Genomic DNA, 288358 nt, shown 5'->3' with positions numbered 1-288358 from the left:
TTATTTTCCATAGTAGAGAGAAAAAAAAATGATTATTGAGAAATTCTGAAGACCATAAATATTGAAAGTTGGGCACATTTATCTTGTATGATTCAGTTATTTATTAGAGAACATTGGAGGGGCAAATCTCCACAGTGTATGCACATCTTAGTGTGCAATATCTGTCTTATTTCTGCACATCTTATGAGACACTGACTGTCTTTGTTTAGAGGCTAACTGATCCTTTACTAAAAGGATTTGTTCTGTGAAATTTGGATTCCGTCAAAAGGCCAAGCTCAAGGTTCTAGCAGGCCATATGTGGCCCCAAGGCTGCAGGTTCCCAACCCCTGGTTTAGACCTACATTTTCAAGTATGTTTGTATATTAAACGATCTTAGAAGATAAAGATAGTATCTCCTTGTAGATCAAAGAGCAGGTTTGTTTACCGTCCCCTATAATAAAGATAACATCTTCTTTTGGGGCAAAGGTCAGGTGGGTTTACTGTCCACTATAAAAGACTTGAGTTCCCTAATCACAGGCTTCCCATCCTATATAACACAACTCATTGTATGTCCAGGTGTGAACTGCTCCATTTTTCCCTTCACACATCATTATGTACCCATAATAATTAAAAATGAAAAAAAAATTAAAAAGAGTCAAAACACAGGGCCCAGATTAAAAAATCACTTTAAATTAAAATATGCTTTTGTAGCAAAAATAATACTATGAGCTTGAGATAAAGTTTCTGAAATAGATAAAATCCACATTCAATTTTCCTATCTCCTCCCCTCTCTGCTAGTGTCCAGGTAGTGACCACCATTGTCCAGATTTATTATTTATATGTTTGTTTCTTCTTTTTTTATTTGAATGGCTGCTCAGGATAATAGAATACTATGATTAGATATGAATTGACAGCCCATGTAAAGTCGGGATCTCTCATTACTAAACTTAAAAACTGTCATCCATGAGGAAAGGGAGAATGGACTCTTGTTACTACTTTGGCTTTAGGCAGAAAAAATAAAAAAAACAAAGATTTTTCTGAGGAATCATAAATATATATCAACCCTAATAACAATAGCAACAATAAAACCCAACAGTTTAATTGAAACTGGTCCTCAACTATTATTGCTACCTGGCAAAGGCAGAAGCAAATTTTTTTTTGAGCAAATTACACCAATTAAGTTGAATAAGAAACACTTGTAGGGTGCAATTGGAAAACAATTTTATTCACCTATAAACCCACCCTATTCATACTTTGTGTGGCTATTTCCTCTTATTCCTGACTAATCTCTACAAAACTTCATGAATTATTTTTCTTATTCTTTGATAATAATAATTTAAAATATACTGTTATTTTTAGAAACATAAATAGCATCAATTAAAAATTCTGCCTAGTCTAAGATAAAACAAAAAACAAAGCAAAAGACAAGAAAATAAAACTTAAAAACTTAGAAATGTAGGAATTCATAAAGAAATACTAATGCTTTTTTTCTCACTGCCCTATCTCTTCCACTGTGTCCCACTCAGCCCAAATTTGCTAGTGAGGAGAATTTGGTGGAAAAGGTAGTCCTGGTTGATGTTTTCTCTATATCATTGTCCAGCATTTTTATTTTCCTTCCCACTTACTACATTATGTTGAACTCCTCCAGGGTTAGAGGGAAGACAAGAAGAGAAGAGAGTGTGCACCTGACTTCCACTGATTGACATTGATTTCTTCTAGCCATCGGCAACGTTTAAAATGATTTTTTTTTTCTTTTATGGGCACATTCTCATGTACTTGAAACCTTATCTTTTTACTTTAGAATCTCTCACCATCAGTTTCCTTGACATGGCCAAATTTATCACCCTGGAGAGTTGTTCAAAACTGTTGCCTCTTCTCCTGACCTTCTGAAAGTACTTCCCCAGAGCTTGCTTCTGAAATCATCTTTTTCTCTCCTGGTCTCCATGGGCAGTATTTGAGATATCCCCAGATGGGCTCCCAAGTAACCAACATCTTCTCCACAGAAATCATGCATTTCAGACCATGTACTGGTAGTGAGTAAAGGTGCTTCTTAAATTTAGACATATTTTAATGTATTCACTTAGCAGGGAATTTTATTTTCACCATTTCATCCTGTGTATTTTTCAGGTGTGAATTGAAGTCTGTGGACTATATGTAGATCTCACAGAAAAGAACTTTAAAGCTACTATTATAAAAGAGCCTGATATGTATTATATAGTCTTAATGAGATAGAGAATTACCACGGAGAAATGAAAACTTATAACACCAAATGAAAAGTCTATAATTTAAGAGAACAATAATTGAAAACTTCCCTGAAAGGACTTAACAGCACAGTAGAGATAGTGAAAACGAGTCAGTGAACTTAAAATAGAGCCATGGAAACTACACAATTTGACAAGAGAGAGAAAAAAGTTTTTTAAGGGCTGGGCGTGGTGGCTCACGCCTGTAATCCTAGCACTCTGGGAGGCCGAGGTGGGCAGATCGTTTGAGCTCAGGAGTTCAAGACCAGCCTGAGCAAGAGCGAGACCCCATCTCTACTAAAAATAGAAAGAAATTATCTGGACAGCTAAAAATATATATAGAAAAAAATTAGCCAGGCATGGTGGTGCATGCCTGTAGTCCCAGCAACTCGGGAGGCTGAGGCAGGAGGATCCCTTGAGCTCAGGAGTTTGAGGTTGCTGTGAGCTAGGCTGACGCCACGGCACTCACTCTAGCCTGGGCAACAGAGTGAGACTCTGTCTCAAAAAAAAAAAAAAAGAAGTTTTTTAAGAAATATGCTGAATAATATTAAACAAAACATGTAGAAGAAAAATAAAAAGAAAACTACACATTATGGTCAAACTGTTGAAAACTAAATCAATGAGAAAATTATGAAAGCAGCAGAGACAAATGACACAGGAGAACACGGTGGTTTCATTCCTTTTTGTAGATCCAACTTTCCATCAGCAACAATTCTATTCAGCCTCACAAATTCCCTTTCATGTTCCGTATAATATTGGTGAGCTATTAACCAATTCTTTCAGCTTTCAGTTCTCTGAAATTGTATTTGTTTCACCATCATTTTTGAAGGATATTTTCACTGGTTATTTTATTCTGAGTTGACAGTTCCCCCTTTCCTCCTTTCAGTGCTTTAAAGATACCAATCCATGGCCGGGCGTGGTGGCTCACGCCTGTAATCCTAGCACTCTGGGAGGCCGAGGCGGGTGGATCGCTCAAGGTCAGGAGTTCGAGACCAGCCTGAGCAAGAGCGAGACCCCGTCTCTACTAAAAATAGAAAGAAATTATATGGACAACTAAAATATATATAGAAAAAATTAGCCGGGCATGGTGGCGCGTGCCTGTAGTCCCAGCTACTCGGGAGGCTGAGGCAGTAGGATCGCTTGAGCCCAGGAGTTTGAGGTTGCTGTGAGCTAGGCTGACGCCATGGCACTCACTCTAGCCCGGGCAACAAAGTGAGACTCTGTCTCAAAAAAAAAAATAAATAAATAAATAAAGATACCAATCCTTCATCTTTTGGTCTCCATTATTTCTGGTTATAAAATTTATCTAAAATTATGTTAATGCAATCACCTAGAATAGTATTAAAAAATAAGAACATATTTAGAGGACTCACAACATCTGATGTCAAGATTTCTTATAAAATCCTACTCATCAAGACAACGTGTAAATGACAGATGTTTTTTAAAGTCTAAAAATATGCAGATAGGAGACTGAAAGATCGAAAATAAATAGTGTCAAAAATACATATACAAGACAAAGAAACAAATACAACGTATGCAGACTAACCAAATGCTAGGTATTAGGGTTATTTTGTAATGATAAAATTTCAATTCATTAAGTATATGTAATAATTCAGAAATTATATGCATCTAATAATATAGTTTCAAATATTACATAAGAAAATCAATAAAATGATTAGAACTATTAAAAATAGACAAAATTAACAACATAGAGAAGTTAAAATATACTTCTAGTAATAAAAGATTGGGTAATTAAAATTATCCATGAAGATAGAGTTGAACACCACAATGTCACATCTGAAATATTGAACATCTGTAAATCCTTTCACCTAACAATTGTAAGAATATTCATACTTTCAAAGCTCACAGGCAACATTTATGATAATTTACCATGTTATAAGCCATAAAACTCTTAACACATTAAAAAAATTTCTATTATACAGGCAAATTTTGTCATCACATATTTAATCTAGATATAATTAATTTAATTTTCCTTAATTTAATTACTTTAAATAATCAAATAATTTAAGTAGATGTAAAATACATTAATTAAAATGTAAATAAAAACATTTGTCATTTCATAAATTAAAAAACAATTTCTATAAAATTTAATAATCAGAAGATATTAAAAAATAAATTAAAAAACTCAAGTCTAACAAATAGCATGTGACATATTTATGAGTAAAAATGCAAGAAAACTAAAAGAAATGGAGGTTTATATCTATGTTAATGGGGGTTATGATGCATATTAATTTCTCTTAATTGACTTATAATTCAATAGTTTCAATATAATTATAATTGGAATTCAAAAGGAACTTTTTAGTGGCTCACTGCACTAATTCTAAAGTAATTGCGGAAGTAATTAAGGCCAAGAAAAGGCCAAAACATTTTGAAGTGGAACATTAAGATGGGATGGCCCTAACAAATATAAAAATTATGAGGCTAAATTAATAAAGATAGGATGGTAATGGCATGAGATTATCAACAGCAAATGTTATATAATGAATATTCTAAGGATGGTATTGGCAATGGATAGCAAATAGAAAAACCAAAAGTGAAGTATCACAGGAATGGAAAAACAAACACCACCTACACTCATCATTAAATTAGTACTGATCAAACCAAAGTTTACGTGCACATATGGAAGCAACATTCATTGGATGTTGGGCAGGTGGGAGGGGGAGGAGAGGATTGGTAAACTCACACCTCAGGGGTGCGGTGTGCACTGTCTGGGGGCTGGGTACTCTTGTAGCTTTGACTCTGGCTTGACTCCAGCAGTGGAAAGGCAATTTATGTAACCAAAGCATGTGTACCCTTGTAATATTCTGAAATTAAAAAAAAAAAAAGACTAAATAGAAAAGAAAGAAAAAAATAAATAAACTACCACACAGTGAGAAAAATGCTAATAAAAAAAGAAAAACCAAAAGAATGAAATTGAATACAAATTTATTGGCAAATGTATGCAAACATGTGAAGACTGGATATATGGCAGCAGTAGAGTGAGATCAACAGGGAAAGAAGGTTGATTCAGTGGTGCTGGGGCAATTGCTTACTCTCGTAGAATGATGAAATAGGATTTTTCTTACACACATATTTCATGTGAAACAAACACTACTTGGAGAAGTAATACTATAAAACTTTTAAAAGAAATAGAAACAGTTTTTATTTTGAGGTAGATAAATATTTCTAGAATAAAAAATAGGGCCTCTAGAGGCATATGCAAAAACATTAATAAAACCGATCATACTAAAATATTTTTTTCACAAATACAAACTTAAAAAGTTAAAAGATACGCAACTTAATAGAAGATGAAACTTGCCACATATAATCAAAAATAGGTTCTAATATACAGCCTGTAAAACTTTAAAAGAATTAGTTTTATAAAGGTAAAAATAATTTAACAAAACATGAAAAGAGTCATCGCCTGGAAGCAATAGTATGAGAGAGCAATACAAATAAAAAACAAATGGCTAATCTTTTTAGAAGTCATATAAAAGCAAATTTAAACCAGAGTGAGAAACCAGTTCAACCATTTAATTGGCACAAATTAAAAATTCAGAAAATAGTCTATGTATTTATTACACCAATTTGTATTCTTTTACACCATTTTGTAACAAAAAATTGGAATTATTTACACATGCTAAAAATGTGCTTTTATTAAAAGCCACCTATTCTCATTGTAAAGATATATTCCTTTGGTAAAATATTTATATACTTCCATAAAGAGATAAAAGAATGTTCATGGCAGCAATATTTCTAAGAGCAAAAAGTAGGTATAATCCAAATGCAAAATAAGAGGGGGATGAATTTAAAAATATGTAGTATCTTCATCACTGGGCCACAATGGCACAGGGAAATTATTGAACTACTGTGACATGTATCAATGTTTGAATTTTACTAACACAATATTGAGAAAATAAAGCAAATCAGAGAAGAATTATTTTGTATGACATTATTTGACTCAAAAACTTACGGAATTTAACAACTTAAATATTGGCATATAATATATGCCATAAAAATGTTTTTAAAAAGCTAGAGAATGAGAAATATAAAATACAGTATATTAGTCCCATATTCAGAAATGTTGAAATGAGAATGAGATGTGATTTGCCACCTACCTGTCCAGCAAACGTAAACAAATTTGATCATTTCTCAATTTGCAAGTGCAGAGAAATACACACTCTCCTACATTTTTGGCAAGTGTGTACATTTTCTTAAAAATTTCAACATATTTAGGGGGTACAAGTGCAGTTTTGTTACATGAATATGTTTTATAGCTGTGAGATCTGGGCTTTTAGTATACTCATTGCTGAATTTGTGTACATTGTACCCAAGAGGTAATTTTTTGCTCCTCACTCCCTCCTCACATTCCCACCTTTGGTATCTTCAATATCTGCTATTCTACTCTGTATGACCATGTGTACCCATAGTTTAGCTCCCACTTATAAGCGAGAACATGCGGTATTTGGTTTTCTGTAACTGAGTTACTTCATTTAATAATCTCTAGTTGCACCCAAGTTGTTGCAAAAGACATGATTTCATTCTGTTTTATGGTTGAGTAGTATTCCATGGTGTACACACACACACACGCACACACACCACACACACACACACACACATTACATTTTCTTTATCCATTCATCTATTGACGAGCACTTCGGTTAATTTCATACCTTTGCTATTGTGAAGTGTGCTGTAATATACATATGAGTACAGGTATCTTTTTGATATAATGACTTCTTTTCCTTGAGATAGATATCCAGTAGTGAGATTGCTGGATCAAATGGTAGATCTACTTTTAGTTCTTTGAGAAATCTCCATACTGTTTTCCATAGAGTTTGTACAAATTTACATTTACACCAACAGTGTCAAAGTGCACCCTTTTCACTGCATCTGCACCAACATCTATTTTAACTTTTTAATAATGCCATTCTGACCAGGGTAAGGTAGTATCTCACTATAGTTTTAATTTGCATTTCTCTGATTAGTGATGCTGAGCATTTTTTCGTATGTTTTTTGGCCATTTGTATATCTTCTTTCAAAGTGTGTAAATTTTTAAAACATTTTTGCAATATCTATTAGAATTGAAAAAGCATAATATAGTTACAGTCACCCAAAAGAATAAAAATATATACATCAAGATATTTATTATGGTATTTAATATACTATAAACTAGAAACATTTTCAAAGTTAATGATTACGCCATAAATTAGGCTGGATGTATAGAATGAAATACCATGAAGTCATCAAAAAGAATTAGGTAGACCTATCTGTGTCCATGTCATGAGATGACCAAGCTATATTATTAATTTTCAGTAGTACTACATATAATATGTATATATAAAATATTATTCCAATGCTATTGACATTTTTATATTAATAAGTGTACTGCTACTTTTTATTATTTTTAAAGACTTTTATTTCTTTAACATATTAATAGAGATAAATATATATACTAAATTTGACATTTTGAAAGATAAAAATCTATGTATTAACATTTCTTTAAACAACATATTTACAAGGAAGGAGTAAATAAATATATTTTATATATTCTTTCTTATATTGAAGGAATTCTTGAGAAAACATAATTGGCAACAAACTCCAACTTATACACAAAATCTATCTCTTACAGTGAGGTTTTAATGAAAAACAAGTAGAAACAACTTAAATTATTCTCCAGTAGGAATGTATTAATTATTCGTGGTACACATATGCAATGGAATATTATGCATTTAAAAAATCTTAAAGTAGATATTATATCCACTATATATAAATCAATGAAAAGGTATGTTATACAACAGGCATCATATGACCTTTGTGAGAAGAGAATGAACAAACAACTTTGAAAGGATTTAAAACAAACCACTGCAGAAATTTCCACTGTAAGGGACTGCAAGAAATTTTATAGAACTCTTTACAGTTTGATTTATTTTTTACAATGGAATTCTGTTACTTTTAAAGCTGTTTCTATTTTAAAAATTTATTCACAACCATCTATGAAAAATATTTAAAATACTTTAAAACAGTTATCAAATTTCAAATAAATATTGTTTTATATAGAGAATATGAAAATGGAACTATAAAAAATACATGTGTCATTCATTAAAAATATTAATTGTTTACTATAAGTTTGGCCCCCTTGTTGGCACTGGGAATTTAATAAGCAGTGCACAGTAGGATGAAAACAGGGGTTATGGTGAAATGAAAGACAAGATGGTCTGTAATTACCACTTGGCCCCAGGGACTAGATCTGACCCACTAAGGAGAAGCTTCGAGCAGATGTTGAAGTGGCCATTTTTATAAGAACCATATGAGGCACAAGGCACATTCAGAGTCACCTTTGGGCTCTGTACAAAGGACAACATAGCACCAGTGAGAGGACCATTTCCTTTACACTGTTACAAAAGCAGTTTTGGCAATATAAGTCACCAAGACAGCTCCAGACAGAGGATTTCTTTGTCTAGTTGACAACAGGAGGGAACAACAATTATACTGCTACATTTGGTGCTAAATTAAAGTCTTAAAAATATCTATAGGCTCACCAAAGAGCCAAGTCACCTTCAAACAGTTTATTGAGATAAGCAAGACATCCAGAAGGGAAGCTGGATTTCTGGAAGACCAGGACAGAGGCTGCATGCTGGTTTCTGAACACCAATGAGACACACTTTGTGACTCATGAAAAAATCTTTTTTTTTTTTTTTTTTTTTTTTTTGAGACAGAGTCTCACTCTGTTGCCCAGGCTAGAGTGAGTGCCGTGGCGTCAGCCTAGCTCACAGCAACCTCAAACTCCTGAGCTCAAGCGATCCTCCTGTCTCAGCCTCCCGAGTAGCTGGGACTACAGGCAGGTGCCACCATGCCCGGCTAATTTTTTCTATATATATTTTTAGCTGTCCATATAATTTCTTTCTATTTTTAGTAGAGGTGGGGTCTCGCTCTTGCTCAGGCTGGTCTCGAACTCCTGAGCTCAAACAATCCGCCCACCTCGGCCTCCCAGAGTGCTAGGATTACAGGCGTGAGCCACCGCGCCCGGCCCCATGAAAAAATCTTAAAGGACAATATGTAGGAACCAAAACTCTAGCATGAGCAAATGTGAATCAAAGCTGGGAAATACACTTGTGACTAAACATTTGTTGTCACAAGGTGATGAAGCTGAGGGCATTTGGATCACGTGAAAGAGAAGACAAAAGGAATTATTCTAGAGAACAGTTTTTAGAAAAGGCAAATCCTGAATTTTAGAGGCAGGGTCCCAAAATTTGACACGCCTGCCTTAAGCAACTATAATTACGAAAATATTGATTATACCTTTGTTAGCTTACTTCATTTTTACTTCCTAATGAGGATTGGGGTTCTAAAACTCTGGTTTTTGTTGCCTCAGGTGTTTTATAAGTTACATAAAAGGGAAAAAGAAACTGAGAATGTTGGTGTTTTAAAATGTCCTTTTTCTAAACAACTCTAGTGTTGATGAATATCAGGCTTCCTCAGCCAATAAGCATGAGTCAATTGCTTACTGTTGGAATGTGAATCAACACTTTGATAAGCTGTGTGATGATGTGATAAATTCCCATATGACACACATCTAAATTACACATTAGTTTATAAATGTCTTTCATAATTATAATATGCTATTTTTAGGCCCTGATGTGACACAAAACTTGTCCTGTGCATAGTGCCTATCAGTGACACAGATATTGTCTCAACCCCGTAAGATTTTGTTGTTCAGTATTGTAACCATTAGTCACAAGGGGCTATTGAGCCCTTAAAATGTGGCGAGTCTGAATTTAACACATTGACTGCCACAAGCACAAAAAAAACCAGAAACTTTTCCTTAGGGCCACAATATTTTATTACAAAAATAGAATAAAAAGTCCTGGTGTAATTTAAATAAACAGAAAAATGAAATTTATTGACTTATCTTCATTTAATCCATGTTTTTAGAATTGAATTGTCAATGTTAAATGTAACAATAAGACCATCAACAAGTACAATTTTATATATGCTTCACACAGCCCCGGAGTCAAAACTAGAGTGAGGTAAATACAACTACCATGGCAATCAATGTGTTAAATGTACTGTGAGTATAAAATTGACACCAGAATTTGAAAACATGGTACCAAAAACCAAAAAAGGTAAAATATCTCATTAGTGATACTTTTTATAATAAACACATTGAAATGATAACATTTTGGATAAATTGTGCTAAATAAAATACATTTTTACATTAATTTCACTTATTTTTTCTTACTTTTTTATTATGGCTACTAAAAGATTTAAAATTTGTTTGTGGCTCGCAATATATTTCTAACAGAAAGTGTTACTCTAAGAGATTAACATGCAATGAGAAGGAGAAACATTTCCAGGCAGATCAAGATAACTGTGTTTCTAATCCTATGTTCTAAAAGTAGGTAGCAAGAAATTCTGAGCTATAGCAAGTTTTAGCAGTTATGCAAACTTCCAGAACATCATCCAGGTCTTTGGAGCTTTATCATCAATTTTGTTTGCCATGTCTTATATGAATGAATCTTTCAATACTCTCAGAATCAATTTAACCCACACTATCTTGAAAAACAAACATTTTCATCACTTTGGTCTTGCATATGCAGAATCAGACCCTAAAGGAATTTCACTATGATCATTGATATGGAAGTTGGTTTAAAGAGTGTTTTAAACAATGGAAATTATAACAAAAGTGTTTTTTCCATATTAATGATTGTCTTTAAATGTGAAGCCAAGGTAACACATTCCTTCTAGCATAAGAGAAAATGAACAAATTCTAGGGGTTAATATCCCTACCTACTTTGGAAATGGTTTGGCTGGCAATCAGTGTTGGGAGACTCATTGGCATGTTCTGCTATACAAGAAAGTGTTGGCTGGGGAAGGATGCTGATTATTAAACACCAGTGTTTGACAGAAAACTTATGTTTATAGTGTAAAAAGGTGCAGGCATCTAGAAAACTGCATGTTCAGATGTTAGAAGGTGTCTTTAGGGAAGGATCTTCTGCCAGATCAGCTTCTGACTGTTGGAATTGGCTCTCAGAGTGTACACAATCTACTGGGGTCTATTGGCATCTCCATCACATGCTGTCACCTGGTGAGGCATAAACTAAGGCTGCAGCTGGAACTGCATAGCCAGCTGTAGCTGTTGTGCCAGGCAGCATGGGCACCTTAACTATTGCTAGTTGTCAGCTTCTTAGAATGAGGTCAACACCAACTTCTATTAAAAAGATGAGATAGTGGTTGACTTAGGAGGAACAAAATTACCTGCAATGTAAATTCCATCTTACAATCAAGCTCCAACCTATTTCTTCAGAGTTAATTTCTCTTCCCACTAAACTATAAGCTCGATGAGAGAAGTTTAGTGTGTTTGCTTCAGTTTTAACCCCAGTTCTCTAATAGGCACTACCATATTATAGGTTCTTCCTAAGTGTCTATTAAATCAAACCTGTCTACCACTGTCTCAGAACTGGCTTTCTCTTCCTTGTGTATACTTCCCCGTGTATCGGCTTTGTGGTACTGGCTGCCCAAAGGGGATTCATATGGCCTTTTAAGATCTTCCTTGATGTCTGATAATCAAAGATCAATTAGCACTAGTTTGCAGTCCCACCAGCAGTCCACACCCACGCCAACATGTGTTGTTTTGGGTTTTTTTGATAAAGGCCATTCTCACTGGGGTTAAGTGATATCTCATTGTGGTTTTGATTTGCATTTCCCTGATGATTAGAGATGTTGAACACTTTTTCATATGTTTGTTAGCCATTTTTATATCTTCTTTTGAAAAATTTCTATTCATGTCCTTTGCCCACTTTTTGATAGGGTTGCTTGATTTTTTCTTGCTGATTTTCCTGAGTTCTAAATAGATTCTTGTTATCAGTCCTTTATCTGATGTGTAGTATGCAAAAATTTTTTCCCATTCTGTAGGTGATCTGTTTATTCTCTGGACTGTGGAAAGCATTATGGAGGTATCTTAAACAGATTCAAGTAGACCTGCCATTTGACCCAGCAATCCCATTACTGGGCATATACCCAAAGGAAAAAAGGTCATTCTGTAACAAAGGCACGTGTACCCAAATGTTTATAGCAGCACAATTCACAATAGCAAAGATGTGGAAACAACCCAAATGCCCATCAATACATGATTGGATTAGTAAACTGTGGTATATGTATACCATGGAATATTACTCAGCTATAAGGAATGATGAAGATACGACATCTCTATGGTTCTCCTGGAGAGAGTTGGAACCCATTATATTAAGTGAAGTATCCCAAGAATGGAAAAACAAGCATCACATGTACTCACCAGAAAATTGGTTTCCCTGATCATCACCTAAATACAAATCTGGGAATGACACCAATTGGACATCAGACTGAGGTGGGGGGTGGGGGAGGGGATGGGGGTATGCCTACACAATGAGTGCATTGCACACCGTTTGGGGATGGTAACACTTGAAGGTGCTGACTCAGGAAAGGGGGGGGTGGGGAAAAAAATATGAAACTATTGTTTTTAACTTGCACTGTTCACTTAATAATTTATCATGAATATTTCCCATATTATTTCATATCATTGTACAAGAAATAATGTATACATTATGAGGACATACTGTATCTAACAAGATATACTGTTAGACTCTTTGATTCTGTAAAACTAAATTGAAAAAAAAAAAAAAAAAAACAAATCTTACAGTAAGAAAAAAAAAAAAGATCAATTAGCTATTTGTATTGTTGTATTTCTTCTTAGAGCCATTCTAAGTCTTCTTTGGTATATGATTTATTTAAAAAATTCCCAGTTGCCTGATCCATCTGCTTTCCTCTTACCATGGCAAAATTCTTGTGTACAGTAAGAAACAGAGCCATGTGTCTTACAGTTGACCATAGAGAATTGTATAAAACAGGAGCCAATGTGTGCATATAATAGATGACTTCTTTTTTTTTTTTTTGTCTTCAAGATAATGCTCTCAATTTCTGACATGCAGGTTTCAATTTGTACTATAAGGGGCAGGCCTAGTCTTTTGGAGGATTACTACAAAAGAGAATTATGTAAATGTTGTGGGTTTAGTTTTGCATTGCTGTGATCACTGGAGGAGTAACCAAGCAGGGAGATAGAAAGGCATTGCTCCAGGGAACTTGTTTATGAGTCTGGTAATTCTGTATCTGACATTGTGAAAAGAGTGATTTCAATAAAACATGTGAAGGACCTCCAGAATAAATAAATAAATAAACAAATAAAGCATATGAAACAGAATTTGCTGTTTTCTAAAGTCAGAATGTTATCTAATAATGAAATTTTAGGTAGATGTTTTGAGGTATTTCTTTTTAACTCTAAAGGCTAATGGGTTTTTTTTTTAAGTACTTTCAAGTATCATATAAGAATTCTCAGCTTATCAAAATTAATTCAGCAAACATTTTCTAGTGCCACCATGTACCAGAACTATGACATATCTATTCAAACAGGAACAAGTCATGATCCTTGTCCTTCAATATCTCATTCTCAAGCAAGAAAGGCTAAAGCACGTGCACACACACAAATACAGACAAGGCAAAAGAAGAAATGCTGACCTTCTGTAAGAGCAAATGGCAATGGAAGCACCAAAAAGGACATAACAACCTCATTAGGTGGGTTTCACAGCAGTGTCAATCTTTAAATTGGGCATTGAAATAAAAAAAGGGGTTTTACCTCATTAGGTAACCTGGGTTGCAGAACATATCGTAGAAGTGTAGGAGCAGATAAAAAATGGCATGATGGCACTAGCCATACTACTACAGGGTATAATTCCAGAAGGCATATTCCCATTGCAGTCCATGTAAAGGTCTATGCCTTGCACAACTCCAAGGGGTACCATTCAAATAACCTGCCTACTGGAGGTGGGCGACACAGTGGCTTAGTGTTCATCCAGCAGTAGGTCATCGAACCATTTGTAATTACTTGAGGATGAATTGTGGGAAGTGAGTCCATATAAACCTGTACTGAGAAATTTATAAGATATAGAACTACAGATTATTAATTTGCAAGCAAAGAGGGATAATTAGATCTTTAAAAGTGAATAATTATAAATTCTTTTAAAAATCACAATTAAACTAATAATGAAATTTGAGGGTACTTACATTATTTTTTCAGGATTTATTCACCATTGAGGTTTAATAAATATTTTCGCATGCAACACAAATTCAGTTGCAAATACCTCTAAGTGTATTTATAGGACTACATGATCATGTAGTGTGATGATGGGATATTATAGAAGTGAAATTTTGAGACTGTATGTGAAAACACCTGGGAAAATAGAGTACAGGGGAGTAGGAAAAAGATGTATATTTTCAGAGTACTGCAAATTAAGATATATAATAATATCACCTAAGATATTGCAGCCAGTTCTGACTCATTAGTTTAAATATTCCTGTTTGTATCTAAGCTCTTCTCTTCTCCCTCCCTCTATGACCCTTTTCCCTAAATTGGATATTCCTTATTTGCCTTCTAATAACAAGCTAAGTGACATTCATCTCTTCAAGAGAACATAGCAATTTTAAAAGTAGCAAATATAATCTTGTTAGAAGTGGGAACCTGAGGCATTACTTATGTGGTCATAGGCAGACTTTAAGTCGGTAAGAGTTGTCTGGTTGTTTCTCAAATTGGTTGTGTGTTTCAAGGGCTGTGTGGATATTGGTCTGCTTGTTTACAGATGAATCATTCTCCTAATGGACTATCAAGTACTTGGATAAATCCATCAGTAATGCAGACCATGGCTCCTGTACTTTCCTGAAATGCCTTCAGACCAATTTGGTAAATTACACCCACTGTGAGAGTTAGATGGCGTGTCATGAAAGATCAAGCTTTTTGGTAAAATATCATTTCTTTGAAAGACTTATATTCCCTGTTTAGAGATAAAGTCTTTTGAAAGGGAGAGTATAAAATTAATATCTATTTTATCTGTTCACAGAAATATATAGCATTCAGAAAGTTTAAGAACACATATGAGAACTGGATAAAAAGTTTTCTTAACCTGTAAGAAATTTTTTATACATTATTTTTTCTCACACAATATTAATCTGGCATAAACAGGTCAGTTTATACACAGATATAGTAGAAGTAGAAGGAACAGTAGTATATCTTCGATAGTAATAGACTCCATTAGCTGAATATTTTTTTAAATTAAAAAAATATCATTTTTATCTAGCTTTGAGCTATGCTGTGGAGTATATGTACTAAATTTAAGATTAAAATAAAAATATGTTTGTGCTTATTAGAGAGTCCATAGCTGTTTACTCACCAAAATACATTTTATAAAAACTATTTATTATCTTGGGACATACCACTTCCAAAAATACTTTTAAATATTTGTGAGGTGGTGCAGATTTCTAATTAGAAAAGTAACGTATGTTCAGGGGAAATAAAGTTGGAGAATGCACAGAAAGTGTAACACATTTAATTTTCAACTTACAAAGAATTACTGTTTTTAAAATTTCAATTTGAGGTATAACTTAAATTTATTTATTAAATCTAGTAGTAAGAAATTAAATGAAATATAGAAAGCAATAATTGGCAATATGCTTTGTCTCCTCAGCTCCTCCTCATCTCCGCCTGGGAGAGGACAGGCTAGGGAATCATTTGGCTTTGTGAGAACTATCTCAGCCTTAGTATTTGCACTATTACACCCATGATATTTTGCAAAAAAATTTATTTTCTTCACCATAAGTGAATTTTAAGACAAATTTTGACTTGTTCTCATTATTTCTGCAGAGGAAAAAAATTAAACTTCAATTTATTCTTATTTGAGCAAAGATAACCATTAAAGTAGATATTGTTAGAGATGAGAGGAGTAACTTTGGAGCTAATTTTTGAAAGGTTTTTACAGAATATTTCAAAATAGCCATGAATAGCATTGATTATATCCTTAAAGCCTCCAAGTAGAGAAAAATCCTGATATCCAAGATAGCTTTAATCTATAGATTCTCAGTGTACGTCTAAGATTTGGGTTTGAAGCCCTTATCTGAAAGGAGATGACATTCAGCCAGGAGGATTAATTGAAAATAGCTTTTTCATATTTGGTGGAAAAGGTGGCTATGATAATCACAATATCAACAATTAGAAGAAAATAGCAACCAAACATATGGGCACTCTCTGAAACACTATACTAAGTGTATACCTTGAGAGACATAAGGAAGATTTTGTTACCATTGTACAAACCTTGTCTAACTTAGTTACTTTTAGCAGCATGTGAAAAGAGCGTCTATCGATGATCCATTTAACTAAGTTAGAAGTTAGATTAAATAAGTTAGATTTAACTAAATCAGATTTAATTAAGCTAGAACAATGCTAACCAACTTAAAAAGCTAACTTGATAAGCTTCTCAGCTGGTATCTCATTTTCATCACTCTACCATAGGGCTGCTGACAACAATGCTAAGTATTGATTCAATAATTTGTGAAATGAATAATTTATTTAAAAATTAAGTTTGAAACCATATAGTCTTTATAAACAATGTTGCAAAGCTATATTTTTAATGGAAAAAAAATCACTAAAACATTATAATGCATAGTTAAGGACACAGATTCTGGAGTCAAGAAGGCCAGTTCTTGAACCAGGGTTCCGCTACGTACAAGCTGTGTGACCTTGAGGAAGTTACTTAATATCTCAGTGCTAAAGACTTTGGTTTCTTCATCTCTCAAGTGAAGGTAGATAAGAGTACCCGCCTTATAATGTTGTGAGAATTTCATGCATTAACGTGTATTTTTTATTAAATTAAATCTTAAGATTCTAGAGAGTACGTAGAATAATATGCTTCCATTAGTGCAAAATTAATTATTCTCTGGGTCTCCAGTTTGCTGAACTTCCCTGCAGATTCTGGACTTGCCAACCCACCATCATACAAGCATTAATTCCTTAAAATCAATCAATCTTTCCCTCTGTCTCTCTTTCTCTCTCTTTCTGTCTCTCTCTCTCAGAGAAGAATTAATGTTGCATTAATGCAACCTCAAGTCCAAAGGCAATCTGGAGTGTCTACATGCCTGATAATGTTTTATTTAATGTTAGACTATTGTAAATTTTGTGATGTTCTTTTCTGGATTTTATTGAATTCCTTTAAACAGTGTTGGATTTTGTTCTTGTGCATAGATATGTAGTCTGTGGGTCAATCTGATGTATTCAAAGCCAGCATTAAGTTTTGTTTGAACAGATCCAGCATAGATTTTCTCTATAGGACTAATTTAATCCCAACTACTAAGGTGTTACGCTAGATAGAAGACACTAGATAGAAGACTCTATGCAATGTTCTTTGTATTACAAGGTCTTTCTACTGTGTCCAGTAGGAACGGAAACTATTCCCAGTTTGTTGTGAGTGCTGAACAGTGGCCAACCTGTCACTTCCTATTGGGTCTTTCTTTGGCCTATGGAAGTCATCTCTAACACATGCATGTATCATTATTCCACCAATGACTCAAGGGTATCCGTAAACTGTTCAGCATTCTTTCTACATGTAGTTCTTTCTTCTGTATTCTACACCCTAAATTCTAGCTGTCTTGACATTTCCAAATGCTAACTTCTATATGGTCAAATCAGTGATACCACCAGGATTTCACTCAAAAACTGCCTGTAATTAATAAACTGGGGATTGTTGAGCTCAGCTCATCTATTTCTCTTCTCTCAGATTATAGCCAGATTATACTTGTTTTCCAATGTCTGAAAATGATTGTTTCTTATATTTTATCTGATTTTTAAATTTCAGATATTTAAATTGTTTATTAGGGGAAAAGCAATTCTGAAGCATTCTTCCTGTATGGACTTCTAACAATGGAAAATGGCCTTATGTGCAAGGAAAATTATAAATAGTTCACCAAGTCATGAACTAATATTAATTTAGTAAGTGCACAAATTTGAAATCTTATTATACAAACTTTTAATTTCAAATTACATATTTTATTATTCTATGTTTAAGTGTAGTGAAATAGGAACAATTATCTTTACTGTTTTGTATTAATATTAAATTAACTTTTGTTGAACAAACTAAACTCTCTTTTTAAAGAATTAGTCTCACGTATTTACTTAGTTCATCAAATATCTACAAACATTTGTAATGCATTTAAACTTTAATATAGCAAATTTTGTAATAGTAACTTGAAGTGCTAGACTGGGATAACTTACAATCCTAACAAGAAAAACACTCCAAAGACATAAATATCTTACATAGGCTTCATAAACTAAATAAGCACATATTATCAGCTTATTTATGAATCCCCTACATAGGATTCATAAACTAAATAAGTACATATTATCAGCTCTTTAAACATCCCAGTGCCATGTACAAACTTCATCAAATACCTTATACTCTTCAGCTAACACAATCGCAAATCCAAGTCCAACAATTGTTTATTTTAATTCAAATTAAAATGTTATATTACTTAATAGGATTAATTCTGGTCATTACAAATATTAAACATACTGGTATTGGTCATCAGGATGTGATTTACTTTATTTCTATATAAATTTTAAAACATTGTAAGGTTTAAGAAAAGTAATTTGCTAGCTCTGGGAGAAAGGTTAGCATCTCAAGTAAATTGAGGCTATTAGTGTGATAATTTGTCGGTGTTAAACCTGACCATCTCAATGAATTAACATTATTTATCCAATATTGGAGAAAGTATACTTTTACTGGGGATCTAAGGGCAATGTATATCTACCTTGAGGCTTCTTCTAGTGTAGATAGACATTCTGAACATTGCTTTTTAATAAACAACAGAGTCTCCAAGTCTGCACATCATCCAATTGACATTCTTTAGTCTCATATTGTTAGATGAAAATCATTACACCTACTCATATTTAGCAAACTTTATTGATTCCTCAGTGGAATATGCATTTCTTTAGCTTTAGGTAACAATTCTGTATTCATTTTAATGACATCCAATCGAATCTTGAATATCTTTCATAATTTTTTCTTCCTCTGAAACTACAACTCTAAAGTTATGCTAATAAAACTTTCACAAATGTACAAACTATTCTAAATTTTTCTCTGAATCTGCCTGTCATTCATGAATTATACTCTTCTCTTCATTTTGAAGGCATTTATCTATCATTAGTCTTATGGCATGTTTTCCTTTTATTATGATTTTTTTAGGATTACTGACAGGTGTTCTGAAATTGCACCCATGAATTCAACTGACATTGTAGGATAAATTTTCTGAGCTTAATGTCCTAATCTCACCTAAACAATTATATGTGTTTTTATTCTTTCCTCATCTAACTTTTATCTCCGTTTTATTTATTCTGCTCTTTCTAGTTCTTGCAACTAGAGAACAAAGAAATAAATTTGTTATAGTTTTTTTATTCTCACTTATTAACAATAGAGTATCTTCATCAAATAGTACATTATCCTTTCCTTCTTTTTCTAAACATGGTTTATAGTTTAACACTCATTACCTCAATTTCCATTTATTTTATTATGATGTCACTGCAAGTAATATACAAAAATATCTTGTAGAAAATTCTTTTGTCTCACAGGAAAAAAATGCTTTAAGAATTTAGCCAAATTTCAGAAATGATGACAGTAAAATGGTGGAACAAGAGTTTCCAGGCTTCACTCCATCTTTTCTCTTTGCCATGCATAAATTTAATTAGCAACTATCCACAAGAAAAAAATACCATCATGAACATCCCAGAACTCAGAAGTGAAACAGAGACATCCTTTTGGACTGCAGAATTGAGAAAAGCTATGATTGAAAAATGGTGAAGAAACTTCAGGTCAGCATTACCTGCAGAGAGATCATTTAATGGAGAAAGAATACAACTAAAGTGCTAGGGCTTGCATTAAGGTTTACTCAGACTGGGAAACAATTTCAGGTCTGTGATTACCCACAGAAGGAGCAACGTCAGCTGAAGAGTGCCTTCACCAAACCAGTGCCCTACCCTAGGCCAGAAGGCAAGCCTAAGTCTGTACATATCTATGGAGCACAGGCTCTAGTCCTGCCTACTCTATATGGCTGATTAGAGACACCAGGACTTCACTTAGCCTCAGAGCTCATCACATTATGTGTAGTCCTACTACACATTCCAAACAACAGTACTACTTGGCCAGTGAAGACAACCTGCAACCATGTCTTATCAGAAATAATTGCAGAGCTCAGCCAGCAGGCCCACCTTATGGCACAGTCCAGCCAGTGGTTTCATCACTCCATGAAGCATAGCCAGCAGTACTATTTGACCTCAGAGCAGAGGAAGTGTCAAAGCTAAACAAGAGAACCTGCCACCAAGGTCTGTCTATTTGGGGTTGTTACAATCTAGCCCATCCATAATCCCAGTCTAAACTAAATAATAAAATTCTGGCACCGTGAAAGAACATCTGCAAAAGCTCAAAGAAGGGCTGTCTTCTCACATATACAAGCACCAAGGTAAAGACCCAAGGATTATGAAAAATGAGGAAAACATGGCACCCCAAAGAAACTACTAAAACTCCACTAATGAAATGCAGAATAAATAAAGGTATATAAAATGACTGACTAAGAATAAAGAATAATATTCTCAAAGAAGTTTAGAGAACTACAAGAAAATACAAATAGAAAGTTACATAAAAAAATGTAACTTGAATTTGGAAAATAAAATGTGGAAAACATAATGTGGAAAACATAATGTGGAAAACAATTCTTTAACAAAATGAGAAGTGTGAAAGAAAGAGAAGCAAACAAAAAATGAAAATTCTAGAGATAAAGAATACAATAACTAAAAGGAACATAAGTCATTCTATGACAAAGACACCTGCACCCGAATGTTTATAGCAGCACAATTCACAATTGCAAAGATGTGGAAACAACCCAAATGCCCATCAATTCATGATTGGATCAGTAAATTATGGTATATGTATACCATGGAGTATTACTTAGCTATAAGAAATAACAGTGATACGACATCTCTTTGGTTCTCCTGGAGAGAGTTGGAACCCATTATATTAAGTGAAGTATCCCAAGAATGGAAAAACAAGCATCACGTGTACTCACCAGCAAACTAGTTTCCCTGATCATCACCTAAATTCACATCTGGGAATGATACGAATCCTATATCAGACTGAGGTGTGGGGAGGGGGGAGGGGATGGGTGTATGCCTACATGATGAGTGCGTTGCGCACCGTCTGGGGAATGGTCACGCTTGAAGGTGCTGACTCGGGGGGGGGGGCGAGAAGGGGATGGGTGTATACCTACATGATGAGTGCAATGCTCACTCTGGGGAATGGACATGCCTGGAGCTCTGAGTTGGGGGGGATAGGCAGTACATGGGCAACGTCTATAACCTGAACTTTTGTATCCCCCATAATAAGCTGAAATAAAAAAAAAGAATACAATAACTAAACTGAAAAAATGAAATACAAAACTTCAACACCAACCTTAATCAGAAGAAATAATCAGGGCTTATAGATAGGATATTTGAAATGATCCAATCACAAAAGCAAAACAAAAAAAGAATGAAAAATAATAAAGAAGGCCTACGGAAATTATGAGACATCATCATGTGATCTAACCTTTGCATGATAGGAGTTACTGACAGAGAAGAGAGAGAGAAAGGCCTACAAAGCACATTTAAGGAAATAATGCATGAAAATTTCCTAAATCTGGGGAAAGAAAACAACATACAGTACAGGAAGTTAAATGCTCACCAGTGAATTTCAATCCAAAGAGTAGAACACCAAGACACATTATAAACACATTATCAAAACTCGAAGACAAAGAAAGAAAATTGAAAACAACAAGAGATAAGGAACATATTGCATTCAAAGGAGCCATATGGCTTTCAGTAGATTTCTCATCGAAAACCCTATAGGCCACGAGAGAGTGGGATAATATATTTAAAATGCAGGGAAAAAAAAACCCTGCCAATCAAGAATGCTTTACCCAGCAAAGGTGTCCTTCAGAAATGAAGGAGAAATAAAAACTTTCCCAGATAAACAAAAACTAATGGAGTTTGTCAGCAGTAGGCCTGCTTTATAGGAATTTCTAAAGGGTATTCTTTCAGTAGAAACAAAAGGATGCAATTAATAAAAAGAAATATGAAAGCAAAAAACTCAATGATTATAGTAATATGGAGTTATACTCGGGATTTTTTAATATGTAAGGGTGGTATGTAAAACAATTTTATCACTACTGTGACAGAAGGCAAACTATTAAAAACAACTGTAGTTATAATTTGTTAAGGGATATAAATTGCTAAAATAAATGTAAATTTTCATATCAGAATCACAAGAGGTTGGGGGAAGGAGTAAAAATGTAAAGTTTTTGTGAATGAACAAAGGCAAGTTGTTATCAACTTAAAGTACTTTAAGGTTAAGATATTTTAGCTAAGTCTCATGGCAACCATAAGGCAAAAACCTAGAGTTATTGCACAAAATATGAAAAGAAAAGATTCAAAGCATACCAGAACAGAGAACAATCAAATCTCAAAGAGAGATAATATCAAGAATGAAAGAGACAAAGGACTTACAAAACAATCAGAAAACAAATTACAAAATATCAGTGGCAAGTCTCTACCTGTCAATAATGACCTTGAATGTACATGGATTAAATTCTTTGGTTAAAAGAAAAGATTTGTTGAATGGATAAAAAATAAAAAACAAGATTCAACCATATGCTGCCTAAAGAAATTAATTTTACTAGTAAGGGAATACATAGACTGAAAGTGAAGGGATAAAAAAAGATATTCAATGCAACTGGAAACTGGAAGAAAGCTGAGATAGCTATACTTATATCAGAAAAAATAGACTTTAAGTTAAAAACTGTAAACATAGACAAAAAAAGTCATTACATAATGATAAAGGGCTTACTTCACCAATAAAACTTAAGAATTGTAAATATATATGGATCCAACACTGGAGCAATACATAAAACAATTACTATATGTTCTGAAGAGAGAGATAGACTACAATACCATAATAGTTGGGGACCTCAATACCCCAGTGTTAACAATGGACAAATCATCTAGAAAGAAAAGCAACAGAGAAGCATTAGACTTGGATTACACTTTAGACCAAATGGACTTAAGAGACAAATGCAGAACATTCCATCCAACAGCAGCAGAATACACATTGTATTCAAATGCACAGGCAACATTCTCTAGCACAGACCATACCCTGATCTACAGATTATTTGTTAGGCCACAAAACAAATCTTAAAGTTTAATAGGATTGAAATCATTTCAAGTATTATTTTCAGATCACAAGGGCATGGTGCTAGAAATCATTAATGAAAGAAATCTTGGAAAAAGTACAAATATGTGGAAATTAAACAACATGCTCCTAAACAACCAATGAATCACAGAAGAAATCAAAAAGAAAATAACAAATATCTCGAGACAAATAAGAGCAGAACTATAATATATTGAAACTTATTGGATGCAGCAAAAGCAGTCCTAAAAGGGAAATTCATAGTGATAAAACTCCTACATCAAAAAATAACTTAAATAAACAATCTAAAGTTACCACTCAAAAATTAGAAGAAGAACAAACAAAGCCCAAAGCAGAAGGAACAAAACTAAGGAGAAGGAAGGTAATAACAAAAGTCACAACAAAAATAAATAAAGTATAAACTAAAAAACAAAAGAAAGCATCAATGAAATTAATACTTGTTTTGTTGAAAAGATAATCAAAATTGAAATGACTTTAAGTAGAATAACTTGAAACAAAGTAGAAACTACTCAAATAAATAAGACAAGAAATGAAAAAGGGAACATTACAACTGATATCCCTGAAATATAAAAAGATCATAAAATCTATTAACAATTAATTTTAGATAACTTAGAAGAATTGAATAAATTCCTAGACACATTCAAGCTGCCAAGACAGAATCATATATAAATAGGAAATCTGAACAAGTCAATAATAATTTAAGGACATTGAATCAGTGTTAAAATTCTCTCATAAAAAGAAAAACTTAGTACTGAATAGCTTCACTGCTGAATTCTACCAAACACTTAAAGAAGAACTAATATCAATTCTGCTTTACTCTTTTCCCAAAAATGGAGGTAGAAAAATGCTCCTAAACTAATTTTGTGAAGTTGGCATTACCTTAATACTAAAGCAAGACAAGGGAACTGCAAGAAAAGAAAATTATAGACCAATATCCCTGATGAACATAGATGTAAAAATTCTCAATAAAATATTAGCAAACCAAATTCAAGAACACATTAAAAGAATCTTCAACATGAGTAAGTCATATTTATCCTTGGCATGCAAGGATAGTGCAACATATACAAATCACTAAATGTGATTCACCACATTAACAAAATGAAAGTTAAAAATTATATGATTATCTCAAGAGATGCAGAAAAAGTATTTGACAAAAGTTAGCATCCTTTCATGATAAAAACTCACAACAGACTAAATGTAGAAAGAATGTACTTTAACATAATAAAGGCCATATATGACAAACCTCTGGCTAACATCATTCTCAATGGTGAAAAGCTGAAAACTTTTTCTCTAAGATCAGGAACAAGAAAAGGTTGTCCACTCTCAGTACTTCTTTTCAACATAGTACTGGAACTCCTAGCCAGACCTATTTGGCAAAAGAAAGAAAGAAAAGGCATATTAATAGGAAAGGAAGAAGTGAAATTGTCTTCATTTTCTGGTGACGTGATCTTATATATAAAAAACCCTAGGGACTCTACCAAAAAACTGTTAGTACTAATAAATGAATTCAATAAAGTTACAGAGAACAAAAATAATCATATGAAAAACAGTAGCATTTCAATGTACTAATAGCAAACTACCTGAAAAGAAAATTAAGAAAGCAATCCTATTTAAAATAACAACAAAAAATTTAAATACTTATGTGTAAATTTAACTGAAGAGGTAAAAGACTTGTATACTAAAAACTATAAAACACTGGTGAAAGAATTGAAATAGACACAAAAAAATAGAAAGATATCCTATGTTTATGGATTAGAAGAATTAATATTGTGAAAATATTCATAATATCCAAAACAATTTACATGTTCAATACAATCTCCATCAAAATTCTAATTTTCATATAAATGGAAAAATTCTTAAATTTGTGTGAAACAATAGAAGATCCCTAATAGCCAAAACAATCTTGAGTAAAAAGAACAAACCCAGAGGCATAATACTGCCTGGTTTCAAAACATTTTATAAAGTCATTGTAATCAAAATAGCATGGTACTGACATGAAAACAGAGATATCAACCAATGAAACAGTATAGAAAACTCAGAAATCAGCCTACATATTTATGGTTAACTGCTTTTTGACAAAAAAGCAAAGAAGACATAATGGAAAAAGGACAGTCTTTTCAAAAAACATATTGGGAAAACTGGATAGTCACATGCAGAACAATGAAATTAGACCTTATTTTATACCATATACAAAAGTGAGCTCAAAATGGATTAAGGATTTAAGTATAATACCTGAAACTGCAAAGCTAATCAAAGAATGCATAGAGCAAAAGCTCCAGGACATTGGCCCAGGTAATGATTTTTTGGATATGACCCCAAAAGCACACACAACAGAAGCAAAAATAGACAGATGGAATGATATCAAACTAAAAAACTTCTGTATGGAAAAGACACAATTAACAAAGTGAAGATACAACCCACAGAATGATATATTTGCAAATTATGTATCTGGTAAGGGGTTAATATCCAAAGTATATAAGATATTAAAACATCTCAATAGCAAAAGAACAAATAACCCAATTAAAAAATGGGCAAAGGACCCAAAGAGACATTTCTCAAGAGAAGACATACAAATGGTGATAGATACCATGAAAAAATACTCAGCATTACTAGTCATTAGGGAAATTTAAATTAAAACCACAATAAGATATCACCTCACACTTGGCTTTTATCAAAACAATGGAAGATAAAAAGTACTAGAGAGAATGCAGAGAAAAGAGAACTCATATATTGTTGGTGAGAATGTAAATTAGTATAGCTGTTAGGAAAACAGTATGGAAATTCCTCAGGAAAAAAAAAAAAACAACACAAAAAACAAATAAAACTACCATGAGATCTAGTAGTCTACCTCTTGGTATATATCCAAAGAAACAAAAATCAATATGTCAAAGGGATATCTTCATTCCCGTATTCATTGCAGTGTTACAATAGCTAAGCTGCAGAAACAACCTAAGTGTCCATCAATGAATGAATGGATAAAGAAAATGTGGTCTATGTACACAATGGAATACTATTTAGCCTTAAAAGGGGGAAATCCTGTCACTTATAATAGAATGGATGAATCCAGAGGACATTATGCTAAGTGAAGTAAGCTAGGCACAGAAGGACAAATATCACATGATCTCAATTACAGGTAAAGCCTAATAAAGTTGAACTCATAGAAGTAGAGAGTAGAACAATGGTTATCAGAGGATGGTTACCAGGGATAGAGGGAAATGGGGAGATGTTGATCAAAGGATACAAAGTTTAAGATTAAGGGGGAATAGCTTTTGAGATCTATTGTATAGCAGGGTAACTATAGTCAATAATAATGTATCATGCATCTCAAAATAACTAAGAGAGTACATTTCAAATGTTTCACCATAAAAAAAGATAAGTAAGTGAGCTAATGGATATGTTAATTAGCTTTATTTAATCTTGTCACATTGTATACACATATCAAAACATCACATTGTACCACATAAATCTAGTCAATTATGCCTTGTCAATCAAAAATAATATTAATAATAAACATCTCCTACATTAGCAGGAAAAAAAATATTCAGCCAACTTTAGAAAAAAATTATATTTCAGGTCACTGTATTTAAAGATGTCTCAGATATTTATTGTATATTTGCAGCTAAAATGAGCATAGGAGTGCTAAGTAAAATAAATAATGTCATTAGCCTACTATTCCAGGGTATTTGAATTTACTAAGAATTATCATGTAGTCAATCATGTAGCTAAGCCTAATTTGTGGTTGAAAAATCTCTAAGTCCTATAATATTATTAGTGGAAGTGGAAAACTTTCTTTTTGCTTATAGAATAGAAAGATTTTTTCCAACCCTGACAAAATTTATGACAAAACATAATTTTAACCCCTTCTAATTTTTAGGGTTTAAGTGTTATTTTATAAATAGAAGTTGCAAAATACTGCTGTAGAAATCAAATAATGCAAAAGACTATAAATTATTAACCAAACAAGTCACTAAATATATTGAAAATATAAATATTTTTTATTTAAAACTAGAAAAGGATATCATGTTTTTATTTATATGAGACCATTGGGTATCATGCCATAGTGTCATTGAAATATCTATCTGTCCTAGAAAGCAATTTTCTTTTCTATGAACAAGAATCATTTATGGTCTATAAGTAAGGAGGGGGAAATTATTTTAATAAGCATTCTGAAAAACATTTTAATGCTGGTGTGTTTGCAAATAGTCAATATTCTCACCTACAAAAAAGTTTTCATCATGATTACATGCAAAGCACCACATATTTATGCTTGTCATGGAGAGTGAGAGTATCACAGATGACAGTAAACAATTTTTAAAATACTTACATTATTCATAATGAATTAGTAAAAGAAGAATGGTTTATTATATGTATCATTACCCAAATTAGGTTTAACATATGTATATGTTTTTATCACCAATTAAAAACATTTTTGTAGTCACAATAAACAGCCTAAATATGTTCAGATATTTTTATCAAATTAAAAACATTATTGCATAAAGCAAATTTTAATAAACTATGCATGCGCACACTGTGAGAATTTCAAATGACTCTCTTTTGGAGAACTTAATTTGGCATTTATATTAGGGAAAAATACATTTGAAACACCTAGTGTTTGGCAACCTGTGGTGAAGTTTTGCTAAGATGTGAAACTGCTGTGCGTTGACAGCTCTGTGGAGCAGAGCACCTCACAGCCTCACAGTGTTTCAAAGCCTCCCTCATACAGTGACTCTGAAGACCAGCTTCTTCCAGTTCAACACCTCTACACCAGCATTGACAAAAATTACACAACCTTGAATTTAGGATATAGTCAGTGGATCCTCTGCTTAAATCCTCTTGCAAACACCACAGCTCTTTGCTTAGGCAATATTATTCGTGTACATTGTATTTATAACTGAATGTCTTCCACTTTTGGAAGCTCTGGAAAATAGAAAGTGATTCAGATACTGCATCTCTTTTGCAGATTGCTGACTGGTAATGCCAATGTAATTGGCAAAAACAAACGTGAAATTCAAATGTATTTGTCTTTTGTAGTTTTCGTTTTTAAATTTAAGTATTTAATTTCCTTCCAAGTTTTCTGGTATGTCAAAGTAAGTACAGATCTAATTTTATTTTATTACATTTTTAAAGTTTTTTTCAACATTTTATTGAGTGCATATCTCATAATATATATTTCAAAACTTCCATTTTAGTCACAATATCCATTCAAGTGTATGCATATTTTTGAGAGTAATAAATAACTTTCATGTTAAAAATAACTCTCTTTTTGGATGGATTATGGAGAATTTTTCTCCATATTTTATGTTTATATATTCCTCATTGATTTATTTTTATAATTAATGAATAATCCATTATATTTAAAAGTAGATTTATTCTACAACCTATATTCAAGTTTTTAATATAGTATCTCATTGTCATATCAATAAGATTTGTGTTGCAGTAACCCTAAGAAGACAGAAATAAACACATATCAACATAAATCCTTTATAGGGCCAAATCACTGTGGGAGAATTCTATCCTAAAATTCTACAGCCTAAAACTATAGATGTTCAAAAAATAATATGAAAACACAATCGCTAAGTTATTATACTTCTTGCCTTATATAAAATACATTTCTATTTTTAATACTTCTGGTAATAAGTAACAGAAAAATTTTAAAAAGTTATAATATCAGCCAATAAGGAAAATAACATACTATTTCAAAATATGCAGAATTTTTTGGAAATGCTTCTTGAGATAAATACCCTTAATTTTAATATTTTTTTAAAATATTCTGAAGATAGATGATTAGATATAGAATTTTTAGACATTACTTTTTTTGCTTCGAATATATAGAATTTTTATGAAGCCATCCATAGGAAACCATCTCAGCCTGTTTTTAATTGATAAAAAGGAATGATACAGAACTATCTTATTTCTCAAATGCAGATTGAAGTTACAGTGTTTAAAAATAGTTTGATTTCCTCAATAATCTAAGCCAGAAAATGTGCTATATAAACATTTTTAAATGTCCAGGCAATATTTCCAGCCAGCAAAGATATCTCACTCCCCCAATCCCGTCCCAAGAATACACTTAAACTGACATTACAAGGTCTCAGTTCTTTACGGTTAGAATTAATAATGTTCCCTTATATCTAGTAATTGGCAGAAATCTGTTTACTTCTACTCTGCTCTCCTTTGTGCTTAAATGTTCTGTTGACTGCACCATGAACTTCGAGGTGAACTTCAGAGGTTCACTGAGAGGTTTATTCATTTTGGCAGAAAAACAGGCTGACTCTATACTTAACTAAGCTTTAAACTACATTCCTGTACCTTGCAAAACCATCAGCATTTTCTCTACAATTGGCTATTTTCCATTTTTGATATGATGAAAGCCAAAACAAGAGTCAGTTAAGAAACCAGAATTCTTTTTAGCTCTCTAAAAGTAGAAAGAAAAAAACCCAAAATTTTTGTTGTATGCTCACTGTATCAATCCTTCAATCTAATTTCACTTAAGATAGAAATTGAACTGTCTTTATTTTTTCACTTGAAAAGCTCTTGAATTTAGTATAAATACAAAAATTAATTTAATTTACCTATATTAATCAAGAAATCATTCCCTTAGTAGTTGAGAAAGCAAGAGCAAATGTAGTTACAAATGTCATATATACAAAAAACTGTATGTTGCCTTTTGATGCCAATTTTTTTTGATGTCTTGAGGCATAGTATGCTTACGCTCATCTTTGGATTGTATTTATTAGACAAGTTAAGTGCAGCCCAGATTTGAATGCATGACTATAAATTGTCTTAGATTTTATTTAGGGTCAAGTTTAGTGAAACGTAAACTTTGTACCTGAACGTTTAAAATAGGGTGGTTTTAGCCTGCCTTGCGTTTACTCCTTTCTTCTTATGTGTGTTTCATGAAGCATTATCATCTGATAACTTTGAGGGGAAATTTGGAGATATGAGAAAATAATTGTGTAATTCAGTTAATAAAGCCAAAATATTCATAGTAATTTAAGGAACTTAGGTTTGGAGAAAAATATTGCCCTAAAACTATTTCTGGATCCTAGTGTAGAATTCTGAACCTTAGGACCATTTATATGTGAAATATTATAAGAGTGTATTGCTGTGAAAAATAAATGTAGCTGATCATTGTAATGCTTTTAAATGCTCTGCCATTCTTAATTCACATCAATCAATTGCAATCATTAATCAACTTGAATGCAATGGTTTAGGTGAAGACTTAATATTGATTCTAGCTTAAATTTCACTGTAATTATAACTTAATGGTAAGCAGTATGTGTAATATTTAAATATAATTTAGTTTAAACTGTCAATTAAGTGACAGGAGGGAAAAAGAACAAGTCCTGTGACCTGGACAGAAATTATAAGATCTTGTTTGAAATGTAGGAGGAAGGAAGCCAAAGGTGAAAAGAGCAAGAGGAGTGTAGGTTTATTGATACATGCAAACATAGTGTTACCACAAACATGTTTACAGAGGTTTTCTGAGACAGAAATGGAAAAAATAAACACACAAGCAAAATAGCAATCCTTTGAGTGTTAGGAAACTGCTTTAGTTTGATCTCCCAAGAATTTTCTGTTAAAATTCAGGATTGTTCTCCTATGTGAAAACTCTAAACACTTATTTATTGCAAAATCGTACATTTAAAAAGTAAAACCAGGTCAGCTAATTTATCTCCTGCCCCAAATATGTTACTTGAGTTTTCCTGTGTTAACCAGTAATTAGCTTTGTGCAAGTCTCTTGATTTCACTGATTCTAAATTTCTTCATCTGAAAATGAATGTTTCAAAGCCAAATAATCCAGAAAGCAGTGTGAACCTAACCCCCTTCCAAATTACCACTTTCTACTGTTTTTTGCTTTAGATGACAGGTGCCAATCTGCAGTTTACAGTGAGATGAATCAGTCTTTCCACCTTGAATTCAGGAATCCATCGGAACACTTAATCCCTGATGCCAGCTTCTTGAGGTATATCTGTCTAGACCTACTTGAAGAGATGTCCTAAGTCTGTGATTCTCAAAATGTGGCTCCTTGACCAGCAGCCCTGGCATCACCTGGGAATTTGTTAGAATGTAGATCTTTAGGCCCCACCCACACACACCAAATTGAAGACACTTGGGGGCAAAGCCCAACTCTGTGCTTTTGCAAGCCCTCAGGTGATTCTGACACAAGCTAAAGTTCGAGATCCACTATTCTCAGGTATGGTATGGATATAGTCTTAACGTTAAACAAAAATAAGAGGTATGAAATGCAAAATGGATGACTGAACAAATGCCTTAACCTTGCCTCTCTCCCAAATCCTATCAAACTGACAATAGATATTAAAAGCAAAAATAGTAAACAAAATAACAAGTAAATAAATCCATGACAACATCAACATGCTCGGAAATTATCAACAGACTATACCTGTGAGCAGTTTCTGGAATAAAGAATATAAATAGGATAACAATGCCAAAATCCAACAGATATGAGGGATTACTTACCACACACACAAATAAAATAAAATAAAATACTTTTTTAAAAGTATGGTTTTTTTTTTATTCCCCAAAGAACTCTACAATCTAAACTTCAAGATCTTTGCAGTGTAACCAGGGATAATAAGGCTATTGATGGGAAGTTGATGTAATTATTACATTATTTAAAGGCTGAAGAAGAGCTGATCAGTCTGATTTTCAGACATAAAGCCATAAAACTTTGAAGCAGTTCTGACGTTCAAAATGATCAGAGAATCAGAGACTTTGAAACCAGTGGCAGGTGCATAGGCTACTAATACCACTTATACCACAGATACCAATATATGTATATGTATATATAGTATATATGTGTACATATGTGTGTGTATGTATATCCCCAAATCCTAAATATTTAAAGAAATCCAACTGTATTAGAAAGAAAGAAGGAAAATAAAAAAAAAAAAAAATTATTCAAAGATGACTAAATACCCATGGAAAGTTAATACAGCAGACAAAATTTATAAAACTTCATCTCATAAAGCTAGAAAAAACAGAAAAAATATCAATAATATATAAAAAGGAAGTAATATGAGTAAAAGAAGAAATTAATATTAATAAATTACATATCAGAAATTTAGAATTCATCAACAAATCAAGTAGCAGGTTCTTTGCAAAGACCTATAAGGAAGACATAATTTTTATACTCTGAAAAAAAATGAAAGAATTAAGGAAGCATGAAGAAAACATGTTAGGGATGAGAACAAAGTCATCAATATAAATAAAGAGAACATTAAGTATAAAAAATGCTATAATCAAATTTATATCAATAATTTTGAAAGTCACACTGAAATTGTTAGTGAACTAAGAAATATTGCACAATTTGCTTGTGATCAGTTTAGTGATGAAATCAGTTTGGTCTGAATATAATGTTTAATATATCAGACACTGTTTATTGCCAGCTTGAAATCTACCCCACCACCCCCAATCTCTTCCTGGCACTGTTGAGGATGATTTTAATATGATATTTACCTTCTTTTACAAGGCCAAGTATTTCAGAGGAAGTAGCCAATTTTCATAGCCCCAGGGAGAGAATCATAATGAACTTAATCCAATTCCAGAACCATATATTAACTCAGCCAGGCTTTTTCCATTGACTTGAAATAATAACTTTATCATTCTTTAACATTGTGCATATATACAGATCTATTTCTGGAAGTCCTTTTTTTTTGTTGTTATTTCATCAACCTATTTGGTTATACTCTGTATTAATACAATATTCTTTTAAAAACAGGACCTTTTTAGAGGATTTAAATATGTGGTAATAGAAGTCCCAACTTAGTTCTCTCTTTTGATATTAATCATTTATTGAAAAGCAATAACTTTGACTCCAGGAAATATATTTTTCATAAATTGCCTTTGAAATCTTTGAAATGGGTCTATTTGAAGTGTCTTCAAACTTTTAATTCTAACATTCATTTTTTGTTTATTTAATATCTTATATTACTTTCACCATTTAAAGACTCCCCTGTACTCTTGTTATGCCCAAGAATTTTAGAACAAAGTAAAATAAAACTGTTTTAAATAATAACATGGAGGATTGCCAAAACTTGAATTATTTTACTCTTAAATATTATTGTTGTTTGCATCCATCATGTTTGAAAATAAAAGTCTAGCACACACAGGTAATTATAATAATTAGATAATAAGATATCTTTGAAAATGTGTAGAGTCGGTCTATTAGAGTGAGAAAAAGCATGTAATTTAGATGAGATGGCTAAAACTTCTAGAGGCTCATAGTTCAATCTAAACTGTAGGTTACTCTGCCCTTGTGCAGTCCCTGTTGGGTGGAGTCCAGAGAGTAGGAGGGTGAAGCCTTTTGGTAGTTTGTGCCCCACTGAGATCACAGACATGGATTAGAGATCAGGAACAGTACTTCCATTAAGAAAGGAATGGCTGACAAAACAAAAGAAGGTCCCCAGCTGTGGGTGAATTTGAAAGCTAAGTGAGTCTCTAAAACAAGAGCTTAAGACAAGGACCAGAATGATGGTCTATATGAATAGATGAGGATACACAAAAATTGAGGAAAATGTGTTTGGAAGCTCCATCAGAGACCCAGCAGAGTTGAGTTGTATCTGGGAGTATAATGTAGAAGTCCCAAGGTCAAATTTGATTAACTATCAATATGATGAAATTGTTCTAAGCCCTTCTGCTTATGTACATGTTAGTGGTAGCATGGGAATAAACGGAGTAGGTGATAATGTGAGTGAATGAGATTGAGTATATTTGTGCTGATTTAACATTAACTTGGCTTGAAAACTGGGCCAGAGTGGATTTCGCTAGTTAGGAAGGTAATCGCTCAACTATAGCAGAGTTCGAGAAGGCAGACCTTAAAAAGTTAGGTAGGAAAGTACAGGCAGGGACAGACTGACTGGCACCTTCATGTTTTGCTTTTTCAGTAAACTGGCTATTTTACAAATTGCTTCCTGTTTAGCTGAATGAATTAGTCATGAAGTTGATCTGATTCTAGTGTAAATACATTAAAAATATTGATTCATTTTTATTAAATTTTTCTCCAACAAAAATGTCTATAGTTAACTTGTCTTATAATTTGTTTACTTTGCTTGTTGACTTTAAATTTCTCCGAAAGAAATGACTTAAAATGCCAAAGTATTTTTGTGAGAGTAGAAAATCCCAGTGACTTTGAATAAATTTGGATCAAGTGAGAAAAAAACAATACTCAAATATACAAAGTAACTGCTTCAACAAGAACAAAAAGGATTATAAAGATTTAGCCTCAGTGCTTGAATCTTCCCAATTCAATCACATTAGAATAGTTATGTACAATTCAGTCTACATGAAAGTTGTCTAACTATGACTATAATATTGTGTTCTTAATTCTTTGTGAATCTAATTTGTTTTCTCGTGTGACACAATACCCCATGTTCACAAATTTGCTCTTGAATCAAGAAGAAAGAAAAACGTAAATTCTGGAACAGCGTGTCTTCTTTCACATTTTGATATTATCCAGTTTTTGACAGAGCAGCGTGGAGGGGAAGCCGACTCACTGGGGAAATTAAAAATATGTGATAGCACTTTTTAATACAAAAGTTCCCTGAAGCCAGGCAAATTGGGATTGGCACTTATCAACATCGGCTCACTGTTGGGAGGATCTGCTGAAATGCTCTGGGTGGGCTTTATGCACTTTCTAGTGGGCACCTTGTTTGGCTAACGGCAGAGAAACAGTACTTCAAAGATTTTGAAAATATCAGAAAGATAAGAAAATACGAGAGACGAAAGTACTGTGGTTTAAGGTTTGGGGTAGGATACCAAGGAATTAATTTGGAGAAAAGAACAACAAATTAGATCAGAAAAGGGACGCTCCTGTATTTAAATTTATTTTTGTTTCTTCCTGTAACTCTTAAATCTCCAGACTCCAATGTTTACTCTATTTAATATTCCCAACTCTTATAAAGCACAAGGATTCACTTTTCCCTTACCTTAACCTACTCCAACTCCACCCGCATTGTAAGTGCAGAGGCGGAGAATGATGCCTCCCAAAAAGCACCTCCTCAGTACCAAGATTCCATGTGTAAACACATGACCCCTTCGGAAATAAACTGTGCGACTCAGTGAGTCCAGAGGCCAGACTAACAGCTGGGATATTACCTGCCTGCTGTCCATCGTGTTTATGGGCCCAATAAATGAATTTTATTAAATACAGAGAAGAACAAAGCTGTTTTCCCCCTCAAATTCAACCTGTGATTTCTTAAAATAAAATGAAGAGAAGCTTGTGTCCTGGCATGAGTAAACGAGAAGGAGAAAATATTTCAGTTCTGTATGAATGATCAAAGTCCACATCCTTGAATAAAAATCAGAGAACTAGTGTTTTAGTTTGTTTTTTTATGGAAAGAAATCTACAGACTCTTAAAAAATAGAAGAAGTCAAGAAAAGACACTTTATGGAAACACATTATCTTGAACAGCACTGATTAATTAGGGTTTTTTTTTTTTTTTCTTTACCGTGGGGTTTAAACTAGGATATAACCAGTTAACACAACAGTTTTGTTCTCAAATATCTAGTGTTTATGATTTCTCTCATAACAATGCTAACAGTTAAATATACAACTTAATATCAAAAGATAAAATAGAGAGTGGTGAAATATAAAAAGGTGCAAAAACTGCAAAGAAGTGGCTTAGCTTAAGGAGATCTAAATTCTCATGTCGAAGCAACTCACGGGTTTTATTAAGTTTGGAAAAGTGATCTAACTTCAAGTTTCTGATCTGTAAAATGAGGATATTAAAATATGGCCTGTCCGTCTCATGGGGTCATGTGAAACTAAATGGAGATAGTAAACGTTTAACTTTTTTATACGCAAAAATGAGATAAAGATGTAAAAGATTGTAAAACAGAGCTGGAATATGGAAGGAGATCAATGTGTAAATTTTAGTCAGTGTTGTTTTAAAAATATTAAACTTTATAAATTCATTTAGGGGAGTAGAAAACAGCAATGCTTCTCTTTAAAGTGCTTAATCCATTCTTGAATTTTCAATATGCAGTATACAAAGAATACTGAGACAATTCAGACATATGACTCAGTAACCTGCTCGTCTATCAAAAGAGATATTTATCTGCCTGATTTCAAATTATAGTAGCCCCCTTTATCCATAGGAGATACACTCCAAGACTCCCAGTGGATGCCTGAAACCACAGATAATACCAAACTCTATATACTATGTTTTTTTCATATGCATGCTTAACTATGATAAAGTTTAATTTATAAATTAGAAGAAGGCTGGGCACGTGGCTCATGCCTGTAATCCTAGCACTCTAGGAGAATGAGCACTCTGGCTAATTGCTTAGGCTCAGGAGTTTGAGACCAGCCTGAGCAAGAGTGAGATAGGTCTCTACTAAAAACAAGAAAATTAGCCAAGCGTCATACATAGGGCACACCTGTGGCTCCAGCTACTCGGGAGACTGAGGCACAAGGATCACTTGAACCCAGGGCTTTGAGGTTGCAGTGAGCTATGATCACACCACTTCACTTTCGCTGGGGAGACTGAGTGAGACTCTGTCTCAAAAAAATAAATAAATAAATAAAAAGTACTGGAAATATAAATTTGAGACAGTAAGAGATTAATAAAATAATAATAAAATAGAAAAATCATAGCAATACACTGTAATAAAAGTTATGTGAGTGTGTTTTTCTCTCTCTCTCTCTCTCTCAGAATGCTGTAATAGTTTTGGGCTGCAGTTGACAGCAGGTAACTGAAACACTGGAAAGTGAAACAGCAGGTAAGGGGACTACTCTACGCTTATATGTGAGCTGGCAAGAAACCCTTCGGTGACAGCCATAATAGAAGTAGGCATCTCTGAAGTCTAGACAATTTCATAGTTACCAAAAAACAATAAAATTCACTGGGATAATTTTTTTTTTTTTCCTCAATAGTTTGTCCCCTTTAAAATAGTTTTTTATTAAACATTTTTCATATTAGGCAATGTTTATAACTATATCCTGAAATTTTGAGACCAATGTTTTATATATTTCAGATAAATGTTATTTATGATAATTATTATCATTATCTTTTGGAAGAAGTACATGGTTTGTATAGAAATTTCTACCCAGTGCAGTGTTCCTACAAAATAAAAAGTACTCATAAGTGTTATAAGCAGTATAAGTATTATAGATGCTTAATACACCCACATATAACATAATAGCTAATGCTTACCCAGCATTTTCTATATGCAAGAGGATATTTTTATATTTTACATGTATTATCTCATTTAACCTTCACAACAATCTCATGAGACAGATTCTGTTACTATTCCTATCATGCACATGGAATAAGGCATATGAGATGAGACACAGAAAAGTTAAGACTTGCCCAAGATTGCGCAGTCTGTAAATGGGAGAGTGAAGATTAAACTCATGCAGCGTGCCATCAGAGCCTACACTCTTAGTCACTCTACTGTGTGGCCTTCTCACATAATCCCTTTACAAACCACAAACTGTAAAATAGATGTTTATTATCTTGCAGGTAAGAATGATTGTGCTTTTCGGGCCTCAAGCATAGAGATGAACTGACTCTATCAGCCTGAAAGGGCTGAATTCTCCCCCCCTGCATCCCAGAACTCCTGCAACTGGAAATATTTAATATCTCTCCTTTCTTCAGGAGCAAGTCCTCACAGATTTGCTATCTCACTTTCATCCAAAAACTCCCAGTTCCAGAGAGGTGTTAGCAGACTTTGTAAATGGCGATACTCTTGGAACACTCTCTGTTCCCTGAGTTGATCACAAGAAGATGTTGGGAAATTGTACCAAGAGTGAAATCAGAGCCTTGCATTAGAGTTGGCAAAGGTTAGCCTATGGCAAAATTGTAAAATAAGTTAAGTTTGCCTGTGGCACCTTCCCACTTTCATGATTAGTTTTATCCCTTCCTATTTGGCTCCCATAAATAATCCTACTAGGATGAATAATTGATTATTTTTGTGATTTTCTGTTTATTATGTTTCTCTGCTAAAAGGCTATAATTTCCATATGTATGGGGACCACAGTTGTCTTTTGCTACTGTATCCCTAGTAGTACCTGATTATGGAATATGCCAAACATTTATTGAACGAATGAATAAAGTATTTACTTAAGCAATCTTGACCCCTTTCTTGGAGGAGCATTTTATAACACAAAAATAATTGTTCAATTACTGTCCCTTAACTGAATGGAGGTACAAATGAGTAAGGGCAGTGGCTAAGGTATGAATCAGTTTAGCATGTCCAAGAAAATTCTCCAAGACCTGTCATAAGAGGGAGGAAAGAAACAAGACCTTCCAACACACTACATATTCACAAGAGATGCAAAATTTCCCATGGTATCTTTTCTTCCTTGTAGCAGGCCCCAGGTTTCAACCTGCTCTCCCTATGCTTGCCACTACCTGTCTGCTCTCTTATGATTTCTGTCTCCACATAACTGGCTATGAAATGGGATGCTCTTTCTCTCTCTTCTTTCCTTGCTATCTGTGTATACTGGACATAAGTCCTTATCATTTTAATCACTTTGGAAACTTACTAAAAGGAGAAAGAAAACAACATATATTGAGAATATATACCACTTTCATAATCCTAGGACATTCTTGCTCCTCCTCTGAGCAGCAAATCTGAATGCCCACTAGATATCTTCGCTGGAATGACTCAAAGTCGCACCCAAATCAACATACGTAAACCAAATTCATAATGTTTCACCCTTCCAATTTAGTCATCTATAACATTGCCAATTTCAGATAATATAATTTTCACTTTCAGGGAATCCATAAAGTTATACAAGCCTGAAATCTTGCAGTCATTTTTGAACTTCTCTCTTTTGCACTAACTTCAAGCAAACTAAAAGAAAATTTGCCAGTAGTATCTCCTAAACATCTCTCAGCTGTGTCCATTTTTCTCTGACTTTCACATCATTACCTTGGTCCAGGCTGCTGCCATGTAAATCCTGGGCCATCACAATAAACTTCCACAGTGTACCTTCATCTGTTCCTGCCCTCTTATCAAGTCTACATATACGGGCCAGAGTGGTCTTTTAAAAAATGTGAATCTGATTAAGTCCATCCTTGCTTAAGTCTGGTCTATACTTTCCCTTTGTTCATAAAATAGAGAATAAATTATTTATGAAGGCCTGCAAAGCTGTGAATGGCCTGATCCTACCACTCAAGCCTCATCTCACCATGTGCTCTCCTTTACTCAGTCTAGTTATGCTGTACAGTGGTCCCTTACACAACACTATGTGTCTTTCTGCCACATTCTTTGTAAAGACCAGAGCGTGGTTTCTTCTATTGTCAGATAACTTCTAATCATTTTTCATTTTTCAGTTCAATCCTCCTATCTAAGGAAGTTTTCCTATATATCCTTGATTAGATCTTTTTACTCAAATAACCATCCTTATAATGATGGCAATTTCACATCTGTCTGCGGTTGTTTGCCATCTTTCTCACAGTATGGTAAGCTCTGTGGCACTAAGGACATTTTTAACTATTCTCAATCTTGAATCACCAGTGCCTAGCACAGTTCTTGGCATCTAACACTCAATGCATATTATTGAACGGATGAAATCTGTGTAGTACTGTTATTGATAATTTTTATGTACAAGAAAGTTATATTTAAAAGACTCATGAGTTGCTATCTTGGTAAGCTTTTTCAAGAAATCTTACCTTGAAAATAATGTATTCAACTTTTAAAAGGGTGCTTTTCTCCAGCAAAATAGGGCTCCTGAGGTCTAGTAAAAAATTCTTCTATGCATGTACAGAGTGGAATTCAGGGAGTGAGCTACATAAGTTAAATGTGTTACCTGTAAGTTTTCCTAATAGTTGTATTTGATCATAAATATTGGTTGTAACTTTGGTCATCTAGTTAAGTTTCTAAATGTATTTTCTATACACATACCAGGTTGATTAGAGATGATTTGCTGATCTGTTTTACTTTAAGTAATAGATGTCTAGTGTTCCAAAACATGCAATTGAATTGATCTAGCAGACTACTAAAAGAATACTTAACACATGTTCTCCCACCCAAGGGTATACAATCTGAAGCCACAGCATCATCCAAATTGGATTTTTAGTGAAAAGCACAGGGGATGCTGATCCCATATTGGCTAGACTGTTCTTAAATGTAAAACTTATGGAAAAGTGAAGGGTGAGAAAAGAAGTAAGTAAGAGAAGGACATGGACTTGTTGTACATAACTGTAGATACCTTTCACATTTCATGAACTTTAATTATAATTTCTTATCATCCCTTCTGATAGTACTCCAGCTATCATTTTTATCCTACTCTTACAAACGAGGAAGCTGATGTTTAGGAATTATCTGATGTTCAGGTATTATCTCTAAATAGGTGATACTTAGAAAATATTGATGATACTCAATTCCTATACTTTTATCTTTTGGGATTAAATGTCACTTTCTCAAAGGAAGAGTTCTTTTTAACACTGAAGCTTATGGTAAGTAAGCACCATGCTATGGAGTTCTCATTGTATCCAGCCTTTTGTCCATCAAACCATGTTGTAATTATCATACCAATCATTTAAATTTCTCAGTCAAGTATAAATTTTCCAAGTCTCAAATCATGTCTTCCCTGTTTACTATTTATCCTCAATAGGAATAGCTTGGCCTTAAAACATAATTGAATAAAGTAATGTCCGAGATCACTTGACCTGAAAGAATTTGGTGGAAATAATTAGTTATATTTCTGATACTAAACCATACTTTTTATTTTATCCTATGTTTCTTAAAATGTAGGATTATTAATATTCAGGTATAGAGAGGCTAACAGATCAGGAGACGATTGCCATTGAAAAGAGTTTACTAGTTTATTGCTCACAGTTCCCAAGAGGAGGATAGACAGGGACTCATCAGAGTTGTTCAGGAGGCAGAGGGGAAGAGGGAAAATGTGAGTAAGAAGCTCTACTGTGGTATTTGTAGGAAGGCAAGGCAAGGCAGAGTAAGCAGGCTGAGGATTGGTTAGTTTGAAAAATTTTGGCAGGCTCTGGAGCCTAGGGCCTGTCCATAGTTGTCTGGTATCTGGTTCTAAAGTGATGAGACTATGAACATAGTGACCCCATGTGCAGGAGCCCTGTGACAGCCCAGAAAAGGAGGTGATTGGGGTATAGTCTGAGATTTGTTGGTTTGCATATGAAAGGTACACTTGCAGGCAAGTCTTTTACTATCTCTAGGAATTAGCTAGCTCTGTGAAGAGCAGTCTCTCCAGAGTCAATAAGTTCCCAGATGTCAAAATATCAGAAGGAAAAGACATGCTTACTATACATATTATAAGTTAAGGACCGTTGGTTCCAAAATTGCAGCATAAGCAGCAAGCTGGCTTCACTGCTTCCATCCCCAGAAAACCAATAATGAATATACAGCACCAAGATTATCACCAGTATTATTGCAGAACTGAAATGGTAGGGCCAGACTGTTTCCAGGGCCACAGAGAAGTGAAAAATCTCCAACTATAGGGTAAGAGAATAGAACTTCCTCATTTCCAATATCCCCCTTGCCCATTCTGCCTAGCACCAAGCATGTGGAAAATTTTCCCCAACTCACAGTTTCTACATTAGAAAAAGTGAGATCCACATGGATAACTCACTTTCTCATCATCGTGTTTTCCCTGGCAGGAGACCTGTCCTTGCCTTAATCCACAGGAAGCATCATCAGTGTCAGAGGGAGAAATATCCTTGAAGACAAGCAGAGACAAAGAAGGGAGCCTGCACTAATATCTCCAGCCCTGGAAATTCTGCTCTGTAAGATGATCAAAGAAGATATGAAATCAGAGTGGCTATTCAGTAGCACTATACTGTCAGAGGTATATTTCACAGGTCCCCTGGGTACAACTTAGCCAGACTTCTCAGACTGCTTGGATATCCATTTTGAGGTCTCCCAAGTCTAGGACAGACAGCAATCTGATCATTTACAAGAGCTGCGTTGAGCCTGGGCTTATGTCAGCACATAAACCTGAAAAGGAAGCAACTACTTAACAGTAAAGAATATCTAAGTAAACACGTCCATAAAAACCAAAACAAGCCAAACAGAGAAGACCAGAATAACTAATAATAACTAATCCTTCAGTGAAAATATACAGATAAGCATCCATAAGAAACAACAGCAATGAAAGAACCATGACCTCCCCTAATGGACAAAGCAAGGAAGCAGTAAATGATCTTAATGAGCCAGCAATATGTGAGCTCTCTGACAAAGAATTCAAAATAACAGTTTTATAGAAACTCAGTGAACTCCAACATAACACAGAAAAGCAATTCAAAAATTTAACAGAGGAATTTGACAAAAACATTAAAATAATTTAAAAAAATCAAACAGAAATATTGGAACCACAGGAATTCATGGAAATTAAACACCATGCTCCCGAATGACCAATAAGTCAATGAAGAAATTAAAAATTAAATTTAAAAAGTATTGAAACAAATGAAAATGAAAATACATAGCCAAATCTATAGAATGCAGCAAAAGCAGCACTAAGAGGGAATTTTATAGTTATAAACACCTACATCAAAAAAGTGGAAAGATCTCAAATAAACCATCTCATGATGCACCTGAAAGAAACTAGAAAAGCAAGAGGAAGCCAAATCCAAAATTAATACAAGGAAAGAGATTGTAACAATCAGAGCAAAATTAAATGAATTTGAGACTAAAAAAATACAGATCAATAAAACAAAAAATTGGTTTTTTGAAAAGCTAAAAATTATTGGCAAACTTTTAGCCAGACTAAGAAAAAATAAAAGAATACTTAAATAAATAAAATCAGAGGTGATAAAGAAGACATAACAACTGAGACCTCAGAAATACAGAAAAACCATCAGAAACTATTACAAACAACTATATACCAACAAATTAGAAAACTTAGAAAAAATGGATAAATTTACGGACATGCAATCTACCAAGATTGAACTATGAAAAAATAGATAACCTCAACAAACCAATAACAACTAATGAGATCAGAGCCTGGAACCCAATGACTTCACTGCTGAATTCTACCTAAGATTTAAAGAAAGACTAATATCAATTCTACTCATAACCTTCAAAAAATGGAAGATGAGAGAATACCAATTCTATAAGGCCAGTATTACCCTGATAACAAAACCAGACAGGGACACAACAAAAAAAGAAAACTACAGGCCAATATCACTGGCGAACACAGATGCAAAACTCCTTAACAAAACACTAGCAAACTGAATTTGACAATACATTAAAAAGATCATTCACCATGATCAAGTGGAATTCATTCCAGGGATGCAAGAATGGTTCAACATACATAAATCAATAAATGTGGTACATCACATTAACATCAGGAACAAAACCCATATGATTATTTCAATAGATGCCAAAAAAGCACTTGATAAAATTCAGTATCACTTTATGATAAAAACCTTCATCAAGCTGGACAGAGCAGTAACATACCCTAAAAGAATTAAGGACATATATGACAAACCCACAGCTAATATCGTACTGAGTGGGGAAAAATTGAAGATCTTTCCTCTAAAACCAGAACAAGACAAGGATTCCTATGTTCACCACTCCTATTCAGTGTAGTACTGGAAGTCCTGGCCAGAGAAATTAAACAAAAGAAATAAATAAAGAGCATCAATATTGGCAAGGAAGAAGTCAAAATAGCCTGTTCACAGATGACATGATCTTGTAATTAGAAAAACCTAAAGACTCCACCAAAAAACTATTACAACTGATAAGCAAATTCAATAAAATTTCAGGATATAAACTCAACGTACAAAAATCGGAAGCATTTATATATGGCAACAGTGAACAATCTGAAAAAGAAATCAAGAAAACAAGCCTATTTACAACAGTTGCAAAAAATATAAAATACGTAAGAGTCAATTTAACTAAAGAAATTAAAGATCTATTATACAAGGAAAGCTTCATATTATGAAGCACAGATGAAAAAAATTAATGAAAATATAAAAGACAGGAAAGATATTCCATGCTCATGGATTGGAAGAAGTAATATTGTTAAAATGACAATACTATGCAAATCAATTTATAAATTCAATGCAATTTCTTTCAAATTACCAATGAAATTTTTCACAGAAATTTTAAAAAATCCTAAAATTAATACAGAACGAAAAAAAGATCCCCAAATAGCCAAAATAACAATGATCAAAAAGTGTTTGTCATTATTCACATACTCAAGGATATACGAAGGCCTTAGAGATCTTCTATTTTATTGTATTTTGAGAGTACCAAATTTAAATATTTTCAGAAAAACAATTTCTCCTCTCTCCTCTAACTTTATGATGTATTTCAATAAATCCAAATATATTATACCCATTTATAACATTTTGAATAAAGTTTGTATTTATGTAGGAAACATAATACTAACTCTGCCATAAGTGAAGAGTGAATAGGAAGAGGTTAGAATTTGGGGAAATTGGGATTAGCAAACATTCTAAGAACAGATTGGGTTCATTGTAAAGAAGAATTGCTCTGTCAGACTGTCAGTCTGTCAGTCTTTTTGCCATGAACATCACTAGGTTTACATTAGAGAACAAATCATTAACAAATATTTACAACAGCAGATATTGTTTGTTTGTTTGCTTGTTTTTTATGACCTGTCTGCTCAGTAAAAACACTATTGTCACTAAGCAAATATCTTCATAGTTCTCATGATCTGCACTATGGCTCAGATCCCTGAAAAAGTTAAGCTATGTTTTTCTTTTTGTCAGGAAAAATCTCTCATTCTTTTTCTTTCTTTTATATTTTGGTGAAATGTATGTGTGTGTGTGTGCATGCATAAGTTTGTGTGCCCTGGTGGATGAGGCAAAGAGATAATTGCCCCAATTTGTATTTTTAGTTGTTTCTTGATATTCATAGAGAAATATGCTAAACTGATTTGTTCACCATTTATGATATTTTGAAAAATGAATTCCAGGCGAAAACATTTAGGGAAGAATTTTAGGCTGGCACAGTTGGAAATGTTTAAACACTCAACACAATGAAGTCCACAATGGAAAATCTGACAAACCTTCCACATTAGTGGCAATGTAAGGCACCAACAAAATTTCCAAACAGGCAGAAAATACCATAATAAAAGCACAGATTCTGGAAATTGTAGGCAGAAAGCCTGTGGCCACTGTTAGAGAATTATTTTTCTAATTGTGTGTTCCTAACTCAACAGAGAATGTGATACTAACAGTGTGTACCTCTATTGTATTAATAGTTTATCCATTTAGTTTTCAAACAGCCATGCTAGCATTGTGTTTAACGCTTTAAGTGGGGTGGTTTTTGTTGTAAAAGAAAAAAAAAATTTGTATCATAAAAAGCCCCTTTGAGCAATGTAGGTTCCGTGTCTTTGAGTTAGATGGCAGATGATGAATGTTTGATTTGTTTTCACAGATAGTGGCCTAAAAAGCAAATCAAAGAATGACTTCACAACATAAAAAAAGAGAAAAGAAAAACATGAGCCTTTTTAGTATTTTTGTTACACCTAAGCAAGGATATTTCTGAAAGACAATGAAATAACAAAGTTTCCATTCCAAGTATTGTCAATGTCTTAGGTTGAAAGTAGAACATATTGCCAGCAAAATCTTGCTTTTAAAAACATCATCACCGTATAAAATGTCTGGAGGTATTTACTCAAGATCTAATGCATCTCAGATACATTAATGTATTATTTACTTAAACAAATACTTAGTGAGAGATTACTATGTGTCATGTTCTGTTCTGAGATACCTAATAGTGAACAAAAAGAGAAAACACTCCAGTGGCATCTGTTTAAAGAAATCTCTTGATATCCTTTGATAATTGTTTAATATCAGCTGTAGAACTGAATCATTTTTAATGTTGGTATTTACTTCTTTGCAACATCCTTTCCTTAGGTTGAGTTGGAATGTGTATGTGTGTTTGTATTTGTGTGTGTGTGAAAGAGAATAATATATGGGTGTGTCTTGGCTAACAGAATGCAGGGATTTTTATTCAATAACTGTAGGATTTATAGATATGTATATTTAAAGAATAAAAGTTGTATTTGAAGACAAAATATATGGTAAATACTGTGTGGCTTGGTGAAAACTAGATTTTTTCCTCCTTACTAGCTCTTAAATACTCTTCACCCTTAATTTTCATGATTCTATTTCTTCTGTACTGTGGTGCTTCTCAAACATGACTGCCCATTGGAGTCACCTGTGGTGATTTGAAAATTACTGATCCTTGGGTCTAACATCCCCTCATCCTGAAAATTTGATGTAATTGGTATGGGGTGCAACCTAGCATAAGGAACTATAAAAGTTCCCCTGGTAAAGTTCATGTTTTCTTCAAGGGTGAAATCCACCTCTCTGAAACACCAGCTCTCTCAAAATATCCCCACAGCATCAACATCATTTGGGAACTTGTCAGAAATGCAGATTCTCAGGCGCCTCACCCCAAACCTACAAAATCAGAAACTCTGAGGATCTAGCCTGGACTTTGTCTTTTAACAAGCCCTCTGGATGATTCTGAAGCAGGTTTGGGAAACACTGTGGGGAGACTGGAAATTTAATTTGCATTTCTAATCAGGTCCCAGGTGATACTGATTTTACCTTTAAGAATTTCTTTGAGGACTGCTAAGAGAACTACTGCTCTCAGCCCAACTAGCATCAGACTCCTTCATGATACATGTGCGCACACTTGATGGAAAGGATTATTCAAAACAAATGTAATGTCTCAGATGCATTTAAAGCAGGTAATCAATATTTTATTCTTAATGATATTTACATATCTGATAGTTTAACACTGGGTGAGAGGGAGGTAACTTAGAGTAGAAATCAAGTTTAAATTTGTCTATGTGCTACTAGCACAGATACTTGACTTTGAATGTAAGTTGATTTAGTTGTTATTCTCTTGCAGGCAGGAATAAAGATCCAGGTATTTGAAACACAAAAAATGCACCTGACTCAGAGTCAGATTTTGTGTTTGGCTTCGACGTAACTTTTAACCTTTGCCAGACGGGCTGACCACCTGTGAAATATTTGATCAATCTGCTGACCCAGCTGCAGCCTCCCGATGCTGTAAATTCCAGCTCTCTCATGGGATGATAGAAGGTGCTTGGCTGAACGACAGTCTAATATGGGCGAAGTCAGAAAGAGGGAGTTGACTCAGGTTTGGTCGGCACCGATAACTCTGTTTGCCCCTATTTTCTCCACAGCAAACACAGTTTGAGCACTACCTTATTATGCCAGTTGGTAGTATAATAAGTTCCCTTTGTTCATGTGCAGCCACGTCAGATTGGTGGGGTAATTGACTCACATTAAATGTCTTAGGTTAATGCACCGCAATTATTTTCTGTTTTATACTTCTAGCATCTGGCTGCTTTAGGAGTACATGTCCATGAAATTTGACAATACCATATTTTGACCCAGAAAAGGTCGTGTGACTTCTCATTTGTCTCACAGATCGTGGGACTGAATAGGGGGCCAAAAGAGAATTTATGACAGGGTTCTGAGGTAGTTTAAGAAAAATAATCACTCTTGAAAAAAAAACAAAAAGAAACAGAAACTCAAAGAATTTTAGTGAAGTAAATAATTATAGACTTCAATAATCTCAGGGATTCTAAAACATGCTTCACCATCAGAATCACCTAGGAGATATAAAAATAAAGATACAGAGATATCAGGACCCATCCGCAGATTTTCTTTTGGGTAGAAATGGGAGCCACATGAATCTAATAATTTTCTCTGAAATCTCTCTATCCTCTGCTATCCCGGTACCATTCTGAGGTCCATTGGCCTAGACCAGTCTTCTCTGAAGGCCAAGTGATCTTTTCTTCAAAATAAACTCTTTTTTCTATCTCATTCAAATGGTCTCTAAAAAAGGTAACGATTTTGGATAAAGAATAAAGTCAATTCCATATTTTTGTGATTGTGAATTGTGCTTCTCTAAACATTCAAGTGCAAGTATCTTTTTTATAAAATGTGTTTTTTTTTTCCTTTGGGTAAATACCCAGCAGTGGGATTGCTGGATCAAATGGTAGGTCTACTTTTAATTCTTTAAGGTATCTCCATACTACTTTCCATAGAGGAGAGGATGGGTAAATTCCCACCTATCTGGTATAATGCATACTAGCTGGGTGATGGACACACTTATAACTTTGGCTCAAACTGTACAAAAGCAATTCATGTAACCAAAATGTTTGTACCGCCATAATATTCTAAAATTAAAAAAATCAAAAAAGAAGAAAGTCAAGTTAATCAACAAATTCTTGTGAGTTAAGGCTTGGATTCTATTCCTGTTTCCGCCATTGACTAGATATATGACTTGGTTTAAGAGTTAACATAGTTTAAACTAAGATTTTCCCTAGTATAATAGGAATAGTACTTCTATAAGATCAATGTAAAGAAAAAAATAAGACAAAGATAATTAAAATATTTTTAAAATAATAAAGCACAATGTACATTTAAGATATATGTTAGTAATATCAATATTAAATATGTTTACTAGGCTTAAAAGATGAGGTTCATATTACTTATGTTGTATGGTATTAAAAGAAATAAATTTTAGGAATCTTGATTTAGAAGAGTTTAGAAAGAAAATTTATATGAAATAAGAAGATGAAGCACACACCAAATATTAATATTTGGGTAACCATAGGTGTACATAAATATTATATGATTGCTTATTCATTCCATAAAGGTCTATATATTGAGTTCCTATTATGTGCCAAGCAACTGCAGAAATTACCAATTAGTGACAAAATAAGTTTTGACATTACAAAAGGAACAACTGAAAAAGAACTCACTAAAGATTTCTATTGGTTTTATGCTTTTTAAAGGAGAAATTTCAAATTGCTTAGAATGGCATATAAGGAACTTTTCAATATAGGTCCTGCCTTTTTACAAATGTCATGTATCACAGGAAGGAGACATGGTCAAGTCATACGGACTTTTTTACATTTAATTGGCTAAGACATACCTTCACGATTTTGATGATTTACATTAAGATTGGTCATACTGCTGAAAAGCAAATTCTTATTAATTTCCCTACAGAGAGACGTCAAACTTTTGGTTTTAGGTCCTGGGAAAGAAACATGTTTATCTGAGATGCATTTTAAGTTTGAGAATCCTTCAGAGCAGCTACATGAACCCCAGCTGACCAACTAGGGAAGCAAGCCAAAGCCAGGCCTTGTGCTCAGACCCAGCTCAAGTGCGACTCCCCTCTGAAACCTTGTTCTAGGTAGAATTAGTCCTCCAATAAGCTGCTATTTATATCACTGTCATGGTGAATATAATATTCAGTAATACCTGTTTATATTTCCCTTCTTTTTTAAGCATAAGCTCAAAGGCAGGACTCTCATGTAATTAGCTCTCTGTCCTAAAGGCTTATTGCTATCCTTAGTACATAGTAGGTGCTAGATAAATGCATGAGAAAAGAAGGAAAAGGGCATGAAGGAAAAGAAACAGATTTAGCTGATAGCCAAATACTACCATGTAACGCCCACTTACAGATTTTGTAACAGTCAACCAGGTGTTCCAAATGAAGAGGCTATGAAAACAAAATGTGTTTAGAGATAAACAGACATTTCTTCAGATAATTAAAGAAAGATGAAGTGACAAACTCTTTGAGGCCAGCATTGCTAGCACTTTGGGCATGCAGCCAAAGAGGAACAAGAGAATTGGGAAAGGTTATGTTGGACTCCAGGTGTGTTTATACCCTTCAGGATTATTGCATTGACACTATCCAGGTGAGATAGCCAAACCAGGAGCAATTTCCAAATCTTGTCCCTAGGAATACCTAAGAGAAAATCATGGCCATTCATCCTGCAAGATAATGGATGGAAAATGCCAGTAGATTCTTCAAGTTTCCTGACTCCGAACAATAGAAAGTCTGTTTGGGGACCAAGCATCACTGGAGGCTGTCCCTCCACCAGAGGGTTTGTTTATGTCAAGATATTTGAGTTGATGAGATGTTTAAAACTCTTTTCTAGCATGACTATTGTCCTAGTATCACGTTGAGATCAAACTGAAAACTGAGTTGTCTTTCGAAAAGCTTCCCATGGGGCTTCTCTCTTGAAGTTCAGATTTCATCGTTATCTTCAAAAGAACGTCAGTCCAGAGGTCCCTGATCTCAGTTGGAAGTTGTGCTAATGTTCACCTACCTTAAAGGGTAAAGATTTATTATCCTTAGTAGTACTAACTACTAGCAAAAGCTTGCTGATAGTATACAGACATACAATGCAAATTAAATACATTAGAAGCTCATGCAATATTCACTTTTTAAGCAAATATTTACTAAGAACCTATTTTTGTCCCAGGCATTATTCTGTGCCCTTAATGTGTGGCTGTGAATAAGATAGAAACAGTACCTATCCTTATGAAGCTTACATACTCATGGAGTAGGTAGACCATAAATAGAAAACTGTAAGGAAATAAAACAGGGTATCTTCATAGTAAATGACTTAGTAGGTAAGTAGAATAGTCAGGCAGTGTACCTCTGTAAAAAAAAAAAAAAAAAAATACAAAGGGACGTTTGAACTGAGGCCTAAATAATGAGAAGATGTTAAATATGCAAAGACTTTGGGAGAGCACATTCCAAGTAAAGAGAACATCAAGTACAAAGTTCCTGAGGCGGGAACAAGTTCTGCCTGTTGAGATAACAGAAAAATAACCAACACGGAAGGTAGAGAAATGTACAACAGAAGAGGATCAAGTAGGGCCTTTCTAGATAGCCATAGAAATTTAGAATCTATTTTCTGTCAATAAGGAGGTTTTGGAGGATTTTAGGTAAAGTAATGGTGTGAAATAATTTATTTTAAAGAATTTAATTTTGCCTACAATGAAGAATAGAAAGAAAATAAAAATTAATTCATGGTAAGAGAGAACAGAGAATATTTCACTGTGGAGAGATTTTTAAATTAAAACTTAAAGGAAGTGTGAGGGTTCAGTAGCTGAATAAAAAAGGAGAAATGGTTCTTCAACTCTGAAGAAGTCTGAAAGTAAAGTCACCAACCAAATGGTTGCCTAGATGTCTAGTATGAGTAGGAGAAGTGGCCACAAAAAAATGTGGGTTTAGGTAATAATAAAACTCACAAATATTGAATCCTTGCAATGTACCAGGCATTGGGTTTAACGATTTACTTTGATCGCTAATCCACTGTACTTCCTGAGTACATTCATGCTCTTATTCCCTAAGTATTTTGAATCTCCTCAAGCCTCAGACTTTTAACACATCCTTTTCCCTCTCACTCCTAACTGCTTCTTATTTAAATGTGAAAATTGAAGCAATGAGAACTAAAACTCTTCTTACTTCTACCATCAGATCTACCAACTTCCACTTGCCTGTCCATGTTCCAATTTAATGCTAATTTTTCCACTTGTACCCTAGAACCCATCCTCTTTTATTTTTCAAGGACTTGCTCCAGTAATTATTCCTTATTTCAATTCAGTATCAATTATTGCTTCCATATTCTATAATTTTCTTCATTATAAGACCATGAAATAATCTCTTTAATTAAACAAATAAAAACAATACAAAACTATCTTGACCACTTTTCCTCCTTCTGGAAATGTACTCCTTTTCTCTGCTTTCTTTTCTTTGCAGCAAAACTTAAGGAAAGTGTCTCCAATCCCTATGGTTTCATTTGCTCTTGAAACCACATCCATCAGGCTTTCATTATCACTCCTTTGAAATCACCCAAGGTCACGCATGATCTCTCTGTGGCAAAAGAAGCTCACGATCAATACTCTTACTAAACCTTTCAATAACATTTAACACAGTCAGTGACTCCTCCTATGAAGCTTTTTGTTCAATTGGCTTCTAAAACTACACCCTCACCTAGTTTTCCTCCAGCCTCATTGCTTACTGCTTTTAACTTTGAAGTTGGAGCCTCACCATTTTCCCACTCTTGGGATGTTATAAGGCCCAGTCCTTGGACCTCTTCTTTTCTCAATTTACACTCACTACCTAGGTACTATTATTTTTACCCATGACTTGAATGCCATATGTATGCTAATGGATTTCAAACATACATGTCTAACTCCCTATCCTATCCTGAAATTCATCTACCTTCTCAACATTTCAAGAATCCTACACACCTCTCAGTATTTCTCTTAGTTATATTAAATAAAATAGAAATCTCAAATACAATATTTCCACCTTGAAATTGACTCAAATCCTACATTACACTCAGGATTCCACATATGAGAAAATTACCACACATTTTACACATTACTTGCCTAATTGTACTAAGATATTATTTGCCTTAATCATGCTCTTTCTCTCACAGTTGTACAGTGGAGTTTTTTAGAGGCTATATGGAAAACATAACAACATAACTTTTGCAGTTAATAGACTTTGTGTTTTTGTATCCTATTTTAAAAATGTCTCAATTTTGATTAGAAAATGGAGAAGTGTGTGGCATTTCCTCAAAGGTTAAACATAGAATTACCATATGACCATCATTCTACTCCTAGTTTTATATTCAAGAGGAATGAAAACATATGTAAACACAAAAACATGTATACAAGGGGATGGGTGTATACATACATAATGAGTGCGATAAGCACCATCTGGGGGATGGACACGCTTGGAGCTCTGACTTGAGGGAGGGAGGCAAGGGCAATATACGTAACCTAAACATATGTACCCCCATAATGTGCTGAAATAAAAAAAAAAACATGTACACAAATCTTCATGGCAGCATTATCCCTGATAAAAAGTAAAAACAACCCAGATGTCTATGAACTAATGAATGGATAAACAAGATGTGGTATATTCACAGAATGAAATATTATTCAGCAATAAAAAGAATGAAGTATTGATACATGCTACAACATAGATGAATCTTGAAACATTTTAAATAATAGAAACCAGTCACAAAAGACCATGTATTTATGATTCAATTTATATAAAATATCTAGATATCCAGAATCGGCAAATCTGTAAGACAAATAGTACATTAGTGATTACTTGAAGTTCAGTGGGAGAGATGAGGAGTGACTGGTAAGTAGATACAGGTTGATGGTGGAGGTTATGAAATATTTTAAAATTAATTGCAATGATTGTACAACTCAATATTCAAGAACCACTGAACTTTAAATGGGTGAATTTTATGGTATGTGAATTATATCTTAAATGAAATTTTTAAGTTTTTTTCAGTTTTGATTTCTAATATGGTGGATTAGACATAACCCACATAAACAGAAGCTCTTTGGTGTTTCTCAATAATTTTTAAGAATTTAATTTTTAAGAGTTTGAAAACCCCTGCCCCAAAATAAACAAGAATCTCCTAATCAGTATTGATGTTCTTATTCTAACTCCCTGATGGTCTACCTTCATACATTATTAAACAAAGCAGTCTTTTAAAAATTTAAATCAGATTATATCATTCTCCTATTTAAAAGTCTTTCAAAAATTTTCATTTACAATGAATCTTAGAGCTCACATCATGACCTCCATGACCTATTTCTTATTACTTTCTCAATCTTATCTTTACTGATAGCTGTGCTCTTACATACTGTCATTCTTGCTGTGTCACAAGCATATCAAACATGATTTCACATTAAGACTTTAGAATTTTCTGTTTACAATGTCCAGATCCTCCGATGATTACCTGAGTTACCTCCTTACATTATTCACACAACTGCTCAAATATCACTTCCTCATGTAGTCCCTTGCTGATCACCCTATCCAAAATTGCACTTTCCACCCCTTTGCCGTCTCATTTCCCTACTTGCTTAAGGGTATTTCCTGAAACTCCTTGCCTTAAAATCATGGTCTCTTATAGATATCAGACTTACTGTTGTGTTTATTATATATTTCATATATTTATTACTACATTTTCTCTTTCACCCACTAAAATGTAAATAAGAAGTTAAGAATTTTGTTTTGCTCACTATGCTCACAGTGCCTAGAAAAATACCTTGTAGAAAGTTGGCACCCAGTAAATATTTGCTGATGTCAGAATAAGTGATATTTAGATTTATTCATTACAATAATCCTGTGATGCACATGCTATTGTCTTATTTCCATATCACAGAGGAGGAAACCAAAATTTCAAAAGGTTAACTAAATTGCTCAGAGTTGCACAGTATGTGGAGGAACAAGTCTCTATCCTACCTGTCTGAAAAAAAGCAAAACTTTATTGCTTTTAACAAAACTCATAATAGTGAAACCTCAGCTTTGAGATCTAAGATAAATGATCAGAACAAAACCAGCAGCAAGTCCTCTTACAGAGAACATCTTAATATTCTTAGATTCTGCTTGATTAAAGTAGGGGTTAAATAAGGCAAATCTTCAAAGATTAAACAAGCATAGAGATGAAATAAAAACAAGTTAGTATAGATTCTTATGAAGATCTGAGCCCCTCCCTCCTATATTTTGTTTTTGTATTTGGCTTAACTGCCTCTCATTCTCATTAATGATTACTGTGGTCACTTTTGTCAGCAATAAACTTTATACAACCAATGATTTTCTGCTTTACCTAGTGAAGGGTCAAATCCACTCCTGTTATTTCAAGCTACCTCTACATTAGCTCTGACAATTAGGTTTTAAAGTTCAGAGTAAATCCATGATCTCCAAGAGCTCTGCCATTCTTTCTCCAAAATCCAGGAGAGCAACCTATAAGATTTCCAAGGAGAATAGCCTGCAGTATTTGCAAAAGGTAGCCATTTAATGGAATTACCCAAATACAGCAGTTTTTGATCTTTGTTTCCTATTCAGTAATCAAACACAACACCTACAGTCTTCTACAACATCAGCACAGAAAGAACAAAACAGACAAATTACAGGTACCTAATATCTTTTGCTTATTGTTTCTTCTATATTTTCTTTAATTCTTATTAAACAGATCATAAACTCATTTGGCAGATGGAAAAAACTGAGGCATTAGAAGCATTCCAAGTAAATTATTGTATTAATTATAATTATGTCTACAGGTAAGAAAATAGGCACATGAATTAACCTTCCTTCCTGTCTAACTTAAGGCATTTGTGAGTCACTTAACAAATTATTTTAGAACAGGCCAAAGATGTAGTTTTCCTGTCATAGGGATTCAAAGAATGAATGGAGTGGGGGCTTATCACAAAAGTTTAGAACAAAGTGAGGCTCTGGTATCTAAAAATATAGCAGTTGGAACAAGTGAAAGGGGGAGAAAGGATAAATGGGATAAAGAGACAGCAAACAAAGTCAGTCACATGACTCAAAGGTTTTGCCTGATAATCACTGTTTCAATGTTTATAGATTCCAGAACTTTGCCAAATTATCAAAGGAAAGTCTTCTGGAAAGAACATTTTTTTTTTACAGAAAATTAAAAACAAGGGAATTTGACGTAAAACTAATTTGACTTAAGCTCTACTACAATCTGGTGGCTTGAGAAAATATCTTCGTTGACAGTGATAAATGAAGGTTTCCTGAGGGGTTCATAGAGGGTCCATTGTGTTGATTTGAAGTTCCTTGAGATGCAGTCCTCATCTTCATTCATCATTGCATCCCAGCATCTAGCAAAGTTAAATGATTGGGTGACTGTGTACACTTACACAATGGAGATATAGATAGATATAGGTATACATTTCACAGCATTATTATTACTTCTGACATGGATCATCTTTTAACTTAATTAGTTAAAAAAAAAAACTTAGCAACTTACCTGGTTGTTATCTTATTTTGTTCAAATTTTCACTGCCATGGCCATTATGAATCCATGTCTGGAAAAAAAAGGGAAGAGGAGGCATCATCTTCAGCATGGGTATAGAAGAGGATGAGGAATGGCCATGCTGAGTTGTAGGAAAGATCTCCAAGACACTCCTTATGTGAACAGGTAATAGATTCTATGGAAGAACACAAGTGTGGGACAAATGAGGTATTTGTTACCTCTCTTCTCCTCCTCCTCACCATCCAAAGAGCTCCCTACTTTGAAGGGATTTGGCTCATGCTGAGAATGAAGAGTTTTATTGAGAATAAACTGATGGCATGAAGAGATTATCACAGGTTCAGTCCTTTTTCTTTCTTTCACTCCCTTGAGGAGAAAATAAGTAGCATTTTGTCATTTTTGCTAGTTGTCCTCCTCATTGGTAGTGTTATCACACTGCATATGCCAGCCAAGATTTTCAGAGTATATATCTCAGAGCCCCAGCTGGTAATAAACATACATTTTATTTTTAAATAAAAATATTTTGTGGATCATTTTTGTATACAATTTTACAAATGGCAAGTAATAATAAGTTCTGAGAAGAAATGTCCTGTTACTTTTCTCTGCCTTTCTTTCTCCTTATAATATTACTGTTTTAAAATAAATAAAATATTGGGAAATGTAGAGATGAACTATTTATTTATAAGTTGATGAATTTGCCAGCTAGCACCTTCATGTAAATTCAGTAAGAAACTTTTAGATGTAAATATTATCAGTAGTAATGTTGTTTCTCTATAGACTTAGAGTTTCAAATTCTCATAACCAAAAACAATAGTAAGAACAAGGTCTTTATCATCAATCTAGTCTACTAAGACATTCCTAGGCTCACAGCTTCCAGTGTTTGATCAGCAACACAGCAAAGACAGGAACAGGGAAGACAGAGGCTTTCGTTTCTTTTTGTCTTTCCTAAAGGAATTATTGTACTGAAATGTCCAGAGTTTAAAGAGTACTTCAACCTTTTTTGGCTTAAGGGTTTTGGCTTTAAATCCTTTCATTAGATGAGACAAATAAGTTTGTATTGAGCCACAAGGGAAGTCGGGGGTGGGGGGGGTTATTTGAGTCAGGCGAGAACATCAGATAGTAAGAGGCTGTGTATTATAATTCAGCTACACAAATGAGTATGATCTGACAGGCTCAGAGATAAAAAGAAAGGTGATACTAGGCAATCACCATTATTAAAATAATCGATAGTATTGAGAATTTTCCTTTTTCTTAATACTATACATGAACCTTGTTATCTGATGTTATAATTTTATATGTTTAGAAAAACAGATGAAAATTTTTTGTCCTTTAGCAAGTAGCTGGGCCTAATCAATATTTTAAAAGCATGAAAAAAATTCTCCTTTTGTTGATAACATCATTTTGAAGCAGAGTAAAATAATGTACACAAATGATATGTAATCATAATTATATTGTCATGTTATTGAAAAGTAGAGAACTATGTTTGGCAAAATTAGGTCATTAGACTTGAATGTTTTTAAAATAAGTGCAATGAAAGCCAGAAAATGCATAAGTTTCTGATTTTTATTTTATAAATGTGGTGGAGTATATAACAGGTGTTGCTGTGCATGGATTTCTTGACACCTTTCTTCACCCATTTCTCCCAGACTTTTGTTTTTCTCTCCAGAGATCTTTCTATCTTCTCACATCTCCATATTACCCCAGCCTAACCATTAAACTTTTATTATCAAAATGCACTCAGTTTAACTTTGCCACTAATATTCAGTAGGTACAGAATCATTCTTTAAGTAAGTGTGCACATTTAATTTCTAGAAGGCACTACTTAGTGGTCCTGATATGATTATTGCTCTCATAAATTGATCAGAAGAAATGATTGATCAGATTTTTTTTGACATTTTCAGATACAGATAGCTATCTTTACTTTTTGGTTTGTGTTACTTGACTTTTACAAAAGTATTTCTGTTCAGAAAAAACCTAGTACTCTCTAAAATGACCTCACAGTTCTGATATGCCCAAATAATGCATAGAAAAGTTTTCTGTGCCTGGAAATTAATGAAAAGCCTTGTTTCTAATTTGGAGAATACATTTATATCTAAATCTTTAACATAAAGGTCATTTATGTACCTTGATTGTAAATTGAAGCCAGGTGAGGCAGATTAATTTCATAACAATCAACAACAGTAATTACAGCTCTTCATTTATTTAATATGATATATAAACACAACGTCTGAAACTCTCCAAAAAGTTGTTGAGACTTTTCCTTCTCTAGATGAAAGGTGTTATCTAAATCCTTTTGAGTGGTTGGTTATAATTACAGAGGTTGTTTGCTGGGGAGGTAATTGCATGCCTTGTTACCTGATCCACTCACAACAAGAAAACGGTAGACCAAAATCTTTCTGAACCACTCACCTGCTCAAATTAGAGTATGACCAAAGGTTGGGACTTGAAGGCAAAAGGCAGAAAACTTGACATGGTACCCCCACCCTGGCATCATATTTTACTGAAGACAAGACCCAAAAATGTCTTTCAGTGTCTGTGACAGATGAATTCTCCTGAAGCTGCTATCAAGTTGAATTAGGAACACTTGTCAGAAGCCAGAGAATTTTTATAAGATGGGAACACCAGAAGGAAAAAATTAACAAAAAAAATGTACTTATCAAATCAGTCCAGGGATGATCAGAATAATTCCCACTGTTATTGATCTGTTTGGGATTGGAAAATGATCTACATAGTATTGATACATTAGACATCTATTTGCTGTGAAACTGTGAATAGTTTTTTTTTTTTTTGCAATCATGCATTTAATCCAGAACTAAAGATATTTACTCATAAAAATGCATTTTTATTGTCCCTTTTGTTCTTTATAACTTACAGTATTTCTTTTCCAATGTTGGATCATGTGCAGTTTTTGGAATGCCATGGGAAAACTTATTGACAAAAGAAAGGCTACAATAAGAAAAGAAGCTATTCAGCAAGAGAGGGAAAAGTTTAAATGTAGTATAGAATGTGGGCTTTTCACAGTAATCTGTTCTCCTTATCCCAGCTCCTTTACCTATGATTTTGGGATGTGTCTATTAGAGGAATAATTTTCCGCACTAGCGGTTATGTGTGGAAAAAAATCTCTTTGTTTTTTTTCGGCTCTGTTTGAACTACAGCAATGGATAAAGCGAGTCCCTGCCAAATCTCTATGAGATGGTTGGGTGCATATTGGAAACAGGTTGAAGGTGGGTGGGTGGAGGGAGGGGGTGGAAGCTGATAGGTAAGATTGTGTGTTCCAGACCCAGCAGCAGGTTTTGCGAGTTCTGACATTGGTAATGAGTTTGTTCTCTGAAAGAAGTCTGGGCCTCTGTGTGGATAAAACAAACAATTTAAATTGAAACTCATAAAGGAATAAAAGAGTCAAAACATTCTAACTTATTCTCTCTCTGAGGGGTAGATGGAAGGCTTTGGTGTCTTTTGGTGTCTGACAGGTGCAGCTTATGAGTAACCTGGAGAGCCGCCAGAAGTTCTTGTAAGAACAGACCAAGAAGACCACACCTGTTGATAGAAAACACAGCCTTCTAACACAGCAAATGAAATTGTGTAAAATGCCATTTCTACTTTCCCGTTTCCATATCGGCTGATTTCCTTTAAATGACGTTTAATACTAATTATAGCATGCAGTTTTAAACCCTGGAGGCCTCCATTTGATACAGAATGTACCAAATTTCATTAGGTTAAAATCATGACCTTGCCTGGAATGGATTCATTTTTCATTTTCTCCCTACTGTTGTAGAAGAATGCCTTTGAATGTCCTTTAATGTCCTTTGCAGGGCATTTAGTTAATCTATTTGCTTCCTAGACATAAATTAGTTTGTTGGGTATAACTAAAAGCATTATGAGAGTTTGCTAAAGGTGAAGATCATGTCATATGCCTAGAAGGTGAATTAAATAAGTCTTCAGGGGAATCTCTTTGGAAGAAATTGTCACCATCTAATGTGCAAAGGAAGAAAGAAGAAGACTCCAGGGAATAGTTGCCTTGAGAAACAAGAGGAAGCTATCTGATAGGAGGGAGCGGGAAGAGAACAGGGAAAAATCTGTGCCAAGAAGATTCACAACAGTTTGCTTACAGATCACCTATTGGTAAATTGCTTTAATTCTCTTGTAACTAGTGGCCTATATGTAAGCACTCCTCCTATTTCTGTTCAATTCTTTATGTTTATTCTGTTTTTTTCCTCTTCTTTGAATTGCTATAAATGTAAAAGTCCTATGTATAAAGGTTATCTATGTACAAAGGTTAAGATGGCAAATGACACAATTGAATCATATCTCACATCTTTTTAAGTATTGCTATATGAACTTTGTCCTCTCCCCTAACCCATGCCAAAGATTCTAGGTTTTAGAACTTACGTGATTTTCTCTCAATGAAAACCCACAATACTGGCATTGTCTTTGGATTTTAGCTTTCTCCCAGATGCTAATATGATCCTGTCAATCATGTTTGTCCATATCACTGAGCATTTTTTCTTTATATGGTGGCGCTGGAACACAAACTACTAATCTAACCAACATGTGAGAACCCTGGGTTCCTCACTATATAAATAAAATGCCCTAGACTAAAGAATAAATGCTAGAACAATGGATCTTTGGCCAAACCTTTTTTTACATATCTTAGGTATATGAAAATACAGGTATGTGAAAAAATTCTTTCTGTAATGCAATATTACTTCTTCCCTCCTCATTGCCTGTGCATCCCACACCTAATCCCCAGTTTCACAAATTCAAGGGATAGCATTTCAGAATAAACAAATTTGATTTAATGTGCTTGATAGGAGGAAGATACATTAACTTTATTTTCCCCCTCCCTGGTGGGAAAAAAACAGGATAAGGTATTATTATGTTCAAAGCACTGCTAAGAAAGCAGCTAGAGGCATTAAAAGCGAGATTATCTATCTTCTATAATTAAATCCCTTTTCATTCTTTTTTTTCCCTGGACCTATACCAGATGATTTCTTAGGTCCCATGAGCATATTTTATACATCATCTTATACAGTAGCCTTAAGATGAGCAAATGCAATAAGTTAGAAACCTTTAATCCATGGGGTTTTGTTATTTGCTTCTTAAGGAAAATTTGGGAGATGTTTTTACCTAAGAGTTGTTTGTAGAATTTGACCCATGATTCTCACCAGGTACCTATATGGTATTTATTCCATGATGCATATAGGTTCTGCTGTTTTCTTTGCGTTTAAACATCTTACCCCCAGCCACATGTACACCTGTCCAACTCACCTCAGCACACACCCTAGATAATTGACAGTTGGGTTGATTGGGTCATAGAAATTCTAGGATCTTTGGGCTCCAAGTGCAAGATATGTGTTGATTAGTGACAAGGACGAATGCTAGTTTTTTTTTTTTTTTTTTTTTTGTCTTTTGAGCTAATATGACTCTATTTACACTCATATATCCCTGGATTTATGGATCTGTGGTGAGATTATTTTCTAAACAGATACATAATAGATTCTCAGGGGGGAAAAAAGGAAGAACTCAGGAACTAGCAGAGGTAATAATCGCCTGCTTTTTCTATTCTTTACTCTGACAGACAGATAGGGGCTGACTTTGAGAACCTTCAAAATAGTATTTTCGTGTGAGTGATCAACGTTATCATAGATTCAATCAGTACAAGAAAGAAGAAACAGAATGATTTAAACTTTCCTGGTGTAGAAACATAAGCATTTCTATCTGTGTAGGCCAGGCTGTTAACACTTGATCAGTATCCTCTTACCATTTTCCTTATGATTTGGTGGAGATTAGGTGACCTAACTCCACCTGCTGGATGACTAAGAATTACATTGCTTTGACTTAGACAGGTAAGCTGGCATCATGAAATGGACAGCAACATGAAAGGCTGGAGAATGTGACTTATGCTCTTAACTTTGCCATGTTCTAGTCATCAGAGTCACTTCTTAAAAAATGACTTAAGATTTCTGGACTGAAGTTTCATCAACTGTGAAAGAAAAAGTAGCTTGAATGGATGATCTCCAATGACCCCATATTCTTAATTCCTGATGATTCTGATTTAATTTGAATTAGGAAATTTAGATGATAGCCTCTTTATTCCCGTTGACTAGAGTAGTACATGTAGTATTTCATTCTGATGTGGTTAGTTGCTGATACGAATATTCACTAACTGTCACCATTTTTGTTATCTTTCACTCTAGTTATGCCACTTACCACATGGGTGTTACTTTAGGTAAACAACAAGACATTTTTAATCCTCATTTTCCTAACAGTAAGAAGAGATAACAACACCTCCCCTCGGAGTAGTAATACAGTTTAAATGGCATTTTAGCAATATCACAGACTTTCTTTTTGAGTACCAAGGGTATTTGGGGTTCTAGATGATGTAGAAATGACAAAGACAGAATTGTATAAGAGTGTGTTTATATTAACCAATGCCAGCAATATGGGAGGAATATTGGGAACAATTCCAACTCAGGTAAAAGGAAATATTTTAAGCAAGAATAATAAAAGTCATGAGGGGAAAAAAAAAAAAAACCTGTTTCTCATTTCAACATATTATAATTCTTTCCCTGTGACAACCCTGTGAACCCTCTGTCCTAACCATGGCAACTCAAATCACAAAACAACACACTGACATACTTCTACACACCCATACACAAACATATGCAGGAAAAGTATGACCTATCTTCAGTTCAAACCTTGAGGCCTCTACTCATACTTTGCCTAGGAATGCTTGGCTTCTCAGTGTGTCCAGTGCCCACAAGTGGACTTTCAAAACTTAACAGATGGAGCTAGGTACAACTTGACATCTTGGCATCAAGAATATGGTTTGTGCCCTTCACCCTGTCCAAGATCAGTTGAAGTCCAAAACCACAAAAGGTCTTACATATGGAGTAATAAAAATGTGGATGACTACTGATCAAAGATAAGAAAGAATACTTGTTTATACAGGTTGGTCCAGTTTGACAGAAAAGGGACCAAAGGGGACAAATATTAACTCAAAGATTATTTGGCCTGAAATCCCCAGGATTTATAAACGGAGTCTAGATAGGCTCCTTTAATTCAGCTCAGTTAATATTAGGACCTCTCATGCTCTCATTATTTCTTGTTCCACTGATTTATCTCCTTAATGATCATCTACCCTTTTGTCTTAATAATCTACCTTTTTTTGCCCTACTTCTGACCTTTGCAACTTAATCTTCTGTTAGTGTGCTATTTAATTTCTAATATTTCCACTTTCCCTATGGGTTTCATTTTCCAAGGATAATATAATATAAATTATTTTCAGGTCTAGATATTCAATATTTATTTAAATCCACTTAAATGAACTATTGCAATATTTCTTCCACGTATGTATATAAGAAGAGTAAATTTTTATTAAAAAGCAGGAAAGTCATCAATGCTTCCACCATGTGCTACTGCACATTCATGCATTTAAAAAATGATTGTAATCTCTTTTGATATAATTGGAGGTGATAGCCCCCATTTTTGAAAACTGAAATAAAAACCTATAAGAGAGTTTCAAGAAAGGAGGAAATCATTTCACAATTTAACAGGGTTCATTTTAGTCAAATTCAAAGTAAATCTTTCTTAAGTGCTAGAAGACTTTTCCTTTATTTTGCCTGTAAGATCCTCAAATAAGTGAAAATTGTCAACACTGAAGTTAGTAGGAGAGAATATGACAGTCATGATTTCAGAGATCATTTACAAATTATAGGTTTACTACATATGAGTTTCATCCCTAAATATATACACATACACACATACACATATACACACACATATATATTGCTGTAACCAGATATTATATTGCAATTATGTAATTTTAAAAGTTAATTATATTATAATTTGAAAAGTTAATAATGATAATAGCAGTTAGAACCTTAGAACATGGGGTGATAGAGAATAATGGGCACTGGAATCCAAAAGTAAATATCTCAACAATTTGAGTAAGGGAATCTGATAATATATTCAACCTATCCTAACATCTGGACTAAGTTTTCAACATTTGGGTTAGTGAAACCACTGATCGATCCTGACAGAGTTTTCCCAGGTTTATTTCTAAGCATTTATTGAAACACAGTTAAAATAGAATCCATGTGTACCCAGTTCATCATTGCTATATTTGATAAAGCATGGCTTTATATAAGCCACTAAGGATATGGTCTCATTGTTGCTTTTAGAAAGTGTTCTACTATAACTCTAACTCTACTCCCTTATTAGAAGGCAAAAAGACATCAATACTAGATTTCCATTTTAGAATTGATATAAAATATACAGTATCTATCTTCAAATTACTTACTTCCTCTTGTCAAAACGAATGAATCTCTGATGGTATTTTCATATTTTATAAAATGAATATGACAAATATTTTTTTCTGATTATAAAAGATACAATCTATTTTAAAAGTTCAGAATATATTTAAAAATTTACTGTAAGAGTGGGTGCACTGTCTTTCAGACTTTTCCTTCGCATATACATAAAAATATAATCTCTTTCATCACAAAATACAATTATTTTATAAAACTTTTTCATAGCATACATTTTTTCCCAATATGCTATCATAGACGTCACTCTATGACAATTACTTTACTTCAATTCTGTCATTTGAAAGGCTACATACTGTCCCACTTACAAATATATCATGATTTATTTAACCCATTCCCCTTTGATTGACATTTAGATTTTTTTCATTATGTTGAATTTTCATTGTATATGTCTCCATGCACTTAATTGATAATTTTATTCATAAATCCCTGAAATGGTGATTGCTGAGTTAGACAATTTAAGCATTTCTAAAGGTTTTGACTCAAATTTCTAAAGGTTTTGTTAGATTGTTCTCCAGAATATTTTGTGTCGATTATTTTTCTGTTGATAGTGTGTACAAATGCCTATTTCCTCACACTCTCACCAATACTATTAAGGTCTTCAATAGGGCACTACACAATTCTACTTGTTGATGTTTGTGTGTATGCTATCTAATAGAGGGTTAAATATTAAAAGATAAGTGTTTGGTTTTTAGATTCTGTACTCTATCTACAACACTGTCACTGATTTATGAGCAGAACATGACATTCATTCTGTACTGTGAAGGCTGAAAAAGGAGAGCTTTATTAGAAATTTTTCTAAATACTCTCTTTATGTTTCAACACTTCTGTAGAAGCCCATGATAATGGAAGCAGAGTAGTAATTTTGAACTTGACTGAATAATTGATAGATAGATGAAATTCATGTATGGCACCAAACTTGATTGGGGAGTTGGAATTGTCCCCCAAGTCTAAGGTTTCACAATGGAATTTGACTTGATTATGATGAGAAGATGGTTATATCTGTCTGCCTTAGCCAGGTAATCAGTGATAATTCCAAATTCAGAATGCAGTTAAAATGGGATGGCAGATGGTTCCAGCGAGGCATGTGCATGGTCTGTGTGAGCATGAACACACAACTGTGTGCATATGAGAGAGAGATTCACTCACTCAGATATTTTTATTTGTATTCTTGATGAACACTGTTTCAGCAATTCCCTCAAGCTCTTTCCAATTCAATATTCTTCCCCTCTTCTTTATTATCACTGTTGTCAGTGTTCTTTTTGTACCCAACACTGCTTTTCCTCCTCTTTGCCTGTGGACTGGCCTTTCCTTTTCATGTTTTTGCAGCTTCCCCTTGCTTACTGGGACACATTATCTGTATCACCGGACTTTGGAGCTCCTGTTTTTAGTTCCCATTGAGGCTGTCCTTTCCTTTGTAGGGCTAGCTTTCCTTGTTAAAATTCTTTCCCTTTATGGTGACTGGCTTAATTTTAATGCAAATTCTAATGTAACATACTGCCTCTCATCACTCTTCCATGTCCAGTTGTTTTTGGACATGCTCCAGTCACTTGATGTGAGTTGCATTTATCTGTCGTGCCATGTTCTCTCCTTTTTGATGTTTTCTTCCTCTTTCAGTGTTAATCCCTTCTTATTCTTTGATAGTATTTTCTTCAATGACACTCTTTTGTCTTTGATGAAATTTTTGTGGGTTTTTTCCTCTTATGCTTTCATGTTCAATGTTGGTCGCTTTAGTTTGCTTTCACATTGATTTCCATTGAAGGTCTTTTTGTTCTGTCTTGATCTATTGTTTCCTGAGATATTCTATCATTTTCTGTGACAAAATACATATGGCATGGACCTCAAGGAAAGCATCATTTAGCTGAGAAAAAAATTATGTTTTCTTTTATAAATGTATTTATTAAAGCAGACCCATGTACCACTAAGGACCTGGAATTCATATGAAGTTTTGAAAACTTCTTGGAATACCTATTATGTCAGAGTGAATGTTGAAAAATATAAAAATTTAAAAATGGTGCTGAAAAATAAGATCAAGGTAAAGATGAATTTGAAACCTAGTTAAATGACTCTAGCAACCTTAAGTTAGAGCTCAGAGTGATTTTAAATGTCATTTAGCCAATTTTATCATCTAGTATCTGAAATCTCTACAAATCCCAAACAAATAATCATATAGAGTATGATTAAGGAACAAGGATAATCAAAACCAGAGTAGTCAATTAGATTTTCATCTTTTTCTTATATAGAGTGAAAATCTGTCTCTATGTAATTTGCATTTTGCCCTATTTCTACTTACTGACATCATACTCATTTTTTTATACACTTTATTTTTAAAGCAGTTTTAAGTTCACAGCAAAATTGAGCAGAAGGTACAGAGATTTCCCATATGCCCCCAGTCCCCACATTTGCATAGCCTTCCACATTATCAACATCCCTCACCATAGTGGTGTGTTTATAAAAATTGGCCAATCTATATTGACATATCATTATCACCCAGAGTCCATGGCTTATATTAGGATTCATTCTTGATGTACATTCTATGGGTTTGGACAAATTTATAATGACATATATCTACCATTATAGTATCATATAGAGTAGTTTCACTGCCCTAAATATCTTCTGTACTCCACCCTCTCATTTCTCCCTCCCCACTGACTACTAGCAACCACTGATCTTTTTACTGCTCCATGGTTTGGCTTTTTCCAAAATTTTACATCACTGGAACCATATAGTATGTAGACTTTTCAGATTGCCTTTTTTTTTTTTTTTGTCACTTAGTAATACACATGTAAGTTTTCTCCATGTCTTTTTATGGCTTGAGAGCTAATTCATTTTTAGCACTGCATAATATTCCAGCGTCTGGATACACCACTTTTCATTCATCTATTTACCTACTGAAAGACATCCTGGTTGCTTCCAAGTCTTGGCAATTTTGAATAAAGTTGTTACAAATATCCATACACAGGTTTTTATGTGGACATAACTCTTCAACTCCTTTGAGTAAATACTATGGGGCCTGATTGCCGGATTGTATGATAAGAGTACACTAATTTCTGTGTGAGACCACCAAACGGTCTTCCAAACTGGCGATACCACTTTGCATTTCCACCAGCAATGAATTGAACTTCCTGTTTCTCCAGAACCTTGCCAGGATTTAGTCTTGTCTGGATAATGGTCTTTCCAATAGGTGTATGGTGGTATCTCATTGTTATTTTAATTTACATTTATTTGATGACTTATGATGTAGAGCATCTCTTCATATGCTTATTTTCTATCTGTATATCTTTTTGGTGGGGTGTCTGTTAATCTGTTTGGCCCATTTTGTTCCAACACCATTTATTGAAAAATTATTTTTTCCCATTGTATTGACTTTGTTGCTTTGTCAAAGATCAGTTGACTTTATTTATATGAGTCAATTTCTAGCCTCTCTATTTTGTTCCATTGATCTAATTGTCTATTCTTTCACCAATACCATATTGTCTTGATTATTGTAGTTTTATAGTAGGTCTTGAAGTTGAGTAGTGACATAACTTTAAGTTTCCTTTAAGTTCTTCAATATTTTATAGGTTATTCTGGGTCTTTTGCCTCACAATATAAACTTTAGAATCAGTTTGTTGATATTTACAAAATAACTTGCTGGCATTTTGATTTTGATTTTATTGACTTTATATACCAAGTTAAAAAGAAATGACATCTTGACAATATTGTCTTTCCATCCATGAACATGGAATATCTCTTGATTTATTTAGTTCTTCTTTGAGTTCTTTCATCTGAGTTTTGTTGTTTTTCTCATATAAATCTTACACACATTTTGTTAGATCTATACCTAAGTATTTCCTTTTTGGGAATGCTAACGTATATGGTATTGTGTTTTTAATTTCAAATTACACTTATTTATTGCTAGTATATAGGAGAGTGATGGATTTTATATAATGATCTCACATCATGCAACTTTGTTATAATTGCTTATTAGTTCTAGGAGTTATAGGAATGTGTTTTAATCAATTATTTCAGATTTTCTACATAATCAATGCTTTATCCTCTTCTCCTCAGTACACTTCCCAGTCTTTGGTAACCATAATTCTACTATGTCTATGAAATCTATTTTTTTTAATATTTAGCTCCCAAATATGAATGAGAACCTGTGAGATTTGTCATTCTGTGCTTGGCTTATTTCGCTTAACATAATGTTCTCCAGTTCTATTCATGTTGATGCAAATGGCAAGATTTCATTGTTTTTCTGTGGCTATATAATATTTAATTGTGTGTACATACCATAATTTTTTCATCCACTAATCCACTAATGGACACTTAGACTGATTCCATATCTTGTCTATTGTGAATAGTGCTGAAATAAACATGAGAGTTCAGGTACCTTTTTGATCTGCTGACTTCCATCTTTTGGATATATACCCAGCAGTGGGTTTGCTGGGTCATATGGTGGTTCTATTTTTAGTTTTCTGAGGAACCTCCATATTATCATCCGTAGTGTTTACACTAATTTACTTTCCCATCAACAGTGTATGAGAGTTCCCCTTTCTCCAGGTCCTCACCAGCATTTATTATTGCCTGTCTTTTTGATAAAAGCCATTTTAATAGAGGTCAGATGGTATCTCATTGTAGTTTTGACTTGCATTTTTCTCATGACTGATGATGTTGAGCATTTTTTCACATACCTGTTGGCCATTTGTGTGTACTCTTAGAGAAATGTCTGTTCAGATCCTTTGCCCATTTTAATTGGATTATTTGATTTTTTTTTCCTACTGAGTTGTAGGAGCTCCTTATACATTCTAGTTATTAATCCCTTGTCAGATGGATGGTATGCAAATGTTTTCTCCGATTTTGTGGGTTGTCTCTTCACTTGGTTGATTGTTTCCTGTGCTGTGCGGAAGCTTTTTAGCTTTATAGGATCTCATTTGTACAGTTTTGCTCTGGATGCCTGTGCTTTGGGAGTATTAACTCAAGAAATCATTTCCCAGACCAATGTCCTGAAGTGTTTCCCCAATGTTTTATTTTAGTAGTTTCATAGTTTACTTGCTTCAATATTTGTGGATTCATGTCTTTAATTGGCTGTGGTATACTCCTAACCCATGTGAATGTTATTTCTTTTCCATTGTCTCTCTTATATCCTTATTAGAATCTTATTATATATGTTTTACGTTTTCCCATTCTATCACACATGTGCACACATGCACATACACACATATAATTTTATGTTTCAGTATTTTGAAATATATTTCAGTATTCTGAATTTCTTTCCTGTAGTCTGGGTAATTTTTTTTCAGATTCAACGTATAATTCTTTAATGTGAAAACACAACAAAAGGACAAGAGTGGTATTTAGTGGTATCTAGATTGGTGTTAATACCACTCTACTTTGTAGAATTTTTATAAGGAGGCTATAGTACTTTTACTACAAAAAACATATAAGAAAGTATTTGGCCCTTAGTTCTGTCTGCAGTGTAATCAAAATCTTCAAGCAAAAAAGGCATGTGGTGTTTATGGATGCCTATCCTCCACAGGAATTCAGTAGCAGATCCCTTTGCAATCTTTTGTAAAGGAGATAATAATCACTTAATTTGTTTGCTTTTTGAATTTAGGCTTTAATTGTCTTATTTGAAGAGAATAAATATGCAGCTATGTAATAAAATGGTTTTTTAAAGTTTCTTAAAAACATTTTTTAATGGTGGGAAAAATATATTTAATCTTTCATTTAATCCTTGCATGGGCTTTATCAATTTCATTAATTATATCAATTCTATTTGTTTATATCTAAAGCCTGCCTGGTTGTTTCCAGATCTCAGTGTAGATATTTTTGATTGGCTCTAGAGAAACACTAGTTTTCTAGTATCCATTAAATGTTAATTAATTATTTATTTATGGCTCTTGGAAATTTTTCTAACTTTCTTGCAAGCCAAATAATCTTTTTAAAAAAGTAATTATTTTGGTAACAAATTTATGGTACTTCCACACTATTAAAGAAGATCCAGTTGAAATATTTATTCTTCCATACCTCTGAAGTAGAAGCCTGGTATTACTCATTATTCTTATCTTGGATTACTTCTCCACTTCCTGAGAGAATTCTTTTGACTCCCATGACTAAAGTTAGTTTCCTAAGTTGAGTTTGCATGAAATTAATTGAGTAGTATTGACAACTGTGTTTTTTCTAATAGTAACAGTAGCAAGAATGGATATTATCACAGGGGACCAAAATTGAGAAAGTTGAAAGTGTCCAATGTCATAGTTTAGCTGAGAGACCTAATTTATTGTTAGCTGAGAGTGTGCCATCATGGGAGCTCCCTGACATTTCAGAAGAATTTTACAGGAAACTGTAGTTTCTGAAGAAAACAAACAAAGATATAGAAGTAATAATTTCATGATCTGATGTTATCTGTAGGCTGGCGTATCCTGGAAAACATCAGTAATTTAACCATTTAGGACTAAGGGAACTTGGGATTTTCTTTCACTAAACTAGTAAATTCAGTATTTCTGAACACAACACAATATTGCCTCACATTTTACAATTTTAAGTCAATTAGTGATCTTTTTGCTGCTTTTGTTTTCTACTGAAAACAAACAAGAGACTGAAACTCTGCCAGCCAGCATCAGAACATACTGGGTTTTAACAGGCAGTACAAGGTTTATAGAAACAATCTTTGCAAGTTATCTTATAGATTTTAGATTTTTTGGTACCAGAAAAGGCAGAAAGATACATCTCAGTGAGCTAAATTTTTACTTCAACTACTCTCTTATCTCATCTTTATAATGTAGAGGGGTTTTGTACTTTTTTCTTAGCTTTGTTGTAAATTATTAGTTTCTTCATATGTTTTATCATATTTTTTCAGTTTTTTTCTAATATGCATTTTGTTTTGCATTGTCCCTGATGTAATTATGTTACATTTGAACAGATTGTTTAACTTGAGCTTTCATGTCTTCCATGATCCTTGTAATTATAGAGGCATATGTGTGGTTTTCTCAGCCTAAGCAGGTACATTTCACAGCCTACAATACCTACTCCACATAGACATGAAGGGGAAGAATGAGTCCATGATAGTGGCATTAGGAACTACATATTGCCAGTGGATTCTGGGCCACTACACTGGGATTTAGCAATGCCCTAAAAGGCCATAACTTGAATAGATAAAGTTATCCCTTTCCCCTCCATAGGACTACAGAGAGTATCTCTGACTTTAATCATGCACAGGGACAAATTACCACAAAATATGAGAAATTATGTGGAAGCCCTGGCAATGCTGACATTAAAACAGACACAAGAAGCCACAGAGAACTTGTCTGTGGAGAAATGACCTGGAAATGCTATCTCCTTATCCAGATAGGTCAAAAATTAGCGTGGGTGAGGAGCTACTACTCTATTGAGACACTGATGATATGTATCAGTGGTGACAGCAACTTCAGTAAGTGGTAGTCATTATTTTCCATAGATTAGATCTATAAAAGCTCCAAAATATTATATAAAAACTCACTGAAAGGATCTGAGGCAAGATTGATGGCAAGGGCCAATAGTTGCTTAATAAATGCTATTTCTAAAGATGTATTAATTATATGTATAATGCATAAAACAACACATTCCAAGTATGTAAGTTCATCTACATTTCTCATACCTTGTACCTGTCGAAATCTTTAATATAGGAGGTACGTTTAAAAATATCTTTACATTTAGAATAAGTGTCAGTAGACTGGTCAGTATGGTTTTCATTTATTTTACTTTTCTCATCTTGTATAGAATTGTGGCTGTGAATATTTTTTAATAATATAAATTAAAAATCAATATTATCTGACATTTAGATGAAAAAAACCCACAACTTAAGAATAATTTTAATTTGTATTTTATTTCAAATGTAAAAACCATTGTCCATTTGTGTATTCCTTTACACATGATGGGTATAAATGTGTGAGAATAGCATATATAGAGAGAGAAAAGCTGTGAAATCTTTTACTGCCCTCTAATTAATATTTCAATAAGAATTTTTAGAAGTTATTATTCTACTGTAGAAAACGAGATGAAAGACATCTGAGCTGGAATTAGTTTAATCACATAAAATGATTAAGAACTACTTATACATAGCTCTGGGATCTGCACTACAAAATCAAGACCTATATAAAAACTCAGTGTATACCTATTCAATGTGAAAATATGATACTGCCCACATCACTTGACATTTAAATGAATGACTATGTAAACTGTAGAGGTATTATCTCCAGGGACATTCTGGGGTCCTGGGGGAACAGAATTGTGTAACTTAAGGAGGCTTTTCTTCTTATTCTTTTAAAAATCCTAAATTTTAAATAGTGATTTTAGAAGTTTGTTAAACTAAATAATATTTTTTCCTGTCAATTTTTGTTTGTATCATTCTGAAAATATAATAGAACCAGGGAAACTCAAATTTTATTTCTTTATCATTTATAAATGTCTAACAAAATTAATTGGGATTCATTTCCTTTTAGTGGACATGATAAAAAGCAATGTAAAAAGTCTAGAAATTCACTACCTTTTATTTCAAAAATAGATTAAAATAAATCATTTGTAGATTTAAAGTGTAAAGCATCCTCAGGTGTCAGTGTCTTCTGTATTTCTATAGAAGTGTACTTACTAACTGTAACTGTTAAGGATGAACCAGATATTTAACATTCTACTAAGGAAAACCAAAAAATATATGTAAACTAAAAAGACTTCACTGATTTTTATGTAATTTATTTTAAGTCACTTCTGAAATTGGCAAAACAGAAAGAGAAAAGACCTAAGGGCTAGAAGAGTCATCATTAATCTAAAATTAGAATATACCTAATTAGAGGTTTAATCAGTACCACATATTATGAAACACTACTATATTTTACACATCTGGATATCCAATGATGGGTGGGTCTTCGCGGTCATTATCTGGAGAACTCAGCTTCCATATCAGATGCTTGCCAAAATTTAGAACATTTTGGTAACAATATTATTTTGCATATGTATTGTGTCTTTTGCTATACAGTGCATTTCACATAACCATCATACTTGTGTCTTGTTCAAGCCTGTAGTATAGGCAGGGACTTTGAACAGAACAGATCAGGAGAACAGGGCTCAGAAAAAAACAAATTATTTGCCTAAGTCACTAATAATTAATAGTTAAGATACCCTTTGAATCTATGGCTTTATTATTACCAATATATTGAATGTTATATATGCTGATTAATCAATTACACTACCATACACTTCTGATTTACTTTGGCTCTGCAAATTTAAGGTATATAACAAGACAAACAAACAAAAGGAAGCAATCCACGTTTCTAAATAATAGGGTAAAAATAAAACCCTGATGTAAAGTCTCAATTTGACAAACACTCAAAGCTGAAAATTTTTTGTTGTCTTCTTATCACAGATACTTACCACTACCCTGACTGACACACACATCCCTTTTCATTTACAATCATGCATTGCATAATGACATTTCAGTCAATAACTGACTGCATATACAATGGTGGTCCCATAAGATTATAATAGCATATTTTTATTCTACTTTTTCTATGTTTAGATATGTTTAGCTGCAAAAAAATACTTACCATTTTGTTACAGTTGCCTACGGTATTTAGTATAATAACGTGCCTCACAGGTTTGTAGCCTGGAGGCAATAGGCTGACCAAACCATATGGTAAAGCCTAGGTGTGTAGTAGGCTATACCATCTAGTTTGTGTAAGTACACTCTATGATGTTTACACAATAATGAAATGCATTTTTTATAAGGTATCCCCATCATTAAAGCACACATGAATATAGTTAATATACTCTAATTGAGAAAGAAATTCATTGTATCAAATTCAAACTGGCTTCTGGCTAATTCATTCTCTCTCTTTCTCTTTCTCTCTATTTTAGCTGCCACAGTATATGTTCATGTGTTCTGTATGTATGCTTTCTTCTGACTCTCTTCATCATAGACTTCTTTCCTTATCTAGAAGAATAGGGAACACTGCTGGATTCCAATCCCAGTTTTGCTTCCAAGTTCATGGCATCAACCAAGTCCATTTTTCCTTGTCTTCCTTTATGTCTTCTCTGAATTGAGGCTACTGATTTGTTGCAAAAACATACTGAGATTAATTACAAAGCGCTTAACATTATGTGAAATTTAATATTAATGCTTTCAAAACATAACAAAGAAAGATTCATTCTTAAACATCATTATCTTTATTGGGTACATTTTCATGTTTACTAGAATGCTATGAAGATGCTGGTTCCTGTGGGGACTTTATAAAATATACTTTTCTCTGTCAAAAGCTGACAACCCTTCCCAGGTGTCACCCAATTATTCAATCATTCACTCCAGTTTTGCTTTGTGTTTTGTTTTTTTTTTTTTTGACATCCAATAGAATTATTTTGATTGCTAAGCAAATATTTTTTATAAGTGCTTAATGATCTCTATTTAAATTTAACTAAGATTTGCATATAACTGATATACATCTTTGCTTGGCCTTGTTTTGGGATCCAATATAGGAAAAGTAAGTGGATGAGTAAATGGCCCTTATTGGGCCAGTTTTAAGTTAGTAAATGGGAAAGTAGGTGAGAAAACTGTGACACTTCTCTGGGTCTCTCTGTTACTCTTGCTCTTTCTCCTCTCCTGTATTAGAATAAGAAGATTTATGATACAAACTGCACTGAATAAGAGTCCTTGTATAGAAACAAGAATTGGAAAGAACCTCAAGGATAATTTAGTCCTTCATTTTACACATGACATCTCAAACAATTAGCCTGAGTACACATCCACCTTAGACATTAAGAAGTGGGAAAAGGGAGCTAATTTCGCCTTGATTCACATATTTCCCAAAATGCTACATATAACATGGATCTTTTGTTAAAGTAACATATATAATCAAAAGACGTATAAGACAAACCATTATTAATAGCATTCCATATCTATAACCTGATAAGAGTATTATGTATACTATGTGTAAACAGCTAATATACACCTTCCAAAGATACAACATATAAAAGAAATACACTATTTTTAATTAAGTAGACTGCTTTTTTAAAAACAGTAATGCTAGTTTCATGATAATTTCTTATTCTTCTCACAGATAGAAAGTTGGAGTTGGGAGTTATAGGATTTAGTAGATAAACAATCTTATTACTGGCTTAGTTGGGGTAGCTAGTGTACACTAGAATCAGAAATAAAACTTGCAGGAGGAAAAAAGATGTAAAGGATAATGCAATATAATATTCATGTGAACAATAAGTGCCCATACCTGATTATTTAAGTTGCAAAGCCATTATTACTTTCCTATTGACAGGGAGATAATTATTTCATATCTACAACTAATTAATAACCTGAAATCTATCATAAATAAAAAAGTTTTGAATAACAATTTTTAAAAAACCTACAAGTCATTCACTCAAATATAGCCCTGCCAATTTACTTTAGGAAAGATATATATCACAATTTCTACTCTTAGAGCAGATTAAAAGGACAACCTATTGGTGACCCACTTTGAAATCCTGTACAAAGAATCAAAGAGTTATAGAACTGGAAGAGGCCTTAGAGATAACTTCCTCCAACTTCTTCATTTTCCAGACTAAAATGTAGAGTTCAGAAAGGTTAAGTGATTTGGCCATGGTCGTAGAACTAATAAAAGGCACAGCTAGTTGAGAATCTAAGACTGTGTTTCCCGTTACCTAAGGCTGCTTTGTAAAAGTTACAGTAGGAAAAAATAATGATAGAATTGAAGAGTATGATTATGGCTGGAAGTTTGATATGATTCACCAAACAACAAGAAAAATAAACCATTTTGAGAGCTGAAGTGGTAGATCACTTTTAAAAGATAATTCTCACAAATAAATAAAAGTTTATGTGGTTGCAAAAAGTCAATGTGGCTATTTATATTAACCAAAAAAAAAAAATGTACTAAGCCATTTAGAACATTGCATGATTAGAAACTAGCCTGTCAGAGCAAAGAGAGTTGCAGAGTTGTTGACTTTTATATTTAAGGGAACATCGCACAATCTAAGTGTTGAGAACAGCGTCTATGGCTTATCTATAGCTTCTTTCCATAGGAGCTATTTATTTCATTCCACTGATCTTCTGGAAGATTTACCATGTAGGCATTTACTTGGATTTTTAATTAGTATGCAGCCAATTTAGAAGTGTCTTCTCTGAATCTTACCTTCTTCTTTGAATCTTCTATTTATCTTGTTTCCTATTGATAAAATAGTATTCGTCATCTTTTTAAGAGATATATTGATCGGAATGTAAGCAAAGGCATTATGAAGTTTCCAACATAATTTGGGGAAAAGTACCATATATACACAAATAATTATTATTAAACCATGAATTAAAATACCCATACTACTCTTAATTTATATTTTCTATAGTGTTGTTATTATTTGTAACTTCAGTTAAACATAAAGCAGAATATGTGTGGAGCCAACCAAAACATAAGTCTTAGAACTTTTCACAGTTGCTTTACTAGTATGGAGTGTTTTAACTAGATGTCCTGTGGAATTTTAATCAATTCCTTAAACCATTTACATTCAAAATTCTGTTTAACCCTAAAGCCAAGGTAAAAATGCATCTAATATTAGTATCTTTTAACTTACAAATTTCATCTGAGAAATGATTACAAAGCATTATAAATATTTTGTTATTGAAGTAAATGGAGATCCTCATTCTGAAGGATACTCAAATATCCAAGATATAGTTGAGAATTCAGAAAAAAGACAACATCACTGAACAAAGCAGATGTTCTAAAATCCAATGACTACATTTCATACAGTACTTCGCTTTTAGAAAACCACATAGACATTCAATCATAAATTTCATCTTTTTATAAGACTAATTTTCAATGAGTTTGGTGGGCCATTTGGTTGCTTATATTATAAGAAGTTAGTGAGAATTTAAATAAGAAAGGAAGAGGTAGTCACAATGAGATAATAGAAGAAAGTGATACCCAAAAATCTGGCAGGAAACTTAAAACCAAACAAATAAATATTGTAAATAAATAGAAATGGACTATCAGAGCAAATATACTTTCATGTTAGTTAACATAGGGACCAATTGCCTCCGTATCTTCTTTGAACAAAAATGTAGCATATCATTTAGAAAGCTAATAGAGCTCTTTGTCTATTTAAGTATGCTTTTGTCAAGTTGCTAATGGAACTCTGTACAGACCAAGGGCATTAACATTTCATTCTAGAGTTCATGGCATTTATATAAGTCAATATTCCAATCATTAAAATGGCACAGCATTATAACAGTGGTGGAAGCAGTGTCTCTAGAGTCAGGTCTGGTTTTGGGTCCCAATTGTGTCACATTAACAGCAGTGCCAACACATATATTTCTTAAGTTTGCTGAGCCTGTATTCCTTATTCATAAAATGGAGATCGAAAATAATGTACCAAATAGGCTTGTTTTTGTGATCAAATTTTTACATATGGTACTCAGCATTTTGCTTGCCACATCCTAAATATTAGTTCTTTTTCTGTTATATTTTAAAGTTCTATTTTAATCATTTTAAATCAAAACTAATTTTCCAAATTAATTACAAATATTCAGTTTTCTTCTAAAGTGATACATTGCATATAATTGTATTCACTGTTATTACTATTAGACATTAGCTATGCTGTGTTTTAATATAGTGATATCAAGAGGAACCATTGAGGTATATAGTATTATTTTATGATATATGAAATTACCCAGACTAATAATAATATTTTAAATTTGTGTATGTATCTGTGTGGGTATGGGGGAGTGTGTATCTTTTTTTTTTTTTTTTTTGAAGTCCTTCAGTCTCTTCCCTAGCTGTTAGTCATCACCACGTAGTTAATAGTGGATGTGTCTTCAGTAGGTTGGTCACTTTTCTATTTGGTTTCTTCTGATTTGCTTTGAGTTAAGAAAACTAAATTTGTTAGTAAAAGTCCACTTTGTCTTTGTATGTTTGTGTGTGTGTGTGTGTGTGTGTGTGTGTATGTGTGTGTGTATTGATGAATGGGGCAAGAAATGAGTCACTACATAAATTTTTATTATTTGTTTGTTTGAACTTGTGACATGTATTTTGGCTACTGAGCCATTTTTACTTTCTATCTGGGTTTCTGTGCTCTGTTCCTGATATAGTAACTTGGTGGATTGGTTATTTCTATGTAGGTGAGGATTTAGTATAAATATAATTTAAAGACGGATATAATGGTAGCCTTTTGTTGATTCTATTCAAATCTAGTTGAATTTATTCATCTAATTATGGGGAAAAAAAGCAAGCTAATATATTTGATTTAATTGACAGAACTCATTAAAATACCTGAGTTGGCAGATGTAGATATTTTTCAGAATTTTTCTTCTTTACTTATAGATTTTTGCTCATTCCATCCAAGTGAAAAACAATTCTAGCATTGTAACATAAGATCTTCCTAGGATGATCTTCAAGCAAAACAAAATGCAGTTTTGCCTTGGTTTTGTGATCAAGAAGTAAATTCCATTTCTTTTACAGATGTTTTCTTTCACACAGTTTGCGTTCTCTAAGTGTCTTTATAAGTCATATTGCCACCTACTGGCAGCCTCCAACATAGCAGCCATGTTTTGAGTCTCCACACTACTATAGATAAGCCTCTTTTTAAAATAGAAACTTGGTGATTGCTGCTGTTGAAATTATACTCTAATTCCTTCTCTAAATATATATGATACAGTGATAGGTATTAAATATACCTGATTTCCCGCTTTTTAAAAAATTAGTAAAATGGAGCCTGCAAATATTTGTAATTCCATTTTAGGATTATTGAATAGCCTTTATTTTACATCTTTCTGTCATGCAACTCCATAATGTTATATCACAAAAGAATTTTGTTTCTTGATATAAAGTTTCTTTTCCTTCTGTGTGTTTGATGAAATGAAAATTATATGAAATAATAAATAAATTACTGTGACCTGTAGAATTTATTAACAGATACAGAATGTTAGAAAGTGTCCTGAATTCGATTTAAAATAATTAGTTTTAATTCATAATTCAGAAGTATCTGATTTGAGTGGAAGTAAAAAACAAGTAAACAAACACAAAGGGGACTCTCAGATTGAAGAAAAGCATTTACCTCCAAAATGATGACTTGTGGTGTTTACTCTTTGAAGTCATAAAATAAGTCCTTGGCCTACTTTTAACATAATGGCTGTAAGACCTAGATTATTCTGTGGATATCTAAATTCAATTGAGTGGTAAGAGGAGCTTGAGGTAAATTTACAACTTTTAGTTGGAGCACAAATACATTTACTGGCAACCTTTAATTATTATGGACTATGAAGGATCATTCATGTCCAAAGTATCTTATTAAGTGTAATTAATGGGTTTAAAAGTTCCTTCCCCTTTCCTAAAGAGCTCAACTTGAAGTAAGTGAAATTAGGTTATAAAATTGCACTTAGGAAATCAATGAATACGTTAGAGGTGACTTTAACCTTCTCCTTTCAGTGTTATTCAGAATTAAGTAAATAATAATAACATAATGAATATAAACATCCAACTTCCACCTTCATGTTTTAAGAGAGACCACTTTTGTAATAAAATTTTAAGTGCATTTTTCTCATTTTTTACCTACATGCTAATGCATTGGCTGCTTTATTATATTGTTTATGTTACTCTAAAAGTACTTTTAGCACTAAGATATTTTAAACACTCTCTTTTCTATTTTCCAATTCTTGCTCCTTTTTTCACGATATATTTTATTGTCTATTTTTGCTCCTCTCATTTTCAAAGCAAGACAACTTTCGCAGAAATATATAACCTCCTTTAAGCGAGAAAAAATATGTTTGGTTTTTTATAAAATATGCTGAATATGTAATGAAGCCAATCAAGTGAAAAGATGTATTTAAATATTTAAATTCTTTTCCTCAAGCAATTGTTTTTCTTATGCCTGCTTTCCCTCAAAATTAAAAAAAAATACACAATTTTGCCATTTGAATAAGGTGCCTATTCAATTATATCAGAGCAAAATGTATTAAGGGTGAACGATAGTGACATGTGCAATTTATTGTTAATGATCAAACACCGTTGTTGAATATAATTCCATTTTAAGTATTTGATAATATTGCATTAAATTATTTTATTTCTTTTATGGTTGAAATTGCCACAGTCTTGGCATTCAAAAGTCACTGAAGAAAACTATGAATGCTCCTCTTTGAAATAATGCACACAAAAATTTCATGGCCCCCCTCAAATCCACCAAATTTTGCTTAGGTAAATATTGTATATTTTAGGGTAGAAAGGTGCCTTAAATAAATGGAAGATGACAATGTTTTCTGTTCCAAAATGATGCATAAGTCATTCACTTGAGAAATTATGCTGTCAATAATAAAAACATGATTACAATAAATTAAAAAATCCAGTTTTATAGTAAATTTTTCACATAAGTTGTATACCCACTTTGTGAAGTAAATGATTACAATGATATCTATGTGGATTCAGCCTTTCAAACAACTCTTTATAATCTTAAGGACTAGACAGGTGCAATTGCACCAGGACAGATATTGACTCATGGAATTATCCAGGGGACTGGTCAAATCTTACACATCATCCAATGATTCATGTAACTGTTCAAAGTACTTTTCTTTTTGAAGAATTTAAATGTGGTTTATATAGATTTGACAAGTTAATGAAAAACTTCCCATGTATACTCCTGTGCTAGTTGCTGAATTTCACTATTCTGTTGTTTTGCTGCATTGTGGAAGGCACTTAGTAATACTAACAAAACAGCAAATAATTTTTAAAACACATTTATTCATTCTGTGCAAGTGAAAGGCACAAACTTTAAAAATTTACCATGAGAAGTTGATTATTTGAAGACTGTGTGCATAAATTGGAAGGAAATCCAGAGATATGAGAGAACATAAAACTGAAATTTCCTCCTCACATTACCTATTGTGTGAAATTCAACTAGAGGCATTCTTTAAAACACATTCTATCTCATTTAAAAACAAAGTTTTTGATGACTTGGAGATGAAAAAACTAATTTTCTTGAATAACCTAGGCACAGTATAAAATGATGAGGTAAAAAGACCCATTGACTTGATGCAAACACTGTACCTTTCTCACTTAAGAACTTTTGTTGGGCATTTCCAGGACAGGTGTCCTATGATCTTCAGGGGCCAAATTCTTTCCTAAGTGATCACATGGGCCTGTCTATTCTTCACATTTATTGGGTGTTGCTCCAGCATTTGAGAAGTTACATCTGTCTACTGCAACACTTGAGTAACAGATTTCTCTATTTTCTCTGTAGTGCAATGCTTTGTTGTCTGAAAGTAATTGAAAGTATGTTAAATGTTCTCTAAGAAAAGCTTCAGTTTTTAGTTTACTTAATCTATAGCCTTTGACTAAGTTCATCAGTCACTTTCTGATTCTTGAAACAATTTTCCCTCTGCTGCTTAGCTACCAAGACTCCACATCATGCTAGTGTCCCACCTACTTCTTTGACCACTCATTCTTTTCTGTCTCCTCCTTTTTCTCTTCCCATTTTTCATATTTGGAGTCTTCTGGAATTTTATCCTTAAATTTCATCTCTTCATCCTTACTATTCCCTAGATGACTTCATTAGCTCTCATGGCTGTGAATACCTTATATTTACCAATTATCTCTCAATGTTTTATTTTTAGCTTGAAACCAATTCCGTGGACTCTAAACTCTATTTTCTAACTGCTAGTCACAAACACTTCCACTTAAATGTTGCAGAGGTTTCTCAAATTTTAATATGATCAAAACTAAGCTCTTAATTTTTCTCTTTAAATTTATCTTCTCCCACTGATCCCCATTTCATGAAAGGACATCACCAGTCACCTATTTGCTCAGGAGAAATATATTTAAAAAGGCCTTGACTTTTATCTTCTTCTGATACTCAGTGAGACCAGTTGATTAAGTATAGCTCTAACTGAAAATATATACCAAGTCCAGCCACTGTTACTACCTTATTTGAAGCCTTCTTTTCCATGTCAATATATTTGCCGCCCACTATCCATACCAATCTTTCCAAAACAGAGGTCAGATCATGTTACTCCCTTGCTCCTAACCTCCCAACGGCCTCTTCTGATGATAAACAGAAAATCTGAAGTCCCTGCTACAGCCTGCGTGGCCCTACATGAAATGGTCCTTGTTTATCTCTCCAATTTTATCTCCTACTACTTTCCTTCCCACCTTCTCAAACAACCCCTGCCTTTTGCTATTTCCTGTATACAGATCAAAAATATTTCTGGCTTAAGGTCCTTGGATTTGCTGCTTCATTTCTCCATAAATATTTGAATGACTTTCTTTCTCACATTTTCCAAGTCTGTGCTCGGTTATTACCACTATAGGATCGCTCTTTGACCACCATATACACAATAGCATCCTATTTACTCTCTATGTTCCATTTTTATCTTTATCACTATTAACACTATTATATTGCATGCTGTTTGCTTATTTCCATCTTCCTAAATATGGCAGTGTCAAAGCCTTTATCTATACTAATCAGTATTATTTAAACATGTGTCTGGCACATAGTAGATCCTCAATATATATTAGTCGAATGAAAATCACTGGGTGAGTGAATCCTAAGGACAAATGCATTTCCATGTAGCGGAGTACTAAAGAATATGTACCTCTGAACACACAGATAACCAATGCAACATGTAGCTAACCACATGTAACTTTAACGATTATAGCATTTCTCTGTAGTTTTGATAGGGAAAGTCCCATCATTTTATCATTCAGGGAAATTTTATATGAATAAACAAATATTGGTCTTTCACTTTTCTCAGCCGTTACAATTATTATATTACATAACTGTCTAAACATCCTGTTTTCCTTGTTCTGACACTGAGAAATTTAAAATCATGATACTATGGTGACTAATCAATCTTAACTTTTTCCCTAATTCTAAAATTATTTTTAGAAAGGTCTAATTGTGAATAAAAGTTCCTGATAAATTTTTACTACTGACTCTTCGTAAGATGATTTTTTTTTAATATTCTTCCATCTGTGTTTTAATTTCCTAGGGCTGCCATAACAAAATACCACAGACTGGGAGGCTTCAATAATACTTATTTTCTCACAGTTCTGGAGGCTAGAAGTTCAAGATCAGGGTGTCAGCAGGTTTGGTTTCTTCTGAGTCTATTTTCAGCTTACAAATGGCTGCTTTCTCACTGTGTGAATAATGTGTATGAATAAATAGATAACTTTAGTTTACTCTTTCCATGCTTTTAGGTTTATTCCTTCTCCTCATTTCCTTTTATAATCTTCAATATGTAACATCTGAAAAATCTTTTTTGCTGATATATATATTCCATATATATTACTATTAAAACAAACAGGATAGAGAAGACACAAATATCTGCATTTTCAGATTAAAAAATAAAACTGAAGTTTATGACGGTAAAGTAAATTGATCATACTTACATAGACAATAAATTCCAAAATCTAGGTTGTAACAGGGTCTGTCCTATACTTAAGGCTGTATTTTATCCAAATTATCTCCTTGCTTTCTAGAGCTTAAAGTTTATTGTTGTTGAGTATTGGTGGTAGACAGAATTTTGGCCCTCTGACTTTTGCCCCCCTGATGCTATACCTGTGACTATATTACATGTCAAAAATGACCTTGCAGAGGTAATTAAGGTTAATAATCAATTGACTTTAAGATATAGAGATTAGCCCGGACTGTCCACACGGGCTCAATGTAATGATAGGAGTTCTTAAAATCAAAGCATTCTTCTTGCTGAGGACAGAAGAGAAAGTCAGAGAGATTTCAGAATGAGAAGGGCTCAACATAGAGGAAGACATGTAAAAAGAACATGGACAGTCTGGAGGAGCTGAGGGCAGCTCCTGGCCACCATCTAGCAAGAAAGGAGGACCTTAGTCCCCCTACTACAAGGCACTGGATTCTGCCAACAACCTTACTCAGCCTGGAAGTGGATTCTTCAGTATACCCTACAAAAAAGAGCCTAGTCAGCTGGTACTATGATTTCTAGCATGTTAGAATCTGAGAAGAGAACCAAGTTAGACCGTGCCAGAATTCTGACTGATATGACTGTGAGCTAATAAATTTGTTTTGCAGTAATTTGTGACCTTTTGTTACAGCAGCAATAAAAAACTAACAGAGCACTTGAATTCCATGTCCAGTGTAATTAATAATATTTAAGTTAACTCAAATTTCTTCTGTTTCTGATTTCCAAATGGTCAAAGAAAGAATTGCCTCTCTTTTTCTGTGAATAAAGCTTCATCCTGATAGGTAGGAGTTCATAAAATATGTTTATTGTTTGATTAATTCATCTACTCATTCATTGATTTGTCTACTTATTCATTCAACAAACATTTATTAATTCTTAGGATATGTAAAGACTACATTAAATACTGGCAATGTGGCAGACATTAAGAAATGATTGATCCCTTTCCATATACACTGATATTCTAGTGGGGGATACAGAAATTAAATGAATATTTAACATAATGTGGTAGAGACTTATAATATGGCCCCCCAAAAGTCATACCTCCTTGTGCCCACACCCCTGAGCAATGTGATGTTTCTTCTCCTTTCAACAAAAAGTAGAGTCTCTCCCCCCTCTTGAATCTGGGCTGGGCTCATAACTTGTTTTGATTAATAGAATGAGAAGAAGTTTAGTGTGTAAATTCTGAATTCTAGGTCTTAGATATGTTACAGTTTCTTTCCTTCCCAGTCCTAATCCTGTCCTGAGACTACCTTCATGTAAGAAAGCCTGCCTATCATACTGGAGAATGAGAGGCGGTCAGTCACCCCCAACTTCCAGACATGTGAATAAAGCCATTTTCACCCTTCCAGTTCCGTGAACCCAGGAGAGACCAGCAGATGAAATAACTGGCCAGCCCACAGAATGTGAGCAATAATGTATTTTGTTGTTGTTGTTCTTTGTTTGTGTGAAGCTGTTGGATATGGGATGGGTTAATACACAGCAATGGGTAACTAATTTAACCAATTAGATAATTAAAACTGGATTATTTGAAACAAAGGAGAAGTATTAAGATCTTATTCAAGGTGATCTAAGAGATAATGAAGTGAAGCTCTGAAGAAAGAATTTGTGAGGTGAAGGGCATGTATGTTGGAGTTGGGGTTGGGAAGTGAAAAGGCAATATATCATTCAAAGCACAGTAAATAGCATGATCTAGGGTGGGAGGTCCCAAATTTGAGAAAGTAAAAGACATGAAAGATGTGGGTGGAGAACCAAGGAGGACAGTGGTGAGAAATAAAGCCAATGAAGATCTTATCCCACGAACATTTACTACGTTGTAATACAAGTTTTATTCAATACAGTGAGAGAGATACAGGTTAAACAGAAGGGTCACTTCCCTAAAGAAGAGTTTTATAAGGAGCACAGTGAAGGGAGAAGGAGAGATATGTTTTGACATAATATAATACAAAACTGAGTAAAATAAGTAATTTATCATAATTTCTAAGGGCTTTAATAATATAGAAAACAAAAGCAATTTATCAAATTGCTATGAGACTGTCCTGGCTGAAGGCTTTAACCTAAGACACCAGGGCCTAGCCACTGAGCCAACTACTCCTATTGTAGATATAGCCCCAGTTCTGCATAAAGAAGAAAAGATTGTCACTATTTATAAGGTTTTTTTTTTTTTTTTTTCATCTGACTGAAAAATTTTTTAACCAGGAAAAAGCAACCTAGGTTTACGGAAGTACTTTTAGAGTGACATAGTTCTAAGAATATGAGTGATTATTCAGTTCAGCCCTGTCATTTTGTAGGTGAAGAAGCATCTTTTGAAAGGGTAGACTGATGAGCATAGGGTTCCCATGCTAGATTATGATGGTACTCAGAGTGGAATCCAGGTCACTTGAATTCTAGTTCTGTGCTTTTACTAAGATTTGCATTTGTTGATTATTTTGCTTTCTCAGACTTGAGAGGTACTTTGCCAGGTACTTCTCACTAATTTTTAAAAGCAGACTTGCTTCATTAGGCTTGCATCTTAGGGTATCATTAATATGTAAGTCACTCTTATGCCCAATTTTTGGCACACTTGATGGGATGGTTAACGATGAACTTTTTCCTGTGTACATATGTGCCTATTTCCTTTAAGCTCTCCTAACCAGCCTGATATAGGAGGAATTTGGACATCTCATTATTTTCAGGTGATATGACTTTAGCTGACGAAGGCTCTTTGGCCAATGTTCAATGTAATGAGACACCTTTCATAAGTGCTTTAAATATGTCACTGAAACTTATTCACTGGAAGGAAATAAAGACACAAATATATTTTCAGGGCCTAATTTTTTCTCAGTGTCTTATGGAGTATTTTCTATTCAGTTTCTACTAAATGGGAGATGTAGCTAGACAGTATCACATATGAAAAAGAACCGTAACTACCACTGCAGGCATTTGGACATTTTCCTGGGCTGTGTTTTTAATGGCAGACCTGGCCAGGACAATGTTGACAATGTTACATTTCAACTATATATATATATATATATATATATATAGACACACATACATATATATGTACATATATATAAAACTATGTTAGCATCAGAATCACATTCTTATTTGTTGCTAAAAATATGGGCATTTATTGTCCTTTTCAATTCTTGAATTTAAGAGAGCTTTTACTTCTTAAAGGGATTATTTGAAGGAGAAAGCTTTTTTTGTCTATTTCAGACAAGGCTGTTAATTTTTTTCAGATTCTGTTCATGCAAAACTTAATGCATGGAAGGATAAGGGAATCAAGATAAGGGAAAATGTCAGCAGAAAATTATCTCTTTCTCCATATACTTGTACTTGCTGACTGCCAATAAGGATCGGTATTATACCTTTCTTTGTCTAACTCGTTATGCCTAACATTCCAATGCAACAGAAATGGGATGAAGGATAGCTTAGCTTGATGCCTTTTCAAAATTACAAAGTCCTGAAAGTCATTCCATTCTGATAGATATATGTAGACAATAACTTGCTTTCAGTGAACTTGATGCATACAGCCCTGAATGCAAAAATGTGTACTGAACAACGAAGAAAGAAATGTGATATTTCACATTCGAAGCTTTCACATGGCTTTTGTGCTTTGTGTAAGTTCTGAATTCATTATCAAACATATCCTTTCGAAATCAACTCAAAGAGCTGCCAAGGGATAATTTAGGGCAGGGAGAAAAAAAGTGTGAAAACACTCTTGTTTAGAGTTTAAACAATACCTCATTTTCAAATAAAATGTCTACAGTAAATTGCAGATTGAGGAAGAAAATGATTATCTTCTGTGATTGAGCTTCTTAAGCCACAGTGCTTTTTGATAAGATCGGGCAACCACATAAAATGTAAATAAATATTCAAGGTGTAGGTAATCATATAATCTATTTTGGGATGTTTTATATATGATTGTGTGTGTGTGCACCTATGTGTGTGTGTGTTTCAGAAGGCATTGTTTTAATTTCCTCTATAACTTCTCTTATCAACCTATCTGGATCCAACGCTACTAACATTTTGCTCACCTTTCAACTACTTTTATGTTTCTCCCTGGTTTGAAACAACATAAATTTGGCTTCCTCATCAAGAAGCTCATTTAGCTGCAGCTTGATTGCAAGCAATTTGCCCTGAGTAGCTCCATCTTTTAATTGTCTGTGCCTTTTTCCAAACTATAAACTGTAACTTCAGGCAGGCCATTTTTGTCTTATTATTTTCTCCTTAGAAAAGCATATCTAATAATTCCCATATCCTGTGGCTTTAGGCATCCCTCACCACATGAACAGAAGGAATAGAATTTTCATGCAGCTTTAATTGATTTAAAAAAATAAATCCACAAAATTTTGGTATCTGGAAAGAGGTAAATCAAATATGATCCACAAAAGTTAATGTTGTGCCTTTTGTTATTTTAAGAGGAGAGATAAGAAGGAAAATGGAACATCAATTTCTGTGGCTACTAATGACAATAGTAAGAAAGTTCTCGTTGATATCAAAAAGGTTGTAAAAGGGAAGAGTTTTTTTCAATAGCAGTTTGGATACTCCCCAAATTCTTGTTTTAGTTTGGGGCTAAAGAAAGATATTCTGGTCTTTTTGAACTAGCATCATTTTCAGTTTTGAAAAAACAAAAAAAAAGGAAATAAACAAAAGACTTGTCATTAGTGTGAATTTGATTCTAGAAGATTAACGAGCCAGGGATTAGCATATGAACATTTTATTACCAACCTAAATTTAGGTAATCACTGGCCATCAAATTAATAATTCCTGCCATATTCTTTATAAAAGGGCAAATGTGAATAGAAAGAAATATTACTGGGAAAGAAAAAGTTTTTACTTGCGTTAGGAGGTTCAGTTTACCAAATCAGAGCAATTTGTTTTAGATACGTATCGGTAAAGATGATCCAAGTCAGAGTAAAACAGTTTGCCTTAACTCTTTTGGTCCTGATGAGTGGGCAAAAGACCTTGTAAGTCTCATTTTTCTAAGAAATGTTAAGAACCTTTAACTTGACAATCTCTGAATCTCTAAATAATAATATCCTTTGATACATCAGTGTTTTACTATTTGTCCTTTTATATTTTTGTTTTTAAGTATGCAATCTGCTTTTCCAGTTATTGAAGTGATTCCTGATTTCAAAACTATTTTGATGCAGATTTGAGTTCTGAGATATTATCCTTTTATGTAAGCCAGGTCTTTTCCTCTGAACATACTGTTAGCCTGCCTTCAATAAACTGATGATTTTTTTCTGTTACTTTGAGCATTATAAATGCAAAGTCCTATAGTAGAGAAAGGGATCACCAAACAGATTCCATATGGTATGCTCAGGATCATGTTAGCATGGTGAGTGACAGTTGTAAATCTGATATAGAACTCTCCTATGCAGAGATATTAGATAAAAAAATTGACGGTGCTTCCTCACAGTGATAGGAATGTATAGTTTTGTCCCAGAAAATTTGGGCCTTTGAAAACCTAGAAGCTAAAAATAAATATTTTGTCCTAACATTTAAGTACATGTTTCACAGCATATGATGGAAAAAAATAATTCTACCAATGTTAGATACAGACATCATCTTCTGGAAAAGAATAATAGAATCTTAAGTTATTCATTATTTTGTCATTCACCAAAGACTGAGCACCTACCATGTCCAAGGCCCAAGAGATACAGAGCTGAACACAGTGGGAAGGGTCTGAAGCTTCATGCGGCAAATATTAACATTTTAGTGGGGAAAACTGAAATCAGCTACTGATTGATTATGTAATGACAGCTTTGTGTGGATGGTTATAAGTGGATCTCTTTAGTACTTTTAGTTAGGGCCAGTCTCCTTAAAAGGAAAGCATTTAAGTTGTGATTTGAGGTGTAAGGAAGAGCCAGATAAAGATTTCTTTAGACAAAGATCAGAAGTATACACGGTGCAGTTTAATTCTGCTCTACCATTTGTGGAATCACAGAAGCCACTGTCTAGTACCACTACAGTTTGTCTTTGCATTATAATCCCTTTCATTTTACTCCAAGTTGACTTAGCCTTTTCAATTTTTTCCCATTATTCACCTCTCTTCTTTCTTCCTTGCTGTTTGCATACCTTTTCTATTCAAAATCAAACATAAGTGGAAATTGAGAATAATTATAATATTTAGTTTTTCACATCTCCAAATCAGTGTATGTTAAAACACTTTCCTTTTTTTATTCTTAATGCCCACAAACTATAAATGTCATCTCAAAGTGACTAGAGATTAAATCTACTGCTTCCTTTGTGGCTCTCATTGTATGCATTACAGGGGTGCACAGATGTCACAAAACAAAAACACAAAAGTTTGTGTTCAGTGAATAAATGTGTAAATGAGCAAACAGATTTACTAGACTCTATAATCAAGAAATCAAGCACCTAATTTGTTACCAATGCACAAAAAGCTCTTGTGTAGAGTCACAGATAATAAATACAAACTATTTTAAATAAATAATTTTGTGTTTAGAACAGAAATTAGCATCTGATCCCAAATTTTCACTTTTACCCGTGTAGATCATCTTTCAAATCTGGGCAGGTTGAAATGCTTGTAAAATCAATTCTTGGGAGTGCTGAAGCATTTTATTTGTAAGTCTCACAACACAGTTATTTTTGGATAAGCATCAGAAGTTTGGGAATATTGTCTGACTATTCAAACAACTTAGATAATAGGTGGTGAACATTGCAGATCTTGTTTCTTATCAACTTTGCCGCAAATTAAAATACCAAGAATGTAATAATATTTTCCTCTGAGTCATGTATTTTTCCATTAGTTTAAGAGTCTCTTTCGTTTTAGTTTTATTTTTTTTGTTCCGCAGCTCAAGGTACCGAGGAAAAAATTCTTTGAATCTGCACTTGATTATTAGTCTCACTTACTCTGTGCAACAGCAAGGATCCTGTTTTCTTGAAAATATTTGAGACAGCGCCATGGTGAGCTATAAAGTTATTAATGTTGCTTGATATTTGCTTTGACAGCTGCTCTGTACTCTCTTTAATCATCTTCATCATGTTCTGTAGCTCTTTTTCCCTCCATTTCACTTTTGCCTATGCTGCTTAGAGAGGATGATATACGCAGAAAACCTGATATATCCCCCTTTCCTCATATGCCCCCCTGATTTTTCTATTCTACAAGTTTATCATTATTCCTTCATTCAGACATTTCTTCATTCAATAAGTATGTATTCAACTTCTATCATATTCAAGGTTGTGGATGAGGGACTGGGGATATCATAGGTACTAATAAAACATAATTTATGCTTCTAATAATTTTATCTTCTAGTAGGCTGGCTAAGACAGGCTCATGACAGGGTAGTTGCCTGTGACAAGCCTCATAACATAGAGACTAATAAGAGTACGGGTTTTAGAGTCAAACAGATATGGATTTGGATCTTGGTTTCATTAACTTACTGACACTGTATGAGCTACTAAGCTACTAACACCCACTCTCAGCTATCCTCAAACTTAAGTTTTCTTATCTGTAAAATGGGAATAATATTGCCTCTTTTTATGAAGATTAAATAAATGTAAGTCCCAAGTCACAGTGACACTTGCAAATGACAATGGCAATTATGGTGAAAGGAGTGTTACTGAATGTGGTAATAATAATGATTATAATAAAATTAATTGCAATAATAAAGTAAGGCATATGCTAAATAGAGATTTAGAAACCAGAGAAAAAGAAACTAGCAGTATCAGAGAAAAGCTGCTCTGAGACCATTGGCATGAGCCCTTGAAGTTGAATAATTTGGATATCAATATGTTGACATGGCTGCACAGAACATGCATGCTGGGAAGTACTGGTTCTGCTCAAGACAATGTTGCCCCTGACAGCATAGACTAGTAGGCATAGGAGATCTTGGGAGGTGATTCTGGTATGTAGCTAACTGGAGAGATTGGAAAGAAGTTATACTTACCTTCATTGAATAACCTCAAAAGAAATGCCCTTATCGGGAACATGACATACATTGCCTCATTTAATCCTTATATCAGCCCTGTAAGATGAGTCTCCATTTCATAGATGAGACAACTGAGACACAGAAATTTTAAGCGACTGGGAACTAGTGGAGCAAGACCATAAACACAGATTAGCTGCCAACAGATCAGAGGCTTTATAAGGAGAAGGGTCACTTTAGTTTAGCTCACATTATATTCGAGTACAGAGGGTAGTCCCTGGTACCTACTAGGTTATTGAATGAATTTCTCCACATTCATGTTTGTTCAACCATCCATGCTGAGTCTTGGTAAGGATTAAACTTTAATGACAAAGTAAAGACTCTGTGCTTTGTATGTTAGGCAGCAGAGTCTTCTAGTGGGGAGTTAGGAACCTAACCGTGTTGTTCATATGTATTTGAAAGGAGAAAGACTGGCTGGAAAAAGCAATATAGAAGATTTCTCTATGTGTGTAGACAGAAAATGAAGCTTCAGAGTAGGCAGGTAGTAATGGACATGAATAGAATTGACCAGATGGGAGGATGTAGGAGGATGATGTTTCTTTTTATTTCAATGACTGAGAGAATAACGGTATTGTAAAAATAACATGTATTTTTTGAAAACAACAACAATAAGAAATACACTGGAGAAAAAGGGAAGAGTTATTGTGGGACTGAAAGTAAAGCATTTTGGATTTTAACATGTTGATTTTTGAATAGCTGTAAAAATAACTACATATTTAAGAAGAAGTTGGAAATGGAATATTAGAGTACAGGAGTATGGTGAAGTTGTAGATGTAGGTTTGAATGTTTCCAATATAGAGGAGATATTTGTAAAATAGAAATGATGCAATTACTAATGGAGTTTGCTTCTTTACTGTGCAGGCTAATTATTTGTTTCTTTAGGTTAAGTCATATCTCAAAAGAGTTAAAATTTTATGAGAGTCTTGGCTGAACTTTATTCCTTGGTTAAAAACAAGAAGTGATATTTGTTTGTGAACTGCAAAATCATTTCATATACTTAAACACATAACTAGCTTCAGTAATAATAGTTTAAACTAGCTAGTGAGTTCCTGCTGTGAACTTCAGTTTGCGTTCATTCTTAAGACTTCACATACAAACCAGGGTGGGAAGGTTGAATATATATTGATTTTGCCATTATGAAAAGGATGCTAGACTGTAAGTATCATGAATCAAAGGACAAGGGTTCACTCTCTTTGTCATTTCCAAATTTTTCTCTTTCTATAAGAATATGTAGATCTTTAAAGGAAAACTCCTTCTAGCCAGGTCCAGGCTTTGCCCTTTCACAAAGTTACTGGTAAAGGGAATAAACATCTCAACTGAGATGCAGCATTTTGCCTCTCAGGGAACAGATGTGTTGCTATTTGCATAGCTTCCAGGGGTTCTGCCAGCTAGCAGGACTTATTATGGAAAAAAACACTGGAAGCTCTGTAAAACACTGCTGCTGGGGGGCAGTGGGGCTTACAGCTACTGCACCATGTACGACAGGATCTTACTGTGTATAGTTATATTTTAGGAGCCATAATTATCCCTGGAAACTTAATAGAATTTATTAAACTGAACCTTGTTCAAACTGAATTAAGGGACAGCTTTAGATCTAATTGAGATTTCTAGAGATAATTTTCAGGTATTGAAATGAATAATTACAAACTAAATATTTCATTGCCCTCTTCATTATGATAGTGGCATATACCTAAAGAAAATGTTATGATATTATGTATTTCAAAAAGGTTATGGAGAAACATTATTATATTTTTCAAAGGAAATTAATATGGAAGGATAATATTTTTAGTGATTATAACCCCAATTCCCACATCTTATTGTCATTAAACATTTATTTAGGAATTACGGAGTTTTTGTAATTTTTTTCTTGTTTCCAGTATATTATCTAATAAGTCTAATGTCTTATATGACATTCATATTCATGGGGACTGTTTAGAAGACACGACTCACAACTGCTCACAGGAAATCAGAGATTACCAAAACTGAACCAGCCTCTTTAACATAATGCCTCTGGCAAATAACTCCAAAGCACAAACACAGGCTAATCCTGAACATGTGGCAACAGGTTCTGCCTTATTCGCTCAACATGTGTGAAACTTTGCAGTTCTCATTGATAATATTGTGCATTATCTTGCCTGCTATTTTCCTAATTTATTTTCATTGTGCTACTTAGTAGTTAATTAATCTGAATAAAAGGTAAGATGCCCATGTTTTATTTTAACTTTGACAAGCTGATGGTAAAGGCCAGTCACCTATCTCACAGCGTGGAGGGAGGCCAGGACAAAGTTGGATTCTGCACATTGTCCAGACTTGCTTATTCTCCTTTAGAAATGTCTCATCATTTGGGCAGAATGGTGGATCTCCCGCAGTGCTTCCTTCATTTTTTAACCTCTTGGAAAGCGATGCTCTATATACACTTATTAGGGATGCACATTAAAAGACTGTTCAATGATCAAAGTTACATGGCTATAAAAGGTATATAAGAACATAGGAACACTCCTTTTTTATTATTCTGTGCTTCCAACACATTCTCCCAAATTAACTAAATTTATGATCTAGATTTAACTATTGACAAAAATGTATGGGGAAACAGTTTTTCACTCTTAATAGACAATTTGTTAGTACTACTAGTAAGTCCACTTCTACTAGTGGACCAAGAAAATGGGCCAAGAAATGTGGGCCAAGAAAATGACAACAACCTTCTGCCCTTAAAATTACCCTGATAATCACTGGGAAAATGAATGCTAGGGGGTTTTTAATTAGAGCCTTCGTTCTTTGCTCTCTCCCCTACCGTCATCTCTATAAAGAAGCTTATCGGTGGACAGGCTGCTTGATATTTCTGGTTCAGTTAGCAGTCACCCAGTGCAGCCATGACTAAAACAACAATATGACAAACACTGGTATCATTATGCGGACAAACTCTTCCCCTGATAATTTGACTGATGAATGTTGTCAGGAAGGAAAAAAATGAGAATAAAGGTAAATCAAAATTATTTTGAAAAGAAACAAAGAAACTAAAGAATGTTTGAAAGAAGCACTGAAAAAAGGAAGAGTCTTCATTATCATTTTTGATAATTTTTTAAGAAATATTTTTTTCTCACTGCCACCTAATGTTGAGAAACCTAGCCAGAATAAGAGTTCACATGAGAGGTTCTAGAAGTAAAGAATTAAATGAGAAATATCTCTATAAGAGGTAAGCTTTTTAGGCCATCTTTATTTGGGACGAGAAAGACCTATGTTTATCTTCCAACTCAAATACTTGTTATTAATCACGGATGTTTAAAATGGTTTACTAGAACCATTCTGTTTTATTAGGTGCTAAGATATACCAGGTGCCATGCAAACACATTTTTTAAATCTTTTTCTGAAATCATCTTTCCACAGTATCCTGCCCATGTTCATTTAAACCAATACATGGCAGTCTATAAAATGTTAACTAGCATGCTAAAATAACTGTCAAATTATCAGTGTCCACAACCTAAGATAGAATTTGTGCAATATATACCATTAATTTAGGCATATATATTTTCAAATATCACCATAATGCTTATAGCTTGTAGCCCTATTTCTCACCCAGAAACAGAAACAGTGGGAAATGTAGAAATTTAGAATAATAATGTCATGTATGGCCAATAATTTACCATTAAATTGGATTGTGGCCTGGGAAAGCCAACTAATGGTTTCCCATGTGTTTTGACAGAGCACATTTATTAACTTACTGGATTGTCATGATTCAGATTTAGGTTTCAAATTTAGAACTATAATTTATTCAGCTTACTGTGCATGGGCTACTTTCAGGGTTCAATTTACATTCACTGAAGTCACAGAGACTGATGTATAAAACCAAAATATCAGTGTCTTATTTTACAATAAGAACTAAAGCTTTCATTCAGACTACAATACTTTTACAAGTGTGGCCACATCTTTCCCTGAAAGCAGATCCCATAAGAAAGCAAATTATGTTTAGAAATTTGCTTGGTGTGCACAGTATAAAGCCACAGGCCTTTGATACCATTGGGTCTTAATTCTAGTCTTGAGAAAACAACCACTGTTTAAGAACACACTCTAGCATCTGTATCAGAGGAGTGTTTGGACGAGGACTATCAATGTTTTCCCATGTTTTTCTTTCTTTGTTTTTTTTTTATTTACTGACAACCTCCTTCCATTGACACATTATTTTCTTGATATGTTAATATAGTCAATCAAGTTACAGTTTGTCTTGAAGATTTGAGAGCAATGTTTTCCTTTTCAACATGACTTTGCTGATTTTTTTCTAATCCAGAGTATATTGGATTAACTTTTAGCTCAGAAGGCAGTCTTATACCCTTATTTCCAAGTTCTTAGATGTATATTTATTGTAACTCATAGTAAAACTCAAAAGAAAAATGAATATTTTCAATAAATATATAAATTGATCTACTTACTCAGGGATGGTGCTTGTCTTGTTCATGACCATCTCTCTGGTGTCAACTTCAATGTTTGGCTTACAGTAGGCATTGAATTGAAATTTGTTAAATGAAATAATGTTAATATCAATTTTACCAAGTGGATTGTATAAAGGCAACTTTTTTGTATCCTTCATTTTTAATTAATACCTCAGGTATAAGCATATTCAAATATGTAAGAAAAGCAGACCACCTAATAAATGTAGCCTAATATAAAACTAAAACTAGGTTCTGCCACGTGTCATATTTGCTTAGAAGTATTGGACTTTCTAAGAAAGAAAGTTATCCTAAATAACAAATTAGCATCAGTGCCAAATTTGGCATTAATATTAATTCACTTCTCTGAATTCATTCTCAGAATTAGTTAAGCCTTTAATTTATTTAGGTTAATTATATTCATTTGACCCATCCAGATTTGAGCTTATTGAATGTAAGAGTGATATCTTTAGTTTTTCATTTTGAGGGGATGCTACTGTTCCAAATTTTGGGGGGATGCTATTTTCTGTATTGGATATACAGAATATTGCCATTAATAGCTTATTATTTAACTAAGTCTTATATATTTAAATCACAATTTGTTCAGCCAGCTCTAAAATATGAGTCCTTTGCGGTAATAGGAGCAGCTGGCTCTGCATCCTATTTTAGGGAAACCATATAACCCAATGTCAGAGCACTAAATGTATTGCAGAGCAGACGATGAGAACTGGTTCTTCTTCTTCCACTCTATTTTGAATTCAGTGATTCTGGAGTCTATTTCATTAACTTCCCACCACCACATACATTAGCAATCCATTTATATCTATATATATACGTATATATACTTTTATATATATACATATACACATATACACATCATATATATGTGTGCGTGTGTGTGTGTGTGTATATATATATATATGAAATTTCATGTATGGTTCTGGCTGGGAAATCCAAGATCAAGGTGCTATAATGGCACTCACTGTCCATTAGGAGCCTTCTTGCTGCATCCCCACATGGCAGAAGGGTAAGCACAGTGTCCTCACATGATGAGAGAGCAGAAAAACGAAAAGAGCCTAGCTAGTTCCATTTTATAAAGCACTAATCCATTCATGAAGGCAGAGCCCTCATGATTTCATCACTACCCAAAAGACCCTGCCTCTTAATATCACCACAATGGGGATTAAGATTCAACACACCAATTTTGAAGGACATTAAGACCATAGCACATTCCTTTGCTGCAATTCCTGACATTTAAAGTCTAGGCATTATTATAATTCCTGAGGATGTTCTTCAAAATTCTTGGATTTTCCCTGATGAAAATCCTGGAATGTGCATGCTGCTTTACTATTAATACATTTTCTTGATAATACACTGCACTGCTTTTTGACTGATATTATTTTATTGGTTCTTTTAATGGTGTACTCATTTCTATTTCTCTTTGAATAGTTTAATAAGATGAAGCCACCAAGGACTAGATATTAAAAAACAAAGTCAGCTGTGAAATGGAATTAAAAGATGTAGGGTGTGAATGAGGACATTATATTTAAATCAAAAATGCCAAAATTTCATATGTATATAATTATATACACATACATATATAATTATATACATAGTCATATATATGTGCATGTATATACACATATACATGCATTGTTTTTTGCTGTAGGATGTCTTTGTTATTTAGGCAGAATAAATGAGAAGGTCACCTAAACTGAGTTTCAGTGGTAATATTAATCAGAAAGTTTAATTTTTTGGAAAGGGGAATGAAGCTCTATTTTGTTTTAAGAGTTTTAGGAGATTTTAATGTAGTTTGATAAAATTAAGTTTTCCTAACATTTCACAGGAAAACTAATAGTCACAAATTGGGGATCTAAATTCTAAATAGATTTTTTATGTAAGTCTTTTGGCAACTAATTATTCTTTGAAGGCAGGGTTTCATGTGCACTCTCTGTGTCATTCTAAATTCATCATGCATTTTTTTCCTATAATAGCTGTATGTGTAGAATGTATCAGGTGAATCTCTCGTAATCTCCCTTTCCCATAACCCTTCCTTCATAGATGAAGGGGATCTATTTCCTATCAGTTGTGATTTTTATGTTTTCACAGGAACCAAACTGGTTTAGAAATTCCAAATCCACAGTAATCTTATGACTCATTTGGATTAGAGAATTGTCTGCAGAGAGAGAAGATATAAACAGATGATTTGTCCATTATTTCCCTGACAGGATTCGACCTAGATGACTCCTCAGACAAACACAGGTTATGCCCAAGGTCGGTTTAATCTCCCTTCTGATTTTAATAAAGAAATCTGTGAAAAGCTGTAGAGATGAATATTTTATAGAGTATACAAATCATAAAATTATACAGGTATATATTTCACATTAATATGAACACTCAGAATGAATTTTTTAATTTAACAAATTCTTATTAAAGACATAGTGTATCTCAAGAGCATAATTCCCTATGCATCAGTTCACACAAAGGAACATTAAAGAAGCAGATTATAACCTTAGCTAATAATGACCAATTTTAGAAGAATGCACTTAAAATAAAGCGAAAAATAGTGATTAAGATGTAGATAAAAACACTTTAATTACATTCTGACTCTTACAGAAAAAGATTAGTGGTGGTTTTGGTCTTCTCTTTCTTTCTTCCCCTCCTCCTCCTGCCCCTCAGCCTCCTCTTCCTCCTCCTTCTTTTATCAAGTCTTATTACATAAGACTGCAGCTGTAAAAGGGATAATTAGAAAACTGCATGATGAAGATATACTCTCCCTTATCAAGGGATTTCTTCTACATCTCACTAATATACAGTATTTTCATTTTAAATTAAATGAAATATACAAGCCAAAGAAAATAATGGCTCCATACATTAGGAAAGTTTTTACAAATTATACTAATAATGTCAAGGTCATACATTTAAATCTACATTAATAAGTTAACTTTACTCTTTTCTATGTTAGAGCCTATGCACAAAATTTGATTCAATGTTTTAGAAATGTACCATTTTATGTACAAATAAAATGGTACATTTCTAAAACAAACTTCAAATTTATATGATACCAATAAATAAAAATATACTTAAATGCAATATCCAGTGATAGTAGGAAATACTATCTTTGTTCAAAATGAGAGAAAATATTAATAAATATTTACTTGAGAACATGCATATATATAGTTTGAATATATTATCATATTAGCTTTATGGCAACCCTGTGATGTAATGTTCTACTTCAAATAATTTAAGTTATGCAGAACTCTAATAACAGTGCCTAGTATACATTCAGTTGCCTAGCACATAATAAGTACTGGAGGTATCTGCTATTCATATTTATAAGAAAATACTATCAGCTATTGTTATTATTATTGATAGTAGTAATAGCATTACCTGTGTGGATTTACCGGATTAGGAAGATTAACAGGTTGACAAAGAATTAAAGGCTCTCTTGGCCTGGCACGGCGGCTCACTCCTATAATCCTAGCACTCTGGGAGGCCGAGGGGGGTGGATCGCTCAAGTTCAGGAGTTCGAGACCAGCCTGAGCAAGAGCGAGACCTCCGTCTCTACTAAAAAAAACAGAAAGAAATTATCTGGCCAACTAAAATATATATAGAAAAAATTAGCCGGGCATAGTGGTTCATGCCTGTAGTCCCAGCTACTCGGGAGGCTGAGGCAGTAGGATCACTTAAGCTCAGGAGTTTGAGGGTGCTGTGAGCTAGGCTGATGCCAGGGCACTCACTCTAGCCCGGGCAACAAAGCGAGACTCTGCCTCAAAAAAAAAAAAAAAATAAGAATTAAAGGCTCTCGATTCTCAGACATTAAAAGAAAATATTAATATTCTTGTTCAGTCCATATAAATATAATTTTCCACTGGTTGGATAAATCAGTCTTAAAATAAGTTAACTTTTCTGAAATATATAAAAACTTAAGGAACAATTAAAATCAAATATAAACTTTCTTCAAAAATTGTCTATCCTAAATGTGAATATTAAGCTACTTTTTTATAAAGAAGTGTGTTGAAGGAATCACGTGAAGATTTGGGATTTCAAGAATATAAGAAAGCAGGCATAATAATGGGACTGCTATCAGAAATAAACACATTCTCTCTGCTTGTTTAAACTGACATGAAACAATCCAATGATTTTGAGTAGAAATAATTTTTCTCAGATTCTGAGTTCTACAATATTATTTTGTATAAATGTATACATATTCTTAGTCTCCACATGGGAGAAGTCATATCCATTCATTTTTAAATTTTATTACTGTTACTATTTTGCCTCCATTTAAACACTTTCAAAAACCAGAAATGTTTGTTACATTATTTTGTATAATTCTTAGAAAACTGAGTTGTTATTTATTCATTAAACATGCATATTTTATATGAATTTTATCATCATAATTTCATGGTGTCAAATATAAATTTACAAAAAGTACAATGATTATTTCTAATAAATGCTCTCTAAACATTACAGCAAGTTAATTAAATTCAATTCAGCAAGTATTTAATGAACGTGTCATAAGTATGTGAGAGACATTGGATTTACAAAGATGGCTAAGATGTACTTTCCTCTCTATTTCCCAGCTTAAAGAAGAGGTTCAAAGTCTTTGAGATGAAGAAAAGTTCAAGGTAAAAAAGAGGAACAAAAACAGTGAACAACTGACATTTCCATCAAGTGGCCCTTAGAACAATCTACCAACTAACGGCTCTTTGTAAAGGTTGCTGATGTTCTATTTTATAAAGGTTAGCCAGAACTGGGTACATAATCTGCAGAACCCATTGCAATATAAAAATGCAGGCCACTTGTCTAATAATTATAAGAATTTCAAAATGGTAACAGCAAAGTAGTGACTACACATGGACCCTTGTAAGCCTCGGGTCCCATGTCACTGCCAAAATCACCTATTCCTGAAGGCTGCCCTGAAGTTAGATGTGCTCTTGCTAAATCTTTAGTTTCTCTTAGGATGCCTTCATTGACTAATGCATTAATACAACAAAAGTGATTATGTGTCTCTGAAGTCCAAAGAGCATATAGATCATGCCATCATGGTTTTCCAGCAATTTTTTAATTTTTATGTGGCATTACCTAAAAAATAAAAACTTAATGGCTGTCTTCTACTTTACTTTCTTGTGGGGCTTCACTGGACATAAAAATCTAAGCATAACAGACTATTTTCACTTTCCCATTCTGCCATTTTATAAAGAGTAAAGCATAACATGCTAACCCATGTATAGGGAATAAAATTGGGATATCAAAATGGATTTCAGATTGCCTTCATACAGCTCACTTGCTGTCTTGTCAGCAGGAACACTAATTGGTAAAATAATATTGAAAAAATAGTGTTTTTAAATTTTCCTACACTTAAAAAAATTGTATTTGACTACATTTTATCATTATTCAGTACAGCCATCTGATTATAACATAATCCTGAAATACTCCTTTTTACGAGTTCCTGTAACAAAGATTTCCCCATAGATATTAAGGAGAATGAGAAGAGATTATTTTTTGACCTGGTGATTTGTGATTACATATTTATGTCTACATATGTATATTTAGGGATATACCAGATACCTACATTATAGCTTATTTGCCATGTTGGTTTTTAAGACTTAACAATAAGTATAAAATTTACAAAAAATGAAACTAACAATAAACACACAATTGAGATGTTGTTTGCCATCAGTATTAGATCATATGTACCACACAATAAGAAAATTTGTAGATTCCAGTAAGTAAAACAAATTGATCATTAGTTACTAATTCCTTTTTAAATTTAAAGAAATGCTCATAACAGAAATCATCTTATATAAATTGTGTTTAAAATCTAATTGTTTATAAAGTCATAAATTTATATGCATATGAATTTAAGCACATGTATCTGTAAATAGGTTAATATGCATATAAAATAATTAATAAATATATTTTTATCATAAATTAAGGCTTCGTATCTTATTTAATTGCTGAAACTGAAAATATTTTCACTCCAGTGTCAGGAATGTACTGCAAAGCACTAATAAACTGCAACACATATGGCAAATAAATCTCCTCCATATTGAATACTTTGAGATTTATTATGATTTATCATTCCAAGATCTATTGGGAGTTGCATGATATAAATACACAATTTATGGCTAAGGGACAAAATGAGGATAAAAAATACCATTATTTAACAATATGATTTGAAATCAGGCATCTAATTTACACACACACACACACAAACACACACATTTAAATCTAGTGTGTATTGACTGTAGCATTTTGACATTACTAAGGATAAACTTTCTAAGAAAAGGGTCTCCTTTCTGATGGTAGAAATACTTGTGCTGCATAGTTGTATGTGCACACATACCCCCGTACATACAACCTTACATAGCTAACGAAATTTTACAAACTCTAAACTGTCATCTGATTTATTTCACTTACCGAGGTTAAACTATCTCTTTATATGTAATAAAAGCAATCAGATTTATGTAATACAGTTTTCTTGAGCCAGTGACCCATTCCATTCTTTTTCACCTGGTTCTGATCTGAGGACAATTTGTTTCATAATCTCTCTACTAGAGAAACAAGGTAAAAGAAATGAAAGAGGAAATAATATTTCATAATAATCAGTTTATGACATTAGTGCTGTAAGTGGCACCCTGATAAACCCTTTCCTCCATCTTCTCCAGAGGCAACAAGGCAGTGAGGATGAGGCATTGTGCTATGGCAAAATAAGTCAATTGTAACTCATTTTGATAAGGTGACATCTTGTGTCCTGGAGAACATAATTAAGCATAATGTCAATGAAGAGTGACTATGGAAAAATTGGGCTGCTGAAATCAGCTATTGATTAAAGAACCACAACCATAAACACAACAACAAAAGCTGCCCCATTTTTAGTCCAAATTTATTACATTTATGACATGTTTTGAAATATAATTATTTTTCATTTGTAAAAAATATCAAGTCCTTTCAAAATAGAAAAAATAATTATTCTGTTTAGAAAACAAAAATTCCAGGAATGAATTGACTGTGCTTTGAGTGCATTCACTGTATGTTAGTACTAAATTTCCTGTCTCATCTATTAATATTAACATTCTTTGCATTTCACAGAAATAACATTTTATATTTTTGGTTTCTTAAGATTATTTTACACTGCCACTTATACACAAAATGGCAATATGAATAATTGCATGTTTTGAGTTACAGTTGAATCTTATGCATTTACATTTAATTTTTTAAAAAATTACTTTGAGTTATAAATTTTTGTATTCCAGAATACTTTTAAATGCATTTATTTGTAATATTAGTATATTATTTTTAATTTTCAAGATAAAATTTGATTAATAACTATATATGTTGAAGAAACCTAAAATATGCCACCCCAAAATATACTTTTTTAGCATATTCCAAAATGGCAATTTATAAGGACTATAGACACAGGAATAGGTCCAAAAGGCTATCTTTCATGGGTTATTAGATTTGCATCTGTACAGAAAATCTACATTAGTGAAGTAAGCAGAAGATGTAGAAGCTTTTTCTGAGGTCCCCTTATCTGAGTCTTGAAAGATTAACTTTCAGAAAAAGGAGATTAAAAGGTTGGAACTTTTAAAAGTCGGCACTTTTAAAGGTCTGAGAGAGAAACTTTTATCAGACTATCCTCAACCCTTTCTGAGGGCTGCTGCCTGGGAGGTTTCAGCTGCATATCAAGACAGCCTTTTCTCACCCTGTCTTTCCTCCTCTCTACTTCCCGTAACCTATCACCATGCTCCAAGACTCTCTTTCTTTTTGTATGATACAATAGCTTCAGTAAATTGGCTCTTTGAGTTTTGGTTTTGTGGGACTCCTGTGTCCATGTTCATGTTAATGAATTTGTGTACCTTTTCTCCTGTTACTTCATCTACTGTCAACTCATTTCAGCAGACTCAGACGTGAACCCACAGAGGGAAAGTTTGACCTTCCCCATAGTTTTGGCATTTTTGCCATGATGATATCAAATCTCTTTATTCACACTAAAGACTGCAGATACAGACCACAGAAACTTACAGAATGTGGCAGAGAGAAAAAGAGTAAAACATTTCTTATCCGTCAGCCTCCTTGGCTTTCTGCCTATGGAACCTGGTCAGGTGAGTGTTAAAATTCTATCTTTGTAGTTTTTTTCTTTCCAAATTTAAATTAACAGAGGAGAAAATTATTTGTAAAAATTACATATGTGACTCTTGTGGATTTGTTTTAGATATCTATTGGTAATTAATCTTTAGACTCCCAAAATGGTCTTTGATTTCCTTGTCTCTGTCTTTTGTGTGGTTTATCATTAAGAAGAAAAATCATAACAAGATTTGCCTTTCATCATATTTTTTATCTCTTGAGAAAGTTGGCTTTGTAATGAAAAAATTTATTCTCTGGTCTCAGTCACCCAGAAGGGTATAATTGTCAGACTTATGCTAGGTTTACGGCCAGTTGGCTGGGAATTTAAGATATCTGTCTGTCTGTATACGCTGGCTCTCAAAAGAATTTGCCTTTACCATCTCAACCTTTATTTCCTAACAATGAATGTCTTTGCTTTCATAAACTAACTTTGGGAAAACCTGCAAATCTTGAGAGTAAGCTCATGCACCATCTTTGGAATGCCACTTATTGAAATTGGTATACTTTTGGAGATTTGGACCCTATGTGTATGACTCTGACATTCATTAGTGACCTTCCCTCACCAATGGACAACTTTTGTTTTTCTGTTTTGTCTTACTGACTATTCTGTCATTTGATTTTTCATTTATCAGGACCATATGTATTACCAGGCTTTCTTATGCAGGCAGTCAACCAAAATGTTGGAAGTCCTAAGAATATGATCAAACAGAAATGAGTGTTACACCCGATTTGCAGCTAGTGAAGCTTTTTTTTTTTTTTTTTAGTTGTCTTGTAAGAGTGGTCTGAATCTTGAAAGAGCTAAATCTTATTGCTCCCTCTTTGGTGACCTTGGATAAAGCCATAAAAGGGCTTATCAGTTTAGTCTTGAGTCATTTGTTAAATATATCTTTACTTTAGTTTAAAATTTTGGTTTATATTCAGAGCATTATAAAAACATTTTTGTTTTATTTGTTTGCTTCCTGCATTCTCATTTGAGCTAAAAGAGAACTTTATAGTCATAAAAGAGAAATTTGATTAGTAATTACCCTGAACCCCTAAAATCTTATATTATTTCTCTGTGCCTTTTGAGATGTAAATTTTCTCCCCAGTCTCACCTGAGAAATCATCCCTTTTAAAATGCAAATTTAAGGGAAAGGAAAGGCAGACAACAGAAATGTTCCGCTGTTTGCCTGAATGAAACCTAATAGTAAGATATTATAGATTTTTTAAAGAGCTCTATAGTAAAAAGTTGGCCTCATTAAAAGCTGATATTTAGGCTATAATTTTTTTTAAAGGCCTTCTGATTTTTCTCTTTTGGTTCCTGCTTCTGCCATGGAATTTTTTTCAGTTGCTAGAAACCACTTTCAATTATATGTTCGATTCCTCTGTCTGCTTCTTTTCTTGTTGGCATGATTCTTGCTAAGTATAATGTAAAATTTTATCGGCCTTTTTGGAAAACTCCCAAATTGGCTCCTTGAAGACTTCTTCTTTCATTTAATTCTTCCCCCTTTCCTTCTGTCACCTCTGATACCACATAAACTGATTTAAAGGAGACTTCTATAGTGACCCTGAGACCCTTTGAAGAACACAGAAAAGGTTCCACTGACCCCTTTTTGGAGTCCTCTGTCTTCCTCACAGATCCTTAAAAGTCATGGATGGGTTCCTCTCAGGTCTGAAGCTCTACTCTTTTTCATTAAGCTCCCTGAACTCTTTGGCTTTGGGGAGTAGCAAGGCTTACTTTATACAATGAGAGAACACTTGACCATTAGGGGCACAATAACTGACAAGTCACTGACAAGAGATATAATTTTAAAGATAACTGACAATGGTTATAATAAGTGGTTATTACTACAGAAGGCAATCTCTGACTTTCTTTCCTCTTTGTATATTTGCATGGTTAGTAAGAAAAGTCTCAGATGTTTGACTGGTTTAGACCCAACTGACATTCAACTGGTTATTTTAAATTTTCTCCTAGGCTCATCTGTAGATTTCCCTGTAAAATCCTGTAATGAATTCCTATAATCATTTTAAAACTGCCTCTGTGTTTCACCTAACATACCCCAAACTCTTTGGGAAAACTCACATTCTTTCTCTGTATCTCTGAGATGTAAATCTCTTGCCCTGTCTTCCCTATAACTTGATAGCTATCTTTTGGAAAAAGTTTTAAGATTGTTGTGACTATCTGTGTGTTTGTTTGTGTTTATAGATGTGTACATATACAGCGTATGTTGTGTCTACATGGTATAAAGTATCCTGATGAAATTTCAAGGTTTAAGAAAAGAGTGAATGGTCATAAATTAAATACTTAAATATTCAAAACAGCCACAATTATAGAAACTAATTGAAATTCTTTTCAAGTTCATGTGGAAGGTAAATTTTTAAATAAGATTAGTTTAATATTGTTGGTTTACAAATAACTAAACAGATGTAAGTGAGATAAAAGTTTATCTCTTCGGTATCTCTATCACTATTAGAATATGGCTAAGTTAAATTAAGTGATGGATAATCATTGAATATATGGATCATTTTCAAGTAAGATAAAATATTGATATAATTGCTGAACATAGGCTTAAGTTTATTCACTTTGGCTTCTTAAATTTTATAGAAAGGCAAAATATATTGGGTTCATTAGTAAATATGCCGTGGTTCTATATTGGAAAAAATATTCTGTGAAGAAATCTATTGTTCTAGAAAATATGAAGTTTGTATTAATAAAATATGTTGGTACATGAGAGTTCAAAATTGCTTACTTCATAGGTTTTCACTGGAAATTAAGGTTACTGAGAGTTAAAAATTTTGAAAAATATGTTTAATAGAAACCACTAAAAATAAAGATAATAATTTTGTATAAAAAGTATATAAGGAAAGTAAGATGTTATAAAGTAAAAAGATGTGTTTTTATTAAGAAAAGAAATGATTTTTTTCTAGGTAGAGGAAAGTTGAGAAGATAAAGAAAATGCAAAAATATCTTGTGTGATTAAACTGACTAAAATTGACTAAATTTACTAGAAGTGTTTTAAAATTGAGCCTTAATATCAAAAGTACACCAGTACAAAACTAGAAATTACCCTTCTCTTTTAAACAAGATTTTTATGTAGTATTGATAAGAGATAATATATATATATATTTTTTCACATTTGGAGTAAACTGCAAAAACACAAAAAGGGGAGAGAGAGAGAGAAACATTTTATGTGTGCCTCAGTTGTCTTTATTCAGCCTTTTGATTACTTAAGAAAACTCAGTTAAAGATTTATAGTTTTTCTACAAATATATATATTCCTGTATTTGCTTTTAATATCTTTAAATTATCACTGTGAATGAATATTATTTCACAGTGACTTGTGATCCTATTTTTATCAAGTGTTTTAAATTTTTGATATTTGATAAATTTTGTAAAATTCAAATTTGGGGGATGTTTTTGACCCCAAATGAACTTTTTGATTTCCATAAGGGCCCATGAAAGTCAAAAAGAAAGATGTAAGACCAACTAGAGTTATTCAATATGTTACATTATATGAGAAGCATTGTCATATGATAAGTGATACTAACCTTCTTTAAGTTATATTTATACATATGTTATTGATATGAGTGTTCCAAAATTTTATGGGATTAAAAATCCAGTATGTCATCAGTCATAATTTATAGTTGTTATGTTACAATGTTATGTCCCACAAAAATAACAAAATTTCTTTGGCAATTGTGAGTGATAATGAACTACCGTCAGATCTTTATGGCTCTCTTAAGTCTTGATGTTCACAGATAATTGATTTATTTTGATGTTCTTCCTGAAAGTGCTTTGCAATCAGCTATAGTCTAAAATTTTCGTTTTTCAAGGAAATTTATGAAAAGATCCTGAAAAGTACTCTTGAATACAGGTTTCAGATAACTTTAAAATGATATCATTGGCCTGAATAAGAACTTCTAGAAATCTAATAAAGAAACTGAAAGATTCATAAAACTGTCAACCCAATACCAAGCAAAACACAAATTAAATACACTGGATTGAAATGATTCTTATGACTTTTTTGTTTGAAATGTTGTTGATTCTTTTTATATTTAGTTTTCCAGAGTTACAATGTTTTTTCTTAAGCTATCTACAGCTTTACAGCAATTTTATAAAGTATATCTTTGTTAGCAAAATTGAAGCATTTATCTTTCTCTCTACCTGATGTTTCCAGAATTTGGAAACTATTTGTGAGTATTCTTACTTTATGGCAATAAAGTTGTTTCCTTTGGTTCAGTAAGAGTCAGTTCTATTTAGTAACAGGACACAATTGGAGACATTGGTTATTTTCGCAAGGCTTGAACTACAATGTCATATTTTCAGATATGACCAGACTGCTTCAAGGGATTAAGGTTGACTTTATGGAGCCAATAAAAAGTCCCTTGGAAAATATGGTCTGGTACCTTAAAGACACAATTCACATGGTTGCCTTAGAGGTGGGTAGAGAATGACACTTCTTGGCATCCCCAGAAAAGTCAGGATATTTTGGGAATCTCAAGAAGAGAAGAATTCACCCAGATGCTACAGGTATTACAGATAAAATTTGAGGGCCAATCGTTGGCTTCCTAGCCTTGAAAGGCTTTTTAAAAGTTTAATCTGATATTCCCTTTATAATCTAACTTTTAGCAAATCAGACTTTAAAAAGAGCCTATAAAATAAATTATTATTTTTGCTAAATTTATATTAATAATACTGCTTCTATAGTTTTGATGCTTGTCCTCCAAACCTCATGTTAAAATTTGATTCCTAATCAAATGTTCTAATGTTAGAGGTGGGGCCTAATGAGAAGTGTTCAGGTTATGAGGGTGGAGCCCTCCTGAATGGCTTGGTGCCATCCTCATGATAATGAGTGAGCTCTCTATCAGTGCCCATTAGAGCTTGTTGTTAAAAAGAATCAGGCACCTCCTGCCCCTCTCTCTTGCTTCACTTTTTGCCCTGTGATCTCTGCACAGGCTGGCTGACTGTCACCTTTTGCCTTGAATGAAAGCAACCGGAAGCCCTCACTAGAAGCAGATACTGGTGCCATGCTTCTTGCACAGCCTGAGGGACCATGAACCAAACCTCTTTTCCTTATCAATTACCCAGTCTTAGGTATTCCTGTATGGAAACACAAATGAACTACATATAGGCCAAAGGCTAACTTTATTTTGCAAACAAAATATTCTTACCATAAATATCTTTAGTAGAAATGGAGGTGAATATAAAGTAAAAAATTATGTTTCAAAAGAAAACATATAGTATGCCTCTTATTAGATTCTAGCTCATTGTCTTTTGAGATTTTAATTTTTAGTTTCCTCCAGTATCTGACTATGAATCTCCAAGCTAGCATTTCCAATTTTTCTCCCACCCTTCTGACTTGAAATCACTAAAAATTAAAACTGTGCTTTTCCTGAAGTTCTGCAAGCTGAAGCTAGTCAACTTGATAAATATGCTCCAGATAAATCATCAAAATGGCTGTGTATAGACAATCTTTATGGCATTTAAACTGCAAACCAGGAAAATCTGTCAGATTGCCACTGCCTGCTCTGTTCCAACTAAAGATGCTTCAGCCTAGATTCAAAAATCTTCTCAGCTGGCTGCCCTCTGGACCCAGAGACTGGTTTATAGACTGCTTTGGTCAGTAACCTTTGTTTTTCTTTTGTTTTCATAAAAAAATCTCTCATTAAATACCTGTATGCTTGCAACACATAGAGACTTAACCTTGATGTCAGCACATCTGAAATCTCACTTCCTGAAATGAGACACAACTGTTTAACTTAACTGACCTGTTCTTAGGACTGAGAGACTGATTCAAATAGATATGGCAGAATGTTGTCAAATATCTTCTTTCTGCTCATTCCAATCTATGTTTTCTTACTGTCTGCCAATCTCTTGTCTTGAAATTTCTAACTCAAATAGATCTCCACAGATACCAAACCTACTTTAATATGTAAAATTTTCTGAAAATAAAGTTTAAAATGGACTAAAGCACACAAGTATATGCTACCCCAAAATACATTTCCCTGGTGTATTTTGAAATAGATTTTCAGAGGGACTACAGACACAGAAATAGCTTGGAAAAGGTGTCCTTTGTGGGGGATATTTGCATCTGTACAGTAAATAAATTTGTGTATTTTTTCTGTTATCAATCTATTGTCATTTCAGCAGACATACTCAAACCTTTAGAGGAAAATTTCTAGCTTCTCTAAAGTATATATATATATATATATATAGACACACACACACATGCATACATACACCCATATACACACATACATACATAAACATATAGAGACACATAGCTTTCTCTCAAAGCTGTTTCACATACAGTGACCACATAAAGTGCAAACTTCTTTAAAGAATTACAATACAGGGAGGCAAATGATTGTAGTAATTGTAGTGGCATTCTCCATATTTTTTTGCTGCTCAATAAATGAATACCTTTCAATTGTTGAGAGAATTCCTAAATCATGAAGCTTGGAAATAAGCATATATTTAAGGTCCCTCAATCAGATGGTCCACCCTAAAAATTGAATAAAAGGACTGTGAAGATCCATTTGAACAATGAGTAGCAATGATGCTTCCACATACAATCAGTTTTAGAGGCGCCAATGACATTGTTTCTAGGGGATACTTCCACTACCAATGTGGATAATATTAGTAGAAAAAGCTATAATAAGTCTCCCCCACAGGTACATTGGCACAAAGGTCTTCACAGAGAAAATCTGCATGATTTTGGACTTAGCTTCTGGCCACATAGCTTCCAAGCCTGGATTTCTAGCCTTTTAAGAAATTAACTGACATTATTTCTATCAGTTTAATAAACTAAATCTTGCTTGTAACTGAGTTGCTTTCATTTGCTTTCAAATGAAGAAACCTCAACAATTCAAAAATTGCTATCAGTGATGATTAAAACAACAAATCTTAACAGATTGGAAGGAATCTCCACTTAGTTTGAGATAAAGTAAATAAAGAGCTACTATAAGAAATGAGACTCTGTGAACACAGAACAATGTAAAGGAAAAACAGAAATCTCAGGATCCCTTAAAATTCATTATGCCAAAAGGGGAAACTGAGTCCGAGATTGGAATCACACTCGCACTGCCATACTCTTCCCAGTAAGGTACAGGGGTCCTCTTTGAAGAAATGAAGCTGCTTAGAAAATGACTAAACAGGGTATTTTTTAATGGACAGTGTATGGTACGGAGAAAGAAGCCCGGCTGGCAAGGCAGTCTTGTTATGCAGATAAGCCTCATCATAACAGCCCTCAGGAAAATGTTTTTATTCAGACCTTTAAGGGTATCAGACTCTCAGCAACCTGTCTCAGATCAAATAGGCAGGGCCTGGCTGCATTTAACAGAGATTCTCCACAGATGTAAATTTCTCCCCTAGTTTCCCCACCTAGACAGCCATGCAGCATTATTCCTGTTTGCCCACAGACATTTCAAATTAAGTCAAAGAAATATATTTTGGAGTAAAATATTTATTTTTTTTAAATAAAAACCCCTTTAAGATATACAGCCCCTATAAATGAATTCATGTCAATTATAACCTTAGGACTGTAGCCTAAATAAATTCTTAAATGCTGTAGAAGTTTATTTCCAAGATGTAAACAAGGGAAGAGAGAGACAATCACTCTTCTACCCACCCTGAGAAGATCACAACATTGAGTATTTCCTCTACTCCATTTTTTTGAATGTTCATCTTATCTTATATAGATTTGCTGAGCACCAAATATAACTTCACAAGAATACCATCAACTGCCTTACTGCTCACCTCCTTCGCCCTTCCCCTTTTTCCCATGTACACCTCTTTTACTTTAAATGTGAAGTTCTCAGCCTCTTCTATGGAGAGCCAAGTCCACAAGGGATACTTTATGGGCTATGCTTTTTCTGGGCATGTCCTCAAAATCTTGGCTTAATAAACCTGAATTAAGTGTGACTCTCATTTTCTGTTACTCATTATTTAAGTTAACAACAATATGAAAGACATGAAAAAGTATAGTGACCTCTAATGATGCTGAACAGGTTAAAGAGAAAAATAAGGGAGATGTGTCTTACAAATTATTACATGATGCAAAACCCAGAAACGTTGTCTATTTGTGTGGAAAAAGTAATCTTTTACTTTTTGCAACTGCAAGTCTGTGATGGTTACAACATACAAAAAAACTTTTCATTGTGGGTGGTGGGTTTATTGTGGCTGCATAATGTTGAAATGTCCCCTAAACTTTTCCCCCAAAATAGAAAGCCACTTGACCAGTAAAAGAAACATTCCACATAAATTAACTTCAATGAAAGGTAGCAAACATGCATCTGCATGAACCTCAGGATATGAAGAGGAGAACTATATTACCAAACCACCAAAAGCAGGACCAGCACAAAAAGAGAAGTTTGTTTGTAGGTGTAGTAGCAATAAAAGGGTAAAGTGATTGGCCCTTTGAGCTATAAAATCTTGGAATTGCAAATTTAATTAATTAATTAATTAAACTAAACTAAAACCCCAAAGGGGGGGAGGGAGGACTTCAAGGAGAAAACTGGTTGAGTGAATCCCTGGATATCAGGCATATCTAGACTACTTCTTCATAAGCTCTAAGTTGCAAGTAAAGGCAAATAAACAAACAAAAGAAGCCTTTACTATTTAATATAATATCAAATACTGCTGGGGTTTTCAAAAATGTCAAAAATATCCTCCCTACAATAAGAACTGAGTTTAACTTAGAGGGTAAATGGGAAAAGGAACCAAGTTGAGCAAATAAAAAGCACTACTGGTAAGAAAAAGAGTGTGTTAAAATGTTAAGGTACGAGGAGCCCCAGGGGAGTGAAAGCTCAGCAATTACTGGACAGTAAAATAAACATGTAAAAGTTGGAGAGTTGTTTTTGAAAATCAGGCCTCAATGACTCTAGGAAACACAGATCTGCAGGTAGAAAAACACATTCCTGAATCTGACTTACCTCTGAGAGACAAGTCACAAAAATGTAACAGAAGTAAGGGCCTGAAAAAGGGCAAAATGTATTACAAGTTGTCTGTTTAAAACCTCCTCCACTCTTTTTGGGAATTAAAACCTGCATTCCTGTCCAGGGCCAGCAATCAGAGGAGCAGAAGAATGTTGTTTGTTCTTTGTTTTAAACCACAGGAGATGGCTCAATGGAATTCTCTAGGCAAAGGGCATGAGGTCATCTTCACCAGAGATGAGGCTAACCAGGACCACCAACCATAGTTAAACAGCGATACCCCAAAGTTAACTCCCCCCCTTTAAAAGCTCTGAATTTTTGTTTAAAGGAGGACAATGGTTCTTTAAGACAAGAGCCTACCATCCTCATCATTTGCTGGCAAATTAATAAACTTCTCTTTTCTTTTCCTCAAACCACTTGTCCTTGTTCTTTGGCCTTGAGGACAAGTAGCGAACTTTTGGTAACAGAATTTGGTGTCCCTGGATGGGCCCACCAGCGCTCTGGTGGAACAGCATCCATGACTGCCACCTCGGCTAGAAGAGCTGCAAAGCAGTCCCGGATCAATCCACGGGTCTTTGGAAGTAGGAGCATGGCTTTTCAGGTGAGAGAGTGAGGGACTGCCCCAGCAGCTGTGGGAGCCTGTTTAGCTCTGGGGAATTCCCATATCTCCTCTCCAAATTAGATACAGCTTCGCTCAACCTGAACCTTGTAGAGCAAAACGAAAAGGATTTGGTTAGTGTCATGATGCTTGGGCTGTTTTTGTGGTAAAGTTCCCAGGTGTGCACAGCGAGACCCTTGACTCCACCCATTTGGAGGTTTTCAACCTTCCAGCCCTGTGGCAGGGCATTTGTTTGTTGTGCCATTGGTGGGTAGAAGTCATGGTTGAATTGAACTAGGGAACCTGGGGGATTCATCCCCTTTTGGATTTGGAGAATTTGGTTCTGATTTGTAAGGATACCAGGGAAACTGTGGAATTCATTCCCTTTTGGATTTGGAGAATTCGGTTTACATCTTTCTGTTTCTTGTTGTTGCTTGTGAGTTTTGTCTCAACATAGGAGGTTACATTTCTGTTCTATCTAAAAGTCCCTTGTGGAGAATTTTGGCTAAATGGTCAACTTATAGCTGTAAGCTTATGTCTAAAAAAAGAATTCAGTTATTGTAATACTGCATGGCCACTGTATGTGCTGGAGTGTGAGGAAAAGTGGCCATTGAATGGAACCTTAAATTATTATACTATCTTACAAACCAGAATTATTTTGCCAAAGATCATGTAAATGGGACAAAGATCCCCTATGTACAATCTGTCATGGAATTGAATAAAAAGGAGGCTGAAAGTCCAGGTGATAACATTGTGGAGCAATTAACCAGGTTGGATGGCATGAACCCTTTACCTGTTCTCCACAACCAGCTCCCCACCTGCTGGAGAAGGTGTTGTGAGCTTGGCTGTGCTCAAGCTCCCACTGCTGTGGCCCCACTACTCCATCAGCTGCAGCCTCTGCCCCCACCAGAGTCCCACAGCCAGCCTGGATAGTAGCCCCATGCAGAACCAGGCCAAGAGCTACTGTTGCTGCCCGCTGCCACTGCCATCTTGGCACCATGAGAAGGGATAGAGAGGTATGACTGGAACTAATTCTTCATTCTCATGCCCACTGGGTTATGACTTAGAAGTGGGAATGGTCTCTCCTTCCAAGACCCAGCAATATCAGATGGGGGCTTGAATGTGCTAGGATGGCCACCAGGGTGTTATTGAACTTACACAAATTGGGATCCTAATGGAGATGCAGAAGGTATGAGAATAAATCATTACTGAAATTGTGTTCCGGCAGGCCTCCAGAAGGAGTGCCAGATAGAAGAATTTAAACAAGGTCCAAGAATTACAACAGAAACCGAATGAATATCCCTCTGAAGTTTTGGAACGCTATCTATCAGTCATATTGGAAATGTATAGATGTGGGTCCAGAGGCCCCTGAAAATTTGCCTATAGTTAATATGATGTTTATAGGACAGAGTGCTTTGGATAAGGAGGAAGCTACAACGTGCAGAAGGAGCAATTGACATAAATCTCTCACAGATTGTTGGTATCACCTTTATAATATATAATGCTAGGGAAGAACAGAAAATGAAACCTATGTGTGTATTGGTAGCTGAACCAACCAAGTGTCCTTTGAGACAGTCAAAAGGCAATGGCAGAAAAAGTCATCCCAGGTTCAAGTGCAATCAGTGTGCTTTTTGTAAAAAGGAAGAACACTGGAAAGAATATTGCCCCAAATTGCAAAGGGCTCTGGGTAACAAGAAACCTCCAGGGGAGCAAATGGTTTTTTGACTCAGATGATGAAGGAGGGGCCCCGGGGCTCCATGCCTCACTGGTGGTTCCAATCCAAATATCCCCACAGGCAGGAGCCCTGGGTACTATTGACAGTGGGAACTCAATTAGTGGACTTTTTAATTGACACAGGCGTGCTACCACCACCAGGCTGCATGTGCAGAACCAGTCTGGGCCGCCCACTTGGCCACCACCCCAGCCCCTCAGCACCAGCCACGTATAGCACTGTATGAGCCAGGCTGGGGGCAGGGGCCAGGCAGCTGCAATGCAGCCATACTCATTGTCCTTGTTTTTCTTTTGGCTGTGGGGACAAGTACTGAATTTTGGTAACAAAAAGATGTCATGGTTTGAGTTCCTCACTGTAACAAATTGGTAGAAAATCTAAAACCCAGAAAGTTGAAAAAGCTACCCCTGCTTTTTCAACTTTCTGGGTTTTAGATTTTCTACCAGTTTCCACTCTTGTAGAGGAATATTCTCCTAGTGGTAGAGAAAAACACATCAGACAAAATAATAAGATATTAAATAGGACAAAAGTATTAAATAAGACAAAAAATCTTTATAATACTAAAAGTTACAATTCTGAATGCAATAGGACAATTATTAATATCAGTGCACCAAATTATCAACATATTTTATAAAAAAGAAACCAAAATAATAAAAGGCAAAGTTGATAGACAAAATCATTTTAATGTACTTCTCTCACACTAGAAATAAATAATTAGGTAGATCTCATAAGTATATATCAATTCCATATCCACATATGAGGAATAAACCTTCTTTTCAAATGCATGAAATCTGACCATATGTTAGGGAACAAAGAAAACTTCAGTGAATTGCAAAAACAGAAGTATTAGAAACAGCTTCCTCTGACCACAGTACAACTCACGTGAGATATGTCTGGATGGCATCAGAGGCTCATTTTCTTCCTCTTTTTGTTGGATTAGCAGAGGGTTGGCTCAGTTGCCCTTAGAATGTCCACAGGCAAGGCCTTTGGGTAATGTTAGCATTACTGGCATGCCCCCATCCTTATGCCCCCCACCCCCACCTTGGGGCCTTGGTATGAAGACCTTGACTCTTGAAATGCAGAGTCATTAGCTTCACCTCTAGGCTAAAAAAATTCCTTGATATGTTCTTTGTTACTTGGAGAAATTAAATATTCCCCAATCCCTCTTAGGCTATGCCACAAACATAGTGTTGGCATGGAGCTCATATTTGATCTTGGAGGCTTCTCGGTCAGATGGCCAGACAGCTGGAACCTTGTTCACAGTGCATTCAGTACAGTTATGCTAGGCCTGTTCTGTGAAATGAGAGCTCACAGAACTATGTGTGTTCTGCTACTTGTTTATAGAAAAAGATCCAAACTCTGTAAAATAATTTAAAGAGATTTATTCTGAACCAAATGTGTGTGACCAGCCCAGAGCACATGACCTCAAGAGGTCCTGAGAATATGTGCCCATGGTAGCTGGGTTACAGTTGTGTTTCATGGTGACAGAAATTACATATAAGACCCTAAGTCTATACATGGGGGGCATACATTGGTTTTGCTTTAAAAGGTGGGACATATCTAAGCAGGGAGATTATAGGTTATAGGTGGGCTTAAACATTCTTTAATTTGTAATTGGTTAAAGAAATGAAGCTTTGTCTAAAGGTTTGGAATGTTTTAACTTAAGATAAGGATCTCTGTTAATCAGAGATAAGCCACCTGATATTTAGGAAACTCATTATCTGTTAGTAAATTGATGGCCTGCAGGTCTGGTTTAAGCTTTGTCTCCTGTAACCTTAGGCCTTTTAACAAGTTACAAAGCATATCTACAAGAAGGGAGGGAGCATGAGGAGGCATGTCTGACCTCCCTTCTCATGGCCAGCAACTGAGCTTTAGGGTAGGTATTTCTGGCATCTCCTTCGCCAAGAGGGTTTACATTCTGTCAGGGGGCTGAGGTTTAAGATTTTATTTTAGCTCATGTACTTCTCTGCTTGTATGTGTCTCCTCAGCTTATATACTCTACCTTATATCTATATTATGTTTTACTAGTGATATGCATCTATGATTATCTACTCCATGACAAAAGCAGAATCAGAAATTAATAAAGCTTTTTTTAAAAAAGAAGAAAACACAGAGGGGGAGCCAAGGTAAGGAATTAATAAAACAAAGAGATTCTTGAGTTAGAAAACAAACATTGTAAAACGAATAAATTAAACACTTGATTCATTGATAAAATTACCCAAAGAAACAAACTATTTCAACATAATTAAAGAGAAAGGAGAGAAAGTACAGCTATACAATGTAAGAAATGGAAAGAAGAAAATAACCCTCCAAGTGGATTAAATATTTTAAAAATGATAAAAGAATTCTTTGCACATTGCTCTGACAACACAGTTAAGAATTTAAATTAAATGGAAAGTTTTATAGGAAAACATAATTTCACCAAACTGAATCACTAGAGATAGAAAATCAAAGCAGAAAGTTGTCATAGAGTTTAATACAAGTTTGTACAAAACAAAGCATCAGGTGTTGGTAGTTTCAGAGTTAAATTTGACCAAATTTCAAAAGGAGAAGCAAACTAAATGTTCTTAAAAATTTCCAGAGCATAAAGAAACTAGAAAAAATATAAAATATTTTTATGAATCAAGTATAGTATTAATACACAAACTCAATAAATGTTCTTAAGAAAATCTCACTTATGAAAATCATTGCAAAATTTCAAATTAAATATTAATAAATATAATGAAATATGTATCTTAAAATAATCCATCATGATTATGTGAGATTCATCCAGAAAAACAAGCGTGATTTGATACTAAAAAAACTGTCAATGTGCATTATATTAATTTATCTAAGGAGAAAAACAATCAATACTTGTATATTAATTATGAAAAAACTGAAAAATTGATATTAATAGATATTTCTTTAATAACAAAAATATATATCTAATCTCAAAAGCTAACAATGATAGTGAAAAAGCTAACTAACTTGTTGGATAAAAAATAACCGTTTTCCTGCTATAGTTAGAAAAAAGGTAAATATATCCACAACTATAAAATATTTGTTGGAGGTAACAGGCAACAAAAATAAGCAAGAGAAACCTATTGGAGGAACAAAGCTTAGAAGGAAGTATAATCATCTTTTTTACAGTTGAACACAATTGTGTAAATATAAATGACCAAAGAATAAAAAAAACTACTTAAATAATTTAACCAATTAGTATATAAAATTAATATACAAAATAGAAAATGGATTATATATTATATAATTATAACTATATATAATTATATGTAACTATATATTGTAACTATATATACACATGAAAGAGTGTATGTGTGTATGTGTGTGTGTGTATATATATACATATATATAAAAATCTAAGAAAAGACAAAATGAAATAGAAGACTTCATTTATCATAGCCTACAGAGCCTATACACATACTTACATGGGCATGTGTGCATATTATGCATATATAGAGAGAGAAAGAGAGAGAGAGTGAATCATAAACCTAAGAATGTATACAACCTATCTAAAGAGCACTTTAAAACATTTTAGAAAGACAATAAACTAGAATTAAACAAATTGTAAAATTTATCATGCTCATGAAAAGAAAGATTCTACACTACACATGTGCCAATTCCCCCTTAGTTAATTTACAAATTTATCATGATTTCAATAAAAATTCCTGAGGAATGTAGGGGAGGTAGTGCTAAAATATATAATAAAAGTTCTATAACTAAAATATTGTAGTTTCACTGAAGGAAAAGACAAACCAAGGGAACACAATATGATGTCAACAAATAGACCAAAGTCATTTTAGAAATTTAATGTATGAAATCATGGCAGGTATAATACAGAAGAAGAAAACTTTGGCTTTTTAATAGATGTTACTTATTTAACTGGATAGCTATTTAATAAGAAAAATGGAGAGAGGAGGTTCTAGTTGGGAAAAGAAGCCCAACTTGACTAAATCAATCAGAAAATTTAGCAAAAGAGATGCATACAAGATAAACACAAAAAATAATAAATTTAAACTAAATTAAACACTAAAAAATAAAAAGGAAAAATACTACTTTTAAGATGGTAAATAATGTGTATGTAACCTTTAAGGATCAAACTTAATAATGGCGTAGGACCTACATAAAGATAGCTAAAAATTCTACTGATAGCCAACTAGTTTTTTTTTTTTTTTTTGAGACAGAGTCTCACTTTGTTGCCCGGGCTAGAGTGAGTGCCGTGGCGTCAGCCTAGCTCACAGCAACCTCAAACTCCTGGGCTCAAGCGATCCTCCTGCCTCAGCCTCCCGAGTAGCTGGGACTACAGGCATGCGCCACTATGCCCGGCTAATTTTCCTATATATATATTTTTAGTTGTCCATATAATTTCTTTCTATTTTTAGTAGAGACGGGGTCTTGCTCTTGCTCAGGCTGGTCTCGAACTCCTGACCTTGAGCGATCCACCCGCCTCGGCCTCCCAGAGTGCTAGGATTACAGGCGTGAGCCACCGCGCCCGGCCCCAACTAGTTTTAATAAGTGAAAAGTGCATACTAGATTTACCATTTTCTTAGGTGTGAAAACAATATCATTACTGTAAAGATTCAACTAAATTTGATATACTACATTAATTTAACACAATTCTAATTAAAATCCTTTCTTTTTGTAACTGCATTCATTCTTCTTTAAAGTCATATGGAAGGACAGATGCTGGCAAATAGTAAAGAAATATGGGAAGAAATAGAGTGATGAATGGATGGCGTCCTTTTTAGCTGTCAGAACATACATCGAAAGCCAGTGACCTGTGGAACTGGCTATACAATCTAGAAATAGATCCTTAAGATAATATTCTAGTATATGAGAAATGTGATATTTCAATTCAGTGGGAAAAATAGTTTATTTAGAAATAAAATAATACAGTCTACCGATTGAAAGGGAAATAAAATTGGAAGACCATTTAAAGCATTTACAAAATCAGTTCCAGATGCATTAAAACAGAAAACAAAAATCAGTGAGGCATATTCTATGGTAGGGAATGCTAATAGCACAAAAACCATAAAAGAAAAAGAACATTTGACCATGTAGACATGAAAAGGCTTTGTGTAGCAAAATATACCATACAAAGTGAATAAAGAAGATAGATTTTTTAAAAAAAGAAACATGTAGCAGGAGTATCAGATAAACATGCTATATTTATGATATAATATGATTCTATAAAAAGACACATAATCCAATGTAAAATTGGGCAAATCATAGAAAAGCAAGTGGTCAAGAAAAGATAAAAAGATGCATAAGCTCCTTAAAATTCAGTAAAATGCAACTGAAAGTGAAAATGAGATATTTCTTTATACCTTTTAGATTGGAAAAAAAAAATAAATGAATGCAGTTAACAATGTAGAGGAAAGTATATCATATCTAGTTGGTGGAAACTAAAATTTTCTATCCATTTGGGAAAATATTTTTGGAACATTTTTATGAAAAAAAATGTGTATTCCTTCAACACAAGAATCTCACTCCAGGAAATCTATCCTTTATAAATAAATACCTCAGTTGGGATTGTTACATGTTCAGAAATATTTGCCTACGATGGCAAAAAAAAAAAAAAAAAAAAGGAATACAATAAATGATTAGCAATTGAGAAGTGTTTCAATACATTGTGATGCATGGAATGATACACAGCTATTAACAAGAATGAATTAGGACTATACAAGGTGATGGGGGGACCTGGGGGAATCAGATTTTGTAAAATCTTATCAAGAAAAGTAAAATGCAGAAAAGTGTGTACAATATTACCCTGTTTTGGAAAGAATAAAATGATAAAAACCTATATAGTTATATCATATGTATATTAAATCTCTCTATATATTTTATCTATATCTATATATTATAAACATAGGATAAACTACGGAAGGATACCCACTAACTTATTAACCTGGGTTATCGAGGGAAATTGGGAGTGGGTTCATGCAGGTGAACGGGGAAAGTGTCAAGTTAGTCATCATTTTGTGCAGTCATTTTGAAGGTAATACCAATATGTATGTGCACACCAAAAATATATGTGAAATCATTTTCTCAAAAGAAGACATACAAACAAACAACAGGTATATAATGCTCATGATCACTAATCACCAGGGAAATTCAAATAAAAATTACAATGAGATATCATCTTTTCCCAGTTAGAATTGTTTTTATCAAAAAAAAAAAAAAACTCAGAAAAATAACATGCTACTGAGGATATAGAGAAAAGGGAACTCATAGTGTTAGTGGGTTGTAAATTGGCACAGCTATTATGGAAAACAGTATGGAGGTTTCTCAAAGAACTAAAAATAGAACTATCATATGATCCAGTAATCCCACTACTGGATATTTATCCAAAGGAAAGGAAATCCGTACAGCAAAGGGATACATGCACCCCCATGTTTACTGCAGCACTATTCACAATAACAAAGATACGGAATCAACCTATGGGTCCATCAACAATGGACAAATGGATAAAGAATGTGTGATATATATTCACAATAAAATTCTACTTGTCAATAAAAAAATAATGAAATCTGTCATTTCCAGCAACGTGGATGGAACTGGAGGTCATTATATTAAGTGAAATAAGCCAGGCACAGAAAGACAAATACCACATGTTCTAACTCATATATGAAAGACAAAAAAGTTGATCTCTTGGCGGTAGAGAATAGAATGATAGTTACCAGAGGCTGTGAAGGGGATGTGTGTGTGTGGGTAGGGCTGGATAAAGAGAGGTTAGTTAATGGGTACAAGCATACAGTTAGATAGAAGAAATAAATTCTTCTTCTAGCATTTGATAGCAGAGTGACTATAGTTAACAACAATGTATTGTATGTTTGAAAATAAGTCAAAGAGAGGACTTTAAATGTTCCCAGCACATAGAAATGAGGAATACTTGAGGCGATGGATACCCTAAATACCTTGACTTGATCATTATACACTCTATGCATGGAACACAATATCACATGTACCTCATGAAAATGTACAAATATTTTGTATTAATAAAAACATTTATATGTGAAATAGTAAGTACAGATCCAGATTTTTCTCAATTTCATATATGGGTCTGGTTTTTCATAATTCCTTCTGGGGGATTTTTGCTACCTGTTTTTTCATTTCTTGATCAAATGATAATACTTTCTACTTACCATCTAGAAACAGCCACATATGTTTTAATCATATTTAAAGTATTCTTGTACAACAAATTTGGTTTCTGTTTTGCCTCAGTGTAAAATCTCAATTATTACTATCCATCATAAAATCTCATTGTGTATTCACTTTCTGAGATAAAGCCTAAAATTTCCTCCAGACAGATAAACTATACTTTTGTGTAAGTATCATAAACTTGTATTCCTTTATTCCCACTTACAGCTATTTTTCTTGCTTCACCACATTCAAAACTGTGTACTAAAACTGTAAAAGTGTTCAGCTGACATGCAAAGAATCCTCATATTCAATGGGGTGATATCAGTAATAGATTTAAATATTACTTTAACTAATTTGAATACTTTGTGTGCATATTGGACATCTAGGAAAAAAAGACCAGACTCACTGTGTGACCAACCATATTTCCCAAGGTCCCAGGAAATTAAAGAGAAAAACAGTTTTTCAGGAGCTATGTTGTGCTAATGTAAAGCTATCTAGTTAACCAGATCCTTAATAAAACAATGTGAGTTATAATCACATGTTGTAGGTAAAAGAAAATATATTATTATTTTCATAAATAATGCTAAAATCCATCATAAGCAGGGAATCATCTTTGTATTGGAAATAAAAATATATTAATAACTGCTACTGAGTATGGACTTAATCTCTAATGTAGGGAAGATGATCAGAAAACAAAAGAACTAGCTAAATTATCTACATAATTAATCAATAGAAATTTATAGGAATGAGGATAGAGAGTAGAGAAGTAGATGGAGAATAATAAAGAAAGTTGACAACAAACCATAACAAGAGGCTACTACTTTGGAAAAATCAACCAGTAAAAAATTACAACTGCTAGTAAAATCAAAGGACATAATTAAAGAGTTTTTAATTTAAAAAAATCACATTTTATATCCCAGGATCACAGTTTTTAGCTGTGTGACCTCTGCTTTAACTGTGTGCTTTAGTTTCTTCACATGAAAAAACTAGTAATTATATTATTACTATCTGCCTTATGAGTATCTTGTGAGAATCAAATGCACTAAAATATATAAATCACTTATGCTGATGCATAATAGATGTTGTATGGGTGGGGTTTTATTATTCTTGTTTGTTGTTTATTTCAAGCTGTTGATGTTGCTGCATATGAAACCCTTGCATTACCCTCCACCTTCCAGTAAACTCTGCCATGAATATAAATTAATTGTGTGAATAGTTGGGGTGAGTGTGGCAAATCAGGAAAAGGAGCTGCATAAACTGGCTTTGTTAGCTCTATGCCAGAGACAATAACAGAATTGAAACATGAATAGTAACATTTCATCAGTCAAAAAATCCATAGCTGAAGTCAACCCTATTAATAGAAGCTGCTGGTAACTCACAGAAATTTAGAGGAAGGTTTTGGACTACCCACCACATGTAAGATGGAGTTACAAGCCAATTTGTTTAAAATTTCAAAGAAAGGGTGCTTTTGACTAACATTTACACAATTTCTTTATTAAGATTATTTTTTCAGTTCATTCAAGAAAGAGTAAGAATTTATTATGCTCAGTTATTGTACTAAAACTGGCCACTGAAATATTTAATTTCTGCCTTCAAAGATTTAAAATTTAATAAGAAATAAAGATAGATCAAGCAGCTCAAAAAAAAAAAGAAATAAAGATAGAAAATACTATAATATTTGTAAAAAAATTACAACAACCTGTGATATATTTTTAAGATAGAAGTATTTACTTAGCAGCATAGCAACATACTTCCAAATATAGCAAGAAAATTTACCAAATTATAAAATGATATTTACATATTTACATTCCTATCAATTATATTGAATGGATATTATACACATTCTTTACCGAAAAATATTTAGCAGAAATGAGAAATAGAAAAAAAATACCACTTGTGATAAATGAAACCAAATGCTGGTTCTTTGAAATATTTTAAAATATAAACCTCCAAAAATACTGTTTAATATCCACAATGAAACAAGATATGGAGTATTAGGAAATTAAGAAAGGAACATAATGGAGAATGCATTAGTCATTTAAAAGTCATAATTAAATTATATAAACATGTTATAACAATATAAAAACTGAGAAAATTTAATAAATCTTTAAATTACCAGAATAAATAGAAAATTTAATAGACTAAAATTGTTTTAAAAAATTAAATAGATATTTAAAAATTGTCACTTCCCTGGCCAACCACTCACAAATTAAACAAATAAAAAAACAGCAGGGACAATTTAAATTCCAGTTTCACTGATCACCAAGGAATAGGTCAATTCTGTGTTAAACAATTTGTTACACAGAATTGATAGAGGTAACTCAATTCATTTTACAAGTCTACTATGTCCTCAGTATTCAGATTCATAACAACACATTAAGAAAATAAAAGTAAAGCCATGAAAACTTACAACCATAAATACAAAAATCATGAATAAAATATTATCAAATCAAATACATCAATGAGGACAAAATATTAAAATAGCAAATAATAATTATTTTGAATTTGTCTCAAGTGTTTATATGTGTGTATGTAAATTATATACATATATACTCATATATTATATATTTAACTCATATTCATATATTTATATGTTTATATATATTTATATTTATATTTATATGTTTATTTATATTTATATTATATTTATATATTTATATTTATATGTTTTTATATATTTATATATAATATATAAATAATGCATATATTATTTTATAAATATACATGTATACATATATTTTATATTTATATTTATACATAGATTCATATACTTTATATTTATTTTTAATTTAATTATATTGATAATGAAAATATATTTTTCAAATTATACATATACATATAAACTAAGTAATATACACAAGATGTTTTAAACTTTGGAATAAGAAAAGTGCATCTTCAAGATATAAAAACTAAAACATGAAGGATATTTTTATGAAGCTTAGTTAAAATTTAAAGTTTCTGGAAAAAAGATCAAGATGGCTGACTAGAGATGCCCAGCACTCACCTCCTCCATAAAGAAGGAACAAAAAAGTGAGAAGATAACCACATACCGAAAAGAGCTTCTAAGAGAGAACACTGAAATTCAACAGGGAAGTGACAGGCACTGCCTGAGACATGGAAGGAGAGGGAGGTGAAGCAGCTTGCCTGGCCAGGCTTGGCTCAGAATCATAAGGGACTTTGCTTTGTGGGGAAAAGGTGCGCAAGAGATCCCCAACAGTACACATTCCCACCACAGATGCCTGCAATCCTATCCACAGGAGTGCTCCTTTGCTCTCACAAGGCCTGATGCTAGTATAGAGAGCTTCCTGGAGTCCATTCAACTGCAGCGCTTCAGAGACAGAATCCATACAGTGTCCCACCCCTAGGCTCAAGCTAATCCATCACCGTGTCACTTGAGAGACCAGCCCCACCAGACCACATATTTCCTTGGGGCACAACAGCCTGCTGCCACTACTGACACCACCAGTGCCACACACATTGGCAGAGGGCCCAAGAACAGGACCATCACCAGTGCCTGCACACACCCCCAGGGGGCTGAAGGACCAGCATGGCTAGCCTGCCACTGCCACCAGCAATGCTGGTGCATACAACCCAGGGGCCCAAAGGTTGCCAGCCTGGCATCCTTATCACCAGAAAAGTCTCACCACAATCTCCACTAACAACCACAGCCTAAACCACTGAGGAACTCACAGACACTACTGACATGATTATAGCTTGGCAAATCAAATGGAGACTACACTAATGCTCCCACTCAGAATCAAAGCCAAAGCACTCTATTGAACCAAGATTATAGATGCATCTACAGAAAAAAAATTCTTTCGCTACAAAAGCCAGTCCATAAAATTGGAAAAAACAACACTTATACCAGATGAACAGATATCAATGTAAGACCACAAGATATGAAAAAGCAAGGAAATGTGCTACCTCCAAAGGAGCACAATAATTCTCCAGTAAAAGATCCCAAAGTAAAGGAAATGTATTAAATATCAGTAAGGAAGTAAAAATAATGATATCAAGGAAACTGAGATGCAAGAGAATACAGATAAACTATAGAAAGAAATCAGAAACACAATTCATGATCTAAAAGAGAAATTCAACAAAAAGATATTATAAAAAGAACCAAAAAGTTATGCTGAAACTGAAGAATTAAATGAATTTAGTAAAAAGGCAACAGAGAGCTTTAACAATAGACTAGATCAAAAATAAGAAAGAAGAGGTCTTTTCAAATAACTCAGTCAAGTAACACAAAAAAGAAAGCAAGGAAAAAGAAAAAAAGAATAAAAAATGAAGAAAGCCTACATGACATATGCAACACCATAGAGTTAACAAATAGTTGAAGTTTGGGATTCCTTAAAGGAGAAGAATTCAGAAAAGGCATAGAAAAATCTACATAATGAAATAATAACTGAAAATGTTTTAAGTCTTTGAAAAGATATAGACATCCAGATACAGAAAGCTAAAAATCTCTAAATAGATTCAATCCAAACAGGACTTCTCTCAGGTACGTTGCAATCAAACTGACAAAAGTTAAAGACAAAGAGAAAAAAACAAAAAGCAAAAGAAAATCATCAATTCACTAAGGGAATACCCATCAGACTAAAAGCATATTTATCAGCAGAAATCTTCCAGGGTAGCAGAGAATGGGATGATATATTTAAAGTGCTGAAAGGAAAACAACAAAAAAAAACTGTCAATCAATATTACCATACTCAGCAAAGTTATTATTCAGAAATGAAATCCTTGAGAGAGTCTTACATCTGGAAGCAAAAGATGACATCTACCATCATGAAAACAGAAAAAGTATAAAACTCAAGAGTAGAGAAAACAATAAATGAGAAGAGAGTTCTCAAAGGTAACCACCATAGAAAACACTCAAACCACAATGATATGCAATAACAGAGAAAGTAAGGAACAAAGTACATATAAACAACCAGAAATCAATTAATAAAATGACAGGAATAAGCCCTCACATATCCACAATAACCTTGAACATAAATGGATTAACCTTTTATTTAAAAGATATAGACTAGCTGAATGGATAAACACAAAGCAAGACAAAACCAAGCAAAAGGAAAAGCAAAAACATAAATGAAAACTTTACTCAACTATGTGCTGCGTATAAGAAATTCATCTCCCCTATAAAGACACATAGAGACTGAAAGGAAAGGAAAGGAAAGGAAAAAGAATTCCATGCAAATGGAAACCAAAAATGAGCAGGAGTAACTATATTTAGAGCATATACAACAAATTGTTAGTCAAAAACATTAAAAAGAGATAAGATTATCACATAATGATAAAAGAATCAATTTAACAGAAGGATATAACAATTGTAAATATAAATGTATCAAATAACAGAGCATCCAAATGTATAAAGCAAGTATTATTAGATCTAAAGGGAGAGATAGATTCCAATATAATTATAGTTGGGAACTTCAACACCCTAGCCTCAGCATTAGACATATCATCTAGACAGAAAACTGACAAAGAAATATTGGTCTTAAACTGCACTTCAGACCAAACAGCCCTAATAGACATTTACAGAACATGTCATTCACTAGCTACAGAATATACATTTTTTAAATCAATATATAGAACATTATCTGGGATAGACCATATTTTTGGACACAAAACAACTCTCAACAAATTTTTAAAAATCAAAATTATATCAAGTATCTTCTTAGAACACAATGAAATAAAACTAGAAATCGGTAACAAGAGGAACTTTGGAAACTACAAAAAACATGGAAATTAAACAACATGCTTCTGTATGACCACTGTGTCAAGGATGAAATTAAGAAAAAAAATCAAAAAAATTCTTGAAACAAATGAAAATCAGAACAGAACATACCTAAACCTATGACATACAGCAAAATGCAGTGCGAAGAGGAAGTTTATAGCAATGAAGGCTTGCAGTATAAATTATAAATATTTCAAATAAATGACTTAGAACTGTACCTCAAAAACTAGAAAATCAAGAGCAACTCAAACCCAAATTTAGTAGAAGAAATAAGGAAGCTCATAGCAGTATTAAAAAAAGAGAATCCCCCCAAAATACAAAGAATCATCAAAATGAAAGGCTTTTTTAAAAAATATAAAATCAATAAACTTCTAGGTAGAGTAACCAATAAAAAAAGAGAAGGCCAAATAGATAAAATCAGAAACAAATAAATATATATTACCAAAGATAGCAGAGAAATTAACAGAGTCATTAGAAACTATTATGAACAACTATATGCTAACAAACTGGAAAACCTAGGGGAAATGGACAGATTCCTAGACACATATAACATACCAAGATTGAACCAGGGAAAAACAGAAAATATGAATAGAACAATAATAAATAATAAGAGTGAACCAGTAAAAGAAAAAAAAAAGCCTCACAAGAAAGAAAAATCCATGGGACTTAATACCTTTATTGCTGAGTTGTACCAAATTTTTAAATAACTAAATCCAATTCTTTGTCAAACAATTCCAAAAAATTGAAGAGAAATAAAATTTTCATAACTCATTTTATAATGCCAGAATTACCCTGATAACAAAACCAGATAAGGACACATGGAAAAAGAAAACCATAGACCAATATTCCTGATGAACATAGATGCAAAAATTCTTAACAAAATACTAGAAAACTGAATCCAACAACATATCCAAAAGATAATACACCACAATCAACTACTATTTATCCTAGGCATGCAAGTATGGTTCAACATATGAAATTCAACATATTTGTACATCACATCAACAGAAGGAAAGACAAAAACTATCCATAGGATTATCTTAATATATGAAAAAAAAGCATTTGATAAAATTCAACATCTCTTCATTATAAAAACTCTTAAGAAATTAGTCATGGCCGGGCGCGGTGGCTCATGCCTGTAATCCTAGCACTTGGGAGGCCGAGGCGGGTGGATTGTTTGAGTTCAGGGGTTTGAGACCAGCCTGAGCAAGAGCGAGACCCCATCTCTACTAAAAATAGAAAGAAATTATCTGGACAACTAAAAATATATATAGAAAAAATTAGCTGGGCATGGTGGTGCATGCCTGTAGTCCCAGCTACTCGGGAGGCTGAGGCAGAAGGATTGCTTAAGCCCAGGAGTTTGAGGTTGCTGTGAGCTAGGCTGATGCCACGGCACTCCAGCCTGAGCAACAGAGTGAGCCTCTGTCTCCAAAAAAAAAAAAAAAAGAAATTAGTCATAGATGAGACATACCTCAAAATAAGAAAATCTATATATGACAAACCCAACTCTAACATCATACTAAATGTTCTAAGAACTGGAACATTTATAAGGGTCCCCACTTTCATTGAACAAACCACTGGAAGTCCTAGCTCAAGCAGTTAGGCAAGAGAAATAAAGGACATCCAAACAGGAAAAGAGGAAATCTAAATGTCTCTCTTTGCAGATGGCATGATTTTATATATAGAAAAACCTAAAGACTCCTCCAAAAAAACCTCTCAGAACTGATAAACAATCTCAGCAAGGTTACAGGATAAGAAAATCAACATCCGAAGATCAGTGGTGTTTCTATACACCAATAACAGACTAGCTGAAAAAGAAATCAAGAAAGCAATCCATTTACAATAGCATGCATAGGAATAAATTTAACGAAGGAAGTAAAAGCCTCCTACAATAAAAACTGCAAAACACCAATGAAAAAAATTGAAGAGGACACAAACAATTGGAAAGACATCACTTGTACATGTAGTGGCAGAATTAATATTGTTAAAATGACCATAGTACCCAAAGCAATCTATACATTTAATGCAATATTTATCAAAATACTAATGACATTCTTCATAGAAATAGAAAAAAACAATCCTAAAATTTGTATGAAACCCCAAAAGATACTAAGAGCCAAAGCAATACTGAGCAAAAAAGGAAAAAGCTGGTGGCATCACACTACTTGACTTCAAAATATATTACAAAGCTATAGTAACCAAAAAAGCATTGTATTAGTCTAAACACAGGCACATAAAAAATGAAATAGAAAAAAGAACCCCCAAATCCACATATTTACAGTCAACTGATTTTCTACAAAAGTGCCAAGGACATATGTTGGAGGAAGGACACTTTTCAATACACATTGCTGGGAAAACCGGATGGCCATATGCAGAAGAATATAACTAGACCCTATCTCTCACCATATAAAAAATAAGCTCAAAATGGATTAGCAACTTAAATGTAAGACCTGAAACTATAAAAGTACTATAAGAAAACACAGGAGAAATGCTTCAGGACATTGGTCTAGGAAAGGATTTTATGCCTAAGACTTCAAAAGCACTTGTAACAAAAATGAAAATACACAAAATAGAACTACTTTAAACTACATAATCATCAGAGTGAATTTACAACCTATATAATTGGAGAAAATATTATTGAAAAGACAAACAATCATGAATGCTGTCAAGGAACTGTTGGTGGGAATATAAATTAGCACAGCCATATGAAAAGCAATGTAGAGTCAAAAAACTAAAAATAGAACTACCACATGATTCAGAAATCCTACTACTAGGTATTTATCCAAAGGAAAGGAAATCAGTATATCAAACGGATACATGCACCCCCATATTTGTTGCAGCAGTATTCAAAATAGCTAAGATACAGAAACAACCTAAATGTCCATCAACAGATGAATAAATAAAGAAAATGTGGTGTATACACAATGGAATACTATGCAGCCATAAAAAATGAAATCCCGTCATTCACAGAAACATGGATGACCCTATGGGGCTTTATGCTAAATGTGGTAAGTCAGGCGTAGAAAGATAAATACCCCAGTTGTCACTCATAGTTTGAAGCTAAAAATTTTTGTTTTAGTTCATGGAAGTAGAGAGTAGAATTGTGGGTGTTAGAGGCTAGGAAGTGTACCAGGGGAAGGGAGGATCGTGAGAAATGTTGGTTACGTGATACCATATTACTACTAAATAGGAAGAATGAATTCTGGTGTTCTGCAGCACTACAAAGTAAATATGGCTAAATATAAGTTTTTGTATACTTTCAAAAAGCTAAAAGAGAGGATTTTGAATGTTCACAGCACCAAGAAATAATAAATATTTATACAGGATAATGTTAAAACTTTTGCAGAAAAAATTTATTGCATATCTTACTTGTATAATTAAAACAAAAATTTTAGATCCGTTTTGAACTACCTGATAGTCACAGGCATGTGTGTGTGTGCATATACCCCCTACATTTTTTTATACATCTGAATCCCTACCTATATTGTCATAGTATTCCATATGTTCCAAACAAAATGTATGTATGTATTTAGTTAGCAAATATTTATTGAATGCGTATTATGTGCCAGACATAATTATTGGCATGGAGCATATATAAAAAACAATTTAAAGAAGAATCCCAGTTCTCATGGATCTAAATTTCTAATATTTAACATAAATGTGTGTGTGCATGGAACCTGTTCTAGGTTGAGTCTATTAATTTGAATTTCCCTCAGAAGCCAAATTGGCTCTATTGCTAGTTACTAAAATGGTGTTTTTCCTCTTTAAGTTTCAGAAAGTGATATGAAAGCAAAATAAGAAAGAGTAAACAGGATTTTCTACATCTAGGTCTGGAATTTTTTTCTATATCCCTCTTTTCATCAAAATGAGACTGCTCAGTTCTGCTACTCTGATCTATAGAATCATTTTTGAGCATGTAGCTATTGTTCAGAAACTATAAATCATAAATTTCCTCAGGTCATCTAATGCTTTCTACTTATAGACAGATGGATGTACATACATAGATATGCAAACATACACCAATACAGATATGTATGCAGAGATAGCTGATAGATAGATAAATAGAGATAGCTACAGATAATTTCTGATCATTACTTTTTGAGGCTGTGAAATTCTCAGATAAGTTTGAGGAAATAAAAGATAATATTATGATGGTAAAGCTATCTCTATTTAACCCAGCAGTGTTTTATTACAGCATATCTTTCTAACTATGGCCTCTGGAGATTCTAATATACCCATTGGGGGGGCTAAAACTCCATGGCTGAGAATCATTGATTTAGAGATTCTGCTTCCATATGAATAATGAAGACAAACATGATCATAATAATTCTGTGCATACTGAGTTCCCCTACATAATATTTTCTATAATGATAGTTATGTCACAGTATAATATTTTAAGGCCATACCTAAAAGAATACAAGGACAAACGTAAGATATGCAGGTGAAACAATCAGGTTTAAGAATAGAGTTGCTTGGAGGATTTTGTTAAACCAGGAAGTATATGATAGATCTAAAAATATATTTAAGCCAGATTTATTTTAACACACTGAGCAAAAAGCCATTTCTGAATATCAGTTCATTCTGTCCCTCCACTTCATGATTTACAGTTTGTGTTGTTGTTGCTGTTGTTATTGTTTGTTTGTCTGTTTGCTTTTTCTCACTTTTTCCTATTTCAGTGCAGTCAGCTAATCAGGACTGGGCTCTGTGTCTTTTTTTTTTTTTTTTTTTAGGGGAAGTTATATTGTATGGTAAAAAAAAAAAAAAAAACATAAACAAGCTTGATTTGTCTGTAGCATTTGTTTTTGTAAGCTCATACTGGAACTAAAGGATTCAAATTATAGAAAAAAATAATATTTGAAACAAGCAAGAGAAGGTGATAGGGCTTGCCATGTCTACACCAAATCCCATTATAAATAAAGAATTCCTGGTAATTGGGGAGAAGAAATAGAAGGGGTAAGAAGTGTTGTATGAGAAAGATACAGGAATACCTGTACTCCCTGCCCCATGCAGAATTATCCTGTAGTCAGATGTGCAAATCACGGAATTTCCCATATCTCAGGTGTATAAATGTACCCATGGTCTTGTAAGTGTGGTGAAGAAATACTATAAATATTATTCCCTGGCTCAAGCATGGCCCAAGAGCTGGTCAAAGAACCACACATAGAGCATGTCTCATATTGGCATATCCTGATAGTCTAATACCAGAGACACTTTCAAATAATTAGTTGATACCGTATGTATCTCCCAGAATGTAGCTACAGTAGTGAGGAAAGTATCTGTGTGGATGAGGATGAAAAGCCTGAAGTTAATGTTTCCTGGCAACCTCACAACATGACATTTGAAACTTCACAACCGAATGTGTTAAGTGAGGGACCACCTTTGTATGAGAAATCCCATGTATTTTTATAAGCATAAATAAAATTCCATCATTCTTGACTTTAAAAAATGAGGATAAGACAAATTTTAGTAAGATTTCAAATACCTTAGGACATGTTCAAAATTATGTTTTTAAATTTTAGGTATTTCAATTTATAAAATTACTCAATATTTAACATTTTTAATGAATCAGGTTACCTATTTATTAAAAATCTTCCCATATTTTCTACAATCACTAGAAATAATTTGGGAATTTGAAAGGAGATTTTAATAAGGTATGTATCATGATAATGAAAAAGAAACTTATGGATGTATTCATAATAACACTCTACTTCTTTGAAGTACCCTCAAATTCATCCTGTCTCTGAGTAACCAAAAGAGATTTCATGAAGTCTATGTTTTAAAATCTCATGTCCTTTCCTTGTTGAAAGTCCTCCAGTCTGCTCTCAAGGACTATTAACTTTAATTATATACACATCTAATAAACTTGATTATTGACGCTACCTTCCCAGAGCAGATATAACCATTTTTAGGGAAACTGAAAAGAGCAAGCTTAAGAACCTGAAAATCGTAACGGCTGGATACATTTAGTGTAAAGCACTGAGTGTAAAGCGTATCTCATCCATTCCCCTTCATCTTTGCTTTAAGGCCCCCCAGGGCAGAACTACGTTTAAAAAAAAAAAAAAATCAAATTCAATTATTTCAATCCCCTGCGGAGATAGCAACTAAAAATATAATGAAATAATCAATGTGACACTAGTTTTCCATTTCAATTCTTCAAATGGATTTATAAAATTTATTAATATTTTTTTCCAGTCCCAACTACTTAATAGAATTGTTTTTTTTTTTTTCAGGTTTTTAAGAGATGAAAGAATGGTTGCTTCTAAATAGTGAGCTATATATACATTATATGAATAGTTTTGTTATACATTTATTTATTACAGGTATCATTGGTTCAATTAGAATTCACTGGAACTTTAGAATGCTTTAGACTGAAGGAATTCTAACACTCTTCTTCCAATTAAGCTGATTTCAAGGTATGTTTTATTTCTTTCACTTGGTCATTTAATCTTAAAGAATTTCACATTTATTATTTCTTCTCTTATTTAATAGATAATTATTGAGTATTTAATGTGTGCTAGTTTCTGAGTTGAGTTTTAGGAAAATATTAGAGATAAGACAGGCATAACCTTGCCTTTGTGATTTTAATCTCTACAGCCAAAGACAGATAAGGTATTAATTACAAGGAATTATAATATAGTAAGACAGGAATAATTACTGAGGGGTTTTTAGCAAGGATTTTTATATCATTTGATTTTGTGTTATATAAAGATCAACCTAGATTGCTACGTAAAAAGTAGTTAGAAAAGAGCTAATGGGAAATCAGTGAGACCAGTTAAGAAATATAATATAAGAAAGTAGGAAAAGAGACAAGCTCATGCGTAGGATAAATAGTGTCATTTGGACTAAGTGATGAATTCAGTGTGAGGTGAGAGAGAGAGGGAAAAATGAGGGGGAGACTACAGATTTCTAACTTGGTGGTGTCATTCATTACACAGAAATGCAGAGCTAGGAGTTTGAGGTACCAACGGAACCACATCTTAATCTGAATTTTCAAGTTGATTGTGAAGGTCTATATCACAACAGTCAACTCTGAGCATAGAAATTTGTATATGAAGTAACTTTTAATGATTTTTATTTATACAAACATTAGGTCGAGAAAGAAAAATGAGTTTAAAGTAGAAAACTTTTTATTTTTAATTATTTATTATTTTTGAATTATTTACTTATCGAGACAATGCAAGACATATTTTTCTATTTTCATAGGATATAAATAATTACAATTAATTATTTTTTCCATACTCTTCTAGATGTTATAATTTTAAAAAAATTCCCTGGAAACACGTTGAAACTATTTGAGTCTGAAAAAATGCTAGAGAATATATACTTTTATCATATTATATTTCACATCTATTTTATTTTTCCTGAACTCCAGTCCAATGGATGACATTTTCCACTTGAATCTCCAATGTCATAGTGACCTTAATATTTCTAAATTGGAACTCATCAAGACATTCTCCTCTCCCTCTCCTCCAGTAACTTCTCATATTTTCCCCATCTCTGTCAGCATTTTCCAGGCTACTTGTTCAAGTTGTTGGAGCCACTCTCACTCATTCCTGTCTTCTTTGGTCTCTCTCCTCTATATCTAATCAGTCATTATGGTCTGTAGAGAATTTTGGGGGGAATTCTTCCAATATTTGGTCCCTCTGCCTTCATTGGATCTCTAGCTCCTTACAGCTGGCAACTCTTTTATTGAATCAAACTTAGACTTGCCAACTAAGACTGAAATGATCCCTCTGTCCAGCATTCTGCTGAAAATTAACCTGTAAGTACTGCTTCCATAAGGTAAGTTCTCTTCAAATGCTTCTAATGGCTCTTTTATTTTCTCTAGCATGTTCAAAGGCACTCATGTGGACTCTGGTGTTCTCTCTAGCCTAATCATACCCTGACATAAGTTCTTATTTTCTCCCTCTTCTATTAAATATGCAAACTCATTGAAGCTTTTAAAATTTTGCGTATGTTCTTTCTGCCCTCTGAGCTGCTATTTTCCTTGAACTGTATCTGTTCTATCACAGATCTAACACAATCTTTTCTTCAAGACTTGGCTCACAGTTAAAGTCTAGTACATCATTCTCTGGCCATTGTGCCACATTACTCATCTCTTCCTACTTTAAATGTGTACAGAGCTAACGGTTTTATCACATATGTCACACTTATGAGAATCTTTAGTCTTTAAATTTAGGGGAGACCATAAACTTCTTGAGGCAGGGAAATGCCTTATATTAAATGCAATATGATTATGAAATAGTCATATAACATGTATTTAGTTCTTACTATGTTTGTTCTAGGTATATATATAATCCCTTTATGTCTTATAAAACTCAATGAAATAGATGCTATTATAATTATTCCCATTTTATACATTAAGAAATGAGACATAAAGGTTTTGAAATGTTTCCAAGAGAGCACAAATATTGAAAGACAAAGGCTACATTTAAACACAAGGGGTTTGACTTCTGTACCTGTGTTCTTAACTATGACCTTATGTTCAATTCCCCTTATCTCCCATATGCAGAACACAGATCTCAATATAAGGGACACATTCCTCAAAATATTTTTCATTAAATGAATCAAAACTCTTGAAATAATTGCTATTTAGTATTCTTTAAGTGTCTTTTATATCATTTAAACTGCCTCTCACAGTGAAACACCTTATAATCTCGGGGATTTGCAACCAACTTTATTTCTTCACATCCTTACTCTTCCCTTCAGCTGCATGACTAATTTTTCAATAGCCCAAACACTTTTCTTACTGCAGGTTTAATGAAACCAGCAAAGCTAAAACATCCTGAGTGCTCAGCAGTGACAGCATCAGCAAGCAATTAATCTCCAACAGTTCATCTACCATGTATGAACTTCAGAGCTCAATTCAGCACCTCACATGACTCTATGTCCTAATTCTCTCCTGGAGGAGAAAATCTACAAACCAAAAACAGAACATCAGGAAAATAGTAAGAAATAAATGATGCAGATAAAAATAGTTTTTCATCTGTGAAAAAGAATGAGCATATTTTTTAATAGAGAAAATTAATTCGGATCCTGGAACTTTTTTGATTGGTTAGTTTTTAGTTTGCCTCACTTTTACCCTCTGTGAAATACGTTTAATAGTATTTGTGAATTGCAATATTGTAGGACTTAATTAAAGTTTATAAAACATAAAGGGAACCTTTTTGTAATTACTTTGCCACTCACTTTTGTCATTTAACTTTCCTCAAGAGGGTCATGGCTTTTACCAGTTGTGATATGGAAGAAAACCACAGAACACCACATGATGCAATTGTGGGAAAGGATTTTATGCAGCCATAAATAAGTAGCAACATAAGGCGGGTGTTGGCAAGATAAAATTCCAAGCATAGAAATGCTGCAAAAATAAAGCACCAGACTTTGTCACTGTATCAGCTTCAACTTTTACCCCATTAGAGTGTATTCTTAAGAGAACAATGCCAGAGTGATCCTTTAATAATATAAAACCAATATTGTCATTCTTCTTCCCAAACTCCTCATAGTTTCCCATCTTGGTGAGAGTAAAAGCCAAGGACTTTACAGAAGTCATCCACAAAAATTTGCATCCTTCTTACCTCTCTGACCACACAGCCTGTTCTCTCCCAAATCATATTGGCTTCCTTGATAGGCAAGTGCCTACCTATCTCGTGGATTCTGCATGAGCTCTTTCCTAAGTCTCCAATGCTTTTTAGCCAGATGTCTGAATGACTCATTTCTTTCATCTCTTCTTCAGGTTTTTACACAAATGACATCTTGGCAGTGTAGTTTGTTTGAGTACCCTATTAACAATTATACCCTGACTTTTGCACTCTTTAATGTCTTCCCTGTTCCATTTTTTTTCATAATCTTTATCACCATTCACCAGATTATAGAATTCAATTATTTATTGCCTATTTCTCCCTTTAGGTTGTAAGCTCCATGAGCGTAGGAGTATTGTGTTGTTTTATTTGCTAATTTATTCCTAGTACCTGGAAAACTGCCTGTCATATAGTTGGTTTACAGAGGTCAATATTTATTGAATGATCAAATCTGACAAAAAATTTCCAAACCTCAGAATGGAAATGAGGTAGCATGAAAGATATTCAATCTGGGATTTTCACAGGAATAAAAATGTCCACGTGTATTTACAGATAAAATCTTCCATTTTATGTGTATTATTTGTTGTCATATTAAAAATCATATGATTAGTTAGGCTATTAAATTATTTAATATCTATTTTAAATATTTTAATATGTAGCATTTTCTCCAAATTATGGGAAATAGCACAGAAAATGGTGGTCTCATATCTCATAAAGTAGCTAAGATAAACTAGGATATCCTGCGTTGAACTATAACTCCTGCATCCCTATTCCCTGGCTTTTAAATCCATGCCTCAAAGGAAGACACATGGGGGGAGAGAATGAGGGTGAGAGAAAAAGAAAAAGAGAGAGACAGACAAAAAGACAGAGAGAAATGGAGAGAGAGAGAGAGAGAAAAAGAGAGAGAAAGAGAGGAGAGGGGCAGGCTAAATACAATAGGAACAGAATAAAAATAGAAATATAATACAGATTTTTAAAAAAATCATGTTAAAAGGGAAGAACTTGGGCCGGGCGTGGTGGTTTACGCCTGTAATCCTAGCACTCTGGGAGGTTGAGGTAGGAGGATCGCTCAAGGTCAGGAGTTCAAGATAAAAGGGAAGAACTTTAATTTAAGTAAATATTAGTTTGCTTTATTAAGTGTTTATGTCAATAGATGCTATACAAACATATATTGTATGGTAAATAATTGTTAACTATGAGTAGCTTAATTTTATTATTTATTATTTAAATAATACTGGAATAGTGCTTTTATGCCTGGGTGACACAATGAAAAAAACTAAAGATATAAAGGAAAAAAATGACAATCTCTGGCAGGATTCAAAATTATGTCTCTTGAAGGAAGACAAAACAAAATTAAAAAAAAAAAAAGAAAATTAGGGGAAAGCAAATCCCCATTAAGTGCATTTATCAATCATGAGGAAGGTAAACTAAACTTTTTTTTGCTTATTCCCAAAGCAGTAGACATGGAGGAGATAAAAGACGATATCAATGCAAGGAAGAATTTAGTAAAGTGAATTTCCCAGTCTTAAATGACATACCAGATAAGTAGGATATTCTATATCACTAAATATGTTCACAGGAATTCAAGTATTAAGACAATGGATAATAATATGATCCTATTAATTAATTCTTTTTTATTTATTTAAATACAACTTATTTTCATAAAATTATCAATAGTCAGAGGCAAACCGAGAGAAAGAACAGTTTGCCATGGCTAGATTTCTGGGTTGATGTCTAATAGCAAATTCACAATTCTAACATGAATTTTACTTATTTAGGAGGTTATACAATTTAGAAATATCTTTACAATTTTATAAAATATACTCATCCTTAAATTTCATTTCTAAAAATGTATCCTAAATTATTGGATACTGTATCATTCTGTATAATAGTGAAAAACTGCAAACTGTTTACATTTCTAAAAATAGTGAATGGGTTAAATGATTCATGATAATCCAAATATTTAACCAATATATAGAGCTACTTAAGTGATGTTATAGGAAAAAATGTAATAGCATATAAAGTACAAGCTACGTATACTGTTAAATTTTTAAAATATATATAAAACTTATTTGTATGGTATAATTAAATTATTATTGTAAAAATTAGCTTATAAATTAATTTATTAACTAATACAGAGTATTTATAATGTGCCATGCATAAGATTTACCCCATCTCACACACACACACACACACACACACACACAGAGGAATGAGATGAAAAATACTTACAAAAACATTGACAATTGTTTTCTTGGGATAGTAAATGATAGGTGGTTTATTTAATTTTTAAAATTGTTTCAGTTTTAAAATAAACATATAATCTGTTCATAATTATGCTCAAGCTAGTGAAATAAGAGAGAACTCATTTGTCATTTTTTTCCTTCTCACAATCATTTCTGGACCACACCAGGTTGATTCTATTATCAAAATATTTTTAGAATTACTATTTCTCTCCATTCAATATTTCAAAAGATTCATAATGGTCTGTTTGCAGATTCAATGATGTCTCCAATGTTAACTACTTAACATGTAATTTTGCTATGATTCATCAAGACATGTTATATGGAAAGGAAAATAAGAGAATATTAAAGACTTCTATATTTTGAGGATGTAGCCCAAACAACTTTTTGGATCATAATTGTGTTCTTGAATTATGTGACAGTTGTCAGAGCTGATTGACAGTAAAGAGATAGAGATATGGAGAACATTTTGTAAGATTATAGCAATATGTATTCTAAAATTCTTGTCCCACTTAGCTGTATTTTCATAACCAGTACAAATAAAAGTTCTTCCAAATATTCTAAAGGTTGAGATTTAAAATTACAAAATTTGTCACATTCAGATTGTTTCTCAGCAATTGTATAGAGAATCTGTATATTTTTTTATCACTTTCCTATCTAATTTATAGTGTGTAGTCTGTAATTTTATTATGTCTCTAACCCAGATTACTGAAGACAAAGTAATGGCTCTCTTAAACCTTTCTGGATTACTTGGTATCAACATTTGTTGAAGCATTATATTTAATACTAAGTTATCGAGAAAAAAAGCTGTTAAAAGAGAATATAATGTGATTAATGTTCTAATTGAGCATGTTGGTTAGTTACAGTGTTGATATAACCTAAGAACACAAAGATAAATTGTAGTATTGAGCTTTACCTAAAAATCACTGTGATAGGATAAAAAAGTAGCTCCATGTATCACATATTTTAGTTCTATGTGTTTTTATCTTTACTTTTTAAAGATAATGTTTAATTATTATGAGTACATAGTTGTATATATTAATGGGGTACATGTGATATTTTGAGACAGGTACATAAGGTATAAAAATCAAATCAGTGTAATCGGGGCATACATCACCTCAGGCATTTATCATTTCTTTGTGTTGAAAATATTCTAATTATATTCCTTTAGTTCTTTTAAAATATACAGCAACTTATTATTGACTATAGTCTCCCTGTTGTGCTATCAGTCATTAGAGCTTGTTCATTTTATCTAATTGTATTTTTGTACCCATAAACCACCTCTACTTTATCCCCTTCTCCTCAGTACCCTTTCTACCCTCTCATATCCATTGTTCTATTCTCTATCTCCATAAGATCAGTTGTTTTAATTTTTAGCTCCCACACACAAGGGAGAATTTGTGAGATTTGAATTTCCATGCTTGGCTTACTTCACTTAATATAATGTTGTCCAGTTCCATCCATATTGTTGCAAATGCCAAATGACAGGATTCCATTGTTTTTTATGGCTGAATGATATTCCATTGTGAATATATACTGTATTTACTTTATCCATTCATCCATTGATGGACACTTAGGTTGATTCCATGTTTTGGCTATTGTAAAGGGTGCTGTGATAAACATAGAGATACAGATATCTTGTCACTATTCAGATTTCCTTTTGTTTATATATATAACCAGGAGGATTGCTGGGTTATATAGTAGTTCTATTTTTAATTATTTGACTAACTTGCATACTATTCTCCATAGTGGTTGTACTAATTTACATTCCTACCAACAATGTATAAGGGTTCCCCTTTCTACATATTATCACCAGCATTTGTTATTGCCTGTCATTTGGATAAAAAACCATTTTAAATGGGATGAGATGATGCCTTATTGAAGTTTGATTTGCATTTCTCTGATGACTAAGAATGTTGAGAACTTGTTCATATACCAGTTGTCTATTTGTATGTCTTCTTTTGAGAAATGTCTATTCAGATCTTTTGGCTGCTTTTCAACTTATTTGACTTTTTCCTCTTGAGTTGTTTGAGCTCCTTGTATGTTCTAGTTATTAACCCCTTATCAGATGTATAGCTTACAAATATTTTCTCTTATTCTATAGGTTGTCTCTTCATTTTCTTGATTGTTTCTTTTGCTATGTAGAAGCTTTTTAGCTTGATGTGATCCCATTTGTCCATTTTTGCTTTGGTTGCCTGTGTTTTTGAGGTATTACACAAGAAATATTTGACCAGACAAGTGTCCTGGAGAGGTTCTTCAATGTTGTTTTTTTTTTTTTTTTCTTCCAGTAGCTTCATAGTTTCAGGTAATAGATTTAAGTCTTTTGTTCATTTTGATTTGATTTTTCTATATGGCAAGAGATAGAGGTCTATTTTCATTCTTCTGCATGGGGATACCAAGTTTTCCCCACACTATTTGTTGAAGAGACAGTCCTTTCCCCAGTGTATGTTCTTGGCACCTTTCTGAAAAATGAGTTCACCATAGATATGTGGATTTATTTCCCACTTCTTTATTGGTCTATGTGTCTATTTTTATAGTAGTACCATGATATTTTGGTTACTACAGCTCTGTAGTATAATTTGAAGTCTGGTAATGTGATTCCTTCAGTTGTACTCTTTTTGCTCATAATGGCCTTGGCTCTTCTAGGTCTTTCATGATTACATATAAAATTTAGGACTTTTTTATATTTCTATGAAGAATGGCATTGGCATTTTGACGAGGATTGAATTGAATCTGTAGATTACTTTGACTAATATGGACATTTTAGCAATACTTGTTGTTCCAATCCATGAATATGGTATAATTTTTTTTTCATTTGTTGTGTCCTCTTCAATTTCTTTCATCAATTTTTGCTAGTTTTCATTGTAGAGATCTTTCACTTTTTTGGTTAAGTTTATTCAGAGATATTTTATTTTATTTGTAGCTATTGTAAATGGGATTACTCTCCTAGCCTTTTTTTTCAGATGGTTTACTTTTCATATGTAGAAATGCTATTGATTTTTGTATGTTAATTTTGTATTCTGCAACTTTACTGAACTTGTTTATCAGTTCTAGTAGTTTTTTGTGAAGACTTTAAGTTTCTCTAAATATAAGATCATGTCTTTTGTAAACAAGGATGATTTGACTTCTTCCTTTTCACTTTGGATATCTTTTATTACATCTCTTGTCTAATTGATCTAGCTAGAACTTCCAGTACTATGTTGAATAACAATGGTGAAAGTCGGAATCTTTGTCCTGTTCAAGATCTTAGGGGAGGCTTTCAGTTTTTCCCCATTCAATATAATACTAACTGTTGTCATTTCCATTTACATCTTTTTATAGTATCTATCTCTTAAAAAGTTGCTGTAGTTATTATTTTTGATAGGTTTGGCTTTTACTATTCCTAACAAGATATGAGTGATTTACAGACTGCAATTATAATAATGGCATATTCTGCATTTGTCTGTGTACATACTGTTACCAGTGAATTTTATGGTTTCAGATAATTTCCTTTTGACCATTAATATCCCTTGCTTTCAGATTGAAGAACTCTCTTTAGCATTTCTTGTAGGACAGGTCTGGTGCCAATGAGATCCCTTAGCTTTTGTTTGTCTAAGAAAGTCTGTATTTCTCCTTCATGTTTGAAGGATATTTTTGGAGGATATAGCATTCTAGGTTTAAAGTTTCTTTCCTTCCGCACTTTGAATATGTCATGCCACTCTCTCCTGGCCTAAAAGGTTTCCACTGAGAAGTCTACTACCAGATGTTTTGGAAGTCCTCTATAAGTTGTGTGCTTTCTTTCTTTTGCTGCTCTTAGGAGCCTTTCTTTATCTGTCACACTTGGGAGTTTTTTAATTAAATGCCTTCAGGTGTTCTTATTTGGGTTAAATCTGCTTGATATTCTATGGTGTTCTTTTACCTTAATATGGATATCTTTCTCTATGTTTGGAAAGTTCTGTGTTATCATTTCTTTGAATAAATTTTCTACCCCAATCTCTTTCCTTGAGGGCCAATAACTCTCATATTTGTCCTTTTGAGGCTATTTTCTAGATCTTGTAGGCATACTTCATTATTTTTTATTCTTTTTTCTTTATTCTCCTCTGACTTTGTATTTTCCTATGACCTGTCTTCAAGTTCACTAGTTCTTTCTTAGGCTTGATCAAGTCTGCTGTTGAGAGACTGATACATTTTTTAGCTTGTCAATTGAATTTTTCATCTCCAGAACTTCTACTTGATTTTTTTTTAATTTTTTTCAATCTCTTTGTTAAATTTCTCTGATAAGCTTCTGAATTCTTTTTCTGCATTGTTTTGATGTTACTTGGGCTTCCTCAAAGCAACTATTTTGAATTCTGTTTCTAAAAGTTAGTATATCTCCATTGCTCTGGGATTTGTCATCGGTGCCTTATTTAGTTTGTGTGGTGAGGTCATATTTTCCTAAATATTCTTGATGCTTGTGGATATTTGTCCATGTCTGTGCATTGAAGAGTCAAGTATTCATTCTAATCTTTGCAGTCTGGGCTTGTTTATACCCATCTTTCTTGAGAAGGCCTTCCAGGTACTCAAAGGGAATTGAGTGTTGTGATCTAAGTCTTTGATCACTGCAGCCATGTCAGCACTAGGGGGCACCCCAAGCCCAGTAACACTGCAACTTTGAAGACTCCTTGTGGTATTGCCTTAGTAGTCTTGTACAAGGTAAAGAATTCCCTAGATTACCAGGCAAAGTCTTTCATTCTCTTTCTTAAATTTTCTCCAAGCAGAAGGAGTCTCACTTTCCATGCTGGGCTGCCTGGGATTCGGGGAGTTATGACACAAATACTCCTGTGGGCACCACAGCTATAACTGCACTGGGTCACACATAAAACCAACCCAATATTGGGTCTTGCCCAAGGTCTGTGATGACTATTGCCTGGCTACTGCTGATATTTATTCAAGGCCCAAGGGATTTTTAACCAGAAAATGGTAAATCTGGCCATGGCTGGGTTCTTCCCTTCAGGACAATTGGTTCCCTTCTGTCTTAGGCCAGTTCTAGAATTGTCATCCAAGAACTAAGGCCTGTAATTGGGGTTTCAGGAAGCTGCCTGGTGCTTTATTTCAATGTGGCTGAGCTGGTATCCACTTTGAAAGACAAAGTCCTCTGTGGTCTTCTATTCCTTTCCCCAGGTGGAATGAGTCTTTCCTAAGCTGCATTGCTTAGATTTTGGGGATGGGTAATGCAAGCACCTCAACAGTGTTTTGGCAACTCCTGGTGCTGTACTGCACTCACAGTCAGTGGACTTGAAGTGCACATGACCCAGTGAGACACCAGTCTTTGTGGCCTGCCTTTCAAATTTATTTCAGGCCCCAGGCCACTTTCATTGGCTGGTGGTGAAGCTAGCCAGAGCTCATGTTCCTACTTCTGGGGCATAGGGTTTCCTTCTCCCTCCATGGACACTGACAGAATTCTGCCCTGTGTTGTGTTTCACTGTGACTGGACAGCACTGAGTTCCCCTGCAAACTTCCACAATCACTTCACCCTCCCTCCCCCAAGAACATGGCCCTGCTGGGAGATGGGGGACGGATTGTGTAGAAAATGCAAGATTGTCTTTCCTACCCTCTTCAGTGTCTCTTTCCTTTAACATGATGTTAAAAGCAAGTACAGTGATTATTCGCCTGATTTTTAGTTCTTATGAAAGTACCTTTTTTGTGTGGATAGTTGTTCAAGTCCATGTTCCTGTGCAGATGGGGGACAATAATCGGAGAGTTCTATTTGGCCACCTTGCTCTGCCTCCTCCTTCTTTTTTTCTTTATATTATTTGTATTATTCCGAAAAGTTTCCGATAGTACTGCTCTACTAGAAGAAATTGTTTATAATTTTGATATTTTTTTACATGTTGAATTTATATGTATGGAATCAAACAAAGGATTTGCCTTCCTTTAATTTCCATATGGCTTTCTTTGTTCAACTACATTACGTTCTTCATGATTTCTACCAAAAACAATGTCAGAGAACATCATCATCTGTTCATCTCACTCCTATCTTGCTTGCTTTTCCTGACAAAGAAAAACTTATGAAAATATCTTTTAGAATGAACATCTGGTCCAGTAATTGCTTTTTAAAATAAGGCTGGAAGACTAGAAACACCTACAAGAGATTTGTATTAAGAGAAACATGTCACCTGATATTAACTTGTAGTTTCTAAACAAAACATTGTTAATTTTTATTGCAATATTACTGTAATAGCCATTATCATCTTTTTAGCTTTAGTCTAGAAAATAGTACTTTCTTTCATTGTTGATTACAAATTAATATACTGTAGAAGTGGCATTGGAGACAGATTTTTAGGAGCATCTACTGAAACCATGGTCATGGGCATATACCTGACTGAATCTGCTAGTATCTAGGTATGCAGTTCACTTCTGATTTTATAACTTTTTAGAACCTTTCAATGGAACTTTACTATAGTTAATCCAATAAGGTAATTATAACACAAATAATTTGCTCCCACTTCTTTTGTTAGAAAACTACTTTTGCAAGTCTATCTTTTTATCCTCTTTACCATATCAGGCTTTAAATTAAGACAAACATGGTTTCTGAATTCACCACAAATCTACTTAATATACATTTAAGACTAAGCCACTTACCATTTTTTACAAGGTCTAATACTAGTTATTTATGCATTGGATATTTTTAGCAGCATATACTCACTGCACACACAGAGACATGAACTCACAAACACCCCATATGCACACAGACACAACACCACATCTACATCATATATAGGCACACACATAAAAACACACATAGACAAAAATACATCTACACACACATATATACACACTACATACCATACACAAACTTACACACACACATACAGGCTAGATGTTATTTCACTGATCAATGGTCTCTGACAAGGCCTTTGGTTGACCTGTCTCCAGTTATTGATTTTTTGCTATTTCACTTAGACCAGAAGGAAATAGATAGTGATTCAATCTCCTATTACCTCATTTAGAAATAAGAAATTAGTGTTACATTGAAGAAAAAAGAAAGTATATAATGTATGAAGATGAAAGATGGTATATTTTGTAAAGGGAGATGAAGAAAAGGGACTGCTAAGAGGAATGGAGAATATCAGAAAAAGGCAAAAAAGCTTGATGAGAAAAGGTACAGAATGACTATGAAATATGACAAGGTAGACAGAGGAAGAGAGATGGGAATGAACAATAAAAAAGATTCAGTGATTCATTCTTCACTTTTTCTGCCAGAATGACTTTCCTTTCTCATAATAAGAAAGAATATTTGCAAAAGGAATGAAGACATATACAATTTCCTCTGCCATATTTGGAGATTGATTCTTCTTCTTCTCTGTTAAATTCTTAAATATAATGAAAAAAAAATAAGCTGACAAGGCTGAGAATACATAAAAAAGAGAGTTCAACAATTTGACATATTTTTTACAGTTCAATAAAATTCTTCTTCCACTATCACCATCTCCAGCCATTCTCCAATACCAAAGAGCTTCTTAGAACTTCACTGGTTCAAACTTTTCATTACTATAAATATATATATATTTAATTTCATCTTTGTTTGGAGTTATTTTTCTCTTACTTTGTAAAAAAAGCACCCATTGCCCAATGTCACTTACAAATTTTGCTGTCAGATTTTTCTTATGCTAACATGCTATCTGGTAAAATAGTCTATTAATTTCAGAACTAATCTACTATCTATTGTTTTTATTGGTTATATGTGGCCAGGGAGCAGAAGGATAAGGATATTTTATTTCTCTTTTTATTTCTTTTTCAATTTACAACCATCTGGCACAAACCTGAAACTTGTGTCAGGAGTCCCATTAAAAAGAGGAATACAAAAACATGAGCAAGGGTCATTTTCATAACTGAGGATTGAGACTATGACCATGTATTTATGGAGCCTTGGTTGAAGAAAGATCTAGTATATTTCAGAAATTTGTACTTTAGGCTCTGTCATGACTTATAAAATGAAACATAATTTTGTGACTTGTCCATATGAAAAGAAGAGATTATTAAATGAGGACTCCTTATTACTTAGTGATTAAAAGTACAGGTCTCATATTAAATAATGGATCCTTTTTCTTCCATATTCTAGCTCTGTGCCCATAGGCACTTCGACATTTCCTTATATAGATAAGGATCAAAAGTAACTTCCTCAAAGGGAGGAAGTTTTCTGATTCAATGAGAATAATGAATATAAAACAATTAGCATCGTTCTCTGTTCTCCTAGTTTTCAATAAATGTGTGCCATTATTACTTGAGAAGAAAACATGGTTTTAATCATATAACAAGACCATAGAACTCCGTGAAGACTTTGCTTTATGCAATCATTCTTTTGTATGTGGTCCCAAATGTTAACATTGAAAGGAATTTCAAACTGTCTCAGGTTCCATTTCCATTTAAAAAATTTTTAAAAGCTGTAAGTAAATGCCATACATGAAAAAACAAAACAATCAGAATAATCTATAAAGTTATATTTTTGAGCCTGTCTGAGAGTTAAGGTTGCAGAGAAGCCAGAGGAACTGAATTTCAGAGAGTGCCAAACACCTCTGAAGAGAGAAACACAAAATGTTTCAACTTTGGCAGAGAATAGGAGAAAGCAGTAGAAACCATTAAAATAGTTAGGAAAAAAAATCTGAAATTTTAACAAATTCTTAAAAGCCAAGTATGTACTATTGTGACAGCTTAAATTCTCTGGGATACCCATACAAAAAGGGATATCTAATTCATTGGTAAGTTCTTTTCCATAAGCTTTTACAAGGTGCCCAGGAGAAATACTAGAAATACAAGAGATTTGTGAGGTCCCACTTCAGTGGCACTGGCATTCAGGGCATGCCAAGGATTGGGAGTGGGTCGAGAGTATCTGGAGGACCCCAGTCACACTCTGGGGCCTGCTTGAGTGCAAGGTGATGAATGGCTGCCATTGGATGACAGGCACAAACCTTGCTCACATACCAGACTCTTCTCTAATACCAAGCAAAATCTATCTTCATCCCACCCCTCCTCACAGCCAAAGGCAACTGCTGCTGAGGAAGGAGTAGTAAATCTAGCCCCCATTCCTACCTGAGGGATGGGGGCTGGATTTACTAGCTACATTAACACTGAGCAAAAGTAGTTTTCCACAGGTGGACGGTGGGGCAAATGCTTTTGCCCAGTGTTCTGCACTAATACAAAAGAGAGGTCTACTGCCACTCAGGGAGGGACAAGACATTCACCCATGTTTTAGAGCTTACTCTGGGTACGGGGAGAGCTTGTCTATCTCTAAGGGATGTGTGAGAATATTACATCTCATCTATCACTAAAGCTCAGGCACACAAGATTTGACTAAGAATGAGGCTGGAGCAGAAGTGAGAAGCACCTCCCCCTCCCCCACTCCCATGATGACCTTTTCAATGAGATAAAATGAACATAGTCTACTGTGAGAGATGAAGAAAGAGCTTAGAAAAAGACATTTGTTTTTCAGGTGCAGTGTACTGAAAAACTTACTATCACATTAAGCATGAGGGAGCAATAGTAGTCCAACATTGAAAGAATTTGAAGCCTATCTTATGTTTATGATAACTACAGCAACAATAAAATGAATCCTAGCTAGAGCATATTGATTCAACTTACCACATCAATGGCCTAATGGAATAAGAGGGCTCATTTCTGGACATAAATATTATTTGCCCAGACCACTACTTTCCTTTTAAAACAACATCTGGCAATTAATTAAAAAAAAGTATGGAACATACTTGGAAAAAAATTTAAAAAAAAATATGCCTTGTCAATAGAAAAAATAGTCAAGACAATTAAATTTACAGATGAGCCAGGTGATAACACTATCAGGAAGAAGCTTTAAAATAACTATGATTAATATGTTAAGGAATTTAGTGGAAAGGTAAGTATCTATGAACAGATAAGTTATTTCAGCAAAAAGACAAATACTATACAAAGAAATAATTGGAAATGGCAGAAATGAAAAATTTGATATGAAATATGAACAGTTTTGTTTTTTTTTTTCACACAGAGTCTCACTCTGTCATGCAGGCTAAAGGGCAGTGACATCATCGTAGCTCACTGCAACCTCAAACTCCTGGGCTTAAGTAAACTTCCTGCCTCAGCCTCCCAAGTAGGCAGGATTACAGGCATGTGACACTATGTCAGGTTAATTTTTTAATTTGTTTTTCTAGAGATAGGGTTTTCTTATGTTGCCCAAGCTGGTCTTGAACTCATGGCCACAGGCAATCTTCCTGCCTCACTCAGACTCCCAAGGTGATGGGACTACAAACATAAGCCACTGTACCTGGCCAAAATGAACAATTGTTTGATAAGTTTATTTTCATATTCTACATACTAGAAAAAAATCAGCTATCTTTAAAAAGCTAATAGAAATACTTCAAACATAAACAAAAATACAAAAAAGTTTGAAAAAGAAGAGCACAAAATTGGAGAATTCTGACGCAATACCAAACAATCTGATATGTCTATGATTGCTGTTCTTGAAGTAGAAGACTAAAGGGTAATAAGAAATTCTTAAACATTTAGACAATATGTAAGAATTTTCTAATATTAAAGAAGGAGTAAAAAAACACAGATCAAAGAATCTCAGAAAGCCATTAGTAGAAAAAAAATTAATTAAAAAACCAATTAAATAAACACACAATAAAACAAAAAATACAGCAATGTCATTTTTTGATTGCTGAACACCAAACATAAAGAGAAAATCTTGAATGAAGTCAAAGAAAAAAAAGAAATATTTCATACAGTGAAGTAAAGTTTCTTGTCAAAAAATAATATAATTCATATGTTGGTAAAAAGACATCTTTAAAGTACTCAAAGGAAAATATATTATTTTAGAATTCTATAGCCTAAAAAATTATCTTTCAAAACTGAAAGCAAAATAAAGACATTAAAGAGGGAGAATAAGGATTCATTTCTAGCATTCTTACCCTTAAACAAATATTAATGGAAGTTCTTTAGGCATAAAGAATAGAATGACAGATGGAAATTGTCATTAGATGGACATTAGAATTTATAGAAAAAATGAAAAGCATGGAAAATAATAAAAATATAGATACATATAAACTGATTTTTTCTTATTTTTAATGTCTTTAAATGATAACTTGTTATCTAAGTCAAAAATAGTAGTAATGTATTGTGGGTTTAAAACATACATAAAATAAAATATGTGGCCAAATAGCACAATGTATGGGAGAAAACGATAGTATGCTACTGTAGATTTCTTACATTGTACATGAAGAGGTAGCATAATAATTGAAGGTAGAGTGTGATAAGTTACAGATATATGTCATAACCCTAAATAAACCTAAAATAATATTAAATGTATAGCTAACTAGTCAATAATGAGGATAAAATAGAAGCATAAAAAAGATTGAAATAATTTAAGAATTCAGACAAGAGAGAAAAAATGCAGATGATAGATTGAAAATAAAACTATATTAATAATTGTATTAAATATTGATGATATAAATATATGAATTAAATGTATAAATTGTAAGATTATATTTTTTAAAATGTAAGACCCAACAGTATAATGTCTATAAGAAACTCACTTCAACTGTAAAGAAATAAAAAAAATAGAAAAATAAAACAGTTTTACCATGATAACATTAACAGAAAGCTAGAATGTTCTATTAATGTCATGCAATGATTTCAGAAGAAGCAATTTTATTAGGGATAAAGAAGGACAATTCAGAATGATAATGGATTCATCAAGAAGGCTTAACAGAGCTTCAAAATGAATGAGAAAATAAAACCTGAAAGAACTGAAAGAAGAAATAGACAAATCCAAAATTATATCTTGAAATTTTTGCACCCTTCTTTTTGTAATTGGTAGAACAAGTAGACCAAAAATCAGTAAGGATGTAGAGGGCTGGAAGAATACTACTGGCTAACTTGATCAAATTGACATTTATGGGGCATTCAAATGAATAACTGGAACATATTTTTGCTTATGCAAATAGAACATTCATTGAAGGTGTAAAACTATCACCTTGCCAAATTTGAAGGGATCAGAATACTGTAAGTCATATACTCTGACCTTCTTGGATTTAAACTAGAAGTGAATCTTAGAAAGATATATGGAAAATAATAAAAATATTTGGAAATTAAAGAGCTCACCTGTAAATAATGTGTAAATCACCATTGTGATGAAATTGATAGATAAATTAGAAAATATTTTTGCTGAATAAAAGTAAAAATAAAATACATCAAAAGTGATATGTTGAAACTATTATAAATCAATGCTTAGAGAAAAGTTCATAGTTTAAATACTTATGATAGAAAAGAAGAAATGTCTCAAATCAATGATCTAAGCTTTCAAATTAAGAAACTAGAAAAAGATAAGTAAACAGAATAAAAAGTCAGAAAATGAGATAAAGCTAAAAATAATAAAATAGGAAACAGGAAAACAATAGAGAAAATCAACGAAAACAAATTATGCTTTTGGAAATAATCATTTCAAGTGATAAATTTCTGACCGTAACTTATCAAGAAATAAAGAGAAAATAAAAATTATCAATATCAAAAATGAGAAAGAGGGCATTGCTACTAATTCTTCAGAAATTAAATGGATAATAAGAGAACATTATGAATAATTTAAGCCAATAAATTTAGGCAACACTTAGATGAAATAGAAAAAAACTTGAAAAATACAAAGCTCATTCAGGAATAGATAAAAAGTGTATATTTTTAATTTGCACTTAAAATCTTCCCACCAAAAAAAAAAAAAAAAACAACCTCCAGGCCCAATGGTATTTACTGGTAAATCCTACCATGCTTTAAATGGACAAATGCCAATTCTACACCATTTGTTCTGGGAAATAGAAGAGGAGGAATATGTTTCAAGTCATTTTAAGGAGATTATCCTACCTTAAGACAAAAATCAAATAAAGAAATTATAATAAAAGATAAATATAGTTCAATATTTTTCATGATAATAGACAAAAAAATCCTTTAAAAAAGTCAGCAAATTATGATCAGCAATAGGAAAATGATAAGTCATGAAGAGGCAACAAGGGCTATGAAGGGGTTATGGCAAGAATTCAGGTTCGTTCAAAATTCAAAATCTTGTCAATGGAATTCACCATATCAACAAACAACAAAAAACAAAGAAAATCACGTTATAAATTTAGTAGATAAAAAAGTGTAAAAATGTATTCAATTCATGAAAAAATAAAAACTTTTAGAAAACAAGGCATAAGAAAATATCTGCTCCAACCTGATATACAACATCTAAGAGAAATGCATATCAAATATAATTAATGATGAAGATACTATAGAATATTTCTCCTTGAAGATTGGGAAAGTCAAGTAAATCTCTTCTTGAAAACACTGTACTCGATATACTGAGTTCTACAAGTATGATAAGGTAAGAAAAATAAAAATCATACAATCAATAAGAAAGAATAAAAAGTTTTATTTACAGTCAACATGATAGTATGTATAAAAAATTCTAAGCAATTTATAACAAATCTACTATATCCACTAGATGTGTAACCAAGATCACCGGATAAATGGTCATTATGCCAAAATCAATTTTCTGTATATTAGCAACAAAAAATTGGGAACTGAATTGGAAAAAAACTCTTTGTATAATGGAGTGAAAACATAATAAGAAATAATTAGAGATCATTTCAACAATGTGAATAAGACATATCCTGGAAATTACAAAATATTGTTTATAAAACTTAAGGAATATCTACGTAAATGAAAAACATATGTTATTTATGGATCATAAAATTCAATGTTTTTAAGATGTTAGTTCTGCCCAAATCCACTGAGTCAATAAAATTTCAAATTCCCAGAATTTTTTTGGTAGAACTTTAAAAGTTGTTTCTAGAATACATAGGAAAACTCTAAGGGACCAAACATAGCCAAAACAATTGTGTAAGATTAAAAGACTTATACTAACTAATTTCAAGACATTCTGGAGTTGTCAGAAGGATAGATTCAAACCACACTTGAAATATTAACCAAAAATGGAAAATAGATCTTAATACAAAAACTAATACTATTAAAATTTTCTTTTAAAAAGTCTTTGTAACATTGGATTTTGTTGTGCTCACCCTACAGAGAAAGGATGGACCCACGCATACAAAGAATTAGTTTCAGATATTGTGGTTCACAGAATAATAATCTCGCAAGGATATCTATTAATATATACTAATCCCTAGAACATATAGACGTGATATGGTACATGATAAAGGGAAATTAAAGTACACATGGAATTAAGGCTGCTGATCACCTGGCTTTAAAATAGGGATATAATCCAGATTAGCTATATAGAACCAATTTAAGAATAATAGTTTTTAAAAGTAAAATAAGGAAGGAGAGGGATCCCAGTCAGAGAGAGATTCAAAGATGCCATTCTGCTGGCTCAAAGATAGAGGAAGGAACTATGGTCTAAAGATTGCAGATGATGTTCAAAAGCTGGAAAAGGCAAAGCAATCAGTTCCCAAAGACTCCATAAAGTTTATTAGCTTGGCCAACATATTAATTTTAACCCGGTGAAACTCCCAACACATAGAATTATAAGATAAGAAGCTTATGTTGTTTTAAGTCAGTAAGTTTGTGGTAATTTGTTACCATAATAGCAGATAACTGGTACAGATGTCAAAACTGACGTTGCCACACATGCACCAAGAGGACATGAACAAGTTTATTATTTACATAATGAGGCTTTCCAGGAAGATCAGCATAGACTCCCAAGGAGATTCAAACATCGAGAGAGCAAGAAGTGGTTGGCTTTGATGTTTTATTGTGGTTAGGAGGTGGAGCTAAGGATTTCATGCAGGAGCTGGGGCTCATTTGAACCTTTTGCCAACACCAAATGAGGGAGGAAAGCACCTGAAATTTCTTAAGAGTTTTCTTAAGAGTTTTCTGGGGCAGAGGGCAAAGAGATATATATGGGGCTTGAAAGCTGTCAACAGACATCCAAAATTAAATCAGACTTTCTATTACAATTTACAGGTGTTGCCAAATTAGAAACTTCTATTCTTCAACACCCACTGTTAAGAAAATGTAAATATAAGCCACAGATTGGGAGAAAATACCTGAAAAAAATATATATTTGGCAACAACACTGTGCTCAGAATGTTAGAAAGTCCTCTTACAACTGAATAATAGTAAGGAAAACAATCAAATATAAAATACAGATAAGACTTGAAATGGCATGTCAATGAGGAATATATATTAATAGAAAATAAGTACATGGAAAGATGTTCAACATTATTACTCATCAGCAAAATGCAAGTTAAAATCACAATACAATACGGAATTGTAAACATTAGAATGGATAAAATTAAAAGATTTACAGTTTTAAGTCTTCATGATGTGGATACTTGCTGGAAGGAATGCAAAATTTACAGTTTGGAAAACAGTTTGAAAGCTTCTTATAAAGTTATATATACAATTATGTGACCTTGTGATGTCACTCCTGGGTATTTACTCAAAAGAAATGAAAATATATGACTACACAAAGAATTGTGAACAGAAATTTATAACCATTTTATTTATAATAGCTACATGCTGAGGGAAAAACTCAAATGCCTGTCCATCTGAGAATGAATAAAGAAATTTTAGTATATCCGTACAATAGGATACTACTGAGCAATAAAATGGAATGAACTACTGATTTATGCAACAAATAGTCAAAAGCATTATGTTGCATGAAAGATACCAGATAAAATAGACTAGATATTGTTTTATTTCATTTGTATTATACTCTGAAAATTATATGATAAAACTACAGGGACAGAAAGTAAATAAATGTTTGCCAGAGACTGAGGTGAGACAGAGATGAACTGAAAAGGGACTTATGGAAAATCTTCAGGGTGACAGGAATATTCTAGGTCCTGATAATAACAGTGCTTGCATTGCTATTTATACTTGTCAAAACTCATTAAACTCTTTATTTTAAAAAGGTGACTTTTTAATGTAAATTATATCTCACTAGAAAGATGAAACAAATAGGACAAAATGTTAATAAATATTGAAAGTATTACACATAGGTGTGCTCATTGTTTCATTCTTTCAATTTTTCCCTATTTGGCAATCTTTATGATATATTTAATAAATAAGTAAAAATAGTGAATTATTTCAATTTGTATAAGAGATAAGATTTATTCCACACCAGATTCATTTCAAATTGTGTCTCAACACAGATTGTTTGAAGACTTTAATAAGATTTACAAAAATATTCATACATGTCTATGGTGAAAATGGAGAAGCACTAAACTATAATAAATGAGAATGGAGGGCCTTGGAAGAGAAAAGACTATCATTTAATTACTAACCAATTTAATTTAATAAGTTCTTAAGCTATGAACCATATTTACACTACTACTAAAGTAAGAAAAAATGTTTAACTAGTAGGGTTATGCAGATTAAATTAATCAACTTGTGTAAAGCACCTTTCATAGAACAGATGCCTAAGACATAAGCCACTAAATTTTCTGTAAAATTTTTCAGTTCCCTAAATCACTTAATGAGTGATGCCGTACTATCATAGAACAGTAATAAATTGTCTCTCCCCGCGTAAGCAGTCTGTGGGATGTTTACTCAGGTATTTCAGAAAGCTTTCTTATATCTAAATATTCTATTCTCTGGTACCTGTGATGCAGCATTGTCATCCTTCATTATTTTAAATTAAATATTGAAGGTTCCCATAAAAATACATATGTATTATGTGATATACAGAAAACATTGACTTATGATAAATAGTGTATAAAGTAGTTGAAGACAGGGAGTAGCGCTCATGATTCTTTACATTTATTAGAATATTTGCACATAAAGCAGGTGCTCTAATACAAATCCATGTTAAATGCAAAAAGCCTGGAAAAGTTTACACTACTTTTTTAATCCTTATTTCATAGCCACCCTCTTCTTTCACTCCACCCACTTTCTCATCCCAGATTTTATTTTATTTTATTTTAACATCACAGTTCAAATTGCAATCCCAGATCTTTTGATGTTAAAATTTTCTTTTTTCTTTATTATTCACTTCAAATGACACTTTTGTCTTGAAATCTCTTCTAATCTTGGTCAATGATTCTGTTCTCTACACACTTCACCACCCTGACCACACATAATCACTTCCTTTGATGAATTTACACAACACTGTTTTTTTTTTTTTTTTTACTTTCAAAGCTCTAAATTCAGAATGTAAAATATTTGCATCATTTTCCTCACTCTACCAGATTTTACTCACATAGCATTCAGAAAGTTATGTAATGTATAAAGACTCAATTTTCTCACTTGTAGATTGAGTATAAAATTGTTCTGTTGCTTAACAGAGTTGCTGAAGAGAAAATGTGTGTGTGTGCGCGCACGTGTGTGTGTGTGTGTGTGTATGTGTGTGTGTGTGTGTATAATCTAGTGGGATGTCATTTTCAAAATATTAAATGAAGAATAATTCTAAACAGATGTTTGGGATTTTTATGGCCCAAAGATTGGACTCTTGAGTACCTGAGAGAGGAGAGCTTGATCCAAGGAAACACAGGCTAAAGGGATCTCACAGCAAGCAACTGTGTGGACCATAGATTAAACTTTAGAATCAAATAATGACATATAAGGTCATAGCAGAAGAAAGAGATGAAGTTCTTGATTAAATGCCCAATCTTTTCTGCTTCATACATGTATACCTCTTGAAATTTACTGGAGTTTAGAAACAAGCCTAGGAAAGAGAGAAAGACCATCTTGAATTGAAAGAGGCTGTATTCTCTAGTAAAATGAAAGTCTAAAATATAATTTGGATTGAATTTTAAAAATAAAATTACATAATAAATATATGTATTTTCTATATGCCACCTCATGAATTAGGCACAATAAGACAATATAATGGGTTCAGTGGAAAGCAGGCTTTAATACTAGTTATATTTGGCTTCAAATTCCATTTTTTCTCATTTACTAAATATCATTTTGAGAAAATCATGTACATTTATTGATTTCAAGTTTTCCCATCTATAGAAATGAGATACTATTAGGACCTAATTTGTTGAGTCATTTTGGAGATATAATGAGATAATGACTTAAAATGTTGAGCACCATTCTTGGAATAATTTGAGTATTCAATAAATGCATTATTATTATTATTTAGAGTGATGGCTTTTACTCTGGTATAATGTGTTTTTCCTATTCTATTAGATTATTTTTTAAAATATAATATCTGTTATAAACTTAATTTACCATCCCAATCAAACGTGAACTTTTGCTACTAGAGAAGCTATCCAAGTGTTTATTGAATTAAGTCAATTGAATTTTTTGGTCACTAACATATTTCCATGACTTTTTGTCTTATAAAATTCCTTCCAAAGGGCCAAGCCCTCAGGGACTATAATACAAGGCAAAGGAGTCTTGATAAATAAAGGAATAAAATTTCTTGTATGAGATGTTTTATAAAGTACAAGATTAAGTAGATGCTTTTAACAAGTTGCATTAGGGTAATGTGAGATCATGCCAGGAAAAAAAGTGAAATAAGGAGATGAATGACACTTTTAAATTTTTGTGTACATTAGGAGTAGAAGTCTTGGTTACATATACAGGTATACTTTGTAGATATTGAGCTGTTCAGTTCCAGAACACTGCAATAAAGTGGATGTCACAATAAAGCAAGTCATACAAATCAAATTTTTGGTTTTCCAGTGTATATAAAAGTTATGTTTACACTATTCTGTAGTCTATTAAATGTGAAATGGCATTATGTCTTAAAAATGTACAAACCATAATTAAAAATTATTTATTACTAAAAAATGCTATAGATCATCTGAGCCTTGAGTAAGTCATAATCTTTTTGTGGTAGAGGGTCTTTCTTCCATGTTGATGGCTGCTGACTAATCAGGGTGGTGGGTGATGAAGGTTGGGGTGCCTTCAACAAATTGTTAAAAGACAAAAATGAAGTTTGCCACATCGATTGAGTCTTCCCTTCATGAATGATTACCCTGTAGCATGTAATGCTGTTTGATAGCATTTTGCTCACTGTAGAAATTCTTTCAAACTTGGATGCAATCCTTTCAAACCCTGCCACTGCTTTGTCAATTAAATCCTTTCTTGTCAACTAAATCCTTTGTTGTCAAGTCAACAATATTCACAACATTTCACCAGGGGTAGATTTCTGAGATGGAAAAAAAAAAAAAAAGCTATCTTTGCTCATTAATAAGAAGCAACTTCTCATCCATTCAACTTTTATCATGAAATTGCATCAATTCAGTTACATCTTTACATCTTCCAGCTCCAATTTTAATTCTGTTGCTCTTGCTATTTCCACCACATACACAGTTACTTTCTCCACTAAAGTCTTCACCTCCCCAAAGTCATTCATGAGGGTTGGAATCAACTTCTTCCCAACTCCTGTTAATGTTGATATTTTGACCTCTTCCCATAAATTATGAATGTTCTTAATGGCATCTAGAATGATAAATTATTTTCAGAAAGTTTTCAATTTACTTTGTCCAGATCCATCAGAAGAATCACTGTCTATGACAGATATAGCCTTACAAAATATATTTCCTGAATAATAAGACTTGAAAATTGAAATTACTCCTTAATCCATAAGCTGCAGAATGGATATTATGTTATAGGCATGAAAACAACATAAATCTCCTTGCACATGTTCATCAGAGTTCTTGGTTGACTATGTGCATTCTCAATAAGCAGTAATATTTTGAAAGAGATCTTTTTTTTGAGTAGTACTTCTTAACAGTAGGCTTAAAATAATCAGAAAACCATGCTGTAAACATATTTATTATTATTCAGGATTTGTTGTTCCATTTATAGAGCATAGGCAGAGTAGATTTAGTATAATTCTTAAGGGCCTTAGGATTTTCAGAATGGTAAATAGGCATTGATTTCAAATTAAAGTTACCAGCTGCATTAGCCCCTAACAAAAGAGTCAGCTTGTCCTTTGAAACTTTGAAGCCAGGCATTGACTATTCCTCTCTAGGTTTGAAAATTCCTAATGGCATCTTTTTCCAATAGAAGACCGTTTTGTCTGCATTGAAAATCTGCTGTTTAGTGTGTCCACCTTTATCAATTATCTTAGCTAGATCTTCTGGACAACTTGCTGTAGCTTCTAAAATAGTACTTGCTACTTCATCTTGCACTTTTATGTTATGGAAATGGCTTCTTTCCTTACACCTAGTCTACCAACATCTACTAGCTTCAAACTTTTCTTCTGTAGCTTTCTCACCTCTCTCAGCTATCATAGTATTAGAGAGAGTTAGGGGCTTACTTTGGCTTAAGGGAATGTTGTGGCTGGTTTCATCTTGTATGAAGACCATTAAAACTTTCCCCATATCAACAATAAAGGTTTTGCTTTTTTATTATTTATGTGTTCTCTGGAGTAGCACTTTTAATATCCTTCAAGAACTTTTCTTTTGCATTCACGACTTGGCTATTTGGTGCAAGAGGCCTAGCTTTTGGCCTATCTTTGCTTTGGACAAGCCTTTTTCACTAGGCTTGACTCTTTCTTTCACTTGAACACTTACAGGCCATGCAGGATTATTAACTGGCCTAATTTTAATATTGTTACATCTCAGACAATAGGGAGGCCTGAGCAGAGGAAGAGAGGCAGGGGGATGGCTGGTCAGTGGACCAGTCAGAAGACACATAACATTAATTAGTTAAGTTCACTGTCATATATGGGCACAATTTATGGTCCCCTGAAACAAGTACAATAGTAACATCAAGATTACTGATTCTAGAAAAACTTAACAGATATAATAATAACGAAAAAATTTAAAATATTGCAAGAATTACCAAAATGTGGCAAAAGGCATGAAGTGAGCATATGCTGTTGGAAAAATGGCACCAATAGAGTTGCATGATGCAATTTATACTGTATGTCTGTAAATATAACCTAAATTTCTCACCAAACCCCACTTCTCACTTCTCTTTTAACAAATAATAAACTAGGAGGTATCTAGTTTTTTTTTTTAATGAGGCTTTCTATAATTCCTTAGATAGTTTTCTTCTTCATTCTTTTCCAGTTGTTACAGAATCTTGATTCTGAGAAGATTCTTGATTTTTTAAAATTATGGTGACATACAAATAACATAAAACTTTTCATTTTAACCATTTTAAAGTGTAAAATTCAATGCCATTAACTATGTTGACAATATTTTGCAACCATCATCACTATCTATTTCCAAAACTTTTTAATCACCTCAAGCAGAAACCTTTTATCTATTTTTCAGTGATTTCTTGGTCTCCCACCTCAAAGTCCCTGGAAAATATTACTCTTATTTCTGTCTCTACAGATTGAACTATTTTGGATATTTCATGTAAATGTAATCATACAATATGTGGACTTTGTGTCTGATTTCTTTCATTCAGCATAATGTTCTCAAGGTTCATCCACTCCACGTAGTACTATGTACCAGTATTCATTTTGTTTTATGGCTGAATAGTATGCCTTTGTATGTGTATGGCATGTTTTGTTTATGCATTCATTCATTGATAGGTGTCTTCATTATTTAAACCTCTTGGCTATTTTTTAATAGTGCTGCTATTAATATTTGTCTAAAAGTTTTTGTTTGAATACCTGATTTCAATTATCTTGCGTATATAGCTAGGAGTGGAATTAGTGGGTTCATATGATAGGTCTAGTTTTAAGTTGTTGAAAAACTGCCAAACTGTTTTCTATATACTAGATATGCAATTTTATATTCCTACCAGAAAGGTAGGAAGGTTCCAAATTGTTCACTTTCTTGCCAACACTTATTTTACACTGTTTTATTATTATGGACAATCTAGTGTGCGTGAAGTTGTATCTTGCTGTGGCATTGAACATTGCTCCCTGTGCTTATTAGCTATGAGTATATCTGTTTTCTTTTTTTAGAAATGTGTATTCAAGTCCTTTGCTCATTTTTAAATTGAATTGTGTATCTGATTGTTGAATTACAGTACTTAGATCCTTATCAGATAGATGATTTATAAATATTTGCTCCCATTCGATGAGTTGTCTTTTTACTTTCTTCATTGTCCTTTAAAGCCCCCCAAATTTGAATTTGAATGAAGTGCAATTTATTTATTTTTTATATGTTTCTTGTACATTCTTAAATATTTTATATACATAAAATCATGGTATCTACAAATGGAAATGGTGTTACTTATTTCTTTTATATTTGGATGCTTTTTTTTTTTTTTCTTTTTTATTCCTTGTCATATTTTGGCCAGTACTCCTTGTACTATATCATAGAGAAGTGGTGAAAGCAGATATCTTATCTCGGTATCCAGATAATACTGGCCTCGTTGAATTAATTAGCAAGTGTTCTCTAAGTTTTTATTTTTTGGAGCAATTTGACATGGATTGATAGTAATCTTTTTAATGTTTGGTAAAATTCACCAGTGAAACCATCTGGTCTTGGCATTTTATTTGTCGAGAAATACTCAATTATTGATTTAACCTCTTTAGTTCTTCTATTCTGATTATCTATTTTTTGCTTCAGTCTGTTTTGGCTGTGCTCTACTGGAGATCATACTTAGGCCCACGCTGAAGACACAGCTGATATCTGAGAAAAAACTCTTCTCACGGCTGTCTTAGAAGCACAAAAGAAAAGCCCATTGACTGTTTATTTCTCACACACAAACATCCCAATTGGCAAAGCAAATCACATGGCTAAACTCAAAATCAAGATGTGGAAAAGTATATTCTGGCCTTGTGGGATGGACAACAATGTTACACGGCAAAGAGCTATAGGGAAGGATGAAGAGCTAGAGATAAGAATTCAATTTCAAGATGAGGTGTTGATACTATCAGTAAATTCACTATTCACTTGTTATGTTTATCCCTTTCATTTGCATGAAGAGTAAAAATTCAGCTATACTTTAAAATGTAAGCAAAAATGAAAATAATATTTCACATATTAATTTTATATTTTACAATGGTAAATATCTTTCAATTCTTTCTGAAGTCCTATATATTATTTTGATAATTAACTAGGACTGTGTACTTAAAGACTATATCAAATATGATTAACTTTTCTGTATTTTTTAATTATGTAGAAAGAATAAAGCTGAACTGTGTATAAACTGCTTAATAGGTATTTTGATAAGAAAATTACTATAACTCAAAAAACAATCAAGATTCTTCTATTTCAATGATCTAAATGAAAATGATTACATGATATCAGCTGTAGGTTTGTCTCTTTTTCTGGCTCAATTTAAATATTTAGATAATTTTCTGTTTCTCTTAAAATTTTTAGAAGAGTGGATAATCCAAACCAACAAAAATTAAGCAGATGGCAGGAGGAGAGAAAGAGAGAAGAAGAGGAATTAAAATAAGTAACTATGCTAGAGGTCTATAAATAACCATTAGAACTTAAATGTCACATGAAATATGTGTATATGAGTATGCATGTGTGTGTTTCTATTCATTGAAGATAATTTTTCTAATAAAGTGAATTATTTACATATATTGCAGACACTTTCACTCATCCTCTGGAGATAACATGAACTTTTTTATTTTGTTTTAAAGCTATAAACACACCAAAATGAATATTTTCTTAAAGATTATCTTGGTTTTTGGTTTTACCAACTTGTGAAATAATAGAAACAGCCACTGCTCTGCTTTGCAAATAGAAATATCTAATGATAATTTAACTGGAAGGAAAACACCACCTATTTGAAAGATAGAGATGATTAGCAGTCAAACAATTCATCTCTAACAAGTATTATTTTTTGAAAATCTTGAATGAAAGCAACAGAGTTATTATTAATACCACAGGGAGCAGATGAGTTATTACTACTGCACACCTCACGGCAAAATTTAAAATACCTTTATTTTTTTCTTTCTGCTGTAACAGATCTGGGTGCTGTTTATTTCTTTAGTTTTTTTTTTCTTTTTATTTGTAGATTCATATATATCTCTAAAATGTGTGTGATGTTTTTGTCCATAAATAACAAAATCACATACAAAATTTAACCAAAGTGAAAATTTTTATTCTACTCTTGCAAGATAGGCAATGCACATATATTTATCCTATGAAAATATTGTTTTTTACTGTAGGATCATACAAGGTATGTCACTTTGTGATCTAATGGTTATTACCTGTATTTTATCTTTAGTCACTCTGCAAAGTACCAGTATATTCCTGTGATAGCTATCTATTCCACATAGATGTGGAATAGAATAACCTGAAATATATTTTAGTATAAAAAAAGATAAAATATGCTTTGTTTGTTGACTGATATCATTTCCCAAAGGAAATTCTTTTGGCTCTACCTTCAAAATATATGCAGGATCTGATTACTTTTCTCCACTTTCCTACTGGTCCAAACCACCATCATCTCTTACCTACATTTTTGTAATAGTTTTTTAATCCAGCAGTCAAAATGGGCTTTCATAAACAAGTCAAATCCCATCATAACTTTACCCAGAGCATGTTAATCGTTCTGTATTTGACTTAAAATAAAAATGAAAGTCCTTATTATAGATTTAAGATATTAAGGGATCTGCCCAGTTCCCACTTCAGGCATCTATCCTAAACATTTTTTCTTTCTGACCTCTTCTATATTTCTCCATTACACTTTCCACATCAATAAATGACAAGTAGGAATTGGTAGTTAATCTAGGCCTGCAGGAAACAACATGAACAGGACCTCTCTAGGAATATTAAATATGATTCTGGATAAAGACATTCTCATATGTATGAAGAGAATAAATGGAATAGACTCAGTGTTAAATGTATAAAATAGAACATGGATACTTTTTGAGATTGCATCACATAAAAACAGTTCCATAATATGTCTCTCCTTGCCTATAAAGATAAAGAAAGTGGCTACAAAGAAACAGACATAAAGACATTCAAGATAATATATGGTCCCAATAAACAGTGAACCATAAAAACATAATAGCACATTAATAACTAAATGACTAATTTGATATACAAAATAATATATATTTTATTATGAAATACTTAAATTGCAAAAAATTATAATGGTCCAGCACAGTGGCTCATGCCTGTAATCCCAGAGCTTTGGGAAGCTGAGGAGAGATAATTGCTTGAGGCCAGGCACTTGAAACCAGCCTAGACTGTCAGGAGACCACATTGCTACAAAAAACTAAGAAAAATTAGTCAGGGTGTGGTGGTGTGCACTTGTAGTCCTAACTACTTGGGAGGCTAAAGCAAGAGGATGGCTTAAGCCCAGGAGTTCAAGACTGTGGTGAAGTATGATCACACCGCTGCACTCTAGCCTGGATGATAAGAGCGAGGCCCTGTCTCTAAAAAAAAAAAAAAGAAAGAATAAAAAGAAAAGGAAAGAGCAAAGTATTATATTAATAAATTCACTTGTTTCTCCTTTGATTGCAGCAACATGAATAATTCTTTTCTCAAAATCCTAAATATCTTAAAACCTCTTGCAGTCTATGAGTTGTTTTGTTGTCATATGTCATATAAGGATTTAAAAAAAGTTCAATTGTTAGATTGGTAAGTGTATTATATCTGATGTGTTAATTTCATTAAACTTTCATGCTACTTTTGATGGCTTCACTCCATTCCTGTACTCACAATAAGACTAGAAATATTGACTGAAAGAGTCCCACTCATATGCCTAAAAATAAGTTATTTGAAAAAGTAAATATGCTTATGTTTAGGAAATATGGCATCCATAGTATAGAAGTCTCCATGACAGCACAAACTTTGCTTCATTTTTTAAAAACAAGTTGTGTTTATTAAATTCATGTCTAAAAAAATAGTCATAAAATACATAATAAAAGTCTATTATGTTCCAGGAAAGCACTTTCATAAACAAACAAACAAAAAACAAAGTAGACATAGTTTAAGCTTGTATGAAGCTCAAAGTTTATTAGACAATAAGCAACTAAAAATTATAGGATGGTAAGCTGTAATAAATTGTGTGAAAGATTACAGTGCAGTGATAGAGGATAACAGGTTTCAAATGTAGAACCTATACTCAGAAACAATGAGCAAGGACACTTTTCTTATAAAGAGATAAGCTAAAGTCTGAAGAAAGGGAGGGAGATGTCAGCCATGCAAAGAATTAGAGAGAGTTTGAAAGGGAAAAAGGAAAAGTTACGTGCAAAGATCCTGATATGTGAAATAACTTGCTGTATTTAAAGCAATGAAAGAGAGAGGTAGAGTGGAAATGCAGATTGAAAACATAAGGAGGCCCAGAAAAGGGAGAAGCCACAGCAAGATAGGTTTTGTAGACCATAATAAGGAGATGTTAATTTATGCATAATGTTACAAAAGCCATTAAATGATTTTAAGGATGGGAGTGACATGATTTGATTTATCTTTTAAAAAGTTTACTCTCACTGTTGAATGGAGAAAGTGAGGAGGAAACAAAGATAGAATAAAAAAGCCCAAAAGGAGAAGATTAGCACTGTCTAGAATAGAAATATGGTAGCTTAAAATAGGTTAGGACAGTGGAGACAACTGATAGTCTTTGATTATGGTTTGGATTCAGGGTGGGAACCAAGGGAAGTATCAATCATGAGTCCAAAATTTCTGGTATGATCACCAGGCTAGACACTAATTACATTTGCTGACAAGTAGAACACTCTTAGACAAACATGTTTGGATCAGAGTAATTAATAAAATCAAAATTTGTTCTTTGTACTTTTGAGATTTAATTTTTAATTACCTTTTAGATATTGAAGTAGAGTTGTCCAAGAAGCAGATGGATATTTGACCCAGAGCTCAGAGGAATTATGTGGACTAGGGACGTAAATTATGAAGTCTTGAATATATACATGGCGTTTAAGTCAGGGAATGGATGTGATAACATAAAAAGAAAATTTAAGGAGAAGGAAAAAAAAGCAGCTCTATGTATAGAAGATAAGAAGTGACTAGAGGAAGGATGAAAACCAAATGGTGTCTTTTTATGGACATCATGACTAACTATGTCATATGCTGCTGAGAATTCATGTAAAATGAGGCAAAATAGTGGTAACCTTAAGGTAATGTATAGTGGACTCTCCCACCAAAATCCTCACTTCAGCTTCTGAGAGTGTTGCTGATTGAGAGCTTTCAGCTGGTAGCCTTTTCCAGATATGGCTGACAAGATCACACATTCTTATGGTCATCCAAAAACCAATGTCACAGCTATTTGGAGTTGTATTTATCATATTCTTTCCTCCAACTGGAGATAAATCAGAAGAGTCATTCCAGTTTCAAAAGGCCTTGTGACTGCATTCAAGCTATATTCTATTTTACTCAAATCCTCATTCCTTCTCTCCCCTCAATGCTATACATTCCCCAATAAATTTCCTGCATGCTGATTTCTATCTCCATGTTTGCTTTCCAGGCAACCAACATAAAATAGTTGTTAATATTTAGTAGTCGGCAGTGAGAGTAGACATCATGCTGAGATTTTAGAGCTGGACCATGAGCTTGCCAGATGGTGGAGGATCTCATCTGGTGGTAGAGGAACAGAGATAGCCCGGCTTAAGACAGTAGTGTAATACTTAAAACATTCACCCATGGAGAACTGGATGAAATAAACTGGAGGGAAATACACAGGCACAATATTATCATTCATTTGGAAAATATAAGAAATTAGACTGATGGCTTTTGAATTGGATGGCTTTTGCTTGGGGCACTTTCTTGAACTTTGTGGAGAAAAATAATAAAGGCTGAGGATAATTAATCAGTAATTAAAGACCGAGTATGGAAAGCCAGAGAGCCTCCTTGGCAGCATGTAGAGATATTCTAGTCTCCTGCAGCTAGAGGGTGGAGAAAGCTGAAAATCAGGTCCAGAATTAAGCTTTTGAGTTACAGAACTTCAAAGAATGTTCCTTTTTCAAATGGGGGGGTCTGTTGTGTCAAGCTCAGAACTCTGCCTGGGAAGGAATGCAACTAAAGTCTCTAAAAGAGAACATTTGGGTTGGTGCATTAAACTCTCAGATTGCCATGAATTCTCAATATTTTAGAAGTGTAGTTTCAATCCCCCCTTTTGGGAGGTAAGAAACACCATTTCTTAAATATGATGCAGAGGACTTTGTGCTATAAGAAAACAACTCACCCCACCAGAATCATCTCCAACTTCCCTCCTGACAACTAAGTCAATCACCAGAGTTAAGTAAGTACATAACCGATCCTAGGAAACTTTGTGCCAGCAAATGGAGGATTGGGACTATAAATGTCACACTAGCCAATAGTTACCAGGAGTAGCTGAGAGAATATGTAGAGACAGAGATGTTGAGTCAAAGGGAGCACAACTGAAAGTAGGATAACAGACATTTTATCAATACGGTAACATTTTTCCTGATACAAGTTTTAATATCCTAGAAAGAGACCCAGAAAATAATACTAACATGATGCTAGAATGGCCCTTAGAAACTTGGGGAAAATGTGAGCCCATACAAAGTGAAGTAGAAATGCCAGTACTACCATAACAGATAATGTAAGAAGGGATTAAAAAGCCCAGAAGTTTAGGCATGCCAAAGAATGAGTATAATGAATAAGACCAGAATTCTTACCAGATAATTATGTTGCACCAAAAAGTTGGGAGAACATTCAATTTACGGTGGTAATAATGGCCTAGTGAGATGGGCACCAGCACTAATGAGCAGCTTATTGGCAGCTGTCCTCTCTAGGTTAGGGCTGATATTAGGAGATCTGACAGAAGTGCATTTTTCTGTTTTCAGTGAGGATGCTATGAACATAAAATACTAAAGTCTAGGTGGTAATTCTTAACCATCAGAAGCATGGTAGGTACAATTATCATGATAAGTGGAATGTTTGAGTGGCAGCAAGGAGGACTTGACCTTCAGAGAGCTAAAGGAATGCTTAATAAAACATAGTATCCCTACAGGCAAGATAGAAAGGCAGCTTAAAATATTTAACCCAAAGAAATCAAGAATGTACATTCAGAAGGCTGATGGCAGCTGATCCCATAGAAAGGCATAATCCCAGGTTCCAAAACTGAGAGGTTTTCAGACACGAAACTATTGACTAAAAGAAAGACTGATCCCTAGGAGAAAGTGTCCTGCAAAATTATAGCAAGTGTATAAAATAAGGACTCTCTCAATGCTTTCCTAAAGGAATGTATAGCTATACTTACTTTGGGAACTGTTACTGGTATAAGGAGACTATCCCAATGTTTGGAGGGCTACAGAAACAAAGACTGAGTAAATATTGATATACAGGATTTAAAGGATCATTAATGTACTTATGTTAAGAGTAGGGGAATATAGAAGCCAGGTAATAAATGGATTCCTCCCATAGGGCCAGCTCAGAGTGAGTCTCCTGGATATAGAGACTCTAAAATGGCCATTCCCCAGTTGCTCCTTAGTGCATCACTGGAATAGACATATAGGTGACTGGCATACCACTATTGGCTTGCAGGTTAAGAGCAATTTTATTGGTAAAAGTCAAATAAAAGCCCCTGAAACTGCTCCCATGTCCTGCCTCAGCCAAGATTAGCCAAGATTCACATGGACTAGATAAGAGTAAACAGTTCCAGTTTTGCCCTGGAGCTATGTAAGTCTGTCTGCTCCCTAATCATAGTATAATTTAACTGCAAAGAAACCTAGATGGTCTGCCAACCCAGAGAATACCATAATAGTCCACTATATTGATGGCCTCCAGCTAATAACCAATGAGCAAGAGGTAGCAAGTCTATTGCAGGCCTTGATTAGCCACGTGTATCCCAGAAGTTGGGAGACAAACTCTATGCAGTTTCAGAGAACCACCTTAGAAATTGTCCACCAATCAAGATGCACTAACTTAATTAAACAAAATGATTCAGAAAGTTCCCATCAGCCAGTTTCTGTAACTGGCCACCCATTGCTGGCAACATGAGCACATGAATGGAGTAGCCATTGTGGTAGGGCTGGAAGATATACATGGCCCCAAAAGCTAAGTCTTCCACTTACCAGTGAGAATCTCACTGCTGTTGCTGCTAAATATCCAACCTCCCAACAGTAGGCACTTGATATGTAAGTCCCTTGACATAGAACAATTCTCCATTGTCAGGGATTGACTGACTATGGCCCATGATCCAAATTTGGCCCATTGCCTTTTCTGTAAATAAAAATCTTATCTGAACAAAACCGTGTATTTTCTGTGACTACTTTTATGCAACAATAGCAAATGTGAGTTTTCATGGCAGAGACTTAAATATTTATCTAGCGCTTTACAGAAAAATTTGCCAACAACTACTCTAGGAGACCAACCAGCCACATTAGTGGAAAGTTGACTACATTGTATCTTGTCCATTTTAGAACTGAAAGTGATTCTTCTGATTGGAATTAACACATATTCCAGGTATGTATTTGCTGTCTCTGCCCAAAGGGCCTTATTCAGAATGAAGTTTATAATCTACGGACGTGAAATTCCACACATTGTACTGGATTAAGGGACCAAATTAACAGACAGGAGGTGTGGCAGTGGGCACATGACTAAGGTCCTATCACATACAGCACAACCCATAAACTGTAGTCCGAATAGAACAATGGCAGAGACTTTTGAAGATGTAGCTGAGATACCAGTTAAAAAATGGTACCTTGTGTGCATGGGGCATCATTGTCCAGGATGTAATATTCAACTCTAAATCAATAGCTATTACATGGTGCTATCTTAAGTTGAAATCAAGGGTGAAAAGAGAATTAGCTCCATTTAGCAGAGTTCCCAGTGGGTACAGAAAGCAAAGATTCTCCAGACATAGGTTCCGTGGGTTTAGAGGTCCTGGTTCTTAAAGGGGGTATACTTTCGCTAAGAGAAACAGTAAGAATCCTATTAAATATGTGTGGGTGTGTATGTGTGTGTGTTAAGAACACTTAACATGAGATTCACTTCTTAACAAATTTTAAGTTCCTAATACCTTATTGTTAACTATATGGAAATTACTCATCATATATAATTTAAATTTTATATTCATTGTGCATCTCCCCATATCTCCCTCTCTCCCACGCGTGGCAACCATCCTTCTGTTATCTACTTCTCCTCCTTTGACTGCTTTAGTTGAAATCCTACCATTTGTGACAACACGATGCAGATGAAAAACATTACGCTAGGTGAAATGAGTCAGTCATGGAAGGACAAACACTGCATGAATCCTCGTCTATGAGACATCTATTGAAATTTTAAATAAGCCTGCTGCCTGAACACTTTAGTGTCTGCATGCCAAAGGACAAATACCAAAGAGTCACCAGCCCTACAGATATAAATTACCATGTTCATGTGAAGGAAGCAGTTCTGCTGTTAAACAGTGGGGGTAAGGAAGGAATATATTTGTCTTGAGGTAAGCTAACTGAAAATATGATTCCTTTACCAAATTTGATGGTAAATAGATAAATGCAGCAGCCACAAAATTGTCAGAGCATGGTGACCAGGGATTTGGACCACTTAAGGACAAGACTCTGGGTCACTCTAGCAGGTAAATCTCTGGTACCAGTAGAGACACTAGCAGAGGGCGAAAAGAATCTAAAATGGGTAGCAAAGAGCCTCAAGACCACATACCCCTAGAATTTATACTAAACAAGTGAATCTCTGCAGTGTATGTGAAAGATTTTAATGGATACTCTGAGGAAACACCCAGATCCTCCTTCAGACCTTATTCCCTCAGCTGCTTAAAGTGTTGCCTTATGAGAGCTGTTAAGACTGCTTAGGAACATTGTACAAAATCATCCTTCTACCCTGAGTCTGAATGCATCTAATTACTATTGCATGTGAAGGTATAAATGTCCTATACTGTTTCTCTAACTGGGGACAACTTGAACAATCCCTCTTGCAAGTGCTTTTTTATTAATCTATTGAGGTAATCTAAATAGTTTTTACCTTATGTAGTTAGCAAGGTAGATTGCATTGATATTTTTAATGATAAATCAATATTTCATTTCTGATGTATTGTTCTTGTTAAAGATATTAATAATTCTGTATTTGATTAACTATTATTTTTTAGTGATATCTGTGTCTCTATCATAAGGGATATGAATCAGGACTTTCATATAACATACTTTTCAATTGTTGGTGTTAGGAGTATGCTGGTCTCATAAAATAAGTTGGGACATGTTTCATTCCTTATTGTTTTTGTGTGAGATTTGTAAAATTTTCTTCTTAAAATAGAATACAATTCACCACAAAAATCATCTGGGTCATGATTTTTCTCTTCAGTAAACTTTTTAAACAGTTAATATAATTCTTCAACAAATGTAGGGCTATTAAGATGTACTACTACTTCTTTTGTAAGTTTTAGTAAGCTGTCTTTTTCAAAGAAATTATTCATCTAATTTGCTGAATTTATCATAATGAAATTATCTGGTTTCTCCATTACCCTTTTAATATCTGTTGAATGGCCCATCTTTTATTCTTAGTATTATTCAAGTGAGTTCTTCCCCTTTTTTTTGATTATCTAAATAGGGTCTCATTAGTTTATAAATCTTTGATGAGGGCAACATAGAACTTTAATCATTTTTTTCCTATATATTTTTTTCTCTTACATTAAAGTCTGCTTTTATTATATCATTTCCTTTCTATTTTTCAGAGTTTATTTTGACTTTTTCTATATTCATATGGTAGGAAATCAAATCATTAATTTTTTTAAAGGTTTCTTTCATATTGTAAGAGTTTTAAAAGTTATTAAATATTTCTAAGAACTGTTCCGATTGCATCTTAAATTATTATGTGGTATATATTTATTATAATTTAATTCAAAGTATGTTCTAATTTTCTTTGTGACTTATTTTCACCAGGGATATTTACAAACACAATGTTTAAATTACAAATACTTATGGTTTTTCCAGTTATTTTGTTATCTTCCTCTAATTTATTATCATTATAGCTCAGCAAACATTATCTGCAAATTTGTTGAGATTTATTTTATGGCCCTGGATAAGGTTTTTCTTTGTATACATTCCATATGAACTGGAAAAAATGGTTATTTTGAGTGACTGTAATGTTCTAAGTGTCAATTTGGTCAAAGGCATTGGCATTATTAATTATTGTATATTTTTCCTTAATATCTTCTTCTTTTCTTAATATCTTGTATCTTTTTCTCTCATTATTATATCAATTTTGTAGAGAAAAGATTATCCAGCTGTAATTTTTGTCTCTTTCTTTAATTCTGTCTTTATCATATGTGTGTTAGTAAGTCTCTCCACTTATATTTTCTTCATGCATCTTACATTTCACAGTCCTTAATTTTCCATGAAAAAGTAAATGAATATTGCCCATCTAATATAGAAGGGCCTCTGATATCTCTGATGCAGCAAAAATTGACTGCATGCTTTCACATAAACACCAGGAATGAAAGCATAGTACCAAGTGATTTGAGAGATGAATTACATCAATATTTGGTTTTCAAAAATCTAAAGTTCTTTCAATGCAAAAAAATATACTTTATAATATAACTCTCCAATCAATCAATCTCCTGCTCCTTTTAATCATATATACAAATAAATTATCTAATTATTTTAACATTGGATTATTCTCTATAATGAACATTGTGAATTAATGTTTGAAAGTGTTAGTGTCTTAATGCTTTCTATTGAGAATGAACTGATGTTTATTTAAAGCTGATTTTTGATTAAATAATTTTCTACATTTATTGCACCTGTAACTCTTAGGTATATTCTAAGTTAGTTTCGGAAAAAGATTTTTCTGCATTACATTTGCAGGGTTTCTCTGCCATACAAATTCTCTGATGTTGAATAAAGTTTGAGCAACTTTTTGAATGTTTGCCTTCATTATAAATTCTCCTGAGTTCAATAAGATTTGTGATATAAGTAAAGGTAATGCATCAGTATTTACAGCTTTAATATTTTGTTTCAGCATAAATACTCGTGCACTTAAGGGCTTATATTTTGGGAATGATCTTTCCACAGTTACATTTATACCAATTTTATCCAGTATGAATTCTCTGATTTTGAGTAATAGGTGAACAGTCAGTCATTAAAGGCTTGGCCACATTCTTTACATCTGTGCGGTTTCTCTTCAGCATAAATTTTCTTACATAAACTAAAGTGTCAGAACCAGGCAGAGATTTTTTTACACTCTTTCAATTTGTAGGATTTCTCTCTAGCATGAATTCTCTTATATTGAAAGAAGTTTGAACTGTGGTTAAGTGACTTTAATATGCAAATTTATGATTATTTTTGAAGAATGTAGACTTTAATCATTAAGAAAAGTACTTCATTGTCAGTGGTAATTCTTCTAGACATAAAATCTGTTTTGCTTGATATTAGTAAAGCTACTCTCACTTTCATATATTTACTGCTTTTATGAAATCTATTTTGTCATTTTTTAACTAGTAACCTAACATTTATTTAAAATATATTTTTCATAGACTGTAAAATTTGAACTTTTTTTCAGTTTGGCAATCTTTGCCATAAATTTAAGTGTTTATTAATGACACTTAATGCAGTTTCAAAATGATTATGTTTAACTCTATCATATTATTAGGAATTTTCTATTTTTCATCTGTGTTTTGATTAATTGATTTTGTTTAAAAAATCTATTTTTCTTTCCTGCTTTTCCTTCCTTAGGCTAGTTGACTATTTTATTATTTTATATTAATTACTCTTTTAGTCTTTTATGTATACTTTTTTTATTATTTTATTTTATTTTGCTAAGTCTTGTATGGTTCATCCCTATCAGAATCTATTTAGAGTTAATATTTTCTGTATTAGGCAAAACATAGGAAACTTACAACTTTTTACTTCAATTTAACTCCTCTGTTGTTTGTGCTATTGATATTAAATATGATAACATAGTAGTATAATGTTTGTGTTATGTTATCATCAATCTTTTAAAAGAATTAAGAAAAAATGCATAGCCTTCCATATTTACTTATGTATTTACTACTTCATTGGTTGTTCATGTCTTCCTATAGATACTATTTTCAATTTGTTGTCAATTTTGTCAGACTGAAGAATGTCCTTCAACATTATTTGTAGAAGTAGAATTTTTGGCAAAGTATTTTCTTAATTTTATTCATTTTTTCTATTTTGAACATTGAAAAATATTTGTGCATATTTTCTCTGCACAATAAGATTTTGAGTTCACAGTTTTTATTTTTTCTCTCAGCCTTTTGATGATGTCATTCTATTAGGTCTGGCCTTCATTGTTTCCAATAGAAGTCAGATATAGGTTGTTTATTATAATTTTTGTCACCTTGACTATTTTCAAGATCACTTCTTTTTTTATTTCTAGTAAGGGACTATTTTAGTAATATGGCTATTTGTGCCTTATTGTGGAATCTATGCATTTGTCTGGCTTGATATTCACTGAGTCTCTTGAATATTTGTCTTTTATCTTTTTTTCACAAATTTAAAAATACTTGGCTTTTCATTGTTAATTTTGTTCATTTATTTCTTTCTGTACAGTTCTTATGCTTTTCTCATTACAACTTCAGATGCAAGTATGTTAGATTGTTAGATATTGTCCCATAGTTCATTGAGACAATATTTTTAATTTTTAAATTTTTTCTGTGTTCTTGACATTGCATTAAAGTTCAACTGCTTTTCATCTATCTTACCCTACATGATCATGATCATTTTCATCTCATTTTTCATTTCTTTTACATTTCTGCCAATGGTGTAAAATGTTTCCTTTTGTCTACATCCTTGGCAACACTTATAGTTTATCCTTTTGATAATGGCTATTTTAAAAGGTATGAGGTAATATTTCGTTGTGGTTTCAATTTACATTTTCCTCATAGTTACTGATTTTGACCAGTTGTTCATACATCTATTGACCATTTGTACATATTCAGGTTCTTTGTCCAGTTATTAATCAGAATATTTATTTCCTTGCTTTTGAGTTGTTTGAGTTATTATATATTTTGGATATTAATCTCTTATTATAATAGATGTATGGTTTGAAAATATTTTCTCCCATTATGTAAGTTGTCTCTCCACTCTGTTGATTGTTTCTTTTGCTTTGCAGGAGAGTTTTAGTTTGATGTAATCTCATTTGACTATTTTTGGGGTTTTTTGGCTTTTGCATTTGTGATCATGTCTTTAAAAATTGCCTAATGTTAAGGACTTTGTTAACTTGGCCCCTGTTTTTTTTTTTTTTTTTTTTTTTCTGTTATAGCTTCATATCTTGTATGTAAATCTTTAGACCATTTTGAGTTGAATTTTGTATGTGGTATAAAAAAGGGGTCCAATTTCATTCTTCTGCATGTGTACATCCAGTTTTCCCTAAACTCTTTACTGAAAAGAATGATCTTTCCTCATTGTGTGCTCTTAGCATTTCTGCAGAAAATCAACTGACTGTAGTGCTTGGATTCTCTCTTCCATTCCATTTGTCTATATGTCTGTTTTCATGCCATATTGTTTTGAATACTATAGTTTTTTTGTAGTACATTTTTAAATGAGGTAGTTTGATGTCCCCAGGTTTGGCTATTTGGGGTCTTTTTTGGTTCTATACGAATTTTAGGATTGTTTTTTCTATTTCTGTGAAAAATGCCATTGAGATTTTGAAAGATATTGTATTGAATCTCTATATCACTATGGGTAGTATCAACATTTTAACCTTATTAATTGTTCCAGTTCATGATCACTGGAAAATTTTTCATTTATTTGAATCTTCAGTTTTTTTCATTGGTGCCTTTTAGTTATCAGCATATAGATCTTTTACCTCCTTGGTTAAGTTTATTTCTAAATATTTTATTTTCTCTTTATAGCTACTGTAAATGGGATTGCTTTTTTGATTTTGTTGTTGTTGTTATTGTTTTTTAATTTCAGCATATCAAGGGGGTACAAAAGTTTAGGTTATGTATATTGCCCTTGCCTCCCCCCTCCCCCCCAAGTCAGAGCTTCAAGTGTGTCCATTCTCCAGATGGTGTGTATCACACTCATTATGTATCTGTACACCCATTCCCTCATCCCCCTCCCATCTGCCTGACCCCCGATTAATGTTATTCCTATATGTGCACTGAGGTGTTGATCAGTGAAACCAATTTGATGGTGAGTACATGTGTGCTTATTTTTCCATTCTTGGGATACTTCACTTAGCAGAATGGGTTCCAGCTCTATCCAGGAAAATACAAGAAGTGTTATATCACCATTATTTCTTATAGCTGAGAAGTACTCCATGGTATACATATACCACATTTTATTAATCCACTCATGTATTGATGGGCACTTGGGTTGTTTCCACATCTTTGCAATTGTGAATTGTGCTGCTATAAACATTCGAGTGTCAATGTCTTTTTTATAGAATGTCTTTTGTTCTTTTGGGTAGGTGCCCGGTAATGGAATTGCTGGATCAAATGGTAGATCTACTTGTATCTCTTTAAGGTATCTCCATATTGCTTTCCACAGACGTTGCACTAGTTTGCAGTCCCACCAGCAGTATATGAGTGTTCCTGTCTCTCTGCATTCACGCCAACATTTATTGTTTTGGGACTTTTTGATAAAGGCCATTCTCACTTGGGATTGGTGATATCTCATTGTGGTTTTGATTTGCATTTCCCTAGTATTGCTTTTTTAATTACTTCTTCTTTTACTCCTGATTTTCAGTATAATGTTTGCTATGAGCTTCTCATATATGGTCTTTCTTACTTGCAAGCACATTCTTGTACACCTAATTTGTTGAGTGTTTGTATCATAAAAGGATATGGAATTTTGTCAAATGTTTTTCCCTGCATCAAGTGAGATAATGATATATTTTTTATCTTTCATTATATTAATGTGGAGTATCACTTTTATTCATTGGCATATGTTGAACCATCCTTGCATCCCCTGGGGTAAATCCCAATTGATCCTTTTAATGTGCTGATGAATTTGGTTTGCTAGTATTTTGCTCATAAGATTTGCATTTGCATTCACCAGGGATATTGACTTAAAACTTTCTTTTCTGGTAGTATACTTGTCAGGCTTGAGTATCAAGTTAATGCTAGCCTTACAAAGTGAGCTTGGAAATGTTCCCTCCTCTTCAACATTTAAGAAGAGTTTGAGAAGGTTCAACTTTAATTCTTAATTAAATATGTGGTAGAATTCAACAGTGAAACCATAAGGCTCTTCACCTTTTCTATTTTGGGAGGTGTTTTTATTGCTGATTTAGTCTTGGTAGATTGTCTATGTTTTGAATTCATCCATTTCTTGTAGACCATCCCCTTTAATGGTATATAAATGTTCAGAGTAGTCTCATGGTTCTTTATGTTTCTGTGGTATCACTTGTAGTGTCTCCTCTTTCATTTATAATTCTATTTAATTGAGTCCTCTCTCTTTTTATCTTAGTTATTCTGACTAAAATTTGTTAATTTTGTTTATCTTTTCAACAAACTAACTTACCTGAATTAATCTTTTCTATTGCTTTCTTTCTCTGTTGCTTCTTGGACTCTCACCATAACTTGATGATGTCCCTTATGTTTCTTAGGCTTTTTTTCACTCCTTTTATTTTTTTTTCTTTTTGTTGCTTTGACTGGATAATTTCAAGTGATTTATCTTTGAGATCAGTTTTTCTTCTGCTTGATAAAGTCTATTGTTGAAGATCTATGGAATTTTCAGTTTTGTTATTCTGATTTTTAACTCTAGACTTTCTGTTTGGTACTTTTCATGGTTTCTATCTCTTTGAAGAACTTCTCTTTTGTTCATGTATTATTTTCCTAATTTCATGTATTTGTCTATTTGTGTTCTCTTTTACCTCATTGAACCTTCTTTAAGATTTTGAATTCTTTTCAAGCGATTTGTAGTTCTTTTCCTTTTTTAGGGTCAGTTACTGGTGCTTTCTTTTGTTCTTTTGATAGTATCATATTTCTCTGTTTATTTGTGATCCTTGTGGCCTTACATTTGTCTCTGAGAATTTGAAGAAATAGACACCACTGCCAATCTTTACATACTAGACTCAGTAGGCTAAATCCTTCATCAGCAAGAGTATCTAGAGTTTCTGCACAGGCTGTCTGAATATGTCTGTGAACAAGCTTGCTGATAAAGTCCTCAGGCTATCCGATCTGGTGCTTGGGTCACTGGGCATGTGGGCCTGGAGTCTGGGTACACAGAGACCAGTTTAGTGTGTGGGTCTATGAGGTCCAGCCTAGAGCTAGAGCAGTTTTGGAAGCTGGGTCTATGGGTGCTGGCCTGGTACTGGTATGGGCCTGGAGCCTGAATCCACAGAGGCCAAACTAGAGCCTGGTCTGGCTTGACACTGGGGAAGACATGAAGGCTGGGTCCTCATGGGCAATGCTGGAGCCTAGTTCTGTAAGGGATGGTCTGATTCTAGGGCTGACCCAAAGCCTCGGTCCTTAGGGACTGACCTGGAGCATGGGGTTGTGGGGGCTGCCCTGGTGCTTGGGTGAGTATGAAGAGAATGGGTATTCCAGTTACAAAGGTTCATATTGTGAGAGACTAAGGACATGGCACAGAGGAGATAAATACTATTTGGCAGTTCCTGGTCTATTTTAGGTAAATTATGTAAGTTTATTAACATCTCCATGCATCAGTATTCTCATTTATAAAACGAAATATATATATATATATATATATATATCTTTTAAGATTACTTTGCAGAATTAATTAGTGTATACTTAATACAGTTCAATTTGTAATAATTTTCATTTTGCAGACACAAAAATCATCCATTCTTTCCCAATGTTTCTTAATGGTGTATTAGTTTTTATGCTAAGTAACCCACCACAAATTTAGGATCTTAAAACAACATATACCTTTTATTTCACAGTTTGACTGGATTAGGAGTTTGGACATGGCTTGACTGGGTCCTCTGCAAGGCTGGAGTCAAGATCTTGGCCAAGGCTCAGTTCTCATCAGGAGGCTTGACTGGCAATGTATCTACTTCCAAGTTCACTAAGATTGTTGACTGAATTCATTTTCTTGTGGTTGTCTGACTAAATATTCTGGCTTCTTACTGACTATCATGAAAGGCATATTCTCAGTTTGTAGAGACCATTCACATTTACTTGCCATGTGGACCCTCACATAGGCACTCTCATGAAATGGCCACTTCAAAGCCAGAATGAGAGAAAAACAGTGAGTCTTTCAAGATGACGTCTTACATAATGCAACACACTTACAAGTTTCACATCCCATCATCTCTGCCATATTTTACTAATAAGAAGCATTTCTTAGATCTTACCCATGCTATAGATGAGGATATAATACAAGAATGTGAACATCAGGATGAGAGAATTACAGGGCCACCTTAAAATCTGTCCACCATAAATCATGATAATAATTCCAGGTTCCCAAAATAAACTATGAGATACTCTTATTATATGTGTTTCTCCCTTCTTAAAAAAGAAAATCTAAACCAGTACATTCCCAATGATCATATATTTTCTTTGCCAAATACAGATCTTCCTCTACCAAAGACACTATCTCCTGTTATTTTTTAGTACACTTGGTGAAAGTCCTTTAATCACAAACTATAATCTATTTAATAATCTGCTATTTTTTGCATTGCCACTGCCCTTCTAAAACTCATGGCAAAGAATTTTAATAAAAAGGATAATAAAGTATACTCTGTGGCTTTTTAAACATAAAATCACTTCCTTTCCTCCAATATTCTTAGACTTTATTTTACTTCATATTTAACCAAAAAATGTCAATCATTTTATATTTTTCACAGTACAATCTTGGAAATTGCTTTACTGGTTCAGGAGTTATTCTTCTTAAAATTATCCTGCTATTTATAACACATGTATCACAATGCTAAGCTATTACCTTATTCAAATCTCCTTTAGAGTGTCACGCACAAATAAGTCTTGGAGTTTAGTGACTAATTTGTCAAGTGACAAATTCCTCTTTCTACATTGCCCTCTTACCCAGCCATGGCTGAGGATCATTGCCTCTACCTCATTTAATATGAACTTTATACAGTTCTGTTTCCTCCCAGTACTACTCAGAAGAAAGCAGGCCATTATTTTACAGAGAATCTCTCTAGTTCTTCTGTGAGATTTTATTTTCATGTATTTTACTTTTCATTTACTGAGCAGTGACTTTAGATCACATTATATAAAATAAGCACAACAAAGTCAGGGAGAAAAAAAGAAACCTATAACCATTAACAAGGTTTTCTATAAAATCTGCTTTAATTAATCTGTAGGCATAAAATCTGAATATTCTGTCTTCAAGCAACCCATTTAACTGGCAAAGAATCTCATAGGGTCAAAGTAAAGGGGTAGAAAAAATATTCCACCCAAATGGAAACCAAAACAGAGCAATTATATCCATTCTCATATCAGATAAAACTGATTTTAAATCAACAATGGTAAAAAAAAAAAAAAAGACAATGATAGTCATTATATAATAATAATGAGGGAGCACTTCAACAAGAAAGCATAACAATTTTAAATATATATATACACTTAACATAGGAGCACCCAGATTCATAAAACAAATTTTACTCCATCTAAGGAAAGAAATAAACAGCAATATAATAATAGCTGTGGACTTCAACATTCTAGTGACAGAACTAGACAGATTATCAAGGCAGAAAACCAATAAATACTGGACTTAAGATGCTAGAACAAATGGACCTAGCATATATTTATAAAACATTCTACCCAAAAATGGCAGGTATATATTCTCCTCATCAGCACATGAGACACTTTCTAAGATAGATCATATGTTAGGTCACAAAAACAAGTCTCATAAAATTTAGAAAAATCAAAATCATACCATGTATCTTCTCAGACCACAGTGGAATAAAACTAGAAATTAATTCTGAGAAGAACTCTCAGAAATGCATAATTACATGGGAATTAAACAATCTGTTGCTGAACGATCCTGGTGTCAATGACGAAACAAGATGAAAAATTTTTTAAAGTGTTCAAATTAAATAAGGAGCTGACATAAGCATCCAAAATTTCTAGGATACCTGTAAGAGAAAAGTTCATAGCTTTAAATGTCCAGGTGAAAAAAAACAGAAAGATCACAAGTTAATAACCTAATGTCACACCTCATGGAACTAAAAAATAGGGAGAAAAAAAAAAACAAGCAGAGGAAATAATAAAGATTAGACCATAAATAAATAAAAAGGATACCAAAACAACAACAACAAAAATAGATATCACCACAATAAGATATCACCTAATACCAATGAGAATGGCTTTTATTAAAAGGTCCAAAAACAACAGATACTGGTGTGGATGCAGAAAGAAAGGAACACTTATCCACTGTTGGTGGGACTGCAACTAATACAACCTCTATGGAAAGTAGTATGGAAACGGTTCAAAGAACTAAAAGTAGAACAACCATTTGATTCAGCAATCCCACTACTGAGTATTAACCCAAAGGAAAAAAGACATTTTATGAAAAAGACACTTGGACTCGAATGTTTAAAGCAGTACAATTCACAATTGCAAAGATGTGGAAACAGCCCAAGTGCCCATCAATACATGAATGGATTAATAAAATATGGTATATGTATACTATGGAGTACTACTGAACCATAAAAAAATGGTGAACTAATATCCTTTGTAACAACCTGGATGGAACTGGAGACCATTCTTCTAAGTGAAGTATCACAAGAATGGAAAAACAAATGCCACATGTACTCACTATTAAACTGGAACTAATCTATCAACACTCATGTGCATATATGTTAGTAAAACTCAGTGAAAACTGAGCAGGTGAGAGGAGGGAGTAGGGAAGGGTAAGTTTACACCTAACAGGTACAATGTGTGCTATATTGGTGATGGACAGACTTATAACTTTGACTCAAATGACACAAAAGCAATTCATGTAACCAAAATGTTTGTACCCCCATAATATTCTGACTGTAAAAAAAAAGAAATGAAAAAGGAGACATTCAACTGAGAAGAGTAAGTTTATACCTAGCAGGTACAAATGTGTGCTATATTGGTGATGGACAGACTTATAACTTTGACTCAAATGACACAAAAGCAATTTATGTCTCCAAAATGTTTGTACCCCCATAATATTCTGACTTTAAAAAAAAGAAATGAAAAAGGAGACATTGCAACTGATACGACATAAATACAAAATATCATCTATGACTACCATGATAACCTCTACCCACACAAATTAGAATATTTAGAGTAAATGGATAAATTTTTGGAATCACACAACTTTCCAAGATTGAATCAGGAAGAAATAGAATCTTGATGCTACTATTGCTTATGTGATTCACCACATAAGCAGAATTAAGAAAAATATCATATGATCATCTCAATAGAAGGTAGAAAAGACATTCTATAAGATCCAGCACTCCTTCATGCTAAAGATTCTCAAGAAACTAGGCATAGAAGGAACATATCTCAAAATAATAAAAACCATATATGACAAACCCACAGCCAACATCATACTCAATGGGGAAAATCTGACAGCATTCCCCCTAAGCATTGGAATAAGCCAAGGATGCCCACTATCACTTCTATTCAATATACTACTGGAGGTCATAGTCAGAGCAATCAGGCAAGAGAAAGAAAGAAAGGATATCTAAGTTGGGAAAGAGGAGGTCAAACTATTCCTGTCTGCTGAAAATATGATCTTATATCTAGAAAACCTTAAAAACTCCACCAAAAGACTCCTAGAATTGATCACTAAATTCAGTAAAGTCTCAGGTTACAAAAGCAATGTACAAAAATCAGTAGCATTTTTATGCATTAATAACAGTCAAGCTGAGAGTCAAAGCAAGAATTCAATACCATTTACAATAGCTGCAAAGAAAATAAAATACCTATGAATATACTTACTCAAAGAGGTGAAAGATCTCCACAAGGAGAACTACAAAACACTGATGAAAGAAATCATAGATGACACAAACAAATGGATAAATAGCCTATGCTCATGGATTGGAAAAATCAACATCATTAAAACATCCATACTTCCCAAAGTGATTTACAGATTCAACACGATTTCCATCAAAATAGCAATGTCATTTTTCACAGGATTAGATAAAACAAACCTAAACTTCACATGGAGTGAAAAACAGTCCAAATAGTCAAAGCAATCCTAAGCAAAAAGAACAAATCTGGATGCATCATATTACCTGACTCCAAATTATACTATAAGGCAAGAGTAACCAAAACAGCATTGTACTGTTTTAAAGGTAGACACATAGACCAATGCAACATAGAGAACCCAGAAATAAAGTCACATAGCTACAAATCAGAAACAAAGTCATATAGCTACAACCCACTGATTTTTGACAAAGCAAACAAAAACATACACTGGGGAAAAGATGCCATATCCAATAAATGGTGCAGGGAAAATTGGACAGCCACACATAAAAGAATGAAATTGGATTCCTATCTCTCACCATATAGAAAAATTTACTCAAGATACATTGAAGACTTAAATGAGAGGCTTGAAAACATAAAAATTCTAGAAGAAAATGAAGGAAAAACTCTTCTAGACATAGGCCTAGGCAAAAAAATTAGGACTGAGCCCCCAAAGCAAATATAGCAACAACAAAAATAAATAAATGACACTTAATCAAACTAAAAATTTTCTGCACAGCAAAGGAAATAATCAAGAGTAAATAGACAATCTACAGAATGGGATAAAATATTCACACACTATACATCTGATAAAGGACTAATATCCCGAACCTACAAAGAACACAGGTCAGCAAAAAATAAAAACAAAAAAAAATAAAAAGTGGGTAAAATACATGAACACATTTTTTTCAAAAGAAGATAGACATATGGACAACAAATGTATGAAAATATTCTCAACATCACTAATCATCAAGGAAATACAAATTAAAACCACAACAGACGTTGTAAGGATGTAGTGAAAAGGGAATGCTTACAAGTTGTTGGTGTGAATGTAAACTAGTACAACCTCTATAGAAAACAGTATGGAGATTCCTCAAAGAACTAAATGTAGACCTACCATTCAGACTAGCAATTCCACTACTGAGTATCTATCCCCCCCAAAACAGAGGTCAGTTTACAAAAAAGACACCTGCACTGTATGTTTATCACAGCACATTTCACAATTGCAAAGACGTGAAATCAACTTACATGTGCTCATCAACTGATTAGTGGATAAAGTTGGTGTGGTATGTATATACTATGGAGTACTACTAAGCCATAAAAAAGAATGAAATTATGTCTTTTGCAGCAACTTGGATTGAACTGGAGACCATTATCTTAAGTGAAGTGTCTGAGGAATGAAAATACAAATACCACATGTTCTCACTTCTAAGTGGGAACTAAATGAGGGGTATATATGTTCATAAAGTGGTACAATGGACATTAAAAACTAAGGAAAGGGGATGGGAGGGGGTGAAGGATAAAAATTTATCTGTCAGATAAAATGTACACTATTCTTGTGACAGGTCATTATGCCCTAACTTCAGCATTGTACAGTTCATCCAGGTAACAAAAAACACTATATCCCCTACATTTATTGAAATAAAAAAGAAAAAATCAGATTATCTGAAATTGTCAGAAATGATCTTGCCATCACATCATGTTTGAAAATTAGTGGCTTTGCTGAGAACATTGGCCAAAGATTCTCAAAGTTCAGTTATTTAGGTTCCCTTTGATTTTACCACCTTCTTTAGTGCCTTGTATTTCTGGTTTGCACAGTTATTGGGAAAACTCCCTGCCAGAACCAAGAGTTTCCCTGCATAAGTGCAGGAGAAGCTCAGACCAAATAAAGAGGTGGACCACTTCAGCTTTGTAGGTAGTCAAAGATTTATTCAGTGGGAACTTACAAAAAAAGACAAAGAGGCAATCTTGGGTGGTAGCAAGACAAGGTACATCTCTGTGCTTACAATGCATGCCTGTGCAGTCTTTTATACTATGAGAAGAAAAGGGAATAGGAAAGAAGGAAAAATTCATTGATGGTGTGTTAAGCTACCTGGTTGCTTTCTTAATCTATTTGATCTCTGCTTAATGGGATTGACTGTTTGTGTTTCCTACAATCTAATCAACATTCTTGGAGCTGAGGTGGGGAACTATGGTCCAGGCAGCAGCAGTTACCTTGGTCCTTTGGTGGCTGCATCCTACAACTCACTTGTTCACACATACCGAGCACACATTTTCACACAGTAATGTGAAATATTTTTGCCAAATCTTTAGGAATCTTTGACTCAAACAGCCTACTTCTGACGGTTTAAAGAGCTCTCTATGGCTGTCATATATATAGAATGTTTCTGATGACTTAACAATTTTATAATATAAGGGCTTAGTACTATAAAATAATTATCTTAAGAAATGTATTCCTAGCCAATCATGAGAATGGCTAAATGAAGGACAGGCACTGTAACATTACTTCAGTGGTAAACACATGAGATAAGAGATCCTTCCTTGTGTTAGAGGAACCTGTGATGTCTGGTAACAGTCACTAGAATTTTAAAGTATCTTGTGTAAGAACCAGAGGTTTTACAGAACATCCTACCTTGGAAAGAAAATAATCATTTAAAATAAAGTAAAATTTCCATTTCCATAAGTTCATCTTCTTTAGTGTCCTAAGGTAACATTGAACAGTGTAACAAAGACATCCTCTAGTGCTGTGGCCCCCAACCCCCGGCCACAGACTGGTACCAGTCATGGCCTGTTAGAAACTGGGCCACACAACAGGAGGTGAGCAGTGGGCAATGGAGTGATGCTTCATCTGTATTTACAGCTGCTCCCCATTGTTCACATCACCGCATAAGCTCCGCCTCTTGCAAGATCAGCAGTGGCACTGGATTCTCATAGGAGCACAACCCTACTGTAAACCGTGCATGTGAGAGATCTAGGTTGCAACTCTTTATGAAAATCTAAAGCCTGATGATCTGAGGTAGAGCTGAGGTGGTGATGCTAGCACTGGGGAGTGGCTGAAAATACAGATTATCATTAGCAGAGAGGTTTGAATGCACAATAAATATAATGTGCTTGAATCACCCTGAAACCATCCCCACCCTCCACCCCCCACCCCCCATCTGGTCCATGGAAAAATTGTCTTCCATAAAACCAGTGCCTGGTGCCAAAAAGGTTGGGGACTGCTGCTCTAGAGCCATTGAAATTGATGAGGAAGAAAATTTTTTCACTTCAAGTTTTTTAAACAATTTGTGTTTTCAAATTTTTCTTTTTGTATTATCTATAGCTATTCACTGCAAGAATGGAAGTTAATATTGGTTTCACCTTGGTTACTTTACACTTGTTGGAAAATCTAATCATATCTTCTCTTTATGCATCATGTTGAAAAGTTTTGTGTGAGTCTTGTTTAATTAAGACGGGATCTCAGAAAAACTCTGTGTTGTTTCAGATACTTTGATCTTCTAATATTTGTTTTTTATGTTTGATGTTCTCAGGGTTTGTTTTTGATGTGGTGATAATATTAGGATCCAATTTTGATTCCTTAGTATTTTACTCTGCTACCCCTCAAATTATTCTTGTTTGTCTTATGTATTAAAAAATGTGTTTGCTCAAAAAGATCTACTCTCAATGGAGAGGATTTTAATTTTATTATTATAAAGTAGGGTTTCTCAACCTCAGAACTATTAACATTTTGGGCTGAATAACTCTTTGTTGTAGGGGCCTGTCTTGTGCACTATAGGATGTTTAGAAGCATCCTGCACTTATGTTCATTAGCTATTTGTAGAACACCCTCCACCCCCCAATTGTGACAATGAAAATATCTCCAGACATTGCCAAGTCCCAGTTGCATAATGCAGTGGTTCTTATCAAAGGCAATTTTCTCCTGTAGGGAACACTTCTAACAACTGGGAGAAGGCCAGTTACTGGCATGCACTGGGTAATTACCATAGCAAACAATTGTCCTGACCAAAAATGTCAATAGTCCTAAAGTTGAAGAATCCATTTTCTAAATCTGTTATAGTTCATTATTTGCAGTTTGAATACAAGATTGACTTCTCTAAGATAAAAGCTTTCAGTAAAATTCAACTGTAGTTTAGATATGTGGTAGAGAGTAAAACAAGTCATTGTTGCTTTGTGATTTTGAAGTCCTGTCTGCCAGCTTTCTAAGCTCATGTCTATTTGTCAAGTTCTTACTTGCTCCTACCCTCAGCAATACTACACCTGCAATAGGGCAGGGATATTTCCCCTCTTCTTGCATTGCTTCACAGTATACATGTCCTTTCTTATCCTCAGTACAGAAACTTAAATCTTAGCTTTTCACAATGTTGCAGAACAAATGAAATATGATACGGTCATTCCTTTAAACTTCAATTTCCAAGTGAGTAACTATTTAAACTATCCATTGTAGAAGAGAATCTCTCTTGAGAAAAACTTTAATTTGAACTATTATAATTTCCTCCATGAAACTGAATTCTTGGAATATTGCTACATGGTTGTGTTCTCTTTCCCAGTGAAACCTCAAATATCTAAAATACAGGATCATAAATCTTTATGAAATTTAATGAGCCATAAAACACCAGTTTTCACCCAAAGTAGACTCCAACTGTGCATCACAGTTTCTTGGGCATAACAGCCTTTGCAAGGCTGAATCCTTTCACTAACTTGTGGAACCTTGCTGCCTTTGATTCAGATTTAACAATCCCTCTCTGTTCAGTATTCCAGTAAGTAAACTGACTAGACTTATCTAAAGCTGACTCTGGACAATTTTTCATCAGTGTGTGCTCCATCTTCCTTTTCTGCCCACACAGCAGGCAATGGATCTTAGAAATAGGATGAAAATCCACTCCAGTACATCTGGAAGAGCAGCTATCTCTCCATCAACACCCACCTATTGGCCTTGTGCTTATAGTGTGATTTGCTATGGTTACTGCCTTTTGAGAATTTTTGGGCCATGAAGTCATCACAGGCTCCTTAGCTTGCTCTCAACTTGTAGCTTTGTATCAAATAATCCTTCTAATCCTGCCAAGTGAGGGGAATGTATTTTTTCTCCTGAAAATTTACAACTATCTCTAGCTCTTGCTTTTTAAAAAATAAACTTTTTTGTGCTGGTCAGAGAGCCATGGCCAATTTTCATTAGGTTCCTTTTCCCAAGACATATTTTAATCTTTTCTCTGCCCATCTTGCCTCCAACTTTACCTTTCACTATTATATATCCTATTATATTATTATGATCCAATAATTTTTAGAGTAGCTTTTTCATCTCTCATTTGAATGCTGTTGACAAAGCCACATATTAAGCTATAAGAGTAAGACTTTTTAAAAATCTTCTTTCATTGAGTACTTACTCGTGGAGTATTTGTCTCATCTCCTTACCTCTTTATTTTCCCTATCCTTCATTAGTTTGTAATTTAATTATACTATTTGTTTATTGGGTTCTTCAGTTACGTAATCACCTAATATTCTACAATTGATGCTCTTTCATCAAATTTTGTGGTTTCAGTAACACTCTTGTAATGTTTACAATCAAGTTCATACATAGATAAGTTTTCAGATTTAGTTTTTTGGTTTTTAAGCACTTATATTATTCTAGATTAATCTATCTGGGGATTCTACTTTTTGTCTCTGCTCATCATCTGTACCACTGTACATGGCAGGGAAGCAGATCTGCTTCAAATTCTAGCCCACATGTAACTCAGCCAGATGGACCCAATTTCTGCCTATTACCTTAGAGAATGAAACAAAGTACCGCTATCAAAGACTGTGCAAAATTTGCAACCTTTTGCAATACTTAGCCATTTCTACTATAATGAGTAATTTAAAATTATTTATAAAGAACTTGTAACTTACTTGATTTAAAAGATATGGTAGGAGATGAAGATATTTTGACACAGGTCTTTGAAAATCTGACAAAATAGATTTTCTTTTCAGAAAAAAATAAGTTAAATTTCAAAGGGTTTGTTGACAGTGACGACCTTCCATGTATTCCTCATGAGTCCATGGACACAAAGTTAAGAACCTCTATGCTGACAACTTTAAATGGCAACTCTGTCTTATAGGCACCAAAATGGCACCAAGCAAATATAATGGTTATAATTTCCAGGATTCAATAAGAACAAAATGAAAATTAACAAGCAAAAATGTACTTTAAGTTTTTCATTGTCATATGCCTGTGGATGTGCTCCAATGTTAAAAAATTATAAGGAACTAGTCACAAATATGAAAAACAAATAGATTTTCAAATACAGTCTACTGAAAGCATAACTTTGAGATTAGAATCCAAAATACACAGTTATATGCAAAGAAGTGATCATAGAATAAATAGCAAAACTAAATTCAATTGACTAGAGACTTGTTACCATCCATTCAAAATTAAGGGTTATTGATATAGAGAGCAATTTTTCACCCAGCTGAACATTAGAAAAAATATAAAGAGAGAGCAGGACAATGAGAATAAGAGCAAGTACAAAGAACAAGAAAGGCTATGGTTTGAATGCATGCCCTCACAAATTCATGTTGAAATTTAATCCCCATTGTGAGGTGGGCAAATGATTAAGTCATGAAAGCTCTACCCCCAGGAATGGATTGATGTGTTGTAAAAAGCCAGGAGAAAACTAACTTAGGCCTTTTTTTCCCTTTTGTCTTCCACCATATGAGAATACAATAACAAAGTACAATCTTGAAACCAAAGAGTGAACCCTCACCAGACCCCAAACCTGCCAATGCCTTGATCTTGGACTTCTTTCTCAGCCTCCAGAAATATGATAAATAAATTTGTGTTGTTTATAAGTTACTCATGCTCAGATATTTTACTATGGCAACATAAACAGACTGAAACAGAGAGGGAGAGAAAAAGAGAAGGACAGAAAGAGAGACAGATAAAGAGAGAGAGAGACACGTTATATTTACCTAATTTGTTTTTAAGATCTAACATTAATTTTGCCCCATTCAGTTCTTCATGATCCCATATGTATTGCTCTGATAATTTTCCTAATGTCACTAAATAAGTCAAGATAATGGAAATTTAATTTTCTGCTGCCCATAACCTCCCCTTAAGTGGTTGTACATTGACCTGGAAAAAACAGCAGCAATGCTGAAAGTCACATACTATCCAGGTATATCCGGTTCTTCAAATTTCTTATGAAAGTAATCCTCTAAATACCATTTTTTAATGATTTATTTTTTCAATTTAATAATTCTTATTTTACTGCAAAACACCCCAGAATTTCTGTTTGATATTTCTCTCTCTGCTAGAATTTGTTCTTGAATTTATCAGGTAACTGTAAAACTGCTTAAAGGGTACTTAAAATAAATTTTCTTTGTGTTGTGTGCTGTTACTTTAATTGATATCACTTTGCATATATATAAATAAAGACCTTTGTATTTTCAAGTTTTGACAATTATGAACAGTGTTCCTATCGATACATTTATAATATTTTTTCCAAATGAGAAACCATCATTTTAAGTTGTTTAAATATTTTTTCCAATTAATACCAGCATATATATAATTAGGATAGACAAAACCGGGGAAAATTTCAAGAAATAGGGTGAGAGAATCTGATCAACTAGTATCGTCTCACTTTGTTGGAGTCTACCTCAATTCTTCTCTACATTTTCTGATCTACTAAATTTTTGCTATGGCAACTTCAGGGTAATGCTCGGAGAAGAGGATTGTTCCAACTTAAACAATCAATCCACTCATGTATTGATGAGTACTTGGGTTGTTTCCATATCTTTGCAATTGTGAATTGTGCTGCTATAAATTTTTGAATACAGATGTATTTTTTATAGAATGCCTTTTTTTCCTTTAGATAGATGCCCAGTAATGAGATTGCTGGATCAAATGGTAGTTCTACTTGTAGATCTTTGAGGTATTCCCATATTACTTTCCATAGACTTTGTACTAGTTCGCACTTACACCAGCAGTGTATGAGTATTCCTATCTCTCCACATGCACACCAACATTTTTTGTTTTGGGCCATTTTGGTAAACGCCATTCTCACTGGAGTTCAGTCATATCTCATTGTCACTTTGATTTGCATTCCCCTGATGATTAGAGATGTTGAGCACGTTTTCATACCTTTGTTGGCCGTTAGTCTGTCTTCTTTTGACAAGTTTCTATTCATGTCTTTTGCCCACTTTTTAATGGGGTTATTTGATTTTTTTTCTTGTTGATTTTACTGAGTTCTATATACATTCTAATTATCAGGTCTTTATCAGATGTGTAGCATGTGAACATTTTCTCCCGTTCTGTAGGTTGTCTGTTTGCTCTCATAATAGTTTCCTTGGCTGTGCAGAAGCTTTTTAATTTGATTAGGTCCAATTTATTTACTTTTTATTGTTGCTGTGATTGTCTTTGGGGTCTTGTTCATAAATTCTTTCCCTAGGCCAATGTCTGTAAGAGATTTCCAATGTTTTCTTCTAGAATTCTTATAGTTTCACGCCTTAGGTTTAAGTCTGTTATCCACCGTGAGTTGATTTTTGTGAGAGGTGAAAGGTGCAGATCCTGTTTCAGTCTTCTACATGTGGCTATCCAACTTTCCCAGCACCATTTATTGAATAAGGATTCTTTTCCTCAGTGTATGTTTTTGTCTGCTTTGTCAAAGATCAGATGGCTATATGAGGATGGTTTTATATCTGGGTTCTCAGTTCTGTTCTATTGGTCTATGTTTCTCCTCTTGTACCAGTACCATGCTGTTTTGGTTACTATAGCCTTGTAGTATAGCTTGAAGTCTGGTAAATTGATGTCTGCAATATTTTTTTTTATTTTGTGCTTAAGGTTGCTTTTGCTATTTGTGGTCTTCTCTGGTTCCAAACAAAGTGTAGAAAGATTACAAATCAACAATCTAATGAATCAGCTCAAAGAACTGGAAAAGGATGAACAAACCAATCTCAAACCCAGCAGAACAAAACAAATAATGCAGATCAGAGCAAAACTAAAAGAAATTGATAGCAAAGAACTATACAGAAGATTAATAAAACAAAAAGCTGGTTCTTTAAAAAAATAAACAAAATTGGCACGGCTTTCACTAGATTAACCAGAATCATAAAAGAAAAGTCTTTAATAAGCTCAATGAAGAATGAAAAGGGAGAAGTAACAAAACGGAAATATAAAATATCATGAATGAATACTCTAAAAATCACTACACACATAAACTTGGAAATGTGGAGGAAATGAACAAATTTTTAGAAACACACAGACTCCCTAGGCTCAATCAGGAAGAATTAAAATTCCTGAATAGACCAATATCAAGTACTGAAAGTGAAGCAGCAATAAAAAAACTTCCTGAAAAAAGACCTCTTGGACCAGATGGTTTCACATTCAAATACGCCAGACCCACAAAGAAGAACTGCTACAGAAATTATTCCACAACATTGACAAGGAAGAAATCCTCCCCTACATGTTTTATGAAGCCAATATCACCCTGAAACCAGAAATAGGAAAGGATTCAACAACAACAACAAAAAAAAAAATCTAGAGACCAATATCCCTTATGAATATAGATGCCAAAATTCTCAATAAAGTCCTAGCAAAGTGAATTCAGGTACTTATCAAAAAAACAATCTATCATGGCCAAGTGGACTTCATCCCAGAGATGCAGGGATAATTCAACATACACCAATTTATAAATGTAATGCACCATATAAATAGAAATAGAAACAAAGACCATATGATCCTCTCAATAGCCATAGAAAAAGCATTCAACAAAATTCAGCACTCATTTATGATAAGAACACTCAACAAAATAGGTATAGTCAGGACTAACCTCAAAATGATAAAAGCCATATACAATAAACCCACAGGCAACATCATGCTAAATGGGGAAAAACTAAAAACATTCCCACTTAGAACTATAACCAGATGATGATACCCTCTATCATCACTTCTATTCACCATAGTGCTGGAATCAGACGAGAGAAGGAAATCAGAGGCATCCAAATCTGGGCAAAAGAGGTCAAACTATCACTCTTTGCTGACAAAATGATCTTATATCTAGAAAACCCCAAAGATTCTGCAATGAGACTACTGGAATTGATTAACAAATTCAGCAAAGTCTCAAGTTACAAAATCCATGTACACAAATCAGTAGCATTCATATATGCCAATAACAGTCAAACTGAGAACCAAATCAAAGGCTCAATACCTTTCACAATAGCAACAAAGAAGATAAAATACTTAGAAATATATTTAACTAATGAGGCAAAAGATCTCTACAGGGAGAGATCTCTACAGAACACTGAGGAGGGAAATAGTAAAGGACATAAACAAATTGAAAACTATATCATGCCCATGGACTGGCAGAATCAACATTGTTAAAATGTCTATACTACCCAAAGTGGTCTACAGATTCAATACAATCCCTATTAAGATGTCAACATCATTTTTCTCAGATCTAGAAAGAAATTCTTTTTTAAAATATTGATAGAAAAGCTTACTATCCATGTGGGAAGAAATGAATCTCAATCTATACCTGACATATGCATAAAAATTAATTTGAATTGTACAATAACCTTAAACATAAAAACTAAAGTATAATGTTTCTAGAAGAAATTGAGGAAGAATACCTTTGCAATATATTTGCCTTAGGGTAGACAATAATTTATCAATCAAATGCAGAAAAATGCTGATGATAAAAGAGAAAAGATAAATTTGTTTTTTAAAAAAATAACTTAGGCTGGGCACTGTGACTCACACCTGTAATCCCAGCACTCTGGGAAGCTGAGGCGTGAGGATCACTTGAGGTCAGGAGTTCAAGACCAGCCTGAGCTAGAGCGAGACTCATCTCTACTAAAAATAGAAAAATTAGCCAGACATGGTGGCACATGCTTGTAGTCCTAGCTACTCGGGAGGCTGAGGCAGGAGTATAGCTTGAGCCCAGGAGTTTAAAGTTGCAGTGCATTATAATGACACCACTGCACTCTAGTCAGGACAACAGAATAAGATTGCCTCCAAAAAAAAAAAATTAAAAATTATGCCTTTTCATACATTTTTTTTCTTTTTCTTTTTTTTTTTTAATTTCAGCATATAATGGGGGTACAAATGTTTGGGTTACATATATTGCCTTTGCCCCACCCAAATCAGAGCTTCAAGCGTGTCCATCTTCCAGTGTGCACCGCACACATTAGGTGTTATTATACCCATCCCCTTCCCTCCCTCCCATCTGCCTGACACCCGATGTATGTTATTACTATATATACACTTAAGTGTTGATCAGTTAAAAACCAATCTGAGAGTGAGCACATGTGGTGCTTGTTTTTCCATTCTTGTGATACTTCTCTTAGTAGAATGAGTTCCAGCTCTATCCAGGATAATACAAGAGGTGCTAGATCACCACTGTTTTTCATGGCTGAGTAGAACTTCGTGGTATACATATACCACATTTTATTAATCCACTCATGTATTGATGGGCACTTTAGTTGTTTCTACATCTTTGCAATTGTGAATTGTGCTGCTATAAACATTTTAGTGCAGATGTAAGTAATTTGTCAAAATAATACAAGCTTTGATAAATTACTTACATCCAGAATACATAAACTACTCCTTAATGCATTTGATGGTAAAAAAAAATAATACAATAAAAATGACCAAAATATTTTATAAAAGTTAATTCATAAAAAACATGTTTTACAAGAATTGTATACAAATGGCAATAAGCTCATGAGCCTTCTTATTCATTTTAGTAACACAAATTAAAATCCAATGTGATAATATTATATATACTTTTGAATTTATAACATAATAATACCAATTTTGGTGATAATTTGAGGGAACTAAAACTCTCATAATTTCTGGACATACAAAATAAGAATGCAAAATGGTACAACTTTTGAAATAGTTTTGGCAATCTCTTATGCAATAACTACTTCAGTTTCTAGGTATCTATCCAAGATAAATGAATATAAATGACAAAAATACTGTATCATAAATGTGTGTTGCATCTTCATTCACAATAGACTCAAAACTGGAAACAAAATATTCTCCTTTCTTAACAGCATAATGGATAAAGTATGGTACATTCCTACACATTAATTCTATTCACCAATATACATGAGTTACTAATATATTTAGTGATATGAATAGATCTCAAAAATAGGCAGAGTGAAAGATGCCAGATTCAAAAGACTGTGCCCTGTATTTTCTATTTATGTGAAATTCTACAGCACATAAAATTAATATTTGCTAAAGAAAAATGATTGACAAAAATCAAAAGCACAGTAAAATATATCATCCATGTAAGGAAAAATTTTGCATGCTTGCTATAAGCCAGACACTCTTGTTGAGCTATAACAAGAAACACAAAACTCTCTCTTCTTGTGGTTCTTATGTTCTAGAATGACAGATGAGAAAGTTAAAAAGAAAGAAAAAATAATAAAATAAAATGCAGAGTATATCAAATCAATATGTGCTCAGTAGCATGACTAAAAGAACAGGAGGGCACATTGGGGTGGCCTGTTTGAGAACACTAGCTTTGAGAGAGAAAAGGAAGATCAAAAAGCTATATTATAAAGAAGAAAGATATTCTACTCAAAGGAAAGAACAAGTAAGTGCAAAATCACCGAGGGAAGTAAATACCTGGATTGTTGGAGGAACAGTAATGAAGCCAGCGTGACTGGAGTGGGCAGAACAAGAAGATAACGAGTAAACAAAACCAGAGTGGCAAGGCCTTGGGAATATGTATGAGTCAGGGCTCTCCGGAGACACAGAAACAATAGGATATTGATAGATATAAGTAACAGGAGAGTTATTGCAGGAATTGGCTCACATAGTGATGGAGGCCAAGAAGTCCCGTGACCTGTCATTTGTAAGCTGGAGAACCTAGAAAGATAGTTGTAAAATTCAGTCCAAATTTTAAGGTCTCAGAACTGAAGGAGAGGGCAGTGATGGTGTAACTCCCAGTCTAAAAACAAAATCTAGACACCAGGAACACAGGTGTCTGAGGGAAGGAACAGATGTATGTCCCTGTTTAAGTAGAGAGGGAGAATTATCTTTCGTCTGCCTTTTTGCTCTATTCTGACCGTGATCTGCCATGTTGCTCAGTATAACTCTTTAGAAGGTCTGTTCTTTGACCAGATGACAATGTTACAATTATGGAAGAAAAAAAGTCAATGGAGATTTTCTAAATTTAGACATAAACCATTCATCTTATTAATTTACAAGGAACATAAAATTCAATCATTAATTTTCCTGAAAATTAAATTTTCTTCCTTGTCCATAGAAATTTAATCACAAAATAATATTCTCATAAACAAACTAAAGTATAAAATTATCATATTAACCTTTTTCTCAAGCCTTTATTCTACCTTATTTCACAATTTTACCTGTGTAGGTCAAAGAAATTCTGCAAGCTTGTAGAGCTATAGCTTCTTGAGCATCTGTGGTCTTGCTATCTCACTGGAATGGGTTAGTTGGTTAGTTCCTACAGAAATTATAGATCACTGACAAGGGTCTTATATGCTTCACTTTTTAAAAAATTAATAGTTAATAAGATAGGATAGATCATTTCAGCACAGACATAGCTTCCAATAAATTTAGAAAGTATGCCATATCTTGAGCACTAATGCAGTAAAATGCAGCAAAATTTTGTTTTGAGAAACCCATACAGAGTATGCCAAAGACCATAGCACAAATTCAACAATATCTGAGAACAGGGCAAAGGGGGAACATCTGAGTTTCAGCTTTACCATGTGTCAGTCATTTATGCAGATGTCTAGAGCCCATGGCTTGTGAATGCAGGATGGATAGAGAAAAATCTTACATAAAGAGGTTAATTATGCCACTACCTTTAGGATAGCTGGGGGGAAATTCTATTATGCAAATCTTCCCTCATACAGAATAGCATTTGAGATATTGCTGCCTTCTGGCAAAGTTTAGAAATTTGCAATGGTGACAGTCTCAATCACCAGGTCCTATTTGACAAGCCTTTCTTTCTCATCCAGCATATTCAAACTCTTAATTTACAATTCCCCTTGGAGCTTCACATTTTTGGCAGGACAACACTACATGGAGGTAGTCTCTGCTAGTGGCATGGCCTTTACTATCTCTTGTGAGCAGTCCTCTCCATATTGTGCCACATGGCAGCTTAAGACTATGAATCTCCTTCTCATAGGCACCTTTCTCCCAACCCTATATTTGTTTCAGCTGAATATTTATCCACAAGGGTTTTCTGAACTAAACCACTATTGATGTGTCTGTCATGTACTTCTTATCACTCTGCCTTTCCTTTTGAATAATGAAGAATTTTGATAGTATTTTTGACGCTACATATTTTCCTACAGTAGAAATTTTACTATAGTAGGATATGTCTCTAGTATTTTAATTCCCTTTTGGAAGGCTTAGTTGAAGTTATAATAGCTTAACCATTTGTAGTTTGACTCTTTCCTCACCTAATCAATGTACTTTTTGTTGGAATCAAATAACTTTTTAAATTTCCATTTCCATTTGCTTCCTGTCTCAGATATTTTCCTAACATATCCTTTGAGGATTGAAATTGTGTGGTCTCCCATAATTCAAATAAGATTTTATAATCAATGCCTTTTGTACTTACCAAAATCATCTGCTATTCAAAAAAATGTATCTACATTCATTGAATACATACATTGAATAATTCCACTCTGAAGACTAACTCTAGCCCAGTCTATCATTATCTTATCTGGCCCATTCTTAAAAGTCTTTATTTTTTTGTCTTCCCTTAGGGTTTTATTTCCACTTATTTTTAGTTGTTTTTCCTCAGGACCCTCAGGAAATAATAGGATTCACAAAGACACAAATTCAGTTACCTTTAAATTTACCTAGCAAAACATAAACATTTTACATTGTCTCCCTGGTCAATTCCAGTTAAAACTTCCCAAATCTTACGTAAATACTTGTGTAATTATGCTTGCTTTCTATCCGCCCCCCCCCCCTTATTTTCTGCTTGTATCTTTAAGAAGCACCCACTCCATTGTTTTCTGGACCTAGGGCCTCTCTGAGAAAGACATTCCATTTTGCTCTCTGAGAATTGATGCTTGTCTTCTGTTAGATTTCATAGGGTCCCAGTCACCGTTTCTGACCTAGTAAGGACTAAAGTATCTTTTTAGAAGAACAGAAGTATTTCTTTTTATATCAATGTATCCTGATTTTTAATGTTTCATCTTGTTTTATTTGTACAGTCTGTCCTTGAGAGCTTATGCTTCCTTTTAAGGAAGCTTCTTTTCACATCCAGCGTAATCAACTATCTTCCTTCATTTTTTCATGTTCTCCACTGCTCCTGTGGTTTATCTTTGATTTCCAGAGCACTCCTAATTCCCAGGGACAATCTAGCTTGCTTAAGGCTGCACTTCTCAACTTCAACACAAATAAAAATCACCCAAAGTTTTCATAAGATGCAAGTTCTAATTCATGGAGTGAGGTGTCAGAAATAGATCAGGATGTGAGATTCCAGATGATGCCAATGCCACTAGGCCATCAACAAGACTTTTAGTAGCAAAAGTTAGAAAAATTGAGTTTTTAGGGATTTCATAGAGCTGTCCTTCTTCAATCCAAAATAATAAAATTCTTACATAAAGGCCTCCTATTTTCATATGTACTTATTAATAAAATACATCCCCTCTTCTCTAGGTAAAGTCATAATTTGCATCTCAGAAAGCTAACGCCATATCTATAGGTCTTGGAATGAACAGTCAACTTGGACAAACTACGTTAATTCAAAGATAGTCACTCCCTGAGTTTCTTCTTTAGGCCCAAAGCCCATTTTAAGGAAAAAAAAATAGGTCAGCAGGTCTATCACTGCTTACCATACCTAAGAATAATGATTTAACATTAGAACTTCATTAGAGTTCTATGGCACCAACAGAGTTCAGCTGCATTTCAGGTTAGCAGCATTGGTGGTTTTCCTCACTGAAATGTAAAGCTTTTTAACTTTGCCCCACCCTCATTAGCAAATCAGGCCAGGAATTCTGTGTAGCAAAAGTCAACCTGAAGCCAACTACAATCCAAAACCCTATCATTAGTCTGAGGCTGAGTGTATGGACCCTTCTTTCCTTGAGATCCCCATATAATTTTTAAAGTTTTTCAGATCCATTACCTTATTAAGACCTGCTCCTGCTAAAATCTATGGATCTTTTGCTGTACTGTGGCTTTCACATTAATTTTTTAAATGCATTTTTCTGTAAAAATAAATACCAAAATATCAATCAGAATACCAAAATAGCGTATGACCTAATCCTTAATGCTTTTTTCCTCAAGAACTTGGAGAAGGATTTGCTATTTTACCCTACTTACAAATATCAAATTAACCTGCCATAGTTCCCTGAAAGCTGGAAGAAGAAATAAGATTCTTGGGTCAGAGACAGAGGACTTTATTACTTATGGCACAAGGAGCATGAGCTTTATGTTTGCATTGCCTCCTCTCCCACAGTAGATTTGTGTCACAACTGAGGAAACACAAGCTTAGAATACCCTCAAATTTATGAGAAGACTATTAGCAAATATGCCCTATGTTTACTCAGAGGGAAACATCATCTCTACTGTCCTAGACAGCAGACACATTTGCCCTCTGTCCTAAAGAGAGAAACTATCTTTATACTCCAAGGCTGTTTTATAACATTTTTCAGCTGCAGAAATTAAAATAGATAATTCAACTCAAATTCTCTTAAAACAAAAGCAAGTGTATCCACTCATATAAGAAAACACCTAGGGGTAAGTTGGGTTTTGGGAGTGGTTGGATGAGTCATTCACTCATATCTTCAAAGATCCACCCTTTTTTTTTTTTTTTTTTGCAACTTTGCTTTTTTTGTCTTTTCTGACTACTTCATTCTAAGCTTAATTATCCTTATGATCAATAAATAGCTGTCAGTAGCAACTGGGGCTATATCTTCCTAACATATATTTCTTTATGTCTTATTGCCCACAGTTTGGTCATACAAATTTCTCAAATCAACCAGAGGAGATGAGATTACTAAGGTTATTTCTATCTTACTACAGAGACTAATACAGTAAACTTGTACTTGATTTGGGAGGAAGAGAATAAATATTGGAGAGTCTATCATAATGTCCTCTCAAATTTGAATTTTTTTTCTTATTAAAAATGATTGAGGAAACATCTGTCAGGAATTAAAGTAGATGAATGCCTAGTCTGGCAGAATGCTGAAACTAATTGACATTTAAGGTAAGAAACTTCTGGATCTAAGATCTAAGATTATGTGATTATATATTGTGAAATAAATAACATCTTCAGCACCCCTAGCTGGCTGAATGGACCCCCTCTTGGCCAAGGGAAGACCAGAAATACCCTAAAGTTGAGTTGCTGGCCATAAGAAGGGAGGTCAGACACACCTCATCATATCCCCTCCTCCCTTAGAGATATCCTTTGTAACTCATTAATAGGCCTAAGGGGTCATACAAGACACATCTGCAGACCATGAATTTACCCAACAGATCTCATGAGTCTACATCTGGTGGCTTGTCTCTGATTAGCAGACCTTCTTATCTTAAAACATTTCAAGTCTTTTTAGACAAAGCTTCATTTCTTTAACCAATTATGAATTAAATAATTTTTAAATCCACTATAACCTGTATGTCCCCAGCGTTGAGATGCCCTAACTTTTGGAGCCAAACCAATATATACCTTTCAGGCACTGATTTATGACTTTATGTGTAATTACTCTCTCCCTGAAATGTATAAAACCGAACTGTAACCCAACAATGGCAAGACCACTTACTCAAGGCTTCTAGTTCATGGTCCTCATACTTGGCTCAGAATAAGCCTCCTTAAATTATTTTCTAGAATTTGAGTTCTTTTCCATTGATAATACTATTTTGTTGTTGTTCAGGTGAGACCTCATTTTTTAAGTGTAAGTAGAGGAATATATATGACTACCAGTGTGAATGCTCATCTTTAGTTAGCTGTCTGTTGCTCTTAGAGAGTCTTTCCCTTAGTTTATGTAACCTTTGATACAGAATTTTCTTATCTTAAACATAATTCATTGTGACTTCAAAAATTTATTTTCATCTCAATATTTCAATAAACATTCGACTTGTTAATCAGAGAGAATTATGACCATTGTTTGATGCACAAAGCTTAGATATTTGAAAGAGTTACTTTATTTTGGCATTCTGAAACCCTATCAAATAACATCTAAACTTGAATGCTTTTACAGTGACTGATACTTAGTGCTCATAATTTTTAAATTGTACTAAGTTGATCAAAACTACATGGTAAATTCATAAGTAAGTTGGATCAAATTATTTATTCTACAAGGATATACATGTTATTTCAATTATTAAACAAGGCTAACTCCTTCATAGGAAAAGAATTCAGCTTGCCCTCATTTAAAATAACAAAACCAAAAGATAGAAATACAAGCAAAACCAGCAGATGAAAATGGAAAACCATGACCAACTCTCACCTAACATTTTCAAAGTCATTTTTTGTAAAACTTGTCTGGAAAAAAAAGTGATTCAATTACTGGTCTTCTTTTAGAAGTATAATGGCCTAGATTTCACCCTTTTTTAAATCAAATTCAATAGCTCACTAACTTCACAGAAGGTGTATTTAGTAGAAGAGTAGAAGTGCTTATTATACTGTTAAGAATAATATAATTCATGGTTGAGGTTCCCAGAAGACAAACTTAACTTTTATTTGTTAACCAGAATGATGAAATTCATAGTTATTTATAATGTTACTTGGTGTTAACTTTGTCCTTATGTTCCATGTCTTAAAATTCTAGTTATAATTGGAATTTGTCTGGTTATACCCCCAAAATGCTGCTCTGATGAAGCACAGTATTGTGAGCATCTAATTCAATCATTGCTTTCATAAGAAAGCCCAGTTGCTTTAACTTCCAAAGCTGAGTATCATACATTTGCAAATGAATAGAGGAGGGCTAGGTCAATGTAAATAAAGACACTTTATTTAATAATTACAGGATAATTTTCTGGTTATAACTTAACACTGATTAGTTATAAATGTGTAAGGTGTCATTTGGCCTTTGATAATGATCCCAGTAATTAATCTTTGATATAGAGTCTGAAGCATTGAAAGTACTCTGACTGAATCAAGTATAAATAATATTAGTTTATGTATATTCCAACTATATGAGTTTATACAGAAATTAAATTCAATACGATTATTACACCTGATGCTCAAGAAATTATTATTTTTTTTCTTTTATATCATCTTATTTTGGATCAAACATAGCATAATCATATAAGGTATTTTTTCCTGACCAAATGAAAGTGTTTTACTTAAAAATAAAGAGTTTTATTTCAAAGTTACCAAGCTGACTGTTTTCTGCGTATTTTCTTGTAGTTACAAACCTTATCGTGCAAATTTATAAGAAAAAATATTTCTGAATTAAGAATAAAGCCAATTTCTCTAACAAGGTGAATTAGGCCTGTCAACCTGAAATAATTGAAAGGTTTTAAAGAGTTATTCAAGCAAAAAGCTAGGAGCGGCTATCTAGGATATACAGAATCCAGTGAAATGGGGTAAAGTGCTCTGAAGTTAAAAGTTAAGTTATTGCTTTTTGGGCATAAGACAAGAAAATTTAACAGGATTATAATATTTTCTATACAAGGCTGGTTTAAGAGTTACAACAAATTAATTAGTTATAGTTTATTTTCTTTTCTGTACAAATTATTTTCTTTTCTTTATAGCTGGTTTTCATTTCCTTTCCAGTTTAAACAGTGTATTTAATATTCCATTTTCAGACAATGTGATGGCCATGAAGTCTTTGTGTGAGAAAGCTAAGAGGGTGGTTAACCCATAATGAAGATCCACAGTGAATGCCACTGTTCAGTCATTTACAACATCATACAAAACAATGCAGGCAAGGGAGAAGGCCAATCTATAATAAGAAACAAAGGTTACAGCTGCCTGGTTACAGCTACCTAGGTTACAACTGCCTGTCACATGACTCAGGCCCCATAATCACATACCTTCAAGGCTCAAAATAATTTAGAGTTTCAACAGCTCAGATTTTGAATTACTTATTTTCACAGATCAAGCAAAAATTGTTTTACTCTCTAACTCACCAAACCACAATCTCTGTGCAAAACAAGTTTCTGCCATCCAGGCGCCATTAGAAATACTATTCTTTGTTTTTAGAATATATTTATTCCCTAGCCCTCACTTCTACTCCCTTTTCCGAGTATATTTCCCTTGGTATATGGAATTCTTCTTAAGTATATCCTTTTCTAAGAGTTCTTCCTCAGGTATTTCACAAGCATAATATCACACACAGGCCCAAAATGAACCTATGTCTCTTTCCTTCCTCAGCCTCAGAGCTTTTCTCTTCTGGTCTACTTAATAGAAATAAATATTGCCTTCATTTTACCCATTGTTCAACTCAGAGTAAAGAAGATGGAGGCACCATTTAAGATGACCCTATCCATTATATCTCCAAAATATATCTCAGATTCACTTTCTTCTTTTCATTTTACTAACAATATCAGTTTCCAACACTATGTGAATTTCTCTAAAAGCTTTGTGATTAATCTCCTTTCCTCCCTGTAATGGACTGAATTGTTTCACCACAAAATTAATATGTTGAAGCCCTAACTCCCAATGAGACTGAATTTGGAGATAGGGCCTTTATGGAGATAATTATGGTTAAATGAAGTCAGAAGGGTGGATTCCCCAATAAGATACATCAGGAGTGTACATTCACAGAAGAAAGGCCATGTGAGGACACTATGAGAAGACAGCCATCTGCAAGCCAAGGAGAGAGGCCACAGGAGAAATCAACTCTGATGGCACCTTAATCTTAGATGTTTGTATGTGTGTGTGTTTGCACAAGCACATACATTTCCCCTACTAGATACAATGTTGTCTTCACCTTTTGTACATATGGGATATGAGAGGAAGAGTTCTGAATGCTTTTCTCTTACTTATTGGTAACCAAGTTAAATCTGTGCAGGATGAAAAATTTCCAGAGTCATGGAAAAAGAGTGGAAATAGTGTCTCTCCAATAAAAGGACAGCCTTGATAGCAGAATAACAGAAAAATTATTTTACCCATAATAAGGGCTAAAATCAACATATGAGTGTTCTCTCTGCTCGCTCTCTCTCTCTCCCTCTCTGACAGGCACCCTTTGGGTTTCTGTTTTCACAACATCTGAAAAGAGCCAAGCAGACAGAAAGGGAATGTAAAGCTTTCTGCCTTACGTTCAACTGAAACTGCTTTTTAGAATTTGCTTTTACAGCCTTGAGGAGTTCCTGAGTGGACATGAGCGGACAGCAGGGGTGAAAGCTACAGACCTCAGTTCCTGCCTGAAAGTGTATCTCAAGGGCAGAATCAATGACAAGATCACAATCAAGCGATAAGTGATAAGTCTGTCTCCAAAAGGAAAGACAGTCACTTCTGTTATCTGCCTGCCATTAAGGAAAAAAGATAGATAACAATTCACAGTACCCTGTTAATTTGGCTACAGCCATAAATCTTCTTTTCCTCCTTTACAAACACCCCAATAAAAGCCTGAATACCTGGTTCTCTCTGTCAACATTATCTCCTTCTTTTTCACTCTATGTTGGCCCTTTTCCATCTGGAAAAGAAAAATAAACTGTTCTTCTTTCTATCCTAATCTTTTTCTTGAGAAATTGTTTTCAAAACCCACGTGCACTAGTTCACACCCTAACACCCAGCCTCTGACTTCCACTTTTCCTTTTGAACCATCATAGGGGCTAATAATGTAGACAATCATTGCTATTGCTGTAGCCAAAATGATTTTCATTCCAAAAATAGTGGATTTCACTATGAGTTCATAGAAGGAAATCTCATCTCAAGGTCACCCAAGTGTCACTCAATGGTCCATTCAATGGTTGCTTCTCTACCTTATTAACATAATTATACTTTGGCAACAGAGTAGATTTCTTAAAAGATATATTTCAGATTGTTACAGAAGTCCATGCTAGTGAACTTCTCGTTTGCCTAAAGACTCGGCAGTATCTTTGAATGGAGGGATGATATTTTGGGTGGCACAACACCCATCTAATCACAGTTTGCCAGAATGGCTTTCCACTTTCTTTTGGATGGTAGATGTATGTAGACTGTTGTCATGATTTTGAAATTGTCTCAGATATTTTTGTCTAAAGAGTACAAATAATTTTTAGTGTTGAAAACATAGCTGACAATGTTACAAGAGATGATATAATTTCATGGTCACTCCTAACACAAACATGGAAGTATTAGCAAATTGGAAACAGATAAGGACACTTTTATTCCATGCTATAATTGAGCCCTAACTTTCTAAGTTAAAAGATACTAAAGGACTCCACAGCACAGTTAGCAATGCTCCACCCCATTTAAGACTTACGGGATTTCACTCCTGGAAAAGAACAGTGGGCTTCCCACTGATCACATGTTTCCTATTTTCAGTCAGGGTGGTACCTGAGCATACCATGACAATAAGTGTGTCTGAATATGTAAATCATGTAGTTCAGGACACTGAAGAAAATGGTGATGGTCAGAAGAGCCTCTAGGCTGGTATTGAAAGTAATCCTGCTGACCAGATATCCCAAACTGCCAAATCCTTCTCCTCTAATCTTATTCAGTGTGCCTGAAGAATGTGGCTACAGCTGGCATTGTACAAGAAGGTGTCACTGTTTAATGAGTTGTCAAGAGACCATATGTTTACTTTCCAGATTTCCTTTCTCATTAGAGAAATCTCGTAAGTTGAGAGACCAGGTGTTTTATAGAAGAGGTATTTGTTAATAAGTGATTGTATAAATTCAAATTTTATATAAAAATTCTTTTATGTTTATTTAAACAATTCAATACATATCACCTTATAACAACAACTAAAATATACATGATTTTTTTATACCTAATGATTCTGATAGCAAACTCCTTTGCTGTCAGACAAACCTGTTTTGGATATATACATATTATATCACATGGTTAAAAAACAATAGAAAAACATACTTTCTTATATTTTGCAATAAAATAAAACATATAGGTTTGTCTTTAGGTTGTCTGATATTATCTTTTTTTATTTGTTTGTTTGACACAAGATCTTGCTCTGTTGCCCATGCTGGAGTGCAGTGGCCTAACCACAGCTCACTGCAGCCTCAAACTCCTGGCTTCAAGTGATCTTCCCACCCCACCTTCCAGAGTAGCTAGGACTACAGTCATATGCTACTGCACCCTGTTATATATATATATATATGAGTCATATATATATATACACATATATATATATGAGCAATGAGTTCTCTCCTCATTGCTCTAGCTGGTCTTGAACTCCTGGCCTTAAGTGATCCTCCCTCTATGGTCTCCCAAAGTGCTGGGATTACAGGCATGCGCCACTGCACCCAGCCTGATAGTATCATTTTAAGGCTAGAAATATTTTAAATATAAAGATTACACTTATCTCAAAGGAATGTATAACATTGTTACAGAGGAATCATGAGGTTAAAATTCTGCATAGGAAAGTGCAGTGTTAGGTATAGAAGAAAGCTTGGTGGGGTGGGGTAAATCCTTTCCTATTTAAAGTAGTTGTCTTACATTGCTAATGAATTTGGTATGTAAAGTGCACTGAAACTAGTGATCAGTAGAAATGTTAAATGATTCTGTAGAACTTATATTGCCTTCTGCGAAGGAAAGTGATAGCCTACTGCAATTAACTTTGAACTTGTTTTTTTATTTAAGAACAAAGAAGAAGGGAACTTTATTAAAAATGGAGTAGTATTTCACAATTTATTTTTTAAAGAGACATTTAATAATATGTAGTCAAATTTGCAGCCTCTTTATTTTTATTTCAGCATCTTATGGGGGTACAAATGTTTAGGTTAGGTATATTGCCTTTGCCCCACCTGAGAGCTTCAAGTGTGCCCATCCCCCAGACGGTGCGCACTGCACCCTTTAATTGTGAATATACAACTAAATATCTCCTTGTCGGCTTCTTTTTTTTCAAAAAAAAAAAAAAAAAAAAACTAACCAGTAATTGTGCAGGGTATAATGGTTCATTAATGTATACATGTAATCTAAAAGCATTCAGTTTTAAGCAAGATTAAAATAGTATTTTATTTATTTTACTTAGTAACAAAAATTAACTGTACCATATATGGTTAAGCTATCATTGAGTGGAACTCAATCTCCCAATGTCTATTTATAACAGCAAAAGCCATTATAAGAAGATGAATGTGATTATGCGGTAAAGATAGATTTTCAAAATGATTTCAAAGAGGTCTATGTATGAAATGAATTATTTTCTAGCAAAAGCATATCATTAAAATAAAGCCTAAATATGTACCAAATTATAATGCTTGGAGAATTTTAAAATAATTAAGTGTTTTCTTCATTTACACAATAGCTCATAAAAATGATGAGGATTATTTTGTGGTGAGAAATAAATTTCCTCAGGGTGATAGAGATAGTGCACAGCAGTAACTTCTGTAAATATGAACTTATACATGATGAAAAAATTCATACTTTATTCTTTGTATATTGAATACTGTATATGTATTTAAATGACCACATAACTCAAAGTGCTAAAAGGGAAATACTCCTTGGCAAACTTTCTGATATTTATTAAATAATTTACTCACTTCTCAGACAAAGGTGTCTTTTCCTGGTCTCATCTGTACTACTCTTCATCTAAATATTTATTAAGATTGCTTCATCTTTTTCATCATTATACAAGTGTAGGTCATCAAATCTTGTTTTCCTAAGGCTGCCTCACACCTCATCTTCCTGATTCCTAATGCATAAACTTGGGATTGCATTGTCCACACTGATGCAAATCTGAGCATAGGTACAGCTCTTGTAAAGGGTTCCCATAATCTCCCCATTGTCCCAGGATAAAATCCAAATACTTTAATATTGCTGATTTTGACCTGGCTCCTGATAAGCTCTGTAGCCTTACCTCATGGCTATTTTCTCTTGTAACATACAGTCCACACACATAAAGCTCCTTGTGTGTTCTCAATGCACCTTGGCCTCAGATCTATAGTATTTGAAGGCTGTCTTCCCCCTGGCTAGAATTCTTTGCTAACTCTTCTCCTATTTCCTGTTTGAACTGCAGGTATCAACTTAGGCATTTTTCCCACTAGGAATAGATCACAAAGGCTTTGTGAAATGCTGTCTATGTTCTCCTACAGCATGTACATATGTCTGTTACCTGTCTCAGTCCTCCACAGCATTGTCAACATTTCGAAAGCAAAAGTTATGCCTTTTTTCCTCTTTTGTCCCTATTACTCAGAGCAGTACTTGGAACATAGAAAACTATTCAGTAAATAGTTGTGAATTAATGTGTTCCAAAGACCTTTAATAGGCTAAGTTACATATGTATTTACATTGCTGTTATAATATACAATGCAATGTTAATATTTAACTATAAATTTCTAAAATATATAGATGTTTAAAATATGTTTACTTAGGTTTCTACACAGTACATGGAAAATGATATATTGAGAAACTCTCATTTAGTTTTTCTTTCTATATATTCCCATCTGTCTGTCTCAGGAATTCTAAACTGATTATTTGGCTATAAAATCAAATGATAATAATACAGGAAGTGGCAGTCAGCTTCCTGAGTGATTTTTAAATATCTCCAGTGACAACTTCAGGAAATAGCAAAGAAGAAAGAGAGAGAAACAGAAATCAACACTTTTTCACTTATCAGCTTAAGCTTCTTATGAAAATAGAGAGTAGAGAAAATAATTCGAAAAAAATTAATTGGCTTTAGAAAGCGTTAATCTATTGAACTTCTTTAAATCCGGAAAAGAAAAGAGTTAAACATATTCTAAAAATCTGGTTCACTTGGCAGCTCTGCTCTTTTAATACAAAATTTAATAACTTAATAAATTCCTTGCAGTTAGGTTGAAAAAATGATGATGACCTGGGTTAATACCAAGATTTGAAAAGGAAAAAAACAACCTATAATATTTATCTTGAAGTATGTATACATGATGTATCTTTTCTTGTCCCTAGTAAACTAAAATTTTTATAAGAAGAACTTATATTCAAATAATACTTTACATTTAACAGAACAAGCTTTCATATCCATTATCCAAAGGACAGATAGAAAAGATATGACTATTTGTGCATGTTGAGAATAATTCAAACCAACATAATAGCAAAACAGATTTTTGAGATTAAATAAAATGTAAAATTATAGTTTATTGGTCATTCAATGCACAATTTTTTTTAATGAAAAGATAGGATCTATCACCTTTTATTTTTTACCTTCAGTTTTGTAGACTGAATTTATATATTGACCGATGATATTATATCATGAAATCTTTTTAAGATTAGTGTATAGTTTTAAACACAGAACAAACATATTCATCCAGAATATTTTCTGCTATGAATGTTACTTTTGCACACCTGTTTAAAACTTTAGACTATTTAAACAAATAAGTCATTATAAATAGACAAATTTTAGGTTGTCATGAATTTTGATATTCATAAAAAATGTTGATGAATATCAATAAATTGAATGGAACATGAGAACAATAAAGTCAATGTTGTTAGTTTCCTCAGTGAACAAAATAATTAAATATCAAAGTTCAATGTAAGAAACACTGTAAGTTGATTCACACTGGCTGAATTGAAGAATTAGACATGAGGATTAAAACTCTATTGACAGATTCTAAACCATGTGTCATGATAGTAACAAATGAGAGATTTACTAAAAGAATTATAATCTTGTTGATCATAAAGAAGTGTTTAGCAGTTTATTAATAAATTGGAATTCCTGTAAAAGGCTATTTTCTGAATTTAATATCCATAGATGTAGTTAACTGAAACATTTGATTTACACTATGGTGATGTAATTGGAAAGAACTCAATATTAAATAACAGATACTATGGCAAACTTTATTACTTTTTGATAATTTTGAAAATATTTTAAATGTTATTAATATTCAACATACAATAAAATATAAAATATATATTAAATATACAACAGTATTAATATTTTCAATTAAAGGTAATAAATTACCTTTTATTTCACTTTTTCTTACCTCTACTTCTAGTCTATCAACAAGTATTCTCAAGTCTGATTTTTTCCAAACCATTAACTGCCGTCTATTCTTTACTATTTCCAATACACTTACTTTAATGACAGCATGATGGCTCATGCTTGTAATCTTAGCACTTTGGGAGGCTGAAGTGGGAGAATAACTTGAGGCCAAGAGTTTGAGATCGGCTTGAGCAAAAGAGCAAGCAAACAAAAAAAAAAACCCATGCCCCAAAAAACAAACAAAAACACAATTCTTACTTCAAAAATGGTCCTCCCTTTATCTCCATAATAGTTTTACACCTCTGTCTCACTTCTGTTCCCTGTAATTTATTCAGAGCACTCTTTCTTCTCATTAGAAAATGTAATTTGTTTTTTTCTTTCTCATAAATAACAGATTCAATTAGTTTTCTCCCATTGCACTTAATATTAAAAAAAATTATCCTGACCTACAAATCCATACATCATTTTTGTAAATACATAATCTTTTAATGTTTTCTCTTATAAATGGCATAAGAAAACCAATGAGGGATAGCATAGCATAGGAGAAACAATAACTCAATTGTCCTTAGGCAAAAGAGCCTTCTAATACAGTTCATATAGGTCAAACTCCATGGGAAAAAAAAAAACAGTATAAAATGGCAGAGAGTCAATCTAAGGAGTTAGGTAAAAGATATTCCAATACTATCCAATATTTACCTGTTTGATGATATATGCATTCATATATTTATTTATAAATTAATTTTTCTTCCTTATTAGAAAGGTAAACTCCATGAGAGTGAAGAACATTTCCATTGGGTCCACTACTAAACACCTAGTGCTTGACATATAGGAAATGATAAATATTTCTTAAAGTAGTCCATATCAGTTGGCATGTGTTTGGATGAAAATAATAAAATATTCAATCAAAACCAATAACTAAAACAAATATACTTTCTCACATCTTCAAGTCTGAAGGGCGGGCAATTGCAAGGTACCCAGTTACTTTCATCTTTACTGCTTTGCCATCCTCATATGTCAGGAATATTTCTCTTCATAGTTACAGAAAGGCTGCAGTAGCATCTTCAAGAGAAAGGTAATTCCTCTCACTTGTCTTATTTAATTGATGATAATGGCTTTATATGAATGTTTTCAACCATCTTTCCCTCAGGTCTGTAGTCCAGAATTGGGTCAGATTACCATTCTACTGTTGTGAAGGAGTTAGAATAGTATGTATGTGGTATTTTCAATTCCTATCATGGAATGTGAAATTTTCTAGCAAAGAAAAAAATTCAGTAAAAAATGACAAGGGGCTATAGTACCAACAAAGTCATCAGTGTGTGTCACTTTTAGCAAAGGTATGTGTTTACTGGGTTTTTAGACAACTGAAATATTTTATTCTGATAATTGCCATATAGTTTGGCTAGATACGGAATTCCAGGTTGCTGTGAAGATTGCATTATGTCTTGCTTGTGAGAACTCTACTCTTAATCTGATCATTATTCTTTTATAGCTAGTCTCTTTTTTCTCTCTGATAGCTTTTAGAATTTTAAAAATATCTTTGATATTGAAAATGTTTTGTAACCTGAGACTTTGCTGAACTTGTTTATCAATTCCAGTAGTCTCATGGAAGAATCTTTGGGATTTTTTAAATATAAGATCATATCATCAGCAAAGAGCAATAGCTTGAACTCTTCTGCCCCCATTTGGATGCCCTTGATTTCTCTCTCTTGTCTGATTTCTCTGGCTAGGACTTCCAGCACTGTGTTGAATAGAAGTGGTGATAGAGGGCAACCTTATCTAGTTTCAGTTCTAAGCGGGAATGTTTTCAATTTTTCCCTATTCAGTATGATGTTGGCTGGGGTTTTGTCATATATGGCTTTTATCATTTTGAGGTAAGTCCTGTCTATGGCTATTTTGTTAAGCGTTCTTATCATATAAGAGTGCTGAATTTTGTCAAATGCTTTTGGCCTGGATGCGGAGAGATGGGAACACACATACACTGCTGGTACAACCTCTATGGAAAGTAATACAAGATATCTCAAAGAGCTAAAAGTAGATTGACCATTTGATCCAGCAATTTCATTACTGGGAATCTACCAAAAGGAAAAAAAAGACATTCTATTAAAAAGATATCTGCACTAGAATGTTTATAGCAGCACAATTCACAATTGCAAAGATGTGGAAACAACCCAAGTGCCCATCAATACATGAGTGGATTAATAAAATGTGGTGTATGTATACCATGGAGTACTATTCACCTATAAAAAACAATGGTGATGTAGCACCTCTTGTGTTTTCCTGGATAGAGCTGGAACCCATTCTGCTAAGTATACCAAGAATGGAAAAATAAGCACCACGTGTACTCACCATCAAATTGGTTTCACTGATCAACACCTAAGAGCACATATAGGAATAACATTAATGGGGTGTCATGCAGATGGGGGGGGAGAGGATGGAGGTATACAATCATAATGAGTGTGATGTGCACCATCTGGGGGATGGACACCCTTGGAGCTCTGACTTTGGGGGGGCGGGGCAAGGGCAATATACATAACCTAAACTTTTGTACCCCCATTATATGCTGAAATAAAAAAAAAACTGCAATAATGCATTGAAAGAAAATAAAAATCATACAGATGTTTTTTGAAAGGAATAAATAAAATTGTATTTATTTGCATATTACATGATTGTTTATGTTGGAAATTCCAAACAATCTGGGAGAAATTTCCTCCCATAGTTAGTAAGTAAATTGAAAAAGGCCACAGATTATAAGATCAAAACAGAAAGATTAACTCTATATACTGAGAATGAACATGTGGAAACTAAAAATAAGAGTACAAACTGATATTAAGAGCACAATACTATTTATAATATGCCAAAGAAAATGAAATATTTAGGTATAAGCCACAAATATTTAGGTATGCATTTAGGTATAATTTGTATTCTTAAAATTTAAAAATGCCAATAAAAGCAATCAAAAAGATCTAAATAAATGGAGAGACAAACAATGTCCATGGATTGGAAGTCAGTATAATAAAGATTTCAGTTCTATTCAAATTTGTTAAATAGTTTTAATGCAGTTTTAATCAAAATACCAGATATTTTATGTAGATATAGTAGATACAGGCAAGATTATTCTTAAATTTATATGGAAAGGCAAAGGAAGTAGTAAAGCTAAAATAATTTTGGATAGAAAAATAAAGTGGAAGTAACCAGTCTACCTAAGTTCAAGACTTATCATTTAGCTACAATAATCAAGACTGTGATATTGGTGGAAACAGATAAATGGAACAGAATAAAGAAACCTGAAATCCACCCACACAAATATGCTCATCTAATATCTGACAAAGTTGCAAAAGCAACTCAATGGAGGAATGAACAAATGGTGCTAAAGCAATTGTACATTCTTTTTTTTATTATTTTTATTTTTTGTTTGTTTTTCAGCTCATTATGGGGGTACAAAAGATCAGGCTATATACATTGCCCGTGCCTCCCCATCCCCCCCGAGTCTGAGCTTCAATTGTGTCCATTCCCTAGACAGTGCACCACTCTCATCATGTAGGTGTGCACCCCTCCCCTCCCCCACCCAATCCCCCCGAGTCAAAACTTCAAGTGTGTCCATTCCCCAGGCAGTGCGCATCACACTCATCAAGTAGGTATACACCCATCCCTTCCATCCAGCCCCGACCTCTGTCCGATACCCAATTGGTGTTATTTCCAAATGTGCACTCAGGGAAACCAGTTTGCTGGTGAGTACATGTGGTGCTTATTTTTCCATTCTTGGGATACTTCACTTAATAGAATGGGTTCCAGCTCTCTCCAGGAGAACCAAAGAGATGCCATATCGCCATCATTTCTAATAGCTGAGTAATATTCCATGGTATACATATACCACATTTTACTAATCCATTCATGAATCGATGGGCATTTGGGTTGTTTCCACATCTTTGCGATTGTGAATTGTGCTGCTATAAACATTCGGGTGCAGGTGTCTTTTTTATAGAATGACTTTTGTTCTTCTGGGTAGATGTCCAATAATGGGATTGCTGGATCGGATGGTAGGTCTACTTGAGTCTGTTTAAGGTATCTCCACATTGCTTTCCACAGGGGCTGCACTAGTTTACAGTCCCACCAGCAGTGTATGAGTGCACCTATCTCTCTACAACCACGCCAACATGTAGTTTTGGGACTTTTTGATAAAGGCCATTCTCACTGGAGTTAAGTGATATCTCATTGTGGTTTTGATTTGCATTTCCCTGATGATTAGAGATGTTGAACACTTTTTCATATGTTTATTAGCCATTTTTATATCTTCTTTTGAAAAATTTCTATTCATGTCCTTTGCCCACTTTTTGATAGGGTTGTTTGATTTTTTCTTACTGATTTTCCTGAGTTCTAAATAGATTCTTGTTATCAGTCCTTTATCTGATGTGTAGTATGCGAAAATTTTTTCCCATTCTGTAGGTTGTCTGTTTACTCTCGTGACTGTTTCTTTGGCTGTGCAGAAGCTTTTTAATTTGATCAGGTCCCATTTATTTACTTTTGTTGTTGCTGTGATTGCCTTAGGGGTCTTCTTCATAAATTCTTTGCCTAGGCCAATGTCTGTAAGAGTCTTTCCTACGTTTTCTTCTAGAATTCTAATAGTTTCTGACCTAAGGTTTAAGTCTGTTAACCACCGTGATTTGATTTTTGTGAGGGGTGAGAGCTGTGTGTCCTGTTTTAGTCTTCTACATGTGGCTATCCAGTTTTCCCTGCACCATTTATTAAATAAGGAATCTTTTCCCCAGAGTATGTTTTTGTCTGCTTTGTCAAAGATTAGATGGCTATATGAGGATGGTTTTATATTTGGATTTTCTGTTCTGTTCCACTGGTCCGTGTCCCTGCACTTGTGCCAGTACCAGGCTGTTTTAAGAACCACAGCCTTATAGTCTAGTTTGAAGTCTGGCAAATTAATACCTCCCATTTTGTTTTTGTTGTTTAAGATTGCTTTTGTTGTTTAAGATTGGGTCTTCTCTGGTTCCATACAAAGCGTAAAATTATTTTTTCTATGTCTGTGAAAAAAGATGTTGGTAATTTAATAGGGATTGCATTGAATCTGTAGATAACTTTGGGCAGTATAGACATTTTAACAATGTTGATTCTACCGATCCATGAGCATGGTATGGTTTTCCACCTATTTACATGTTCTGCGATGTCCTTCCTCAGTGTTTCGTAGTTCTCCCTATAGAGGTCCTTTACCTCCTTAGTTAAATATATTCCTAGGTATTTTATTTTCTTTGTTGCTATTTTGAAGGGTATTGAGTCCTTAATTTGGTTCTCCGTTTGACTGTTATTGGCGTATATGAATGCCTCTGATTTGTGTGTATTGATTTTGTATCCTGAGACTTTACTGAATTCATTGATCAATTCCAGGAGTCTCTTGGTTGAAACCTTGGGGTTTTCTAGATATAACATCATATCATCAGCAAAGAGTGAGAGTTTGATCTCTTCTGTCCCTGTTTAGACTCCCTTGATTCTGCTCTCTTGCCTGATAGCTCTTGCAAGGACTTCCAATACTATGTTGAAAAGTAATGGGGACAGTGGGCAGCCTTGTCTGGTTCCAGTTCGAAGTGGGAATGCTTTCAGTTTTTCCCCATTCAGTATGATGTTGGCTGTGGCTCTGTCATATATGGCTTGTATCATTTTTAGATAGGCCCCGTCTATGCCTATTTTGTTAAGTGTTCTTATCATAAAAGGGTGTTGAATTTTGTCGAGTGCTTTTTCTGCATCTATTGAGAGGATCATATGATCTTTATTTTTGCTTCTATTTATGTGATGAATTACATTTATAGATTTGCGTATGTTAAACCATCCCTGCATCTCTGGGATGAAGTCCACTTGGTCGTGATGGATTATTTTTTTGATAAGCACTTGGATTCGATTTGCTAGAATTTTATTGAGAATTTTTGCATCTATATTCATAAGAGAAATTGATCTATAGATCTCTGTTTTAGTTGCATCCTTTCCTGGTTTTGGTATCAGGATTATGTTGGCTTGGTAAAAAGTGTTGGGGAGAATCCCATCCTTCTCTATATTGGAGAATAGTTTATGTAGGATGGGCACCAGTTCTTCTTTGTAGGTATGGTAGAATTCAGGTGTGAACCCATCTGGTCCAGGGCTTTTCTTTTTGGGAAGGTTTTTTATTGCTGTTTCAATTTCAGATCTTGATATTGGTCTGTTCAGGAATTCTATTTCTTCCTGGTTGAGCCTGGGAAGGCTGTGTGTTTCTAAGAATTTGTCCATTTCCTCCAGGTTTTCTAATTTGTGTGCATAAAGATTTTTGTAGAATTCATAGATGATATCATGTATCTCTGTGGCATCAGTCGTGATTACTCCTTTCGTGTTCCTGATGGAGGTTATAAGAGATTTTTCTTTTCTGCTCTTGGTTAGTCTAGCCAGAGGTGTGTCAATTTTGTTTATTTTTTCAAAGAACCAACTTTTGGTTTTATTAATTTCCCTTATGGTTTCATTGTTGTCCTTTTCATTTAGTTCTGATTTAATCTTAATAATTTCTCTCCTTCTGCTGGGTTTGGGATCAGTCTGTTCTTCCTTCTCCAGCTCTTTGAGTCTATTCATTGGATTGTCTATTTGTAAGTTTTCTGTCTTTTTGGTATAGGCATTTATGGAAATAAAATTTCCTCTCAGGACTGCTTTAGTTGTGTCCCACAGATTTTGATAAGTTGTATCTCCTTTGTCGTTTAATTCAAAGAATCTTTTGATTTGCGACTTGATTTCTTCATTTATAAAATGATTGTTCAGGAGAAGGTTATTTAGCTTCCATGATTTTGAGTAGAAGTGAGGATTTCTGTTAGGGTTCATTGTTACTTTTATTCCACTGTGATCTGAGAAGGTGCATGGTATAATTTCTATATTTTTAAATTTTTTTAAGACATGCTTTATGCCCTAAGATATGGTCAATCTTGGAGAATGTCCCATGAGCTGATGAGAAGAAAGTATTTTCAGTGGTTTTTGGGTAGAATGTCCTGTAGATGTCAGTGAGGCCCATTTGTTCTAGCGTTCTATTTAAGTCCACTATTTCTTTTTTAATTTTTTGTTTGGAGGATCTGTCCTGAACTGTCAGTGGCATGTTAAAATCTACAGTTACTCAAGTGTTGTTATCTATCATTTGGTTCAGACCAAGTAGGGTTTGCTTTATGAATCTGGGTGCACCTAGGTTGGGTGCATATATATTAAGTATAGTTATGTCTTCTTGTTGAATTGTACCCTTCTCCAGTATATAGTAACCATCTTTGTCTTTCTTTACTTTTGTTGATTTAAAAACTACGTTATCGGAGATTAGAACCACCACGCCAGCTTTCTTTTGGGTTCCATTTGCTTGGAATATTGATTTCCACCCTTTTATTTTCAGTCTAAATGCATCCTTGCAGGTTAGATGAGTTTCCTGATGACAGCAGATACTTGGCTTATATTTTTTTATCCATTGGGCCAGTCTATGTCTCTTGAGTGGGGAATTCAATCCATTCACATTTAATGAGAGAACCGAGAAGTTAGACAGATTACTGTTCCTCATGTTGAGTTGAATTTCATTGATCTGTTTTCTCTCTTGAGCCATTATGATAACTGGGTTTTTATATTTATCTCTTGATTAGTGTTACATTCGAGGGTCCTTCTTGTGCTGGACCATGTGTAACTCTGTTTTGAGTACTTCTTGGAGAGCTGGTCTTGTCTTGGTGAATTCCCTGAGTTTTTGTTTATCTGAGAATGCCTTAATTTCACCTTCATATATAAAACTGAGCTTAGCTGGGTACAGGATTCTAGGCTGGGCATTATTCTGTTTCAGAAGAGTGAGAATGGGGCCCCAATCTCTTCTTGCTTGTAAGGTTTCAGTTGAGGAATCTGGCATGATTCAGATGGACTTTCCTTTGTATGTTACTTGTTTCTTTCTCCTTACAGCTTGAAGAAGGGCCTCTTTAGTGGATATTTTGGTCTCTGATGACTACATGACGTGGTGTCTTCCTATTTGGTATGAATCTCCCAGGGGTTCTTTGAGCTTCTTGAACCTGTATATCTAGAGATTTGGCAAGGCCTGGGAAATTTTCCTCAATTATATCTTCAAATAGTTTATTCAACCCTTGCTTATTGTCTTCTTCACCCTCAGGAATGCCGATAACTCTCACGTTAGGCTTCTTCACATAATCCCACATTTCTTGTAGACTCTGTTTTTTTCTCATGTTTCTTTGCTCTAACTCTGTGACTATTTTATTTAATTGGAAAGTGTTATCTTCGATCTCTGAGATTCTTTCTTCTGTTTGATCTACCCTGCTCTTGAGACTTTCCACTGTGTTTTGTAGCTCCTTGAATAAATTCTTCATTTCCAGGAGTTCAGTTTGATTTTTCTTCAGTATTTCAATTTCTTTGGTGAATTTTTCTTCCAAGTCTTGAATCTTTTTTGTGGTTTCTTTGTGTTGATTATCCATTTTTTCTTGCATAATGTTCAGCATATTTATGATCCATATTTGAAATTCTTCCTGTGACATGTTGCTATTTGGAATCTGGTTTGTGTTAATTGGTGGTGAACTAGTAATCCTCTTTGAGGGCGAGGTTTCATCTTGATTCTTTATACTTCCGGAGTTCTTTCGCTGAGCCTTTCCCATCTGGATGAATCCTTAAGATTCCTTCTTTCAGCTTTAGTCTGGATAGGGGCACGCCGTGAGCGCTAGGTAAGCTGCCTCCTCTGTCACTAGGGGGAGCCCTTCGCGTGTTGTTCAGGATTTTGCTACCTCTGCTGGGGGGGCTGCTCCTCTTCCTCTCCCGAGGTGGTTTCCGTCTCTCTCTGCGAGAAAGACAGTGGATGAGGGAGGGGAGCGGCACCCTCGTTGGCCCAGCGCCCCAGCTGCTGCAGTTTCCGCGGGCGATGGTCCACCCTGCCCCAATGTCCACAAGGTCCACGCTCCACTCTCTCGTGACTGGGGACCCACTCAGTGTTCACACAAAGGCTTAGCTCCTAGTTGGGTCCGTGGACTAGGGAAGGGAGCCGCCCGGTACCCAATCGCTCCGCAGGGTTCAGGCTGTGAAACCTGACAATGGCAGCCACCCATCTGCAGCACTGTTACTGGGGTTGAATGCTCAGGGACCGGCAGAGGCCAGAGGAGCCGGGACTGGGAGAATCCAGCCGCCCACCTTTCTCATTCTCTCTCTGTCCCATGCTGATTCTCCGTGGGTTCACACCACTGTTCTTGTGGGGGAGTGAACCTCTATCGTTGTGGCAGTCCGAGACCCATGCCTTCCACTCCGGGAGCACAAATCCAGGAGGTCACCACCATTCCGCCATCCAATTGTACGTTCTTAAGCAGAAAAAAAAAAATTAAAGAATATTCAACTAAACCTGACACCTTATATTAATGCAACCTTAAAATGGATCACAGACTTAAAAATAAAATGTAAAGCTATAAAAAAGTCTTTTAAAAATGCAGAAAATCTTCAGGATGTAGGACTAGACAGAGAATTCTAGGCTTAACACCAATGGTATAATCTGAGAAAGGAAAAATTGATTATTCAGACTTTAACACATTAAAGACTTTTGCTCTGAAAAAAACTCTGTTAAAAGGATGAAGTGAAAAGTTCCAGACTGTGAGAACATATTAGTGAACCTCATATTCCACAAAGAACTAGTATCTAGAATATATAGAAAACTCTCAGTACTCAATAGTAAAAATAAATACAGTGGGCAAAATATTTGAACAAACACTTATCCAAAAAAGATAAAAAGATACATGCTTGTCAAATAAACACATAAAATATCTTCAACACTTTTAGCCCTCAGAAAAATGAAAATTAAAACCTCACCACATGCCTCTCAGAATGACTACATAATGAGTGACACAACTAAAGGCTGGCAAATATGTGAAGAAACTGAATCATTTACATTCCTGGTAGGAATGTAAAATAGTGCAGCCATGTGGAAAACAATTTGGGGTTCTTCAGCAAGTTATAGTACTTCCATATGGCCCCACAATTCTACTCCTGGGCATATGCCCACAAGAAATGAAAGCAGGTATTCAAAAAAATATTTGTACATGAATGTTTATAACAGCACTAATCACAACAATAACCCAAAGGTAGAAACAATTCAAATATCCATCACAAAATAAATGTATAAACAAAATGTTGTACATTCACAAGATGGAATATTATTCACCCTAAAAAGTAAAGAAGTACTGATATATGTTATAATATTGATGAACTTCAAAAACATTATGATAAGTGAAAAAAGCCAGACACAAAAGATCATATATTTCATTATTCCATTTATATGAATTATGAAAAATAGTTAAGCCCATAGAGACAGAGAGCATATTAGTGGTTATCAGGAATGGGGGAAAAGAGGGGTGGGGAGTGATTGCTTAATGGACTGTCCTGTGGGGGTGATGAAATGCTTTGGAACTGGACAGAAGTAAGGGTTACACAACATTGTGAATGCTCTAATGCCCCTAATGCTCCTGAATTGTACATTGTATAGTTTCATATGGTTAAATTTTATGGTATGGGACTTTTTCCTCAACTAAAAACAAAAGGAATGAAAAAATAAGTAGAATTAAAATACAACTACTATACAATTCAGATATTGCGTGCCTAAGCATTTAACTCTAGAAAAAGGAAAATATTATGTTAATATAAAGTCCTATATATCAACATATATCAGTTTTATTTATAATAGTCCTAATTTGGAAACTACCCAAATGTCCTTCACTGGGTGAATGGCTAAACAAACTGTTATATCTATACCATGGGACACTACACTGCAATAAAAATGAATAAGAATTGATAGATGCAGCAACCTGAATGAATCTCCAGAGAATCATGCTGATTAAAAAAAAAAAAAAGCCAACTACAACTACTTGCTTTATAATTCCATTTATATACTATTCTTAAAAAATATTATAGAAATAGAAAACAGATTAGTGGCATCCAGAGGTGGAAGCAGGGATTGGGAAGGATGTGGTGTGTGTATAACATGACAACTAAGTGTACTGTTTTATTGATGAAATTGTTCTGTCTTGATTCTATCAATGTCAACATCCTAATTGTGATATTGTATGGTTTTGGAAGATATTGTCATTGCGGTGAACAGGTTAAAGGACACATGGGATCTCTTTGTTTTATTTCTTACAACTCTATGTGATTTTAAAATTATCTCAAAATAGTAAGTTTAATTTTAAAATGTAGACAAACTCTTATAATAAATAATAAAAGAAGAATTTATCAATTTTTATAAGGCTAGATTAACCACAAAAACAAATCCCAACAAGGATATCACAAGAAAGAATAATTATAGGCCATTATACATGAACATATATACAAAAATGTTCCACATAATAATAACAAAGCAAATCCAAAAAATTTATATTTATATTTAAAATAAGAATACTTTTTGATTGGGTTAATTCCAGGAAAGCAAGCTTGGTTTAACACACAAAAGAAAAAAAAACAAAAAAACAAAAAAAACAGTCATGTAATCTACCACAGTAACATAATAAATGAGAAAATGTATATGATCATTTAAATAATTGTAGGAATATCATTTAATAAAGTTCAACATTTATTCATGGTTAAAAACTTGTTTTTTATATATATGCTAACATATATATTTGCATATATATAAAAAACTTGCTCAATATAGTACAACTACTTCAAAAAAATCAGCAACATCATACTTATGTTAAATTTCTTCTTTTGGAGATCAAGAAAAAAACAAGAATGGCTGCATTACCTATTTTATTCAATACTACACAATATTTTCTAGCCAGTGAAATAGTATTAAGTAAATAAAGTATAAGCACCAAAAGAAAGAAATAATATAGTCATTTTGTTGATAATATAAAATTCTGTATTTCAAATCCTAAAGAATGTACAGGTATTTTATTACAATTATTAAGTACTTCACTTTGGGAGCTTCAGAATTATTCCAAGGCTGGTTCTAGAAGTCATAAATGGCAATCTGGTCTGTGTGCTGTCTCCATTACTTCCCACAGGAGATGGGGACTCTTGTGATATGAAAGTCTTTCCCAGAAGGCTCTTGCTAACTTTCTGTTATTAAAACTTTTTATTGTTTAATATAGCTTGTATATACCAAAAATTACAAAGCAAAATGGACAGCTTGATTTATCTCAGAGTGAACTTCTGTGTAACAAATACTTAAGTAAAGAAATAAAACATCTTGGAGCAAGATATTGAAATAAGACATTCCAGCCTTTGTGCCCCCCAACAGAAACATCAATTCGAACAACTATTCATGCACAAAAAAATATCTTGACAAGAACTAAGAAAACTAGGTAAGAAATTACAATACTCCACTTTCAGCAATGGACAGATTATCCAGACAGAAAATCAATAAGGAAATATTTGGACTTAAAACTATACTTTAGATCAAATGAACCTAACAGACATGTATAGAACATCCAACAGCAGCTTAATACACATTCTTCTCAAGCACATATGAAACATTCTCCAGGAGAGATCCTATGTCAGGACACAAAACAAGTTTTAACAAATTTAAAAAATTGAAATAATATTACGTGTCTTTTCTGACCACAGTGGTATATAATTACAAATCAATAATGAAAATAAAGTTGAAATTCACAAGCATGTGGAAATTAAACATGCTTATAAACATACAATGAGTCAAATAAGAAATTAAAAGGGAAGTTTAAAAATATCTTGAGACAAAAATGGAAACACAACGCACCAAAACTTATGAGGAACACCAAAAGTAGCTTTAAGAGGGAAGTTTATAGCAATGAATGCATAGGTCAAAAAAGAAGAAAGATCTCAAATAAACAAGCTAATGTTATACCTCAAGGAACTGGAAAAAAAAAAATTAAGCCCCTTGTTAGTAGAAGGAAGGAAATAATAAAGATAAGAGCAGAAATAAATGAAATAGAGACTAGAAAAACAATAGAAAACATCACTAAATCTTAGAGTTGTTTTATTTAAAAAGAGAAACAAAATCAATATACCTTTAGCTAGACTAAGAAAAAAGACACACAAAAAAAAATCTTAGATGAATAAAGGGACATACAGCTGATATCACAGAAATATAAAGGATCATAAGAGACTGCTATGAACAATTATATGTCAACAAATTGGTTAAACTAGAAGAAGTTATATTCCTAGACACATGCCACCTAAATCTAAACAGACAAATATTGAATAAGGAGATTAAATACGTAATAAAAAATATCCCATCAAAGAAAAGCCCAGGACCTGACTGCTTCAATGCAGAACTCTATCAAACATTTAAACAATAGTTAACACCAAGTTGTCTCGAAGTCTTTCAAAACATTGAAGAGGAGGAAACACTTCCAAAACCATTTTACCTGGCCAGTATTATCCTGATACCAAACACAAACAAGGATACGATAAGAAAAGAAAATTAAAGGACAATATTCCTAATAAACATAGGTGTAAAACTCCTTAAGAAAATATTAGCAAACAGAATTCACCATCACATAAAAGGTATCATTCACCATGATCAAGTGGGATCTATCCCAGAAACGCAAGGATGGCTCAACATACATAAATCTATAAATGTGTTACACCACATTAATAAAATGGACAAAAACCACATAATTACCTCAATAGGTACAGAAAAAACATTTGACAAAATTTGATATTCTTTCATGTAAAAACTCTCAACAAATCAGGATAGAAGGAATGTACCTCAACACAATAAGTCCATATATGACAAACTCACTGTGATCGTCACACTCAGTGGTGAAATGTTGGAGCTTTTCCTTTAAGATCAGGAAAAAGACAAGGATGGCCACTCTCATCACTTGTATTCAACATAATGTTGGAGGTCCTAGACCAAGCTTTAAGCAAGAGAGAGAAATAAAAGAAATCCAAATTGGAAAGGACAAAATTAAATTGTTCCTATTTGCAAACAACATAATCTCATATATAGAAAACTCTAAAGGCTCTGCTAAATAAACTGTTGAAACTAATAAATGAATTCACTAAAGATTCAGGATACAAAATCAACATACAAAAATCAATAGTGTTTCTGTATACTAAAAATGAACTCTTTGAAAAAGAAATCAAGAAAATAATTCCACTTATAATAGTTTCAAAAAGAAATAAAATATATAGGAATAAATTTAACCAAAGAGGTAAGAGATCTGTACACTGAAAACTATAATTCATTGATGAATATTTTGCCCATAAATGACTTGTAACATCATAGACCAGTCATTTGAAAAATATTAGTTCATTGTATTATGTAGGTCTGACTGTGTCATTTTTCATTTTAAAATATCAAAAGAAAATTACATGTGTCAACATCACTAGTGATTTAATCAGAGATGTCTTTAAGAACTGAAATGCTGCCAAGCTCATAGTAACAAATACAAGTTTTCCAAAATTCTAATTTTCTTTAATGGCTTAATTTTTTCACAGTTGCAAATACTGTCATTTTTTCCCCTTGAAGTAGAATTCTCACTTTATTCAAAATGTGTGTCAAATGAAGTCTGAATAACTATAATTTGCTTCCCATTTTCTCACAAAAATATTTTTTAAAAGTCTGTATTTTTAGAAAAGGTATATTTGATTTTATTTAAATAAATAAATGAATTTTACTGGCTTAAGTGAAACTTATGTTTTATTTTTCTGCAAGAGACTACATGCTCTGATTTGTGCCAGCACTTTCACCCACTGCTGCTTTTGCACCATCAGTGCAAGTGTCAAAGATGTGAAAAAGGCAAGTAACACCTGTTATTATGAAAATAGTTTTTATCTCAAGGATCTCCAGAAGTCCATAGACCAGACGTTTTGAGAAACATTTCATGGTGTGGCCAGAAATAAAGCAAGAAATAATTCTATAGTGAATTATTAGGTTTATGTATGTATCAATTTAGATATACAACAATTTAGATATACCAATTTAGATATATAACATATTTCTTAATGTTCATTCCATTGATATTCTGTAGTTGGAAAGAAGATGGCCTACAAATCCGATAAATCTTTTTTTAGGTAAATACAGTCAAATGATTATTATTTGAGAGAATTGGAGTTTTGGAGCTTTAATTTTTTTATTGAGAAATAGTTAACATTTCCCGAGTACAAAGAGAACAGCAGTGAAGAAATGAAAGAAAGGAAGAAATTTGAATGCTAAAAGAGATATTCAACAATTATGTAGTTTATACTACTTATAAAAATAACATAACTGCTAAATAAAGCATGCTTAAAGCTTTGAATGTGTATTGTTCATGAATAAATATATAGTTCTACAGAAAATAAAGAGTAATGCAATTCATTACAAAAATATGATTATGATAGAAAGGCTTATGGCCTTTATTCCTTTTTCCTTTGTCAAAAAGTATTCCTAGTGTGAAAGCATATTTTTGTCACTGAAGTATTACTATGGAACCAGTGTTAAACATAGATAACCCTGTGAAACAGGAAGAAATAAAAGATTGAGGTTTACATGCCAGTGTTCATTCTTACAGCTTGTTTTTATTCACAAAGACATACTGGAATAACTAAGTATACAGATAGGTATTTCAGAGTTATTGAAAGACCTTGAGGACTGGTGGTCTGAAATACTCATTTGTTAATGCAACTAAGAGAGTCCCAAGATGGTGATATGAAATATGCTCAAATCAGTAAGATATCCCTGGGGTCTGTCTAAAGAAAGAAATGAACTAGGTAAAAGGTCAGTAGCCATTAAAACTATTTCTATTTAAAATTATGGTGAACAACAACAACAACAAAAGAATTATTTATAGTTTTTGAGGCATTTGCTGTTAATAAGAGGAAAAACATGCTATATTGAGAACGGATCCATGATTGAATAAGCTATAAGAACTTTGTTATTTTTCATAGTCACTATGTGAATTATGTTGATTATGATTAAATTAAAGCATAGGGATCTAAACCATTAATGTAAAATCATAAATGAATTATATTATTTCAATTGAAAAAATAAACTTGAAGCCACCATTACCTTATAGATTACTCCTTTGTAATGGGTACCCCTTTTAAAAATAAAATTGAGATAACTATATGTACACATTAGAATGACATATTTTTACTACATAATGTATATATGTACATATCTGAAATTTTACTATTCCCATAAAATATTTTTATCTACACATTACACTTTCATATGAAATTTTTATCTAACCAATACTAAATTAAGGTATTGATATTCAAAAATTTGGGTAATTTCTCATAATTTATAAAAATGGTGGTTGAAAAAACAATTGAAGAAAAGTTATCCTATCTGTTGCCATTTTATTTAATTTGCAAAAATATTATATTCAACATTGACATTTCACTTTCAGTCATTTTTTCTCCAACTTTTTTGACTTAAAAATATGTATTTTTTATTATCATATTATGTTGATTTCCACTTTCATACCATTAATAAAAAATATCCTTATTTATCTGAGTATTGATCCTTACACTTGAAATGATGACTACTCAAGCTTTCAGACATTATAAAACAAATTAGCACAAGCATAGTGATTTAAAACAATTTATTATCTTATGCAGGGTGGCAGAATATCCCACCCCAAAATATGCCACTTTGACATAAGGAGGACTTTGAGCTAAAGGCACTTGAAAAACAGAAGATGCTAGAAGGGCATTTTAATCTTCCCCTGCAAACCGGAGATAAAAATTCCCATGTGAAAGATACCCTTCTGCATCAGGAGAAAAGAAACATTCTTTGATGGGAAATTATAGACAAGAGAATTTTATACAAACAGACCTTGTTAAAATGATTCTTATCTTCCTTTAGCCTCTCCATATAATTTATTTGCTTTTCCATAACTGTCTCTATTTGCTGATCCTACTACAAAAAGCATCTAGGTTTTGCCACTTCTTTGAGTCTTCATTTCCTTAGGAGGACTCCCATGTCATGTAAAACTTACATTTTATTTGTATGCTTTTCTGCTGTTAATCGATTAATGTCAATTTAAGCCCAGCTGGGGCCCTAAGAGGGTAGAGCAAAAGTTTTGCCTCCTCTGCACTTACAGTACTGTAAGTTAGAAGAACAACACAGGTTTTATTAGGCTAAAATAAAAGTGCCATTAGAGCCTTATTCCTTTCTGGAGTCTTTAGAGTTTCTTTACCTTTTCCAGTGTCTAGAGCCTGCCAGTGTTCCCTGGCTGGTGGCTCTCTTCCTTCATTTTTAAAGCCAGCACATGAGGGTTGAGTATTTCTCATATCTCAGCACTCTCATTTTGCTTTTGTGGTTACATCTTTCTCTCTGACTCTGATTCTTCTGTTTCCCTTGACTTATGGGGATCTTTGTGATTACACTGGGCCCACCTAGATAAGGCAGGATAATTTCTCTATTTTAAGGTCAGCTGATTAGCCTCCGTAATTCCATCTGCAACCTTAATTCCCTTTGCCACATATAACCTAACATATTTACAAATCTTGAGGATCAGGCCATGGGCATCTTGAGAGGATATTATCCTGTCTACCATAGAGATACTACATTTCAAACAGACCAGTATTTGTATTTGCTTCCCTCCCTTTGCTCCCTCCTCATATTAATATATACTCTACCTTTGCCGCTTTGTTCGTGCTCTTTCCAGACTAGCAAAAATGACCCCATTCCCTCTGCCTTCCTTAGTCATACTAAGACTTCTGCATGAAATCTAACCATTTCTCCTCTATGAGACCTCATCCTACTACTCAAGTTACAACCATCTTTCTTTGCCAAAAGTTCAGACCATTTTTAAACTTACGGAAAAATAAAGTTTACATATATTGTTCTCCAGTTTTGTTTTATCATTTTTTTCCTTTAGTGTTGTTTCTTCTCCCTAGAGCGATTTGCATCTCTGTGGAGTAGAAACCACCTCATTATGTTATTCTTTGTGTATTCGTTGTACTTAGCTATGTGGTGTTCACAAACTTTGAGTAACTGTTTCTCCCTAACAAGATTCCATTTCATGGTTGAATAGAATAAAACAAAATCAAAGAAGCCCAGCTGTTGTCACTTATACTATGTAAATATTTTGGGTCAAGTAAAAACTTCATGAGCAAAGAATAAAATGATAGAATTTTAATCCAATAAAACAGAATTTAATATCAATATTAGTTTTTGCATTTTATAATTTTGAAAAATTAATCTTATTTGGAGTTTATATACAATACCAAAATTGAATTTCCATTGAGTAGATTTGAATTTCAATTAAATATTTAATCCCTTTATTTCTCTTGTTTTTATTTCCTGTATTTTCCTCATGGTGTCTGGTCTCTGAGCCACAATCCTTTTCAAATAAGAAAAGGAATACAATTTTTTTCAGGTAAGAAAAAATATTATTTTCAAGTAAAAAAAAATACATACATAATATTGGTAATACATCCCCTTACCTTTGAGGTTACTTTAATGAGAGTGATCTCAGATATTACTTTACCTCCTTGAAATGGTATTGACTAAAACTAGCGTAGGGCACCACTCATTACTTCTGCACCATGCAGAATGCTATTTCACTTGCTGCACAGTAAATAATGCAGGCTTACCATAGCTATTTGGCAGGCTGCCGTACCTCAGCTACCTAACTTGTTCTTTGTCTTTATTCCCGTTGTAATTTTCCACCCTCTGATATAACAAAGTTTGAGAGCTCTGTGGACTAAAGCAAATATATTTTTTATGCTCAACATCTGGGAGTTTCAAAAATATTTAGTTTCTTCTGCCATTCATTACTCATTAAATATGAATAATCCTGAGAAGCCTGCAAACACAAGTCATTGCTTCAGTATGTGTCAAGATAATGGTGTATAAGTAATACAAACTATCTATAATGGACAACAGAAATTTATTTTGAAGAGAAGTAATTAAATACCCACAAAACATATTTTATATGTATTTACAGTACTGGTATGTGGGAGTACTGTGTGCAACCATGTGCTGGTGACTAATTTTAAACTGAAGGTGTCCCTCTTGAATTTTAAGTATGTAGGAAAACCTTGACTCTTTTTTATGCCCACATAAATATTAATTCTCTGTTTTGGTGACTTAGCATGCTTTATTTGGGAAGAACAATCTAACTAGTCTCAGGATGTAACACCAAGCACTGTTGAAATATAGTGTCTGCTTTCTAAGTGTAAAGAATACTCCGATCCTCAAATTTCTTACCCCATATTTTCAATAAATAAAATTTTAAGTTTTATTTGCTTAAAAAATAGTTATATTAAAATTATTTTTACCTACATGATGGATTTGTGTGAGTTCAAGCTCGCAATGGTCAGTGCAGTTATGGGGAACATAATAACTACAATTATGGGAAAATGACTGCAATTATTTAGAGAAAAGGATAAATAAGAATCTCTTTACATAGTAATCTTGTTTGTGAATCATGGGAGCACCTCTCAACATAGCAGCAGCAGTAATGTCAATGAGGAAGTGGAAACTTTGGTTATTAGGTAGGCAGGTTCAGAAAAAAAAAACAAGTTTGGGGAAAAAAGAAAGATAGAAAGCATATTGCTTTTAAAAGAATGGACAGATTAAAAATAAAAGGAATAAAAAAATACGCTAGAGATTGGCTATGCAGATCAACTTTACTAAGGAATAAATGAAGTGCATAAGAAGAAGAAACATTAGTCGTAGGACTCTTGTGGGTGCAGCTAAAAAAGTGATCTTTATAATTTTTGTTTCAACCATCAAACATAATTTTAAAAAATTAAAAGTTTAAGAAAATCCATTTAATTTACCTATCTTTTTGGTCTTACCATATTCTCTTTTTTCTTGATGTTCCAAGATTCCTTCTTTTATAATTTTCTTTTTCTTTAAACAAGTTGATAATTTATTTTTGCTTTTCTTCACCTGGGTGTCTTGATTTCCTGGATATAGAGTCCAGTCAAACTATCTTTAATATTCTGTATTGTCAGTTTTTTCCTTTCAGTGCTTCAAAATTGATGTGCAATTTTTTTCAGGCTTCCATGGTTTTTGATAAGAAACTAGCTCCTTTTCAAATTGTTTTTCCACTAAATGTAATACATTTTTCTCTCTAGCCACTTTCAAGATTTCATTGTCTTTAATTTTCAAAATTTCGACCATGATTGGACTTGGTTTGGATTTCTTTTGGTTTATGATTTTGCAGTTTTTTTCGGCTTTTTGAATCTACTGTGGGGTTTTTTGACCAAATTTCGGGAATTTTCAGTAATTATTTCTTTGAACAATTTTTCATTTCCAACCCCAGTTTCATCCTATGTATGGGCTATAGTTATATCAATATTAGATCTTTTCTATTGTAGTTACTTTCCTCAAGTTTTGATTTTTGAGATTATTTTCTCACTGCTATTTAGATTTGGTAATTGTTATTGCGAGATTTTTAAGTTCGCTGATTCATTTCTGTCTCTTCTCCAGGATGTTATTAAGCCTATGTATTCAGTTTAGTTTTCTTATTTTGATTATTTTTTTTTTTAGTTTTAAAATTTCCTTTTATTTATTTTTTATATCTTCTATTTCTTTGCTGAGAGTTTTTGTTTCAAGCATATTTATAATTGTTCATTCTAGCATCTTTATGATAGATGTTTTATAACCTTATCAACCATTTCAATCTTCTGTGTAATATTTATCTTGGCATCTGCTGGTTGTGTTTTCTCATTCAATTTAAAGTCTTACTCTTGGTATCAAGAGTGATTTTTTTTTTTTATTTCAGGAAGTTATGGTGGTATAAACATTTTGGTTACATGTTATGACTTTGCCACATCCCAACTGTGATTTATGACGTACCCTTCCCCCACTGCGTCCATTAGTTGTGAGTTTACTAACCCCCAATCCCCCTACCCCAAAGAATATTACTACTGTATGAGCACCTTAGTGTTGATCTCAGTCTGTGCCAATTTGATGGCAAGTACATGTGGTGCCTATTTTTCCATTCTTGTGATACTTCACTTCAGAGGATGGGCTCAAGCTCTTTCCAGGAGAATATAAGAGGTGCTAGATCACCGTTGTTTTTTATAATTAAGTAGTACTCCATTGTCTACATATACCGTATTTTATTAATCCACTCATGGATTGACAGGCACTTGGGTTGTTTCCACATCCTTGCTATAGTGATTTGTGATATTGTTATAAGACTCTGGATCTTAAAGATTGTGTTTTATCAGGCCTCTTCTTACCCTGCACTGGTTGGTGAAGGGGAAATGAAGTCCTATTACTGGTAGGTGGGTTGGGACTCTAGATTCTCCACTAGGACTCCATTTATATTGGGTGTGGGAGAGGAGATCCTTTTACTACATCAGTGGAGTTGGAAATTCAAGCTTCCCTGCTAGGCACCCCCAAATGCTACCCTGGCTGGGAAGGTCACCTTGCTATACTGTTCCCAAGGTGTGGCCTTAACTGATACCATGGTTGGAAGGGTGAACTTTTAAAAACCTACTAATGGTGAAAGTCCTTAACTTTCAACTAGGTTAACTCTGACATTGACCCAACAAGGAGGGAGAAGAGTGCCTCATTACCTCCAGGTGGTAATAAAATTCCAGGCTTTCCATTTGCTTTCCACTGACACTAGGATGCCTTGTTACTGTCCACTGGGTTTAAAAGTTCCAAATCCCTAGGCCAATGTCTGTAAGAGTCTTTCCTACATTTTCTTCTAGAATTCTGATTGTAACATGTCTAAGGTTTAAGTCTGTTATCCACTGTGATTTGATTTTTGTGAGAGGTGAAAGCTGTGGGTCCTGTTTCAGTCTTCTACATGTGGCTAACCAATTCTCTCAGCACCATTTATTGAATAGGGATTCTTGTCCCCAGAGTATATTCTTTCGTGCTTTGTCAAAAATTAGGTGACTATATGAGGATGGTTCTATATTTGGATTTTCTGTTGTGTTCCACTGGTCTGTGTCCCTGTACTTGTGCCAGTACCAGGCTGTTTTAAGAACCACGGCCTTGTAGTATAGTTTGAGGTCTGGCAAATTAATACTTCCCATTTTGTTTTTGTTGCTTAAAATTGCTTTTGCTATACGGGGCCTTCTCTGTTTCCATACAAAGTGTATAATTATTTTCTCTACGTCTGTGAAGAATGATGTTGGTAATTTAATAGGGATTGCATTGAATCTGTAGATCACTTTGGGTAGTATAGACATTTTAACAATGTTGATTCTTCCAATCCACGAGCATGGTATATTTTTCCATCTATTTGCAAGTTCTGCTATTTCTTTTCTCAGTGTTTCATAGTTTTCCTTATAGAGGTCCTTTACCTCTTTAGTTAGGTATATACCTAGATATTTGATTTTCTTTGTTGCTATTTTGAAAGGTATTGAGTCTTTAATTTGGTTTTCCGATTGACTGTTATTGTCATATATAAATGCCTCTGATTTGACATCTCTATTAAACCTGTTCAAACCTAAATATTGTCAGTTTTATTGTGTATATTAATTTTGTAGCCTGAGACTTTGCTATATTTGTTAATCAATTCCAGGAGTCTCATGGTTGAATCCTGGGGGTTTTCCAGATATAGCATCATATCATCAGCAAAAAGTGAGAGTTTGATCTCTTCCTTCCCTATTTGGACTCCCTTGATTCTGCTCTCTTGCCTGATAGCTCTTGCAAGGACTTCCAATACTATGTTGAAAAGTAATGGGGACAGTGGGCATCCCTGTCTGGTTCCAGTTCTAAGTGGGAGTGCTTTCAATTTTTCCCCATTCAGAATGATGTTGGCTGTGGGTTTGTCATATATGCCTCGTATCATTTTTAGGTAGGTTCCATCTACGCCTATTTTGTTAAGCGTTTTTATCATAAAAGGCTGTTGAATTTTGTCAAATGCTTTTTCTGCATCTAATGAGAGTATCATATGGTTTTTGTTTTTGCTTCTATTTATGTGGTGAATTACATTTATAGATTTACGTATGTTGAACCTCTCCTGCATCTCTGGGATGAAGCCCACTTGGTCGTGGTGGATTATTTTTTTGATAAGTACTTGGATTCGATTTGCTAGGTTTTTTTTCAAAATTTTTGCACCTATATTCATGAGAGAAATTGGTCTGTATTTCTCTATTCTTGTTGCGTCCTTTCCAGGTTTTGGTATCAATGTTATATTGGCTTGGTAGAACGTGTTGGGGAGAATTCCATCCTTCTTAATATTGGAGAATAGTTTATGTAGGATGGGCACCAGTTCTTCTTTGTATGTATGATAAAATTCAGGTGTGAACCCATCTGGACCAGGGCTTTTCTTTTTGGGAAGGTTTTTTATTGCTGTTTCGATTTCAGTTGTTGATATTGGTCTGTTCAGGTACTCTATTTCTAGGTAAAGTCAGAAATTCTAAAATGGAGTACCTTCCTTCTGGAGGCTCTAGAAAACAATGTGTTTCCTTGTCTTTTCTAGATCCCAGAGGCTTCCTGTACTCTTTAGCTCTCAGCCTCTTCCTCCATCTTCAGAACGAACAACATAGCATCTTCCAATCTCTCTCTGTGTCCTTCTACTTCGGTCATCTTATCACCTTCTTTGTGTCCCCACCCCCTGCCTCCCTCTTATAAAGGTCCTTTTGTTTCCATTGAGACTATACAGTAATCAAGGATAATCTTCCCATTTCAGTATTTGTAACTGAATCTCTAAAGTCCCTTTTTCCATGTAAGGTAACATATCCATAGGTTCTAGGGATCAGGATTTAAATATCTTTGGGGTTTATTATTCAGCCACCAAAGTGCCAGAAACTAAAGTTATCTGCCATAAAGAATCAAAAGTTGAAAAAAGTCAGGTAACTGAGAGGAATCGTAGAGGTAGATTGAGGAAATGGATAAGCAATTTTAAGTTTATAATAGATAAAGTCAAAACTCCTCATAAATCACACTAAGCACAGAAAATGCCTACTAATAAATTGTATCTTATTGGGAAGTACTTAGAAGCAATGTAATGACACTGGACAGCTAATAAGTAGAAAATATCAATTATTTGAGCCCCTTCTGGAAGTTCATCAATAGTGGAAAGCCCCACATGGTAAATAGTCATAAATACTTGATGATTGCATCAATTGGGCACTTTAAAAAGCAGTTCCCCAGTAATAAAAGTTTGCTACTTTTCCACCAATCTTCAAGATTTAAAAAAACAAACAATACAAAATTAACATTCTGATACGAATACAGTGTCTTAGCTTAAGCTGTCATAAAAAATATCAAAGATTGGATAATCTAAACAGCATAAACTTATTTCCTCAGAGTTGTGGAGGCAGTAAAGTCTAAGACCAAAGTGCCAGCAGGGTCGGTGTGTAGAGAGGGCTCTCTCCTTGGGTTGTAGGTGGCTGCTTCTTGCTTTGTTTTCACGAGAGAGAGAGCTCTCATGTCTCTTCCTCCTCTTATAAGGCCACTTATAAGGGTACCAGTTCCATCCTGAGGGCACACTGAAGACTTCTTCTCAACCTAGTTATCTCCAAAAGCCTCATCTCTAAATATCACCATATTAGTGATAAGCCTTCAACATATAAATTTTTTTTTGGCAGGGGACACAATTCAGTTGATAACATACAGGAAAAACAGAATAGAACAGAACAGAACACAACAAAAATAAATAAATAAATGAAAACTTCTATGTAAGATTACCTCCAACTTCTACCAGAACCCTAAACCACAAAGCAAACATTGTAAGTTTCTTTTTAATTTTGATGTGGACCCCAAAAAATCTCAGACATTTGTGATGGGGCTATCAATGAATAGCACTACTCATATTATCATCCTTCCATACAAATTAACAGAAAATAATCAGAGGGGGTTGGAAAAAAAAACAGTATTTCATAAAATATTGAAATCAATATGAATAATCACAGGAAATATTTTCTATATAAGTAACATTCTTAAATGTGTTTAAATTGATATTTTTATTGAAATGAAAGCAAATATCACCTCAAGAAGGATGAACAGGTGATTATACTAGCTAAAAATATTTGAATAAGAGAATTTTTTTATCTAAGAGAATATTAATTTACATAATTTAAGATGTGTTGGAAGTAGTAACAATGGAACAAATTTCAAAAGAACCCAAACTATTTAATGTACATTTAAATTTAAGAATCTCAAAATTCAAAAAGAGCAGATGATTGTCATGACAGAAGAGACATAAAGTACATCACATGCAGGTACAAGAAAACTTTGAAATGAGCAACAAAGAAGATGGAGTAGGAGTAAGAACAAAGTGAAAAATGATCTCCAGAAAGTTATGTTGTGTGAAAAAAAGAAGACAATACTAAAAGATAACATACAATATGATTCCATTTATATTAATACAATATTTTTTAAATGAGGAAATTTTAGAAATGGAGAATAAATTAGTTACAGTCAGAGATTAAGGATGAGGGTGGGGCTAAAGAGAGAGATTCATATGGTTATAAAAGGACAACACAAGGTATCCCTGTGTGGATGGATCTGTTTTGTTTTTTGACTGTGGTGGCAGAGACACGATCCTACACACATGAAAAAATTGTGTGAAACTAGACACATGCATACACAAACACACACACACACAAACACACACACGAAGTACAAATAAAACTGGAGAATCTTAATAAGATTGATGGACTGTATCCATGTTGATATTATGGTTGTAATATTGCACTATAGTTTTGTAAGATAGTACCATTGGGGGAAATGAAGTAAAGGATATGTGGGATGTCTCTGTATTATTTATTACAACTGCAGGTGAATCTACAATGATTTCTAAATAAAATATTCCATTAAAAATTCTCCTAAATAGAACAAAAGATTTAGTCTTCAAAACAAAAGGAGTTCACAAAGAATCGGATTTTTTTATTATAGGGAAGTATGCTGAGATACATTTGAATACATTCATGAATTCCAAAGATAAAGATGAAATCTAATAAATGAAATGGAAAGAAACAGTAGTCCATTAAGAGTTTTTATATTTGATATGTTTGTGATGAATAATTCTGGCATCAGAGTTGTTCTCCACAAATATAAATGTTATAATGTATAAATATAATTTTAAAAAGATAGGATGCAAGGACTTCTTAGTAAAATTATTTTATATATATGAGGGAAAGCTTTATTTTTATGATCTGCTATGATACAAACTATCCATCTATGTGACCTTTATAAAGAGCAATAATTAAAAAATATTACAGTAGAATAATAAATAACACAAAGAAGAATTCAAGAATCAAAATATTGTTCAAAATAAAATGTCATAAATATTGAAATCAATAAACACCTAGAATTAAACCTGAATAATTTTTATTAATATGAAAATTAAACTCAAAGAAAGTATACAAATGCACTAAAATTAGAAGTAATACAATTTAAGAGTAAATTTGATAACATGGGAGATTGAGATGTACATAACATGTTTTTTTTTTTTTTTTTTTTTTTTTGAGACAGAGTTTCGCTCTGTTGCCTGGGCTAGAGTGAGTGCCGTGGCGTCAGTTTAGCTCACAGCAACCTCAAACTCCTGGGCTTAAGCGATCCTACTGCCTCAGCCTCCCGAGTAGCTGGGACTACAGGCATGCACCACCATGCCCGGCTAATTTTTTCTATATATATTTTTAGCTGTCCATATAATTTCTTTCTATTTTTAGTAGAGATGGGGTCTCGCTCTTGCTCAGGCTGGTCTCGAACTCCTGAGCTCAAACGATCCGCCCACCTCGGCCTCCCAGAGTGCTAGGATTACAGGCGTGAGCCACCGCGCCCGGCCCATAACATGTTTTAAACATCACACAAAGCTCAAGGAAAACAAAATATGGTTTAATTATTAATATTAATAGATAAAGTGGCTACATTTTTTAATTGAACTTAACTCCTGAGGATAAAGTAACAACAAAAAAAATTATACCTAGACTAAGAGAAAAAGAAAATTGGTGTTGTATACAAAAAAAAAAAAAAAATCAAGGGATTAAGTACAGTAAAACATCTTTAAAAAATAATGAAAACATATTTTTCATGATAACAAACAACAGTAATTTTCACTAGAATCAATTAAAAAAAAACAATAATAAGCTGTCTGCAGATTATAGGAGAATCTCCAAAAGGTAAATAAAACAGTATTTAAAAATAAATTCATGTCAACTTCTGGGTTTGGCTTTGACAACAGAGCTGGTGTTAGACTTACTGCCCTACTCTGAACAATTCTAAAATTGGACAGACTATGTGGAGAGACTCTTATTATGTATTAAAGAACAGAGAGCACAGGGCTCCAAACCTTGAAAGAGAGATGCCTCCGAGGTGAGCCGCCCACACCGTTGGCCGACTTTCTATTTAAGGCCGTTCCTAAGCCTTAGGTACAGCCTGAACAGGCCGTGGCAGTCCTGGTGGGTAGAACGAACATGTTAAATAGGTAATGAGGTGGTGGATGTTTTTGAGCAACAGCACCCAATAGGAGTGGCTTGCAATGGAGATTCTGAAATCTGTGTAGTGGAGCTCTTGGACACCTGACAGAATCCTGAGCTATTTTTTTAAAGTCCAACATTATGCAATCCTTAACAAATAATATCTCAGACGTGAACAGAGATATTTTAGGTACATTGCTGAGGAAATATTTGAGTTTTCATCAACCAGAAAAAAATATATGAATAAGGACCATTACTCTATAAAAAAGAGTGGCATCCTAATTCTGAAAAGAAAACGGAAATAGAGCCACCTCTCCAACCTAAAACTAAGTCTAAATGGAATCAAGGTGATCTAACAGTAACTTAACTTCCTTCCAGAAAAACTCAATACTCTATAATGGAAGTTAATACAATCTAGTCTTCATAATGTATCATTTGTAACATCTATATACAATAAAAATAGCTACTTTGTTTTTTTAAGAGGCAAATGGAAATTTTATTCAAAAGGAAAAAAAGATGCAGGTAAGTTAAATAAATTTATCAATGGCACAGGCATTGCAATTAGCTGACAGGGATTTTAATATAACTAATGAATATTTTAAATAGTTTGGAGGAAAACACAGGAAAGAAATGAGTGAACAGGTGGGGAAATTTGAGAAAGGAAAGGAGTCTCTAAATAAAAGAGCCTAACAGAAATTTTAAATGAGATAAATAAAATATCTGAACAAAGAATTTCATGGATGAAAATAATAGAAGACTAGACATAGCCAAGCAAAATATGAATAAAATGAAATAAAGTGAATAGAAATTGTATAAACTAGAGTACAAAGAGAGTAATAATAATAATAAAATATTAGAGTATCTGAGACCTGTGAGACTACATCAAAATATCGAACCTAGGTATGACTGGAATTCCAGAAGGAGAGTAAATATACAACAGCAAATTTTCTAAAATTCATGAAAAATGTCAACTAACTGATTTAAGAACTTAATGAGCTTCAAGCAAGATAGAAGCAGAGAAAACCACCACTAAGTGCAATATAGTCAAGGTGCTGAAATTCAAAAATAGAGGAACAAAATGTTAAATGAGGTCAGTAAAATTATACACAATGCATTCTGAGGGGAAAAAAATAAAATAAGCCTTATGGATGTCCTTTTTGTCAGAAACAGTGGAAAATAAAAGGCAATATAAGAAAACTTTTACAGTGCTGAAAGAAAATAAATCAAACTAGAATTCTATATCCCCCATCTACTTTAAAATTGAGAGTGAAATAAAGATATTTTAAACAAACATAAGTTCAGAAATAATTTTATGCTAAATATAAAAACCTCTAAAGGCACAGAAGAAATGCCTTTATTTTAAAGGGAAATAATTGACGGTGGAAGCCTGGATCTATAGAAAAGAAAATCAATAGAAACCATAAATGTGTGGATAGATACAAATGAGTATTTAAAATGTATTTAAAATATTATTGATTGTATAAGGCTAAATTAATAGTAGTGGATGGTGGGATTTATAATATGCACAATATGCACCATAGCAAAAATGTATGTAAAGGAATAAATGGAGTTAATCAATTACAAAGTGCTTACATTTTTGGTGAAGTAATGTAATATTTATTAATGGTGACCATGATAAATAGTTATTGCTAAAGCAGCTTCTAAAAAAATAATGCAAAGAGGTATAACAGAAAAATCCAGTACAGGAGTTAACAGGAATGCAAAACAAAATAAAACAAAACAAAACAAAAACAAATGCAGATGCTCCTTGACTTATAATGGAGTTATATCACAATAAACACATCTTAAATTGAAAAGACATTTAATACACCTAACCTACTGAGCATCATTAACCTAGTCTACCTTAAATGTACTCAGACATTTACATTAGTCTACAGTTGAGCAAAATCATCTAACACAAAGTCTGTTTTACAATAAAGTGTTGAGTATCTTGTATAATTTATTGAACACTGCAATGAAGTGAAAAACAAAATGGTTGCATTGCTTTTGCACCATTGTAAAGTCAAATAATGGTAAGTTGAACCATTGTAAGTCAGGACCATCTGTACTTGATTATCTCAAAAGAAGGCAGGAAAGGAAGAAAAGGTCAGATGCATCAAATATTAAATAAAAATAAATCTTTAAATTGACTCATATTTTGCTTAAATAAATTTAGATTTTTGAGTAGCATATCTATGAAGGTTCTTAATGCTACTTTTATGTTTTCAAATTAAAAAACAAAAGAAAACAAAACAAAAAACATTAAAATTAACATATGTACTGCATTTTGGAAAGCAATGCTCTGTTTATAAATGGGTTTCAAACATTAAAGAACCAAAGTCTAGTATTTCAATCAGCCTTTCTCATTTATGTGAAAACTACGAGTAATATGTCTCTAAGGAGAAAAAGAAATACATAAGTTTACTAGACCCAAAATCTCATTGTTACGGTAGAAACTAACATATCTGAAGGCATTTGAAAAGTATTACAATCATTTTTAATTAGATAGATTTCCTTTTAGTTGAGCCAAATTCTGTAGTTTCTTTTATCCATAGTTTAATTTCTATAATTCATATACTTGTGATTATGAAACAAAATTGGTTCAAATTTTAAAACATACATGTATGATCTACTATTAGATTTAGTGAATACATTATACTATCTCACATTTCTGAATCAAAGCATGGAAAATATAGAAACTGAATGCATTCCAGTAATATTTTTCAAATACAAAACTCAATTTCCTCCTGAGACGAATGAAGAGCTCATGGTGAAGGCTTATGAAAAATGCTTCCAAAGTTATGTATTGGATTTTTTTCTTTTTACAACAGTAGAAAGGCTTTCTAGTGAGAAAAATGTGAAGTTAATAAACCTCGTTTTCAATACATCCTGTGTATCTGCAATTCTCTGTTCTTTTAGCCAACTTTCTTTCTAAATGAGAAGAAAATTGACTTTCCAGGCAAAAAAGCAAGCACACATTAGACAGATTGTAAGCATAGCTGTAGACAGAGCTAACTAGACTATTTGTATCATTTTCTAAGAAATATGTAAATACACTTCATGTGTTCTTTTCTCAAAATCCATTTAGAAATCTTCGTTCTCTGTTGTTTTTTACTCTTCCTTCTCATTAATATTCCACCTTCTCACACATAGGCAATGCCTACTGACTGCCTATTTTTTACAATTTTACGTTAGGGAATTCCAGGCATATTCTACCCTATATGGTAAGGCATCAACGGGGTCATATGTGAAGTATTTGTTGAATGACCAGCAGATGTTTTATTACTTGCAAATTTACTCAACACCACATTTTTTTTTTCTTATAGGAAGAAATAGCAGATCCTGTACTTATTTTTTTTTCTTTGCAAGTAAAATTCTTTGTTGCCAGAACAGCAACATGTCTGGAGGTTCTTCCAAGTTTGTTCAATCTTTGCCCTACCAATAGTTTACTGCAGTCATATAGGGGGTACACTTCTGAAATCCCTGAGCTCTGTGGCTTTGCCCCAGCTGCCAAATGGAACAGCTCTGTTGCACTGTTCTTCTCCTCGTGGTTATAACAACACATCCAGATGGGGCTATGAATGATGATCCATAAAATCTCCAATGGCACAGTTTGCTGAGCATCCAGAGTGAATTAGGTACTCCAGGAGTTACAAAAAAGATTAAGCCTCATTCTTGATCTGAAAAATCTTAGAGAAGATGGGAAAAATTAAATAAAACAAAGTATATTCTGAAGTATATAACATATGGTAATAAATTAAAACTGCCACAGACAACATCTCATTACAGAAGACAAGAGCATTTACTTTTACCTAGTGAAATTAGGGAGAAGAATTATATTTATTTTTTTATATTGGTGTGAATTTCTTGTAGCAAGTAGGAATAGGTGAAAATAACACCCAATCCTCCAACGTTTCTCCAAGATTTAGAATCTCTATTTTTTCTGACCTTATCTTCAGTGGCGAATCATTCCCATTTCTGTATTGAAGAGTGACCAGAGAAAGATGAAGCACAATCATGTGAAGTGCTCTACAGAAATTTTATTTGTTAGAATGTCCTTGAATGGGATATTGTTAATTAGGTATGTTTCCATTCAAGAAGCATGATGTCTGCAATGTAGTCATTACATAGTTACCACAAGCTCAGTGAATATTAACATAGAACGCGAATCAGTTAGGAGCTCAAATGAGCAATGTCTTTAGCCATCACCAATGCAAAGAAATTTTGCTTGCCTAATGCTGAGGAGCACTTGCTAACAAAATGATTAGTCATTCTTCTACAGCTTTGGTTATATAGCACTTTAGTATCTCCCTGAACCAGAGCCCTGCACAAAGGGCAGCAGAACATTGTGAGTGTGTGGCTATGTGTGGGTTTGATGTTAGTGTTTCTCTTGTCATAGGCACACATATTGTTTCACATAACACTCATATAAGGAATTATGACATCTATAATTATTTCACTGTTCAAAGTGAACTTGTACCATGAGGCACTATAGGGGAGGCAAATTTTTCCTTTTACTTTCTTAGGGTAACATAAAGAGCAACAGGAGACAGACATTGAAATGTATATATTACATGTTTTACGTGACATGGGAGTCCTCCAAAGGAAATGAAGACCCAAAGACTTATATACTAAATTGAAGAAAGAATAGTAGGTATTGAAAATGTGACAAGGCAAAGGGACTTGGGCTAGGATGTTGAGTGAAGTGGCTGGGAAGATAAGGTTAGTGTAACAAGGTTTGTCTGCACACAGTTCCCTTAGTCTCAGCTTCTTGTCCTTAAGCATAAAAACGATACTTTCCTTCTGGTCAGGAAGGAAAGGACATTTTTCACATAATAATTTCATGTCCTGATTTTAAGAAACAGCATGAAGTTCAAAGTGATCTTCTCGCACCTGCTGTTTTTCCAAGTGCTTTTAATTCAAAATAGTCAATATACCAGAGTGGCATATTTTGGGATGGCATATTCTTTACTCTTTCAGCACAAATGCATTCAGGAAAGGTCCACAAGTGTTCATTGCAATTTCTATTTAAAGATATTAAATCTGCCATTGTCCTTCTGAGTTTCTTGATATGAGTGCATATCTTTGTATAAGAGCTTAATTCAAAATGAAAAAAATGAATGGGCTATTCAGGAGATACATATTTCAGTTGTAATCAACACCCATGAGACTTGTGATCACTCTTGGATTAATCCTAGTTTTATGCTGGAGTGAGCACTAGATTATGACTCACAAGACCAGAGTCTTGAGTCCAAATGGAAGTATTAAGTAAATGAGATCATGAAAATAATCATGTGAAGTCATAGCCCAATCTAGTCCTGAGGTCCGGGATCTCTTCCCTGAAATTTCAGGGGCAGCTCTGTATTCTTATGCATTTCCTTTAGGTTCTTGCTAGTTCAAGGACATTTCTCTTACTTGTAGTTTTCATAGTGGAATTTCTCCAATTAGGTAAGTTATTTGAATCCAATGCTCACCATAGAGTGTCCATGTAGTTACAGACAAATACACTGCTAATAATATATAGAGAACAAATAAATGTCATTCTATTCATGATACTTAGAAACCTGACAAGAAGAAATCAGAGGAACATTTACAGGAACACAATTCAAATAGAAACCATACAAATATTAAAATAAATGTACAAATTTTTATAACAAAGAGAATGTGAAACATCATTAGTAGGCACATTATTTAATAATTAATTCCTCAAATTATTTTCAATAAAGAAAAATGTCTTTTCAATAACATAGAAAACTTTTAATGAATAATCATAATAAGTAGCTGAAAAGAATCCATTTCAAAGTGTAGGGTGAAAGACTAGTAAACTCTTGACCTTTCACGTCATGCTGTTATAAAGAAAGAGGAAATAATCTGAAACAGAGCTATGCTGCACAGCTACACAATAGCCCTATTGTGAGAGTCAAGAATCCTTGTCTTGTAACTGGGCATGAGTCTCTGGATAGTGTCAGGACCTTTTAAATGTCAGAATTTTCTGGATCTGGGCCCCTTCTGTCTGTTCTTCATGGAATATTGTGGCTGGATTGCAATAGGTGGATAGCTGCTGCTTTAAAAATTTCCTGAATTCTCCCTTATGAACATAGATGGCAATAGCCATATGAAAAAAGATTAAGAGAAGTTAGAAAGTACTGAAAAAGAGCTCAATTGGAATTTTAGACTTCCATTAACCTAGTAGGAGAAATGTATTAAGATCAAAACTCTGCAATAGACTTGAAGTAAATACTTGCATTCTACTGGATGCCTTGGAGAATATAAGCACTTTTAAAGACACATTTCTCCTTTTAAGTATATATTTGTTCAATATATTTGATCCTCATTGTTGGAAAATGATCATAACTAAAATTTAACAAATGTGATTACTTAAAGACAGATCTTTGATTTCCTGGTGGAGTCTGTTAATCTCGCTCTCCTTTCCTTCTCTTTTTCTAAACAAATCTAATTCACACATATCCATGTAGTGCTTATGGAATGTTGACCTTAAGATTCAGATAATGTAAATATTCTTTTTATATCTAAGATTTGTAAGGGAGGAAAGTCCTTAGAAGTTCTTCTTGAGAAATACATTTGTTTTAAAATAGGAATATTCCTATTTTTCCATTAAAACTATTTTAATATACTCCAATATTTCTGCAAGAATCAATAACTTTTAAGTAAGAGTCTCTTGTTGGGACATTATCTCTGTCTTATGAGAGCCTGGTGTCTAGAACCAAAGGTGAATAAGACATACTGTCAAACAATTGATAAAAATATCTACTTTAAAATTGAACATAACTTTAAAAGAGATACTTTTAAGTAGATGAACTCTGTTCAATGAATTTGAGGCACATTGCAGTTCACTGGCACTCAGCATTGCTGTCAGCAGGTAGCAGAGTTCCCTCCATGAAGTAAATGTAAACATAGATCTAATCCCAACAAATATACCTGAAGCAGAGTGGAATAAGATGTCTTTGAAATTGAAACAAAATAAAAAAAGAAAAATGCCCCAAGTGCAAGATTTATATGAATATATTGCTGGCAAATTCTTTGCCCTAAAATTATCTTAGAATGATGATGCATTTACTCTAATCTTATGATTTTTGCTTTGTTTTGTTTAAAAGAAATTAAAAATGTGAGGGCAACATTTTTTAAGGTATAAAATATTGCTGATGGGGAAATAAATTTGAAAATTTAGTTTAAAAATTACAAAATGGTTTGAGACAAAAATTTTATTATTTTTCCAAATTTTACCTAGTTATCAAAAAATAAATGATGTTTATTGGTGATGCTAAATATATCTTTATTTGGGGCTTAGGAATAATACATCAGAAAAGAAAAGAGTGAACAATTACATAATGCAAATTTTGATTAAGCATCTGAAACAAGCTTTCCCTTTAATAATCTTCCTTTATACATTCACTTGCAGAAAAATCTGACTGTATTTTAGCCAAGAAAATTGGTTCAAATTGTGTAAAATTTAAGCTAGAAATATTACTAAATTGCTTTATGAGAATACAATTTGATGCCAAATTATTTATCCTTAAATATAAGTTGATTATTATTAGTGGCTTCATTTTTCTTTTCTTCCAAAAATAAATGCTATTTTATAAGTTAATTTGAAAGTCAGTATATAAATATTACAAAATGATATGCTAAACTTTCTGAAGTTAAAGCAAAAAGTGTTTGCCCCTTGTTTAAGAGGAAAACATTAGTGGTGATTATTAAGGCCCGAACAGATTTTTTATATTTCTACTGGAAATCTTTTTTATGTATCATGGTCCTATACGTAAATTGATAAAAATAACAATCAAATTAAGACACCTACATTGTTTTACCAAGTACTTATAGACTCAAAATGTGCTTGTAAAAGTTACCATGAGACTGGAATAAAGTTTGTATAGCCTTTGAGGGCTTGCAAAGCACCAAATACATATCACCATATATTACCTTATACAGTGTTTGTGACTACTTGCTTTTTTCTCTATTTTTGTACTTTCAGAAAGGTTGAGTTAATCATACTCCTTTTATTCATAGCACACAAATAAATTTATTCCACTTGTGAGCTTTCTTATGTTTATAGTAAAAAGTAGAAATCCAGCTTCATTATTTTTCACAGTGTGAAATATCCTAATAGCATATATTAAAGTTATACATATTTCCCTGCCTTTACAATATAATATTCTCATATATACATAGATTTTTTTCTCTGTTTACTCTATTTCATCAGTCTATTTGCTGTTTCTAAACTAGTTCCATATTGTTTCGATTATGAGGAATTTGTTGTATATACTATAGTATAGCTATCATCTTGTTATTTGATAAAGTGAGCCTTCTCTTTTCCTTTAAATTTTTTATAGGAATTAGTTTATGTAATTTTGGATGTTTTCAGAATACCATTTCTCAATTTTAAATGTATCATTTTATTTTATCCTGGATATTTTGGAAAATAAACTATTTATGTATTTAATTGCTGATCTTACCTTTACATCCTAACGCTTTCTCTTGGATTTATGTCTCTGATAATTAGAATATGTATTTCAAGAATATTTTAAAAATAATTCAACTTCAACAGTATTATCAACCTCAGATTATCTTTATTGTGCCCTCACATTTAGTAAATTAGTTATCTTAAAAGTTTATGCTTCAAATTATTTTTCTTTAATACCTTGAAAATAGTACTTCATTTTCTTATTTATTCCAATTTATATTTTTCAAATATGATGCCAATACATTTCTTATTCTTTTGTGGCTAATCCTTCATTTTTTGGACTATTTCAAATTAACTTCTATAATTCCTTGGTTTTATTTTATCGTAAAGTGTCTAGGTACACATTTCCTTCATGTATCTACTTAGTTCTCCATGCTTCTTTGTAATTTGAGATCCATTATTATTTCATTTTGCCAATTTTCAATGATTATGTTTTTCAAATATTTTCCCTCTACATTTACTTTTTTATTGCCTTTGAAATTTCTATTATGTTAATGTGTTGTTATTGTGTTAATACATCAAATTCTGTTTCTTGTCTCATTATTTTTCATCCTACTTTACCTTTCTGATGCTTTTATTTATTTATTCATATATTAAGTTAGTTATTTTGGTGAATTCCTCAACTTGATATACTCTACAATGTTATTCCTTCTCTGTATCTGTTTTGTTATTCATCTCAGCTTCAAAGCTCTTTTTCTATGTTCATTATTACCTAAAATTCCTATCTCTCTGATGATAGCTATTGTATTTAGTCATTTGATCTTTCTATCTTCTATCAATTCTCATTGTACTTGTTGAGCAGTTATTAGGTTGGTGCAAAAGTGATTAGGCTCAAACACATCTTTATTAGTCAAAATAGGAACCATTACAATTAATACATTTTTGCCAACAAGAAATAAGGTTGTTTATTCCTGTAGCATAAAAATTCGTACTTTGTGATTCCACAAACTCTAGGAAAGCATTTTCTGCAACCTGCTGCTTGTGGAAGCATTTTCCCTGCAAAAAGTTGTGGAGTTGTAGAGATGATTGAAGAAGTGGAAGTTGGTTGGCAAGAGATAAGGCGAACATGGCAGATGACGCAAAATGTCATAGCCCAATTCGTTCAACTTTTGAAGTGTTGGTTGTGCGACAATGCCTACGGGTAGTCAGGCATTGTTGCGGAGAAGAATTGGTTGCTTTCTGTTGACCACTGCCAGCTGCAGGTGTTGCCGTTTTCAGTGAGTGTCATTGATTTGCTGAGCAGACTTCTCAGATGTCATGATTTTGCTGGGATTCAAAAAGCTGTAGTGGATCAGACCGGCAGCAGACCACCACACAGTGATCATGACCTTTTTTTGGTGCAAGTTTGGCTTTCGGAAGTGTTTTGGAACTTCTTCTCGGTCCAACCACTGAGCTGGTTGTGGTCGGTTGTCAATAAAAAATCCACTTTTCGTCACACATCAGAATCCCATTGAGAAATGGTTTGTGGTTGAGTACAAAAACAGAAGATGACACTTCAAAAAGATGATTTTTTTGATTTTTGGTCAGCTCATGAGGCACCCACTTATTGAGCTTTTACACCTTTCCAATTTGCTTCAAATGCTGAATGACCATAGAATGGTGGACCTTGAGTTCTTCAACAACTTCTTGTGTAGTTGTAAGAGGATCAGCTTCGATGATTGCTCTCAATTGGTTATTGTCAACTTCTAATGGCCAGCCGCTGTGCTCCTAATCTTCATGGCTCTCGTCTTCTTTGCAAAACTTGTTGAACCACTACTGCACTGTACATTGGTTAGCAGTTCCTGGGACAAATGCACTGTTAATGTTGTGAGTTGTCTCTGCTGCTTTATGACCCACTTTGAACTTGAATAAGAAAATCACTGGAATTTGCTTTTTGCCTACCATCATTTCCATAGTCTAAAATAAATATAAAATAAACAGCAAGTAATAAGTCATTAGCAAAAAAATAAAGTGAGAAATGTGCATTAAAATCATGTATAACATAACTACATTTATTTAAGAATGTATTCCAATATCAAACGGCAAATTTCAACAATGCTAAAAGCACAATTACTTTTGCGCCAACCTAATATTTGTTTGTTTATGTAATAATGGTTGTGATTATTTCCTGCCCATGAACTTCTATTATCCTGAGGCTATCAAGTACTTCGGTTGGAAATACATACTGTATGGCAATTTCAAAGCTTTGGGCCTACCGTTGTCCTTGCTGGTGAGTTTGTGTGTGTGTATAAGTGCGCGCATGTGTGTGTGTGTGTGTTTGTGTGTGCGTGCACATATGTATGGGGGTTACTTAGAACAGAGAACCACGCCTATTGGCTGTTCTACTCCCCAACATCAATCCCACTGCTTTCCCATGGTAACTCCTTGAAATTCCACTATAGATACTGCTCTTTTCCAAGAGCTGTTTATTATTATTCTTCTTCTTATTATTTTTTTAAATCTTATGGTCCTTTAGCATTGGTGTGTAGGGGGCTGTGTATGGAAATGGAGGGGTGGTTAGCAACACCTTTTGTTATCTGATCCTCTCTCCATAGAGCTCTGGTTTCCTGGTGCTGCCCTGCTTAGCATAGTGGGGCAAGGAAAAAGATTAACTATAAAGCTACCCCAAACCATTTCCCTTACTGTGGCATTTGATCCCTCGTCCTGGTCTGAAGTTTTCTTCCCTCACTAAGTCACAAATGAAGTTTCTCTCTTCAGGAGTTTTTTACAATTAGATGTTTATTTTCCCCAAATCCATTCACTTTTCTCTCCTTTCTCTGGCTTCCTCAGGATTCTGATGTGGGAGGGAGACAGCAGCCCACATTGGAAAGTAATCCTTTTTTAAATACTTTTCTAATTTGTTTTAAAATATGTGTCTTCCACATGAATTGTAAGGTCTGAAAAAGCAGGAAGCATATCTGATTGCTTCATTCAATATCCACTCCACTTAGTAAGTTCATGTGCGCTTGGTAACTCATATGAAATAAATAAATTAATGCATAAATACATGTAGAAATGAAGAAATAAAAATGCTTAAATGTAGAAAAAGTGTCATATCTGAATATTGAATCCAAACTCCAACTCTATGTTTCACCAATAAAATACATGTGTTTCTACATTGTAATGAGATGTAGGTATAAATGAGAATGGCACTGGGCTTCTTAATTCCTATGGAAAAATCTGCTTTTTATGTTATCAGGTTCTCTGTGTTCTCTAACTCCTACTCAGCCTCATGTTCCTAGATGAATTCATTCTCTTTGTCTCTTTTCTTTTTACTTAAAGTCAAATGAATGCTGTTCGTGACTATATCTGGCTTTTGTTCTAAATATGTCTGTCGTCTATTATACTGGTGAAATTGGCTATTTGTAAAGACTTCTTTTGTCTACACTAGAGTGAAATTTAAGCCATTTCCTTTCTTTCGACTTCCCTTTTTTCTCATCTAGTGCCTACTTGGTTTTTTAGTATATCCTCTCCATAAGATGTGATATTCAGGCTTCGGATTGTGTGGTGATAAAATGAGAAAGAGAAAGGCAGCCTTGGAGTTCCAGGCACTGGCCTGGTAGTAGCAACAGCTGAGTCTGAGTCTCTGTGAGCTGGTCTGGCTCTCATAACGAGGCCTCCATGTTCTTGTATTGGACGTAAACAATTTCACGAAACATTGACACCAGAAAAGGCTACTCTGTGACCATGATAGACCAAGACAAAGACAAGACCAAATAATAATGTCTGTACACAGGCAAAATACAAGCACTGTCCAAATCATGTAAACGACTAACATTCCTTTAACCTGGCTAATATGAGTCACTGCTACTTCTTTAACAATAATAATGTTAGAATTGTTCTGATTTGTCCTTCTAGATAGAACCCTGCCATAGAATTGTTTTCATTTCATAATATCACCCAATCCAGAATGAGCCTCACTTCCTTGAATCCTCCTCAAGATCAATGAAACACGGATCAAATAGGCGAAGTCATTACTAACACCCACTTAGTGAGATGCTCCGCAGTTCCCCATGGTGTGCATTCTCTTTTGGTAAAAGAGGCATAAACCTGACGTGTTCAAATATAGGCTTGTTCTTTGTGCACTTTAGTAGAGGGCATTGAATAAAAGAGAGAAGACAAACACAAAGCAACTCAGAAGGAACAACTCAAAATAATCACAAGGATACTCAAAATACTTGAAATTTTTGTTGTGTACCACCAAAATCTCTAAGTCCCAGGATGTGTCCCTGAAATTCAATTCCTTCATGTCAGAATTTATTTTCCCAGATGGAGGATAGAGTACCTAGTCAATGCTGCTTTGGTGGAAGAGGGTTCTTCTCCAATACATCCCTAACTTTATGATCCATTATAAAAGAAATAAAAGTAAATTAATTAAAGAGAATATTGACCTCTGAAAAAATTGCTTGCTCCTTCTTACAGATATTTATTTCGGAGCACAGGGAATCGTATTATGTGACCTTCCTGACTTTTTTGTTCCCCATGCATAAATCTGTCAATAAGCAAGCTGTCTGCTTAGCTGGGATGGTCGATTCAGAAAATAAAGACAGGCAGATACCAGTGCCAAGCTGTGGTTTATTTTTGAGAAATTTTTACTTCTGTTTTCATTTTGGTTCTTAGTAAGTTTGACAATTCTAGGCATATCATTTTGCCTCTTTTCAAATTTCCCTGCTGTGATACAGGGAGAACTGATCTGCCTGATGGAGGAAGTCTGAGGATGATTAATGTATGGGAAAGGTTGTGAGAAACAGTGCCACCCAAGTTTAATGCATTATTATTTTACTAAATCACAATTTTCTTGGTGTTCATATCAGTGGCTTACCCTTTATGCAGCTATAATTGATTCAGACGTCATTTATAAAAAGGGAAAAAAAGAGCAAGAAGAAGGAAGAAAAAAATTCACAGCACAGCAAAGAGAAATTACTGCAATATGAACTTACACTGTAGCTTTCTTTCATGGTCTGACACTTTTTAATCTTGAGTCATAGATGGAAAAAAAAAGGAAAAATTTAAGGCACAACCATTATACAGTAGGCAAGGCACATGAGATTGCTTGGACTGATTACTCTGAACTCTAGAAAACAGCTAGAGAATGTCTAGAATTCCCCAGACATGATTATTATGGCTCCGTGTTGTGGCTCAACAGCCTTCGTTTTCAGATACATTACTTTGGAGTATCAATTTTCTGTCTCAAAACCTTTATTTTGATTTTGGTTTGGAAATAGTCTATGGCTATCGTATTTCTTTTGCTGTTCGAGAACTCATAGATGATTTTGTTTCTGATATCATAACAACTTTTAATCGGCAATTAAAAATATGAGAAAAACATGTAGTTATATTAGCTGATTCCTTTTCATAATAATTCTACTTAGCTAATATAATTCAATATAGTGTTTCAGTTTCTGCTTTCATTTTCCTTGTCTCTGATCGAGGTCCTGTAGGCACAATTAGGAGGAGTTTTAGAAAAAACAGCTGAAAAATAATGAAAAAATAGCTGAAAAATAATGAAAAAATAGCTGAAATTATGAAATTAGGTATGTGTTATATATTCACAATTTCTTAAAAGTATAATCTCTTTCCATGAAAGAGATGACTTTTTTAGAATAGCTGAAATTTATAAAAACAAGCACACATTAAACTAAATGATATGTTCAGCTAATATTTCTAAGTGAATGTAGAAAGTTAATCTAAATTCTAAATGTGTGTAATATTTTTTAATCATCTGGAGGGCAGAAATTCTGGCATGGTTTTATAACAACAATAAGGAGAAGCAGTTCAAAACTAGCTGTGTAAAGAAGGATTTCAGGACATTAATGGCATGATTTAATCAAGCATTTCTTATTGTGGAATTTCATATAACCATTCAAAATTGTGCTTGTAACAAATATTTAAATGCATTGAACAAATGGTCATAATATAAAACTAGTTTTTCAAATGGCAAGCAAAATTGGATGCTGTATATGAAATATGATCTTAACTCTAAATAGATGGAAAGATGGGAAGCTAGACGGCTGATAGACCAGATGGTATATAAACAATAATAAATAAGAAAGAGACAAACAGTGAAAAAGACAAAAAAGAAGGCAGGAAGAAAGCAAGGTAGAGAAAAGAGGGAGAGGATGAGGAAGGAAAGGAAGGAAAAAAGAAAAGGAAAAGAGTGAAGGAGAAAGTGAGGGGTAAAAAGGAGCTAGCTGAAAGCAAGTAAGTATATTACTCAATTTTATTTAATATTAGTAAAAATATTAATTAATGAAAGTGTTATGGATCTATGAGTGATCTAACCAGAAGTGATTTCTACTATAATGTTGGATATCCCAAATTTTTCTCTATGGGGTATATATTTTCTATACCCTGAAAATTAAAATCTTAGTTTCAAAAAAAAATATTATTCTTACCATCTAAATCCTTGCCCCAATGGTCATAGTTGAATGTTAATATCATACACACAAAAGTTATGAAGTAAAGTACTTATATATTTTTTTCATTAATATAATGAGAACAATTTCTGTTAGTACCTCACATCAGAATTTGTATGAACTTGTTTAAATGCCACATTGCTCATTAAGTGAAAAATTCTTATAACTCAAGTCAAGATAATTATTCTTTTTATTTTCTTTGTACAAATGTCATTTTGAATAAAATATACTCATCATTAAAATTTGAGATCCTATACCCGAGAAAGTATTTTGATTGATGTTTCTGATTGCTGAATGTCAACTTCTACTCAAAAATTGCCCACACATTGTGGAAAAGTTAATTCCAGTGACAGTGGCAATACTCAGTGTGCAGATGAAGGGACAGACATTATTGTGTACACCAACTTCTAACATTGTATCAATGCTGTATCTGCTAATCTGAATCTATTATTAGCTTTTACTTTGGAATCTAAGTGAAACTGCATTAACAGTTATCTTAGTTTGGGCACAGGGTGGATCATAAAGACAATTGTGAAATCAGCATAGATCTTCAAAAATGTTTAATTGCTTCTTTCAGTATTCTTCTTCGAAATATTTTTTCTCTCCTAGTCACCAAACCCACAATCACTGACTTCATAAGAATTATCCCTTGCCTCCTTTCTTGGTAGCCCCCCAAACTGTTGGTCTTGCAACATGTCCATAGGTACACATGTGATTTTAAAAGAAATAGCATGAGGCTGACTTTGAATGAATAAATTTAGGTCCTAGCTAGTTGATTGTACCTTGTGAGATAATGTGTCTATAAAGGATATTTTTCACAAGTTATCCAAGGCTCTGTTTAGGCATCCTACTTCAATAGTTATACAGATTAGCCTACAGACTTGGATAATAGGAAACTCATTTAAAATTATAAAAGTAACCTATAACTTTAAAGAATGTAAAGAAGACACAGTGAAAATGAGAATATATAATATCTCCATTAGCCAGAAATAACAGCTCCTGCCAGAGATAACTTTTATTATATTTTTATATATGTATAAATACATAGATATTCTTACAGATTTCTGTGCCTTAGTTTTATATCAATTATTTTATTTTATAAAAGTTTAAATGTTTAATATTTTCTGCATATGAATTATGTTATGAAATAATTTTCATAGTAAAATGCATATGATTTTAATTAACTTTGAATGTTACCTTAGATGTATGAAATTTTTTTTTTTTTTTTGAGACAGAGTCTTGCTCTTTTGCCATGGCTAGAGTGCTGTGCGTCAGCCTGGCTCACAGCAATCTCAAACTCCTGGGCTTAAAAGCAATCCTTCTGCCTCAGCCTCCCAAGTAGCTGGGACTACAGGCATGTGCCACTATGCCCGGCTAGTATTTTTCTATATATATTTTTAGCTGTCCAAATCATTTCTTTCTATTTTTAGTAGAGACAGGGTCTCACTCTTGCTCAGGCTGGTCTCGAACTCCTGACCTTGAGCAATCCTCCCGCCTCGGCCTCCCAGAGTGCTAGGATTACAGGCGTGAGCCACCGCACCCGGCCTGATGTATGAAACTTTATTGAAGCAAATCATTTTTTATTTAAGTTCAGCTTACTCTTGGGTTTTCAGTTTGCTTACTACCTATTTATTAATATGTAGTTATTAAATAATATATTTAATATAATTAACATTGACACTGAGATATATTTTCACAAGTATTATCTTTTGCATTTCAATTTTTTATTTTTTAACAAAAATTGAGAAATTGAATTTTTTATTCTTTTATAGAAATACTTTTAAACCCATGTTAAGCCCATTTTATGTTAATTGTTGCAAATTGTTTTCCTGATGTTTGTCCCCATTTAATAATTAGTCTTTCTACATACAGATTTTTTAAAAATTTTATATAGCTCGCTGACTTCTTTATTAAGCACATTATTTCCTCCCTTATGATTATATAGTTATTTACATATATGGACTTCTTCAGAACATACACATATCATTTTCCTTATTATACATTTAATACAGATGAGTTTTGCTTTGGTATTGAATACAGGATAAGTATCTGTCCTTTACTCACTGAAAAGAGATGCCATCTTTATATTATATGCCTCAATATATTCCTAAATTTAAATTTAATATGCTTGTTTCATACCATATAACTGGGTAATTGTATCTATTGATTTAATTACTATAAAATTATAAGCTATATTATATGATATATCAAGTCTTCCCATCACATTTCTTAAATGAATTTCCACATTATATTTCTAGATGAACTTAAGAATCATTATTTTTCCAGCTCTAAAATATAATAAAAATATTCATTGTAAACCTAATAGACTAATAGACTAATATGTCAATCTTTGACAATATTGAGCATTCTCATCTAGAAACTTGCTATCCCATTACATTTATTTAAATTATTTTGTCCAATAGTTAAATTTCTGTTCTCTTTATATAGCACATATATAGGTGTGATTAAATTTCTTATTATTTTGGGAAATTTATGCTAATCAGATTACTTTTGTTATCATCTTATGTTATTTCTTTTTCTAGGAAAGTTGCATTTAAAATATTTTGAAACTGGTTATTAACCAGTTAAAACTGGTTAATTTTTTGATTCTCTTTTTTGAGCAATTTATATAAACATTGAAATGTTTTCCCTTGGTTTTCCATATTTATTTCTTCTTATTTTATGTTCTTATGTCATTGATTTAGGGTAAGAATGAGCATCCTAAGCCTTGTTCTTGACTTTTAATAGAAATGCTTTTATCAGTGGAATATTTCAACATTGCAATAATATGATTATGATCTTTATTTTATTACGTTGGAGAAATAGTCTGTTCTGGGCTTATTGTTTTGCCAGGAATGAATATTGAATTTTATCAAATCTATCTTTAGCTTATTTTAATCTAATTTTCAGCTAATGAATTCTCTAATTGGCTCATCCTTGAATTTTAGGGATAAACTTTATTTGATCCTGGTATATTTAATTTTTTACATGATGCTTAATTTAATGTACAAATATACAGAGTTTAATATGTGTTTTTTAATGCTATCCTTTGCAAATTTGTAAGGAATATGCTGAGTTCAAAAATGCAGTGAGAAATCCTTTGAGCTGTTCTGTGTGCTGAAGCAATTCTAAACATGTAAGCTTACTCTGTTGCCCTAAAAATATTATAAAAATCTCATATAAAACAGTTTGGATTCAGTATCATTATGGGTATATTGAAAGATTATTTGATGTTTCCTTGGTTGTTATTCTCATCTAGTTAATGACATATTTAAATTTTATTTCTTTAACTGATGTAGCCTTGGACAATTACATTTTCTTAGAATATACTATAATTTCTTGATTTTTAAACTTACCATCATCTTATTTGACATAATTCCTCTTTGTTTTTAAACTGTATTTTATCTATACAGCTATATCACATTGTTCATTCACTTTGTCATGTGCTTATGATTTTTCTTTTAATGTATCCTTGACTTCTTTGTAAGAAATATGGCTAATATTTTCAGTCTTTAGAAGACTTATTTTATGGATTTGTCATTCGTGTTATATATATTTTTTAAATTACCTGTATTATCTTTATTGTTGTAATTACGCTACATTATTTTTGTTTTTTACTCTGCATTCTCTTGGTAATTCATATATTTCCTCCACCCTTCTAGGTTCTTTGGTTGGGCTACAAATTAAATTGATATAAGACAGATTAACAAGAGAAAAAAGTAATTACATATGCATGCACAAGGGTCTCACAAAATATGAGACTCAAAGAAGGGACATATGATTGAAGCTTATATAACATCTCGAGCTACAGAAAGAAACGGGGGCTTGGGGCTTCTTTAGGATGTAGAGACAAGTTACGGGTATGTGAGGGGAAGAAATGTGTGGTGAATAAATTTTATCTTGTTATGCAGATAAAAAGTCTCTGGGGTAATCAAAGTTTTCTGGGAGCAGCCCTCTTCCTGAGACAGATATTTTACTAATGCAGATTTGCTTATAGATATAAATTTACAAAAAGGCAGCTTTTCAGAGATACTCCTGTGTCTGTAGTTTTTCAGAATAACCAGCTCAAAATATACCAAATAAGTGTAGTTTGGGATGACGTATCTGGTCTGCTACTGTTACATTTGGGGATGATGTGTCCTGGGCCCCAACATTGTCATTTGTTTTAATATAATGGTGGTGTGATTATATATGGATACTCTTGCACATATTATTAATAATTTATAACTTAACAATTTATGATAGATATGATGGATATCATAGTCAATTGCTATTAAAATATCCTATAAAAATAGCATTTATTTGAGGGATGCAGGGTAGGAACATCAAATAATTTATAAATATAATACATTACATCAACACAAAGGGGAGAAGGTATTTACTTTTATAATATACACTTAAAAAATCACCTGACAAAATTCTGCCCTTATTCAATTGAAATGGGTATCATTCATTCTTTTTTATAACTTCATAAAATTATATATTATAATGCTACTACACTTTCTCCTACTCTAGCTTGTAATAATAAAAATTTAAGTAAAATAGGATTAGAAGCGAACTGTATAAATATGTCTAAATACATAATAAAAGGCCATTCACAAATGCCTTATTAACGTAAAAATTCCTGAAGGTATTATATAAAATTTCAAGAACAAGACAGGACACTTCTTATCAACATTATATGTCAACATTGCTTGGCATTTTTTAGGCAATAAAATTGGGTAAGAGAATAAAGTAATTAGCAAATATGTCATAAAGGGGAGTTATAATTATTCATATTTGGAGATAATATGATAAACATAATAAACCATCATATTATTAAGTTAGTTGTAAGAAAATTTTTCCCTATACTGACCATTATAACTTAGAAATGAAAATGGAAAAAAAAAAAACCCACTTACAATAGTGTCCCAAACTATAAAACACTTAGAAGTCAGTAAGAAAATGATGGCATTTATATGAGAAAATAAGATCTAAACCAATGGAAAGAGTTAACATAGTCCTCTGTAGAAAATTATTAGATAAATTTTAACATATTAAAATATATTGTCCAGCTTTTAAATGCAATCAATCAAGTCTATATGAATTGTCCTGGAGTTAATTTTCTATGTATAATAATTTATGGGGAAAAAGTGTTTTGGAGAAATGGTATTATTTCTGTAAAAGGCAACTATGTAAGTTGCTATTAATACTCAAAGCAAACACTGACCATTTTCATGAATAAATGAATGAAAAAAATGAATGAATATGGTATCTTTAGGTTAGTGAGAATTTTTCACATATTTGCATAAGAGTGGTGAAAAGTATGGAAGAATAGACTACCAGCTATTAGTCTTGGTGACATTTTTACCTCAAGAAGGAAGAGACAAAAAGAAAATCATTAAAAAAAAAAATTCAATGTTCCTAAGGAACATTTTTGTGGAATGGGTTTTCAGGTTTACCTAAGGTTGTAATTCTTTTTCTTTTTTTTTTTTTTTTCTTGTTAGCATTATCATTTAATCAAACTTGTTCACTTTTGCATCCCATGCTACTGCATTTTGTTCTAATTTCTTCCTATGAGGAATACTAGCATCATTGAAAATAATTCTCAATTTCCCTGGCTCAATTTGTCAAAGTTCAAGTTTTACTTGCATGCAGTTTTCTGCTTCAATTGCACAGAAACAATCATCTCTATTGCTATTACTATAGCTATTTCTGTTACAATTTGCTGTTCCATGAATGTGTGAAATACGAAAGAAAACTAGAGTTATTACTGGTCTCTTTTGAGAATAAGCTCTACAAAACATTTTGTGATTATAATTCCCATTCCATAGCAAAATTCTAAAACAAATGAAAACCCAAGAAAGCAATATATCATGTTTCTCAGGCAGATGTAGTGTTTTATTGTTTCCTGTATTCTGGAGGTGAAGTTCATGAATAGTAAAAGTTTAAGCATTTAATGACATTATCTGCATCTATTTTTCCAGCTGGATATTAGGAACTACCTTAGCTAATATTGTTGAGGTCCCAGGATTTTCAACTTCTCGTACCACGCCATCAGCTTTGGGAACTTGGAAATTAACCCCATTCTTATACCTCACCTAATTTTTACTGCTATCCTTTGGAATTATCTCCAGTGCTACTTCAGCACTATTATATTAAATATTTGGAAACTACAGGCACTAGAAACATGCATTCATACATCTTTCTTTATTTCTCAATTGTACCAAAATTTCAAGTAGCTCTTTTATCTTCTCCTAGATTTCCTTTCCTTATTTTCTGATCTTTAATTTTTGATTTAATAGCAAGATTGTTTTATTACCAATTATTTTCTTTTCATTTTATTATTTAAGTTTTTCACTTTTATTGAAGTATGATTGACAAATTTTAATATATATTTTCAGTGTACAACAAGAAGTTTTGATATGTACATATGTGTGAAATGATGGCCACAATCAAGCTAATTAACACATCCATCACCACATACAGTTACCATTTTTGCATGTGTGGTGATAAAACTCAAGATCTATTCTCTTAACAAATTTCAAGTATGCATACAGCATTATTAACTATAGTCTTACTATAGTCTCTAGTAAGAGAACTAGAATTAAAAGGGAAGCCTGAAGATGTGACTGAATTGCTATAATTTCATGATAAAATTTGAACACATGAGGAGTTGCTTTTTATGGATGATTAAAGAAAGTGGTTTTTTGAGATGGAATCTACCCCTGGTGAAGATGCTGTGAACATTGTTGAAATGACAACAAAGTATTTAAAATATTACATAAACTTAGTTGACAAAGCAGTAGCAGGATTTGAGAAGATCAAATCTAATTTTAACAGAAGTTCTACTGTAGATAAAATGCTACCAAAGAGCATCATATGCTGCATAGAAATTTTTTGTGAAAGAAACATTCAATTGATGTGCCAAACTTCATTGTTGTCTTCTTTTAGAAAACACCATCCTGCTCAGTCAAATAGCCATTAACATGGAGGCAAGATTCTCAATCAGCAAAAAAATTACAACCCAATGAAGGCTCAGATGATTGTTAAAATGTTTTAACAATAGTGTGATTTTAAATTAAGGTGTGTTTGCTGTTTTTTAGACATGGTGCAATTGCATACTTAATACACTAAATTATAGTGTAAAAATAACTTTTGTATGCACTGGAAAACCAAAAAATTTGTGTGACTCACTATTTGTCATGTTCACTATATTTCAGGCATCTAGAACCCAGCCAGCAATATCTCCTGTCTATAGATATGCCAGTATATAGATATAGACATATGATACATATATGTATATATATTATATCACATTTCTTTACCCATTCACTTGTCAACGAATGTTTAGATTGTTTTCATATCTAGACGACTATAAATAATGCTGCAGTGAAAATGAGAGTTTAGAAATTTCTTCAAATTACTGATTTTATTTCCTTTGGATATATAGCCAGTAGTGGGATTGCTGGGTCATATATTCATTCTATTTTTAACTGTTTGAGAAATCTATATACTGTTTTTCATGTTTGTACCAATGTACATTCCCATCAACAGTGGACAAAGGTTCTTTTTTCTCCATATTCTTGCCAAAAATTTTCATCTTTTGTCTTTTTAATATCATTCATTCTAAAAGGAGTGAGGTAATATCTTACTGTGGTTTTGATTTGTATTTCCCTAATGATTAGTGAGATCTAGCCCCTTTTCATATATCTGTTGGCCATTTGTATGTCTGTGTTCATTTGAGAAATGCCTATTCAGTTTCTTTTACTCATTTTTAAACTTTTTGTTTGCTATTGGATTTTAATATTTTTAGTTTCTTACATATTTTGTATGGTTTACAACCATTTTCTTCTATCCTATAGGTTGTTCCTTGACTTGGTTGATTATTTCCTTTGCTGTGCAAAAGCTTTTTAGTTTTATGCAACTCAACTTGTATATTTGTACTTTTATTGCCTGTGCTTTTTGGCGTCATATCCAAAAATCATGGACATGATTTTTTTGTTTTGGGTAGTCAATTTCTTTTCTTAAAGTTTTATAATTTTTGAAGTGTAGTTATTTCAACTTTTTAGTTAAATTTATTTCTAAATATTTTATTCAATTTATTGCTACTGGAAATGGGATTTTTTTTTTTTAATTTCTTTTCCAGACAGTTTGCTGTTAATGGAAAGAAACACAATTTGGGTATATTGATTTTGTATCCTGCAACTTTACTGAATTTATTAGTTCCAATAGATTTTATGGTGGAGTCTTTAGGGTTTTCTATACATGAGATCATATTATCTGCAAACAGATACAATTTTATATTTTTCTTTCCAATTTTGATGTCTTTAATTTCCATTTCTTGACTAATTTCTCTGGCTAGAACTTCCAGTACTATATTGAATAATATATTGGCAAGACTAGGCATTCTTATTTTGTGCCTGATCTTAGAGAAAAAGCTTTCAGCTTTCACCTTTGAATATGATTTTGACATATGTGTCATTTACAATGCTTAAGCACATTCATTCTATATCTAATTTGTAGAGAATTTTCATCATGGTAAGATGTTGAATTTTATCAAATGCTTTTTATACATGTATTGAGATGATCATGTGGTTTTTATCCCTTATTCTGCTACTATGGCCTATCTCATTTATTGATTTGTTTATGTTGAACACCTTGCACACGAGGGGTAAACCCCAGTTCATCATAATTAAGGGTTCTTTTATTGTGCTATTAAATTTGGTTTGCTAATAATTTATTGAGGATTTTTACATATACATATATTAGGGATATTGGCCTATAATTTTCTTTTCACGTAGTATCCTTGTCTAGCTTTGGTATCAGGGAAATACCAGCCTTGCAAAATGAGTTTGAAGTATTCTCTTCTCTTCAATATTTTGGAAGAGTTTGAAAAGGGTTGATGTTGCTTCTTCTTTAAATGTTTAATAGAGTTCAACAGTGAAGCCATCTGATCCCACACTTTTCTTTAATGGGAGACTTTCTATTACCGATTTGATTTCCTTATGTGATTGATATTGGTCCATTCATATTTTCTATTTCTTCATGATATAGTCTAGGTAGGTTGTATGATTCTAGAAATTTATCCATTTAAGTTATCCAACTTTTGGGGGCATAATTATTTATAGCAATCTCTATAATCCTTCATATTTCTGTAGTATCATATGTAATGTCTCCTTTTCCTTTCTGATTTTCTTTGAGTCTTCCCTTTTGTTTTCTTAAACTCATTAAAGTCTTGTCAATTTTGTTTATTTTTTAAAAAACTATCTCTTAGTTTTATTGATCTTTTCTATTATTATTCTATTAATAGTTCTTACTCCCTTTATTTCTGCTCTGATCTTTTTATTTTCTCATACTAATTTTCAGCTTAGTTTGTTCTTTTTCCAGTTTCTTGAGGTGAAACATTAGGTTGTTTATTTGAGATCTTTCTTTTCTTTTTATGTAACTATTTAGGGCTATAAGTTTCCTGTTCTAAATTTTTTTTCTGCTCATAAGTTTTGATGTGTTTTCATTTTCATCAAAATATTTATTATTTTCCTTTCAATTCCTTTTTTGATCCATAGTTTGTCCAGCATTGTGTTGTTTAATTTCCATGTTTGTGAATTTTCTAATTTTACTCTTATTACTAATTTCTAATTACATATTGTTTTCGTTGGAATAGACATTTGATGCAATTTCTTACTTCTTAAATTTGTTAAGACTTGTTTTGTGGCCTAACACATGATCTGTCTTGAAGAATGTCATTGTGTGCTTGAGAATATGTATTCTGCTGGTGTTGGGTGGAATCTTCTGCATATCTCTTTTATATTTGTTCTGTAATGTTGCTCAGGTCCTCTGTTTCCTTATTGATTTTCTGCATAGATGACCTATCCATCGCCAAAGTGAGGTATTGAAGTCCTCTGCTGTTATTGTTTTTTGTTTATTTTTTCATTCAATTTTTTCAATATTTTCTTTATACATTCAGGTGCTCCAATGTTAGGTGCACATATGTTTATATTAATATTGTATGTTCTCTTAACGAATTGATCCCTTCATCATTATATAATGATCTTATGACAACTTTTCACTTAAAATCTATTTTATCTGCTAGAAGTATAACCACTCCTGCCTTTTTTGGTTACAATTTGCATCCCTTCACTTTAAAGTTATTTGTGTCCTTAAAGTTAAAGTGAGTCTCTTGTCAGCAACATATAGTTGGATCTTGTTGTTGTTGTTGTTCTTTAGTCCATTCAACCATTCTAAGTCTTTTGATTGGAGAATTTAATTCATTTAAACTAATTATTAATAGATATGAACTCACTATTGTCATTTTGTTAATTGCTTTATAACTGTTTCATGGTGCCTTTTTCAGCTTTCTTGCCCTTTTTCTGCCTTCCTTGTGTTTTGATGATTTTTTTTTTGGTAATGTTATGCTTTGATATCTTTCTGTTTATTGTTTATATATCTATTAAATGTTTTATTTTTGTGATTACCATGAGGCTTACATAAAACATCTTGTAGTTATAGTCCATTTTAAGGAGAAAACTACTTAAACTTAATAGTATACAAAAACTTAAGGCATGAAACTATAAGAAGAAAATGGAAAAACTCCTATAGACATTGGCCTAGGCAAAAAATTTATGAAGACTCCCAAAGGAAACCACAGTAACAACAAAAATAAATAAATATTACCTGATCAAATTAAAAAGCTTCTGCACAGCCAAGGAAACTATCACAAGAGCAAACACATAACTTACAAAATGGGAGAAAATATTAGCATGTTACACATTCGAGAAAGGGCTGATAACTAGAATCTATATAAAACTCAGAAAAATCAGCAAGAAAAAAATAAAAAAAAAACTCTATCAAAAAGTGGGCAAAGAACATGAACAGAAACTTTCAAAAGAAGATATACTAATGGCCAACAAACATATAAAAAAAAAAAAAGGTCAAGATCCCCAATTATCAGGGAAATGCAAATCAAAACCACAGTAAGATTTTTACTTATCTCCAGTAAGAACAGCCTTTATCCAAAAGTCCAAGACCAATAAATGTTGGCATGAATGCTGAGAGATAGGAACATTCCTACACTACTAGTGGGACTGCAAATTAGTACAACCTCTGTGGAAAGTAATATGGAGATATCTCAAAGAGATACAAGTAGAACTACCATTGGATCCAGCAATCCCATTACTGGGCATCTCCCCAAAAGAACAAAAGGCATTCCATAAAAAAGACATTTGCACTTGAATGTTTATAGTAGCACAATTCACAATTGCAAAGATGTGGAAACAACTCAAGTGCCCATCAATACATGAATGGATTAATAAAATGTGGTATATGTATACCATGGGGTTCTACTCAGCCACAAAAAACAATGGTGATCTAGCACCTCTTGTATTATCCTGGATAGAGCAGGAACCCATTCTGCTAAGTTATGTATCCCAAGAGTGAAAAAACAAGCACCACATGTACTCACCATCAAATTGGTATTAACTGATCAACACTTAAGTGCACATATAGTAATAACATTCATCAGATGTCAGGCAGATGGGAGGGGGTATGAGGGGATGGGTATATCCACATCTAATGGGTGCAGTGCACCCTGTCTGGTGGATGGACACGCTTAAAGCTCTGACACTGGTGGGGCAAAGGCAATATATGTAACCTAAACATTTGTACCCCTGCAATATGCTGAAATAAAAAATATTAAGAAAAAATAAAGAAAAAAAATTACATAAAAACTATACTATTACTATTTTCCTTAAATATTGTGTTATTGATGCAATAATTGCATCTTGTCTATTGTGTAGCTATTAATAAATATTGTTTATAGTTATTTTTAATACTTTTGTCTTTTAACTTTTGCACTAAATTTAAAAGTGACATATGTACCACTATTATGATATTAACACATTCTGGACTTTAATCTTTATAGTATTTGACTATATGCTTGCCCCTTTCTCTTTCTCGGCTCCTTCTGCAATTTTCATATGTGTATTTTGATTTACATCGTGTGCCTTAAGTCAAGTAGGCTTTCTTCCTCATTTTTATTACTTTTTCCCCTTTTTGTTTCTGTAACTGGATAATTTCAAATGATCTGCCTTTCAGTTGGCTGACTTTTTCTTCCGTATAATTGAGTTTGCTATTGAATTTTTCAGTTCAGTCATTACGTTCTTCAGTTTCTGGATTTCTATTTGGTTCTTTTGATGTTTTCTATTTTTTAAACTTCTAATTTTGTTCATACATTATTCTCTTGTAGCTGATTGAGCTTATTTAAAATGCTTATTTTAAATTTTTTGCTAAGTAGTTCATGGATCTCCATATCTTTACAGTTAGTTACTGGAGCATTTTTAGTTTCGTTTCTTGTTATCAGATTTGCCTGATTCATTGTGGTCTGTGTACCTTTGCATTTGTGTCTGCTCATTTGAAAGAGCAGGCATCTCTTTCAATCTTGACAGACTTGATTTTGCAGATAAAGACTTCTAGCTGATGAGACTTTCTCCAGGATCACAGACAAGCTGAAATGGAGTCAGATGCTGTGGTTGTGATGGCTCTGACATTGAGTCCATTGTTGGCAGTCTGGTTGCTGGAGCCCATGTGGTGGTGGCTCCCACCATGCTTGTGGGCAGTCAGGAGAGCCTCCAGACCAAGTTAGAGCAGGGCTGGAGCTGGGTCATGGAACAGTTTCATGGGCCACAGTTTGGTCCAAGCTATTCAGATCATTACCAGGGGCACACACAGGCATGGCTCTTGCTAAATTGTTTTCTGGAAGTGGATGATGCTAGCACCATTGACAAGTGAGGCCCTAGTTAAGTCCACAGGGGATAGTACTACTTCCAGTCTGTAGCCAGGACCATTATTGGTTGACCTGCCTGCTGTGAGTGGGCCTGCCTTCTCAAAAAGAAACTCCTCGGCCTTGGGCCTACCCAGTATTTTATAACCTGTTACTTGGATCCCAAAACTCTAACAAAGACAGTTTTGTCCATGAATATTGCTAAATGTTTGGTTTTGTGGGATGATGCAGTCTTGAGACCTCCTCTTATGCCATCCTGATAACGTGACTCCTGTTATTTTCTCTTAAAATTTTCATTCTGTTCAATCTATGTTTACTTTTTTAGCCTCAATTTTTAATTTTTTTCTTTGTATCCCTTGCCCTTTGTACCATTTTCAATGTATCAGTTTTGATTTCCTAACCCATCTTCTATGAGATAATTATATTTGAATCTATAATATATCCATGACCTTTGAATTAGACTCATAATTACTTGACTCTTACCCAACTTCAGGTCTTAAATTGGCAATACAATCATGAATTGTCTGAATGCAATTCTATAGCAGATGTGGTAGATGATAATACTCTTCAAATATTCACTGTCCCCTACTTTGTCAGACAATTAAAATTTCCTACTCCACTGATATCAAACTTGGCCACGGGACTTGCTTTATCCTATAAAATGTTAATAAAAGTAACTTTGTTTCACTTAATGGACAAATCTTTAAGAGTCATATTTTCTTTTACTCTGCTACATTAGTGTAGACCTGTAAGGGACATGCAATAAGAGCAAGAAATAAAACATTGCTTTATTGTGAGATTCTGAGATTCATGAGCTGTTTGCTACTGTAGCAAACCTGAACTGAAATTGTAACCTTTTTAGCCAAAAATTATTTTGATATTTATTACAATCTTGAATTTGAAAATCATCAGGATCTTTCAGCATACTTTTATTTTAATAGGATTCAAGAATTGCATAAATCAATGATCAAAGCTAGACTGAATATTAACAGACCATCATTTCTGAAGAATTGTATGGATGATTCATGAGTAAAAATGTAACTTTTGATAGAATGAGGGTTTAGTATTTTAGAGACCCTCATTAAATAAACTAATAGGCTTCTTACCTCAATTTTTTTTCTTCTTTATAATCTTGGTAAATGGCTTTTCCCATGAATTCCTTATGGGTTTCTGATTTTTTTCTGCCACTACTATTTGTTAGATATAGGGAGACAAAGTAAATACTGTACCTATACACTGAAATTAATGTGCTCTATCTGCCCAAATAATTTATTCCAAGATACATCTAATATATTTCAGGTTATGTTTGTGACATTATGAATAAAAACTAATCATTTTGTGTGTATACAAGTGTTCCAAACACTGGCTAAGAAATTCAAATACATTATCTCATCTTATTTTTATAGCAACTATATTAGGTCATTTGGAATTATTTTTTGACTATTATTGCTTCTCAGTTCCAAATGCAAACTGCCTGTCCAGATTCCTTCATTTATAGCTTTCTATTAGGTTCTGAAAATAGGAGACACTAAAAGAATATTGAAAAACAATAAAAAGAGACAAGAGAATTTCATCAATATGTTGCCTTGTTCTTCCTATTCTTAATGTCTTAGTAGTGGCAGTTCATTTCAGCCTCCAGATTCTTTCAACACTCAGAGAAACAGCCTCATTGTACCATCCAAGTGGTTTTAACAACATCTGGGTAGTGTGCCCTAGTAAGAAATCTGAATCACTGGCCACTCATCCTGGTACTTTCCAGATTCTCATAATCCCAAGGTCTTTCATTTTCTTCCTCTTTTATTAAACTATAACATACAAAAAATGGCATAATGTACATAGTAAATGAGCTTGGAGCTCACTAAATTTTAAAAATGTGAATACTTGTATAACCAGCATCAAAATAAAAAGATGCAACCTTACTAATGATCTGGAATGTCCCTATTTACTTCGTGTTACTACATTCTACCAAGGGTAACCACTATCCTGACATTTAACAGCACAGATTGGTTCTGTTCATTTTGTACTTTTTAAAAATGAATCACTGTATCAGTCCAGACACATTTTGTTTTAAGCAGAGAAACAAAACCAGTAGCATACGTGTATGTATGTTTGTGTGTGTGTCTGTGTGTGTATATGTAATTTATTGCAAGAAATTTGCTTACATGATTGTGTAGCCTGGCTGAGCATGTATGAAATCCTTAGGTGAAGATGTTCCAAATATAAAGGGCAAACTGGAACTCAGGTATGAGCTGAAACTTCAGTCCATAGGCAGAGTTTCTTCTTCTTCAGGGAAGCCTCAGTTCTGTTCTTGAGCATACTGCGCTGATTGAACTAGGCCCATCCAGATTATCTAGGAAACTTTCTCTTACTTAAAGTCAACGAATTATGGACTTTAATCACATCTATAAAATACCTTCACAGTAGTACCTCTAATACTGTTTGATTGAATGCAGGGGACTATAGCCTAGCTAAATTGACACATAAAACTGATCATCACACTCTTGTTCTGGCTTATTTTGCTCAACATTATATTTGTATAATTTATTTCTTTTGCCATGTTTTCTTATGCTTCATTTAATCTCATAACTGTAAAATATTTTATTGTGTGAATATAGCACAATTTATTCTTCTATGCTATTGTCTTTGGGCATTTGGGTAGGTTCCAGTTTAAAAATGCCATGGATTCTGCTGTTAGGAAAAATTTATCACATGCTTTGTGGTAAACAACTTATATGACTATCTGTTGGAATGCACCTAGGAGTGTAGTTGCTAAAACACAGGTTCTATAAATATTCAACTGTTTTACAAAGTGCTTGTGTCAATTTACATTCCCCAAAACAGTGAATTAAAATTGTGACATTTTCGTATTCTCACCAATGTTTCGTATTTTACACACATTTTTATATCCATCTGGGGGGTGTGTGTGTTTGTGTGCCTCCTTTTAGTTACAATTTGCAATTCCCTGATCACTGATAAGGTTAGTGATATTTTGGCAATCTGCATACTCTATTTTTAAAATGTCTGTGAGAGTCCTTTGCCTATTTTTTCTATTGGGCTTACAGGCTGTTTTTCTTTAAGAGTAGTAGTTTTTTGTACTTTCTGGATATGAGATTTTTGTCAGACATATGTCCATCTAACTAGTTACATATCATCAATCCATCTATCTATCTTCTATTTATCATCTATCTGTCCATCTACCTGTAGTAAACATATTTCTTCTTTCATGGGTTGCATTTTTTACTTTCTATTAAGGAAAGAGAGGTCCATAATTTCAATATAAATAAATATTACTTTGTCTTTTATGGTTAGTGACTTTTGTGTCACGTTTAAGAATTTTTCTACATCAAGGTCATAAAGACGTTCTCTTCTAAAAAAAACTTTATTGTTTAAATTTCACATTTAGGTACAATCCATCAGAAATGAATTTTTATGAATGACGTGAAGCAATGCCAGATAAGGTTAGTCATATTTTGTTTATATAGATATCTAATTATTCAAATGCTAGTTATTAAAAAACAAACATTTGTTTCCTGGTGTGCTGTTTTTGCAAGAATATTTCCTATTTCAAACTAAAAATAGGTTTAGTTTGCCATTTTCCTATCCTTTACAAGTACCATAGTGTCTTAATTATGATAGGTTTATATTGGTTTCAGTACTCTGATAAACTATTAAAAGTCTTTTCTTTGTCATGATTGCCATAGTTTTTTAATTTTTTTTTGCTTATATATTTACATAGAATTCGCATGTCATTTTCTTTCAAAAATTAAAGCCATGTGGGATGTAATTATTATGTTTCAGCACCTATGAATATATATTTTTGCTTACTTTAAATTTTTATTTTTGTATGTTATTGGATTAAATATTCTAATAGTTTGTAAATAAATTTTGCAACTATGTTCATGACAGATTGTTCTGCAGTTTTCTTTGTTGTTAGTTTCTTTGTGAAGTACTGGTAAGGAAGTGATGCTGGCCTACTGAAAAAGGAGTTACAAAATATTCGTCATTATGATATTCTCTGGAAGCATTTTATATAAGATTGGTGTTATTTCTTCCTTAAACATTTGGAAGAATTAATGAAGCTATTTGGGCTTCTGTATGTGTGTATATGGATATAAGTTATTAACAATATATTACATTTTTTTAAAAGAAAGTAGACTATCAAGATTTTTTTTTTGCTTTTTAGATAACATAATTATTTTGAAATGTCTATACATTTAATCCAAGTTGTCAACTTTTCAAATTTATTGTTATAAGCTGTTTATATGTCCTCATTACAATTGCTGAGATTTCTCTACATCAGTCTTGAATTTCTTTGATTTCTGCACTTATCTTTGTCTCTCCTCTGTATTCTTTAACATTGGTTTGATGTTTTTCATTTCATAGTTCAGTGAGTTAGAAGGCAAATCACTGAATTTCAGCATTTTTCTTTCCCAATATATGCATTTGGAACTATACATTTTCCTATATTGCTGTTTTAGCTGCAAACCACAACCTTTTATATATTATACTTACTTTCATTAATGTCATAGTATTTTGTAATTTTAATTGATTTCTTCCTTGAGATTTGGAGATATATTGCTTAATTTTGAACAGTTTTATGTTTTTCTAATTAAAATTATATATTTTAGTTGTACCTGTACCCTTTGCTGTTAGAAGACATGAAAAGTTTAAAATCTTGATGATGTTTGTTTAGGCTTTCTTTAAAAAGCAGTATAAACTTGTTTTTGGTTAATATTAAATGTGTATTTTAAAGACTATAAATTCCATCAAACTTATGGTAGTGTTCTACATGTGTCATTTATTTTAATTTCCATTACCAGATCTGTCATTTAAAATTGTTATTGATGTATGGTATAGTTGTTAGAACAGTTATTACAGATTTTTGTTAAATCTAAAATTATGGTAGTGAATTTATTTATTCCTTTATTTCTGTTAGCTTTTTTCTTTATTTAGGTAAATATGGATTTAGAATTTTGGCAGTTTCCTGTTAAATATAAACTTTTATCGTTTAAAAATATCTTATAATGTCCAGTAGTGCTCCTTGCTTTAAATGTTTTGTTTGTTATTACTACAGCTATGCTAGCTTTCTTTAAGGTAATTTTTGCATAATATGTTATGTATATCCTTTTACCTTTAACTTTTCCCAACATATTTAAAATGCATATTTTTAAGTAACATACAAGTAAGTTTTCACTTTTAACCATTTGACCATTTTATATTTTCCTTGGATTTATGCAGTATATTTATATTCAATATAATTACTTATGAAGTTGGGGTTTTTTTCCATTTTTTTCTCAATATTACCATTGATTTCCTACCTTGATCATCTGCTTATTTTTTTCTTCTTTTAACTTTTCAGATTTATCAATGTTTTATTATTTTATTTTTTCTTTTATTTACATGCTATTTATATACTCTTTTAAGTTTCTTCACCATTCATTTCTTTAATAGAAATCAATATATTTACCATTATACTTATATTGCAGAAAAATTAGAATTTTTATACCCCATTTACACAACTCTCACCCTCTACATTATTGCTTTTTAGACTTTCATTACTATGTATAATTTTAACTTTAAAAAATGTTACAATTATTACTTTGTATATAGTCCATATTTATTTCTATAATCTGCATAATTGTCCATTTTGATTTTCTTCATTTTTCTCCTACATTTCCATATTTCTATTTGTGTTTTTAAAACTTGAATGTGGTAAAAACATTTCCTGAGTTCTTAAATTTTAGATATTTTTTTTTTATTTCCAGGATGTTCATTTGATCTTTTATAGAGGATTTCAATTTTATGTTGGGAATCTCTATCCTTTCATCTATTTTGCCTTTCTTTCTTCTTTTCAATCCCAGAACTAAACACTTTTCTGACAGGTTTGTTTCTCTGTTACTGAAATTCATGTAAATGGAAGAGTATAAGTTCTACTTTTTAAAATATGATTGTTTTTTACTCAACAAAATATTGTTCAGATATATTCATGTACTAACCCGTATCAGTATTTTATCCTTTTTTTAATTGCTGAATAATATTCCAATGCTTGTATATGCTGTATTCTATTTTTCTTCCTTTTTTTGATCCTCCTTTTAATGGATATTAGATTTTTTAAATTTTGTTATTTTGAATAACATTTCCATTAGCATTCTTGAATAGCATTCTTCAATTTCAAGCACATATTAGACTTTTAGTAAATATAAGTTTATATTTTTCTTGAGTAAACTTCTACAGAGGAATTGTTGGATGATACGTTTATTGAATACTCAGTTTTATTACGACACCAGCAGAATATGAGAATTCTGATTACTTTGTACCCTCTGCTAACTGTGATATTGCTGATCTTTTGTTTTAGTAATTCTAGAAACTGTATAATGATATGACATTGAATTTTAATTTATCTTGATAATTAAAAATTCTGAGCATCTTTTCTTTCTATAGGTTTATTTTGAAATAAGTTTGTTGCTCACTTGAAAAAATATGTAATCATCAGTTGGTAAGCACAGTATTTTAATACATCTGTCAGGTGAAGTTAGTACTGTTCTTTAATTCTATGTCTTTATGTCTTTTTGTATATTTATTACTTCATCTACTGAGAGATATATTTCAAAATCTCCAACTAGAATTAAGGAGCTACTTTCTCTCTGAATGTTTATCAATTTTTGGTTTATATGTTTTGAAGTTATATTATTTATTGCACATATATTTATTATGCTTATGTATTACTTAAAAATGTAGTTTTTATTTATATTAAATATCTCTCTTATCTCTACTAGTATTCCTTGCTTTAAAGTCTACTTTGATACAAACACACTATTTTTCTTTTGATTAGTATTTGTGGGAAGGGAAATATTAAACTGTAAGTTTGTAATCCATTCTTTCTTCATAAAGGAGAATGTTCATGGGAAATAAAACAGCCAAACAACACAGGTTAATCTTTTAAACATGCTAACAACAGACTTACTGGAAAACAAAAGAACATATTTGCTAATGAAAATATCCTCATCTATGGAATACTTTTAAGAGGCTATGAGTAGTTGCCTAGACTTGCTTATGGTAAAAAAATCCTGGAATCTATGGATTGTTAAGATATAATTCTCTGTAGAGTATAATAAAATTTACATAATTATCCCATATAAAATGAAGTTGTTTTATCACTGCAATTGTTCTCTTCTGTGTAAGTGATATGAATCCTTGACATCAGTTAGAGACCTTGTATGTTAAACTAAGTCAAGAGTACAGCTAATGTGATAAGAAAAGACTGAGAGAGCTATATTGCTAGAACTGGACCTGTCTCACTGTTCTTATCCTTGGATCACCTACATCCTTAAAAAATATCGTTAAAGATCTGTCTTGACTAGTAAAGCAATTCTGTTTCATGCATCTGTTTTGACAATAAAATCTTTTGGGTAACTTCAGTTTGCAATAGCATACCTTTTTCAATTCTTGCACCTTTTTATCACAAATTTCTTTTTAATTTAAAATAGTTTCTTATAAACAAAAACCCCCTTATATATGTTTATATATATATATAATATATATATATTCTCTGTAGTCCACCTAGTCTCTGTTTCTTTATCATTCTTTCACTGCTATCTGTGGGTAGGTATTATTTTTGTTATTCCATTTTACTTCTTCTATTAACTTTTATTATATCTTCAGAGGTTACCCTAGACATTTACAGGATGCATTCTTGACTTATTATAATCTTCCTTAAATTAGTATTTTTTCTCTATCACAGGGTATACAAAAAAACATATAATATTTTTAACTCTATTAACCTATGTTTGCTCTTTGAGCTATTTTTGCTACATGTTATGTACCTATAAATGTCATAATCCTCATATGACATAGTTATTGTTGCTCTGCACAATGTTCTTTTATGTTTATGCATACATATACTCCCCCTAAATGTTTTTCACCATTTTGTATAGTTTCATTTTTCAGTTATAATATTCCTTCATTCTGAGGAAAATCCAATACTTTAAACATCTCTTGTTTACTCTGGATTTTCCTATGTAACCATAAGCTAAGTGATCATCATAAATGGGAAATCAAAATACCATTTATTTTTAATCAGGTTTTCTATATTCTTGAAACAGTGCTCTTTAATCTACTGAGTGAAGATGTAACTAGGATCATGGCATGAGTTAAGTTGTTTCCTGTCTCCTAAACTCTTTCACCAGAGAATTACCAGCAAGCACGCACCTAGTGCATTCAAGGTAAGAGAAGAGAGTAAAAGCAAGGGATAACCCAATATGGCCAAACAGACATAATCCAAACAGGGTGACTCTCACTCTATCCTTTCAGGGGAAATTTGAATTTTAAATAAAGTCACTCAAGAATGCTAGATGATAAATCATCCTGATGGAAATGCCTTAGGTCTAGAGATATAATTTGCTGCATTCTTTCCTATCCTTCCTGTATCTCACTGTTAGGTTCTTCCTTTTTTATTTTGGCCACCGTTGCCCTTTCAAAAATTAATTCTTCTCCTCTACTTAATTAAACAGGTCCATTTATACTGGTTATAACTATCCAATTAGATAAAGTAGAACAAGATTTAAGCATTCCTAGTTAATTGTGCTAAATGGAATGTTGAAGCATCTTATTCTACACTTAACTTTATTTAAAAATTATGTAACCAGCAAATCATCTTTGATTCCTAATATTTTGAAGGTAGAGCTTCTTTTCCCTGGAGATGGTATGAATGTTTCAAATGTGCCTTGCTCCATATTATACTCATGAGATCTTGTTCTCAGATAGAAATTCCTGTTATATATCACATCCTGAAAAGTATGTTAGGTCTAGAAATAATTTGTTTCTTGAAAACTTGATAGAAATTATTCGTGTACCATCCTGGTATGTAGGTTTTTGAGAAGCTAGTGTTACTACCCAAGCAGTTTAATTGCCTGCTGATCAAGAACAAGACGATACACTGAGACAGCAGGTGTTACAGTGGAAAAGAGTTTAATATCACAAGATGTGGGGATACCTGCTGTTGGACAGGGAGAGAAAGGAATGGAAACATAATGCACATAGATTTATGTGGAACTACAGAGGATCTCATGGCTATAGTTATGAAAAAAATCTAGTGAAACTATGTGTGCTTGTGTATGTGTTTTGTGTATGTACATGTATTATATGTCTATGTTTTACCAAAATTGACTTATAAATAAAAGGAGCTCTCATAAATTAAATAAATAAACCCAAAGATAAAGTTCACATGAATTTAGTAATCTTTGTAAATAAGCTAGTTTTTAAAAATAATTGATAAAATAGCAATAAAAATGTCTTCAAAGTTGTCAGTATAAATTTTGCTTGGATTTTCGGGTCATTTTTATATTTGAAGGTGTCAAGTTTTGACACAAATGTTATAAAACTCAAAACCTAGCAAAAATAAAACAACCTGTGTTTGTATGATTTTTTGATAAGTAAGACCAATTAAATATTATTGGTTTAATAAAAAAGCTAAATCTTTTGCATGATTGGCAAAAACATCCATGTGCTTAAGGTTCTTACTCAGTGGAAATGTAGACATGCCTACACAAAAATAAGTGTCAGTAAGTTAGAATAAATAAAACATCAAGTAAATAAGAGCACAAATCCAAAAACTTACGGTCAAAGTTTATGAAGATTGTTTTGGTCTCTTTGGAAAGGTACACACAAAATCTGTTTCTAACTCACTCTTTCTGTCTTCTGATATTAACAGTACTGTTAGGGATTTAAAGCTGCCCCAGGAGCTGTAGTTACAAGAGCTTAAATCAAATTGGAAGTTTCAGTGTCTCTTTGGTCTGGCTCACTCTTGAGTTGTTTTGAGTAGTGGTTGCAAGCTAGCCTGTTATGTGTACATTGTGTTGCCATTGCAAAAGTCTTTGCCCAGAAATTTTTTTTTTAAATTCTTGAATTAATTGTTAATTTTTGTATAGTGATTTATTTGAAAATGAACAAAATGGTTATTCTTAGAATACAAAGAGAATCTCAAAACAATCTTATTCTTTGGAAGTACTACATGTAACTGAATTTACACTTAAATAGAAAAATGTTTTGAGACCAATTAGATTAGTCTAATGGCTTGATCTTGATCTTTATGTAACAAATATGTTATGACTTTGTGTCATTATTTGAGATGGTAAGGATTGATGTTAGAGGTTTATGTGGTGTACAGTCAAATGATGTCATGTCAATAAATTTTATTTCTGGATGTTGGTATTACAGAAAGATCAAATTATTTAACATCTTTAAGGAGGATGTGTTCTAAAACTTCTACTGAATTTATATAACTTAAAGATATTACAGTATGCAGAATAGCAAGTCTTACTAGAGTACTTATGTTTTTATCTTGGCAGGTTTTTTTTTTTTTTAAGTCTAATGGTAATAGTTAAAACTATATTTTGTGATTGTTTCTTGGTCTATCTTTTAAAATTCTTTCTTTCTCTTTTCCCCAAATTTTGTTTATGACAATATGCTTAGACATTAAATTTGTTTAGACATTGAATGACTTTGTTGAGAGCACAATTAATCACAATTGTTTGTATATGTAATATTCACAGGCTATAAAAATGGTTAACAGGAAAACAACTTAAAATGATAACTAGAATCTAAGTAAACTGCTAAAATAAATTAGCAAATAAATTAGTAAATGTAAATGAGAAATGCTTTTGATAGACAATTGAAGATTTCTGCCTTCCTAGGTTTCACTAAGGTTTGGGTTTCTGGGAGCTGAAATTTCTGGTTAATATATGTGATACTCTATATAAAGTGAGGCAAAAATAAATATATAAGATATGTTGTCATAGAAAAATTATACAAGAGACAAAATTCTGCTCTTTATTAAAAAGAAAAATTTTATTTAATTTTGAAGTTATTTAAAGGTTTTTTAAAAACAAGATAAAAAAACAGTAAATAGGAGAGATGTGAAGAAAGTTATAAATATGTATTTTGATAAGGTTAAATAGGAAAAAAGTATAACTTCATATGAAAAATATTATATGCTAAATTTTTGGTCTTAAGGTAAAATGGTTGTTTAGGAAAAATTAAGAGCAAAAGAAAATGTTCAAGCATATCATAGATAGTCTATGCAAGTTATAAAATTTATAAAGGAAGTTTGCATGTGATCAAATTGGCTATAACTAAAAGAAAAGGTTTTAGGTTAAAAGAACAAAGTTCTCTTAAAATATTAGGTTGTTCTTAATAAAATTACAAGAAGTTTTAATTCTAATTCTTTAATCTGCTCCTTTTGAAACCTCTCTAATTTACATCTCAGAAGTTCAGCTTTTGTTGTGTCCTACTGCTTTTAGTTTTTCCTTCCCTTGAGAAGACCTGACGTGGTAACCCTCTCCTTCAACTTTTTCATTGGCCCCTGTAACTCTATTTCCTCCTCTTTTTCTAAGTCTGCTGTTAAAGTCCAACACTAATATGTTTACCTTAAGGATCTTAAAAGCAATGGTTTTTCTCTTAGTTTCTTTTTTTTTTTTTTTTTTTTTGAGACAGAGTCTCACTCTGTTGCCCAGGCTAGAGTGAGTGCCGTGGCGTCAGCCTAGCTCACAGCAACCTCAAACTCCTGAGCTCAAGCGATCCTCCTGTCTCAGCCTCCCGAGTAGCTGGGACTACAGGCATGCACCACCATGCCCGGCTAATTTTTTCTATATATATTTTTAGCTGTCCATATAATTTCTTTCTATTTTTAGTAGAGATGGGGTCTCGCTCTTGCTCAGGCTGGTCTCGAACTCCTGAGCTCAAACGATCCGCCCACCTCGGCCTCCCAGAGTGCTAGGATTACAGGAGTGAGCCACCGCGCCCGGCCTCTTAGTTTCTTGATATGTCTGAATTGTTCAATATTCTCAAAAAATTCTCCATGTTGTTACTAAGAGTTGTGTATTCCCTTTCTCAAGGCATTAGTTTTCTATTTCCTTTATAATATAATGTTCGCACATGATCCTGGATACAGTCTTCTTATGTCTAATAAATTCTGGTACCCTTTTCATGAGGTTTAACTTTAAAGTTCTTATGGGTTTCCCATAAGAAAAAACAATTGCACTAAAGAAGGTTTTTCTTTCTCCTTTGTAACTGGCCTAAAAAAATAAAGATTTTATGTTTTATCAAAGTAATTCCTATGTTGTCTTATTAGGTTTTTGATTACTTGGGAAAACTGAGCTTTACAAAGTTAAGTTGATTCTCACTCTTGGTTAAGCAAATTGGTATTATTTTACAATAGCCTGTGATTCTGATTTAATCAAGCGTTCTGAGCTTTTTAACATCTTTAACAAAAGTCTTCAAAATCTAGATAATCTAAATGTTGAGCTACCTGTAAGCTTCCTTTTTCCTATCATTGTCAGAACTAGGCAGGACTTATAATCCTTTTGGCTAAAATGTTGTTAATTCTTTAAAGAAACTACAAAAAATAATTCTGATACAAGAGTCTCTAAATCTTTAGCTCAAATGGTTTGACCAAAATGCTTATGTTTTGTATAGCAAATTCCCACAAGTTTGAGAGTAACTCAATGCATATAAATAAGTTAATTTTATAATTTTGCTTTTAGTGTTTGGTTGTTTTGCTCCTTAAGTTGCTTAAAATGTTCTAAAGGTTGATAAAATGCATGCCTACCTCCATTCCTGTCTGGCTTGGAACATTTAACTGGCTATAAGCCTTTTGACTTTAAATCCCTTGGAACTGGGGCTGGTAGCCACACCATCCTGGCAAAAATGGTACCAAAAAAATTCGCCATTAATGCTGCTTCTGGAAAATATTGGCTGAAGTGAAGGGAATGTGAACTAAACTAAAATCCTAGGCACTACCCCCACTGACTAAATGGATAGGCTCTTGGCTAAGGTGACCCCACCAATAAAAACCTTTAAAATAGAGTTCCTGCCATCAGAGGAAGGAAGATCAGACACACCTCATTATACTCGAATTCTGCCAGTCAAAAAAAAGAAAAGAAACCTGGAATCCAGCAATACTGGTTTCTTCAAGATCTGAGGGCAATAGGTCAAATAGTGAAGGATATTCTTCCTGTGGTACCTAATTCTTACACCTTCCATACCACTTTATCTGGAAATTCTGCCTAGTTTTCAGTAATAGGTTTACAAAGGTGCTTTATTTTGCATTCCTCTTGCTTCTAAATTCCAAGAACCATTTACTTTTGAATGGGAAGACTTAAAGTCTAAAGACAAATTTCAGTACCACTGGAATCTTTGGAAAAGGACTCTTTAAAAATCTTTGGAAAATTTTTGATCAGAGATATGAAGGAAATAATTTGGGGTGAGGGAATGATACTGCACTATATAGATGATATCCTGATAGCCAGTGAGATAGAAGCTAAATCGAGGCAACATGTGGTAATTGTATTAAATTTCCTGGCTGAAAAAGGACATAAAACGTGTCAGTAAAAGCTCAGATCTCACTTCCCACTGTCAAATACTTGAAATTTGAATTGTCTCTTGGAACTTGGAACCTCCTTCCAGATTGGAGAGAGGCTGTAAATCGAACAGTAAGCAGTCCTTACTGTCGGGTTTCAGTCTGAAATGTCACTACTTGCTGTGCTCATGGCTGAAAACTATCAGATGCACCAAAGTAAGGCAAGCATGAAAATTAGGTTTATTGAGGAGAGAAACATAGGATTATAGAGTATGTGCCACATATAGGTTTACAGAGCAAGATACATACACCACAGATGATGACTGGAACCATTGTCTCAGCAGAGAGAGAGACAGCAAAAAAGGGCTTGGTTATGGTCTCAGTCTTGTTTTATAGTGTCCGGATTGGGACCTCCTTCATGGCTCAGATATCCCATGGATCCAGTTTGATCAGACCGTTGGGAGTTATATGACCTGAGTCTTACTCTGCATACAGATCTCCCATGAACCTCTCTGAAAGTAGGTTGTTCTAGGTCACTTCTCGGACTCTATTGTACCTATGCCGCTTGTCCTGTGGGCTAGAGTCCTCTGCATTATTTTGCAGTTGGTGTGCTAAATTCTGATTGCCAGATTTTTAGGGTGTTCCCTCTTATCCCAGGTATGTCAGCCAGTTAGGACAGGATTAATGTGGGGCAGAATTAAGATAAGGGCCTGGGGCCCACCTTTGTCCTTCTTCCCAGGTGAGACAATTGCACCAAGGCAACAGCACCCACTTTCATCCCTAGGAGACTGAGAATCCATCACCATTACGTAACATTACCACCTACAAACAGTTGGGAGGATTCCTGTGTGTGCCTGGGTTTTTTGATGGATTTAGATTCCTAACTTCAGGCTAATAGCAAAACCCATAAAGCTTTAAAAGGGGAAGAAAAAGAACCCGTTATTTGGACTGGGGAATGCCACAAGTCTTTCTTGACTATTAAAGAAAAATTAATGGCTGTCCACACAATGGGTCCCACAGACTTATATAAGCCTTTTGATTTGTTCATTCAAGAAAGGCAAGAATTGGACCAGGGTATTGACACAAACTTTTGGAGATCATAGCAACTATAGCTTATTTTTGTAAGCAAATGGATGTGGTAACAAAACGATGGCCAACTTGTTTGAGAGTGGTAGCTGTTACTTGTGATATTTTACAGGAAACTGAAAAGTTTACCCTCAGCCACCAGTGACTATTCACACCATGCATTATGTGTCATCCCTACTAGAACAAAAGGGAGGCTTTTGGTTAACAGCTAACCAGGTGGGTAAACATCAGGTTACTTTGTTAGATAATCCTAAGAAAATTCTGAAGGTAGCGTCCACCTTAAGTCCAGCCACCTTAGTGCCTACGGATTCTTATTCCCCAGTCCATCATTACATTTGAATTATTGACCAGGTATAATCTAGCCACCCAGATTCACTTGATCAGCCCCTGTTGGACCCAGTTGAGGAGCTCTTTATGGATGGAAACAGCTTTATGAAACAGGAACAACACAAAGCTGGCTATGCTGTGGTTACTGGCCAACAGATAATTAGACACAAGCCCTACCTCCTGGGACATCTGCCCAGAAGGATAAATTAATTGTACTAACTAGACTGATTCTAAGGATGCCTTTACGGTGGTACATATTTATAAAGCTATTTGGAAGAAACAAGGGTACCTTACCTCTGAAAACAAGAAAATTAATTATAGAATACAAATTCTTGAGTTATTAAAAGCCATTTTACTGCCCAGGGAGGTAGCCATCACGCACCGCCAGGAACATCAGAGAACTGTCTATGGTGGACTTGAGGGCCAAAAGAGCAGCTAGATAATTGTCCAACCAATTGGCCTTAATCCCCTCCCACCAACTGGACAGCCAGCAGACCCCTATTTGTACAAGAGTATGTCAGCAAATGATGCTTCCCCAAGGTCTAGGGAAATTGATAACATACCAGCTCCCAGAGGGCAGGCAAATAGGAGCAGGTACTGTTGGTGCCCCTCTGAGTATATTTTTGTCTGTAGGGTCAGTGGAAAAAAAGCCCCTTGAGCCTATGATTATCTAAACAGCTGGACAATAGGGGACATTTGCTTGCTGGAAATTCTTATCACCCACCTTTCAGTCCATAACAGTATAAATGTTGCCCTTGCCCATTAAACTAGCTCCCTAAAACTATTTTCATGAATGACTAGGGAAATTTTGGATAGAAATTCCATATGGGGAACATTGGGCCAATATTTCCCTGGAAGGATCCTGGAGGGAGATGGATGCTTCTTTTGATATACTTTGCTACGGTAGGGAGAGGTGGCAACACAACAGCACATACTAAAAAGTTTTGGTTACAAGTCCAACACTTTCATTCTTCCTCATACCCCAACTACATTCCATTTCAGGAGGAAGCAGCCTTATAGATCTATGTCCTGATTCCTCAAGATTGAGGAATAAACTAAACAGGAGGAAATTATAACTGACTCTATGAAAAAATTTCAATGACCCCCCCCCCGCTTTTTTTTAATAATCCTCTCCCTTAACTAACTACTTAACCTTTTGAGATATTTCTCAGAAATGTTGGATTTTCTGCAAGCCAAAAAAAATTGAAATTCTGAACACCCCTGGGCAGACTTCTTGATGCTAAGTCCTACCTGCCCTCAATGCACATAACCCCTTGTTAATTGCACCACAACCTGTCCTGAGGCCTGTGGCCGCTCCTTAAAAAGCCCATGATCTCTGTTAGTGGAGCAGAAGGATTTGAGGCAGCTTCTCTAGGTACAGCTTCTAGCATTGGACCTAGACCAGTATCCCCTTACAGTTTCAATAACACTCCCACCTTAAGTCCTTTTATTTTATAAAGGGTGGTTTCACTAGTGTCTGTTTGTGTATTTGTGTAGAAGTGTGTGCGTGAGAGAGAGAGAGAGAGAGAAATGCACATACACACACACACACACAGACTGCTAAGATATTTTACCGTCTGTAATATTAATTTTGCTAATGGGCATATTTACAGAAAATCATCCCTATACCTGAGAAAAATTATGATCCATTTGAATTGAGAGACAAAGATAATTATTTGCAAATTTTCTATAAGCAGGCTTTGTTGTCCTGGTTGGCATACAAATGGACAAAGACATATTCTAAAACTATTACTATTTTAGTTGAAATATGATAACTTTTAGAAAATAACTGTGGATTTTAAAAATATGGCATTTTGCCAACCTCAGTAGAAAAATATCTATTTAAAAGTATTCTGGAGCCAATCTCTCTTATATTTTAATATCATTTCTGGAGTACCTGTGCTGTGCTTATGAAAGAAATCTAAATATTTTAACTCAAAATATATTTCTTTGACATATTTTAAGAAAACCATAAAACAGAAATAACCCTACAAAGTTGTCTTTTGTTGGGGAAATTTGCATCTGTAGAGATTCTGAATTGATGCAGCCTGGCTTTTCCTCCTCTGGATCTAGGAAAAATTAACTGAGAGTCTAACACCTTTAAAGGTCTGAAGAAACATTTACCATCCATTTTCTCTGAGAGTTGCTACTCCAGAAGTTTCATTTACATAAGACCACCTTTGCTAACCCAGCCTCTTCTTCTCTCCCTCTGATAACCTGTCTTGTCACTATAACCTGATTTGCCACTATAACTTGTTTTGGGCCATGCTCTAAGCCCCCATTCTTTCAGTAGCCTTAAGATGGTACATAAACTTCTGCACCCCTTTGGAGGGTTGGGTGATCATTCTGATTCTCCCTATGTACATGTTAATCAATTTATATGCATTTTCTCCAATTAATCTGAATTTTGTGAGTTGATTTTTCACAAGTCTTTAAAAAGGTGAAGGGAAAGTTTTTCCCTTGGCCCCTACACTTGCAAATGAAAAATTAAAATATCAATAGTAATTTTTATCATTGTCCAATGGTAATGATAACATCTAATAAAATTATTCTGAAAATTTTTGAATAAATCCTATATATTTAAAATATAAAAATATTAAAGAAATATTAATTATATTTAATATTTGAAATTAAAGGAAATTAGAATATTTTACCTTAAAATGTATTTCTTTGACATATTTTGAGGTTTCTGCCTCAGGTCCAGCTGACGAAGTAATGCTTAAAGCTGTCCTTTGTGGGGGGATATTTGCATCTGTAGAGAATTTCTATTAATACAGCCAGATCTTTCCTTATTCAAACTAGGAAAAATTAGCTGAGAATATAACACCATTAATGGTCTGAAAAAACACATTTACCATCTATTTTCTCTAAGTGCTGCTACCTGTGAAGCTTCATCTACATAACAATACCTTCTTTACTAGCTGACTTTCTTCCTTTTCTCCCTCCTACACCCTGTCTTGACACTAAAACCTGTTTTGCCACAATCTAAGCCCCCATTCTCTATAAACTTCTATACCTCGTTGGAGGTTCAGTGTTCATTCTGAAGACTCCCATGTATACATGTTAAATAAATTTGTATGCCCTTTTCTCTATTAATCAATCTGCCTCATGTCAGTGGTTTTTAAGCAAACTTTTAGGGAGCCAAGGGCCTTGATTCCTACAAAAATGAAATATATGATATTTATAATTTATTCCTGTTCTGTGAATTTATTGAATGCTCACTACATTCAAGTCACATTAAGCAATGCAGGGGCTTTATTAATGGGAAGGAAAGTTGGTAAAGAACAAGTGAACATGTATTCATCATATTCTCTATGCCCTTGTATTCTGAGGCAGTGTGTAGTAGCTATGTTTTATAGTTGAATAAATTGACATTCAAACAGGAAAAATAGCTTTAAGTTTTAAAACTTAAAAGTAATAGGGCTAGAGTTTGAATTTAGCTATATTTAATTCCAAAGTCTGTATTCCCTCCATTACACTATATTGATTCAAAAAATAATTAAGACTTTATCCTTGAAGAACTGATATTCTAGGGGAGAAGTAAGAATGGCACAGGAAAAATAAAGTATGTCTGTATTGAAATAGTTCAGAGAAAAGGAGAGAAGGGAATAATATTTCCAAGATGGAAAAATCACATCTTGGAGTTTATTCCACAGAGAGGTGCTTTGAAAAAGGAAAACTTCCCCTCTACCCTCAGAAGATTCACTGAAAAATCAACTCACAATAAAGCAGACTAATAAGAGACAAGCTTATTTATTTTAATGTGTATACATGGGAGCCTTCAGAATGAAAACTCAAAGATACGGAAGAAATTGACCACTTTTATGCATAGGTTCAACTAAGCATGGACACCGTGTAAAAATATGATGGGACACAAAGGATATGATCTAATGCTACCAGACTGAGTAGGGAAACCCAGCAAGGCCTGTCTGTCTAGATTTTTCTTGGCCTTTCTGAGCTTGCATTCCTTCCTTCTGGGCATGGGTCAGGGCCCTCTCTGGAATGGGGGTCTTATGGCTTACAGTAACAAGGTAGGTCAGATAATTATTTTATGGCCAGTTTTAACATAGAATAATTTTAAGTTTTTATGACTGGTTTGCAGGAAAAGGGATTCTGGCTTTTATGGCCTACCTTTTGAAAGAGTGATTCTAGTGTCTTATGGCTAGCCTCAGGGAAGAATGGGCTTGAGTAGCAGGAGGACAAGTAAGGTCAGAGAACTTTTGCTTCTGAGGCCTTCATTTTAGGGTACTGTTTTTGAGCACCATCAAAGAGAGGATAAAAGTCTGATGTGACTGCAAGAGCAATGTCAAAAACAGGCAAGATTTTAGGATTAAAAAAGAAGGGTGATCAATGATATTAGAAAAGTAAATTTGTGTGATTTATAAAAATATCAGAATGTGTAATTTGACCCTTCCCATTTATAAATCAACTGAAATTAGAATATTAATCCCAAAGCACCATGTGGGAGAAAGAGGAAGACAAATCACATGGAAGATATTATAAAATGAACAAACAAAAACCTCATAAAGCAAAATGAAAAAAAACATTTTCTGATATTATTATACAGGGTAGCCTGGGAATAAGTATGACCTAAATTATGATAGCAGTGATACCTACTAGGTTGTTAAATTCTCTATCGAGTCTGTAAGTTAACAGTCTACATTAGAGAACCATCTGCAAAGTAATGGATGTTGATGTCATATCAGCGAGTGAGGTCTACCTGGAGGGTTTTAGAGAAGTATTTGTGAGCTTGAGATGGAATCTGAAAGAAAAATATCAAATATTTAATGACAAAATTAAAATGGTAAAAGGAAGTCATTGAGAAAATGTTCAACACAGTTTTGCAGACACTTAACAGATCCATGTGATTGAAGAAAAGATACTGAGATCATCAGGGAAAAAGTAAAAGTTTGTTCAGATGTTTCAGTGATGTCATGGTGAGGGAAGATTTTAATGAAGACTAAGCAAAACAGTTGACTTTGGGAAAAAAAGTTAGGCTAGAAAGAAAACTATTTACTGAGCATCTAATATGTACCATTCACTCTCCTATGTATCTTTTTAATTTTTTTTCATTTAATCCAAAGAGAAATGCATTTAATAGATGTGGAAACTGAAGTGCAAAGTAAACAGTTCACAGAGTCACAGAGTTGGTAACTTCCAGAGCTGAGATTTAATCCTAATCCAATTTGATTCAAATGTTCTGTTCTTCTCATTATTTCATACTACCTTTTAAAATTCTTGCAGTGAAATTCAGAAAAACAATTTCTGTCTACTAGATGTGGTGAAAATCAGCTTTCATGGTAAGAGTGTGATTGGGTGTAATAAAGTAGAATGAGAAGTCTTAAAAATGTAGAGGTAAAGTGAAAGAGAGTATCTTGTCGTAGTATCAGGACTCAATGTAATGGTTTTTTGACATTGTGTTGATTTTAGGATTATAAAAACTTGAGACATAATCTTCTAATTTGATTTTGCTCAAAGTTGCAAGCAATTCTAAACAAATCAAAATAGGTTTTTACCTAAAAAAATAATAGTTAGCATTTATTGAGCATTTATTCTGTAACTCAACCTGATCAAAGCATTATATATATGTTACTCTTTTAAATAATTCTATAAAATGGGTTCTATTATTGCTTCAATTTAACAATTAAGAAAATCAGCACAAGATGAAGTGATATTTAGAGAATCATAAACTGGCAAAACAATATTTGAATGCAAATATTCTGACTCCAGAGTCAAGAGTATTGACCACTCTAATGCCTGACACTCTCTGGTACAGAGATATGAAACTCAGACTATCTGACAGGACACACATGGAGACAACTTCTAAAATGGCGGTGTCTCTAAATAGTTTGGATTTTTTCCTTTAGGAAAAATCTTAGTAAATTTTCCCCAGGGCCCTAGGGCCTTGAACTATACTGAGGGAACAGAAGACCATTCCATTCTGTCTTTCCATGGCCTCTTATTTTCCCTAGGTATTGTGGGCCCTTTTCTATTAAGTACTTTAATGTCTAATCCAACAAATTGGGAATTGGAATTTGACATTCCACATAAACTATAGTTCATCAACTTCATCTATAAATCATATTCTGAATAGTAATATATGCCACAGTTTCTACTGTGCTATTATGAAAGCTGCCAGATTCAAAAATGGAGTAACTTGCCTCAAACCCTGACACAATGGACCTAGGGAAGGCCATGCAGGAAGGACCCTCATGCATGTTTGTCTGATAATAAGAACTATCACAGGAGACTCTGCCAGAACCATAGCCTTACACAGAGGCCACTGAAACCTTGTGCACAGACACATGCACACGCACACGCGTACACATACATACACACAAAACTTCTGCTAAGACATCTGCCTAACAACTACTGATTCAACCTTGGGCTGACACCATTCTTGTTATTGATCTTTGTAACCAAGGATGATTATTTTAAAACAATTTATGTGATCCTTCTCATTTTACCTTTAAAAGCCCTTATCTTCCTCTGTCTTCCTAAATGTACCATGGGATACGTATTCTGAATTGCCATGCCCTGATATGCTCAAGTAAACTCGATATTTTTAGAGAGCCTTCCTCTGTTTGTTATTTAAGTTTGCATAATTTGGTATCAGAAGTGGGACCTTAAGTGAGATCACCTCAGAGGGATCAGCAGCTCCTGGAATTTCACGCAATACCCACTGGAGCATTTTTGAGCTGTATGTTTCCACAGCTTGCCTTTTCTGCCCTGGAGAGTCTTCCTCTCAGGTTAGGCCAAGCTCCTTCTTTGTGGCAGGAGAACATTGCATCCTTCCTGAGAATATGAAAGACATTTTGTCTTTTCTGGCAAGACCTCTCTGGTGTAAGGACATTGGCTTTTGATGAATATTCTGGTTTCTATAGAATTTATGTTTTTTCTGTGAACGCTTTGTGTCTCATCTGGTGCATTCACTCTTGGATTTTTTTTTTGTTTTTCTCTGTGTGCCTGGTTTAATGTTTTATTTGATTTATATCAAAATACAAATCAAATGGTTTTGTATTTGGTTTAAAATTTTGGTGATTTCTTTGAGTTTCGTTTCTGGTTGTTTATGCACGTCTGCAAATGATTTGGCTCTTTTACTTTATTTTCCAATTGTTTCTATACATCCTTTAGGAGAAAAATAAACATACTAACAGTGAGCATGAGCTATCCAATTAAAAGCTTTTAAAGTAGTCACCACCATCTATGAGGGAGGATGGTCTTCAAAGAACGAAGTCTCTCACATGAGGATAAACTAGGTCATAGACAGGCAAGATTCACTTGCCAATTTCAAGAAAATTTCCATGCAACTGGGAAAACTTGATCACAGGTCAGAGAACTAGGGCAAAGGATATTCACAAGTAGTTAAAAAAAATTGTGTGCCATGGGCACTTGTCAAAACAAAACACTTTCCCCAAACCCTTAAATTTTCCTGTCAGTACTTATAGTATATTCTTTTGTTCTTGAGAGATTAATAAGAAATTGAATGGGATTCTCAAGTATTAAGACTTATTGGGCTTTTAGGAACTTCAGCTGGTTATATGTTCAAACATTAAGGTCCATTCTTCTGCATATTTTTAAATCAATGGACACATTACATCAAGTATAATTTAAAGCTAATGGCCGTTATGAGGATCATTTGAGCTTCCCAAGCATGTTCCTTCTAGAGCTGAATTTTTTAAAAATAACATAACTATAGGGTTAAATAGCTTGACTGGAACACCAGCATGTAGACGCTTCTAACCTCTCACCTTAATTTTCTCTCTGCCTACTCTGAATCTGGTTATTTTTTCACTTGTGTTAAGAAAAAAACTCACTGCTGCATTGTCTGTTGTCCTTGTCTTACAAATTGAAACAAAAATAGGTTGTTACTGATTTCAAAGCCCACTTGAAGATTATTTTTATGGCATCCCACTGAATTGCAAACATCCAAAGAATTAACCCCTATGTTCATTTGAAACTAAAAAGAGGGAAAAAAGTTCTATTTCTTTTTTTTTTT

The sequence above is a fragment of the Eulemur rufifrons genome, chromosome 7, assembly GCF_041146395.1.
Source record: "Eulemur rufifrons isolate Redbay chromosome 7, OSU_ERuf_1, whole genome shotgun sequence".
Classification (NCBI taxonomy): domain Eukaryota; kingdom Metazoa; phylum Chordata; class Mammalia; order Primates; family Lemuridae; genus Eulemur; species Eulemur rufifrons.
Note: the sequence above shows the minus strand (reverse complement) of the source record.